Source organism: Lithobates pipiens, unplaced genomic scaffold (assembly GCF_037356315.1).
Source record: "Lithobates pipiens isolate NorthernLeopardFrog02 unplaced genomic scaffold, aLitPip1_a1.2 Scaffold_16, whole genome shotgun sequence".
Classification (NCBI taxonomy): Eukaryota; Metazoa; Chordata; class Amphibia; order Anura; family Ranidae; genus Lithobates; species Lithobates pipiens.
Genome location: NW_027507748.1, coordinates 264491149 through 264779506, shown reverse-complemented (window position 1 = coordinate 264779506; position 288358 = coordinate 264491149). Strand labels below are relative to the sequence as shown.

At 43.5% G+C, this 288358-nt stretch overlaps 2 protein-coding genes and 1 long non-coding RNA gene across 9 annotated transcripts in view; 2 read left to right on the top strand and 1 right to left on the bottom strand.

The window, feature by feature from the left end:
- LOC143982545 (ubiquitin carboxyl-terminal hydrolase 49-like) overlaps positions 1 to 12628 on the top strand; it is a 162622-nt gene extending 149994 nt beyond the window's left edge. Inside the window, exons 7-8 of one of the 2 annotated variants that reach the window (XM_077481383.1) lie at positions 115 to 317; positions 9086 to 12628. In XM_077481383.1, coding sequence (XP_077337509.1) covers positions 115 to 317; positions 9086 to 9306 — 424 coding nt within the window. In that variant the 3' untranslated portion in view covers positions 9307 to 12628. Of the gene's footprint in view, positions 1 to 114; positions 318 to 9085 lie in introns of those variants that run through there. The other variant, XM_077481384.1, reaches the window with a different exon arrangement.
- Positions 12629 to 135578: 122950 nt separating this feature from the next.
- Positions 135579 to 283333, top strand: LOC143982543 (uncharacterized). Of its 6 annotated transcripts, none has more exons than XM_077481378.1 (9): positions 135579 to 135688; positions 184259 to 184334; positions 208496 to 208554; positions 235254 to 235732; positions 237756 to 237808; positions 237893 to 238318; positions 263228 to 263380; positions 267659 to 267811; positions 282849 to 283331. In XM_077481378.1, exons 2-9 carry the CDS (start codon positions 184284 to 184286, stop codon positions 283056 to 283058), a joined length of 1584 nt encoding a protein of 527 aa, XP_077337504.1. In that variant the 5' UTR covers positions 135579 to 135688; positions 184259 to 184283; the 3' UTR covers positions 283059 to 283331. The 6 variants fall into 6 exon arrangements, with proteins under 6 accessions (XP_077337504.1, XP_077337503.1, XP_077337505.1 ...); XM_077481377.1 differs by having other exon boundaries at positions 135613 to 135812; XM_077481379.1 differs by lacking the exon at positions 135579 to 135688 and adding an exon at positions 135819 to 135962 and having other exon boundaries at positions 237926 to 238318.
- LOC143982542 (uncharacterized) lies at positions 148027 to 154391 on the bottom strand. Its single transcript, XR_013274479.1, has 2 exons — positions 153766 to 154391; positions 148027 to 149470 (listed from the first exon to the last, which is right to left on the bottom strand). It is a non-coding gene; the product is annotated as an uncharacterized LOC143982542 (long non-coding RNA).
- Positions 283334 to 288358: the final 5025 nt, after the last annotated feature.

Genomic DNA, 288358 nt, shown 5'->3' with positions numbered 1-288358 from the left:
TTTATGAACATACATTGACGAGATTATTTCCATCGTTGATTTCTTTATCTGTAAAAAAAAAAGTGTTATCAAAATACTATAAATTACATTAAAGTAGTTCCTTTTCATACACAGGTGGTCTGGCCGTAATCACCGTGAGAAAATTGGAGTTCATGTGTTTTTTGACCAAGTTCTGAACATGGAGCCATACTGTAGAGGTGCACTATCTCCCTCAGATCCTGGGACTTATCTTTATGACCTTTCTGCAGTGGTGATGCATCATGGTAAAGGATTTGGTTCTGGCCACTACACAGCATATTGCTACAACACAGAGGGTGGTAAGTTTTTAACAGTTTAATATTTTAAGTTTTTGGAAATGCCTATTTTGTGAGAAACAATTTTTAAGGATGAAACGCCCAAAGGGCAAAACTAGAACCACAATATCTGATGTGCACCTTGAGAATCCTATTACATCCATAGAACCAGATGTTAATGCTTTAGTTTATCATAAACTGTCAAATATCGCACTAGTTTTATGTTGCCCTCTTTTTATAATAAAAAAACATTACAAAATAAATGAACTTTTATTACTGAGCTACATTCTCTTTATCGGTGATTATTAACTTGTGATCTGCCTGACTTTTTCTGCTCATCAGCTATCTTTATTGTTAGTGTATTTTATGTGTGGCCCAGGAAAGTCAAAAGGTTGGCCACCCCTGCTCTTCATGTTTGTACAAAGCCACATTCAATAAGCAGCACTTTATTGCATTTTGGCAATATCAGGAGCAAAAATAAATTTCAATTGCAAACTACCTAAATTCAATAGGAAGAAAACCTCCCTGTATGTAATGTGCCATTCAATAAAAATGGCACTCCCATCAAATCATTCTCTGCAGCTATTACCTTTTGTACCACCACCCAGTAGAATGTAAGCTCTATGAGCAGGGCCCTCCTGTACCTTTTTGTATTGTACTGTAATTGTGTTGTCCTCCCTATACATTGTAAAGTGCTGCGTTAACTGTTGGTGCTATATATCGTGAATAATAATCCAATAATAAAATAAATGCACCTTTTTCTTAACACAGGTTGATTTCCTAAAGCTGGAGAGTGCAAAATCTGGTGCAGCTCTTCAGACAAACCAATCTGCATCCAGTGTGTGTTTTGGGTTTGATTGATTTTGCACTCAATGAAATTGAGTGGGGGCTTGGCCTGGTTTGAGTCCATGCTGAGATAGCCACTATACTTACACTTCAGGACACCTATATGTGACTTCTAGGGGCCACCCCATTGTTCTCTGAAGCTTGCAGAATGCAGTAGTCATAAGAAAGTGCCTCTTATGATGGGGGTTAACCTCTTGCCGACCAACCGCCATCATACTGCGGCAGGTTGGCGCCGCTGCGCAAACTGCTGTAGGTGCACGTTGGCCACTTTAAGAGCTAAGGGGGGGGGGGGGGCGCCGATCCATGTGTCCGCCGGCGACCCGCAATCAATCCTCAGAAAGCCAGAACGGGGATGTAAACGGACATATCCCCCGTTTTATCAGGGAAGTAGAGAGCTCTGCTGTTCCTAGTGATCAGGAACAGCGATCTCTCTCTACTCCCAGTCAGTCCATTCCCCCACAGTAAAAACACCACCCTAGGAAACACTTAACCCCTTGATCACCCCCTAGTGTGAACCCCTTCCCTGCCCGGGATGTTTATACAGTAATCAGCTATTTATAGCACTGATCGCTGTATAAATGTGAATGATCCAAAAAAGTGTCATGTGTCCAATCTGTCCACTGCAATGTCAGTCTCGCTTAAAATCGTTAATCACCGCCATCACTAATAAAAAAATTTAAAAAAATAATAAAAATGGCATAAATATATCTCCTATTTTGTAGACGCTATAACTTTTGTGCAAACCAATCCTTATACACTTATTGCGATTATTTTTGGTAACAAAAAAGTAGAATACATATTGGCCTAAACTATTGAAGACATTTTTTTTATTTTTTATTTTTTTTTGATATTTATTATAGCAAAAAGTACATATTATTTTTTTCTTTCAAAATAAAAATCGCAGAGATGCTCAAATAACACCAAAAGAAAGCTCTATTTGTGGGGAAAAAAAGGACATACATTTTGTTTTGTGTAAAACATCGCATGACCGAGCAATTTTCAGTTAAAGCAATGCAGTACCGTATCGTAAAAAATGGCCTGGTCAGGAAGTGTTACCCACTTCCTGACCAGGCCATTTTTTACGAACCTTCCAGGGCTGAAGTGGTTAATGATAGCCCCTTAAATGTTTGTGGCTAGTACTCTCTTAAAGTGATACTAAAGGTTCCTTTTTTATTTTTTTTTTAAAACATGTCATACTTGCCTCCACTGTGAAAATCGTTTTGCACAGTGTGGCCCTGAACCTCAACTTCTCGACTCCTCCCCGCTTTAGATAACCCCCTGGGAGAATCGATTTCCCGGGGGTTTACCTTGCGGGTGCACTCCCGAGTCCAGCATTCGACGTTGACATAGATATCTTATAGATAGGCAACTCCTATCCTCATATTGATTAGTGGTTCCAAATTAATAACTACTGCAGTAGGGAACAGACACAAAAGATACGCTCAGCATCTTTCCAAATAACCGTTCTCCTTTATTATGATGCATTTGAAGGTTTTTATACACATGATTACATAGGTATCACATTCATGCAATTGTACGTTTATGGTAACAAAGGGCATTACAGAGGCAGGCTAATTCTAATCAGGACTCGAAAGAATGCAAAACATGTACTGAAAACATTATTTGTGCCGTGTGCACAGTGAGGGCATTGTGCAATACATATAAAATAGAATACAATTATATACAGAACCTACAAATTTCCATTAGTCTCCTCTTTTTTGATCAATATTTTACTAACCATACCTGCTATTACCTTTTAATCTGGAACCTCCACACGCTTAGGTGGAGGTAGTCCTGGCCAAAGAGGCAAAAACTCCATTGTGGAGAAAATAATAGCTGAGCAGCTTTTTTCATTACAAAATTACTTTTCATTGTGAAAAACAAATGATTGATAAGACATATTTACAGAGTACTGGCTGTACACTCCTGTGGCCAGAATGGCCTTCTAGCTTAATTGTTGGTATGCTGACTTATCAGCATATGTAAACAGACAATTCTACATAAAATGGAAGAGGTACAAAAGACAAATATGACTTCAACATGGCTAAACTACTTTTCAAATATATATATCCCTTAAAATTAAAGTAATTGAATCATAAAGTACCCTAGACTGTTATCACAAGAGGGAAACAAATCGGAGATTTCTTTAATTTAGTCATTTTTGCAGTGTCTGTTGTGAATCCAGGTGACTTTTTCTTCAAGTTTTGCAAAACTGTACATGAAATGCAGTGGGGATCAAAAGTTTGGGCACCCCAGGTAAAAATGTGCATAACGAAGCCAAGGAAAGATGGAAAAATCTCCAAATGGCATCAAATTACAGATTAGACATTCTTATAATATGTCAAAAAAAGTTAGATTTTATTTCCATCATTTACACTTTCAAAATTACAGAAAACCAAAAAATGGCGTCTGCAAAAGTTTGGGCACCCTGCAGAATTTATAGCATGCACTGCCCCCTTTGCAAAGCTGAGACCTGCCAGTGTCATGGATTGTTCTCAATCATCGTCTGGGAAGACCAGGTGATGTCAATCTCAAAGGTTTTAAATGGCCAGACTCATCTGACCTTGCACCATGGGTTCTTCTAAGCAGTTGTCTAGAAAACTGAAACTGAAAATAGTTGACGCTCACAAAGCTGGAGAAGGCTATAAGAATATAGCAAAGCGTTTTCAGATGTCAATATCCTCTGTTTGGAATGTAATTAAGAAATGGCAGTCATCAGGAACAGTAGAAGTTAAAGCAAGATCTGGAAGGCCAAGAAAAATATCAGACAGAACAGCTCGCAGGATTGTGAGAAAAGCAATTCAAAACCCACGTTTGACTGCACGATCCCTCCAGAAAGATCTGGCAGACACTGGAGTTGTGGTACACTATTCCACTATAAAGATATACTTGTACAAATATGGTCGTCATAGAAGAGTCGCCAGAAGAAAACCTCTTCTATGTCCTCGCCACAAAAATCAGCATTTGAACTTTGCAAATGAACATATAGACAAGTCTGAGGCATTTTGGAAACAAGTTCTGTGGACCGATGAGGTTAAAATAGAACTTTTTGGCCGGGATGAGCAAAGGTATGTTTGGAGAAGAAAGGGCACAGAATTTAATGAAAAGAACCTCTGTCCAACTGTTAAGCATGGGGGTGGCTCAATCATGCTTTGGGGTTGTATTGCAGCCAGTGGCACAGGGAACATTTCACGAGTAGAAGGAAAAATGGATTCAATAAAATTTCAGCAAATTTTGGATGATAACTTGATACCATCTGTGAAAATCTGAAGTTAAAGGGAGGATGGCTTCTACAAATGGATAATGATCCTAAACACACCTCAAAATCCACAGGGAATTACATCAAAAGGCGTAAACTGAAGGTTTTGCCGTGGCCTTTACAATCTCCTGACCACAACATTATTGAAAATCTATGGATAGACCTTAAAAGAGCAGTGCGTGACAGGCAGCCCAGAAATCTCAAAGAACTGGAACACTTTTGTAAGGAAGAATGGGCAAAGATACTTCAAACAAGACTTGAAAGACTCTTGGCTGGCTACAAAAAGCGTTTACAAGCTGTGATACTTGCCAAAGGGGGCAGTACAACATATTAACTCTGCAGAGTGACCAAACTTTTTCAGACGACATTTTTTTGTTTTCTGTAATTTTGAAAGTTTAAGTGATGGAAATAAAATCTAACTTTTTTTTGACATATTCTAAGAATGTCTAATCTGTAATTTGATGCCATTTGGAGATTTTTCCATCTTTCCTTGGCTTCGTTATGCACATTAATACACATTTTTACCTGGGGTGCCCAAACTTTCAATCCCCACTGTAGATGCTGTATTTAGTCTCCAAACATTTCCTTCTATATAAATGTCTCTTAACAATCCACAAGTCACCTGGCTTTAGTTTTAGATCCTAAAAAGATACATATTACTTAATTTTACTTAATTTCCCTTTTTTAAATGCACTGTTTCCACTATCAAAGGATATTCAATTTGTGTAAGACACGGTTAAATGCAACCTTCATTTTACCATATTTGGAAAACGGATTAAAAAATAATTGTGATCACATTCTTCATCATTAGATTCGTTAACCCGGCACATTTTGTTATAAATGTTTTGTCTAAAAAAATGAAATTGGCATGGTGTCCTTCCATTTTATCACCCTCTCATCCCAGCCGCATTCTTTCATGAGAGCGCAAAGGAGGGGGTCACATCTGCGTACATGACACACGAGCACAAATATCTCTCTAAAATCACTTACATTATTCCCATATGTACACAACACATGCATATCATTCTCTCACATTCTTTTAACTTTTTTAATACTTCCTTGCTTAAACTTTTGCTTTCCTTATTTTGTTCTGATATCCTTTGCATCCAATGTATTGTAATACCATACTTCACATACTGTATCTTCTGTGATGAGATGGGCAGCTATAATGCTCGTCCCATCTTCCCTCTCTGACAACATATAAAGCATTCTGTTTTAACTCTCATTACTGTTTCTTGACTTTACTAGTTGTAGTGCCTGACCCCAAATTCATCCCACAACTTAACATCAAAATGTCCAGAAAGGGACAGCAGGGTGGATCAAGGGTGACAATTAACACTAGACAGAAAGGTCTAGTGTTAATTGTCACCCTTGATCCACCCTGCTCACATACATAGCTGTTTCTCTAGCTGTATACTCTGCATGATTCTTAGTCCCTGTGGACTTTGGTAACCCATTGTGGATCACTGTCCACTTTAACCATTAATCTAGGGGCTCAGTAGAGGCGGAACTGCACCTTTGGTTCATATATAGCGCTCCTCTTGCGCTGGGCATTTTTGAGGGTCTCTTACCCTTCATTCCCTTAATTGAATGCCCAAAATGACTGGCCAGTCTTCTCTACATGTGCCTATACCCTCTTGCCTCTAAACTACTTTATCTAGCAGATGTACTACATATACCTGTGAACAGCACTATTCTTCCCTTTGTTATCTCTAACACTCCAATGGACAGTAGACAGTGACAACATAACATATAACCACTAATCAATACAGTTCGATTAAGGGGAGTAAAATAGGTACCCTTTGTCCCAAAAATGCTTTACTGATCAAGTTAGTCTGATAACTCAAATGTAAGCAAAAGGCTTACCTCAGCCGGCTGATTATCAGAAATTCCCAGATCATCTCAAGCTCCTCGTTTCGGATACTCAGGATCACCTGGAAACCCCTCCTCGGCAAAGCTCGCCACCTGGCATAGATATTTTATAGATGAGAAATGCTTATCCTCATATTGATTGGTTCCAAATTAATAACTATTGCAGTAGGGAACAGACACAAGATACGATCAGCATCTTTCCAAATAACCGTTCTCCTTTGTTATGACGCATTTGAAGGTTTTTCTACACATGATTACGTAGGTATCACATTAATATTACAATTGTACGTTTATGGTAACAAAGGGTGTTGCATAGGCAGGCTAATTCTAATCAAGACTCGAAATAATGCAAAACATGTACTGAAATCATTATTAGTGCCGTGTGCGCAGTGAGGGCATTGTGCAATACATATAAAATATAATACAATTATATACGGAATCCACAAATTTCCATTACAGCGTCCATAGACGGCGAATGCTGGACTCGGCCCTTCCCCCTGGTGGCCGTGTCATTGGACATTAATTGACAGCAGCGGGAGCCAATGGCTGCGCTGCTATCAGTCTATCCAATCAACAGCCAAGAACCCCCTAGCTGAGAGACGACGCGTCCAGGGGTGGACTGACCATTCGGGCACTGCCCGAGGGCCCCATGCTAATAAGCCCCATCAGTTGCCAGCCTCAATAAAACCAGTGACAGTATGTAAAAATCTGTGTTTTAAAAAAAAAAAAAAAAATCCAAGATTATAGCTGCCCCACCTCTCCAGTACCTTTTGTGTGTATGTGTATTCTGTGTGTGTGTGTGTGTGTGTGTGTATACTATGTAGCCCCATAATCTCCTATTGCCCGGGGGCATCATAATCTTCTCCTATTGCCTGGGGACCCCATGAGTTGTCAGTCCCACCCCTGGGAGCGTCCCCGTGGGACAAGTTTGAGGATTCAATTAAGTAAAACGGCGGAAGTGGGGGTTGGGGGCTGGTCACTGCAAGATGTTCTTTCACCTTAATGTATAGGATGAAGGATTAGGTGAAAATACACAAACCTTTACAACCCCTTTTAAGGCTAAGCTCTGAGCAGAACGCGATGAATACAAATGAATGTAGCTCTGTAATAATTAATGCATCATTAACCACTTCAGCCCCGGAAGGATTTACCCCTACCTGACCAGAGCACTTTTTGTGATTCGGCACTGCGTCATTTTTAACTGATAGTTGCGTGGTTGCGCGACGTGGCTCCCAAACAAAATTGACGTCCTTTTTTTTTTTTCCCACAAATAGAGCTTTCTTTTGGTATTTGATCACCACTGCAGTTTTTATTTTTTGCACTATAAACAAAAAAAAAGCAACAATTTTGTTAAAAACGCATTATTTTTTACTTTTTGCTATAATTATCCACCAAAAATCTATATAAAAAAAGTTTTCCTCAATTTAGGCCGATATGTATTCTTTACATATTTTTGGTAAAAAAAATTGCAATAAGCGATTGATTGGTTTGGGCAAAAGTTATAGCGTTTACAAAATAGGAGATAGTTTTATTGTATTTTTTTATAAAAAAAAATTTAAATGGCGGCGATCAGCGATTTTTATCGTGACATTATGGCGGACACATCGAACATTTTTGGCACATTTGTGAGACTATTGTCATTTATACAGCAATCAGTGCTATACAAATGCACTGATTCCTGTGTAAATGACACTGGCATTGAAGGGGTTAACCACTAGGTGGCAGTGTAGGGGTTAAGTGTGTCCTAGAGGTGTGTTTCTAACTGTGGGGGGGGCGTGGCTGTGTTTTACACATCACTGATCTCTGCTCCAATCACCGGGAGCAGAGATCAGTGTCACGGTTACTAGGCAGAACAGGGAGATGCTTGTTTACTTTAGCATCTCCACGTTCTTCCCCTCTGTGAGGCGATCGTGGATATCCCCTCGAAGATAAAGTCCGCGGGACCCGACTTATGGAGCTTCCCGCAGGCACGTGTGCCCCCGCCACCTCTTAAAAGGCAACGTACAGGTATGTGAATCTGCCTGTATGTGCCCTTCTGCCGACGTATATCGGCGTGAGGCGGTCGGGAAGTGGTTAAGTTCATTTTAAAATACAGGCAATGTAAATTCCTGATTTTGATGTACTTGCTACGAGTCTCTTGAAGTCTACTGTACAGTCTATACAGCAGAGCTCAGAGAGGAGGAGGCAGAAGTCACACAAAGAGCCAGTCACACATACTGCAGTGCAAAGGGCATACTGATATGAAGAAAGAGAAGAGCTTATTAGTGTGTTACGTCTCCATTCACTGTCCAGACACATGGTGGGGATGGTGATGAGACTTGCAAATGAAGTTGAACTACAGCAAAGCACCTTACCTGCTAGGCAGGCTATACAAATCTTGAACCAAATAGACAGAAATGCAAGTCTTGACGTGGAATAGAACCAAAAATAGTGAGTATTCCTAAGCATCTGCTCTCTCAGTACGTGGTACATCTCGGCCCAAACCGTCCGCTCAAAGCCCATGATTTCTAGTAATGACCAGTTGCTCACAACATATAATCCACAACACACGTGTTTCAGTCCTTCCCCCTGCATAGTAAAAAATGGGAAATTGTAACTTTCCATTTTGCTTCTTAAGGATGCTGCTACTCTAGAACAGCACACCCAACTATTGTTTTTCCTCATGGTCTAGAGATTATGTTCTCTTCAGCTCTGTCATCATATGCAAATCTGCTCATAGTGCATTTTTATAAATAAAACACATTTAAATTGTGATTATTGTTTCAAATTCAGTAAACAAACTAACTAAGCTGTATTCTCTTGTTTTCTTTTGTAGGGTTCTGGGTTCATTGTAATGACTCCAAACTGAACATGTGCTCTGTCGAGGAGGTGTGCAGGACACAAGCATACATCCTTTTCTACACCCAGAGGAGTAAGCCACAGAGTGGAGTACAAAACGGCAACAAGCCGAGTGATGCAGGGATTCCTGATCTCTTTTTTCCACCTCAAGCTCCAACCAGTACAGAGGAGAGCAACAGGCAGATAATCATACCCTGACACCACTAGCACTATAAAATTCCTGGCTTTTTTGCTTTCTTTTTTTTTTTTTTGGGGGGTGTTTTTTTAAATATGTAGACTGGTTCTTAGCTGTGTTTTTTATCATCTTGTAAGAGTAGCACCAGAAGACTTACAGTGTGACCAGTAGGTCCTCCTATAGGAACTTGGCATATGGCTCCCATGTGTGTCTGCATGGCAGGGAAATGGCACCATCCTTCAAACTGTCTTTAGAGCAGAGTTTATTTCTAAAGATCTAGGGTTGTTTAACTTTGTATTGTTAAAACTTGCTTTTTTTTATCCCTAGAATGTACAGGATATAGAATGGAGCCCCTCGAGCATTCATCAATGTGAGGGGTGTTGTGCTAGACTTTTAATTAAATTATTAGCATCTATAGTGATTATGTGGAGTAGCATTCAACGCCTGTGAAAAGTATCAGCTTCATAGCAGATGCTGGTCTTTTAAAATCTGAAACCTCTCTATTCTGATGGATTTTTATTCGGCTATATCACAGTTCATAATATGCTTCATAAACCATACCAAGTACAAGTTTTTCCATATAACATGCAGAAAATTATACCCTGTTAAAACCTGCATAGTGCCTTCATGCTGGCATCAGGATGATGGCATCGATCATAAACATTGCTCAAAAATACAATTATTACATCAAACCTTTTAGCAAAACTGGCACTAGAGAAAATGTGTAAAACATGGGCATAAAATGCAGACATGACAAGTACACACCATTTTCACTGAGAACTGAACAATCACATGACTGCTGCCACCTCCTGTCCTCCACAATGCTTCTGGAGGTTCCCAAACATCTTGTGCAATATCAACTCGACCAGCCCCCATTTCACAATGCATTGCTCTGCGAAGCCATGGTATTTAAAACTCAAGTTGAAAAGGGGGCATGCCTATGACTTTTAGAAAGTCTGTATTTGCATGCTGATTGTTTTGGATTTCTGGGAGTGGTCTAGAGTCCCAGGGAAAAGACTTGTAAAAGTATGAAATACCACCTTAAGTGCCTGCACTTATATGCCCTTGTTTTACACTCCTCTTAAGTCTTTCTATTGAAACAGTCAAGAATTTCATAAATCATGATCACATTTGATAAAATAATGTATGGAAAGTTTAACATTTTTAACTGGCAGAGCAATGCCAGATGGGCACAAAACTATTGTATTCACTTGCATTTTTCTTTTTGCCATTTAGGCCCTGTTCACCCCTGTACATGCGCGTTAGGTGTGGTGCAGTAAAAAAAAAAAATCCTGATTGCTGTATCTTTCACGTGCTTTCATCAAAAAGCACATTATATAGAGTTCAATACTAATGCACCTAAAGTGCCCTGCACAGATGTGAACCCAGCCTTAGGGCCCTTTCATGCGGGCTCCTTCGGTTCCGATCAGCAGGGGATCTGTGAGCTGATTGATCCCCTGCTGATCAGAGCGGGGTGGATGACAGGTCTGTCTCCGCTTATTTTCTTTGCTGTATGGGCAGCTGGGAATAAATGGTGAAGTCCAAAACTCTGTTTACACCTGGCTCTCTCCGATCTGGCCTACCTGAACAGAAGAGCACCCAGCCTATTTTTATTTTTTTTTAAGTGGGCCTGATTGGACTTGGAGATAGGCAAATGTAAACCGAGAGAGTCCATTTACATCCAGCGGTCCATAGGAATGCAGGAACCTACCACTCAGTGCTGCCTGAAAGGGCCCTTCATCATGTAACATGCTGCAAGATAAAAATGTTGGATGACTGTTTTTGTAACAGTGTAGCATACTGTCTAGAAACATAAAAATGTCACGGTTTTTTCCTCTTTTTATTTTTTTTCCTCTAAGGCTCCTTTCACACTGCGGCAGTGCGGGTGCCGGCGGTTAAAAGTGGGTATTTTTAGCGGCGTTTTAGCGGTGGTATTCGGCCGCATAGCGCTGCTGGAGTGGCGCTTTGCCGGCGGTATAACCATGTTGCCCCATTCATTTCAATGGGCAGGAGCGGTGAAGGAGAGGTGTATACACTGCCCCTTCACCGCTCCAAAGATGCTGCTAGCAGGACTTATTTTACCATCCTGCCAGCGCACCGCTCCAGTGTGAAACCCCTTAGGCTTTCACACTGGAGAGTGAGGAGCGGCACTTCTAGGGCGCTTTGCAGTCGCTATTTTTAGCGCTGTAGTGCCTGCAAAGTGCCCCAGTGTGAAAGGGGTCTAAATCACATTTACCTGTGTTAAGATGTGTGAAATTGCCATGAATGGAGCTTTATAATTTATTTTCACTTACCACATGCAAATGGATCGTTCTGTATAGTAATACAAGTCCATGGGTGCTACAAACTCTAAACAGTCAGCTGGCTGGAACAAATAGAAGGGCTCATGACTATTGGCAACATTGGGCTGCCAGGTATGAGCCAGATGTTCTGGAGCTGATATACAAGTACTACATTTGTGCTTGCAAATCTAGAAGATCTTACAGAAGTAGCTTTCATTTTTGTAGTGGATACTTTCCTTCTTGATATTTACTTACATCATTACGGAATCATCTGCTTTGTGTGTGGACATAGCTGGTACGCTTCTACACAGCAGTCCTAACAAATGGTGCACTGGGTGTGCAGTAAGGAGCAAAGTAGCACATTGAAGAAATGAAAGGATTGGAAATGTGTTTTTTTATTATTATTATTATTCTTTTCAGGCAGCGAAAACATTTTAAGATCATGTCAAAGGGGCATTGGTTGTTTGTTTGTTTTTTTGTTTTTATTACTAGAAATGTAATACATTTTTTTTTTTTTTTTTTTTTTTTTTTTTTTTAGTCAGATGTGAATCTCAAACAGGAGTAGTGCTTCTGTTTTTTAAAGTAGTAGGCTTATTAGGCAACAGTACTGAGTTTGTCACAGTATTGTGTGTTTAAGAAGTTTCTGTTCCTCTTCCTGTTGTCCGACACTCTGTTTAAATGGCTTTTTTTCAAGCAATATAACCCTATGTTTTAAATGTAGAGTTTTTTTTGTTAAACTTCACCCCCATTTTCTTAAGCTAGAGAGGCAGCTGAACTCAGGGGCTAAAGCCATCTCTCCAAAGCCTCTGTTTGCTATGCTTTGTGCAGACAAGATGGTGGTTAATATACAGTGAATTCAATTTAAGCCTAACTCGACCCAATTTTTAATCTGTTAAAAGTTCAAGGGAGCTCTGTGTTCCTGTCACTGCTCTCTTCACCTGCCAAACTCAGGAGTCAGTCCACACCCAAGTCCAATACGTGCTGGCACAAAAATGTATTCATTTTTATTTTGTACAATATTGACCCAAATCTTCAAAGCTTAATAAATATCTGGAGTCTGGTATCTTTTTGATCTGCATGTTTTTGTTTTCATATTTGTAAAGATTTTGCTGTAATAACCTAATCAAGATTCCAGTTTAGAGGAAAACTGTGGGTAGCATTAAAAAAAACAGGTATGATTTAACATATTTTTCCTTCTTACTTTCCTACCTTAATCTGGACCTGTGACAGCCAGTGGTCCCCTCACTTTCTCTCCATCACTGGAATGTAGGTAGGCACTTCTAGGTCATCGCATACAATACAAGAGCAGCATTGGTAAGTCTGGGACTGGCAGGAAGGGCATCTTCAGGGGACTGGTTGTCGCACAACGGAAATGGGGAATAAAATAATTTTTTTTCACTGCCTAACACAGATTTAGGCTTTGATCAGTTACCAGCTAAAGCAGGTGTAACCGCTTCAATCGTTCACCCCCTCCTGCCCAGGCCAACTTTCAGCACTGTCACACTTTGAATGGCAATTTTGCAGTCATGCAATGTTGTACCCAAATTTAACATTATTTCACATAAAGAGTTTTCTTTTGGTGGTATTAAATCACTGCTGGATTTTTTTTGTGATTTAAAAAAGAGTGAACATTTAAAAAAAAAAAAGTTTTCCTTAGTTTGTCAGAACATTTTGTAAGTGAGTAATTTTTCTTCTTCACTGATGTGCGCTGATGAGGCGGTACTGATAGGCTGCACTGGTAAGACAGCACTGATGAGGGGGCAATAATAGGTGGCACTGAAAGACAGCACTGATGGGTGTCACTGATGGGCACAAATTGGCATCACAAGTAGTCACTGACTTGCATCACTGCTGGGACTGCATAATCAGTGCTCTGATTACCTGTACAGGTCTCTCCTGCGAGGAGATGGCGTAGATGATGCTGTTCTTTACCCATGTGATCGGCTGTGTCAAATCACAGCCGATCACATGGGTAAAGAGCAGCATCATAGGCTCTTTACAGAGACCACACCGTGCCCCAGGGACATGGCTCGCCTGCGAAGAAATTGGATTTTTTTTTAATTGGATATGTTTTATAGCAGAAAGCAAAAAAACTATTTATTTTTTCAAAATGTAGTCTTTATTTTTTTATTTTTATAATAAACCCAAAAGAAAGCTCTATTTTTACATTTTGTTCAGGTACAGTGTTGCATGACTGCACAATTACCAGTTGAAGTGGTGCAATGCTAAATGGCAAAAAATGGCCTGGTCATGAAGGGGGCAAAACCTTTAGCGCTGAAGTTGTTAAACTTACCTGCTCTGAGCAATGGTAAACCTTTTTCTGTGGTCCTGTTGGCGCTCCTGCTCTGAGGACTCGGGTGATTATGGGGGGGGGGGGGGTGTGAGGGGGTGATATTGCTACCTAAACATTTTTCACCTTAAAGTTCATGTTAACCCTCACCTCGTGAAACAATCCACTCAGTTTAAATTGTGTGTGTAATTATATATATATATATATATATATATATATATATATATATATATATATATATATATATATATATATATTACACACAGTATCTCACAAAAGTGAATACACCCCTCACATTTTTGTAAATATTTCATTATATCTTTTCATGTGAAGAAATTATACTTTGCTACAATGTAAAGTAGTGAGTGTACAGCTTGTATAACAGTGTAAATTTGCTGTCCCCTCAAAATAACTCAACACACAGCCATTAACTGCTTCCGGACCAGCCAATGCAGTTTTCCTGTGGCAGGCTAGCTCCCCTGTGCGAAATCACATTACTGTATGTGATCTCGCGGGGTCCAGATAGAAGGTGCACGCCCGATGCACAGCGGGGGTGCCAATGCTTGTGGCCGTCGGTCGCGATGACCGCCGGCCATGAGCGATCATGACCAGCAGGCACGGGACAGGGACGAGTGTGTGTAAACGCACACTTTCCGGTTCTGTTCTGACAGGAGTGACAGATTGTTGAGTTGCATCTTTATATAGTGCGGTCTTACTCCGTAGAGTCCCAATGCGCTTACAAACACATACACAGATATTAGGGCCAATTTATAGACCGGATCTGATTAACTTACCAGCATGTCTTTGGAGTGTGTTCCTATTAGCTAGGAACCACGATCTGTCACTTCCTGTAGTTAGTCCCTCCCCCTTCAGTTAGAAACACCTCCCAGGGAACATAGTTAACCCCTTCACTGTCAGTGACATTTTTACAGTAATCAATGCATTTTTAATCGCACTGATTGTTGTATTAATGCCAATGGTTCCAAAAATGTGTCAAATTGTCCAATGTGTCTGCCATAATGTCACAGTTGCGATAAAAATCGCAGATTGCCACCATTACTAGTAAAAAAAAATGCTAGAAATCTATCCTCTATTTTGTGGACGCTATAACTTTTGCGCAAACCAATAAATTTTATGCATATTGCGTTTTTTATTTTTATTTTTTTGTAATTTTTATTATATTTTTGGGGGATATTTATTATAGCAAAAAGTAAAAAATAATGCGTTTAAAAAAAAAAAAAAAATTGTCGCACTTTTTTGTTTATAGGGTAAAAAATAAAAACCGCAGAGGCAATCAAATACCACCAAAAGAAAGCTCTATTTGTGGGGGAAAAAAGGACGTCAATTTTGTTTGGGTGCATTATCGCAGGAGCGCGCAATTGTCAGTTAAAGCGACGCAGTGCCGAATCGCAAAAAATGCTCTGGTTAGGAAGGGGGTAAATTCTTCCAGGGCTGAAGTGTTAATGTCTAAACTGCTGGCAACGAAAGGGAGTGCACCCCTAAGTGAAAATTTCCAAATTCAGCCCGAATTGCCATTTTCCCTCCTGTGCCTTGTGACTCGTTAGTGTTACACGGTCTCAGGTGTGAATAGAGAGCAGGTGTGTTAAATATGGTGTTATCGCTCTCACTCTCTCATGTTGGTCACTGGTTGTTTAACATGGCACCTCATGCCCATAAAACTCTGAGGATCTGAAAAAAAGAATTGTTGCTCTACATAAAGATGACCTAGGCTATAAGAAGATTGCCAAGATCCTGAAACTGAGCTGCAGCACATTGGCCAAGACCATACAGCGGTTTAACAGGATAGGTTCCACTCGGAACAGGCCTCGCCATGGTCGACCAAAGAAGTTGAGCATGTTAGCTCAGCGTCATATCCATAAGGTTGTCTTTGAGAAATAGACGTATTAGTGCTGCCAGCATTGCTGCAGAGGTTGAAGGAGTGGGGAGGCTCAGCCTGTTAGTGCTCAGACCATACCCCACACGCTGCATCAAATTGATCTGCATGTCTTCCCAGAAGGAAACCTCTTCTAAAGATGATGCACAAGAAAGCCCGCAAACGGTTTGCTGAATACAAGCAGACTAAGGACATGGATTACTGGAACCATGTCCTGTGGTCTGATGAGACCAAGATAAACTTTTTTGGTTCAGATGGTGTCAAGCGTGTGTGGCAGCAACCAGGTGAGGAATACAAAGACAAATGTGTCTTGCCTAGAGCCAAGCATTGTGGTGGGAGTGTCATGGTCTCAGGTTCTGGGGCTCCATGAGTGCTGCTGGCAGTGGGGAGCTACAGTTCATTGAGGGAACCATGAATGCCAACATGTACTATGACATACTGAAGCAGAGCATGATCTCCTCCCTTCGGAGACTGGGCCACAGGGCAGTATTCCAACATAACGACCCCAAACACGCCTCCAAGGTGACCACTGCCTTACTAAAGAAGCTGAGGGTAAAGATGGACTGGCCAAGCATGTCTCCAGACCTAAACCCTATTAAGCATCTGTGGGGCATCTTCAAATGGAAGGTGGAGGAGCGCAAGGTCTTTAACATCCACCAGCTCTGTGACGTTGTCATGATGGCCACACAAAATATTGACACATTGGTCCCAATTTGGACATTTTCACTTAGGGGTGTACTCACTTTTGTTGCCAGCAGTTTAGACATTAATGACTGTGTGTGTTATTTTGAGGGGACAGCACATTTAAACTGTTATAGAAGCTGTACACTCCCTACTTTGTAGCAAAGTTTAGTGTTGTCACATGAAAAGGTATAATAACATATTTACAAAAATGTGAGGGGTGTACTCACTTTTGTGAGATACTGTGTGTGTGTGTGTGTGTGTGTGTGTGTGTATGTATGTGTGTGTATATATATATATATATATATGTATGTATGTGTGTGTGTGTGTATATATATATATGTGTGTGTGTGTGTGTGTGTGTGTATGTATGTATGTATGTGTGTATATATATATATATATATATATATACACAAAAATAGGGTGGATTACTACCTCTGTTTCTCAGGATGCAAAAATATATATTTTTTATCTGATAGTTCTTTAAAGCCTAACAATATAATGTGTATTATTTAATTTTTTTTTTTGTATATATACACATACACACACCAATACCCTTCCCCCCCCCCTTTTTTCCTAAGTGATCACATACCCTCTATTCTTTGATAAAAAAATAAAAATAACGTTTAATTGTAACATAAACGAAGAAAAACATTACAATTTACAAAGATAAATCAGCAACGAATCTGTATATAGATTTCATGAATAAGGCATCAACCATTATGGAAACCGTACATATATTGTTCAGTGTAACTACCTGTGCCCACAGCTCTCAGGAAACATTCAGAATGGGATCAAGCTACCATTAACCCCAAGCTACTCCTGCTCATACCACCACTCATGAAGTCTACCACTTGCCGTTGAGGCACCGCGTCTGTTGCTCCTGCACCTATTTTAACTTCAGTGTAATCTGAGCAGTTTAAAGCTGTCTGTCCATCACAAGGTCTATAGGCGAGATGCCGGTGGTATCTAGCCAGGGTGACTGTAGTTTGTCAAATTTTTGTGGGCGCCCCCATGTTGAGATATACATTTCTCCAGCCAGAGCGTGTCCCCCATCTGTGTTACCCACTCCTTCAGTGCCGGAGGGTCAACCGCCCTCCGTTGCCTAAGGATTAATTTGTGAGCCTGAAACAGGGCTCTGGCAATGGCCTGCTTCTGATCATCATCTGTGGGGATTTCATCCACAGTTCCCAGCAGACAAAGCTTCTGGTCTATCTGCACGGTGATGCCACTATTTATCGTGGACATGACCCCTGTCCAGAACCGGTGTAGTTTGGGACAGCCCCATAGCAGATGCATGAGGTCACCATGGTCTCTCACACATCTAGGACAGTTTGAGTCAGTCCTTACCTCCATTCTGAATAGTCTGGCCGTTGTATAGTGAACTCTAAGGACAATGTACAGCTGGGACAGTCGTTGGGCCGCATTAAGCGAGCATAGCTGTACTGCCTGTAGCACCTCTTCCCACAGTTTTTCCTCGAAAGTTCCCACGTCCTTTTCCCACCTATTCGCCGCCCCCAGGGGGAAGTTCCTTAAATGGGTATGGAGTAGCATCTAGATATGAAGCCCCTGAACAGAGACACCTCCTCCATGTAATGGAAAACAGGCGTCGGAGAAAGGACCCATGGAGCTCCACTGGATTGCGCCGCCACTGCATGTCGTAGTTGCATGTAGTAAAAGAGCATCAAGTGGGGGAGGCAGAACTGCTCCCTCAATGCAGAGAAAGGGCGCCATTTCCCATTGGTAAAAATGTGCTACAGGAGCGCGACTCCATGTTTCCTCCACTGACCCCCCCCCATCCCCCAGTAACTGCAGCTCCTCATAATGTCCATTGGCCAATATCGGACTGTAGCTGGTGAACCCACCCACAGTCTGTAACTGCCTGAGCTTATTCCATACTTTTTGCATGAGTACATATGTTGGGAATCTTTTGTTGGATTGTGCGTATGCCAAGGCCTCCAGCCCCTCAGCAACATCTGTTGTGCCAGTGGCATGACACATAAGGGCCCTAATGGGGTCAAAATCTTCACACTCCTCTACTGTCTCTAGTCAAGTCACCATAGTCCAGGCAATATGCTGTAGCTGTGCAGCCAAGTAGTAAATCCATGGGTTAGGGAGCGCAAGGCCTCCCCTCTCCTTGGACTTCTGTAGTTGTTCGAGTTTGGTCCATGAGGGTTTGTCAAGCCATATAAAGGCTCTAAAGATAGTGTTAATTATGTGAAATACTTTGAGGGGAATCACCATAGGGGTATTGTGTAACGTACAGAAGCTGGGGCATAAATACCATCTTAATAAGGTTTACCCATCCTACCAGTGACATTTTAAGACATGACCAGATTTTAGCTCCATCTCTAATCCTGTTAATTACGGGGGATAAATGAAGCGAGACAAAGTCCCTGGGCTCTGGAGTGATCTGTACTCCCAAATACTTAAAGCTACGTGTAACCGCCACCCACTGGACTGCCATCATTTCACTGTCTGGATCCGCATCCAGCAGCATGAGAAAAGACTTGGATCAGTCACAACCCCCGAGTAAACACTGAAACATCTAATCAATGACATAGCCTCACTAAGGGATTTTTCTGTGTCTCCGATGAACAACATAGTATCGTCCTCATATAACATGAGTTTCTCATGGATTTCTGCGTATTGGAAGCCCCTGATATGCGTGTTGGCTCTAATCAGGGCTGCCATGTGCTCGATGACAATGGCGAAGAGGAGGGGGGACAGTGGACAGCCCTGCCGGGTGCCTCTGTGTAGTTGAAGTGGTAAGGATATATGTCCCCTTATCACCACCTGCGGAGAACAGTAGAGCAACTGAACCCGTGAGGAAACTTTTGCCAAAGCCAAACTTGCCCATGACCGCCCAGAGGTACTGCCACTCTATGCTGTTGAATGCTTCATGTGCATCTAGCAACGGCAGTGCCCTGTCCCCGTCTGTAGGTTTAGGAAAAGTCTACGGAGGTGAATTGCAGTGGACTTTTGGGGCATAAAACCCAACTGGTCTGAATGTATGATACTGGAGATAACTCTGTTAAGCCGTATTGCCAGGACCTTGGCTAGGATTTTTATATCGCTTTGTAATAAGGATATTGGTTTGTAGGACCCAGGTCTAGAGGGTCCTTTCCTGGTTTGAGAATAAGGACGATATTGGCCCTAGTCATGGATTTAGGTATTGGCTCTCTGGCCGCATTCAGTACCCTGAGTAAGTGGGGCAGGATGTTGCTTCCATATTGTTTGAAAAGTTCTATAGGAAGACCGTCATCTTCTGGGGCCTTAAAATTGGGGAAGAGGCTAAGAATAAGGACGATATTGGCCCTAGTCATGGATTTAGGTATTGGCTCTCTGGCCGCATTCAGTACCCTGAGTAAGTGGGGCAGGATGTTGCTTCCATATTGTTTGAAAAGTTCTATAGGAAGACCGTCATCTTCTGGGGCCTTAAAATTGGGGAAGAGGCTAAGCGCCTCCTGTAGCTCCTCTATCTTAATTGGGGCATCTAGCAGCGATCTCTGTGTGTCCGTCAGACAGGGTAGCTCTATACCTTGTAAATAGTCCTGGAGGTCTGCTGGTGTGTAGTCTACCCGGGACCTATACAGATCCGAGTAAAACTCCACCAATGTCTGCATTATAAGATCAGGGGTCTTCACCAGTCCCCCCCCCCCCCCCCCCGGACATAAGGCACCAATAGACGGGGAAGTCTGTGAGGCTCTAACAATTTTTGCAAGTAGTCTGCCCGTGTGTTCCTCCTTCACATAAAAGGCTAACCTGTTGAAAAACCTTTTTTGAACTACTACAGATCCAGTAATTCTATCGACCGCTTCCTGAGCAGCTAACCAGGTCTCTCTAGAGGTATCTGACGGGTCAGCTATAAACTCTGCCTCTAATCGACTGACCAGCCGGGTAGCCTGTTCCTGTTGGGCACTTGTTTTAGATTTAACTCAATTTACCGCCTTAATAAGGAGGCCTCTAAGAAATGCTTTAAATGTATCCCATGTTAAATTTAGATCAGGGTGTTCCTCGTGCCCCTACCAGAACCCAGATATCTCCACGGAAAACAGCTTTGGGGCAGGGAACAGATTGAGCCAGAAGGCGTTTAGTTTCCACGGAGCTCTGGGTAGATCTGTGGGTGGTTTAGCCAGCACGGATATCGCCAGAGGCGAGTGGTCCGACAGGCCCCTTACCAGATATTGAATGTCCCGCAGAAGGTGTGCCGTCTGGAGGGTGCATAAGCACAGGTCTATCCTAGACGGAGAAAGGTGCGTTTTGGAAAAACAGGAAAACTGTTTTTGCTGTGGGTTGCGGTCCCTCCATGGATTAACCCATCCAACTTCCGTGAATTTCCGCAGTGCTGTTCGAGCAATTTTGTGGGAGGCAGATGCTTGGCCAGGGCCGGGTCCATATAACAATTCAAATCTCCCAGTACAATGAAAGGAACTTCCAGGGTGCCCAGCTGGTATGTCAACACTGTTCTCAACACTTCTAAGCCAAATGGCGGTGATACATATAAGGACGCAATTATGCATTTTAACTGGTAAATCCTGCACATCAAAATCACATAACTTCCCTCAGCATCTATCAATTTATCAATTAATTGAAAATCAACCGTTGGGTGTACCAGGACATTCGCACCCCTGGAATACGAGGTGTGTGTAGAGTGGTACGTCCAGCCTACCCACGAGTAGTTCACACAGGGTATTGGCCCTCCGCAGTTATGGTACATTCCCCTTTTTTTGCAGATCGTGTCTAATGAATCCCAGTCCTTCCTTGAGACCACCAAAGTGTTCCTGGAGAGTGTGCACTGTTGCTGTGGATCTATGTACTGCTTTAAGTATTGCAGATAGGATGGGTTGTTCTCCCTCATCCCCCTCCTGCTCCTCCTCCGTGTCTGGGGATGGCTGATCAGTGTCCTGTAAGAGGCCTTGTGCAGACCATGCATCCTTGGGCTGTGGTTGAAAGATGGCCGGGGTGGCTAACATATCCTCTTCCCCCTCCCTGCTCCGCAGCGCCTGCCATTTTTTTAGCATATCTTTGGGGGGATCCTTCACAATGCCCTTAGTTGTTTTGGATGTCTTACCCACATCCTTGGATCTGTCCCTGCCTTGTGCTCACTGGGAGAGGGGAGCGGTGGCGCCATGTTGGATTTCTGCCGGGCCACTGGATTCTAGCTGTTTGCGTGTCATCGTGTCTCCCTCTGTGCTCGGTTCCGGAACTGGGTAAGTCCATGGAGGGTATCCAAGAAAAATTAGGCTGTTTCTGGTGTTTTTACCAGCTGAGAAGAGGATTCATGCAGCATTTGAAGAGGGCGCTCAGTGAGACACGTCCGCTCACATGCCGCTCCTGGCCATGCCCCCCACCCTCTATTCTTAGCTGCATAAAGAGCTCAGGGAGCTGGAGCTCTCTGAAACAGCAGCAGGCCCGTTTTCCCAGTAAATGGCTGTGCATAATGGGGGGGGGGGGGGGGGTACATATCAGCACAAGTCTGATCATTGAAAGAGAGCAGGCTGAGTTCCCAGCTAGAGTTCTGACCACGCTGTGCTCTAATGCTTAGTGTTGTCAGTTTTTAACAGAAAAGCAGAAAACTGGCATGAACACCAGAGATTTCACACAAAAGAAGCAATACAAAGAGATTAAGATATTTTTTCATACAAGTATATGGTACAACATGCACATATCAGGAATATGAAATGTTGGGTTTACATATTCTAGAAAGGGGCATTCCGGGCGCGTTTTTTTTTTGTCAGCTACAAACACTGCAGCTGCTGACTTCTAATAAGGACACTCACCTGACCAGCGAGCCGTCCATCGGATCGACTGTCGGCGTCGCCATCTTAATGAAGGGAAACTAGTGCCCGTGCGCGAGTCGTGCTGGCTTTGTGAATGGCCCTGTTGTTTTCTGGGACAAACACATGTCCCAGAATGCAACGGGGCCGAAGAGGAGGAAGCTCTGCGGAATAGGAAGAGGCAGATTAGGAAGACTGCCTAGCAACAGGGGTTTCTGGTAAGTTAAAAAAAATATATATATATTTTTTTTTTAAGACGATTAATACTATTTTTTATTTTAGGGTTGCCCTCCACTTTAATGCAGGGAATGCATTAAGGTAAAAATGTTTATGCTTTAGAACCACTTTCATAAACCAATAAGTGCATCCAATGTGAATACAACTATGCAAACAATACTGTGTAATAATACTGAGTCCTTTGTTGTATGTCCCAAAATAAAAGTGCCACAATTTTCATTATACCCCTTGAAATTTTCCACATTTTGTCATGTTACAACCAAAACGTAAATGTATTTTATTTGGATTTTATGTGATATAGACCAACAGAAAGTGGCACATTATCGTGAAGTGGAAGGAAAATGATAAATGGTTTTCCTAATTTTTTACAAATATATGAAAACTGTGGTGTACATTAAATTCTACTACTTCTGTAGAACCACCTTTAGCTGCAATTACAGCTGCACGTCTTTTTGGGTATGTCTCTACCAGCTTTGAACATCTAGAGCAGGCATGTCCAAAGTCCGGCCCGCGGGCCAATCGCGGCCCGCATTCCGGTTTCGGACAGCCCGTCTGGTCATGTTCCCATATATATCTTTTGTGGCCCCCAACGAATCCCCGATCGCCGGGGGCCACAAAAGATAGATGTGCTGGCTGCCATGGAGGGGGCGGAACGAGTGCCTTGGATACAGGACAGCGTCCTGTGTAAAAGGAAGTCCTGTCCTGCGCTGCCATTGGACAACCGTTTTGTCCATCACAGGAGGCGGGACTTTCAATTAAAGAGGCCGTCGATAGAAACAGGAGTTTCTCCTGTATGTCTGTCGGCGCTCATCCCGCCCCCCTCCCTGTCTCCTCCAAGGCTGCAGAGGACATGAATCAGGCTGCACTGATGGTAATGGTGAGTCTGCATTCATGAAAATGTGTGGGCTGCATTCATGGCAATATGGGGGCTGCATTCATGGCAATATGGGGGCTGCATTCATGGCAATGTGTGGCAATATGGGGGCTGCATTCATGGCAATGTGGGGACTGCATTCATGGCAATGTGGGGGCTGCATTCATGGCAATGTGGGGACTGCATTCATGGCAATGTGGGGGCTGCATTCATGGCAATATGGGGGCTGCATTCATGGCAATGTGGGGGCTGCATTCCTGGCAATGTGGGGGCTGCATTCCTGGCAATGTGGGGGCTGCATTCCTGGCAATGTGTTGGCTGCATTCCTGGCAATGTGGGGGCTGCATTCATTGGGGGCTGCATTCATGGCAATACGCTGGGGGCTGCATTCATAGCAATACGCTGGGGGCTGCATTCATGGCAATACGCTGGGGGCTGCATTCATGGCAATACGCTGGGGGCTGCATTCATGGCAATACTGTGGGGGCTGCATTCATGGCAATACTGTGGGGGCTGCATTCATGGCAATACGCTGGGGGCTGCATTCATGGCAATATGCTGGGGGCTGCATTCATGGCAATACGCTGGGGGCTGCAGATGGGCACTGACCCTTATTTTGCTTCACATGTCTTTATTTAAAATGTAAGATTTTTTTATTTTTATTTTTTTCATGAGACTTCCTTTTTAAAGTTAAGGTGCGTGGTATAAGCCGATTAAATACAGTATATCCAAATAACACACCCGAGCTCATCTGTTCACCACACACAGCACAAAGGCAAGATAATTCTTGTTGGGCCGTGTATTAGTGCTCGGATGAACACACTTAGATCGAATTTTAATGGTTTAAAGAATGTCAGACAAAATGGTCGGCCCTCGAGCATGTTCACTTCATCAAATCTGGCCCTCTTTGAAAAAAGTTTGGACACCCCTGATCTAGAGAGTGAAATGTTTGTCCATTCTTCTTTGAAAAATAGCTCAAGCTCTGTCAGATTGGATGGAGAGCATCTGTGAACAGCAATTTCCAAGTCTTGTTACTAATTCTCAATTGGATTTAGGTCTGGACTTCGACTGAGCCACTCTAAGCTCTTGTACACACGGTCGGAGAATCCGTCGGAATGTGTCCTATCGGACAGTGTCGTCGGATAATCCGACTGTGTGTGGTATGCATCGGACTGATTTCGTCGGACCCAATTTTCCAACATGTTGAAAATATTTCCCGACCAACTGGGCCGGTCGGACATACTCCGATCATGTGTAGCGAATTTTGATCAGACCAAGTGCCACGCATGCTCAGATCAAATTCCTACATCAAAGCTATTGGCTACTAGCCTGAATGTAGTCCCATCGTAACGAAATTACGTCATCACGTTCTGAAAGATCTGATTTTTCGACAACTTAGTTGGACCGTGTGTATGCAACAGTTTCGGACAAAATCCGATGGATTTGGTTGTCGAAATCTCCGACCGTGTGTACAGGGGCTAACACAGGAATACGCTTTGATCTAAACCATTCCATTGTAGCTCTGGCTGTATGTTTAGGGGCATTGTCCTGATAGAAGGTGAACCTCCTCCCCATCCTCAAGTCTTTTGCAAGTCTTCTAAAATGTTTTCTTCTAAGATTGCTCTGTATTTGGCTCCATCCATCTTCCCATCAACTCTGACCAGCTTCCCTGCCCCTACTGAAGAAAATCATCCCCACAACATGATGCTGCCACCACCATGTTTCGCGGTGGGGATGGTTTGTTCAGGGTGATGTGCAATGTTTGTTTTCCACCAGGCATAGCTTTCTGCTTTTAGGCCAAAAAGTTAAATTTTGGTCTCACCTGACCAGAGTACTGTCTTCCTCATGTTTGGTGTATCCTCCCATTTGGCTACTTGCAAACTGGAAACTGGACTTCTTATGTCTTTCTTTCAACAATGGCTTTCTTCTTGCCACTCTTCCATAAAAGCCAAATTTCTGGAGTGCACGACTAATAGTTGTCCTGTGGACAGCTTCTCCCACCTGAGCTGTGGATCTCTTCAGCTCCTTCAGAGTTACAACGGGCTTCTTGGCTGCTTCTCTAATTTAATGCTCTCCTTGCCCGGCCAGCCACCTAAACTGACAGGCCATGTCAAGGTAGGTTTGCTATTGTTCCATACTCTTTCCATTTTCAGATGATGGATTGAACAGTGCTCCACGAGATGTTCAAAGCTTGGGATGTTTTTTTTTATAACCTAACCCTGCTTTAAACTTCTTCACAGCTTTATCCCTGACCTGTCTGGTGTGTTCCTTGGCCTTTGTGATGCTGTTTATTCACTAAGACTCTCTAACAAACCTCAGAGGGCTTCACAGAACAGCTGTATTTATACTGAGATTAAATTACACACGGGGACTCTATTTACTAATTAGGTGACTTCTGAAGGCAATTGGTTCCACTAGATTTTAGTTAGGGGTATCAGAGGAAAGGGGGCTGAATACAAATGCACGCCACAGTTTTTGCATATGTATTGGTGAAAAATGTTAAAAACCATTTATCATTTTCCTTCTACTTCACAATTATGTGCCACTTTGTGTTTGGTTTATCACATAAAATCCCAATAAAATACATTTACGTTAGTAACATGACTAGATGTCGATCTCAAGGGGTGTGAATACTTTTTCAAGGCACTGTAAACAAAAGAAAGGGAAGATCTAATGCTCTGTTTAAATGGCATTTAATAAAACAAATACAATTGCACTTACGGAGTAACAAACTCAACAGGCGTGTACAACAAGCAGCCAGCATCCTCAGTGGGTTCATTCACATGTAAAACGCTCCCCCCAATGGGTTGTTCGGTTAACTCTTCCCCCTCACAGGATTATGTCAATGTCGGCAGTACATGTGATTTTACAGTTGTGCAGTGCTCTACTTTAAGCCTTTTGCAATTTATTATATCTTTTGTGTGAAGAGGTGTGGGACACATTTTTGTGTGCTGGCTCTATTTTAATGTGGGTTTCGAGTTCCTGAATGCTGACGCACATTATACACAACAACCTAAGAATTGTTAAACTGCAAAGGTTTCATTTTTTTACCTGTGTAGGTACACTAAGAGGGGAAAAACATATTTTTTTTTCTATCCAAATCGTACAAGACACAGGACAGGAAGTTATAAATCATGGGTTATATATCCCTACCCTCAGGTGATTGGACACTAGCAAAAGCTTTGCTGAGAACACCCCCCAGTGCCCCCTCATATAATCTCACCCAAGATGTTTTCAAAACCATTCTTTTTCTTTTTTTCTTCACTACTTCAACTGACACTTCTATGGAGATCTAACTTTATCATTCATTAAGGGACACAAGACTCAATTATTCTGATTTGACTGGGGTGTACTGCACTCTGCTGGAGGATTTGAACACTGGCAAGCAAAAGACCATCCATTTTTTTTCTTTCTTTTTTCTTTAACCACTTTCAGACCGGACCATTTTGCTGGTAAATGACCAGAGGTCTTTTTACACTTTGGCACTGCGCTGCTTTAACTGGTAATTGGGCGGTCATGCAATGTTGTACCCAAACGAAATGTGCGTCCTTTTCTTCCCACAAATAGAGCTTTCTTTTAAAGGTATTTGACTGACTCTGCGATTTTTATTTTTTGCGATGTAAACGTAAAAAGACCGCAAATTTTGAAAAAAAATGATATTTTCTACTTTTTGTTATTAGAAAAATCCAATAAACTCAATTTTAGTCATACATTTAGGCCAAAATGTATTCAGCCACATGTCTTTGGTAAAAAAAAAGTCAATAACTGTATATTTATTGGTTTGCGCAAAAGTTGTCACATCTACAAACTAAGGTACATTTTCTGGAATTTACGCAGCTTTTAGTTTATGACTGCCTATCTCATTTCTTGAGGTGCTAAAATGGCAGGGCAGTACAAAACCCCCCCAAATGACCCCATTTTGGAAAGTAGACACCCTAAGGAAATTGATAAGAGGCATGTTGAGCCCATTGAATATTTTATTTTTTTGCCGCAAGCGATTGAATAATGACAAAAAAAAAATTATTATTTTTTTTTTTACACAAAGTTGTCACTAAATGATATATTGCTCACACATGCCATGGTTATATGTGGAATTGTACCCCAAAATACATTCTGCTGCTTCTCCTGAGTACGGGGATACCACATGTGGTCGACTTTTTGGAAGCCTAGCCGCGTACGGGGCCCCGAAAGCCAAGCACCGCCTTCAGGATTTCTAAGGGCATACATATGTCATTTTACTCCTCACTACCTATCACAGTTTTGAAGGCCATAAAATGCCAAGATGGCACAAAACCCCCACAAATGACCCCATTTTAGAAAGTAGACACCCCAAGCTATTTGCTGAGAGGCATGTTGAGTCCATGGAATATTTTATATTTTGCCACAAGTTGCGGGAAAATTACAAACTTTTTTTTTTTTTTTTTTTTTTTTTTTCACAAAGTTGTCACTAAATGATATATTGCTCACGCATGCCATGGGCATATGTGAAATGACACACCAAAATAAATTCTGCTGCTTCTCCTGAGTACAGGGATACCACATGTGTGGGATTTTTTGGGAGCCTAGCTGCGTACGGGGCCCCGAAAGCCAAGAACCGCCTTCAGGCTTTCTAAGGGCGTACATTTTTGATTTCACGCCTCACTACCTATTACAGTTTTGAAGGCCATAAAATGCCAAGATGGCACAAAACCCCCACAAATGACCCCATTTTAGAAAGTAGACACCCCAAGCTATTTGCTGAGAGGCATGGTGAGTATTTTGCAGCTCTCATTTGTTTTTGAAAATGAAGAAAAAAAAAAATAATGTATATTTTTTTTCTTTTTTTCAATTTTCAAAACTTTGTGACAAAAATCAAGGTCTGCAAAATACTAACCATACCTCTCGGCAAATAGCTTGGGGTGTCTCCTTTCCAAAATGGGGTCACTTGGGGGGATTTTGTGCTATCTGGGCATTCTATGGCCTCCGAAACTGTGATAGGCAGTGAGGAATGAAATCAATAATTTACACCCTTAGAAATCCTGAAGGTGGTGCTTGGATTTTGGGGTACCGTACGCGGTTAGGCTCCCAAAAGGTCTCACACTTGTGGTATCCCCGTACTCAGGAGAAGCAACAGAATGTATTTTGGGGTGTAATTTTACATATAACCATGGCATGTTCGAGCAATATATCATTTAATGACAACTTTGTGCAAAAAAAATAAATAAAATAAATAATAATGTATTTTTTCCACAACTTTTGTCAAAATATAAAATATTCCATGGACTCGACATGCCTCTCAGCAAATAGCTTGGGGTGTCTACTTTCTAAAATGGGGTCATTTGGGGAGGTTTTGAACTGTCCTGGCATTTTATGCACAACATTTAGAAGCTTATGTCACACATCACCCACTCTTCTAACCACTTGAAGAAAAAGCCCTTTCTGACACTTTTTGTTTACATGAAAAAAATATTTTTTTTTGCAAGAAAATTACTTTGAACCCCCAAACATGAGGTGTTTTTTTAAAGCAAAAGCCCTACCGATTAAAATGGTGGGTGTTTCATTTTTTTTTTTCACACCGTATTTGCGCAGCGATTTTTCAAACGCATTTTTTGGGGAAAAAACACACTTTTTTTATTTTAATGCACTAAAAATCACTATATTGCCCAAATGTTTGATGAAATAAAAAATATGATCTTAGGCCGAGTACATGGATACCAAACATGACATGCTTTAAAATTGCGCAGAAACGTGCAACGGCGACAAACTACGTACATTTTTAAAAGCCTTTAAATGCCTTTACAGGTGACCACTTTAGATTTACGGAGGAGGTCTACTGCTAAAATTAGTACCCTCGATCTGACCTTCGTGGTGATACCTCACATGCATGGTGCAATTGCTGTTTACATATGACACCAGACCAACGCTTGCGTTCCACGTTGCGCCTTAGCAGGGGGGGACAGGGGTGTTTTTTTTTATTTTTATTTTTTTTATTATTTATTTTGCTTTTTTATTTTATTTTTAAACTGTTCCTTTCATTTATATATATTTTTTTATGATTTTTATTGTTATCTCAGGGAATGTAAATATCCCCTATGATTGCAATAGGTAGTGACAGGTACTCTTTTAAAAAAAAATTAGGGTCTATCAGACCCTAGATCTCTCCTCTGTCCTCAAAGCATCTGACCACACCAAGATCGGTGTGATAAAATGCTTTCCCAATTTCCCAATGGCGCTGTTTACATCCCGCAAAATCTAAGTCATGAAATGCTCGTAGCTTCCGGTGTCTTAGGCCATAGAGATGATTGGAGCCATTCTGGTCTCTGATCAGCTCTATGGTCAGCTGGCGGAACCACCGGCTGCATTCTCAGGTTCCCTGTTGGGACAGGAGAGCCTGAGAAAACCATGGAAGATGGTGCGGGGGGGGGGGACATTCCCTCCCACTGCTTGTAAAAGTAGTCTAGAGGCTAATTAGCTTTACATAAAAGCCGACCGCTGGCTGAAAAGAATGATACCAAGATGATACCTAAACCTGCAGGCATCATTCTGGTATAAGCACTCAAAGTCCCGCAACATACCAGTATGTTGCTGGAACTGGTTGGGCATATATTGTAATTTTTTTTTCATGCAGCCTGTGGGCTGAACGAAAAAAAAATATTGATCGGTGGGTATGCCCACCATTAGATACCACCCTTCATCCACCCACTTTTAATGGTGGGCATACATATGCCGAAGCATGGGGGCATCCTCCCGCAAAAGGTAGTAGCAGATCGCTCCTCCACCCCTTATGCCCCCATGCTTCGGCATATATGCTCTTTTTTAACTGTGGTGGTGAAATCACCTCAGACAGCGCTGGAGTCGCAGCTTTACGTATCGTGGGAGTAAACGCTGTTGCTGTCAAGATAAATAAATCCACGCTACAACTGAATGGCGTACCTGAAAACAAAGAATGGTTAACAATAAAACATTGCAGAATAGAATACAGTACAAAGGAGCAGAATAGAGAGAGAATAGAGAGAGAGAGAACAATAAAACGACAACTATTTTTGGTTTTTTTATTTTATATTTTTTTTGGTTTTTTTACTTTTTTTTTTTTTTTTAAACACTTTTTTATGTAACTTTAACACTTCTGTTGTAACGGTTCCAGCGGTTTGGGTCTCTCAAAATGCGATGGCATTTTGGGAGACCCTGTGAACGTGTGCCTAGCCTGTGCAATGCTGTACCCTACGCTAATACTCAACTAGTGAATGGTAGCGTTCAAAACACTCACCCTGACAAAGACCAGGCTGGTCAGGACAGCGTGGACAATAAGAACGGGTGTCACGCCTATATCCGCGCTTTCTACAGACACGACATTTTCTTTGGGGGGCTCGTTGGGTAGGGGTACTCGGGATGACATAAGAATAATGCCTCTCATGCAGCCGGCTTACTGCATCTGGTAGGGGAAGGTGAGGTGGAGCACCGCCTGGATACAGAAGGGCTCTGACGATATCCTCCTGGAATTTGAGGAAGGATCCAGTCCGTCCTGAAGCTTTGTGTAGTACATAAGCATTCAGTATAGCCAATTGGAATAAATAAACAGACACTTTTTTGTACCAGCGTCTGGCCTTACGGGCAACTAGATACGGCCCCAACAACTGGTCATTGAGGTCCACCCCTCCCATGTTAAGGTTATATTTGTGGACACAGAGGGGTTTCTCCACAATACCAGTCGCCGTAGGAATTTGGACCGTCGTGTCTGCATGAAGGGAGGTAAGAACGAAAACATTCTTATTATCCCTCCACTTCATAGCGAGCAAATTATTACTGCGCAAGCAGGCTCTCTCCCCCAGCCTAAGACGGGACTCTACAAGCCGCTGGGGAAACCCCCGGCGATTAGGTCGCACGGTGCCACATGCTCCAATCTGCTGATCAAACAAGTGACTAAACAGTGGCACGCTTGTGTAATAATTGTCCACGTACAAGTGGTACCCCTTTCCGAATAAGGGTGACACCATGTCCCACACTATCGTGCCAGCGCTTCCTATGTAGTCAGGGCAGTTCTCCGGCTCTACGTGACTATCTTTACCCTCATAAACCATGAAACTACGTGTATAGCCTGTGGCCCTGTCACAGAGCTTATACATCTTGACCCCGTATCTGGAACGCTTGTTGGGGACGTATTGTTTGAATGACAAGCGACCAGAAAACTTAATCAGGGACTCATCAACGCAGACAACTTGATGGGGAGTAAACAAGTCTGCAAAACGTTGGTTGAAGTGGTTTATGAGGGGCCGAATTTTGTAGAGCCGATCGTATTCAGGGTCTCCACGAGGACGACAGAGTTCATTGTCGCTGAAGTGCATGAACCGCAAAATCTGCTCGTATCGTGCCCTGGACATGGAAGCAGAGAACACGCGCATATGGTGAATTGGGTCAGTGGAACAATATGACCGCAACTCACTCTTTTTGGTTATGCCCATGTTGAGGGAGAGGCCCAGAAAGATTTTAAATTCGGAAACCGTAACTGGTTTCCATTGTCTGGCAAGGGCGGACTGGGGAATAGGGGCAATGTGTTGAGCAGCGTACAAATTGGTTTGGTCCACAATAGATCTATAGAGATCTTCGGTGAAAAACAGTGAGTAAAAGTCAAGTGTCGTAAAATCAACTGTTTCCACGTTAATGCCAGGTTGGCCAGTGAATGGGGGAAGTACGGGTTCTGCAGAAGTGGTGGGCACCCAAATAGGATTGGCGAATTCTGCAGGAAGGGCACTATGGGTACGACGGGCCTGTCTTTGTCTTCTTCTTGGTGGCAGCGGGACACTACTTGTGCTTGCCACCTCGCCAGCTTGAACTGCACTTATGGGACTCGCCACGTCACCACGTGTTACTGCAGTGCTGGATGTAGGTCCAGGGTGTACTAGGCCGCTGGTGCTTGCCAGTTCACCAGAAGGATGAGCGGCTCTAGTACGTCTCTGCTCCATACGAGTGACCTGCGGTTCCTGCACCTGAACAACAGAATACATTCGGGATCGGGCACACCTGTTCTTAACAGCGGCCTCATCTCCGTCGTCAGAGCTATCTGTCATGGAGCCGCTGTCCTCTACAGGATCGTATTCTGAGCCTGAATCTGACAGATGAGTGACGTCCTCTTCACTATCTGTCATGCTCAGAAACGTGTAGGCCTCTTCACTAGTGTACCTTCGCTTTGCCGTTTTGGGCTCTAAATTTAGGGGTACACTAGTGAGACTCACAGGTAAAAAAGCACCTAGCCTGTCAGTGACTGTTTCAAAACGCTACCAAAAAAACTGTTAGCGATCGCAGGGATCAAGCCTGACTCTGCGAACGCTGCAGTTATGTGTGTTGTGTTTTGTAAGTGACAGTGATCGATCGATACTGCACTTGGGTGGGCTGGGCTGGGCTGGGCTTGGCGGAGGGGCTAAACGCAGGTGCTAGCAGGTATCTGGGCTAATCCCGCTAACAATGCGTTTTGGGAAACCTAAAATGCTGGCAACGCTAATATAGATCTGATCAGATACTATATTACTAAGGGAGGTGTATGCTTTGCGCGTGGGTGTTAGCGGTACTGGCACTAACCTGACGCTGGGGCGACGCAGACCTTATCTAACCCTCAAACTTATATCACCCGCCGGGTGATCAGGGGGTTAAACCTTTATTAGGTAATAAATGGCGGGTGCCCTGAAACAAAAAAAAAATAACTAACCAACCAGCGTCACCTGTAACAGTTATATGGTGATCACTGGTGAAAGGGTTAACTGGGGGGCAATCAGGGGGCTATGCGGTAGTATATGGGGGTCCCTGACGCTATAAAAAGCTGCGGCGAACCTAAATACTTACCTGCCTAACTAGCGTCACCTGTGACACTAATACAGCGATCAGAAAAACGATCGCTTATTAGTGACACTGGCGACGGGGGGTGATCACGGGGTTAAACCTTTATTGGGGGGGTTAGGGGGGCACCCTAGAGCTAAAGGGGGCTAACCCTAACTGCCCTAACAGTTATTACAGTCACAAATGACACCAATGCAAAAAAAAAAAAAAAAAATGCAATTGGTGTCACTGTGACTGGGGGGGGCAGGGGTGATTGGGGGGTGATCGGGGGGGGGTGATAAGTGTGCCTGGCGTGTTCTACTGTAAGTGTAGTGTTGGGTGCAACTCACCGATCCTCTCTCCTCCGTGCCGGAACGAAAAAGACCGACACGAGGAGAGATCACATCACTTCCTCTCCTGTGTTTACATTACAGGAGAGGAAGTGATGTCACAAAGGATTTCTATTCGTGTTTCAGCGCACACTTTTCTTGTTTTGCCTGGGGTAATGGCATACCGAGGCAATCTGCTGCTGATAGATCAGTCAGTAGCATGGCTGGATCTAGGTGGTCCAGTATGGTCAAGTATCTGGAACTCCTGAGTTGGGATCCCAGTCTAAAGGTACTTTCTTACAGTCAGTAAGGAGCTTGGAGTGTTTGGGACTCAGCCCAAAAAGAGGTCAAGGCAAGGAAGAGTTCCTTACTTTTACCTTTGCTAAGGTGTTAGGGAAGATGGCTTCATTCAAAGCGGTTCCCTATGCTCAGTTTCGTTCAAGGCTGCTATAAACATTATTTTGTCTGCCTGGAACAATTAGATCCTACCTTGGGCATTATCCAAAGGGTCTGGTCCCAGGGATACTCCGGAACCTCAGCAAAGATGGCAGAAAGGAAGATCCTTCTTCCCGATTACCTAGGGGGTGGTGGCTACGAAGGCTGGCCTCTAGGGATGGAGACCATTGCCCAGGGGAAGTGGTCAAGGTCAGAGAGCCTTGACTGTCAACATTCTAGAACTTCCGATGGCACGTCTGGCTTAATGGCCTGGGTGTTTAGATTGCAGGATCGTTCTCTCAGGGTACAATCCCACAATTACAAAATTACAAAATAGTAAAAAGAAAAACTGCGCTATTGCTAAAACCCACCCACTAAGCAGCAGCTCAAATCGTTATACAATGCCACACAACGATTACAAAATACAAGGAGCTGCGCTAAAATAAATATGTGATTATTGGTTAAAAAAATTGATAATCTAACAAAATATGCAGTGCAGACGATTCTGATTAGAAAAACATTAATAGCAAGAAACACCAATACCCATAATGAAGTGAAATGCCACCAAATCCAAAACAGAAATTCAGATACCATGATAGTGTAAAAAATCCATAAAAGTGTTAAAAAAATTAATTAATTAATAAAAATAAAAAATAATTAAATTAATTATTTAGTGATAACACTTAATATAAACACACCAATTCCAAAAAATTAAAGTCCATATAGAATATCCAATCTGAAACTGAAGAGATTCATTCTAGAGGTATCAGCAGGAACTCAGTGTTGGAATCTAATGCCACGTACACACGACCAGACTTTTCGAGGGACTAGGTCCGACAGACTTTCGACGGAGTTCTGACAGAGTTCTGACGGACTTTCCGAATGAACGGACTTGGCCACACACAATCACACCAAAGTCCGACGGATTCGAACGTGATGACGTACGACTGGACTAGAATAAGGAAGTTCATAGCCAGTAGCCAATAGCTGCCCTCACGTCGGTTTTTGGCGGAAAAATTTGAAACCTGTTCCATTTCTAAAGTCTGTCAGACTTTTGCAAATCAAAAGTCCGCTGCAGCCCACACACGATTGAATGGTCTGCCGGAATCATTCCGTCTGACTTTTGATGTTGAAAAGTCCGGTCGTGTGTACGCTGCATAACACCCTTTGGAAAGTGCTGTGAAATATAAAGGATACTACCACCAATAAATACTCTGGCCGCTTACCAGAACCCTGGGTCCCTATTATATGGGACCTAGGAGCGCAAAGATTGGTCATTAGGATTGACATTCAGGATGGCAGACAGGCAGTCCCTCGCTCTCAGCAGCGGGATGTCAGACAGCGATAAGCCGTTTCATAAATAAGGCAAAAGATGCTTGCATAGCATAAAAAAACCTTTAAAATTTCTTAGCACAATAAGCAGGTATACACTCACATTATCCAGATAAAGAAAAGGCCATGAAAAACATACGAGCCAGCCGGCTCTCGACTACTGCCCGTTCGTTCCCGGGACTGACGTAAATCCGACAATGCCACATGTGTTTTTTTTTCATTTACTAAGGAGGCACTAGAAGTCAAGCAGCCAGTGGGAAGAGGGAAGGCCATGTTCTGGTTTGGGCAGAGGAGCTTGTACCTTGCCTATCAAACATAAACTAAAACTTGCGCTAGCGGAATAAAGTGCTTAAACATATAAGGTGCTTTGATATATAACACCTTATGGTAACATGTGATACAATAACTTAAACCGCAATATATAAGACACTGAAAATTAAAGTGCTTAGGTGCTTTCAATAATTAATAAAAAGGTGCTTCCTTTAGGGTGGTACTCCCCTCTTGTGACCCCACTCACAGAGTTGCTGGACCCTCAGCTTTGCAGTCCAGGGGTCAAACAGGCTTAAGGTTTTGAGGAGATGTGGCACAAATTATCCAGAAAATTTTTCAGAGTAGAGGGTCTCAGAAGGATCCAGGGTATTGTGATGTAACATGCTAAAAAAGAGAGAGAAGATATACATGTGAAGTACCGCCAGTACACAAACACTGCACTGCTAACATGTCACTCACGAGATGACATTTAAAAAAACAGGCATCAGCGTGTTTCCGGGTCTGCACCTTCCGCGGGAACTGGAAGTAGAATGGTTCACTATACTGGAAATACGTCAACGTAATTCGCCCCTCCTCCAAGGCGTCATCAAGGACATTACTTCCAGTATTGTAAGACGGAATTTTATATGCTTGGAGGTCACTGCCTCATAGCTAAATAGCCAATAGGGTAAGCGAGAACCTTCCGGTGTAATCATACACTCACTTCTCTTCACACTACATCACTTCCTGTCTTTGCCAAATCGTAAAAAACTTTAATAACACATAACAATATAGACATATTCAAAGACATGGTGAAACATAATGAATTTCAACATAATTATGAAAATAAAATCTAAATAATTTATAAGAAATCATTAGTTGAGGATGATGGCCACTGAAATAAAATACAAATGAAATAAAAATAAAAAAAAATGAAATAACATTTTTAAAATAAAATCTAAAAAATAAAAATGGAAAATAAAAATAATGAAGTGGCTACCAATTGGTTCAATATTTAGGCCATGGAGGCTGAGAGTGCACAACCTACTGGGTTTCGTTCTGCAAAATCACTTTTTTAAGTTTGGAAGCCCTCCAATGGGCCTCAATCCTGTCGCTTCCTGTCCTGTGGATCCTGTCGCTTCCACAGAAGGGCGGCACAGTGTAGTGTAGTGGTTAGCACTTTCGCCTAGCAGTAAAAAGGGTCGCTGGTTCAAATCCCAACCACGACACCTACCTGCCTGGAGTTTGCATGTTTTCCCTATGCCTGCATGGGGTTCCTCCGGGTACTCCGGTTTCCTCCCACACTCCAAAAACACGCAGGTAGGCTATTTGGTTTCTGTCCAAAATTGGCCCTAGTATATGAATGGGGACCTTGGATTGTGGGCTCCTTGAGGGTAGGGACCAATGTGAGCGTGCAATGTACAGGGATAGGGACAATTGTAGACACTCAGGATGGACTGGTGTCTTTATTCAACCTTACTAACTATGTAACTGTGTCACAGTTGTGGAATAATTTAAAATGGTTGGACAGACTATGATATTTGAAGCCCTTTTTTATCCTGTTCACATGTTCTCTTAATTGAATCCCTAATTTTCTGGTGGTTCTCCCCACGTACTGAAGCCTGCAGGGGCAGGACAAAAGGTAAATTACATGAGTAGTTCCCTAGGAAATGAATTTTTTATTTCATAGGTTTTACCCTGAGAAAAAGAGGTAAAATGTGTTGTTTTTCTAATACGGTGTTTGGAGGTTGACAAACAACACATTTACCACAGCTATAAAAACCTGTCTGATCCAAAAAGTATCTCTTAAGAGGATTTACAACATTATGTATCAGTTTTAATCCCAAAGTGGGAGGTTTAGTATAGATAAACTGTGGTGAGATAGGTAAAACATTGCTGAGGTCTCTATCTTTAAGCAACAGCAACCAATGTTCTTTGATTTATTTTTTAAAATTGCTTGTGCTGTTTAGTAAAACCTGTTAAAAAAGCAACACCATATGCCTTTTTCTTTTGAGATTTCATTTTAAGAAGAGATTCCCTGTTCCTGGATTTTCCAGAGCTCCTTAGTATTATACCCTTTCTCTTGGAACCTGTCACATAAGATGTAGAAAATTCACTGATACTTGATTAAAGACTTCCAAAAAAAGATATACGATATGGATTGGTACCAATTTGGTTCAAAAAAATCGCAAAAAGATTCTTTTGATCCTGGCCAAATGATAAATATATCTTCAATATACCGCTTATAAAAACGTACATGTGGTGTTTTTTTCCGTAGATTGCTTGAGATTCCCACCAACTAATAAAAAAGTTGGCCACGATGGGGCATATTTCACCCCCATGGCCACTCCCCTTTTTGTCTATAATATTTCTTCTTGTGCCAGAAAAAATTATGGCTCATTGCCAGTTCCAAAGCTTCCAGCAAGAAATCTTTCTGCTTAGACTTAATATCAGTATCATCCAAAGCCCACTTAACTGCTTTCAGTGCGTGATGTTGCTGTATATTGGTATACAGTGAATTAACATCCACACTCGCAAGGATGCAAATATCTGTTAGGGGTTCAATTAATGACATCAGATCTTTGCTATCCTTAAGATACGCCGGACACTTTTGAACTAAAGGCTGTAAACCATTATCCAGATATTCGCCCAACCAGGGGGCTTGTGGGGATCCTTATGAATTTTGGGCAACTGATAGATAACAGGGACCCTGGGCGCATTTGGAACAAGGTATCTCGTTTCTTTTTTGTTAATTATCCCGACTTAATGGGCATCTTTTTTGTTGCTTGGATTTCTTTTGGGTTCCTCATATGTTGCTGTATCAGAAACGAATCTATTTAATTTAGGTAGTCCCTTTTTTTAATTTTGTTTTAAAACAAATTTTATTGAGGAAAAATCACAAGTGTACAGAACTCTCCAACAGTTTATACAAGAGTAACTTTTGAACATCCGCTATTACACATAAGTATTAAAGCATATTTTTAACGAAACATCGTCTCTTTCGTCTCAAATCTTTTTCCTTTCGAGGGTTGCGTAGATTCCAACATAATTATTCAACCTGGGGGGGTATTTTGCAACATTGATGGGGTCCTGAGCTCTGATCTGACTATGGTCTTTTTTTCCCGGTAGCCGCCCATGGACAGTTGTGGGTACTGTTCAGCGGGTTGTAGGTTAGGTCTCTATGACTTGGGTTTGTCCTCGAGGGGGGGTCCACTGTTCTAGCTAAGGGAAATTGCTTGGGAGATGTTGGTTAAGGGTAATTGGGGGTGGTTCTACTGGGGTTCTTTACTTCGTATGTACTTGCATGGGTTTTAGGGACGCTAGAGTGGGGTCACAAATGGGGGTCAAGGATGGGGGTTGGGCAGGGGACGGGGGAGGTGGTGAAAAAATAAAAAAAAGGGGGTGCAGGGCGGCGGGTGAGTTTAGAGTGGGGCGGGGTGGTTGGGGGTGTTCCCCCTAGACATTCTCACTCACTCCCTCTCGGGATTTCTCTTGCTCCTCACCTTTCCCCTGTCCCCTGCTCAGGATAGCAGTCTGTTACATCCTTTCCTCCCCTCCTGTCTCCCATCTTGTTTCTGAGAGCGTTCCAGCCAGCTTTGTCCCTATCACTTTATTTTCTAGGGTTACATAGTTAGTCAGGTTGAAAAAAAGACACAAGTCCATCCAGTTCAACCTTAAAAACAAATAATTGTACGTCTTATAAATCTTGGAGTAGGTGGGAGTGGTCTGGAAATGCTTCCAGCATGCCCATTTCTTGCTGAATTTCGCGGGTGTGTCTCTAAAGATGTGATCAACTCTTCCATTTCCACTGTTTTATCTATTCTGATAAACCATTCTTTAAGTGAGGGGGTTCAGGGGGAGCCCCAATGAGTGGGGATATATTGCTTTGCAGCAATAATCATATGCATCGCTAAGGATCCGTGGTAAGCAGCATGTGGTAAGGGCGAAAGATGAAGACATTGGGCTGGGGTTGGTTCAATATTATAAGTGGTTACTTGAGAGGTGATTCGACATACCTCTCTCCAAAACTTTTGTAATATGGTACATGACCACCAAATATGCAGTAATGTCCCCGTGTCCTTTTGACACCTCCAGCGTGTGTCTGGTACGTTAGGGTGGAATTTGTTAAGGAGTGCAGGCGTACGATACCGCCTCGATTTGTATTTTGTAGCCGTTTTCTTGGGTGCTTACGTTTAGGGAACCCTTGTGAATATTAATGGATTCCCATTGTTTATCCCTGAGTGAGAGGGATAGATCCTCTTCCCACCATCTACAGGCTTTGCTCGAGCTGGGCAGTTCATCTTCGAACAAAAAATTATGCGTGAGAGCTATCAGGTGTCTTTGGGGGTGTGTTTGTGTGCAGAGCTTCTCGAAAGGGGTTAGTTGTCTGGAGCATTGGGCGTCTTTGTCTTCAGGTAGTGGGCTATTAACAGATATGTCCAGGGGGGAATGGGTGGCCTATCCATTTTGGTTCACCATTTATGAGGCAGGAATAAGTTTCCCCTCTTCATAGAAGTGACGGGCTTGCATTCTATATTGTGTACAATTTTCTGACAGGAAGTGGTGGGACATACCTGGTGGTAAGTCTGGGTTCAGTTTAATTGAGGTTAGGGGCCCTGGCACTGAGGATATCTTCGTGTGGGAGCAGACTTGTTTAAAGCATGTCAGGGTTGGACCTAAAAGTGGGTGCGAGCTGAGGTTCTGTGGAATATGTCTCCGGTGCATCCATGGCGCAGAGGCTAATGGGAGGGGGGAGAAAGATGCTTCTAATGGGACCCAATCTTTATAGGGACTATGGACGTTCCAGTTCACTATTCTGGTTAAGTGAATGGCCCTGTAGTAGTTTTGTATGTCCGGGAGGCCCAGGCCTCCTAAGTGTTTTGGTCGGGAGAGCTGTCTAAAACAGATTCTGGGTTTCCGGTTCCCTCAGAGGAATTTGGAACATATGCATTTGTAAGCTTTGAAAAAGGCTCTTGGAACCTGTATCGGAACTGCCTGGAGTATGTAAAGTAGCCTTGGCAGGGCGTTGATCTTTAATATCGCGGCTCTGCCAAACCATGAAAAATTAGGTTTGTTCCATCTCTCAAGGTCAGCTGTTAGGTTATGTAGGAGGGGTAGGTGGTTTTTAACATAAAGTTCGGATAGGTCTGAAGGAATTTGAGTACCTAAGTAGGTGATCCAATCATTTTTCCATCTCACTGGGAAATTGTCCTCGCATTGTTTTTTAATGTCTTTGGGTAGGGAGATCTTTAGGGCATATGACTTTGAAAAATTGATCTTGAGATTGCATATGGCTTGAAAGCGTCGGAATTCCGACAGGATGATCGGTATGGTGGTCAGGGGTTCAGTGAGGAACAACAATATGTCGTATTTAAATTCATTGTGTGGGGCTTGAACACCCCTGATGTCTCTGTTGAGGTTGATCTGCTATAAGAGGGGCTCTAGGGTCAAGACAAACAGGATAGGAGAAAGGGGGCACCCCTGCCTCGTTCCGTTTTTGATGGAGAAGGCGTCTGACAGAGTGCTATTGACTCTCACTCTTGCTATCGGAGAGGAGTATAGGGACAATATCATGTGTACCATTTGAGGGCCGAGGCCCAGGTTCCGAAGTGCTGCCTCCATATAGTCCCAAGCCACTCTGTCAAATGCCTTCTCCACATCTAGGGACAAGAGGAAGGCCTTCTGTCTAGATTGTAATATTAGTTGATGTATATTAATGGTCTTTATGGTATTGTCCCTGGCTTCATGGCCAGGAACAAAACCTACTTGATCAGGAGCGATAAGGGCTGGGAGGAGAGGAAGTAATGTGTTCGCAAGGATCTTCGAGAAGATCTTGATGTCCACATTGAGGAGGGAGATTGGTCTGTAGCTGCTTATGTCCGTGGGGTCTTTGTCTGTTCTAGGTATAACTGTTATGTGGGCCTCTAATAGCCGTTGTGGGATTGACCCTGAACAGGAGATGGAGTTAAAAGCTGTAAGAGGGTGTTTGGAGCGTTTGCGCAAACAGTTTATAATATGCCGCGGTTAGCCCATCGGGGCCTGGGCTCTTGCCGGGTTTTAATTGTTTCACTGCTTGCAGCCATTTTAGTGTTTGAATTGTGTCTGTGGGAATTTTCTTAGTGTGTCGTTGTTGGGGGTCCCTAGTATTCAAGTTTGTAGATTCGAGATCATAAAGGGATGAATAATATTTTTCGAATTTGCGTGCAATTTCTGAGTTTTTTTCGTGTATTGTACCTTTTGGAGAGTGTATTTGGTGGATCGTCTGCTTCGCTTTTTTTTGGAGCGCAGTGCTTGGACAAGTAGGTGGCCTGTCTTGTTTCCGTACTCATAAAAGAGCCTTTGAGGGAAAATATTCTCATCTGGCGCCCTAGTTCCTCTTGTATCTGTGTGCGGGTTTCCATTAGGTCACAGTGAGTGCTTACGGCTAGGGGTGCGCTTATGTTTCGCTTCTAGTGATCTGAGTTTCGAAAATAAGTCTGCTAACTTGGCGGATCTCTCCTTTTTAATTGCGGCAGACAAGGAGATAAACTTGCCTCTCATCACGCATTTATGTGCCTCCCACTGTGTTAATAGGGGGATATCCGGTGTGTTATTTTCCTTTTAAAATATTGGGTTAGGCAGTTTTCTAGGGCTGCAACTAACAATTATTTTCATAATCAATTAGTTTTAGTAATTAATTATTGTTTTGATTAATCGGTTAATACCTTTTTTATTTTTTTTATTTATTTTTTTTTTTTTAAGGTTAATTTTGCTGCAATTTGCATTTTTTTTTTTTTTTTTGCCCAATTTGTTGTTGGGCAGATTAAAAAACCACAAATTGCCGCAAAAACGCATGATTACATGCTTTTCTGCAGCTTCTCCATTGAAGTATATTGAACCAAAAAACAAAAAAGCACCGTTTTGCGTTAAAAAAAAAAAAAAAAAGTCCTTGTCTTTTCCAAATACGCAGCAGATGAAGAAATCATGGATGTGAACATGTCCCATAGGAAACCATGTAAATGAACTGTAGTGTGTTTCTGCAAAAAGCACCAAAAAACAGAGGTGTAACCCAGGCCTGAGATGTTTAGTAACATAACGGGGTTAAAAAATCTAAAATTGGTACAAAAAGAGCAAATAATCGCTACTGTAAGGGGTTAATTTTTTTACTATGGGGTAGTGAAAGTAATATTTACAGTAGCGATTTGCTCCTTTTGTACTATAAAGGGCTAATTTTAGTTTTTTCTTAACCCCATCATTATGTTACTGGCCGATTAATCGATTATGAAAATAGTAATCTATTAATTTCATAATCAATTAGTTGTCGATTAATCGATTAGTTGTTTCGGCCCTATAATTTTCCTATTTTTAATTGTTCCTTTAACAAACAGGAATCTCCTGTTCTCATCTGCTAGGGTGTCAGAAATTTGAATCGAGGAGTTTTTGGAGAGAAGTATGGAAACCCCCTTGCATTTGGATGTTGGGGATGTTGCGTTGAAGCAGATGGGGAAGGTGTGGTTAGATCATTTGGGGGTGGACTTTGTACAGAAGTGTGTTTCCTGGAGGAAAACCACTTCAGCTCTCAACTTTCGCATCATCAATAATTGGGAACGTTTCTCAGGGGTGTTTAATCCTTTAGCGTTTAGTGAGACAAGTTTTAAGGAAGAGTATGTCTGGCTTCTTTTCAGGAGGGGCATTCTGCTAGAGGGTGATGTTCAGGGTCTACTATAAGTTGCCCGAGAGGGAGAGCCTTGTGGATGCGCTCAAAGATGCTCAGTGTCTGGGGGTCTCTCTAGCAGATCGTTAAAAATGTTGGTGACTGCTTGTAAGAGGTGGCTAGGGTCTACAGATTCGGGGATTCCCCCACCCTAAGGTTGCGGCGTCTCCCCCTGTTGTCGAGATCCTCCATATGCCTGTTTTCCCTTAGATGTATGGCATGGGCCTCGGTCAATTGCTGAACATGGCAGAGGGTTAGGAATCATGGCGGGCTTGCGTGGCCTCTATTTCTTCTACTCTCAGGGCCATGGATTGTATGTCAGCTCTCCGATCCGATATCGTGGCCGAAAGAGTACTCTTTATGTCGGCCACGACAGTGCGGAGGTCATCGAGGCATAGCGCTGGATGTTCCCGGGGCTTCTGGATCAGCTCTCGAGCATAGTGGGCTCCTGCTGTGGGAGTGCGATTTACTCGATGATGCGGCTTGGGAGCTGCCTCTGGGCCTCGACCAGAATATGTCCGGAACCTGTCTGCCTAGTTGCGTGTCAGGCTCTGACTGGGATCGGGATCTTGCTGCCGACATGCTTACGATACATCTCTCCCGGTAAAATAGGCAAAGAGTCGGTATACTTGCCGCGGTAAGCTGTTGCTGGGCCTCATGGATGGGAGCTCCAGTTACGCAGCCTTGGTCTTGGTCTAGGTAGTCACTTTTATTGATGATCACTAAACCCCCCCCCCCCCCCCCACCTTTGTCAGCGTGCCTGATGACAATATTTTTCTTTTTCTAATGATTAAAACTCTTTTCACATCTTTTTTTTTTTTTTTTTTTTCGCCTACTAGGGCAAATTTTTAATTTTTAAAAATCCTGTTGAACGACTGATTTGAAAATTTCCACAAAGTGATTAAACATTGAATTGTTCCTTAAATTAGTACGGACAAATTCCTCAGCTATTTGATTGGCTGTTGACTTATTTTTTGCATAAAACTTTTTTAATATTAATTTTTCTTATTTCTGAAATTCAATAAAAACATCAAATTTGTTCAAATCTTTAAGGCAAATTTGAGCCCTGTAAAACTTTGTTCTTCTCGTGCTACCTCAGCAAAGATGGCAGAAAGGAAGATCCTTCATGCCAATTACCTAGGAGGTGGTGGCCTCTAGGGATGGTCAAGCTCAGAGACCCTTGACTGTCAACATTCTAGAACTTCCAATGGCACGTCTGGCTTAATGGCCTGGGCGTTAAGATTGCAGGATTGTTCTCTCAGGGTACAATCCGATAATGCCACATCAGTGTTTTTTTTTTTCATTTACCAAGGCGGCACTAGAAGTCACGCAGCCAGAGGGAAGTGGGCCATGTTCTAGTTTGGGCAGAGGAGCTTGTACCTTGCCTATCGACAATCTTCATTTCTTGAAATGGAGAATTGACAGCCGTCAACAATTGTTCCCGGGAGAATGGCCTCTGCACCTCGACTTTTTTCTGACCAGATAAGATTTTTGGGTGTCCAGGTTCAACAAGAAGTTGGACAGCTTGTGTCAAGAGCTAGGGATCTACTCACATATGGGACAGATGCGTTAGTGGGATCAGTTTTTCACTGATTTATACATTCCTTCCCGTTCCGCAGCTTCTACACAGGTTCAAAGTAGAAGGGAAGCCAGTAATACTACTAGCCCGGCATGGCCCAGAAGATCCTGGTATGCAAAGATCGTAAGGTTGGTAGTAGGGAAACCGTGGACTCTTCCATCTAGTCCAGATTTGCTTTTGCAAAGGGCCGGTATTCCATCTGGCCTTACAATCGCTAAAGTTAAAATAATCGGGGGCTTTCAGGTTCAGTGGTAACTACCCTGATTAATGCAAGAAAGCTGGCCTCTAGGACCACTTATTATATGGTCTGGAGGGCCTAGGTTTCCTGGTATGAAACCAAAAGATGGCATCCTTGGAGGTATGTCATAGGTAGAATTCTTGCCTTCCTATAGTTGGGATAAAAATGAAGCTAGCCTTGAATACCATCAAGGGTCAGATCTTGGCCTTTGTTATTGTTTTTGAAAGGCCGCTTGCTACACATTCTTTGATCTGGGCTTTTTATACAAGGGACAATGCGTATAAATCCACCAGTTAGGTCATACTTGTGCCCATAGGGTTGAGTTTAGTTTTGTTGGCTTACAAGGACAGCACCTTGGACCAATGCACCATATTCCTTTGATCCTTTGGTGTTTTTGGTTGCAATAGCCTCTGAAAGAGTTTCGGTGTTGGCAGCTTTCTTTTGTATAGTGCCATTCTTAATTATTCTTAGGGATAGGGTGATGTTAAATCCTCACCCAGTCCTTTTCTTTTTCCTAAAAGGATCTAGCTGTCATTTGAAGCAAGATGTTTTACCTTCCTTTTACCAGAACATTGTTCTGCGGAAAGAAAGTTATTACTTCCTCTCAATATAGTGAGAGCGGTAAAGGTATATCTGAATGTTTCAGATACAGGAAACTGACGTTTATTGTGCTGCCAGAGGGCCCTAAAAAATGGGCAGGCAGCGTTCAAATCAGCTGTTAAAATGGTTGCAATCTCTTGTAGTGAGAGCAGTCAAGGCCTACCTGAAGTGACTGCTCAGATACGGAAAACGAATGTTTGTGGCGCTACCAGGAGGTCTCAGGAAGGGGCAGATAGCGTCTAAATCAATTGTTTTAATGTTGATTCATTAAGTTATCATTCAGGCTTGTGGTTTGAAGAAAAGGTTTTCTCCTTTAGAGTGCACTTTACCATGGCAGTAAGCGCTTCATGGGCAGTGCGTTACCAAGCCTTTATGACTCAGATTTACAAGGTCACTACTTGGCCGTCTATACATACGTTCACTCATTTCTATCAGGTGAATGTAAGACGGCAAGAGGATGCTGCTTTTGGCACAGTGTACTGCAGACAGCAGTATAGGGCCTTACGTCTGATGGCGATCTGCGTTTGTGTCTCCCTCCCCTCAGTGGGCATTGCTTTAGGACATCCTACTTAGTAATTACTATGAGCCTCTGTGTCCCGTGATGTATGATAAAGAAAATAGGATTTTTAGAACAGCTTACCTGTAAAATCCTTTTCTTGGAGTACATGGCAGGACACAGAGCTCTCACCCCTCTTGTGGGACACTTATTGCTTTGCTGCAAAAACTGAGGTACTCCCTGTAGGGGAGGGGTTATATAGGGAGGAAACTTCCTGTCTAATTGATTACACCAGTATCCAGCACCTGAAGGTGAGATGTAACCCATTTAGTAATTACTATGAGCCTCTGTGTCCCGTGATGTATTGCAAGAAAAGGATTTTACCGGTAAGCTGTTATAAAAAAGCCTATTTATATATATATTTATATATTATAATATATATATATTTTTTTTTTTGCTATAATAAATATCCCCAAATAAAAAATAAAATAAAATCATCTTCATCAGTTTGGACCAATATATATTCTTCTGCATATTTTTGGTTAACCACTTGAGGACCGCCGTATTGCCAATGTACGTCAGCACAATGACACAGGCAGGCACAATCACGTACATCTACGTGATTGCCTTCCAGCGGGTGGGGGGTCCGATCGGACCCCCTCCCGCTGGTTACGGCGGTCCGATTCGGTCCAGGAGCGCTCCGTGATGAGGGGATGGCCGTTGGTTTTCGGCCACCCCCTCTGGATCGCTCCTGGCCAATGAGAAGCTTCCTCCCCTGTGTATTGTTTACACAGGAAGGAGGAAGTGATGTCATTCTCCTCGGGGCGGTCTTTTTGACCGGACTACGAGGAGAAGAGTAAAAGTAAGTGTGCACCAACACTACACTGACATGTAGGTACACACAGGCACACAAACCCCCCCCCGATCGCCCCCCGATCCCCCCCTCCCCCCCTCCCCCCCCAGTCACAGTGTCACTGATTGCATTGATCATTTCTTTACTGATCAATGCATTCAGTGTCAGTTGTGACAGTAAAAACTGTCAGGACAGTTCGTGTTAGGTCCAGGGTAGCCCCCTATCACCCCCCAATAAAGATTTAACCCCCTGATTGCCCCTAGAGTTAACCCTTTCACCCCCTTTTGCCAGTGTCACTAAGCGATCATTTTTCTGATCGCTGCATGTGTCGCTAGGTAGCTAGTTATTTTTTTAGGTTCACCGCCAGGTTTTTATATCGCTAGGTACCCCGATATACTACCCAATAATGTTTTTAACCCCCTGATTGCCGCTAGTTAACCCTTTCACCCCCTTTTGCCAGTGTCACTAAGCGATCGTTTTTCTGATCGCTGCATTAGTGTCGCTACAGTCGCTAGGTAGCTAGTTATTTTTTTAGGTTCACCGCCAGGTTTTTATAGCGCTAGGTACCCCGATATACTACCCAATAATGGTTTTAACCCCCTGATTTCTGCTAGTTAACCCTTTCACCCCCTTTTGCCAGTGTCACTAAGCGATAATTTTTCTGAACGCTGCATCAGTGTCGCTAGGTAGCTAGTTATTTTTTTAGGTTCACCGCCAGGTTTTTATAGCGCTAGGTACCCCGATATACTACCCAATAATGGTTTTAACCCCCTGATTGCTGCTAGTTAACCCTTTCACCCCCTTTCACCAGCGATCACAGTATAAGTGTCACTGGTGACGCTGGTTAGCCAGTTAGTTATTTAGGTTCCCCGTCAGGTTTTTATATAGCGCCAGGGACCCCCATATACTACCTAATAAAAATGTGAACCCCCTGATTGCTCCTAGTTAACCCTTTCACCACTGATCACCGTATAAGTGTTACGGGTGACTCTGGTTAGTTTGTTTTTTATAGCATCAGGGCACCCACCATTTATTACCCAATAAAGGTTTAACCCCCTGATCACCCGGCGGGTGATATCAATTAGGTTTTAGGGTCAGGGTCTGCGTCGCCCCAGGCAGCGCTAGGTTAGTGCCAGTACCGCTAACACCCACACACAAAGCATACACCTCCCGTAGTGGTATAGAATCTGAACAGATCAATATCTGATCTGATCAGATCTATACTAGCGTCCCCAGCAGTTTAGGGTTCCAAAAAAACGCATTGTTAGCGGGATCAGCCCAAATACCTGCTGGCACCTGCGTTTTGCCCCTCTGCCCAGCCCACCCAAGTGCAGTATCGATCGATCACTGTCACTTACAAAACACTAAACACATAACTGCAGCGATCGCAGAGTCAGGCCTGATCCCTGCCATCGCTAACAGGTTTTTTGGTAGCATTTTATATTCAAATCCGGAAGGCAGTGCTTGGTTTTCGGGGTCCCGTACGTGGCTAGGCTCCCAAAAAGTCCCCCACATGTGGTATCCCCGTACTCGGGAGAAGCAGCAGAATTTATTTTGGGGTGTAATTTGACTTCTGCCCATAGCATGTGTGAGCAATATATCATTTAGTGACAACTTTGTGCAAAAAAAAAAAAAGTTTGTAATATTCCCGCAACTTTTGGCAAAATATAAAATATTCCATGGACTCAACATGCCTCTCAGTAAATAGCTTGGGGTGTCTACTTTCCAAAATGGGGTCATTTGGGGGGGTTTTGTGCTATTTTGGCATTTTATGGACTTCGAAACTGTGATAGGTAGTGAGGAGTTAAATCAAAAATTTGCACCCTTAGAAATCCTGAAGGTGGTGATTGGTTTTCGGGGTGCCGTGTGCGACTAGACTCCCAAAAAGTCCCACACATGTGGTATCCCCGTACTCAGGAGAAGCAGCAGAATGTATTTTGGGGTGTCATTTCACATATGCCCATAGCATGCGTGAGCAATATATCATTTAGTGACAACTTTTTGTAAAAAAAAATATTTTTTTTTTTTTTTGTCATTATTCAATCCCTTAGGACAAAAAAAATAAATATTCAATGGGCTCAACATACCCATCAGCAATTTCCTTGGGGTGTCTACTTTCCAAAATGGGGTCATTTGGGGGGGATTTGTACTGCCCTGCCATTTTAGCACCTCAAGAAATGAGATCGGCAGTCATAAATTAAAAGCTGTGTAAATTCCAGAAAATGTACTCTAGTTTGTAGACGCTATAACTTTTGCGCAAACCAAAAAATATACGCTTATTGACATTTTTTTTACTAAAGACATGTGGCTGAATAAATTTTGCCCTCAATGTATGACTAAAATTTAGTTTATTCGATTTTTCTTATAACAAAAAGAAGAAAATATCTTTTTTTTTTCAAAATTTTCGCTCTCTTTCCATTTATATCGCAAAAAAAAAAAATCGCAGAGGCAATCAAATACCATCAAAAGAAAGCTCTATTTGTGGGAAGAAAAGGACGCAAATTTCGTTTGGGTGCAATATTGCATGACCGCGCAATTACCAGTTAAAGCAGCGCAGTGCGAAATTGCAAAAAGACCTCTGGTCCTTAAGGTATTTATTGGTCCGGAGCTGAAGTGGTTAAAAAAAAATCGCAATAATCGTATATAGATTGGTTTGCGCAAAAGTTATAGTATCTACAAACTATAGGAAAGATTTATGGCTTTTTTATTTTATTTTATTTTTTTACTAGTAATGGCGGTGATCTGTGATTTTTAGCGGTACTGTGATGGACTGATCAGACACTTTTGACACCATTGACATTTATAGAGTGATCAGTGCTATAAAAATGCATTGATTACTGTGTAAATGTCGCTGGTAGTGAAGGGGGTTAACACTAGGGGACGATCAAGGGGTTAAATGTGTGTTCCCTCAGTATGTTCTAACTGTATGGGGAAAGGATTGATTAGGAGAGGAGACATATTGCCGTTCCTATTTAGTAGGAACAAACATTATGTCTCCTCTCCCTTGACAGCACAGGGATTTGTGTTTACACACACAAATCCCTGTGGTGGTGATCATGCCCCCCAGCCATGTGCATCTGGTCTCCCGCTGTGCAGTGGGAGCGTGCCCTCTGGTGGCTGCTAAAAGGAAGGATGTACCAATACAGGATCTTGCCCATGAGAGCCATTCTGCCACAGTAAATCTGCGTGAGCCAGTTGGGAACCGGTTAAAAGAACATGGTAAGAGTTCTTTTAGAGCAGGGATATGCAATTAGTGGACCTCCAGCTGTTGCAAAACTACAAGTCCCATCATGCCTCTGTCTCTGGGTGTCATGCTTGTGGCTATCGGAGTCTTTCTATGCTTCATAGGACTTGTAGTTCTGCAACAGCTGGAGGTCCACTAATTGCATATCCCTGTTTTAGAGTAATTACCTCAGCAGAAGAAGATGAAGCTTCAAACGACCTAATCTATCCCTGAAGGTCCCTAAGGTGCCCAATATATTTAAAAAAACTCAGACCTCTAAATTCTCCAAACCTGCAGACAGGTTCTCTTCAGCATGAAATGAAGAGACACCCACACTTTCCAAAGTGGAGGGACATCTGCCTTTACGGACACCTGGTCAGAATGCATCCCGGATGTCTGGGTAAGAGGTATGGAGTCCAGGAGCTACATGCTTTTTTCAGTATCTAATGCAGCTACAGTGCCTTGCGAAAATATTCAGCCCCCTTGAACTTTTCAACCTTTTGCCACATTTCAGGCTTCAAACATAAAGATATAAAATTTAAATTTTTTGTGAAGAATCACCAACAAGTGGGACACAATTGTGAAGTGGAACGAAATCTATTGGATAATTTAAACTTTTTTAGCAAATAAAAAACTGAAAAGTGGTGCGTGCAAAATTATTCGGCCCCTTTACTTTCAGTGCAGCAAACTCACTCCAGAAGTTCAGCAAGGATCTCTGAATGATCCAATGTTGTCCTAAATGACTGATGGTGATAAATAGAATCCATCTGTGTGTAATCAAGTCTCTGTATAAATGCACCTGCTCTGTGATAGTCTCAGGGTTCTGTTGGAAGCGCAAAGAGCATCATGAAGACCAAGGAACACACCAGGCAGGTCCGTAATACTGTTGTGGAGAAGTTTAAAGCCGGATTTGGATACAAAAAGATTTCCCAAGCTTTAAACATCCCAAGGAGCACTGTGCAAGCGATCATTTTGAAATGGAAGGAGTATCAGACCACTGCAAATCTACCAAGACCTGGCCGTCCCTCTAAACTTTCAGCTCAGACAAGGAGAAGACTGATCAGATGCAGCCAAGAGGCCCATGATCACTCTGTATGAACTGCAGAGAACTACAGCTGAGGTGGGAGAGTCTGTCCATAGGACAACAATCAGTCGTACACTGCACAAATCTGGCCTTTATGGAAGAGTGGCAAGAAGAAAGCCATTTCTCAAAGATATCCACAAAAAGTCTCGTCTAAAGTTTGCCACAAGCCACCTGGGAGACACACCAAACATGTGGAAGAAGGTGCTCTGGTCAGATGAAGCCAAAATCTAACTTTTTGCCCACAATGCAAAATGATATGTTTGGCGTAAAAGCAACACAGCTCATCACCCTCAACACACCATCCCCACTGTCAAACATGGTGGTGGCAGCATCATGGTTTGGGCCTGCTTTTCTTCAGCAGGGACAGGGAAGATGGTTAAAATTGAGGGGAAGATGGATGCAGCCAAATACAGGACCATTCTGGATGAAAACCTGTTGGAGTCTGCAAAAGACCTGAAACTGGGACAGAGATTTATCTTCCAACAAGACAATGATCCCAAACATACAGCAAAATCTACAAAGGAATGGTTCACAATAAAAAACGTATCCAGGTGTTAGAATGGCAAGTCAAAGTCCAGACCTGAATCCAATCGAGAATCTGAGGAAAGAGCTGAAAACTGCTGTTCACAAATGCTCTCCATCCAACCTCACTGAGCTCGAGCTGTTTTGCAAGGAAGAATGGGCAAGAGTTTCAGTTTCTCGATGTGCAAAACTGATAGAGACATACCCCAAGCGACTTGCAGCTGTAATCGCAGCAAAAGGTGGCTCTACAAAGTATTAACGAAAGGGGGCCGAATAATTTTGCACGCCCCACTTTTCATTTTTTTATTAGTTAAAGTTTCAAAAATCCAATAGATTTCGTTCCACTTCACAATTGTGTCCCACTTGTTGGTGATTCTTCACAAAAAATAAAAATCTTATATCTTTGTTTGAAGCCTGAAATGTGGCAAAGGGTTGAAAAGTTCAAGGGGGCCGAATACTTTCGCAAGGCACTGTATTACATAAGCCCTTACATAGTCTACATATTTATTTCACTATCTACCTCCACCCCACTTCAAGAGTGGCATACAGATCGGGCTAACTGACCTCTATGCCACACTTGCAGACCTTTTGAGTCATGGGTTAATTGCCTTTGTGCCGGTGATGAGAAAGTTTCAGGGTTTTTATTCCTGTTCTTTATTCAAAAAGGGAGGAGCATATTCGATCTGAAAGCTTTAAATGTTTTCCATCAAGTTCAAAAGTTCTGCATTTGAATCAAATCTGACAAAACCTCTTTCCATCAATGAGTCTTTCTAGCCCCTATGGACATCAAGGATGTGAATTAACATGTCCCCAGCTTTCTAACACATCAACGCTATCTCCATTTTGCTGTGGGTACTCAACACCATCAGTTTTTAGCCCTACCATTTTGGTCTATCATCTGCACCCAAAGTGTTCACCGAGGATCTGGCATCTGAGCTGGCCTTACTACATTCCCAGGGTATTCCCATTGTAGGATACCTAGACAGCCTCCTTTTTTGTAATGGTCATCTTAAATCCTGACCAACAATAAAACAAAGACCTTGGGGGATAAGTTGACCTTTTCAAAAAATTTTAGAAATACACCATTTTTTGCAGGTACATGTTACACCCTTAATATGGGTGTAACACGTTATGAAAGGTAAACTTCTCCTTTTAAAAAGGTTTGGTTAGATCCTGAGCCTTAAGAAATCAAAGTCATAACTGACACATCAATTATAATATCTGGTCTTATCCTAGATAAAACCCAGGCCAAAGTTTCCTCCCTCAAGAAAATTTTCTGCCTTTCTGCCCCAAACTCTGAGCCTACAGTTCAGGTGCTGTCTATTTCTGAAATTCTGCGTGAGAGCTCTCAGGGAGAGACTTGATGGTGTCCGCCTTCAAAGTACTGTAATTTGCTCAATTCTACTACAGACCCCTAAAATACAGCATCATAGTGGGAACAATGGGTTCAGTGTCTAGACAACCTAACTCATCTGTCTTGGTGGTTTAGGAATCCAAGTGTGCATTCCAGAAAATCCTTCCTAATATGTTCCTGGAAAATCTTCACAATAGATGGCAGTCTAATGGGCAGGGGAGGAGTCTGTCAGTGCAGAGAACATGGATGCTGGAGGAGTTCTGTCTTTGATCAACAATCTGGAACTTTTAGAAATTTGATTGTTCCTCCAACACTGGACAGCCTGTATTTGGGGTCACCCAATCAGAATTCAGTCAGACAACACCAGGACCAGGACCTTTGTAAACACTCAAGATGCAGTAGCTAGACCAAAGGGCAGAGCTACGAACCGGAAATTACGATTTTCTATCTCGAAGCGTAAATATTTCTGGTGAGCGGGGGGAAATCGGCACATGGAGATAAGCATCCTTGATGTCGATTGGGGCAAGAAGTTCTCCACCTTGTAGGATGGAGACTACTAATCGGATTGACTCCATGCGAAAAGAGCGGATATTTAAAAACCGGTTTAGATCTTTGAGATCTAAAATGGGTCTGACATCCCCGGTTGGTTTTGGTACCGTGAAAAGGTTTGTATAAAACCCTGATCCTTGCTCTTCCAAGGGGACCACCTATATCACTTTGACAAGAGATGATCCAAAGCTAGAAAGAGACTTATTTTTTACTGGATCTCTGGGAACATTTAATGTGAGAAAACAAGGAGACGGGAATTCCCGGAACTCTAGTTTGTAACCTAGAGAAATTGAGGAAGCCACCCATCTGTCTTGATATTGTTCCTGCCAGACCCTTGAAAACTGCAGAAGTCTTCCCCCCTGGGACTGACTCTGAGGTTTACCTCTTGGACCTGACGGTGGAGGCCGTGGTGACTCCCTGGAGGCTAATGCTCCTGGCACTGGAGAAGAAGCTTGTCTAAAAGAAAAAGGCTTAAACTTCTTAACCAGTAAAAGGAAACTTTTCCCATTAGAAATTCTTTGGATGTATTTATTCAGATCATCTCCAAATAACCGTTCACTGTGAAATGGGAAACTAGCCAAGAGCTTTTTGTATGGCACTTCGGCTGACCAATTTTTCAACCATAAGATTCTACGCACATGTACCAGCCCTAGCATAAGCCGTGAGGCCTGGAGAATACAACCTTTCGTTGCATCCACTGGGCCTGCTTATCAGGAATAATTTTGAATACCTCTATAAACTGGTCCTTTAGGGACTGAGATACCCCTATTGCTGCCAGCGCAGGCTGAACCAATGAACCTGTGAGCGAAATAGTTTTTAAAAAGGAATCCCAACTTCTTATCTGTTGGCTCCTTCAGCATTTGATGGGCGACACAGTGGTGTAGTGGTTAGCACTCTCACCCAGCAGTAAGAAGGGTTGCTGGTTCAAATCCCAACCACGACACTACCTACCTGGAGTTTGCATGTTCTCCCTGTCCCTGCGTGGGTTTCCTCTGGGTACTTCAGTTTCCTCCCACAATCCAAAGACATGCAGGTAGGTTAATTGGCTTCTGTCCAAAATTGGCCCTAGTATATGAATGGGGACCTTGGATTGTGGGCTCCTTGAGGGTAGGGACCGATGTGAGCGTGCAATGTACAGGGACAATTGTAGACACTCTGGATGGGTTGGTGTTTTTATTCAACCCTTACTAACTATGAAACTATATGAGCATTGTCTACAGGACAAGTCAGGTTTTTGTTCACAGAGGATTTAGCAGCGTCAATTGCTTATTAAACTCTTCCTCCATGGGATAAAGTGTTGAAAACTTTTTTGGAGGAAAAAACTGTTTATCTGGGTACTCCCACTCAGAATACATAAGCTTTTTTAGCCAAAAATAGATAGGAAAAGCATGAACAGTTTGGGGAGGCTTTAGTGAACCCAAACCAGAAGTGGGTTAATCGACTGACTGTGCTACTGGCAGCAAAAATGTGGAGCGAACCAATTCATAGTTTCATAGTTAGTAAGGTTGAATAAAGACACCAGTCCATCCAGTTCAACCTCAGTGAGCGTCTACAATTGTCCCTATCCCTGTACATAGCACACTCACATTGGTCCCTACCCTCAAGGAGCCGACAATCCAAGGTCCCCATTCTTATACTAGGGACAATTTTGGACAGAAGCCAATTAACCTACCTGCATGTCTTTGGATTGTGGGAGGAAACCGGAGTACCCGGAGGAAACTCACGCAGGCACAGGGAGAACATGCAAACTCCAGGCAGGTAGTGTCGTGGTTGGGATTTGAACCAGCTACCCTTCTTACTGCTAGGTGAGAGTGCTAACCACTACATCACTGGTTCATCGACTGACTGTGCTACTGGCAGCAAAAATGTGGAGCGAACCAATTCCGTGAGAGATTGTACCAACAACCTTTCTTGTGAACCTGATCCTTCCGCATTAGGTTCTTTTGAGAGAGGAGTCACCAGCCTCTTCCTGGTCCCCTGAGAGAAATTCATCATCTCTCACCCCTTGTTCCTCAGCATGAGGGACCTGCGCATCTGGGAGTGTCAATTTTTTGTTCGAAGTCTAAAATGGTTGAAGAAAAAACCTCCTTAGTACTATATACAGGGGCTGCAGTGTTGAGCGCAGCTGCATCACTCGTCCCTCCTGATGGCTCACTGTGACCAGCCATATTAATCTCGGGGGAGGATGACATCTTTTTAGAGATGGTTATAGGCTTCTGTGTGACTGTAGATGTCCTTCCTGAGCCCTTTTTTTTTAGGTGTTTTTACCCCCCTTCCGACCATAGCCTGATGCACAAAGCAGAGGTACTACCAGAAGGAACGCATCCACTGCTTAAGCAATAGTCCAGCCCTGTCCCTGCTATTAATGCTCAGCCTGATGCAGTAGTAAATGTGTCAAAATGAATGCCTCTTTCATGCAGTCTTTGCTCTTGTGTCCCTCTGCAGCTTGCAGCAGCAACAAAGGTGCCTTCTAAACACTTTATTCCCGCGCTGGGCATTGGAGGACGTCAACGTCGCACTAAGCCTCGCTCCCCTCTCCTTCCCTTTTTAAGGCTTTTCGATCCTATGGGATCGGAAGTGAGGGGAAGAAAATGGCGAAGGGGGGGCCGAAACCCAGCGAGTAAGACGGCGTGCCATTCGCTCTCTTTTCTTTTTTCTCTTTTGCGCTTCTTCCTCGTGAAGAGAAAAAAACAGCACAGGGGGGCATCTGGTGTGAAGGAAAACACCTCCCCAGACTGGTTGCAGGAAAACTGCTTGTTCTGGACACAACGTGAGCTCTCTGAGGAAGCGTGAGAAGGTAAGTGGTATGTAAGTGGTCTATACAGGCCCCAGTGGTGTATGTGTACACCCCCAGTGGGGTACATAGGCATGACAACATTTACAAAATTTTAAGGAGACATTCATAAGAAAATAAAAAAAAATTCTTAGAAAACTCCACTTACTTTTCCCACCGCAGGGTTTTCTGTGGTAAAACCAACAGACCCAATCTTCACCCTTCACGATGGGTTCCGTTAAACCTTCAGGAGCCAGGATCCTCAGGGAACACCCACAATCCTGGACCTGTAATAGTACCACCGCCAGTAAAACTTTATGGCCTTACTACCAAAAGTACTGGATCCCAGGGTCCAGCTCTCTAAAAGAGAAGCGTTTGCAGGCAAAACCTTGTTTCTTCGGACACGGGGCCCGGGTACCATTCAATTCGGCCTAAAAGACATTTTGAATGGATCCGGCTGCATGGCTAGCCCCAGCAAGAATGGTTCCAGTGGAGCTCAGCACAGCACATCTTTACTCGTGACCAACAGCTTAGACACTGGCAAAAAAACTGCCAGTGGGAGGGGTTATATAGGGAGTGCACTTTTTGTCTTGGGGCGTGCCAGTGTTCATCGCCTATAACCCACATAGTAACTACTATGGCTCTGTGTCCCATGATGTACGATAAGAAAGGTATTTAGCAGTTTATATTTGCTAAAAATATTGCCTTTCCATGTTCTGTGTACTGCGGGAGACCAGATATAGTGAATGTAGGGTCCTGGGTTTAGTAACACTTTTAAGTAAATCAGTTACTTTTGCATGATAGCTTTGGATGGTGTGGGAACACATTAGAGTGCTGGAAAGCTATCTGAGGGGTACTATTAAATGAGTGGCAGCACATCGTTCTTCCATCTGTATGTCTGGCTCCAGTACACCAGATGGAAAATTCCCTTTACTGCGTGATATACAGTGGTGTGAAAAAGTGTTTGCCCCCTTCCTCATTTCCTGTTCCTTTGCATGTTTGTCACACTTAAGTGTTTCGGAACATCAAACCAATTTAAACAATAGTCAAGGACAACACAAGTAAACACAAAATGCTTGTAAAATTTGTAAATGAAGGTGTTTATTATTAAAGGTGAAAAAAAATCCAAACCATCATGGCCCTGTGTGAAAAAGTGATTGCCCCCCTTGTTAAAACATACTATAACTGTGGTTGTCCACACCTGAGTTCAATTTCTCTAGCCACACCCAGGCCTGATTATTGCCACACCTGTTCACAATCAAGGCATCACTTAAATAGGAGCTGCTTGACACAGTAAGGTCCACCAGAAGATCCTTAAAAGCTACACATCATGCCGAGACCCAAAGAAATTCAGGAACAATTGAGAAAGAAAGTAATTGAGATCTATCAGTCTGGAAAGGGTTATAAAGCCATTTCCAAAGCTTTGTGAATCCAGCGAACCACAGTGAGAGCCATTATCCACAAATGGCGAAGACATGGAACAGTGGTGAACCTTCCCAGGAGTGGCCGGCCGCCCAAAATTACCCCAAGAGCGCAGCAACGACTCATCCAAGAGGTCACAAAAGACCCCACAACAACGTCCAAGGAACTGCAGGCCTCCCTTGCCTCAGTTAAGGTCAGCGTTCATGCCTCCACCATCAGGAAAAGACTGGGCAAAAATGGCCTGCATGGCAGAGTTCCAAGGAGAAAACCACTGCTGAGCAAAAAGAACATCAAAGCTCGTCTCAATTTCTCCACAACACATCTTGATGATCCCCAAGACTTTTGGGACAACATTCTGTGGACCGATGAGACAAAAGTGGAACTCTTTGGAAGGTGTGTGTCCAAGTATATCTGGCGTAGAAGGAACACTGCATTTCATAAAAAGAACATTATACCAACAGTAAAATATGGTGGTGGTAGTGTGATGGTCTGGGGCTGTTTTGCTGCTTCAGGACCTGGAAGACTTGCCATGATAAAAGGAACTATGAATTCTGCTGTCTACCAAGAGATCCTGAAGGAGAATGTCCGACCATCTGTTCGTGTACTCAAGCTGAAACGAACTTGGGTTCTGCAGCAGGACAATGATCCTAAACACACCAGCAAGTCCACCACCGAATGGCTGAAGAAAAACAAAATGAAGACTTTGGAGTGGCCTAGCCAAAGTCCTGACCTGAATCCTATTGAGATGTTGTGGTATGACCTTAAAAAGGCCGTTCATGCTCGAAAACCCTCTAATGTAACTGAATTAGGACAATTCTGCAAAGATGAGTGGGCCAAAATTCCTCCAGGACGCTGTAAAAGCCTCATTGCACGTTATCGCAAACGCTTGGTTGCAGTTGTTGCTGCTAAGGGTGGCCCAACCAGTTATTAGGTTTAGGGGGCAATCACTTTTTCACACAGGGCCATGATGGTTTGGATTTTTTTTCACCTTTAATAATAAACACCTTCATTTACAAATTGCATTTTGTGTTTACTTGTGTTGTCCTTGACTATTGTTTAAATTGGTTTGATGTTCCGAAACACTTAAGTGTGACAAACATGCAAAGGAACAGGAAATGAGGAAGGGGGCAAACACTTTTTCACACCACTGTATATCACGCAGTAAAGGGAATTTTCCATCTGGTGTACTGGAGCCAGACATACAGATGGAAGAACGATGTGCTGCCACTCATTTAATAGTACCCCTCAGATAGCTTTCCAGCACTCTAATGTGTTCCCACACCATCCAAAGCTATCATGCAAAAGTAACTGATTTACTTAAAAGTGTTACTAAACCCAGGACCCTACATTCACTATATCTGGTCCCCCGCAGTACACAGAACATGGAAAGGCAATATTTTTAGCAAATATAAACTGCTAAATACCTTTCTTATCGTACATCATGGGACACAGAGCCATAGTAGTTACTATGTGGGTTATAGGCGATGAACACTGGCACGCCCCAAGACAAAAAGTGCACTCCCTATATAACCCCTCCCACTGGCAGTTTTTTTGCCAGTGTCTAAGCTGTTGGTCACGAGTAAAGATGTGCTGTGCTGAGCTCCACTGGAACCATTCTTGCTGGGGCTAGCCATGCAGCCGGATCCATTCAAAATGTCTTTTAGGCCGAATTGAATGGTACCCGGGCCCCGTGTCCGAAGAAACAAGGTTTTGCCTGCAAACGCTTCTCTTTTAGAGAGCTGGACCCTGGGATCCAGTACTTTTGGTAGTAAGGCCATAAGTGTGACAAACATGCAAAGGAACAGGAAATGAGGAAGGGGGCAAACACTTTTTCACACCACTGTAGATAGTGCCGAAACGCTTCAAAACTTTTCTGAAGTTGTCCTCTACTGGATCTGTGAGTGCTTCTTGGACTTTTGGGCATCATGCAGTGGTTTTTCACATTTGCAAGACTGCCACCCAGTCATCTGTTTGTACATTCTTTATATTTAAACAGGTGGATGTGCAGGTGACAGCTTCAGTTGTTAGGTACTTCTGGAAGCTCTTTAAGCTGCAGGCCACCCACAATTCTATTTTGATTATATGGACCTGTCAGTGTTTTGGTTACTGTTGCCCACCCGTCAGTGGGATTGCATGCGCGGGTGTGACGTCATCGCTGCTCCGGCGTGAAGCAGCGATACCCGGAAGAAGATGGATGCTCCATACTGCAGGGGACAGCGGTGACATCGCTGGCTCCTGTGTCAGGTAAGTGACACATAATTGGCTACTATGCGATGCATAGTAGCCCATTATGCTTTACCTTTGCAGGGAGATAAAGAAGAAGTAAACCCATCAGGGTTTACTTCCTCTTTAAGGCCGGAAGTGAAGTTTGACGTTGCTCCCATCCTCCAAGGGCATAGTTGAGTGGAGCTATCATGCCCTCACTCAACTTCCTGCCCAGCGGGGGAAAGCATCAAATTGTCTCTGCTGCTACCGACTTATCCGGTAAGCGGCGGAGACAACCGGGACGCGATGGGAGGGTGGGAACCTTTCCCGCCGTCAATATAAGTGATCTGCCCAGTGTTGGAAAAAAAAAATACCAGGGTTATAGCAGCTATCTGCTGCCATGACAACAGTATTTAATGTCAAAGAAGCTATATAAATCCACGGTGTGTGGTCCCTAAGTGGTTAAAGAGCAGTCTTGCTGCTGTCGTCAATCAAATCCTGTGAGGAAGGAGTGAAGGATTGGGCCAAGCCGCTCTTTGTGCATCTAGACGCATGCAGCCTAGGTTGGTAGTGAGCCCACGCATGTAACACCATAGGAAGCAGCTTCCAATGTTGGTGTACAGAGAAGAGGAGGAGCCGAGTGCCACCATGGGACTCTAGAAGAGGGGGTTCAGGACCACCAACTCCCAGAGAGTTGTTGTGCCAACACTGCCACAAAACAGATTCCAAGGATTCGACTTAAACCTGTTCACAATACCAAAGCCCAACAACAGGAGTATTCAAACTAATCTGGAGTTAAAATCCCTCAGCAAATTCCATAATTTCACATATCCATGTCAGTAATTGCCTCTGTGAGACATAGGGAATACATGGCATCTATGAACATTTAAGATGCCTATTCTTTGAGTGATTGAATAAAATTATAATTTTTATTTTTTTTTTAAGATGTAGCAGAAGTGTCTTCTTTTTTTTTTTTTGTCCAGTTTTTTATTTTTTTTTCCAGCTGAACTCGCACAATTTTAAACCCGCGTTCAGTGTGAACGAGGGCTAAAGCTCAAGCTTCATTCTCCCTTGTAAGAACCTTTCTTAACCACTACAATACAGGGCACTTTCACCCCCTTCCTTCCCAGCCCAATTTTCAGCTTTCATCTCTCTCACACTTTCAATGACAATTGCGCGGGCATGCTACACTGTACCCAAATGAAATTTTTATCATTTTGTTCGCACAATTAGAGCTTTATTTTGGTGGTATTTATTCACGACTCCGTTTTTTATTTTTTGCGATATAAGTGCAAAAAAAGCGGAAATTTTGAAAAAAAACAATTTTTTTTCTATTTTAAAAGAAATCCAATAAAATCTAATTTTGTCATAAATTTAAGCCAAAATGTATTCTGCTACGTTTTTGGTAAAAAAAAAAAATCCGTTAAGTGTATAATAATTGGTTTGTGTGATCACGGACATATGTACACAAATGATCATGTACATATGTGTGAAAATAATCGTTGGAACATGTGATTTTAGTGGGACATATGTGGGGGACATGTGTTTTTTTTATTTGGGGACATGTGTTTTTTTTATTTGGGGACATGTGTTTTTATTATTTGGGGACATGTGTGGTGACGTATATTGTGGTGACGTGTGTTTACACTGTGTGGTGATGTGTGTTTACACTAGACTGGTGATCAGTTAGTAAAAAGCTGTAAAAACAGCTCATACTCACTGCTCACCAGCCGGCTGCAGCAATCTGCTCTCCTCTCCGGTGCGATGACTTCTGTGTGAGGAGAGGAGGAGCCGATTGCCTAGCAACCGGCTGTTTGTTTACATCACATGACGGCCGTGATTGGACACGGCCGTCATGTGATCAGGGGGGCCAATCATAGAGCCCTCCTGCCGATCCGAGATGCGCCGTGTCCGGGTGACACGAGCACATCGGGATTGCGCCGCTGCGCGGGCACGCGCGCGATCCCCCTCCTTCTGAAAGACGTTCCTGAACGTCCTATCAGAAGTAGAGAGCTCCCACCCGGCCGTATATGTACATTGGCCGGGTGGGAAGTGGTTAAAGGTGTATCTTGTATTAGGCCCCTCTTGCAGCACCCTCCGTTTCTTAGGAATTTCAACTTTGTGCTTTCCACCCTGTAGAAAGCACCATTTGAACCTATTGGGAATTTCCCTGTAGATGCAAAGTACCTTTCTTGATCATACATCACGGGATGCAGGAGCTTCATTACATAGTGGGTTATATAGGCACCTCTGGTGATTGGACACTGGTTAACCCCCAATTAAGGAGAATTCCTCCCCTATATAACCCCTCCCATATGGGAGGCACCTCAGTTTTTTCGCCAGTGTCTATGGTGGTTGGTCACGTAAAACATGTGCTCTGAAGGAAACTCTGTGCAGGTCCCTGCGGGGGCCTAAGGGCTACAACAAACTGGATCCATATCTCGGGCCGATATTTTGACTCCCAAGATGGTATGGTACCCGGGCCTCGTCATCCGAAGAAACTAGGTTTTGCCTGTAAGTCCTCTCCTATTGGAAGACTGGGCTCTGGGAAAACCAGACTTGGTGTACTATTTACATAGTGGCACGAAAGTTTCTAGCAGTCTCTTTTACAAGGTCCAGGTAGGAGGTTCTTCTGAGAAGGAATCCCAAAAAAACCTGAAGGTTGGCACAACTCTGCCCGCCGTGATGCGTGAAGGCTGGAATCTGTCTGTTTTCAGCAATTCCTGCGGCGAGGACAGGTAAGGGAAGATAATCCTATATAATTGTATATTATGGATTTCTTCATTGAGTAGTTGTATGTCTTACCTGGTTTCCACCACTAGAGGGAGTAAGAGAAGCCTGATGCATACTTACATGCCTTTCAGATACACACGCTCAGTGAAGCCTGGTTCTCCCAGATGACTCACGTCTCCACTGCAATCCCTGCCACAATAAAGATAATACAGGGGTCCCACGTAGTCTGGGGGTCCCGCGCAGCTCCGATGGTGGTCCCCTTACCCCCTGGACGTCCGGTGGTCCTCGTGCACACGCGCTCCCGTGCTAATGGAGGGGGGGGGTGTGGTTGCGAGCCGTGCATGTTGGTGTGCACGGCGGTGTACTGCGCAGGCGCCAGGCAGCAATTTTAAAAAAAGCCCAGAGCGCCAGGGGGCTGTAAGTGGAGACACAGGAGCTGTGGGCAGTAAGCATCCCAAGGGATTGGATCCAGGCAAACCTAAGGCACCTACTGGGCATCAGTTTGTGCAGTTTAAGCATATATATTTATTGTGAGACTTTGAGCACAACGGTGATTGCACTTTGTACTAGTACCTCTGCTTTGTAGCTTAGGACTATGTCTCCTCATAAGAGGGTCTCAGGGGGAGGCAACAAAGGCACTGGTAAATCACTGCCTAGGTCTAGGGGTTTTAAAAAATGCCTGTAGGTTACCATCCCCCCCCCGCAATACTGGAGCCAGCCTCACAGGATGAGTCAGTGCCCCTGTCAGGTTTTGCAGCCTCTCCTAATGTCTCAGCCCCGATATATGTCACTGAGGACTCCCTTAGGGCTACATTGGAGGGTTTTGAAGGGAGAATCATGAATTTTATTTCAGCTTCCCTGAAGGATAGCAGGAAAAGGGGTAGATCCCCTCCCTCTGCTGAGATTACTCTCTCAGATGACACTTCTGACAATGAGGAGAGATCCCTCTCTTGGGACAGGGATCATGAGCAATCGGATGAATAAGAGGAAGAGGAGAGAGTCCCTCCTCCCAGGCACTCAGAAAACAGGTGCAGTATTATACTGAATTGGTGCGTACCACATTCGGAATGCCTGCTGTTGAGGTCGCTACGTCCTCTGTTTCTTCCCTGGGAATCAGGAAATCCCACAGACTGCCTTTTCCTTTCCAATTCATCCCTTAATGGATAAATTGTTGTATGAGGATTGGGGACATCCCGATAAACTGTTTGCTCCTCCTAAAAGGTTTTCTATGCTTTATCCTCTGGAGGAAAGTTTTGCCAAGAAATGGGGGGTCCCATCTGTCGATGCGGCTGTTTCTTGAGTGAATAGAAACCTGACCTGTCCTTTGGATAATGCTCAGGTATTTAAGGATCCAACTGATAAAAAGCTGGAAACCTTATTGAAAGCCTCCTTTTCCATGACTGGCGCAGTAGTGCAACCTACAGTCGCAGCCGTGGGGTTGTGTCAGTTCCTCAAGGAACAAGTTAAGCAGATGCTTGGCCTCCTTCCCAGTGAGGAAGTGGAGAACTATGCAGAAATACCTCAAATTCTGTGTTTTATGATTGATGCGATTTTGGATTCTGTCCAACAAGCATCTCGTTTGTCTCTCCTTTTGGTACACATGCGAAGGGCCCTATGGCTAAAAAATTAGGCAGCTGAGCCATCATGCAAGAAGCATTTGATTGGGTTCCCGTTTAAGGGGGAACGTTTAATTGGAGAAGAATTAGACAAATTCGTCCAAAGAATTTCAGGGGGTAAATCTACTCTCCTTCCAATCAAAAGGAGCAAACGTCCATCATTTAGGTGTTCTCTCTCTCCCGGAGCATCAAGCTCTAAGCAGTGGCGACGGCCTTCCCAACCTCCCCCTACAGGAAAGGCTCGAGGCCGGGCCCAGGGGCAGGAAAAGGCTTGGGGGTGAAAGCCTCCCAAGCAGAGCCCAAAAGCTTCCTTGTGAAGGGGCGCCCCCGCTCGGCCGAGTGGGGGGAAGGCTCCTGCAGTTTGCAGAAGCCTGGCGGGAAGAGATCCGGGACAAGTGGATATTCTCCTCGGTATCTCTGGGCTACAAGCTAGAGTTTCAGGAGATTCCACCTTCTCGCTTTCTAAGGTCAAGGATCCAGTAAAGCAAAGACCGCTATTCCTGGCCTTAGATCACTTACTATCCCAGGGGGTGATAGTGGAAGTGGACCCAAAAGAACAGGGTTCAGGCTTTTACTTGAATGTCTTCACCGTTCCAAAGCCAAATGCAGGTGTCAGACCTATCCTGGATCTGAACCGGTTTTTACGCATCCGGTCCTTCTGAATGCAGTCAATACGCGCTGTGGTCTCCTCCCTGCAAGGGGGAGAGTTTATGGCATCAATAGATATCAAGGATGCATATCTTCATGTGCCAATATTTTCCGCACACCAAAAGTATCTAAGGTTCGCGGTAGAGCGGCGCCATTTTCAATTTGTGGCTTTGCCGTTCGGGCTCGCTACGGCTCCTTGAGTCTTCACAAAGATTCTAGACCCTCTCTTGGCAAACCTAAGAGCTCAGGGTATAGCCGTCATGGTGTATCTAGACGATTTTGCTTCTCATAGAGAAAACAGTAGCACTCCTGAACCACAGTGTTACCAGAACACTAGACCTCCTGGAACGCCTAGGTTGGATTATAAACCTAGAAAAATTGTCCCTGCTACCAGGTTGGAGTACCTGGGTATGGTCATCGACACCGCTCAGGGTGGGGTGTTTCTACAAAGGCCTTGGCCATTGGGGGTCTGGTGCGCCTAATTCTGGGCAGAAGATCTTCCCCATTCGGTTGTGCATGAGACTGTTAGGGAAAATGGTCGCCTCCTTCAAGGTCGTTCCATTCGCTTAGTTCCACTCGAGGCCTCTGCAAAGATGCATCCTTGCGGCGTGGAACAGGAAGCCCCAGGCCTTGGATCTTCCTATGTGTCTGTCCCCAGGGACACGCAAGAGTCTCGTTTGGTGGTTACAAACCGAGAATTTGCTGAAAGGCAAACCTTTTCTTCCTCTTCCATGGAAGATTATTACGACAGATGCCAACCTGACGGGCTGGGGAGCAGTGTTGGAGGAGAAGTGCTTGCAGGGGAAATGGTCTGCGATCGAGAAGCTATTGCCCATAAATGTCTTGGAAATCCGGGCAGTCTATATGGCTCTCATAAAGTGGTCTTACAGACTACGGGGACTGCCTGTTCGGGTTCAGTCTGACAATGACACAGCAGCGGCCTATATCAATCACCAGGGTGGTACCAGGAGGCTGGTTGCACAAAAAGAGGTGAATCGCATACTTGCCTGGGCAGAAAGGCATGTTCCATCCCTTTCTACAGTCCTCATTCCAGGACTGGAAAATTGGCAGGCGGATTTTCTGAGCCGCCAGCAGTTGTGCCCAGGAGAATGGGCTCTGCAACCCGATGTGTTTTCAGAACATATGTCGCAGGTGGGGTACTTCAGACGTAGATCTGTCTGCGTCCAGATTCAACAGAAAGCTGGACAAATTCGTGTCAAGGACAAGAGATGTTCTTGCTCAGGGGCGGATGCTCTGACAGTTCCCTGGGATCAGTACAATCTAATTTATGCCTTCCTCCCGTGCCCGCTTCTGTCACGGTTCCTGGGAAGAATCAAGAGGGAAACAAAGTCGGTGCTTTTGGTAGGCCAGGCAACCTTGGTACGCAGAGATCATTAAGTTGGCAGTAGGCAGGCCATGGATCCTTCCTCTCCGGCCAGATCTGCTCTCACAGGGTCCAATTTACCATCCTGCTTTACACAGTCTGAATTTGACGGTTTGGCTGCTGAGACAAACATTCTGAGGGATCGTGGGCCAGTCCTTTCTACTCTGGTCAATGCCAGAAAGCCGGCCTCCAGGCTTGTTTACTACAAGATCTGGAAGGCATATGTTTCCTGGTGTGAACTCAAGGGATGACATCCTAGAAAGTATGTCATTAGCAGGATCTTGGCCTTTCTCCAGTCAGGCCTAGAAATGAATTTGGCCGTAAGCACTATCAAGGTGCAGATTTCGGCCTTGTCAGTGTTTTTTCAGAAGCCACTTGCATCGCATTCCCTGGTGCGGGCTTTCATTCAGGGGGCCATGCGGATAAGACCGCCAGTCAAACCTCCGGTATGCCCATGGGATCTGAATTTGGTTCTCTCAGCTTTGCAGGGGCAACCATTTGAACCTTTGCATCTGGCTTCATTAGTTCATTAGTTCTTCATGGCTAGGAGAGTGTCAGAGCTAGCAGCTCTCTCCAGCAAGGAACCGTATCTAATTATTCATAAGGACCGGGTGGTAATGCGTCCCAACAGGTCCTTTCTGCCTAAGGTGGTTTCGGCATTCCATTTGAATCAAGATGTAATCCTACCATCCTTTTTTCCAGACCCACAGTCCACAGAAGAGTCTTTGCACACTTTGGATGTGGTAAGGACAATCAGTATCCATCTTCAGGCAACTGCTCAAATAAGAAAAACGGATTGCTTATTTATTTTGCCGGAAGGCCCTAGGAAGGGCCAGGCGGCATCAAAATCCACTCTCTCAAGGTAGATTAGACAGATTATTTCTCAGGCCTATAGTGTTAAAGGGAAGATCCCTCCTTTTCAAGTGAAAGCACACTCACCTAGGGCTGTAAGTGCTTCTTGGGCAGTGCATCACCAGGCCTCCCTGGCTCAGATCTGTAAGGCTGCAACTTGGTCATCGGTCCACACATTCACCAGATTCTATCAGGTGGATGTCAGAGGGCAAGAGGATATCGCCTTTGGGCGCAGTGTACTGCAGGCTGCAGTTTAGGTCCTCCGGTCCATGGCGGTCTATTATTATGATCTGTGTCTCCGTCCCCTCAATCTGAGCATTGCTATGGGACATCCCACTATGTAATGAAGCTCCTGTGTCCCGTGATGTATCATCAAGAAAATAGGATTTTTATATACAGCTTACCTGTAAAATCTTTTTCTTGAGAGTACATCACGGGACACAGGGCTCCTGCCCCTCTTGGATTTTACGTGGTTTCCTATTGCTTGCTACAAAACTGAGGTGCCTCCCATATGGGAGGGGTTATATAGGGGAGGAATTCTCCTTAATTTGGGGTTAACCAGTGTCCAATCACCAGAGGTGTCTATATAACCCACTATGTAATGAAGCTTCTGTGTCCCATGATGTACTCTCAAGAAAAGGATTTTACAGGTAAGCTGTATATAAAAATCCTATTTTTTTTTTTTTGGTCACTATCACATCCTGCCAGGTGTGTTTGTGAACTGGCAGCCCTTTGCTGTAATGAGAATGATAGCATTGTCATGGGCATTTCAGGACCAAGCCACGGTAGCCTAGTTATGGCCGCCACAGTCTTCTGTTCATACTTTTTCAGTTTTACCAGGTGGAGGTAAATCTTCTGCCGATGCCCCAATTGGCCAGAAGGTTCTTGCATCGGCTCTCTAAGGTCAAGTATAATAACCCTTGTTGCTAGGCCTGTTGGCACCCTTCTTTTTGCCGACCCTACCTATTCTTTGATTGAGGATATCCCATAGTGTATGCATTTTCAGCCAGAATCCTGTACTGTACGATGAGTTTTGACTTTCCTGTAAATTCCATATCTTGACATCCAGTACATTAGAGGACCAAGGCCTCTCTTCCTTATATTCATTGCTTGAAAGAACAAAAACAAAAAAACACAGGACTCATGGAGTACTCCAGTGATGCAGCAACTCCACTGGTGAGTCTTTAAGCATCTTGATAGGCTGGTGGCAAATGACATAACTTCTGCCATAAAGAGCCTGCAGTTTGTACACTTTAATTTTAACAAATAATTGAATTGCTGTTATATTTCATGCAAGAGCTGCTGTCAGTAACTGCATAAGCCAGAAAGGGTGAGAAGCACTAGCCATTCAAGGTATGCCCCACTTTCCAGAAGAACTCTTTAGAGTTGTAAAGGAAGGAATTACCATTGTATAAAGTTAAGAAAAAGTAGGCATGATTGGAATGTGGAAATTGACTTTTTTTTTTTTTTTTTTTTTTTTACATATTGTAAACATTAGTTCTTCATTCAAACATTGTATACAAATAAAGATTATCTACTGAATAAAAACAGACATTTCCATATTAAGTCAACAAAATATCAATGGATAAAATGATGTACTGTGGTAAAAAGTAAGTATACCCTTCTGCCTCATTCACACTGTCAAACCTGCATTTACCCTAGGTTCACACCTGTGCGTTTTGCAGAAACGTACTACAGTCCATTTAACATGGTTTCCTATGGTACACATCTATGCGTTTTGAAAAGGGTCAGGGACTTTTTTTCCACATTTTGCATGCAATAGACTTCAATGGAATCGCACCAGAAACACAAGTGTTGTGTTTGTGATGCATTTTTTTGTTTAACACACTGTATATAGCTGGTTGCTAAAAAGGGGCCAGGAAGCCGGCCGCTGTGTCCGTAATAACCGATGAGTCATCCGATGTCACTCAGATAGCCTGCCCCTTGTGACATCATGGGGCGGTCCTCCGTTTGACATCATCAGATAGCAGGCAACAACACAATGGAGGAAAATATCCACAGAATAGCAGCTTTTTTTTTTTTTGTGGGTAACCAGTGGCAAGGAAGAAGACGGGGGGAGATGTTTCAGAGCTTTTTTGTTTTTTAATAAAGGACTTGTCAAAAACTGGCTCTTGTGTTTTTTGTTTACACATCGCTGCTTTTTTGGGGTGAATGGGTAGGGGGGAAGAGGCGCCTTGTTAAAGGGGGCTTCCAGATTCCAATAAGCACCCCGCCAACCAAGGCAGGGTTGTCAGGAGGAGGCCCTTGTCCCCAACAAATTGGGGGCAAGGTGCTTTGGGAGAGGTAGATTCCCCCCCCATGTTGAGGGCATGTGGCCTAGTATGGGGCAGGAGGTGTTCGCTCGTCCCCTCCCTTCCCTGCAGGATGGCATGCTCGGATAAGGGTCTGGTTTGGGGGGGGGGGGGGGGGGGGTTGGCGCCACACCGTTTTTCACCGGCAATCTTTTTTTTTTTTCGTTTTACATTCAGCTGTCAGCAGAGAACCCCCTTCCCAGCTCTCTCCCTAGCAACCAGCTATATACAGTGTTTAAAGATAGAATACAAAAAACGTAAAAATGCATGAAAACTTGCAAAAAATATTTAAAAAAAAAGGGTTTCAAAATGTGCCTGAAAAACGGATCAAGCACAGCTGCATAGATGTGAACCTAGACTTATAGGACATTTCTAAATGCATGTAATACATTTCCAATTGTGAAATTCAGTTTAGAAATCCACTTTTAGAAAAAAATAGGGCAGAAGAGAGAAACCAATGAAAGGGTATGATGTCTATTTGTGCACAAAAAAAAAAAAAAAAAAAAAAAAAAAAAAAAAGCATGAAAACTGATGTAAACTTTTGTCTCTGCAAGTGAAATCTGCAAAGTATTTATGCACATGTAGTGTGAATGAGGCCTTAGTTGCAAATGGGTTGTGGGTTTACTTGTATGACCAGCCTGGTTCAAATCCTCCACATTTATGTCCATTTATGAAACTTAACAGCAGTGAGCCAGAGGATCGCCGCTGATCTCAGCTCAAACGGTTTATGAAATAGAGATGATCAAGGGAGAACATGTTCTCTGCTCACTGAAAATCCGTTATTGTCCAACCCAGAAATGCACTGGTCATCTGTGTCAGATATCACCCTCCCTGATCCACCAGCTCAGAGCTGGTGAATCGGGAAGTGTAGAGAGAATTCCAGGGGAATTAAGGAGGAAGATTATTACCTTACTTCTACCTCGATCAGACCCTCCAAGACGGTAAACATGTCCCCCTGTCATATTTATGTGTGAAAACACACTTATTCAGGGAAGCCTATCCCACACCCAACAACTGTCCCTGAGCTGCCCCCATCAAATCATTCTCTGCATCTATTACCTTTTGTACCACCACCCCCACCCTTTAGAATGTGAGCTCTACAAGCAGGGCCCTCCCTTGAACTGTACTGTAATTGTGCTGCCCCCCCCCCCCCCCCTACATTGTAAGGCACTGCGTAAACTGTTGGTGCTATATAAATCGTGTATAGTGTGTGTGTGTGTGTGTATATATAAAATATATACACACATATTATGTAAGGGGACTATTTTACTAACATGAGGCAGACCGTCTGTCTGTGTACTAAGCAGTGATAATTTATCAGAGAGACACCCCCAGTTTTTCAGTGAATTTCTGTTACTGTAATCTCGCTCTATCTCATGAGATTCCAGTATAAGGGGGCGTTATCCACTGTTTGAAGCATTTTAGATGGCTTCACTTCACAAAAGGAGAAGCGACCTACACCTCTTCATAAACTGGCACTCAGAGGACAGATCTCCACTGTGAATGCCGAAGAATGGAGCAGTGAATATTTTCCACTGCTTCATAAACGAACACCTTAACCGGTTCCCGACCAGCTCACACAGATATACTGCAGCCAATGGTGCTCCTGGGTGAAATCCTATATGGGTAAGTCTTTCCCCTTTTTGGCCACCAGGGGGCGCACGCCTGCTGCACGGCAAGGGACCCGATGCGTGTGGCCGGCGGTCACGATCAAATGCATGGGGATTTGTGTGTGTAAACACACAAATCCCTGTGCTGTCACAGGAGAGGAGACAAGTCGTTTGTTCCTAGTAAGTAGGAACAGCAATAGGTCTCCTCTCCAACTCAGTCCTATCCCCATACAGTTAGAACACAGAGGACACACACATTTAACCCCTTGATCACCCCCTAGTGTTAACCCCTTCCCTGCCAGTGACATTTACACAGTAATCAGTGGATTTTTATAGCATTGATCTCTGTATAATTGTCAATGGTCCCAAAAATGTGTCCGATCTGTCCATTGAAATACTGCTAAAATGGCAGATCACCATTACTAGTAAAAAAAAATAATAAAAATGCCATACATCGTTTGTAGACACTATAACTTTGCGCAAACCAATCACTATAGGTTTATTGCGATTTTTTTTTTTTTTTTTTTTTAACAAAAATATGTAGAAGAATGTATATCGGTCTAAACTGAATTAAAAAAAATTAATTGGGGGATATTTATTATAGCAAAAAATATATATATTTAATTTTTTTTCAAAATTGTCTTTTTCATTTATAGTGCAAAAAATAAAAACCGCAGATGATCAAATACCACCAAAAGAAAGCTCCATTTGTGGGAAAAAAGGACGCAAATTTTGTTTGGGTACAGCATTGCATCACCGCGCAATTGTCAGTTAAAACAACGCAGTGCCAAATTGTAAAAAGTGCTCTGGTCAGGAAGGGGGTAAAATCTTCCGTGGTTAAAGTGGGTAAATGGAATTCAAATCGGGGTTTTGTCTATGCCAATTTATAACCCTCCACTTCTTTCTTTTTTTATTATACCTTGGTTGATTTGCTACTGTGATTCTAATCATTATCATGTTGATAGATCCATTTCAAATTTGACTTTCAGACAGATGGTCTTACATTTCTCATCAAGCACACCTTGATTTAATGCACAATTCATAGTTGGCCTGATGACTGCAAGCTCCCCAGACCCTGAAGCCATCCCAAACCATAATAATTTATACGTTGCACAGTTGGCTAGAAATTCTGCATTGGGTTTGAGGCATACATGGCTACTGTTAGGTTTCTTGCACACTGTATTCTATTGATGCTTTTCTCTGCTACAGGAGTTTTTAATAGCAGTAAAAACATGTTTATGCACGTTCCTGCATCTGGCATGTGTATACATTATTTTGGGCTGAATTCTGGCCATTAGAATGCATTAACATGGGAATGTACTTATGTAGATATGTAGAGTAGATATGCTTTTCAGCATTTTTTTATGCTTAACTGCTCATGTTCTAAACGCAAAAGTGATGTTTTATTCTTCCTGCATGTAAACTCCTATGTGTGCGTGGACACATAAGGTAACAGAGAGGCACTAAAAAAAAATGTAAAGGTCAAACGCCTGTAAAAGCAGCATTTTTAACTCATGTGTGCATGAGGCCTTAAACCCACAACAGTAAAATCTGTCTGTATATGCTGTAAAGCATACTGGTTATACTCACTGTGGAACCTAAGGGGTTAATGCCCTGCATTATTTAAAAAGGCAGATCCTGTGCTCAATATATTTCCTGATCATACAGAGCCAGGCTGCACATGCTCAGTTTGGTGTGTATTACTATAGAGTTTTTTGTTACTCCTTGTGAGTGTGCATGTGATCATCACAGGGCCAAACACTGTCCAGATAGAGGGTCAGGGTCCTGCATCCTGATAGGACAGTCAGTGCAAAATGAAACCGTTTCTTACAAGCTTTAAGCACACATGGATAATGTCACAAGACTACTATATACTGCTGATGAGAAAAGGTATTTAGCAGTTTAAATTTACCAAAATAATTGCATTTCCATATTCTGTGAGAGACCAGATATAGTAAATGCAGGGCCTTGGGTTTAGTAACACTTAAACTCCATTGTTGATTCATCCACAGCATCTTGTTCCAGAAGGCCTCCTTACTGAAATGTTTTTTTTGGATAGCCAAAGCTTGGCCCTACCATACTTCCAATGTAGATTAAATTAGTGCAATCTTCTAATTGCTAATGCATCCACTTTGATATCAACTGTTAGCTGTAGTTCCCGTGATTACACTAAAAGGCTTTTGGAAACGTGTTTTAAAATAAAATGTTTAGACTGGGTTTGCTGGGCCAGCCATTCAAGTACAAAACTAGCAGCTGGTTGACATCTACACCATTTTCAGATTACTTAGCTTACAGTGGAATATTGAATGTCATAATTTGATCTTTTTAAATCCCTTGTCAAACTGAACCTTCTTTCTGAGGGCTTTAGAGAGCTGTATTGATCTTGATATATCTCTTAGGTTTGAAATAGAATTTCACTTGACTATATTTTGTTTTGGGCCATTCACAAAAAGCATTATATTTTTATCAGTGAATTACAAGACTTCCTTTAATTGGCCAAGGCAGACATTTTAACATCCACCGCCTCTCCACCTGTGCTTATCAGAGGAAGCTTTGTGTTTATTGATAAAAATACAAGGCATCTCCTGCATAAAAGAGGAGCATTCAGTCCATCAGCAGATGAGAACCAATACTGCAGCCCATACATAGCCCTGCTAACTATATCACTAATGCTACTACAGTATATTACAACAGTGTTTCTCAATTCCAGTCCTCAAGGCACCCCAACAGGTAATGTTTTCAGGCTTGCCATTCATTTTGCACAGGGTATTTGATCAGTTTCACTGCCTTAGTAATTACTAGCCATTTCATCTGAGGGAAATCCTGAAAACATGACCTGTTGGGGCACCTTGAGGACTGGATTTGAGAAACACTGTATTACAACACACAGAGTGGACGCATAAATAGGTAATGGCCCAAACAAACTATTTGAAGTCAAATTAACTGCTTGCCGTCTGCCCAGTGTAATATGACGCCGCGGACTTTGAGCAGCGATATCTGAATGATGCCTGCTTGATCGTTCTTAAAGGGGGCAGGAGGGGACGTAGTCATTCTCCCTCTGGTGCTTTTACCGACTCTACCATGCGATTGACTGATGAGCCTATCCACCAGCTGATCTTCACACTGCCCTCTGCTGTCGGGTCTCCTTGTCTACCTTCGGAAGTGGCTGTCAGAGATTCATCCATCCCTGCAGAGGGCTGAACCTGCTTGTGATTGTGGCTTTGCTTGAAAGGGAGTCCACTCGCTCTGGTAAGGACCCTCACTTACAGATTTATTTCTTTAAAGAGCTGAAAGTTGATGGGCATCTGTTTGCTTTCGTATTGGACTGAAGTGCTTTTTTAAATCTTTATTTTGTCTTTTCACCATTGTTTTGCCCACTGAATTACATATGGACACTTTTTTTTTTTTTACTTTTTTCAATTGGGATATTTTAAATATTTATACACTGTATCATTTGACTATATGAAATGTATCTTTTGTAGCACAGCAATTTTTATTTTACTTTATTTTTTGTTTTAATGCAAAATGTTTAATTCTCCCCCCCAATTGCTGCACAAATACCGTGCAAGATAAAATGTTGCAACAACTGCCACTTTATTCTCCAGGGTCTCTGCTTTAAAAAAAAAAAAAAAAAAAAAAAAAAAAAAAGGAAGAAAAAATATCTAATGTTTGGGGGTTCCACGTAATTTTCTAGCAAAAAGTGATGATTTTTACATGTAGGAGAGAAATGTCAATTGGCCTGGGTAGCAAGTGGTTAAACATGCAATTCTGCATTAAATAAGACAGGTTCCACCTACATACTCGCAAAGGAGGTCCTCTTGATGCATAGCCTAATATGGAACACAGATTCTATTTTAATGCAATTTTGTTGCTATAAAATGAATACACAATGCCAATTTCATTTTCCATTTATTCTTTGTTCCTTTATCTGGTTGGCACTGTTTCAATTAAGATCTAATACCCGTCTCTTTAACGGTGTTTGGGGGGGGGGGGGGGGGAAAATCGAATTTCCCACATGACTATAGTCATTTTTTTTTTCTTCCAATTATCACTTTTGTGCAACAAACGAGCCTGATTACAGTTGCAATAAAAACATATTCCAAACAGGTATAGAAGGGTTATAGTATGTGGAATATATTATATATAATTTAGTTTGTGGTTTTACATTTTAGAGATTGTAAAATTAAGATTACTTTATAAAAATAAAATAAAAAGTCATTTTATTCCATTAAGGGTATGTTAAATCCCCTTTAGAAGTAAAGAAAATGAAATACACTATGCCAAGGTCTTCACTGATGTTCCACTTCTGCCAGTACAACAAGTCCATCTCGCCATTGCCATCCTGGCAGCCCATACACAAAAAGTATTTGATAGCTATGGAACTGCAAATTAGGGAGTCATGGAATTGGGATGCAACACCTGCAGAAAAGAAAAAAACAAATATAGTTCATTAAAATTGCGATTGATCTCCTGAATTCCTCCAATTTGCTCATCACATACCACAAGTATAAAGATTGAGGTGTGCAAGAATCAAGCTTAAAAAGGTAACGTAAAGTCTTTTTTTTTTATCTTAATGCATTTTATACATTAAGATAAAAAGCCTTCTGTGTGCAGCAGCAGCAGCAGCCCCCCCCCCTCCCCTCCCCCAATACTTACCAGAACCCCATCTCTGGCCAGCGATGTAAAACAAGTCCCTCGGCCATGCGATACTCTCCTTCCTGATTGGCTGAGACACAGCAGCACCGCTATTGACCCCCGCTGCTGTCAAAGTCAGTCAGCCAATCAGGAGAAAGAGGGGGCTGCGAGTTGGCTTGGGTACTTCCATAGCAAGCTGAGAGAATCGAACCATCTGCGATGTTCAATCACTCGGTTCTCAGTGTAGAGGCACCGGGAGACCGATGCTGCATCCACCTAGGTAAGTATGGATGGGAAAAAAAAAACACACAACATACTTCTCTTATCACATACCATAGAGGAACATTAACCATGTATAGTATGATGGGGAGGCTGGAGTGTGGCCACAGCCAGTAACTTAGAAGCTGAAGGGAACAAGTCACAGCAGGGAAGGGAGCCTGCTGGATAAAGGAATAAGGTAAAGCAGGGTACACACAGGTTGAGATTCGTCCAGTTGAACAGGGATTGCCTAAACTTCAAGTGGCGTTCCGCCGAAAAAATAAATTGTAAGTCAGCAGCTACGTAAAGTGTAGCTGCTGACTTAATAATCAGACACTCGCCTGTACCATGGCCCAGCAATGCGGGCGTATAAAGCCCCACTCCTCCTCGCCATGATACCAGCATTCTTACTGTATGCGCCCAGCTGTGGCTTCAGTAATGGGGGGGTGAACTTCCTTCTGGCGCCGCCGAGCCCCGGTTGGAAGTAGGAGCTGGATGCCTGAGGGTATCCGCGCTCAGCCCCCAAAAAATGACATGCCAAATGTAGCATGTCAGGGGTCACCATCAATTAAGGCGGAAGTTCTATTTTTGGGTGGAACTCCGCTTTCAGTTTGTGTATAGCCCTTCCTGTTAGGCAGAAGCCAATCTAATGATCTTCTCTTGAACAGGACTGCTGGAAACCTCGTTCAATTAGTGGCTTGCAGCCAATTGGCTGCAGAACTAAATCAGTGTATTCTGATAGTGGGGAGGCCCCGCTGTCAGAATACAGTGTCCCAGTAGGGGGGGGATTCCTGCATCCACATCGCTTGCGTAGATGCAAGAACCTGTCAGCTAGCAATAAAAAAGGCAGCATGTGTATGTGCAGCTGCCAGTCAGGAAATGCCTCAGTGCCTATGATTGGTGGGTTCAATCCAAACACGCCCGAGCCCATCACTAAAAGAGGGATTCCACCAAAAAAAAAAAAAATATTAAAAGCCAGCAGCTATAAATACTACAGCTGCTGACTTTTAATAAATGGACACTCACCTGTCCCGGGTTCCAGCGATGCTGGCAGCCGAGGCCGATCGATCGGCTGCTGCCGCCACCATTCTAGGTGAGGGAATCAGGAAGTGAAGCGAATCGGCTTCACTTCCCGGTTCCCTACTGCGCATGCGCGAGTCGCGCAGCACAATAGGAATTCTCCTCGCTGTCACTGGGACCCGTGTGTGTCCCAGCAGACAGCGCGGCAGGACAGGAAATGAGGTAGACTCCCACGGGAGTCTATGCCCGTAAGTGGGTGTAAATACCTGTCTTTGACAGGTATCTCCACCCCCCTGAAAGGTGCCAATTGTGACACCGGAGGGGGGGGAGGGATCCGATCAGTGGAGGTTCCACTTTAGGGTGGAACCCCGCTTTAAATAATGAGCTCACCTCTTAGAACATGTTCTAACATGTTTTAGTTGCCCCCTACCACACAGCCTCATTAATTCACAGGAATCTGTGAACGCATAAACTGCAAGTCTGATTCACCAGTGCAGCAGGCAGACTTAGTTTAAATGAACTGCAAGCACACTGATCAGCATGCCTGTAGTTCACACACATTGCCTACAGCTCTGCAATGACAGCCACAGAAGTATGGGCACAGAGCTGTCACTTCACCGGCAATCGGCTGATAGTGGGCACAATACTTTGCAGTCGCCAATTAAAAAAATAAATAAAAAATTAATAATAATAATAATAATAAATGCACCAGCAGAAATGTGCTTTTTTTTTTATTTATTTTTTTATAAAAAGTAAAGTGAACCTATCCTTTAGGTATTTATATACATCTATCCTCTACCCTGGAAAGCATGAAATTAAAGAGAGGTACATAAATGTCAAGGGCGTTATTCAATTTTAGTAAGAGCTGCAGTTTGTTTTTTTATCTACAAGCACTCCACTTGCAAAGGCAGTTTTTTGGTAAAAGGTGAAACAACCCTGTAAAGCAGGGGGTCACAAACTGGTGGCTTGCCAGCTGTTTTGAAACTACAAGGCCCATGAAGCATTGCAAGGCTGACAGTTACAAACATGGCCCCCACAGGCAGAGGCATGATGGGAATTGTAGTTGCGCAACAGTGGGAGGGCCGCCAGTTTGAGACCCCTGCTGTAAAGGCCAATACGTGTGATCTGCAGGCTCATTAAAGTAGATCTCCACCCAAAAGGGGAAGCACAGTGTCACATTTGCCACTTTTTGACAGGTACCTGCTCTGACTGCCGGCTCATACTAACCCTCTTTTCCCCTGCAGTCTTCTGCGACACATCACAGATCCCAGCAGACTATGGGACTAGTCATAAGGCACAGCACGGCTTGTACGTGCACAGCAGGAAGCCGGCTGTTAAGCCGCAAGGCTTCAATTCCTGCTTCCTTTTGTAGAGATATTGGCGCCTGCACCTGGAGCAGCGCGAATAATGGGGATTCTTTATCCTGAGCACTGTCAGGCTGCAGGAATCACAGGACAAAAAGCTCTGGTGTGAGATGGAGGTCAGCCACATAACCAAAGTAACAATGTTTATCCCCTAGAGGTCACATGACCGGATGTCTGCACCCAGCCCCCTCATTCGCTCATGGCGCACAATCTTACCTGCCATTGCTGGTCCTCTACACGCCCGGCTGTGGAGCCATCAGGTCAATGTCGGCCATGTTTCTAGCCACCCACACTCCAGCAGCAAACAGGCCGAGGTTCACTAGCAGATTCCTGCCAAGAGAAGACATGGTGATATTATTCCTAGCGCCTCATGCAGGCTCTGTCCTGACACACCTGTTCACAACCGCGCACATTCATACCGGCGAAAGTCATTTTTATCGGTGATAAAGCGGCACATTCCACGAATCCATCCCACGCTACCTCCACCCGAACTGCCAGCTCCCCTCTCCACGTTACTGGCCGCCATGCTGTCCAGGCAATAACTTCCAGGTGACCCGAAGTGCACTTCCGCCCTTGCCGCTGTAGTGTCACAGTTTGATGCCTATCACAGGATGGTGCGGAAGTGACGTTGTTGCGTACTGCGCATGCGCGATGCGCTCCAAACGCTCGCGCCGTGCGTTCCAACATAGTTTCGGCAATACAGTTCAGCGAAACCATCACATAATGTTACGGAAGTGATGTTACACACAACACAAACACGGCCACGTTGTTGCGTACTGCGCATGCGCGATGCGTTCCAAACACTTGCGCCGTGCGTTCCAACATAGTTTCGGCAATACAGTTCAGCGAAACCATCACATAATGTTACGGAAGTGAAGTTACACACAACACAAACACTGGGCCGTTCGTTACAACACTAATACTTCCCTTGTTACCTAGTAGGTTTTGCATTGCTGGGACTTGTAGTGCCTATCCTGAGCTACATGCTTCAATGTACAGTGTCCTCATCCCTATCCCCATGCTTCAATGTTCAGTGTCCATCCTTATCCCCGTGCTTCAATGTTCAGTGTCCTCACTGAACATTGAAGCTCGGGGATAAGGATGAGGACACTGAACATTGAAGCACGGGGATAAGGATGGACACTGAACATTGAAGCATGGGGATAGGGATGAGGACACTGAACATTGAAGCATGTAGCTCAGGATAGGCACTACAAGTCCCAGCAATGCAAAACCTACTAGGTAACAAGGGAAGTATTAGTGTTGTAACGAACGGCCCAGTGTTTGTGTTGTGTGTAACTTCACTTCCGTAACATGTGATGGTTTCGCTGAACTGTATTGCCGAAACTATGTTGGAACGCACGGCGCAAGTGTTTGGAACGCATCGCGCATGCGCAGTACGCAACAACGTGGCCCGTGTTTGTGTTGTGTGTAACATCACTTCCGTAACATTATGTGATGGTTTCGCTGAACTGTATTGCCGAAACTATGTTGGAACGCACGGCGCGAGCGTTTGGAGCGCATCGCGCATGCGCAGTACGCAACAACGTCACTTCCGCACCATCCTGTGATAGGCATCAAACTGTGACACTACACCGCAGAGGACAAACATTCACACGCTTCCGGCTCCTCCCCTCACCCCGAACTTTTTATGCACATGAGTATACCGCTGATTCCTCCTTACCCTGTGAGGTATTTGGTTGTAGACGCCACAAAGCTGAATTCGGTGGGAGGAGTAAATAACCACAGTGTGTTCTATGCTGGAAATATCTTCTTTCTCTTCTGCTGGTTTCCTATTGTGTGCATGTACTTACTTCTATAGACATATATAGGACTGCCTAGTTTCATGTAATTCAATTATTGCTTCTTTGTTTTTTTTTTTAGTAGTGGAGAGGGATTAGAACCCCTTTCAGGTTTTGATTGCAGCCTGTGTCCCTATTAGGGAGATTCACTCTCTTTGTCACATTTTACTATTACAACTAAAAGTGAAAGTGCAAGAAAATCCCAAATATTGGGTAAGGCTCCATTCACACCTAAAGCATTTATTACCCCAAAACTTCATATTCCTAATTCCCATGTACTTGTATGAGAAAGTATCCTGTTCTCTTTGTATTGCTTCCTTTATGTGAAATCCCCGGTGTTCCTGCCCGTCCCCTTGCTTTCCTACTACACACTGACCATACTAAGCAGGAGAGCACACTGTGGTCAGTTTTCTAGCAATACTGGGAACTCAAGTGTACTCTCCTCCAATGATCAGACTTGTCCTGACATGCCTGGGAAGCTTAGTGTACTGCTGCTCTCCCCCCCCCCCCCCCAGCTCTTATGCAGCTATGAACAGATGGAATGTGATCACGTATTTAAAAAAAAGGGAAAAAAGTATTTATTATTTTTTTATATCTATACAAAAATATTTTGCATTGCATTTATGTTTTAAACTGATTGGGTTGTTTTACAAGGTGGGCGCAAAATCACTTTAAAGAAGAACTGCAGTCTGCTCACATAATTTGTAATAAAAACATCTTTGCCATTCTGAAGATTCCCTCCAACCCCTTTACATATTATTTTATATATACTGTGATTCTGTACTTTCCAAATATGCTGCAGAAATCTCCCTCCCTAAGTCTGGCTGCATCCATTTTAACTGTGGGCAGCTGAAGCTACTGCCTGTTCACTTCCTGGATTTACATCTCCAGCTCTGCAGCTCTCATTGGCCTTCTTAAGACTCATCCCCCCTTCCTTCTTGGCAAACGCTCACAAGAGAGAGTGAGCTGTGCATGATGTCATAAGCCTAGGCTTTTTTGCAGACAAGAAACAGGAAGTATAAGGTATTTACTGGCAGAAAAAAAAAATTACTATCCAAAATTAAAACAACAAGGGCAGCAGATTTAATAGATGGAAAGATGAAAACATTACTAAAGAGCCACTTTAAGTTGCACCAACTTTGGTGCAATTTTTATGCAACTTTGACATAACTTTCAGACATTAGTTCTGGTGACAACCAGGAATTCCCTCACTTTGGAGGGATTTCCTCTCACTTCCTGTTTTGGCTATGGAACAGGAAGTGAAGGGAAATCACACCAATAGGACACAGATGGCAAAAAACAGGGGTCCCTTTCTCTATCCAAAATGAACAAACATTTTGCCTTTAGTTCTATTTCAAGCACTGGGACCAGAAGCTGGAGGGCATTGTGAGAATTACAGATAGAAAAGAGGTTTTGTAGCATCTTTCTTAGGTCCCTTCAACACTTCTTCATCTCAACAGGGGATTTATAGACGATCCCTTGCTGAGTCGGATCAGAATGGAGACAGATGCCATTTAATGCCCATTCCATTTTTTCCTCCAGCTTACAATGGAGGAAACCAGGACCACTTTAACCCCTGTGGCTTACTGGATGGTGTGCAAATGTTTACCTGGATGTAAACTTACTGCATTCCATCCAACAAACTTGAATGGACCTGAGGCTGGTTTCACACCGCAGCACGGAGCGGCTCACAGCAGGGGACTGGTTTGTCCCCGTTCACCGTTTCAGGTCCAATTTCAGCCCAAATTTTTGGCTGAATTCTGACCTAAAAGGGACCAGAAGACGCACAGGACTTCTGTACAATTCACACCGGAGCCGCTTTGGAGATGTGTGAACCGGCTCCATAGAGAGCTGGTCGCAATCTCCTGACATGCAAATTAGATGTGGGGAAAGCCACATCCAATTTGCAAAAGTGTGAACCCAGCCTCAATTGAGAAGATCAGGTTGTTCTAAGTTAGTTTTTCTTTACTTGTTTTTCAGAAATTGGTGTCTTATGCAATATGGGAGTAGTTACGGCATCCACCCCCATCCACCCCCCCATGGGTCACATCGCATGATCACTTGTGTAACCAAGTATTACCTTATATGGAAATCGTATGATAACTGTTATCTTGCTGACCTGTCTTTGTTTGTGTATAAATATCTCTGAATAAAACCTAACCTGGCACGGGACTTCATCCTCGGAGCTGATATACGGAGAACGGTCTCTGTGTCTTATTTCTAAGATAAGAGCATAATAATTGGGAAACAGCAATATAAACTCATTAATGTGACCACATTGATAGTCACACTTAACACAATGTAAACAGATTCAGGAGCACATTCATTTTCATCCATGCACCCACAGGGAAATGTTGTAGCCAGTTTTTGATCTATCTAATCACAGATCAAAAACAGACTGATGGACCACCCAATGCGAAAAAGACCTAAAAGACACAGCTAGAGGTATCTTACAGATTGCACTTCCCTCCTCAAAGCCTCCTGTAGTATTACATTCATAGAGGAAATAAACTCTGACCGGTTTTACTTCCTCTTTTGTTCCCTGCAAAGTAAAAGCATAATCATACTAGCCCATTGTGTGGCACTTACCTGCACACGAAGCCCGTGCTGTCCCTGCTGGAGGCCGCATCCATCTTCGCCCCTCTTACTTCCGGGACTGCGCACTCCGGCAGTGACTGCCCAGGGGTTGTGTGACGTCACCCCTGCGCATGCACGGAGCAGCCGCAAGTCACAGCACTCGCTAGTGAAGAAACAGCACAGGGGGCGTTTCTTCACAGAGTATGCGCCGATGACATAATCGCCACAGTACAGAGTATTTATATCCTAAATGGCGCACGTTTAGGAGATATTTACTGTACCTATAGGTAAGCCTAAAATAAAACTTATCCATAGGTACAAATTGAAAATGGAGGTTTACAACCACTTTAAGGAGTATCATGAAAACTGATCAATTTTGTCTAGTAAGAGACAAGACACTGCTACTTCTCATTTTTAGTGACAAGGCCCAGCTACTTCCTTTTTAGTTGTTAGGCAGATACGATATAATAAGTATCACAATTTCAGCTCTGTATAACACTTAATGGAATTCTTCTTTAACCACTTGCTTACTGGGCACTTAAACCCCCCTCAGTCCCAGACCAATTTTCAACTTTCAGCGCTGATGCACTTTGAATGACAATTGCGCGGGCATACAACACTGTACCCAAATGAAATTTTTATCATTTTTTTCCCACAAATAGAGCTTTCTTTTGGTGGTATTTAGTTACAGCTCGGAGTTTTATTTTTTGCTAAACAAACAAAAAAAGATGCAAAAAAATAAAAAAATAAAATCATGTTTTAATAGTTTGTTATAAAATTTTGCAAACGGGTCATTTTTCTCCTTCATTGAAGTGCGCTGATTAGGCGGCACTGATAGGCTGCATTGGTGGGCACTGATGGGCTGCATTGGTGGGCACTGATGGGCTGCACCGGTGGGCACTGATGGGCTGCGCCGGTGGGCACTGATAGGCATAGTTAAGGCGGCACTAATAGGCACAGATAAGGCGGCACCGATGGGCACAGATAAGGCGGCACTGATGGGCAAAGATGGGCACAGATAAGATGGCACGGATGGGTGGCACAGATAAGTGGCACGGATGGGTGGCACGGATGGGCACTGATAGGTACCACAGATAGATGGGACTGATGGGCACTGATAGGTGGCACTGATAGGTGGCTCTGATAGGTGGCACTGCTGGGCACTGATGGGCGGCACTGCTGGGCACAGATGGGCGGCACTGCTGGGCACTGATGGGCGGCACTGGGGTGCAGCACCTTTGAGGCAGATTGGGTGGCACTGTGGGTGGCACTGTGGGGTGGCACTGTGGGTGGCACTGTGGGTGGCACTGTGGGCACTGAGGGGGGGCACTGACGGGGGGCACTTACTTTTGCTTTTATTTTATTTCAGGATGGCACTGCGGGAGGCAGGTGGGCACAGGCAGGTGGCAGGTGGTCCCTTTTTTCATGGCCGTGATCGGGACCGATGTCCCGATCACGGCCGCCGGCGATCGGCTTTTTTTTTCTCTCCTCGCGCTGTCAGCGCGAGGAGGAATAATAGCCGATTACCGGCTCCGTTCTATCACATGATCAGCTGTCATTGGCTGACAGCTGATCACGTGATAAGGGGTCGGGATCGACCCCTTACATGGATCGGTGATCAGGCGAGTCTCACGGACTCGCCGATCACAGAGCGCGCCGCGCGCGCCCCTCAGGGGGCGCGCAGGCCGCTCGTAACCAGGACTACGTCAATAGACGTAGTCCCGGAAATGTAGGTCCGCGCTAATGCCGTCATTTGGCAATAGCGCGGATCTGTAGTGGTTAAAGGCGAAGTCCTCTATGAAAAACCTTGTAAACATGTGTTTAGCAATGTGCTGATCCATATGTACTGTATACAGTTAAAGGCTAAATCCATATTTTGCAAAAAATAGTGGTAAAGGTAGAAGTTTTTTTTTTTTTTTTTACCTTTAATGCATTATCTGCATTAAGTTAAAAACTAGGGATGCACGAATACCAGTATCGGTGCTGATACCGGGCATTTGAGCGAGTATCGGTACTTGCCCAAATTATACCAAAACCGATAATTTGTGGTGCGATTTGCATCAATACATTTAACCACTTCCAGCCCAAGGACGTCATATGACGTCTTTGAATTTCAGTGGGGATATCTGAATGATACTGGTAGCGGATGGTCCCTGTGAGCACTTACCTCATGCTTCACCTTCCACCCCTGTTAGGTACAGGGGTGAAGAAGGAACCGGAGCTCAGACTGGGGTCTAGGCTGCGGAAGGGGTAGAGGATGTCAGCTCAGGTTGGTACCAGTGGTGCTGGGCAGGGCTGGTTGATGTTTGGGAGGTGGAATTTCCATAAGGAACGCTGAAGTCTCCTGTGTCTGGACATAGCATTCCGGCTATGGAGCTTCCGGTTTCGGGCGCTGTCACTTCCAGCTTCCGGTCTACGCTAAAATGATGGATTCGCTAATACTAGAGGCCAAATCCCCCTTCAGATGGCGGTTCTCTGACAAAATGAAGCAGATTGCCGGCGTCTGAGGAGTAGACTACACAGAGCTCCAGAGAGAAAAGCAGGAGGCCTCACAATTTTCTTCTCTGGACTTCTAAACTGCACTAAATAACAGGCAGGAGCAGATATGGAAAGAGAGGAGGAAACAGCCGCACCCTTAGCACAGGAAGAGGCCACAGGTGGTGAGTCCTCTCCCATTTGCATGATGGTGAAGTAAGAGGGGTCCTACTTACTCCTTGAAGAGGGGGGATGCAGTTTTGGACTTTGTCTTCTTGTCTCCCTAGAACCTAGCGGCTCTGCTCAAGGGGCTCACAAGACTAAGGGTGAAAACCCTCCTCCTCTCAGGTTGAAAAGGTGTGGGAACTGTAACAAAAAGCTCCCACAAGACCATGCAAAACCTTTTTGTTATACGCGCATACATAAACTGTTTAGCAAGGAGACCTCACTATTTATGAAGGACTTCCCTGCGGTAAAGTCAGAGATGCTCTCTACCCTCCAGTCTCTCAGGACAGTTATAGCACCTAGGGAAGTACCGAGGACAGTTGACAGAGAGACCCTGTCCTCTAGAGAAGGCTCATCTTCCCAGGAAGGTACCTCTGGCAGGGGTCAGAAAACCTTGCAGAGACCCCCATCCTCTGTCACTCTGGGAGTTGAAGATTGGAGGACCAAGAGGAATCAGAGGAAGATTCATTAGAGGAGGGGGAAAACTCAGATTCTGAGAGCCAGGATAGTGACAATCCTAGAGCTAGTAGTCACCTCTTCCCGTTGGAGGACATGGGGCAGTTACTCAGAGCAATATATGCTTCAGAAGATATTCCAGAGCCTCCGGTGCAGGTGTCAGCCCAAGATAGGATGTACAGGGGATTGGGTAAACCTCAGTCCAGAGTATTCCCGGTACATCAGGCTCTAAAGGAAGTGATTTTGGGGGAGTGGAAGAACCCAGAAAGGTCCTTAAACTCAAGACTCTGAAGAGAAGATTTCCCTTTGGGGAGGAAGAAGAGCAGAAATTCTTCAAAACTCCCAAGTTAGACACAGGTCTCTAAGAAATCTGATTTGTCTTTTGAAGACTTTGGTAACCTAAAAGACCAGATGGACAGAAGGGCTGAGACACTTTTGAGAAGAGCATGGGATGCCAAAGCAGCAGCCATGGCTCCTGCCTTGGCATCAGCATGTGTGGCAAGAAATGTGGATGCATGGTTAGGCAGGCTCTCCGATCATGTCTCTAGAGGGAGTTAGTCTAAGGAAGTCACAGATTCCCTAGAGATTATAGGTAAGGCAGTAGCATATTTAGCTGATGCGGCAGTGGAAACTGTCAGCAGCACGGCTAAATCTGTGGTCCTCCTTAACTCTGCAAGAAGGGCCATCTGGGTCAAGTGGTGGGAAATTGGACCATATGTCTAGATCACGACTCTGTGGTTTGCCATTTGAGGTTTCCCAGCTTTTTGGCCTGGCCTGGATCAGGTTCTGTCAAGGTCAGCAGAAAAAGGGAAAAAGTTCCCAGTAAAAGCTAAAAGGGAGAGGGACAAGAAGTTTTTTTGTCCCCCTAACCAGGGTCAATTCAAAGCCAAAAAGGACGCAAACAGAAGGTGGGGGAAGGGAAAGAGCGTGCAAAAGGGTAGCCTGCTCTTTTCCGGATCTAAAACAGCACCAAGCAGTCTAAGTGACGTGAGGGTGGGGGGTGAGATTGTCTCTCTTTGTTCCCCAGTGGAAGGAGATTTCTGAGAGCCCTTATATCTTGCAGATCTTGACAGAGGGATATCGTCTGGAACTTCTCTTTCCTCTCCCTCAAAATTTTACTCTGACCCATCTCCCCGAGGATACTTCAAGAGCAGCAGGGCTGTTTGGACAGTTTGCAGAGATTGGCGCTCCAGGAGGTGATCGTGGCGGTTCCATTGGAAGAGTTTTACCAGGGATTTTACTCCCATGTTTTTTGTCATCCAAAAGCCATCAGAAAAATGTTGCCTGATATTGGAGAGTATTTACACAGTGCGCAGGCATCTATTAAGAAATGCATTTCTAGCAACAATAGACCTGAGGGATGCTTACCTTCATATCCCGATTGCTCGGGAACACCAATCCCTGTTGAGATTCGCAGTCCTTACAGACAAGGGTATTCAGCACTGGCAATTCCAAGCTCTCCCCTTTGGATTAACCGCAAGCCCAAGAATCTTCACAAAAGTCCTAGTGGAGGTAGTAGCCTACCTACATCTACAGAGGGTGTCTCTTATACCCTAGATCTATCTAGATGACCTTCTGGTATACAGACAGTCGCTAGAACAGGTGACTGTAGACGTAGGCAGAAATCCTCTCTGCTCCCATCCCAAATGAAAGTTTTCCCGGGATATCTGGTGGATACAGGAGGTCAGAAACTTTTTCTGCCAGAAGAAAAACAGGTAAAAGTGGTTACAGCAGTCTCTTCTCTAAAGGAACCCAGAGAGTGATCTTGCAGACATATCATGAGGGTATTAGGTTTAATATCCTTGTGTATTCCAGCAGTTCCATGGGCTCAGCTCCATTCCAGGGAGCTGCAGTTTTTCCTTCTATCCTCCTGGGACAGAAAAAGTGAGTATTTGGATGAAAGGGTGTCTATTCCAACAAGGGTAAGAGCGCTTGGGGTTGGGGCGTTCACTTGGGTGATCTCCAGGCACAGGGAGCCTGGACTCCTTCCCAGTTGGAGGCCTCATCCAACCACAGGGAACTTCTGGCGGTGGACCAAGCATTAAAAGTTTTCCGAGACAGAATTCAGAGGTCCAAGTCCTGTCGGACAATGTGACAATGGTCTCTTACCTAAACTGTCAGGGGGGCACCAGATCCAGGAAGCTACTGAATCTAGCTTTGAAAATTCTAAATTGGGCCGAGGGAAACCTTTAGTCCATATCAGCGGGTTCACAGAAGAGGAACCGTCAATGTGATGGCAGATTTCTAAGTCGACAGCCCATCCTCCAGGAGGAATGGGAATTAAATCAGGAGCTGTTTCTCTAGATAGGTCAGAGATTTGGAATTCCCGACATAGATCTTTTTGCCCACAGAGGGAACAAGAAGGTGGATCTTCTCAGCAGAGAACGGGGATCTCAGGGAGTGGATAATCTCAGGACTGGGACTACCATCTAGCATATGCTTTCCCTCCACTAGCTTTAATACCACGGGTCCTACAAAAGTTGGCCCGCTCAGAATGCAAACTGATCCTGATAGCTCCATGTTGGCTGAGGAGGACATGGTTTGCAACTCTCAAAAAATGGTCGGTTTCCTCTCCATTCCGTCTTCCAGACAGATGAGATCTGCTTCTACAGGGGCCAGTCCTCCACCCCGATCTGGGGTTCTTCAGTCTGAGAAGGAGATCTTTTGAGAAGGAGATCCTCCGAGGCAAAGGTTGCTCTGAGAGGGTAATTGAGACCCTCTTGGGCAGCAGGAAGCTGGTCACCAGGAGGATATACTTTAATGTTTGGAATCGATTTTCACATTGGTGCCAGGATAGAGAAATGTCTTATCCATCGGTACCAAAGGTGTTGGATTTCTTGCAAGCAGGGGTGGATCAGGGGATTGCCCTGAACACCCTGAGGGTATAGATAGCAGCCCTATCTGTATTTTTAGACCAGAGGCTCGCATAATCAAGAGATTTCTACTGGCAAGGGAAAGGTTAAACATGGTCAGGACTAATGTATTCCCTCCATGGAATCTAACATTGGTTTTGGAGGCGCTGACGAAAGCACCTTTTGAACCAGCTCAGGAGATTTCAGTTACGTTTTTGATGTTTAAGTTAGCTTTTTTACTGGCTATCACCACAACCAGAAGGGTTAGTGACCTGCAGGCCCTATCCATTAAGGAACCTTTTCTGTTGATACTAGAAGATAGAGTAATTCTCAGGCAAGATCCATTATATATTCCCAAGGTCGCATTTAAGTATAATAGATCTCAGGAGATAATTTTGCCCTCTTTCTGTGATAATCCAGAGGGAGAAGGAGAAGAAATGTAATTTATTTGATGTCAGGAAATGTCTGCTGACATACTTAGACATAATGAAGGACTACAGGAAGTCAAATCACCTTTTGATTTTATTTAGCGGCCCTAGAAAGGGAGGGCAGGCACCTAGATCTACCGTGGCTCGGTGGATTAGACAGATAATAAGATTGGCCTATGAGCAAACAGGTTCCCCAGTACCAGTTGACCTTAAGGCCCATTCAACGAGATCCTTGGTGGCCTCTGGGGCAGAGAGAGCTGGGACTTCAATAGAACAGATCTGTCGCACAGCCACTTGGCAAAGCAGGATACCTTTCTGAAGCATTATAAAGTGGAACTACTATCACATCAGGATCTAACATTTGGAAGGAAGGTCCTACAAGCAGTGGTCCTGCCTAGAGGTAGGCCTTAAACTCCTCGTCCATCCTCTCAGGTTATGCCATCCTGGAAGATGACTAGAGAAAATTGACAGTTATTTACCGTTAACTGTTTTTCTGGGATAGGCCTTTTAATGTCGTATGCTGATTGTGTTTCCTGTCAGGTGGACCAGTCATCTCTCAAGTTATGCCACCCTGGAAGATATCCCAGAAAAAAGTTAACGGTAAGTAACTGTCATTTTTTTTTTATCTCATGCTTTCCAGCCTGGAGGAGAGATGTGGGGTCTTAAAAATAAAAAATAAAGTAAAATAAACAATAAAAATTAAAAGCGCCCCCTTCCCCGTGTGCTCGCTCACAGAAGCCCACATATGTAAATGCCGTTTAAACCACATACAGTGCCTTGCGAAAGTATTTGGCCCCCTTGAACTTTTCAACCTTTTGCCACATTTCAGGCTTCAAACATAAAGATATACAATTTAAATTTTTTGCGAAGAATCACCAACAAGTGGGACACAATTGTGAAGTTGAACTTTCAGTGCAGCAAACTCACTCCAAAAGTTCAGCGAGGATCTCTGAATGATCCAATGTTGTCCTAAATGACTGATGGTGATAATTAGAATCCACCTGTGTGTAATCAAGCCTCTGTATAAATGCACCTGCTCTGTGATAGTCTCAGGGTTCTGTTGAAAGCGCAGAGAGCATCATGAAGACCAAGGAACACAGCAGGCAGGTCCGTAATACTGTTGTGGAGAAGTTTAAAGCCGGATTTGGATACAAAAAGATTTCCCAAGCTTTAAACATCCCAAGGAGCACTGTGCAAGCAATCATTTTGAAATGGAAGGAGTATCAGACCACTGCAAATCTACCAAGACCTGGCCGTCCCTCTAAACTTTCAGCTCAGACAAGGAGAAGACTGATCAGAGATGCAGCCAAGAGGCCCATGATCACTCTGGATGAACTGCAGAGAACTACAGCTGAGGTGGGAGAGTCTGTCCATAGGACAACAATCAGTCGTACACTGCACAAATCTGGCCTTTATGGAAGAGTGGCAAGAAGAAAGCCATTTCTCAAGGATATCCATAAAAAGTCTCATCTAAAGTTTGCCACAAGCCACCTGGGAGATACACCAAACGTGTGGAAGAAGGTGCTCTGGTCAGACGAAACCAAAATCGAACTTTTTGCCCACAATGCAAAACGATATGTTTGGCGTAAAAGCAATATAGCTCATCACCCTCAACACACCATCCCCACTGTCAAACATGGTGATGGCAGCATCATGGTTTGGGCCTGCTTTTCTTCAGCAGGGACAGGGAAGATGGTTAAAACTGAGGGGAAGATGGATGCAGCCAAATACAGGACCATTGTGGATGAAAACCTGTTGGAGTCTGCAAAAGACCTGAAACTGGGACGGAGATTTATCTTCCAACAAGACAATGATCCCAAACATACAGCAAAATCTACAAAGGAATGGTTCACAAATAAACCTATCCAGGTGTTAGAATGGCCAAGTCAAAGTCCAGACCTGAATCCAATCGAGAATCTGTGGAAAGAGCTGAAAACTGAGGTTTAAAAAAGCTCTCCATCCAACCTCACTGAGCTCGAGCTGTTTTGCAAGGAAGAATGGGCAAGAATTTCAGTTTCTCGATGTGCAAAACTGATAGAGACATACCCCAAGCGACTTGCAGTTGTAATCGCAGCAAAAGGTGGCTCTACAAAGTATTAACACAAGGGGGCCGAATAATTTTGCACGCCCCACTTTTCATTTTTTTATTAGTTAAAAAGTTTCAAAAATCCAATAGATTTTGTTCCACTTCACAATTGTGTCCCATTTGTTGGTGATTCTTCCCAAAAAATTAAAATTTTATATCTTTATGTTTGAAGCCTGAAATGTGGCAAAAGGTTGAAAAGTTCAAGGGGGCCGAATACTTTCGCAAGGCACTGTATGTGCAGTATCATCGCGTGTGCTATATCAACAGAAACAATTCTACCAATAGACCTCCTCTATAACTCTAAACGGGTAACCTGTACAAAATGTAAAGTGTCGCCTATGGAGATTTTTATGTACCAAAGTTTGGTGACATTCCGTGAGTGTGCTCAATTATTTTTTTTTTCAATTGTTTTTATTAGATTTATAAGAAAAGTAGGGGAAAGCTTTGATATCCATATTTACCATATTTAACATATGCATGGACCATACAAGAACCGGTTTGCATTGTAAAATTTAAACAGGTATACAATAGATTACCATCATATTAACTTTGCTGTCCTACACTAAGACAGATGAAAATTTAGCAAACCCCTGTATGTAATGTTGCGATATTTCTATAATAAACACATACAACGTGTATGAACAAATATAAACAAATAGAACAAGTATAGTAAGGCAATACTTCCAGTTTGTGGATAGACAAACTAATTTGTCTTATTAAAATTGTCCCATAATGACCACTGGGCTATTACTTTTTTTTGGTTTCCCTCCTTCCATGCTATTGTCTTCTCGTAAGCGTATGAATCATTTACCAATTGTAGAACCTCTCTAATCAGGGGGGGGGGAAGTTGATGAGTGTGTCAATTTTAAAGGGTGACATGTTGTGTATCTATTTACTCGGCATAACATCTTTAACATTGTATAAAAAATTGGGCTAACTTTACTGTTTTGTTATTTTTTAATTCATGTGCGCAAATACAGTGTTGAATAAAAAGTTGCAATGACTGCAATTTAAAAACCCTAGGGTGTCTGCTAAAATAACATATATAATGGGGGTTCTGAGTAATTTTCTAGCAAAACAAATTATGATTTTTACACGTAGGAGATGAGTGATAGAATAGGCCGGTATGGAAGTGGTTAAAGTCCCCTTGACAAATTTTTCCCCTTTCTGCAAAAACTGGTCCTTTGTTTGGAAAGTTTGGAGTCCTCTGATCTACTTTGAGCTAAAATCTTCAGCGCTAACTTCCCCTCCTTAGCAAGCCCCATAGATTTGAATGAGACATGCTCCAAACATCTTTGGCCTTGGAGAACAGTCATGTTCAAGTCCATGAGTCTCCAAACTTTCTAAACCAAGGACCCGTTTACCATACCTCCCAACATTTTGAGATGGGAATGAGGGACACCTGCTAACAAACGTATCTAGGCATAGGATACGCCCCCGTCACACCCCCTTAAAGGAGAATTAACAAGAAAAAAGGGTTAATTAAATCCACAAAGGCTTTTTTTTTTATCACTACTATTCCTTTATATTGGCTTTTAAAATGTACAAATGCAGCAATATAGAAATTGGATGAAGGGATTAGCACTGGGAACTATAGCAACTTATATAAATGGGAGAACAATGCCCCAAGGGCCAGAAAAAGGCAAGCGAAGGGTGGCATCTGTCCTGCAGGCTGCAGTTTAAAGATCACTGTTTTAGCCAATGATGGCTCACTGCGCAGGCAAAGTCAGCCAGACAAAAATTTCGGGCTGGAGCTGGCCACTGCAGTTATGCTAAGGTAATTTACCAGCCAGGTGGGGTGTTTCTAATGCCCCGTACACACGGTCGGAATTTCCGTCAGAAAAAGTCAGACGGGAGCTTTTCATTGTATATTCCGACCTTGTGTATGCCCGATTGGACTTTTTACGTTGAAAATTCTGACGGACCTAGAAAGAGAACATGTTCTATATTTTTCCGATGGGACAAATTCCTATCGGGAAAACCGCTCGTCTGTATGCTGTTCCAACGTACCAAAAACGACACATGCTCTGAAGCAAGTACGAGATGGAAGATATTGGCTACTGGCTATTGAACTTCCATTTTCTAGTTCTGTCGTACGTGTTGTACATCACCACGTTCTTGACGGTCGGACTTTGGTGTGACTGCGTGTATGCAAGACAGCTTTAGCGGAATTCTGTCAGAACTCCGTCGGAAAAAACTTCAGAGTTTATTCTGATGGGAAAACGGGTCGTGTGTACAGGGCATAAGTTAGATTAGGAAAACTAAGGCCAGTAGACTAGTGCCCTTTTTAGAAAGAAGGACTTGTTTTTAGCACATCCCTTCTGAACATGTCTCAGAATGTTTCTCAAAGTGGATCCAGCACATTACAAAGTGCTAATATATTTCATATATTCAATTATATCATGATTAAAGTGTATATAACCCCCCAAATCTTTTTTTTTTATTAAAGGAAACTTTTATTAGATTTGTCATAGACAAAGAAAACTGGAGCATAGCATGTATCAACCAATCATGCATCACATATATCAGGTTATCATGCATGCCTATTAATCACATACAATGAAAGTGACCTCTTAGTGCCCACCCATATTGAAGACTGTAATTCTAGTCAAGGGGACCAAAGTTTTTCAAATTTCTTCACACAGTCACAAGCCTCACATGTCAACTTATACATAGGAATTATATGGTTAGTAAGTCTGAGCCATTAATTCAAGATTTGAATGACCTGTCATTTCTATTGAATTGCTATAAGTTTTAAGAACAATCATTATATATTCTATATTGCATCTCTATATGTGAATTTAGATGTGTAGATTATGTATTGCAGTCCTTCAATGTGTTGCCTGCGTTTGTTTTTCTTTTATCTGTTATAGTTTTCTTTTACTTTTACCTGGCGATCCTGCCAGCAACACATTTCCTGGCGATAACGCTCACTCACTGTTTGTAGCTATAGAGGAGCAGCATTGTTACTCTAAGGTGCTATTTTGACATGGACTACAAACACATCCCCTCTTCTTATCTACATTAAATAGAGGGGAGTTGTTTTGTTGTTTACAAAAGATAGCTGGGAAGCCAGTTAACAATCTTCAGGGCACAGGTTGTTACAAAGACACAAGAAGATTTCTCGTTTGGGTGGAAGAAAACGCTGGACTGGTGCTGCTGGAGGCTGCCTAACAGCAGATTACTGTGTGAAATGTATAGAGGGATTGCTTCCAATGAGCTATATCCCAGTTGTGGATGGTAGGGGATAGACTCCGTTGGGGTCTAGGGCTGCTAGCTTTCTGATAACAACAATGGTAGCGTTACCGCAGGGAACACTTGGTTTATAGGAGAGGAGCGCCTGATGTCCAAAAAAAAGTCTCCCATGGGTATTTTTCCTGATCTACCTTCCAATCATTCAGCCTTTTATTGCATGATTTCTCAACCTCGCACTCCCCCCCCCCCCCCAACATACACACACACACACACCCTGCTAGTCAGTTGGTCCCATCCATGACGTCTTCGCTGGCTTATGATGATAACGTTATCACAGTGGTTTCCAGTGAGACAGCAGACTCTCCTAGGGGAGTTATTTGTCAGCAGAGGAAACATCAAACAGATCCTTTACCCTCTGATAATGAACTACTATAAACAGTTCTTGCCACTTAAGTAAAACCTTGGACATAGTGGTGACTGTGGAGGTGGTATACCTGGATTTTACAAAAGAAATTGAGAAAGTTCCCCACACACAGCTCATGTGTAAGGTAAAGTCTACAGGCTTGGAAAAATCAGTTTGTAAATGGATAGAAAACTATCTAAAAGACAGAATTCAGTAGTGGTTAATGACTCTTACTCTGAATGGTCTAAGGCAGGGGTGGTCAAACTTTTTTCAAAGAGGGCCAGATTTGATGAAGTGAACATGTGTGAGGGCCGACCATTTTGCCTGACATTCTTTGAACCATTAAAATTCGGTCTGTGTGTTAGTTCGAGCACTAATACACTGCCCAACAAGAATTCTCTTGCCTTTGTGGCTGTGTGTGAGTAAAGAGATGAGCTTGAGCGTGTTATTTTATGTTGTATTTTATGTTTGTTATTGTATTTATTGGCGTATAACACGCACCTTCACTTTAAGAGGGAAGTTTCAGGAAAAGACTTACATTTTAAATAAAGAACTATAAAGAAAAATAAGGGTCAGTGCCCATCTGCAGCCTCACAATTGATTGACCATTGAATGCAGCACCCTCATTGCCAGGAATGCAGCACCCACCATTGCCAGGAATGCAGCAGCCAGTATTAGCAGAAATGCAGCACCTACCATTGCCAGGAATGCAGCACCCACCATTGCCAGGAATGCAGCGCCCACCATTGCCAGGAATGCAGCGCCCACCATTGCCAGGAATGCAGAGCCCAGTATTGCCAGGAATGCAGCACCCCCATCGTTGCCAGGAATGCAGACTCACCATTTCAATCAGTGCAGCCTGACTGATGCCCATCCATCTACAGCCTTGGAGGGAACATCGAGGGGGCGGCACAAACGCCAAAAGATTAGATACCAGAGAATCTCCTGTTTTCTCTGCGACCTCTTTAATAGAAAGTCCCACCTCCTTTGATGGACAGAACAGTCGTCCAATGGCAGCACTGGAGATGGGGCTGCCATGTAATCTGGACATATATCTTTTGTGGCCCCGGCGCTGGGAGATCGTTGGGGGCTACAAAAAGATATATATGTCCAGATAACCAGGCGGGCCATTCAAAAGCGGAATGCGGGCCACGGGTCGGACTTTGGATATGCCTGGTCTAAGGTTATGAGTGGGGAACCCCAAGGTCAGTGTTGCCAAACGCCCGTAGATTTACGTGCAGCCCGTAAAAACAGGGCACTTTTTCCCTGCCCATAAAAGCCTGTAGCAAGAGAAAAGTGGCAGTAAAAATTAAGGTTGTACCGATACTAGTATTGGTATCGGTGTCGATAACAAGTATTTGCATGAGTATTTGCACAAGTATCGGTACTCATTAGGGGTCACCCCATTCGGATCGGCATGCGCTCCGCGGTCCTGGCCTTAGGTAAGGCCATGGCTTCGGCCTAGTTCCAGAGCGGCGGCCATCTTGGTGCACCCGTCAGCGTTTACAATGTGATCGCTCCGTCAAATGACGGAACGATCATTTGTAAACAAACCGGCGTCATCATCATCTCTCCCCTCTGTGTACAGATCTGTACAGTGGAGGGGAGAGATCGGATGGCAGCAGCGCTGTGGGCTGGATCTGTATTTCCCACAGCACTGCTCTGTGACAATTGCAGTCACAGCCATCCCTCCATACCCTGCCAATACTCTGCCATACCCAGCCATACCCTGCAATTAGGGATGAGCCGAACACCCCCCGGTTCGGTTCGCACCAGAACTTGCAAACGACCCCCGCGTTCGGTACGAACGTTAGAACCCCATTGAAGTCTATGGGACTCGAACGTTCGAAATGGAAAGTGCTAATTTTAACGGCTAATATGGAAGGTAGTGTCCTAAAAAGGGTTTGGGGACCTGCCTCCTGCCTCAGGGGACATGGGTCACTGCAAAAAAAAGTTTTAAAAACGGCCGTTTTGGCGGGAGCACTGATTTTAATGACGATTAAAGTGAAAAAAAAAAAAGTGAAATATTCCTTTAAATATGGTGCCTGGGGGGTGTCTGTAGTATGCCTGTGAAGTGCCACGTGTTTCCCGTGTTTAGAACAGTCCCTGCACCAAATGACATTAAACGGAAATAACACCATTTAAAACTGCTTGCGGTTTTAATGTTATATCTGGTTCCTGCAATATGGGAATGACCTGTCATTTCTATTGAATTGCTATAAGTTTTAAGAACAATCATTATATATTCCATATTGCATCTCTATATGTGAATTTAGATGTGTAGATTATGTATTGCAGTCCTTCAATGTGTTGCCTGTGTTTGTTTTTCTTTTATCTGTTATAGTTTTCTTTTACTTTTACCTGGCGATCCTGCCAGCAACACATTTCCTGGCGATAACGCTCACTCACTGTTTGTAGCTATAGAGGAGCAGCATTGTTACTCTAAGGTGCTATTTTGACATGGACTACAAACACATCCCCTCTTCTTATCTACATTAAATAGAGGGGAGTTGTTTTGTTGTTTACAAAAGATAGCTGGGAAGCCAGTTAACAATCTTCAGGGCACAGGTTGTTACAAAGACACAAGAAGATTTCTCGTTTGGGTGGAAGACAGCGCTGGACTGGTGCTGCTGGAGGCTGCCTAACAGCAGATTACTGTGTGAAATGTATAGAGGGATTGCTTCCAATGAGCTATATCCCAGTTGTGGATGGTAGGGGATAGACTCCGTTGGGGTCTAGGGCTGCTAGCTTTCTGATAACAACAATGGTAGCGTTACCGCAGGGAACACTTGGTTTATAGGAGAGGAGCGCCTGATGTCCAAAAAAAAGTCTCCCATGGTGATTTTTCCTGATCTACCTTCCAATCATTCAGCCTTTTATTGCATGATTTCTCAACCTCGCACTCCCCCCCCCCCCCCCCAACATACACACACACACACACCCTGCTAGTCAGTTGGTCCCATCCATGAAGTCTTCGCTGGCTTATGATGATAACGTTATCACAGTGGTTTCCAGTGAGACAGCAGACTCTCCTAGGGGAGTTATTTGTCAGCAGAGGAAACATCAAACAGATCCTTTACCCTCTGATAATGAACTACTATAAACAGTTCTTGCCACTTAAGTAAAACCTTGGACATAGTGGTGACTGTGGAGGTGGTATACCTGGATTTTACAAAATAAATTGAGAAAGTTCCCCACACACAGCTCATGTGTAAGGTAAAGTCTACAGGCTTGGAAAAATCAGTTTGTAAATGGATAGAAAACTATCTAAAAGACAGAATTCAGTAGTGGTTAATGACTCTTACTCTGAATGGTCTAAGGCAGGGGTGGTCAAACTTTTTTCAAAGAGGGCCAGATTTGATGAAGTGAACATGTGTGAGGGCCGACCATTTTGCCTGACATTCTTTGAACCATTAAAATTCGGTCTGTGTGTTAGTTCGAGCACTAATACACTGCCCAACAAGAATTCTCTTTTTCCCTGCCCATAAAAGCCTGTAGCAAGAGAAAAGTGGCAGTAAAAATTAAGGTTGTACCGATACTAGTATTGGTATCGGTGTCGATAACAAGTATTTGCATGAGTATTTGCACAAGTATCGGTACTCATTAGGGGTCACCCCATTCGGATCGGCATGCGCTCCGCGGTCCTGGCCTTAGGTAAGGCCATGGCTTCGGCCTAGTTCCAGAGCGGCGGCCATCTTGGTGCACCCGTCAGCGTTTACAATGTGATCGCTCCGTCAAATGACGGAACGATCATTTGTAAACAAACCGGCATCATCATCATCATCATCTCTCCCCTCTGTGTACAGATCTGTACAGTGGAGGGGAGAGATCGGATGGCAGCAGCGCTGTGGGCTGGATCTGTATTTCCCACAGCACTGCTCTGTGACAATTGCAGTCACAGCCATCCCTCCATACCCTGCCAATACTCTGCCATACCCAGCCATACCCTGCAATTAGGGATGAGCCGAACACCCCCCGGTTCGTTTCGCACCAGAACTTGCGAACGACCCCCGCGTTCGGTACGAACGTTAGAACCCCATTGAAGTCTATGGGACTCGAACGTTCGAAATGGAAAGTGCTAATTTTAACGGCTAATATGGAAGGTAGTGTCCTAAAAAGGGTTTGGGGACCTGCCTCCTGCCTCAGGGGACATGGGTCACTGCAAAAAAAAGTTTTAAAAACGGACGTTTTGGCGGGAGCACTGATTTTAATGACGATTAAAGTGAAAAAAAAAAAGTGAAATATTCCTTTAAATATGGTGCCTGGGGGGTGTCTGTAGTATGCCTGTGAAGTGCCACGTGTTTCCCGTGTTTAGAACAGTCCCTGCACCAAATGACATTAAACGGAAATAACACCATTTAAAACTGCTTGCGGTTTTAATGTTATATCTGGTTCCTGCAATATGGTTGAAAATCATTGAGAAAAATGGCATGGGTAGCCCTCCCTGCCCATTACCAGCCCCTTTAGGTCTTGTACGCATATTAAGGGGAACCCCGTACCCATATTAAAAAAAGGAAATGCGTGTGGCCCCCAGGCCCTATATACTCAGAACAGCAGTATACAGGTGGTGCAAACAAGATAGGGACTGTGTAGGTTTGTTGTGTTAAGTTGAATCTGTTTGTAATTTTCAACTGGTACATTTTTAAAGTGTAGCTCCATTCAAAAAAACTATTTTAAAGCTTTTTGGAAAACATAGGGAAGGGTTATCACCCCTGTATAATTTGTTTTGTCGTCCATCTTTTTTCATCTCACTTGCTGCTGTCTCCTTGCGTTTGCAAGTAGGAGATGTTTGTAAGTTGGATGTTTGAAAGTAGGGGCCTGCCCTATATTATAGCGGTATGTACTGGGTACAGAGCACGCAGACAGCACGCACTATCTCCTAACACTACTGACTGCAAGCTCTATTATTAACCACTTGACCACTGGGCACTTAAACACCCTTAATAACCAGACCAATTTTCAGCTTTCGGTGCCCTCACATTTTGAATGACAATTACTCAGTCATGCAACACTGGACCTATAGGAAATGTTTGTCCTTTTTTCACACAAATAGAGCTTTCTTTTGGTGGTATTTAATCACCTCTCAGTTTTTTATTTTTTGTGCTATAAAAGAAAAAAGACCGAAAATTCTGCGAAAAAAAGAATTTTTCTTTGTTTCTGTTATAAAATTTAGCAGATTAGTCATTTTTTCTTCATAAATTTTGGCCAAAATTCATACTACTACATATCTTTGGTAAAAATAAGTACAAATTGATGGATATTATTTGGTCTTTGTGAAAGTTATAGAGTCCACAAGCTATGGTGCCAATATCTGAAAATTGATCACACCTGAAGTACTGACGGCCTATTTCCTTTTTTTTTTTTTTTTTCACAAAATTGTCATATTATCAGGTTATTTCACACACACAGCATATGCATACCACAAATTGCACCTCAAAACACATTCTGCTATTACTCCCGAGTACGGCGATACCACATGTGTGAGACTTTTACACAGCGTGGCCACATACAGAGGCCCAACATGCAGGGAGCGCCATCAGGCGTTCTGGAGCACCCAGGCCAATTCTGACATTTCTCTCCTACATGTAAAAATCATCATTTATTTGCTAGAAAATTACAGAGAACCCCAAAACATTATATATATATATTTTTTTAGCAAAGACCCTGGAGAATACAATGGTGGTCGTTGCAAATTTTTATCTCACACGGTATTTGCACAGCAATTTTTTAAACGCGTTTTTTTTGGGGAAAAAACAGTTTTGTGCTTAAAAAACAAACAAAAAAAACTGTAAAGTTAGCCCAATGTTTGCATAAAGTGAAAGATGAAGTTATGCTGAGTAAATAGATATCAAACATGTCACTCTTCAAAATTGCACATGCCCGTGGAATGGCGCCAAACGTCGCTACTTAAAAAATCCCCATAGGCGACGCTTTAATTTTTTTTTTACTGATTACATGTTTTGAGTTGCAGAGGAGGTCTAGGACTAGAATTATTGCTCTCGCTCTAACGTTCTCTGCGATACCTCACATGTGTGGTTTGAACACCGTTTTCATATGTGGGCGGGGCTTACGCATGCGTTCGCTTCTGCATGCGAGCACATGGGGACATGGGCGCTTTAATTTTTTTTTTTATTGTTCATTTTACTTTATTTATTTTAGTTTGAAATTTTTTTCCCCAAAAATATATTTTTGATCACTTTTATTCCTATTACAAGGAATGTAAACATCCCTTGTAATAGGAATATGGGGTGACAGGTCCTCTTTACAGTGAAATCTGGGGGTCAATATGACCCCACATCTCACCTCTAGGCTGGGAAGCCTGAAATAAAAAATAAAAAAAAGATTCTGGCTTTGATCATACTGGCGAGTTGGTAGAAGCACCGGAGGGCGGTGAGGGGTGGGGGGCGTCTATGGCTGGGTATTTCAGGGTATCACCGAGTATGGCTGGGTATCTCCGAGTATGGCTGGGTATGGCAATTTATGGCAGGGTATTGCAGAGTATTGGCGGGGTATTGGCGGGGTACTACAGAGTAATAGCAGGGTACTGCAGAGTATTGGGGGGTACTCCAGGGTAATGGCAGGGTACTGCAGAGTAATGGGGGTTACTGCAGAGTAATGGGGGGTACTGCAGAGTAATGGCAGGGTACTGCAGAGTAATGGCAGGGTACTGCACTGCAGAGTAATGGCGGGGTACTGCAGAGTAATGGCGGGTACTGCAGAGTAATGGCAGGGTACTGCACTGCAGAGTAATGGCGGGGTACTGCAGAGTAATGGCGGGGTACTGCAGAGTAATGGCGGGTACTGCAGAGTAATGGCAGGGTACTGCACTGCAGAGTAATGGCGGGGTACTGCAGAGTAATGGCGGGTACTGCAGAGTAATGGCAGGGTACTGCACTGCAGAGTAATGGCGGGGTACTGCAGAGTAATGGCGGGGTACTGCAGAGTAATGGCGGGTACTGCAGAGTAATGGCAGGGTACTGCACTGTAGAGTAATGACGGGGTACTGCAGAGTAATGGCGGGTACTGCAGAGTAATGGCAGGGTACTGCACTGCAGAGTAATGGCGGGTACTGCAGAGTAATGGCGGAGTACTGCAGAGTAATGGCGGGTACTGCAGAGTAATGGCAGGGTACTGCACTGCAGAGTAATGGCGGGGTACTGCAGAGTAATGGCGGGGTACTGCAGAGTAATGGCGGGTACTGCAGAGTAATGGCAGGGTACTGCACTGCAGAGTAATGGCGGGGTACTGCAGAGTAATGGCGGGGTACTGCAGAGTAATGGCAGGGTACTGCAGAGTATGCACTGGTATTGCAGAGTATTGGCAGGGAATTGAGGGGTTAAATTCGGTGAGCAGCGATGTGGGCACTGCAGATGCAGCCCACATCGCTGCTGACACCGATCTCTTTCCCCTCCGCTGTACCGATCGGTACAGAGAGGGGAGGGAGGAACCGGCGTCATAACATGACGCCGGTTTGTTTACAAGTGATCACTCGGTCATTTGACGGAGCGATCACGTGGTAAACGGCCGCTATGAGCGGCCGTTTACCGTGATCCGTGATGCGCCGGGTCCTGTGGACCCGGCGGTCACGGATGCTCTCGAGTGCGTGCCCCAGGGGGCGCGCGAGAGCAGAATTCTGGGAGGCCGTTAATTAACGGCCTCTCAGAGTTAAACAACCGCCCTGAAGCCGTTAATCGGCAATGGGCAGTTGTTAAGTGGTTAAAGCTAGATCACTAGCTATATAGGTGAGGTGAATATAGTGGTGTATACTGCGGTCAGGGCACAGACAACAACCACTACACAGCAGCAAGATAGGAAATCAGCCAAAAACGATTGGTGTGTAACTGTGTTGAAGGTACACAGAACACCCACTGCTTCAGATGCTAACACACTACACGAGGCCGCCTCAAAGGCGGCCTTATATAGTGTGGGGCGTGCACTACACAGCCTGAGCTATGATTGGCCACAGGCAGGATGCCTGTGGCCAATCATGGCTCTCCTCGCTGCTGGCGCTGCGATTGGCCAAGCATGCGGGGTCACAGTGCATGCTTGGCCAATCATGAGGCAGCAATGCACTGCGCCACCGCAGTGCATTGTGGTCCGCGCGCGCGCCACTCGAATTTTGACGCGAACGGCCAAAACGTTCGGAATTCGCCGAACGCCCGAACAGCCAATGTTCAAGTCGAACGTACGTTCGACTCGAACACGAAGCTCATCCCTACCTGCAATACTTGGTAATACTCAGCCATACCCTACAATACTCGGTAATACCCAGCCATACTCGGCGATATCCAGCCATACCCAGCCATGCTTAGCCAATATTACAGTGGGGGAGATGACTTGGACAATACAGTGGGGGAAATGGCGTGGGTATTACAGTGGAGGAGATTATGTGGATATTACAGCGGGGACTATATGGTGATGGAATTTTTACAGGTTTTTGCAAATTAAATTATTATTTGCTGATCCGAAAAATGATCTGACCCGTGACTCTGATCCGAGGAACGATCCGATCCGTGAGTTTTTTGATCTGTTGCACCCCTAGTACTCGTGCAAATGCACCTTTACCTGAAACTGATACTTGCAGGCTCGGTTCTTTGAGCTGTCAGTGGGTCTCCCCTGTTGACAGCTAAAGTGTTAAAGAAGTCTGGTAATTAGAGCTGTGGAAAAAAAAAGCAGCTGGCAATGCTTATTAACAACTTTGCTCAGCCACTGAAACACTAAAATAAAAAGAAACATTGTTTATTTTTTATCTTTCTGTTTCTTCATCTGCAGATCAAAGGGATGAGCAAATCTCTTTCCTCTGTTTAACCCATTATTAACCCTTAATTTACTCTAATCAGCCTTAATTAACTCCCTACTCTCCTCCATTTAATTATTATTTGCCTGCTTCTTTTTTTTTTGTTCATGTCTATTTTAGGATAAACGATTAAACTTTTTTCGTTTGCTTTGTTAGTGAATATTTTTGCACATCTATATTAACATATATTTACACATTTCACATTGAAAAAGCGCAAAATGAAAAACAAAAATCTATTTATTTCATTTGTAAATAACTTTTCAATGCTTTGTACCATTGCTGACAGCTGAAGTGAAAACAAAAATGTTGCGGTAAGTATCGGTAATTGGTATCGGCTAGTACTAAAAAAAAGTATCGGTGCATCCCTAGTAAAAATGTTGGCAATTGGCTTGGGTTGGAAACTACGCATGCACACTTCTGGAAATCTTCGAAAAGATCTGATCCTGAGCCGCCTGAGTCAGACCATGAGCGAGTCTGACTCCTGCTGCCTCTGCCCAGCCCGCCGCACGCAATAATGCCATCTTTTTCGCCACACTGCAAGCAGCCTATAAAAAGTCAGGAGCCGAGCGGGCAGATGGAGGAGCCTCGTGGTGGAGTGGACAGAGCAGAAGCGTGTAACTGGCACTGTGGGTTCGGACTCTAAAATGGAGACATGAAGCATGGACTTGGACCTCACCAGACTGGACGGATTCCTGCCTGGCTGAGCCTGCAGCCCACCCTGGTGAGTTCGGTACTCTCTGCAGTTCTTCCAACTTCCAAAGCCGCCAAGCCAAAAAGGATGGGAGTATAGCTTTCAGAGTCAGGACAGTGACACTAATCTGCTCTCTCTCAGAGAGAGATGACTGAGACAGACAGGACGCAGTCCGCAGAAGTCTCCCCTTACTCCAGTCGGGACTCAGTCAGTGCTCACTGCCCACTCGAGTGGGCAGGGGTGGGGGGTGTACTGTACTGCACTGCAGAGCGTATATGTATATTGTAGTGACTCCAGGCACAGCCAGAGGCAGAGCTCAGGGCAGGCCCAGACAAAGCCCCATTCTCTGGTGGCCCCGACCTGTGACTGCTCTCCCTCCAGTCCACACTCAATAGAAGATGCATGCTTGAGGACAGTCAGTGACTGTGACATTGTGTGTGTGACAACAAAAAGGCAGAGGAGGACATTATTATGTGACTCATGGAAGTTCATATTGTACTGTACTATACCTACAGGCTGACACCAGACTACACCATACTGTATATCCAGGCATACGCTGCACTGTGCTGAATATATATGCAGGCTCACAGTGCACATCAAGGTTCGGATTGCACTGCATTCTGTATTACATATATAAGCTCACATTGGACTGCATTTTACAGGATATGCTGGGCTAAGCCCTTCCTTCTCTGAGCTAGCCGCTCAGCTGTCAGCTAATTGCCAGCTCCCATCTCTCTCCACAGTTACTCAGCTGTTGATGATCCTGCTCATCAGTCCTGCCTACTTAAGCCATCCAGTCCAGAGGAGCTCTGCCTTTGCCTTGGTCACATCACAAGAAACTATCACCTGCGGTCCTGTTTAAAGACCGGCTTTGCTGACATCCCTTCTGGCTCCAGATCCTGCTTGCTGTTCCATTACATTGATCCCTGACATCTGGCTTGGCTGACTATCCATTACGGTTACTGAATTTTGGCTATGTTTTGACTACGTTTGTTCTTTTTACTTTTATTATTAAACAAGTGTGATTTAAGGCCTCTTTCATACGGGGCGGATCAGTAATGATCCGCCCCGTGAAGATCCGCTCGCTCAGCGGGGATCGCTCCGTTGTCCCCGCTGAGCCGGCTGCGGACAGGGCGGTCTCCGCACACTGTGCGGGGAACGCCCTGTCAGCTCTCCGCTCTCCTCTATGGGGATCGGATGAGCACGGACCGTCTGTCCGTGTTCGTCCGATCCACTCTGCAGACGGATAGAAAAATAGGATTTTCCTCCGTCTGCAGAATCGGACTGTTGCGGAGGCGGACGAAATCGGGTGTCTGCGGATGCTCATCCGCAGACACCCGCTATCCCATAGGGATGAATGTATGTCCGTATTTCATCCGCAAACGGATGGATGAAATACGGACATATCGTCCGCATGTGTGAAAGGGGCCTAACTGTTCTTCTGTCTCAGCTTGATTTCATGGTTTCTGACAAACACATTGCTCAGTACTGTACATACAGTCTCACACTGACTGTACGGTGCTACATACGCAGGTCTACACCCTTACTGGCAGTGAGGGTCTACCTCCTGTATTATGTCCGCAGCCTCTGTCCACTTTTAGTATCATTGTCTGTAGCCTCTCTCCACTTCCTGTATCATGTTTAAATATTGATATTTACACTGTTTAGCACTGAAAACTGTCATTTTAGGTGCTTTTTTGCAGCGTCAGTAAAAAATGCAGCTGTAAGTAAATGTCATGATTTCTGCCAGTAAAAATGTTGGTGCTGTTTGTAAATTTTGGTGTAAATTTTGCCAGTAAATTTCACTGGGGGGGGGGGGGGCAGTTCAGTGCTGGAACCTTTACTTTTTAATATTTTTTATAAATGATATAGGGTCAGGGATTAAAATGTCTATGTTTGCAGATGAAACCAACCTATGTGGAGGAATAATGTCTTTTCAGGATGTCTCCAATTTACAAGCCGACCTCAATGCACTGTCTAATTGGGCAACTAAGTGCAAATGAGGTTTAATGTTGATAAATGTAAAGTCGCGCACTTGGGGTCAAAGAATATGCATGCATTAAACAACTGGGGGAATCCATAGTGGAGAAGGATCTGGGGATTTTGGTAGATCATAAGCTCAATAATATCATGCAATGCCAGGCTGTGGCTTCCAAAGTGAGCAAAGTATTTTCTTGTATTAGGAGAGGTATGGACTTCAGAGAGAGAGATATTATTTTGCCCCTGTACACGTCATTAGTAGGACCTCATCTGGAATGTGCAGTTCAGTTTTGGGCACCAGTTCTCAAAAAGAATATCTGGGAACTGGAGAAAGTGCAGAGAAGGGCAACCAAACGGATAAGAGGCATGGAAGAACTCAGCTATGGGGGAGTATAATGCCACGTACACGCGACCCGACTTTCCGTCAGAATAAACTCTGACGGTCTTTCCGACGGAGTTCTGACCGAACGGACTTGCCTACACACGATCACACCAAAGTCTGTTTCGAACGCAATGACGTACAACAGGACTAGAAAGGGAAGTTCAATAGAGAGTAGCCAATAGCTGCCCTTTGCGTCGTATTTGGTCCGTCAGACTAGCATACAGACGAACGGTTTTCCCGATAGGAATTGATTCCGTCGGAAAGATACAAAACATGTTCTATTTCTATATCCGTCAGACTTTTTGAAAAAAAAAAGTCCACTGAAGCCCACACACGATTGGAATATCCAATGAAATTACTCAGTCGAAATTAGAGGAACTGAATCTATTCCCACTTGAGAAGAGGAGATTAACCACTTGCTTACTGGGCACTTAAACACCCTTCCTGCCCAGACCAATTTTCAGCTTTCGGTGCTCTCACAATTTGAATGACAATTACTCAGTCATGCAACACTGTACCCAAATGAATTTTTTGTCATTTTTTTCCCACAAATAGAGCTTTCTTTTGGTGGTATTTTATCACCTCTGGGGTTTTTATTTTTTGCGCTATAAATGAACAAAAATGAAAATTTTGAAAAAAAACGCATATTTCTTTGTTTCTGTGACAAAATTATGCGAATTATTAATTTTTCTTCATACATTTTGGCCACAATTTATACTGCTACATATCTTTGGTAAAAATAACTCAAATTAGTGGATATTATATGGTCTTTGTGAAAGTTAGAGAGTCTACAAGCTGTGGTGCGAATCGCACAAAATTGATCACATCTGATGTACTGGTGGCCTATCTCGCTTCTTGTGATCCGAACAAGCCAGCAAAGTACAAATACCCCCCAAATGACCCCTTTTTGGAAAGTAGACATTCCAAGGTATTTAGTAAGAGGCATGGTGAGCTTTTTGATGTTGTCATTTTTTTCTCACAATTCTTTGCAAAATTAAGATTTTTCATTTTTTTTTCCACAAAATTGTCATTGTAATAGGTTATTTCTCTCACATGGCATGTGTATACAAATGGCACCCCCAAAAAAATTCTGCTACTCCTCCTGAGTATTACAATACCACATGCGTGGGATTTTTTCACAGCCTGGCCACATAGAGAGGCCCAACATGCAGGGAGCGCCATCAGGTGTTCTAGGAGCATAAATTACACATCTAACTTGTTGACTACCTATTACACTTTTGAAGGCCCTGGAGCACCAGGACAATGACACGTGACACTGATGACAGATGGCACTGATACGTGGCAATGATGACACTTATACGTGGCACTGATGACAGATGGCACTAATATGTGGCACTGATGACAGATGGCACTTATACATGGCACTTATACGTGGCACTGATGACACGTGGCACTAATACGTGGCACTGATGACAGATGGCACTAATACGTGGCACTAATACGTGGCACCGATGACAGATGGCACTAATACGTGGCACCGATGACGCATTACACTGATGACAGATGGCACTGATAAGTGGCATTGATGACACGTGACACTGACAACAGATGGCACGTGACACTGACAGGTGGCACTGATGACAAATGGCACTGATACGTGGCAGTGATGACAAATGGCACTGATACGTGGCACTGATGACAGATGGCACTAATATGTGGCACTGATGACAGATGGCAGTATGTGGCACTGATAACACGTGGCACTGATGACAGATGGCACTTATACGTGGCACTGATGACAGATGCACTGGGGACAAATGGCACTGACAACAGGTGGCACTGGGGAGAGATAGCACTAACAGGTGGCACTGGGGGCAGGTAGCACTGGGGTGGATGGCACTGGGGTGGATGACATTGGGGCGGATGGCACTGGGGCAGGATGGCACTGGGGACAGATAGCACTGGGGAGGATGGCACTGGGGGAGGATGGCACTGGGGGAGCATGGCACTGGGGGAGGATGGCACTGGGGGAGGATGGCACTTTTTTTAATTTATTTTTTTATTTTCCCACTTACGGCCGCTGCAGCCGTTCATCTCTCCCCTCTCACACGCTGTCTGTGTGAGGAGGGAGAGCGGCTCTGAGAGATGATCTCATATGTTTACATATGAGATCATCTCACATTGGACACGGCAATCGCGCCGTAAACGGCCGCTGTGATTGGCCGTTTACAGCCATCTGTGTTTGCCTGTCTCCGGGGGACCACGGCAAACACAGAACTTCCCCGATGCGTGCCCGCGGCGGCGCGCATTGCGGAAGTAAACACCAGGATGTCCAGGGATGGCCTCCTGGACGAAAGCGCCTGCTCTATAGCCGTCATTCGGCTATAGGGCGGGTGGGAAGATTAAGGGGAGGATATAATCAACTTGTATAAATACATAAGTGGTCCATATAGTGAACTTCGTGTTGAGTTATTCACTTTAAGGTCATCAAAGCGGACAAGAGGGCATTCTTTACGTTTAGAGGAATAAAGATTTCCTCCCCAAATACAGAAATCTTTCTTCACAGTAAGAGCTGTGAAAATGTGAACCTTCAGAAGTCTCTCATTGCGCAGAGGTCATAATAAACGAACCATTCTTTAATATGGAGGGGCAGCAACATGGTGCGGGAAGTATCCCGTTTGGAAACTAAGTGGATTTATCAAGTCCAATGTTATGCCCCATTCGGTATGAACATTGAATGGGATGTAAATGCATTTATTAGCAATAGTTAGTATATTTTTTAGTATATATTTTTTTTTTCACTCTCGACTCCGAATAAAGGTCATATTTTTTCCCTTTCAGCCTAATGCACTTTAACCTTTGGGGTATTAGTGTATTATAATAATTTTTGCAAATTTTTTATGCTCCATATATTCCTGATAGTGATATGATAATGCACTTTAACCTTTGGGGTATTAGTGTATTATAATAATTTTTGCTAATTTTTTATGCTCCATATATTCCTGATAGCAATATGATAAACAGAGGAGATAATTTATCATCTCTTTCCTGTTTATTTTTGGAAAATAATTTTTCTTTTCTTGACAGAGTTTTTTCTATTTTTTTATTTTTCTCTATTTTGGGTCCATTATGTTTTTAAATTAAGAAGCATGCTTTTTAATGCAAAGTAATTCTTCTCTAAGAGGAGGTGATTGCACTGTATGGGGGTTATTTTATTATCTTTTTAGATAAGGTTTAAATGACCACCTTTGTTTTTATTTTTTTACTTAAGCAGATACAGGAGAGTGACTTCCGCCTTTGGTGGTAGCTAATCCTTCCCCTAGTGACATGATGACGCTCTAGATGGGAGGGACGCTGTTCCCCCGGGCATGTCCGCTGGAATGCATGTGCGTTGCGTTCCACCTTCCCCTGGGGGCTTGATTGCGTTCTAGGCAGGAGGGACGCAATTGTGTTGGGCATACCCGCTGGAACGCACGTGTGCTCCATCCCCACTACTTCCTGTAAAGAAATCTCCGGCCGCTGGAGTGCATGGCAGACCGGAGATCTTATATTTGGCTTGACGCTAGCGTCATTTCTGGGCAGAAGTGATGTAGGTGCGGCTTACGTCCATTGGAACGCACGTGCGTTCCATTTGCGGTACTCCCAGTTGGTTGACTTCCAGTTTTTGGAATGCAGGGCGGACTAGAGAGTCCGCATTAGGTGTTTTCTAATATTAATCCATTCTGGTTGAAACGCACGCCAGGCATGGCGAAAATGGCGGTATGAGAATGGCATCCTCCTATATACATGGGGGACAACAGCTGTACAAGGTTAGGAGTAATTTTTGTTTCTATAAAAGCCCTCTCTTCAGATGTCACGGTCATGCCCCTGATGATGCACTGTTGTGATGAAACGTTGGGCGGAAGAGGGACCTGTGACATGTGAAGGAGTGCGAGAGTGATTTCCATCTTTCCCGTTTGATGTTGTTTTTATCTACATGCTGTATATACTTCACCAAAAATGTGAGTGTAATTTTATTGGAAGCTTCATATTAAAGAATGGTTCGTTTATTATGACCTCTGCGCAATGAGAGCTTTTTTTTGTCATCTCTACATGTGGCCATTGAACTTTGAGGATATTTTTGCCCTTTGAGGATATTTTCCATACGGAGCTATTAAGTTGGGAGAATGAGGAGTGTGGAGACCTGGCCCATTCAAATCTGATCTTATGTGCATATGATACGTGCACTGACGCTAAGAGTCAGTATTATCGGGTGTTGGTGGAGGTCCCCTTTCTCTCTTTCATGGATGGATTGATAATGACTCTACTCTGATTATACACTGAGAGTGATTCAAGTTTTGAAATGAACTTTGGACTCATTGAAATTATCTTTATAGCGCTACACTATACTTTTTATTTTTTGTATTTTGTATCCAACAATATTGTGTTAGCTGCTGTGTTTTCTTTTAGTTTTTTTTTTTCTTGTAGCGCAACAGATTTCTTTCTCATTGTAACAATTTAGTTCTTTATATCAAAGGGATGAACTTCAGTCTGTAAATGTAGTCAGTTTAACCATTTAAAGACTAAAGCTTTTTCTGACACTCGTTGCTTACAAGTTAAAATCTATATTTTTTGCTAGAAAATTACTTAGAACCCCAAACATATATATATATATATATATATATATATATATATATATATATATATATATATATATATTTTTTAGCACAGACTCTAGAGAATAAAATGGCGGTTGTTGCAATATTTTATGTCACACTGTATTTGCACAGCTGGGAACAAGACTCTTTGCCATGTTAGCAGTTACTTTGTACTTGGTGATTATTGGATAAAGAATTTGGATGGATTCCAGAGTCCAGGTTCTTTCCATATATCTCTATTTGCACAGCAGTCTTTCTAACCCAATTTTTGGGGGAGAAAATACACTTTAATGAATAAAAAAAAAAAAATGAAACAGTAAAGTTAGCACAATTTTTTTGTATAATGTGAAAGATGATGTTACGCCAAGAGAATCGTGATCTTTATTCTAAGCAAGAATCGTGATTCTCATTTTGGCCAGAATCTTGCCGCTCTAAGGTACAGTAAATATCTCCTAAATGTGCACCGTAGCAGCTGGTGACGATATGCCTTCCATTAAGAGAGGTGTTACCAAGACTGTGACTCCCATATGACGTCATTGCAGCTCCCGCTGCTGTGTCTCAGCAAATGAGGAGGCAAAGACCTGGGAGAGCCGCTGCTTTCGTTCACATCACTACATACACATCGAGGCATACTAGCACATTATGACATTAACTGCCGACCAGCCACGGAAGTTATACTGTGGCAGGTTGACTCGGCTGTGCAAATTGCCGTTGCCGTACGTTGGGCAAGGTAGGTGCCATAGGTGTACACGGCAATCTGTGGGGAAGACAATCAGTGGGTCCAATGGGCTTGATGTCCGCGAGCCACCGAAATTGTTTCCCGCAGTGACAAAATGGAGATCAGCCATAGTAAACAAGGCAGATCTCTGTTCTGATAGGGGATAACACACAGATCCTGTCTTTCTGTTATGTGGGAAGACGGATCTGTGTGTTGTCCCAAGCAGCCCATGCCCTTACACAGTTAGAAACACACTGAGGGAACACATTTAACCCCTTGATCACCCCTGATGTTAACCCCCTTCCCTGCCAGTGTCAGTACAATATCAGTGCATATTTTTAGCACTGATCACTAATAATGTCACTGGTTCCCAAAAACGTGTCAAAAATGTCAGCTATCTGTCTGCTGCAATATCGCAGTCCCACTAAAATTCGCAGATCACCGCCATTACTAGTAAAAAAAATAAAAATGCCATAAATCTTTCCCTTATTTTGTAGACACTATAACATTTGTGCAAACCAATAATCAATATACACTTATTGTTTTTGTTTTTTTTTGCCAACAATATGTAGCAGGATACATATTGGTCTAAATTTATGAAGAAATTTGATTTTTTTTAAAACAATTGGGGTATGTTTTATAGCAGAAAGTAAAAAATATTGTTTTTTTTTCTTTCAAAATTCGGTCTTTTTTTTTATAGCGAAAAAAATAAAAACCGCAGAGGTGATCAAATACCCCCAAAACAAAGCTCTATTTGTAGGAAAAAAAGGACGTACATTTTATTTGGGTACAGCGTTGCACGACCCTGTGATTGTCAGTTAAAGTAACGCAGTGCCATATCGAAAAAAAATGGCCTGGTCAGGAAGTGAATCAAGGGCTGAAGTGGTTAACCTGCAGGGGCAATTTTTTTTTCTTTTGTTTTGTTTTTGTGGTTTACTATCACTTTACTTTAAAAAAAAAAAAAAAAATTTCTGACTGAACAACTTTAATGAGCATTTTACAAATCTGTATAGTATTTTAAAATCTAGTGGGGCTCATTTACAGTATAGGCCATTTTCTGGAAAAGGTGGAGTTAGCCTTGAAGTCACTCAAGGCCACTTCAAAGTTTTCGCCTAGCAAACTGGGATAGTTATCAGAATTCTAAATGCTGGATTTACTCATACCTTTACTGGGTACAGTAAAACAGAGTCTATTATGGTGGAGAAATTACTCTAACCTGTGTGAGGGGTGAATACAGCTCCGAAGCATCCCAACGACAACTAAAATCAATACAAGTTTGTGGTGGGGTGGGGAGCCTATTAGACAAATCAGTTGCTCAAGGGAAGAGTATGCTAAAATGGAAGCTTGCAGCAACAGGGAAAGTTCTAAAAGTATTTATTCCTCTTGTTTTTTCAGACAACAGCAGTATGGTGCATAAACAAACAGAGCAGAACTTGATCAACTTAGCTGATTGTGGAGGGCATTATTCTATTCAGAGGAATGGATCATCTCCTCTCCCTACATACAGTACACGTGAAATAGAGATTAGATTTGTTTGCAGAACACATAAACAAAAAGGAACTAGAACAGTCGGAGTGGGAATTGGAGAATGAAATGAGAATATATGAGAAGCACAATATGTATTATACATTTATTCTGAAATACATAAGTGTTCTAAAAAGTGCTAAAAAATGTGCTAGTACAATATAAACTAACCTATTTGTGTACTGTTGACAAACTAACAAACTGACTTGCAGTAGCCAATAAAAGGACATAGAACATTCTACTTAAAGAGGAAGTAAACCCTGATAAGTTTTATTTCCTTTTTTTTCCCCCTGCAATGTAAAAATATAATGGGCTAGTATTACCTGCAATCAAAGCCCGCCCTGTCCCCATTCATCTTCACCCCTCTTCCTTCTGGGGCCACGGACTCCAGCTCTGTGACTGGCTGGAGTCACGTGACGTTACTCCCACGCATGCACGCGGGAGCCATCAGTCACGGCACTTGCTAGTGAAGAAACAGCACGGAGGGCCGTTTCTTTACAGCACATGCGCTGATGATGTCAACACAAGCGTATATGGTAAACATCTCCTAAACCAGGTTTAGGAGATATTTGCAATACTGAGGCCGCGTACACACGGGCGGACTGTCCGCCCAACTAGGTTCGTCAAACAGTTTGACAAACAGTCCGTTCAAAATTAGCATGAACGGACTTGACCACACACGACGAACGAACAGTCCGCTGAAAACTTGCACGATGACGTGAACGGCACGTACGACGGGACGAGAAATTCGAAGTCCAATACACTGCAATGCAACCTTCGCCGTGTAAATTCTTTCTGAAGAATGAGCGAGACTTAGTTTATTGAACATGCCTACACACGAGCGGACTGTCCGCTCAAATCAAGTTTCAGCGGACAGTCTTACGGAAATTCCGAAAAACTTTGTTCGTCAGACTGTCCGCTGAAACTGTCCGCTGAGTCCCACACACGAGCGGACTGTCCGCTGAAACACTGTTCAGCGGACAAAGTTGGGCGAACAGTCCGCCCGTGTGTACGTGGCCTTACAGGTAAGCCTTATTATAGGCTTACCTGTAGGTACAAGTGGTGTAACTAGGTTTACAACCACTTTAAAGTTGGAAAAAACTCCCTTGTATGATTTGTACCTACAGTTGTGCTCATAATTTTACATACTTATTTATGATTTCATGGCCATTTTCAGAGAATATGAATGATAAAACAAAAATATTTATTTCACTCGTGGTTAGTGTGTGGCTGAAGCCATTTATTATCAAAGAATTGTCAAAGGATCTGCGGGAAAAGGTAGTTGAACTGTATAAAACAGGAAAGGGATATAAAAAGATATCCAAGGAATTAAGAATGCCAATCAATAGTGTTCAAACTCTACTCAATAAGTGGAAAACGAGGGGTTCTGTTGAAACCAAACCACGGTCAGGTAGACCAACTAAAATTTCAGCCACAGCTGCCAGAAAAATAGTTTGGGATGCAAAGAAAAACCCACAAATAACTTCAGGTGAAATACAGGACTCTCTGAAAACATGTGGTGTGGCTATTTCAAGATGCACAATAAGGAGGCACTTGAAGAAATATGGGTTGCATGTTCGAGTCGCCAGAAGAAAGCCATTACTACGCAAATGCCACAAAGTATTCCGCTTGTAATACGCCAAACAGCATAGAGACAAACCTCAAACCTTCTGGCACAAATTCATTTTGGAGCGATGAGACCAAAATTAAACTTTTTGGCCACAACCATAAACACTACTTTTGGAGAGGAGTCAACAAGGCCTATAATGAAAAGTTACACCATTCCTACTGTGAACACGGAGGTTGGTCGCTGATGGCGACGTGTGAGTTACAAATGCCCAGGAAATTTGGTCACATTTAATGGCAAGATGAATGCAGTATGTTAGCATAAAATATCAGAGGAACATTTCCATTCATCAGCTAGGAAGCTGCTCATGGGACGTACTTGGTCATTCCAACATCACAATGATCCAAAATACAACATTCATTTATTCATATTTTAGCGCTGACTTACCCTCATCTGTGTCCTCCATTAGGCTTGGTGGCCTCTGATTTGGCCTGTTGGGTGCAAATATTCCCATCTTGTTGTCGATTCCGGGTTTGCGGTTTGCTTGGCGATTGCGGTAAGCGCCACTTTGTCAGATCACACATACTGGGGTTATTTGTATTTATGCAGTCTTTTAACCATACTGTATACTGATATGTATTTCATAATAATTCTGTTCTTTGTATACAAATTTTTTATTAAATTTATTGTTAGTTGCACATTTCCCCTGAAGAAGCTTATTGCGAAACATGTTGGGAACAAGTGCGATCAGCCTGTCAACTTTTACTGCTGGGATCCCTCTAGTCCAGTAATAATGCGCACACTGCTTCTTGAATTTTTGTATGATACTATAGTGCTTTTTTAATGTACATTAATAAATTAATATGAATTTTTATTATATCTTGTTCTAGTTTTGTCATATTCTGCACCGCTGAAAAATCCCCCTTGTCCTCTTTTCCCCTTCTTTCCCCCTCCTGCTATGTAATTTCACAAGGCCAAGTCGACCTGTCATTGGCTACAGCAGAATAAAGTGAAGGTTCTGGAGTGGCCATCTTAGTTTCCTGACCTCAAAATCATTACACCACTCTGGGGAGATCTCAAACGTGTATCACCTGAGGGATTTTGTATAAGCTGAAAATTATGGACATTTGCATGGCTTTTGCCCTCACATATGAGAGACTATTATTGCTCAAGAGACTATCACTTTAATTTTAGTTATTTCTGCCATTTTGCTAAGACTCCTACTTCCGACTTACAGACTGATATGTCTTTCTTCTGTCCCCCCCAGGGGCGGACTGACCAGTCGGTCACTCGGGTGCCGCCCGAGGTCGTTAGGGGCCTGGACTTGGCCACCTGACAGGCTACTTGAATCGGCTGTATTACATGCCGATGCCGTGATGCCGATTATAATACTGCTGCTAATGGTCCGCTGCTCCCCACTGGCCCCTCCTTCCCTCACGTCCATCCCAGGTATTTGTGTAGTGTATGCATCGTGACATCACGTGACCTGGGATGGATGAGAAGAGTGGAGGGGCCGGCGGGGAGCAGTGCACGATTAGAAATTTTATTACTGGCATTGGGTGACTCGGTGAGTGAAACACCAGGGCCGACACAAATGATGGGCGGGGGAGGTAGTACAGATGTATGGGCCCCAACATGACCGCAGGAAGGCCCATGATACTCCCCTGGTGCCCCTACCATCCAGTGTCCCCCTGTGTGTGTTCTCCCTCCAGTGTCCCCCTGTGTGTGTTCTCCCTCCAGTGTCCCCCTGTGTGTGTGTTCTCCCTCCAGTTTCCCCCTGTGTGTGTGTTCTCCCTCCAGTGCCCCCCTGTGTGTGTGTGTTCTCCCTCCAGTGCCCCCCTGTGTTTGTTCTCCCTCCAGTGTCCCCCTGTGTGTGTTCTCCCCACAGTGTCCCCCTGTGTGTGTGCGTTCTACCTCCAGTGTCCACCTGTGCGTGTGTGCGTTCTCCCTCCAGTGTCCCCCTGTGTGTGTGTGTGTGTGCGTTCTCCCTCCAGTGTCCCCCTGTGTGTGTTCTCCCTCCAGTGTCCCCCTGTGTGTGTGTTCTCCCTCCAGTGCCCCTGTGTGTGTGCGTTCTCCCTCCAGTGTCCCCCCTGTGTGTGTTCTCCCTCCAGTGTCTCCCTGTGTGTGTTCTCTCCCCGGTGTCCCCCTGTGTGTGTGTGTGTGTGTGTGTGCGTTCTCCCTCCAGTGTCCCCTATGTGTGTTCTCCCTCCAGTGTTCCCCTGTGTGTGTTCTCCCTCCAGTTTCCCCCTGTGTGTGTGTTCTCCCTCCAGTGTCACCCTGTGTGTGTTTTCCCTCCAGTGTCCCCCTGTGTGTGTGTGCGTTCTCCCTCCAGTGTCTCCCTGTGTGTGTGCGTTCTCCCTCCAGTGTCCACCTGTGTGTGTGTGTGCGTTCTCCCTCCAGTGTCCCCCTGTGTGTGTGTGCATTCTCCCTCCACTGTCCCCCTGTGTGTGTGTTCTCCCTCCAGTGTCCCCCTGTGTGTTCTCCCTCCAGTGCCCCCCCTGTGTGTGTGTCCAGCGCCCAGCAAGAGTCACTTTGAGGGCTTACAATGTTGTGGCAAAACCAACACCTTGTTCCGCCATTTCTGCAGAGCATATAGGGCAGGCCCCTACTTTCAAACATCCAACTTACAAACATCTCCTACTTGCAAACGGAAGGAGACAACAGCAAGTGAGACGAAAAAAGATGGACGACAAAACAAATTATACAGGGGTGATAACCCTTCCCTATGTTTTCCAAAAAGCTTAAAAATTGTTTTTTTGACTGGAGCTACACTTTAAAAATGTACCAGTTGAAAATTACAAACAGATTTAACTTAACACAACAAACCTACACAGTCCCTGTCTTGTTTGCACCGCCTATATACTGCTGTTCTGAGTATATAGGGCCTGGGGGCCACACGCATTTCCTTTTTTTAATATGGGTACAGGGTTCCCCTTGATATGCGTACAAGACCCAAAGGGGCTGGTAATGGGCAGGGAGGGCTACCCATGCCATCTTTCTCAATGGTTTTCAACCATATTGCAGGAACCAGATATAACATTAAAACCGCAAGCAGTTTTCAATTATGTTATTTCTGTTTAATGTCATTTTGTGCAGGGACTGTTCTAAACACGGGAAACACGTGGCACTTCACAGGCATACTACAGACACCCCCCAGGCACCATATTTAAAGGAATATTTCACTTTTTTTTCACTTTAATCATCATTAAAATCAGTGCTTCTGCCAAAACGGCCATTTTTAAAAACATTTTAGGCATTGACCCATGTCCCCTGGGGCAAGAGCCAGGTCCCCAAACCCTTTTTAGGACAGTATCTTGCATATTAGCCGTTAAAATTAGCACTTTTAATTTTGAACGTTCGAGTCCCATAGACGTCAATGGGGTTCTAAAGTTCGTTCGAATTTGGGGTCTGTTCGAAAGTTCTGGTGCGAACCGAACCGGGGAGTGTTCGGCTCATCCCTACTTAAGGGCAAGCAGCCTGGTACGGCTCAGGTGGGGGGCGCTCGCTCGTCCCCACCCCCTTTCCTGACAGGCCGGGCTGTGTGCTCAGATAAGGATCTGGTATGGACTTTGGGGGACCCTCACGCCGTTTTTCGGCGTAGGGGTTACCCTTAAAACCCATACCAGGTGACGGGGCTCGCAAGGTGTCAATCTCGCCGATGGAAGCGGTGACATTGACTTCCTTCGCTAGGCTCGTCGTACCTGAAGTCACGTTCAAAATGAACGGACTTTAGTCGTTCATTTGGAAAGTCCGGCGGACCTCCGCCAAAAGTCCGGCGGACTTCCGCCAAAAGTCTGTTCGTGTGTCGGCAAGTCCGCTCTTTCAGAAAGTCCGGCGGACCTCCGTTGGAAAGTCCGACGGATTGTCCGCCGGACTGTCTGATCGTATGTACGCGGCATTAGTATTCCTAATTGAGTAGAGGGATATGCTTTATACAAATGTAATTTCTGAGGTTTACAACCACTTTAAAGTGTTTTCAGTTTTTAACCTGTTCTTTCGTCCTTTCATCAAGCTCCAGTACACCAGAAGGGAATTTCTCTTCACTTTCTGAATGTACTTCATGCTGTGTTGGTTTACCTTTCAGACACTGCTTGCATTAGACAAGCTGACTCTCTTTATGTCATTCCTGATGGTTCCCCATAAAAGAACAAGCTTCTTGCTAAACCATTTCCGGAATCACGGGCGATTGTGCCCAAGATTGCAGAATTGTGGAAACCGTGGGACGCGTTTGCAAAACCATTCGTTCTAATGGCACCCTAATTGCGGTGCAATTTTGCCACAGTTGTCGCATGATAAATCGCGGCAAATCACAACGCATTACAATATCGCCCAAAAGATATCCATGGCAAAATTGTACAGTGATTGGAGTGCCATTAGAATTAATTGCATCGCAGACGCGTCTTGCATTTTGCCTTGATTCTGGAATCTTGGGCACAATCAGCGATTCCGGAATACCCAGGTGTGAATGGAGCCTTAGCTCTTTATATACGCTTATAGTGTTAAGATTCCACTTTTTCTGTCAAACCACCATCTACCAAATATGTGAATGCTTTATAGTTACATACAGTAGTTAGTCTGGTTGAAAAAAAAGACACAAGTCCATCTAGTTCAACTAACCTAGAGGGGAAAAAAATCACACACGCACACACAAATAGAAAACCTCCATATATACAATCCTATACCCAAGTTGATGCACGCAAAAAATAAACAAACAGCAGAGCATGATCCAATTTACCCCAGCTGGGGAAAAAATTCCTTCCTGATTCCCCAAGAGGCAATCGGATATTCCCTGGATCAACCTATAAATGTTAGTATCCAGTTATATTATGTACATTTTTGACAGAATCCAGGCATTTTTTAATGCAATCTACTGAGCTGGACAGAACTGGCTCTTGAGCGAGTCTATTCAACATTTTCACAGCTCTTACTGTGAAGAAAACTTTCTGTATTTGGAGATTTTCCTCCAGACGTAAAGAGTGCCCATTTGTCCTCTGTGATGACCTTAAAGTGAATAACTATATGGACCACTACTAAAAATGTTTTTCATATCCCCCCTTAATCTCCTCTTCTCAAGAGAGAATAAATTCAGTTCAGCTAATCCTTCCTCATAGCTAAGCATCTCCATGAATGAATGAATGAATGAATACTTGTATAGCGCACAATGCGAACTGAATCGCCTCTAGGCCTCTTATAGGTTTGGGTGCTCTTTTCTGCACTTTCTCCAGTTCCCCAGTATCCTTTTTGTGAACTGGCGACCAAAACTGAAGGTCCTACTAATGCTTTGCACAGGGGTAAAATTATATATTTTGCTCTGCAGTATATCCCTCTCTTAGACCCCTTTCATACCGAGGGCGTTTTGCAGGCGCTATAGCGGTAGAAATATCGCCTGCAATCCACCCTCAAACTGCTGCACCATTGTCTCCAGTGTGAAAGCCCGAGGCTTTCACACCGGAGCGGTGCGCTGGCAGGACGTCAGGAAAAGTCCTGCCAGCAGCTTCTTTGGAGAAGTGAAGGAGCGGTGTGTTTACCACTCCTCCACCTCCGCTCCCCATTGAAATCAATGGGGCAGCGATGCAATACCGCTGGCAAAACGCCGCTATTGCGGGCGGTTTTAACCCTTTGTTGGCTGCTAGAGGGTTTAAACGCGACCCACTAGCGGGCGAAATGCGCCGCAAATCCGATGGTAAAACGGCACTAAAAATAGCGGCGTTTAACCGCCGGCGCTATGGGCGGCGCAGTGTGAAATCCCTCTTAAAGTGTTACTAAACCCAGGACACTGCACTATATCTGGTCTCCCAAAGTACCCAGAACAAGGAAATGCAATTATTTTAGTAAATATAAACAGTTAACTACGTTTTCTCATCAGCAGTATATAGCAGTCTTGTGATTTCTATCCGTTCCTGGTGAAGCTTGTAGGAAGATGTCTCTACCAGCTTTGCACATCTAGAAAGTGAAATTTTTGTCAATTTTTTCTGCAATATAGCTCAAGCTCTGTCAGATTAGATGAGCATCCGTGAACACCAATTTTCAAGTCTTGCCACAGATTCTCAATTGGATTTATATCTGGACATTTACTGAGCCATTCTAAAGCCCCATACACACTATTGCCTTGTACACACGGTCGGACTGTCCGACGAAAAATGTGCGATCGGACTGTGTTGTCGGAAATTCCGATCGTGTGGGGACTCCATTGGACTTTTTCCGTTGGAATTTCCGACACACAAAGTTTGAGATCTGGATCTAAAATTTTCCGACAACAAAATCCAATCGTTCAAATTCCGATTGTGTTTATACTATTCCGATGCACAAAGTGCCACACATGCTCAGAATAAATTACAAGACGAAAGCTATTGGCTACTGGCCTCTTTATAGTCCCATCATATGTGGTTTACATCACCTCGTTCTGAACAATCAGATTTTTCAACAACTTTGTGTGACCGTGTGTATGCAAGGCAAGTTTGAGCCAAAGTCCGTCAGAGAAAATCCGACAGATTTCGACGTCGGAATGCCCAACTGTGTGTACAGGGTTTATCAGTTTTTCTGCTGAGTTTTTCCTTCAGATTTACCAAAACCATATAATATGAGGTCAAACCTTAGGAGTTTCAATCAGACAGGCCCTTGCACTACATGGTTTTGGTAAATTTGAAGGAAAAACTCAAAAGAAAAACTGATAGTGTGTATGGGGCATAACACATGAATATGCTTTGAGCTAAACCATTCCATTGTAGCTCTGGCTGTATGTTCAGGGTTGTTGTCCTGCTGGAAGGTGAACCTCTGCCCCATTCTCAAGTCTTTTGCAGGCTCTAACAGATTTTCTTCTAATGCCTCATACACATGATCAAACAATCCGACTTGAGTCCGCCGGACAATCCGCCCGTGTGTGGGCTCCGGCAGACTTTTTTTACCCAAAAGTCCGGTGGACTAAGAAAGTATTTTTGCACTTCAATCTGACCGACGGACTCGCATTTCGGCGGACAGTATGGCCGTGTGTGTGCCAGTCTGCCGTACTTTTGAAATGAACGGACTTTTCCCGCCCCGGGGAAAAGTCAGCTCATTGTGAGCGCGTCTCCAGGTAGCCGGAGCCAGTGAAGGAGGCATCGCTGGCCCCGTCACCTGGTATGGACTTAAAGGGGAATCCCTACGCCGAAAAATCGGCGCTGGGGTCCCCCCTAGGTTAGGTCCATATCAGGCCCTTATCCGAGCACGCTACCCGACCGGCAAGGAAAGGGGGTGGGGACGAGCGAGCGCCCCCCCCCCCCCTGAGCCGTACCAGGCCACATGCCCTCAACATGGGGGGGTGCGCGGCCCCCCACCCCAAAGCACCTTGTCCCCATGTTGATGAGGACAAGGGCCTCTACCTGACAACCCAGGCCGTTGGTTGTCGGGGGCTGCGGGCGGGGGGCTTATCGGAATCCGGGAGCCCCCTTTAATAAGGGGGCCCCCGGATCCCGGCCTCCCACCCTATGTGAATGAGTATGGGGTACAATGTACCCCTACCCATTCACCTGTGAAAAAAAACACAACACACAAGGGTTAAAATAGTTTATTGCACAGCTCCGGCGACAGCGGCGACAGAAGACCGGGCCACCGATTGTAAAAGAGCTAGAAGAAGGCACGGTGGTCCGGCAAGAAGAACCGAAAAGGGGGACAAGACCCCCGAAGAGGGGGACAAGACCCCCGAAGTCGAAAGAAGAGGGCGGTGGCGAAGATTATTAAAGGGGGCTCCCGGATTCCGATAAGCCCCCCGCCTGCAGACCCCGACAACCAACGGCCAGGGTTGTCAGGAAGAGGACCTTGTCCTCATCAACATGGGGACACAAGGTGCTTTGGGGTGCTTCCCCAAAGCACCCCCCAATGTTGAGGGCACACGGCCTGGTACGGCTCAGGAGGGGGGCGCTCGCTCATTCCCACCCCCTTTCCTGACCGGCCGGGTAGCGTGCTCGGATAAGGGTCTGATATGGACCTAGAGGGGGACCCCCATGCCGTTTTTTCAGCGTAGGGCTTCCCTTTTTTTTTTTTTTTTTTATTATCTTTATTTATTTGTTTTTTCCATCCATATATAAACAAACAAAGAGAAACAGAGAAAAATAAAATAAACCACAATTCATTCCTCTCTTTTACAAACATTTCATACTATTATCTGATTTAATCTTAATTTTGTACAAAATTTTTCTCGAATCCTTAAATACCCTTCTATCTTCTCACCCCTCCCTCCCCCACCACCCCCCACCCATTCCTGGTTAATTTCTCGCGGGGTTCCAGTTTAATTATTATTTATTTCTTCCTATTTACTTTTCTTTGTTGCTATTGTGTTAATTCCTCCACGTATCGCCAAGATTTTTTAAATTTTACCCAGGGTTCCCATTTCCCAACTCTATCCTCCTTTGCGGATGGTTCCTCTTCCCCTTCCTCAAAACCCTCCATATGTTGAATTTCGGATACTCGAGAGAACCACTCCTGTATTTTAGGGCTCTCCTTCTCTCGCCATTTTCTCGGGATTAAGCTTTTTGCGGTATCAAGTAATATGGGAACTAACGAGGATTTATATTGTTTTATTGTCTCATCTGTCCCATGAAATAAAACCATCCATGGGTCTTCTCTAATTTGTTTTCCTGTGACCACTTTTATTATATCAATAATCCTCTTCCAATATTCTTTAATTGTGGGACAATCCCACCATATATGACCCATACTCCCAATTGTCTTACATCCCCGCCAACAGTCCGGGGATTGTTCATTTCCAAACCTACTTAATTTGTCAGGGGTGGCATACCACCTTGCTATACATTTGTAGTTCGTTTCTATCAGTTTGTTCACTCCCCCCGCATAGTGAATTAATTTAAATATTTTCTTTCTAATTTGAGTGCTACATTGTACCCCCAGCTCTTTTTCCCATTTTTTGATAAATGCCGGCTCCTCCTGCTCGTCCCCCTCAGAGAGTATTTTATAGATAAGACCTATATTTTTTTTGGATTTTACTTTCTGACAAAGCTGTTCAAAGGGTCTAAGCTCTTCTTTGCTCCGTATTGGTTGGGGCAGCTTTGCAACAAACTGACGTAGCTGGAGGAACCGCCATTCATCAATCCTCATGAGCTCTGTGTCCTCCCTTAGTGTTTGATAAGTGCTTAATTTATCTTTTACTAAAATGTCTTTTAATTGTGCATTATTTTTTATTATCCAATTCCCCCCTATTTCTTGTTGTCCCGGTGGGAAATATTTATTTTCTTTTAAAAAAATCAAAGGTGAATTGTACCCCCATTTGTTTTGTGTGTTTTCGGTCCCAAATTTTAAATACGTGTCGTGTTATTTCATGTGTGTTAGGACCCAATGTCCTGTATTGTGGCGGATTCCATATTAATCTCCCTAATTGTGTTTGACATAATGTGTTTTCTATGCCTACCCATCTCTTTTCATTTACATCTTTCGCCCATTCCACCACCCGTGAAAGAACCACTGCATTATAGTATCTTTTTAAGTCCGGAGCTGCCACCTCCCCTTGCTTTTCCCCTCTCCTTAATACCGCAAACGCAATTCTCGGCTTTTTATTTTGCCATATAAATTTCGATATTATTTTCCTTAATATTACAAAAAAGGTCGCAGGGAGTGCAATGGGTATCATTTGGAACTTATAGATAATCTTCGGGACTAAAATCATTTTGACCACGTTTATCCGTCCCAACCACGAGAGGGGGCTAGATGAAATTTTATTTATTTCTCTCTTTATTTCCTCTAAAAGAGGGATGTAATTTTTCAGATATATTTTCCTTATGGTATTCGAGAGGAGAATTTCCAAGTATTTAATTTCTTTACGCCAGGGGAAATAAAATTGTGCTCTTAGTCTTTCCTCTTCTTGAATGCTAATGTTAATATTTAGAACTTCAGATTTGCCAAGGTTAATCTTCAGATTTGATATTTGTCCGAATTTTTCTAACGTTCTTAGCAGATTCGGGATCGTTATCCGGGGGTTTGTAATGAAGAAGAGCACATCATCTGCATATGCGGCAAGTTTGTGCTCTTCCTCTCCCACCCTAATCCCCTTAATATCTGGGTTGTTTCGGATTGAGGCCAACAATGGTTCAAGGGAAATCGCAAACAGCAGGGGCGATAATGGACACCCCTGTCTGGTGCCATTTCCCATTTGAAGCAATGTAGATGATTCACCATTAACCCTTACCGTCGCTTGTGGATTGTTATATAACGCCTTGATCCAATGGAGCATCCTCGGACCCACCCCCATCTCTTCTAGTGTTTCTAACATGAGTCCCCAGTCAACCCTGTCAAAGGCTTTCTCAGCGTCCATTGACAGGAATAGCCCTGGGGACCCATTATTTTTTAATGCCTGGATAAGGAGCAATGCCCTAATCCCATTATCCCTTCCCTCTCTCTCGGGGATGAATCCGACTTGGTCCGGATGTATCAATTCTGTCATTTTTCCTTTTAATCTTGCTGCTAATACTTTGGCGTATAATTTTACATCCGTGTTTAACAGGGCTATCGGCCTATAATTACCGCAAAGTGTATGATCTTTGTCTTCTTTCGGGATCAACGTTATTGCAGCTCGCAACGCTTCTCCCCCCATATCATATTCTGAACCTATTCCATTTATATATTTACAGAATTGGGGGACTAAAATTTCCTTAAATTTTTTATAGTACGAGATCACGAACCCGTCAGGACTCGGACTTTTCCCTGAAGCAGTATCTTTCAGCGCCTTGTAAATTTCTTCTTCGGTAATGGGTCTATCCATATCCTCCCTGTCCCAGTCTGGTATTCTAGGTACTTTAGCTTTATGCAAAAATTCTTGAATTTTTTCCTTTTTCCCTTTACCCTGTTCCCCCTTCTGTCCTACGTTATACAGTGCTTCATAATATTGTTTAAATACTTCTGCTATTTCCCTGGAGGTGTAGGCCATTTTACCGTTCTTATCCATTATTTTATCAATGAAATTAACCCCTCTCTTACTTTTCACTTGTCTCACTAAACTTTTTCCTATTTTATTTTCCCCGTAGTATCTCTCTCTGGCTCTCCCCTCTAATACCCTTCTAGCTTCCTCATCATAAATATCTTTAAGCTCCTCTCTCTTATTGATCAATCGATGAAAGATGTCTTGTTGTCGACCCCCTTGCTTTTTATGCTCCTGTTCCAAACTATGGACCTCTCTTATCAGGTTCTCCCTTTCTTCTCTTCTTTCCTTTTTTTTTCTGGTCCCTATGGAGATGAGAATACCTCTAACATAAGCTTTATGGCCCTCCCACAGGGCAGCACCCGATACTTCACCTGTATCATTTATCATAAAACAAAATTCTATTTCTTTCTGTATCGTTTCTGCAGTTTTATTATCCCAAAGAAGATCCTCATTTAACCGCCAGGTGAACGGGTGTCTCTGTGTCCCAGGTATCCTCATCTTCATTGTCACCAGGGAATGGTCTGACAAGGTTGCTATTTCTATTTTTGTTTCCGTAACGGTCTCTAATAATCTATGTTCGACAAATATATAGTCCAGCCTAGAGTACGTCCCGTGCACTGGGGAATAAAACGTATAATCTTTTATTTTTTCATGCTGTATCCTCCATACATCTATCAATTGGCTCTGTCTCAACCGGAGCCTAATTGTTTTTAAGCTCTTCCCACTCATCCCCTTTGCACTGGACGTACTATCATATACTGGATCCATACAAAAATTAATATCCCCTGCCATTATTACATCCAGGGCTTCCCCTTTAACTCCATACCAGGTGACACCTCCTTCGCTGGTCCCGGCTACCTGGAGACGCGTTCAAAATGAAGGGCTTTCCTCCATGTGTGTGGGCATGTCCGTTCATTTCAAAAGTACAGCAACCACGTGTAGGCAGGTAGCTTGTTCGGAAAGTCCGGCGGACAGTCCGGCGGTTTGTCCGCCAGACTAAGTCCGCCGGATAGTCTGATACGTATTTACGCGGCATAATATTCTCCAGTCTCTTTATTAGCTTTGTTGCCCTTCTCTGTACTCGCTCCATTTCCAGTACATCCTTCCTGAGGACCGGTGCTCTCTGGAATGAATCCCTTTTTAGGCTCAATTCACATTTATGCATGTTGCTTTTGAGCGTTTCTGCAGTGCTTTTTGTGGTGCTTGCCACGTTTTTGGACACGCGTTTTTACAGCGATTTTGGCGCGATTCTCGTTTTTTTTACACTGTATATAGCTGGTTACTAAGAAGAGGGCCAGGAAGCTGGCTGCCGTGTCCTTAGCAACTGATGAGTCATCAGCTGTCAGCTGACTTCCCGCTGAATGTAAAAAAAAAAAAAATGCCGGCTAGGTCTAGTATGGATTCGGAGGGGACCCCCACGCCAAAATTTTAAAAAACAAAATGGCATGGGGGTCCCCCAAAATCCATACCAGACCCTAATCCGAGCATGTAGCCCAGCAGGTCAGGAAAGGGAGGGGGACGAGCGAGCGCGCCCCCCTCCTGAACCATACCAGGCCGCATGCCATCAACATGTTGATGAGGACAAGGGCCTCTTCCCAAAAACCCTTGCCCGGTGGTTGTCGGGGTCTGCGGCAGGTGGCTTATCAGAATCTAGAAGCCCAAGGTTACGAAGTACATTGTTCACCTACCCATTCACCTGGAAAAAAAGTACTGTAGTATAGTGTTAAAAAATACAGTAGACAGTTTTTGACAAGTCTTTTATTAAAAATCTTCTTCTTCTCCGCTTCTTCGTCCATCTTCTTCCGCATCTTCATCCTCCGGTCTTCTCCTTCTTCCACTCTTCTGTGTTCTTTGTCCGGTGTTCTTCTTCCTCTGTCGCCGCCACTGCTCCCGCCAACGACCCTCCTCCGATGCTGCGTCCCGCTGATCTGCCGGCACTGAGGTCCGGCATTCCTTAAATAACGAGGGGGCGTGGCAATCAGATTACATCACCTGGAGGCCACGTGTGACGTCCTTTTGGCGTGTCCCTGACTATTCCTGTCTGCTTGTGGCCCCGACCTTGGCTTTGTCCCTCACCATCCCTATCCTCCTGTTGCCTACTGTGGGTGTGAGCTGGGGAACCCTGGGGGTAGCGACCTGGAGCCAGTTGCAGCCAAGTTCATCCTCACCATTAGAGGCTCTGGTGAACACCTGCTGGTTCTTAGACTCTGTGCCCCAGGGAATCTTACGATCTAACCCCGGTGGGATCCATCTTGGTGCTCTGGCGGCCCTGCCTTCCTATCACCTTGAACCCCGGTCCGCAGCAGTCAGCCGTAGGGTCCACAACCTTGCGGTGCACTCCTGATCCCTACGGTGTGCATCTGTCACCTGGCCTCAAGGTGACCTGACACACAGCATCGGAGAAGGGTTGTCGGTGGGAGCAGCGGCGGTGGCAGCAGAAGAACACCAGACAAAGAAGACAGAAGAGCGGAAGAAGGAGAAGACCGGAGGATGAAGCGGAGAAGAATAAATAATAAAAGACTTGTCTTGTTTTTTAACACTACACTACACTACTTTTTTTTCCAGGTGAATGGGTAGGGGTACAATGTACCCCATACTCATTCACATAGGGGGTGGGGATCCTGGGGGCCCCCTTGTTGAAGGGGGCTTCTAGATTCCGATAAGCCCCCCCGCCCGCAGACCCCGACAACCACCGAACAAGGGTTGTTGGGAAGCGGCCCTTGTCCCCATCAACATGGGGGCAAGGTGCTTTGGGGTGGGGGGCGCAGAGCCCCCCCTGCCCCAAAGCACCCATCTCCCCATATTGAGGGCATGCGGCCTGGTATGGTTCAGGAGGGGGGCGCTCGCTTGTCCCCTCCCTTTCCTGACCTACCGGGCTGCATGCTCAGATAAGGATCTGGTGTGGATTTTAGGGGGGAACCCCACGTCATTTTTTTTTTACATTTTGGAGTGGGGGTCCCCTCCGAATCCATACTAGACCCAAGGGCATGGTATGCACCTGGGGGGACCCCAAGCCATTTTTTTTCTTGATCTTTCTTTTTTACATTCAGTGGGAAGTCAGCTGACAGCTGATGACTCATTGGTTGCTAAGGACAAGGTGGCCGGGCCTCTCCTTAGCAACCAGCTATATACAGTGTAAAAAAAAGAAACAAAAAAAATGCAAAATGCAAATCACGGCATGCTGGCATGCTGGTCCATTGAATTCTATTACATGCAAAACACTACATTTTGAGGGAAAAAAAGTCCCCGACCCTTTCCAAAAACGCAGAGGCACTAAAATGCATTGATGTGAACATATTCCATAGGAACCCATGTTAAAAAAAATTCCCTGCATTCCTGCAAAATGCATCAAAAAATGCATTAGTGTGAATCAAGCCTTAATGCATGCCAATATTCAGTTTGCTTTGTTAGCAGCAGCATGGCATTGCATACCATTGCTGAGCCTATCATCCACTAGGACCCCCAGGTCCTTTTCCATCCTAGATTCCCCCAGAGGTTCTCCCCCTAGTGTATAGATTGGAAGGCTGGCCGCAGGCTAGCCTGAATTTGTAAGAGGAGTCTGAGGGCTTTAAATCCCTCCTGCCCCATCAGAGCCTTCGTCGGCTCATTTCTGGGTTACGCCGACATACGTCACTTCCGGGTCTTTACTGAACGGCGGTCAGCCGCAACTATGGTGGAGGTTCCTCTCTCGGTGCTCACACTGGGGAAACTTCCCGCCTACCCACCTTCTTGTCACACGGGGGGGGGGGGGGTGTTCAGGCGCTCGCCCGCCAGATTCTCCCGGGCTCACAACGGGGGATGATCATCCGCCTCCAGCTCCTCTCTCCCTGTTCAGGTTAGACTCCACGAGGGGCTCGCCCGCTTCTCCCGGCACTCATGTGGGGTGGTAATCGCCCGCCGCTAGCTCCTCTCTCTATGTGCAGATCTGACTTCACGTGGGGGCTGCCCGCCCACGTCCCCTGGTGTTCCTGCGGGGGGGGAGGGGTAGGCTACTCGCCAGCTCCTCTCTCCATGTGCTCATTCGCCTTCCCGAGGGGGCCACCCGCTGGCTTCTCCCACTACTTATGCCAGCTCCTCTCTCCCTTCAATTGGCATCGCTACATTGTACACCGACACAGGGACAATATGTCACTGTGCATCTACCTTCTTCTTGTTCAGTCCTCCAAGATCGTTTCTAATTAAAGTCTAATGCTAGCAGCAGCAGTGAATTCCGAAACACTGAACGTAATCAAATATTTCTTTCTCAGCACAGACTGGTCATACTTGTCAGGTACGTAGGGGTAGGGTAGGGGTACGTAGGGGTGTTGTTGATTTGTGTGTTGGTTGTCTGTTCTCATTTCTCTAGTTTGTGTTTCCTTAGATCAGGGTATGTCGTGCATTTCGGAAGCTGCCTTTTCACATTCATTCCTCCACAGCTACATAGGGGTTTCAGTGCATGATAGCACCCCATCATCAAGGGGTGGGACCATACCAAACTCATAGCTTAGTTTTATCACTGGCGTACCCCTTGCCTGGCCTCAGCTGGGGGGGAGGGGCAGTACTTTTAGGTGGTTAATCCCAACTTCGTCCCAACCCTTCTATGCATGATTCTTCAACCCAGATTCATGCGGTACTTCATGAGCTCTCTCGTCTATACGACATTGTTAGACAGGATGGAGGAGATCTTAGCCCACTCGGCTTGCGCAGAGGCGTCAGTTGTGGCTCCTGCTCTTCTCAGTACACCTGCAAGTGATGTTGGAATTTCTTTACAGTGGCATGTAGAACTCGGGGCAAGCTTGGTCTCAGGTAATCGTTCTGGCCAATGGTTCTTATCCACTTTATTCCGAGGGCTTCTACCAAGGGTGGGAAGGTTTCACAGGTTCACGTCTCTGACTTTTGCTGCTTATTGCATCGGCAATTTGGCCTCATCTGCCAATTCCATGAAGTATCTATCAGGTGACCAGCTTTTCAGGACCTACAAACTCCTGTCAGTCTATCCATTTTATGCAGCTCACCCTCTCTAAGCCGTCAAGGGAGGGAAGTCTTGGATGTTCTCTTGGCACGGCTACCAGTTACCAGCCAGGTTTTTGTGGTGTTTCAGACTTCCTGTCTCTTTCCCTTGGTGCAGTTCCCAGTTAGTGCTCTAGGCAGTTCTTTCTTACCACGCTTACAACTTCCCCTTCATTTTGCAAGGTTTCCACAAGTTATTGCCCTGCTTAGCTTAGTATTGTCCACAAATACAGAGATTGAGCTGTTTACCCCACACGATCTGATTGTTGGCCAACTGAGCGTCTGATTTTTGTCCAAAGGGTACACAAAAGGTACACATTTGTCGGCCAACAAACACAAACATAATGACGTACTATGAGGAATTTCAGCTCTTGAGCGCCACCCTTTGGGCCCCTTCTGCTAATTTCATGTTTGGTGAGCATGCGAGTTTGTACTTTCGACTTTTATGTAACAGACTTGTACACTGACCTTCAGAAAATCTGACAGCAGACCGTTGTCCGTTGAAAATTTACTAGCCTGTCATCCAACATTTGTTGGCAGAAAGTTGGACAACAGTTGTCAAAAGGAGCATACTAACGGTCAGATTTTAGGCCAATAGTCTGTCAACTGACAATCCCCTGCCAACAATCTGATCGTGTATACGAGGTTTTAGGTATACTAAACGATTTTGTATACAGAGCCCATACTCGTATCCCACACACACAATTTTGTACTATGCACGAAAAGTTTTATTATTACACTGGAAGGATGTAAACCTTCCAACGACCCAAACCCTCTATCTATCGCATAATTAATGGGGAACTCCCCAAACTAAAACTAATATATAAAATCAGAGCTTGTACATTAAAATTCACTAAAATATGGCAGCCATGGCTAGATGTCACTAATTCATTTTGGGGCACAGTCTTGTCATCCCAGAAGACTTAATCAAACTTAAGTTACAATGAGTAGTATCCTCGTACTCCAAGAGGTAATTAGATATTAGAATTAGAAGTGGCTTTGTATAATTTCAATCTTTTGCCTCTTATGAAGTCAAGAGTGAGGTGGGCTGAGACTAATGTATTTTTGAGGTGCATAAGGCCGCGTACACACGCGCGGACTGTTCGCCCAACCTTGTTCGTCAAACAGTTTGACAAACAGTCCGCTCAAAATTAGCATGAGCGGACTTGACCACACACGATGAACGAACAGTCCGCTGAAACCGTGCGCGATGACGTGAACGGCACGTACGACAGGACTAGAAAAACGACGTCCTATACACTGCAATGCAACCTTCGGCGTGTAAATCCTTTCTGAGCATGCGCGGAACTTAGTTTGACGAACAAGCCTACACACGAGCGGACTGTCCGCTCAAACCAAGTTTCAGCGGACAGTTTTACGGGATTTCCGAAAAACTTTGTTCGTCAGACTGTCCGCTGAAACTGTCCGCTGAAGCCCACACACGAGCGGACTGTCAGCTGAAACACTGTTCAGCGGACAAAGTTGGGCCAACAGTCCGCCCGTGTGTACGTGGCCTAAAAGTGTATGAGTGTGTGTGCGATTGCTGTTGTCTTGTTATGGTACCCTACTAGCTGCATCCTGAATCCCCCCCCCCCCCCCCCAATATGGGGAAAAGGGGAAATATTTTTCCAGGGAATTGGGATTATCGTTGTGATTGTTGTGCCATGTCATTGCTCTCAATGGGTCACCATGACCCACAAAGATGTACTTGTTTTTCTGCAATACATAATTGGTGCCTTGGTACCCCCTTTATTTACTTTACTGTATTTTTACTCTTGTGTTTACTTGTAAAACATAAACACCTTTCAAAAAAAATAAAAAATCGCAAGATCGCCGCCATTACTGGTGAAAATAATAATAATATTAAAAATGCCATTACTATATCCCCTATTTTGTAGATGCTATAACTTTTGCGCAAACCAATCAATATATGCTTACTGATTTTTTTTTACCAAAAATTTGTAGAAGAATACATATTGGCCTAAACTGATGAAGATATTTGTTTTGTTTTTTTACCTTTTTTTTTTGAATATTTATTATAGCAAAAAGTAAAAATTATTGTTTTTTTTTTCAATATTGTCAGTTTTTTTTAGTTTATTCAAAGTCTGCGTGCTGAAAATTTTCCGTCCCTAACTACAATTGCACACTACTCAGCGCTTCAGGATGAAATATAATTTAAAAGAGTTTAACAACACTAAACCCGTGGACCAAAAATTATGATCCCCAAAAAATATTCAAATAAATCAGATAAATAATAATAATAATAGCTGCTGCTTATTTGAAACATACATCCATATAAAATTATATATATATATAAAAAAAAGGATCAGATCTTCCAGTAAAAGTTCACTAATTATATATATAGCAGCGCTCAAAAACATGCAGAATCTTATTCAGATGTCATTCATTTGTGCTCATGAAATAGTGGTGATGGAGTCCAGCTCGTGAAAAGAAGAAAGATCGAAACCACCTTCCACCTCACGTTCCACCTTTTGTGCTCTCAAAATACGAGCCCCCCTTGGGGGTACACTCACCAGAAAATCAAGAGTATATGAGCCTTCAATATATCAAGCAATCATATTCCTTGGTCGCTAGATGTCGCCATAATGGGGCGGTCCGGTGTTTTTTATAAAGGAAACAAGATCATACCAACATAGCGTAATATTGTTTAAATATCTTTATTAGAGACCCCCCTTATAGAATTATGCGTACCAAATATAGTAAAAACAATCGCAATAGATATGTGTACTGTGCCTTATTCCTCGTGGTGAACCCCCTTAGGTAACCGCGGACGTCCGCTCTGTGTGCTAGATTCGCTTCCTGGTACCTTGGTTGTTCACGGCAGAGTATGTGGAACGCACACGTCACTTCCGGTGTGTGTTACGCGCTGACGCGTTTCGTCATTTCCGACTTCGTCCGAGGGCGAAAAAAAAAAACCACACAGGTGATAAAATACCACCAAAAAAAGCTCCATATGTGGGGAAAAAAAGGACATAAATTTTGTTTGTGTACAATGTCGCATGACCATGCAATTCTCAGTTAAAGCGCTGCAGTGTTGTATTGCAAAAAATGGCCTGGTCGTTAAGGGGACAAATCCTTCTGGGGCTCAAGTGGTTAAAAAGTGACAAACGGGTGCAGGAAGAAGAATGCCTGTCTGCCTGCTGTCGAGGGGTGAAGATATAGGGAGGAGCTGGAACATGTTATGCCCTTGTACACATGGTCGGAAATTCTGACGGAAAAGGTCCGATCGGATTATATTGTCGGAAAATCTGATCGTGTGTGGGCTCTATCGGACCACAAATTTTCCAACAACAAAATCCGATCTGACTTTTTCCGATCATTTGTAGAGAATTCTGATCGGGCAAAGTGCCACGCATGCTCAGATCAAATTACGAGACCAAAGTTATTGGCTACTAGCCGCCACGTAGTCCTGTCGCAACGAAAGAACATCACTTTGCGAACGATCCGATTTTCTGACAACTTTGTCCGATTGCGTGTATGCAACACCAGAAAAAATCTGACGGATTTTGTTGTCGGAATGTCCAACCGTGTGTACGGGGGTTTACATCTGCCACCATAAATACGAGTGGGACATGTAACATGTTTGAAAGGTGAACTTAGCCTTTAAAACAGGTTTTCATGCAACATATTGCCTCTGAACAGTGATCCCCTGCAGATTGCTTATCAGAGGGGCTGCAAGGGCTGTCTGAACAAGAAGTTAAGCCTTGTACGCATGGTCAGATTATTGGACGAATTTTCGTCAGTTTTTTGTTGGATGCCAGTCTCAAATCAAAAGTGAAGAAAAGTTTCTGACAACAGAATTCAACTTCAGAAGTGACGAAATGTGTTGAATTGTTTTGTATGTGTTCTTTCATTTCTGAGCATGCTTAGTCTTGCTTTTCAGATTTTTTGGTCAGAAAACCGTATTAATGAAAAGAAAATCGGACGTTGTGGTCATATCAGACAAACAATTTTCAAGCCTGCACATCTAGTTTTTGTCTGCCAAAAATTTGCAATCGTCTGTCAAAAAGCAGCATACAAACCATCAGAAAATCTGCAGATCGTTCATCGGATGAAATTTATCTATAGATTTCCTGACACTACACTTTGAAAATGAAAGCTAGAAGCTGATTGGCTGGCAGATTCTCTCTATTTCAGTTTTTATAAACTCCACCATCCATATTGGAAAATGTAGTAAGCAACGCAGCTTTGAATTTGGGGAGGGTGAACAAAATCCTGGCAGAAGAGCCCAAGCAGTTGTGTTTATTTGTGTCCCAGCACTAAATGCAACATTGTCAAGACAGGACTGCTCTTGAGATTGTTGCATTTTAGTGCTGGGACACAATCCTTCCCCCAGACCACATGTGGGAAAAGCTGTCCATAGCGGCTTGTGTGTGCGTTAGGCAAGGAGCAGCATGAACCATAGCAGTGTGTATGGAGGAAGGAAGGAGCTGTACTGGGGAGGGGTCTAGATAAGCAGCTGGCCTTGGATGGGAGGCAGCGAGGAATGTGAGAGGGGCCTTTCAGCTGTTCACATCCATTGCTAAAGCTCTCGTGTTAAGGTGGGTGCATTTCACACCCCGTAATTCTTGTGCTGCCAACAAAGGGTAAGGCAAAGCCTCCTCCAGGTTGGTGCTGGAGATTCCGTACGGACTGGGCACCGTGTACACCGACCGTACTGCAGAGGTGAGTGTGCGCTGTGCAGACCATGAGAGGATGTGGGGGAGGGACCCCGCCAATACATCACAGGAAGGACGAACTGTGTACACAGAGGAACCCACTCCATAACACTGAGGGAGGAAGGAGGCACACAGCGGAGGACTGGCCTTCTCCTAGGTAGGCACATGGCTCCCTCATTCTACATTTCTAGGGTGAATGTTTATCCTTTGTGGAACTGCTGGAGCTAGGCAAGCGTACTTCCTAGGAGCAGACGACATCCTACAGCTAGCTCCAACTTCCTCCTATCATTAGGTCTGCACACATAACACTTCATTCCACTTTCATCCTATGCCAGAGCTCACTTTACTCTCTATAAACCCCATCTATCCATGTGTATTATTATTATTATTATTATTATTATTATTATTATAATACAGGCTTTATATAGCGCCAACAGTTTACGCAGTTTTATGTATTCATTCAGCTTGGCATTTAAGTGGTTGTAAACCCACTTTTTGGACTTCTACCTATAGGTAAGCCTAGAATAAGGCTTACTTATAGGTAGAGGAAATATCTCCTAAACATGCGCTGTTTAGGAGATATTTCACTTATAGTCCGCCGAAAATTCCTACGGCGCATGCGTGGGGAACAAACTAAACAAAGTGCCGTTTCATCCCTAGCCCATTGACGTTAGGCTGGATTCACACCTATGGCATTTTTAATGCTATTTTGCAGATTTTCACTACAGATCGTGTTTCATAGGAAACCATGCTAAATGGACTGCAGTGCAAATATGCAAAAAGCATTAAAACTGCATAGGTGTGAATCCAGCCTTAGTCGTGGCCCCTGTGCGCATGCGCAGGAGTGACATCACGCAGATCAGATGAATCACAGAGACAAGAGTCCGTGGCCCGGAAGGAAGAGGGCCAGAAGATGGATGCAGCCCACATGGGGAACATCGCTGGATTCTTTTGCAGGTAAGTGGCACATAATGGGGTAGTATGCGACGCAAACTAGCCCATTATGCTTTTCATTTGCAGGCTGCAGCAGCGAGCAAAAGAGGAAGTAAAACCCATCAGGGTTTACTTCCTCTTTAAGGTTGCGCTGCGCTAATCACAGGCAGTGAGGAATTTCCAGATCTCTGCAGCTGCGCATGAGGACATTGTCTCATTGCCTGTGATCAGCGCAGTGCCGACTGCCTGGTAGGCGCCGCACATGGGCTGTGCGAACACACCGGAGCTCATCCTTAGTTGGCATGTCTTGTTTAGTATCTCTACCTTCCCCTTTTTTACCACTTCAGCCCCGGAAGAATTTACCCCCTTTTGCAATTCGGCACTGCGTTGGTTTAACTGACAATTACGCGGCCATGCAACGTTATACCCAAACAAAATTGACATCCTTCCCCCCCCCCCCCCACAAATAGAGCTTTCTTTTGGTGCTATTTGATCACCTCTGCGGTCTTTATTTTTTGCGCTATAAACAAAAAAGAGCAACAATTTTGAAAAAAAACTTTTATTATTTTTTACTTTTTGCTATAATAAATTTCCCTCCAAATATATCTAAAAAAGAACAATTTTTTTCCTCAGTTTAGGCTGATATGCATTCTACATATTTTTGGTAAAAAAAAAAAAAAAATCGCACTAAGCGTATATTGATTGGTTTGCACAAAAGTTATAGCGTCTACAAAATAGGGGATAGATTTATAGCATTTTTATTATATATATATTTTTTTTACTAGTAATGGCGGTGATCAGAAATTTTTATCATGACTGCGACATTATGGCGGACACATCAGACAATTTTGACACATTTTAGGGACCATTGGCATTTAATACAGCCATCAATGCTATAAAATTTCATTGATTACTTTAAAAATGTCTGGCAGTGAAGGGGTTAACATTAGGGGGCGCTCAAGGGGAACTGTGTTCCCTGGGAGGTGATTCTAACTGAAGGGGGGTGGGGACTGACTCTACACTGTACCCAAACTACATTTTTTTTATTATAGAGCTTTCTTTTGCTAAACAAATGAAAGAAGACAAGAAGTTTTAGTTATTGGATTTTGTAGATGAGTAAGTTTTCTGCTTCACTGGTGGGCACCAATGAGGAGGCACTAATATGCAGCACTGATATGTGGCACTGATGGGCATCCTTTATGGGCATTAGCATCACTAGTGGGCATCACTGATGGGGCTGCACTAATTATCAGTGCATTCCGCATGTTAGGAAAGCCATTTATCAGCTTTCCTCTGCTAACCCCCTGTTAGCATGAATAGAATGCCGATAACTGGCACGTCTTAGTTACGCTGTGATTGGACACTGCTGATCACGTGGTAAAGAGCCTATGTCATAGGCTCTTTACTGCGATCAGAAATGCACACCGCACTACTGCATGCCCCCACCGCTCATTCTGAAGGATGTCATATGACGTCCAGTCAGAACGGGACCACCACCCAGCTGTCATTTTGCTGTAGGCCAAGAGGGATGTGGTTAATCAGTACAGTATTCGTCCGTAAAAAAAAAAAAAGTGCGACCAAGACCGTGCATGCTTGAAACTGAAAGAATACAAAAAAAAAATGGACAATAACTCGTCGGATTTTCTCATCGTGTGCCAGGCATAACTGGCAACTGTGCAATCATGCAACATTGAATTGTGCAGTCAAGCATTGATTTGCTCTTTATTTACTATAAAGGGCTACATTTATTTATTTAAGCCCATTATATGTTACTATACGTCTTAGGCTTTGTTTTGCTGTGTTTTTTGGTGCTTTTTGCAGAAACGCACTACAGTTCACTTAACGTTCACATCTATGCTTTTTTTCAGCTGCTGCATATTTGGAAAGGGTCAAGGACTTTTTTCAAAGCAAAACTGCTTTTTTTGGTTCAATATACTTCAAAGGAGAAGCTGCAGAAAAGCATGTTATGCGTTTTTGCAGCAATTTGTGTTTTTTTTAATCTGCCCAAAAAAAGGCAAAAACGCTAATCGCAGCAAAATTACGTGCGCAAAAATCGAAACGTGTTGCAGAAACAGATCAAAAGCAAACTGCATAGGTATGTACCGAGCCTTAGGCTGGCCACATAGATCAATTTTCAGACGAGAATATTCATATGAAAAATCTTTGTACATTCACTGAATGAAAGAATGTTTGAAATCTTCACTTGTTTTTAGCATTCTGTTTTTAAAATGAATGTAATTTCTGAACGAAAACCACATACACTGTCTGAAAATTCTTTTCAGCAAGAAGTTTTCTATTTCTAAATTTTCCCGTCACTGTGGTTGAAAACTAACACCGATTTGACCCCACTAACGATTAGAAAATCAAACGAAACGTTCTTAACCACTTGCCTACTGGGCACTTAAACACCCTTCCTGACCAGACCAATTTTCAGCTTTTGGTGCTCTCACATTTTGAATGACAATTACTCAGTCATGCAACACTGTACCCAAATGAATTTTGTGTCCTTTTTTTCCCACAAATAGAGCTTTCTTTTGGTGGTATTTGATCACCTCTGGGGTTTTTATTTTTTGCGCTATAAATGAAAAAAGACCGAAAATTTTGAAAAAACGCATATTTCTTTGTTTCTGTGATAAAATTTTGCAAATTATAATTTTTTTTTTCATAAATTTTGGCCACAATTTATACTGCTACATATCTTTGGTAAAAAAAAACCAAATTAGTGGATATTATTTGGTCTTTGTGAAAGTTAGAGAGTCTACAATCTGTGGTGCGAATCGCACAAAATTGATCACACCTGATGTACTGGTGGCCTATCTCATTTCTTGCGACCCGAACAAGTCAGGAAAGTACAAATACCCCCCAAATGACCCATTTTTTTGAAGTAGACATTCCAAGGTATTTACTAAGATGCATGGTGAGGTTTTTGATGTTGTCATCTTTTTCCCACAATTCTTTGCAAAATGAAGATTTTTTTTTTTTTCTCACAAAATTTTCAATGTAATAGGTTATTTCTCTCACATGGCATGTGTATACCACAAATGACACCCCAAAATACGTTCTGCTACTCCTTCTGAGTATTACGATACCAAATGTGTGAGACTTTTACACAGCCTGGCCACATACAGAGGCCCAATATTGAAATAGCACCATCAAGCGTTCTAGGAGCATAAATTACACATTTCATTTCTCAACCACCTATTACAGTTTTGAAGGCCCTGGAGCACCAGAACAATGGAAATGCCCACAAAGTGACCCCATTTTGGAAAGCTAACACCCCAACGTATAATCTATGAGGCATAATGAGTTGTTTGGTTCATTTTTTTTCCAGAAGTTTTGGGAAAATGTGGAAAAAAAAATGAAAACGCATTTTTTTTACGCAAAGTTGTCCATTTATAAGATATTTCCAACACATAGCATGTACATAGCAAAAATGACACCCCAAAATACGTTCTACTACTCCTCCTGAGTATAACGATACCAAATGTGTGAGACTTTTACACAGCCTGGCCACATACAGAGGCCCAATATTGAAATAGCACCATCAGGCGTTCTAGGAGCATAAATTACACATCTTATTTCTCAACCACCTATTACAGTTTTGAAGGCCCTGGAGCACCAGGACAATGGAAATGCCCACAAAGTGACCCCACGTGGCACTGGAGGCAGATGGCACTGGAGGCAGATGGGGCTGGCACTGGGGCTGGCACTGGCAGATGGTGCTGGCTATTTGCTCTGGCTAATTGCTCTGGCAAATGCGGCTGGCAGGTGGCACTGGCGCTGGCAGGTGGCACTGGCGCTGGCAGGTGGCACTGGCACTGGCAGCACTGACGGCACTGGGGCTGACGGATGGCACTGGCAGGTTGTGCTGGCAGGTGGCACTGGCAGGTGGCACTGGGGCTGACGGCACTGGCGGCACTGGGGCTGACGGGCGGCACTGGGGCTGACGGGCGGCGCTGGCAGGTGGCGCTGGCAGGTGGCACTGGGGCTGACAGATGGCACTGGGGCTGACAGATGGCACTGGGGCTGGCACTGGGGCTGACACATAGATCGCTCTCCCTCCTCACACGCTGTCTCTGTGTGAGGAGGGAGAGACACGGCAATGGGAGATGATCTCATATGTTTACATATGAGATCATCTCCCATTGGCAGCTGCGATCGCGCTGTGAACGGCCGCTTTGATTGGCCGTTCACGGCGATCTGTATTTGCCTGTCTCCGGGAGACACGGCAAATACAATACTTCCGCGATGCGTGCCCCCGGCGGCGCGCATTGCGGAAGTAAACACCAGGCCGTCCAGGGACGGCCAGACGAAGGAAGCCGCCCGCTCTAAGGCCGTCATTCGGCTATAGGGCGGGCGGGAGGAGGTTAACCACTTGCCATCCGTCCACTGTCAAATGCGGTTCTGATTGTTTATCAGCGCAGCCCCCCCCCCCCCTTGGATGCCCACCCAAGATGCCACCAGGGATGGCAGCCACACTGGACCACCAGGTATGCCACCCTAGACCACTAGGGAAATGGCAATCAGTACCCAGGCAGCTGCCATTCAGTGCCCATCCCCAATGCCTGCCAGTGCCATTAGTGATGCCAGCTTGATACCTATCAGTGCCACCCTTAAGTACCCATCAGTGTAGCCTTTCAGTGACGCATATCAGTGCCACCCATCAGTGCCCTTCAGTGCTGCCTTAGCCGTGCCCATCAATGAAGGAGAAAACTTATTTACAAAATTTTATAACAGAAACAAAAGTAAAAGAAAAAAAATTTTCTTCAAAATTTTATTTTTTTTTTTTTTTTTTTCCAATTTGTTTAGCAAAAAATAAAAAAACGCAGAGGTGATCAAATACCACAAATAGAGCTTTCTTTTGGTGGTAACAAAATTATAAATATTCTGTTTGGGTACTGTATAGCATGCCTTCACAATTGTCATTTAAAGAGGAAGTAAACCCTGATGGGTTTACTTCCTCTTTGATTCCCTGCAAAGGTAAAGCATAATGAACTACTATGCATCGCATCGTAGTCCATTATGTGTCACTTACCTGACACAGGAGCCAGCGAAGTCACCGCTGTCCCCTGTAGTCTGGAGCATCCATCTTCTCGGTGGGTCTCGCTGCTCCGCCGCTGTCATTCGACAAAGATGCGATGGAGTCACTCCCGCGCATGCGCACGGGAGCCACTACTCGTGGCATATCGCTGTTGACAGCGGCGCGCTCATCGGTGCCTGTCTTTTGGCAAATATCTCCTAAACCGTGTAGGTTTAGGAGATATTTCTTGGACCTACAGGTAAGCCTTAATCTAGGCTTACCTGTAGGTCAAAGTTGTTTGTAAGGGTTTACAACCACTTTAAGCAGCTTTAAGCTTTTAAGCAGCAATTAATAAATTGAAAGCGCCCCGTCCCTCCGATCTTGCTGGAGAAGCAGAATCGTATGCAAGTTGCGCTCACATATGTAAATGGTGTTCAAGCTATGCATGTGAGGTATTGCCGCGATCTTCGGAGCGAGAGCAATAATTCTGTCGCTTGACCTCATCTGTAACTCTAAACATGTAACCTGTAAAAATGTTTAAGTTGTAGCCTATGGAGATTAAGTACCGTAGTTTGTCGAGCTTATGCAATTTTAAAGCCTGACATGTTAGGCATTTATTTACTCTTTGGCTTTTGGGTTTGCTGCTTTTATTTTTAATTGTTTTTTTTTTATTTTTTTTATTATTTTTTTTTCGTTTGAAAGACTGCTGCACAAATAAATACAGTGTCACATAAAACGATATTCTCTAGGGTACCTGCTAAAACATATAGATGTTTGGGGGCTCTACTTCATTTTCTAGCAAAAATATAGACTTGTAAACAACAAATGTCAGAAAAAGGCCTGGTCGTTAAGTAGCGGCCCTGACCCGGAACAGGCTGGATGACGTAAATGTACCGTGGCCGGCAGCAAGTAGTTAAATTGGTACTCCTAGAAAATGCATGCAATGTTCTGACTAAGGATGGACCGAACATACCCCCCCCCCCCCCATTTGGTTCGCACCAGAACTTGCAAACAGGCAGAAAATTTGGACGAACACCATTAAATTCTATGGGTCCTGCCCCAGGGGACATGTATCAATGCAAAAAACAGTTTTTTAAAGACTGACTTTTTTTTTCAGGAGCAGTGATTTTTAATAATGCTTAAAGTGAAAAAATAAAAATGAAATATTCCTTTAAATATCGTGCCTGGGGGTGTAGTAGTATAGTATTCCTGTAAAGTGGCCTAGTTTTCCTTTTTTAGAACAGTACTACAACAAAATGACACTTCTAAAGGGGAAAAAAAAGTCATTTAAAACTGATTGGGGCTGTAATGAATTTTCATCCTTTTGGGTCTGGTATGAATATTAAGGGGGACCCTGAAAAATGGGGGGGGGGGGGGAATTGCATGGGGTCTCCACAAAATCCATATCGGGCCCTTCAGGTTTGATATGAATATTAAGGGGAACCCTGTGCCAAATTGGAAAAAAAGGCATAGGGGGACCCCCCAAAATCCATACCAGACCCTTATCTGTGCACACAACCTTGCAGGCCACAGGAAAAGTACCAGGCCACATGCCCTCAACATGGGGAGGGTGCTTTGGAGTTGCGCCCCCCAAAGCTGGCACGCTCTTTCTCTCCCCCCCCTTAGTTTCCTGCCTGGTTTCGTGTGCGGGTAATTTTATTTTGGGGAGATTATATATATAATTATATTTTGGTACAGGGTTCCCCTAAAGTCCATACCAGATCTGAAGGGCCTGGTAATGGACTAGGGGGAGAACCCATGCCTTTATCTATATTGCCGAGACCTGACAATTCATTACAGCCGCAATCACAAGACGGCTACAGCACGGACGCCAATTGCCAGGAGGACGTCCTCTTGTTTATTAAGTTCTGTGTTGGCCATGTCCCTTGGCACTCGATCTTTCTTCAGTGCAACATATTAGTGCCGTGTGTCATCAGTGCCATGTATTGGTGCCATCTGTCATCAGTGCCACATCAGTGTCATGTGTCATTGTCCTGGTGCTCCAGGGCCTTCAAAAAATAGGTAGTTGGCAAGTTAGATGTGTAATTTATGCTCTTAGAAGGTGTAACGGCGCTCCCTGCATGTTGGGCCTCTCTATGTGGCCAGGCTGTGAAAGTCCCACACATGTGGTATCATAATACTCAGGACGAGTAGCAGAATGTATTTTGGGATGTCATTTGTGGTATACACATGCCATGGGAGAGAAATAACCTATTACAATGACAATTTTGTGGAAATAAAATAAAATCTTCATTTTGCAAAGAATTGTGGGAAAAAATGACATCAAAAACCTCACCATGCATCTTGCTAAATACCTTGGAATGTCTACTTTCAAAAAAGGGGTTATTTGGGGCTTGTTTCCTGGCTTGTTCTGGTCGCAAGAAATGATAGGCCACCAGTACATTAGGTGTGATCAATTTATGATTTGCACCACAGCTTGTAGAGTCTCTAACTTTCTCAAAGAGCAAATAATATCCACTCATTTGGGTTATTTTTACCAAAGATATGTAGTATAAATTGTGGCCAAAATTTATGAAGAAAAAAATTAATAATTTGCAAAATTTTATCACAGAAACTAAGAAATTCATAATTTTTTTTTCAAAATTTTCGGTCTTTTTTTCATTTATAGCGCAAAAAATAAAAAACCCAGAGGTGATCAAATACCACCAAAAGAAAGCTCTATTTACAGGAAAAACTAAAGGACCAAAAATTAATTTGGGTACAGTATTACATGACTGAGTAATTGTCATTGAAAGTGTGAGAGCACTGAAATCTGAAAATTGGTCTGGTCACGTGGGGGGGGGGGGGTTTAAAGAGGAAGTAAACCCTGATGGGTTTACTTCCTCTTTGTCTCCCTGCAAAGGATAATGCATTGCATAGTAGCCCATTATGTGTCACTTACCTGACACAGGGGAGAGCGATGTCACCGCTGTCCCCTGTAGCACGGAGCGTCCATCTTCTTCCGGGTATCACTGCTCTGGCCAATCACAGCGGCGGAGCAGCGATGACGTCTCTCCCCCTCATGCGCATGGGAGCCGCCACTAACAGCATATCGCCATTAGCAGTGGCATGCTGAGTGCGCCTGCTCACCGTTGTGCCTGTCTTTTTGTAAATATCTCCTAAACCGTATAGGTTTAGGAGATATTTTATGGACCTACAGGTAAGCCTTAGGCTTCATGCACACGAGACGCAGATGCAAACTCTGCTGGACACATGTTTTTAAAAGCTGAAGCCGGCGTTTAGAAACGCGCGTTTTGCCGCGATTTTTTACCGCGATTTAGCGGCGTTTTACCGCTTTTTACCGCGTTTGCGTCTAGAAGCGTTTAGTTAAGCTAACATCATAGACCCTCCCCAGCTCAAAAAACTGTATTATTAACTATTTCAGCAACTTTGTGAGACCAGAGTGAGTAGCAGCAGCTGTGAGAGCTGCAGTGTACTTGTATTTAGCGTGTCACTTGCCACGGCACCTGCCACAAGTTGTGGATTGTCCACTTGCCACGTGACTTGCCACATCACTTGCCACGTCATCTGCCACAAGTTGTGGATTGTCCAACTGCCATGTCACCTGCCACAAATTGTGGATTGTCCACTTGCCACGTGACTTGCCACATCACCTGCCACGTCACTTGCCACGTCACCTGCCACAAGTTTTGGATTGTCCATTTGCCACGTCACTTGCCACAAGTTGGGGATTGTCCACTTGCCACATCACCTGCCACGTAACCTGCCACAAGTTGTGGATTGTCCACTTGCCACGTCACTTGCCACATCACCTGCCACGTCACTTGCCACGAGATGTGGATTGTCCACTTTCCACATCACCTGCCACAAGTTGGGGATTGTCCACTTGCCACATCACCTGCCACAAGTTGTGGATTGTCCACTTGCCACGTGACTTGCCACATCACCTGCCACGTCACCAGCCACATCACCTGCCACAAGTTGTGGATTGTCTACTTGCCACGTCACTTGCCACATCACCTGCCACGTCACTTGCCACGTCAACTGCCACAAGTTGTGGATTGTCCACTTGCCATGTCACCTGCCACGTCACCTGCCACAAGTTTTAGATTGTCCATTTGCCACATCACTTGCCACGTCACCTGCCACAAGTTGGGGATTGTCCACTTGCCACATCACCTGCCACGTCACTTGCCAACAAGATGTGGATTGTCCACTTTCCATGTCACCTGCCATGCCACCTGCCACAAGTTGTGGATTGTCCACTTGTCACGTCACCAGCCACATCACCTGCCACAAGTTGTGGATTTCCACTTGCCACGTGACTTGCCACATCACCTGCCACGTCACTTGCCACGTCACCTGCCACAGGTTGTGGATTGTCCACTTGCCACGTCACCTGCCACGTCACTTGCCACATTACCTGCCACAAGATGTGGATTGTCCACTTGCCACGTCACTTGCCACAAGTTGTGGATTGTCCACTTGCCACACCACTTTCCACGTCACCTGCCACATCACCTGCCACAAGTTGTGGATTGTCCACTTGCCACATCACCTGCCACAAGTTGTGGATTGTCCACTTTCCACATCACTTTCCACATCACTTTCCACGTCACCTGCCACGTCACCTGCCACAAGTTGTGGATTGTCCACTTGCCACGTCACTTGCCACGTCCCCTGCCACGTCACCTGCCACAAGTGGATTGTCCACTTGCCACATCACCTGCCACAAGTTGTGGATTTTCCACTTGCCACGTCACTTGCCACGTCCCCTGCCACAAGTGGATTGTCCACTTGCCACGTCACTTGCCACGTCCCCTGCCACAAGTGGATTGTCCACTTGCCACGTCACTTGCCACGTCACCTGCCACAAGTTATGGATTGTCCACTTGCCACGTCACGTGCCAGTCACCTGCCACAAGTTGTGGATTTTCCACTTGCCACGTCACCTGCCAGGTCACTTGCCACGTCACCTGCCAGGTCACTTGCCACGTCACCTGCCACAAGTTGTGGATTGTCCACTTTCCCCGTCACATGCCACTTCACCTGCCACGTCACTTGTCACAAGTTGTGGATTGTCCACTTGCCACATCACTTGCCACCTGCCATGTCACTTGCCACAAGTTGTGGATTGTCCACTTGCCACGTCACTTGCCACCTGCCATGTCACTTGCGACAAGTTGTGGATTGTCCACTTGCAATTGCAATTGTTTCAAATATTTTTCTAATGGTTTTTCATCATTTGCAATCATTTTTGAGATTTTTAATGTAAAAAAAAAGGTCACCTTTAAAAACGCTTATAAACGAAAACGCGGCTGCCGCGTTTTGCCGCGCTTTGCCGCGTTTTGCCGCGTTTTGCGTCTGAAACGTGGAAACTTTTGCGTCTGAACCCATTTTTTTGCTTCTGGAAAAACGAGGTTAAACGCAACTGCATAAAAACGGCAAAAAACGAGACTGTGTGCATGGATACATAGGATAGCATTGAATGAGTTCAGGAGCAGTTGAAAAAAGTGTCCAACTGCCTCTGAACACGCGTTTAACTGCGTCTCGTGTGCATAAGGCCTTAATCTAGGCTTACCTGTAGGTCAAAGTTGTTTGTAGGGGTTTACAACCACTTTAAGTGCCCAGTTGTCAAGTGGTTAAAAAAACGTGTTTGCCGCGAGCACCCAATGTTCGAGTTAAACATGGGGCTCATCCCTAGTTCTGACTACTCCTAGGTACTTTATTTTTATGTGGAAAACAAAATAAAACACAGGCATACAAACACATGTAGTGCAGGAACATGTGCAAAATCTTGTGTTTTTCCACACTGCACAAAAACGTACCGCCGCATGCAAGTGCCAATAATTTATATATTATATTATATATATATATATATATTTATATATTTAAGTCCTGCTAGCAGCATCTTTGGAGCGGTGTATACTCCTGCCGCAGCACGGCTATAGCGCTCCTGTAGCAGCACTTTGCGGTGGTTTTTAACCCTTTCTCTTCTGCTAGCGGGTGTTAATCCCCCGTTAGTAGCTGAATAGCACCGCTAAAGCAACGGTAAAGCGGCGCTACACCCGGGTGCCGGCAGTGTGAAAGAGGCCTATAGGTCAAATGGAAAGGAGAGTAATGCCAACATAGGTAATTAAAAATATGAAAAAAAAAAAGAAAGGAAGAGGACTCTGTAAGCAAATCCAAACAAAGTGTGCATTCTGTAAGGTGTTCGTCTTCTAGATTCCCCTGGATAGCCTAGGCTGGAGTGGCTCAATGGAGGTCCCAATCGCCGGCGGTTAATCAATACACATACACTCGTGAGTACGTGGTGAATGATTACAGAGTTTAATGGGGGAGTGGACCGTCTTTTATGTGGTACTCCACAAAGCCCTGCCCTGTGAGGGGCCAATCGGGTGATTTACACATACATAGACAATTTCTTAACTCATGATATTAGTTCATTCCTGAAATGTAAGTCAAAGGTTAGTACAATCTCCTGACAGTTATTTTGCCCTTTCAGCATCTACTGACTGACCACATTCTTGCGTAACCAGTCCTTATCTAGCTTTGTGCCTCTCAGCAATGTATAGAGACGAAACCACAGGCAGATGTTTTCCTGAGATATCAATATCTTGCATAGACCCTCTGGAGAGACATACAGATATCTGTCATCTAGTCACGCTATCTTGTATATAGTTTGTCACGTACGCCAGTATGCTTGTATGTCTTAATTCTGAAGCTATTGAAATGCAAGCCTAAGCATATTAGTCTTAGATTTTGACTAGTATATCTTTGGTAATTTCAGTAGGTATCCCCTTATAATCCTCCCTTTGATCATTCTGTGATTTACATAATGATCATTCCTTTTCTAATTTAATAGCACAGGCTTCATACTCCGAACCCCCGTGCTCTTGTGACGTTTGTTAGGACGATAGGAGGGGTGCCATTGAGGAGAGGGGTGAAGTTTAAGGGTATGGCCATTAAGGGGATCCTAGCAGTGCTGGGGTGAAGTTTACTACATATCCAACACTTTTCAAATCCAGATTTCTGGGCATAGCTATATTTAAATTGCAATAACAACATTTTAGCGAAAAAGGTTTTTGGGGCCTTGCTCCTTTTATGTCTAACATGTGTATTATTTGGTTGTGGGATATCGGGGGTCCCACAAAAACCCTGTATGGGTCCCAAAATCTTCAGGGTGATAGATACAGTTAGATATCAACCAGGTGGGTAAGAACACAATTAAAGCTGTACGAGATAAGAGGCACAAGGCCTTCATGGACATTGACAGGGGAATCATTGTGTCCGGCTATCTAAGGTCTTGTCCTTCTTCGTCGTTTCCTGTCGGAGTGTCCAGCTCCGTTTTGTCTTTTTGGAAGGGATCAGAGTCTGTCAGAGATATTTGTTCTATCCCTTTTTGGGCTTCTCGCAACTTCTGATCCAAGGTAAGTTGGAGCTGTTCTTGGGTTTGAGGGAGTAAGGATGCACTTTCTTCGAACAAGCTGTCTTCCTCCCGGGCTGATGAGATAGGGACAAGGCGGTTGGATGTTGACGTCTCGGTTGGAGGGTCCGGAGTCGAGGGGGGGCTGCGGGCACCTTTTAAGACGACTGGCATGGATCCAGGTGTTCCCCCATATCCGTCAGTACTGCCGTTCTCGATACCTTTTCCACCTTCCATGGTCCTGAGAAAGCCGGTCCGATACTCTTTCTTTGTGCTAATTGTTTGATCAGCACTTTATCCCCAGGGATGAAGGGATGCGTTGGTTCTGTGGAAAGAGGAGAAAAGGTGACAGAAACTTGTTCGTTTATTTCGTGGAGCATACTTACCAGATTTTTCACGTACATTTCCTGTTGGGAATAAATGTTAATGTCAGAGTTAGGGTCTAATGGGGGTAAGTCTATATTTGCGGGGCTACCCATTAGGATTTCGAAGACTTTATTTGTAAGTCTGTTAAGGGTCCTAAGGGTGGAGGTAGGTGACCGTGTAGGCCGTGTCTTTTTCCTTGGACATTGTTCTGTGCACAGGTCAGGCAGCTTTTAGTCAGAAGTTGGATTTGTTTATTCAAATTGTTTGTACAAAAAGATTTGTTATACAGGTTGGTTAAAGGGGCAGCTGTGTCCTGGGCCATGGAGGTATGAGAGTATGAGAATGCAACTTGCTTCAGGTATTCCCAGTACCTTCCCCTCTTTTGTCCAAAGACCCTCGGGGTCTTTGGTCAATCCTGCAGCGACCCAGAAATGAACGTCCTGGTCTGTGGCCATTGTTTGTATTTGTGCTACAATTGTTTTGAAGTTGGATGAAGTGAAATGTTCTTTGAAGAAAACTGTTGTGGGGGCAGGGGGGTTAGGGGAGGAGGCGGCAGCTTGCTTTGCAGTTCTATCAGCTAGGGCGTTACCCTTGGATATTTTGCTGTCGTCCGAGGAATGGGCTTTTACCTTGATAATAGCCACTTCCTTTGGAAGGAGGATGGCCTGGAGAAGAGCCATAATATGTGTGGAATTGGCAATTAGTCTATTGTCTGCGGTTTTGAAACCTCTATTAGCCCATATCACACCAAAGTCATGCACCACTCCGAAAGCATATCTACTGTCGGTGTAAATGTTCACCTTTTTATCAGTGAATAGAATGCAGGCTCTAGTGAGAGCTTCCAATTCTGCTACTTGGGCCGAAGAGGGAGGTAGTGGCTTGGCTTCTAGCACCTTGTCTGGTAATTGGACTATCGCGTAACCTGTTAGGAAAGTGGAATCAGAGGGGCGGGAGCAACTACCGTCAACGAAAACATCTTCCGCATCTATAATAGGTGTATCCGTGAGATCAGGTCTAGGGGATGTGATGGATTCCACTTTTTCCACACAGTCATGAAGCTGGTCTGGGTCTTGTGGTAGACGCAGCATGGAGTGCAGGAGGCGGACAGCAGGGTTGCTAGCGGGAACATATTTAAGAGATAGATTGTCAGTGTTCATAAGGGTAATCTCATAACCGCTGAGCCTTTGTGAGGTCATGTGTTGGGTGTTCATGTTCTGTATGAGGTGGGTGACAGAATGGGTGGTGAAAAGTGTCATTGGGTGGCCCAAGACCATTTTGTTAGCGTCCTGTACTGCCATAGCACAGGCTGCTAAATTCTGGAGACATGACGGCATGCCTTGAACCTGGACAGGGAGTTTCTTGGATAGGTAAGAAACCGGGCGGTATCCTGTTCCATGTTGTGTGAGAACCGCGGCAAAAGATTTCCCTGAAACTACACAGTACAGCTGAAAAGCTTTACCATAGTCTACCAATCCCAGGGCGGGTGCACATGACAGACTGTTTAATAGAGCTTGAAAAGCTTGTAGTCTGTCTTCAGTCCAATCTATTAATTTAGGGGCTGTGGAGCCAGTAGCCTCTCTTAGGATACTATCATAATGAGAACAGTCAGGAATCCATTGGCGGCAATATACCATTGCACCCAAAAACGAGAGCAGGGCAGCTTTGTCTTTTGGGGGACTGAGAGCTCGAAGGGCTGCGGCACGTTTGGGGGACACTAGCCTTGTCCCTTCCTTTAGAATGCACCCTAGGTATTCTACCTGTGGCTGGCACCATTGTATTTTCTTCCTTGAGGCTAGATGCCCGGCGTGAGCTAGGTGTTGTAACAGTGATGTTGAATCGACCGCACAATCTTCAGCAGTTCGACTGCACAGGAGCAGGTCGTCCACATACTGTATTAGTACCGACCCACGCTCAGAAGTCCAAGACTTGACAGTCTCGTTGAGTACCATAGAGAAGGCGGCTGGACTGTCTACATACCCTTGCCAGGTTAGTTGGCCCCCGGCCCAGGAGAAAGCAAACATAGGTTGGGCTTCCTCTGCAATGGGAATGCTAAAGAAAGCATTCGCTAAATCAATTACTGTGTAGCATAGAGAGTCTGCCGGTATGCATGAGAAAATAAAAGTGATGTCTGAGACTAGGGGTGGGAGGGGAATCACTTGTTTGTTTACTGCTCTGAGGTCTTGGACGAGTCTCCACTCGCCACTGGCCTTCTTTACAGGGTAAATGGGTGTGTTCCAGGGGCTAATGATTGGTTTTAGGATACCTTTAGATATGTAGTCATCGATCTGGGGGGCAATGCCTTGGGTCTTTTCGGGGGGCAGGGGGTATTGTTTGTGATATTGTTTTCTACGTCAGGGCGCATCTGAGGCGAGTAAGGCGTACAGTTAATGAAACCTACGCTACCTTTGTTTCCCTCCCAGATAGCATGTGTTTCGAGAGAGGCGGGGAGTAGCATAAAGAAGCCTCTGTGTGCATGTCGCTTAGGGCCATGTAAGTCACATAATGGTGAACTAGCTGTAAGGGAACCTTCTCTATTAAACTTAATGGTAATACACAGTTGTGCCAAGAGGTCCCGTCCCATAAGGGGCACAGGGCATGAGGACAAGACGGCAAAAGTTTGGGTACATAATTTCTGTCCTTCTGGAGTGGCTACAGTCAGTGGTGGAGTGATGGGATGGGTGACAGGTGTCCCATTAATACCAATAGAGTTTCCCTCGGTGCATTGTGGTGTGTTAAAAATCTCATCGTTCACTGAACTAGAGGTGGCGCCAGTGTCTATCAAAAAGCAGACACGTTGTCCATCTACATGTAATACAACTTGAGGAAGACTTCTCCATGAGGGATTGTAACACACTAGGCTGAGGGAAGGGACATACTCTAGGCATCCCTATTGGGGTGGTGGCTGCCGATTGGATGGCCACTGCATAGGAATTCTGGGTGGTGGTCTATTGGGGGGCCTGAGGGTGCATTATTTGTGGCTGTGTAGGATATTGGGGTAGTGGTTGACGAGGGTTCTGGTATGGCGGATAACGGGTATACTGTGGGCGGGTCTGGGGGTTAAATCCCCTGCCTCTGCCTCTTGCTCTAATCTGTCCAGTCCTATAAGGGCACTGGGATTTCCAGTGTCCTTGCTGTCCACAATTGAAACAACCTTGGTCCGGGGGATAAACAACAGCTGGACCAGGATATGTTTGCATGGCCATTAGGGTCATGGATTCCCAATTGGTGACACCTTTCCCGGACTTGTGCCCAGAAAGGTTCCACCTTGGGACCCGGCAAGTTATGTTGAACATACTCATACGGGGTGGGAGTTCCCGGACTCTGGGGCTGGGTGCCTGCAGAATTCCCCATCTAGTAATTTGGGTAAAGTATGCCTGGTATGTGGGCAGAGGTGATAACAGCCTGTTTGGTCAATAATTTGCTCCCTAATGCGGGGGTAAGTTCCCTGATCTTCCAGGTCAGATGGACTAATAACACTGTGAAGATTTACCCTTAATATACGATGAAGGGTACCTTTCCTGGTGGCGGGATATACCCCTCTTACACCAAGTCTGCAAGAGAAGCCTGTAGGTCTAGTGGTCAAAAGAATCTACCTTTCATCAATGCTAAGAAAAAGTAAACCTAGCGTGCAGCGTGAACAGGCGGGTGCTACTACAATCTGGTTCTTCATACTCTGTATTCATTTAACAACAGTTGGGTTTATTCAAACAGATATCCACTCTATATAATTATATCTTATACAACGTTAATACTCTATATACTTACGCTTGCACCTAAAGAGAAACAGACATATTTTTATGGTTTAAGATTTCAGCTTTAAAACTTTACATGTACATTATCAAGTAATCACATCATGATGCATTTCATTATTTATAGTGCACTTTAAAAGTTCTCAAGTGGGCGTCCATTTAGCCAATCCTTATGTCACGGGCGTATATGATACCTCCCGTGTTAGAATATAATCATGAATATCTATCTTAGTTTATAGTCGGACCAACCTAGTCAGACTCCTCAGTACCTGCGAACCCTTTTCACCCCCCAAGGGACCAGCCTAGTCCGTTGCGAGGGCACAGTTTATATATATATATATATATATATATATATATATATATATATATATATATATATATATATATATATATATATATATATATATATATATATATACAATTAAATTTCTTATAATGGTTGTTTGGACAGGTCAAGCATAAACGCCAATTACCATAAAAAGAGGTAAAGGTGTAAATGACTTACCTGTGCAAACCCCACTCCTGGTACCAAAACTGTAAGGTGTTCGTCTTCTAGATTCCCCTGGATAGCCTAGGCTGGAGTGGCTCAATGGAGGTCCCAATCGCCGGCGGTTAATCAATACACATACACTCGTGAGTACGTGGTGAATGATTACAGAGTTTAATGGGGGAGTGGACCGTCTTTTATGTGGTACTCCACAAAGCCCTGCCCTGTGAGGGGCCAATCGGGTGATTTACACATACATAGACAATTTCTTAACTCATGATATTAGTTCATTCCTGAAATGTAAGTCAAAGGTTAGTACAATCTCCTGACAGTTATTTTGCCCTTTCAGCATCTACTGACTGACCACATTCTTGCGTAACCAGTCCTTATCTAGCTTTGTGCCTCTCAGCAATGTATAGAGACGAAACCACAGGCAGATGTTTTCCTGAGATATCAATATCTTGCATAGACCCTCTGGAGAGACATACAGATATCTGTCATCTAGTCACGCTATCTTGTATATAGTTTGTCACGTACGCCAGTATGCTTGTATGTCTTAATTCTGAAGCTATTGAAATGCAAGCCTAAGCATATTAGTCTTAGATTTTGACTAGTATATCTTTGGTAATTTCAATAGGTATCCCCTTATACATTCCATAACAAAAAAGGCAACTAAAACTAAGAGTACAGTATCGGGAAGAAAGTAGGCACCACATATTGCCAACTAGGTTCATAAGTGAAATAAGGCCTCATTCACACTTGTGCGACTTTAAGATTTTGTGATTTCCATTGCTACTTTACAGGGTGGCTTTGTTACAACTTTGGCTTTGACCAATGTGACTGTTTTGTGTTCTACAAAATTGCTAGACATACAGAACGGAAAAATTTGTTTTGTCTATTCCTTTTCTTTTCCCTTATTTATTTATTTATTTTTATTTTTTTAATTATTTTATCCAAACCTCACGCAATATAAAAAATTATACATCGAACTGCTCATCACAGCTCCTCTAATCAATACATTATATCCCCCCCACCTTTCCACCCACCTCTCTCCTCAGTGAATTCTGTTTTCTATTTCTTTGTAACTGCTTATTCCCTCTAGACTAGACTCCAGTGGTCATAACCTCGAAATACCTCCACGACTTCTTAAATTCCTGCCAACACACCCACTTTTCTGTCCTCTCCTCTTTCCTCCACTCTATTGAATCTTAAGCCCTCCATATTATGTATCCCGTCAAATGCAATAACCCAGTCCCGGATTTTAGGGCTTCCTTCCTCCTGCCATCTCTTTGGTATAAGACTTTTTCGCCTAGTTGGTAATAGTGATTCCCTATATTGCTTCTCTGAACCCACTACTCCATGAAATATACATGTCCATGGATCTTCTAATACTTCTTTTCCCGTAATTAGTTGTAGAATTTCCTTCCAATCGTTTTTGATTTTGGGACAGGTTCACCACAGGTGGGCCATTGTTCCTGTGACCTTGCAGCCTCTCCAACATTTCTAGGATTTCTCCGGTTGATATTTGCTCAGTTTATCTGGTGCTGCATACCACCTTGTTAAAGATTTCTAATTCATTTGAGCCGTTTTGATATCTATAGCGGAGCTATGTGTTTCAAAATCCTCCCAGTCTTATTTTTATAATTAAGTGACCTCAGCTATATATTTTTTTTTTTTTTTTTAGGAATGGCGCTCATCTACAAATAGTATTTTGTATATCCTAGAGATATACCTTTTTGCACATCCAGCTATGCATAGCCTTTCTAATGGCGTTAAATCCTCCCCTGTTCTTATTGGTTGGGGCGGATTCTAGACAAAATTCTTCAACTGGAGGTAGCTCCTTTCGTTTATCACCATTAAATACTCAAAAAATGTATTTATTTTCCCTTTCTTAATTGTGCATTATCTTTTTATACAATTCCCACCTATATTCCTTTTCCTTGGTGTAAAATTAAATCGTTTGTCTTTCAAAAAAATTAAAGGCAAATTATATTCCCATTTACCTTGTTTGTGAACCAAGTCCCATATTTTAAGTGCATTCCGTGTCATTTCATGTGCATTATCTCCTAATGCCCTATATTCTGAGGGATTCCATATTATATTGTTTAAACTTGCTCCACACATGTTGTTTTATATTTTAACCCATTGTTTTTCACTTTTCTCCCTCACCCACTCCACCACTCGTGACAACACCACAGCATAGCAATGTTTCTCAAGTCATCTTCCAGGACGGCACACCTGAGAGATGAGAGGCTCCTCCCTACAGGAAACACAATCAATCGACAGCTGTTTTAAGTCCCCACCCTTCCCCTTGATCCTCAGTTTTTGATTGTGTTTCTCCCTACACAGCGAAACTGTTTGTTTTTTTCCAAATGACCCGAAGCCTGGGGCTGGTGGTCTCCCCCTGGGAGCCGGACCACAAGCCTGGGAAGCCTCTGGGTCTGGTAGGATATTCTTGTCCTTCCTGGGGGGTTCCCCTATCTTTTCCTCAGGGCGGGCAGCAGAAATTGGAAGAGCCCCCCTGAGAGCTGAAGGACCCTGGGTACAGTGGTGTACCCAGAACTTCAGGGGCCATTATCCTGTCTCCCCCTCCTTACCTGTACAGGTGGCTGTTCAGACGGGGGTGCTGGCCATCGGTTCTTTCCAGGGGGCTTGTCCCCGACTCCTGGGTCCCCGGTAGCTCGCGTGGGCTGCCGGAGAGGGCGTGGCAACAAGCACCCGCGTCATTTTCAAACTTCGGGAAAATGGCAGCGGCGTTCTTACCCAGGAGGGAAGGCTGAGAGTCAGTAGGAGCAGGCGCCCACATCCTCCTTTCTCTAGAGCGAGGAGGCACCAGTTTACTACGGTGGATGTCTGCCTTAACCACCTCAGATATGAAGATAGGAATGAGGAATGGAAGGCATTGCCCCCCCCCCCCCCATGTATATAGACTGACTGGTACAGTGCAGGACACAGCCTAACCTGGCACCTCCCTATGGGGACAGCAGTTGGGGGGGGGGAGCACTTTGGCGGCTATCCTCCTTGCGTGTGGACCATAAGGATGGAAAAGCAAGCCCGCTGGCTGTGGCAAAAAGAGGAAGACGACAACGGTGAGTACTTTACTTTCCTTTTGCCGTGGGAATTTAGCTGCAAAATCCCCAATTCCAGCCAGAGGGTTCCTGGGCATTTGAGATCTCACCTGGGGTCTGGATTCAAATAGCCCTTAAGCTTCTGCTAAAAACACCAGCCGCAGCTCCCTCTTACATCAGAGAAGCTGTATGGTGGACAGGTGGTGCAGAGGAACGAGTGTGCCTAAACCACCTCAGATGAGAAAGAGGTAGGTAGGCCATTGCTCCCCCTTCCCCGTGTATATACTGACTGGTGTAGTGCAGAACCTGGGGTCGGGATACAAATAGCGCAGACGCCACTGCTAAAACCACCAGCCACAGCTCCCTCTTACAGCAGAGACACTGTGGTTATCGCAGCAGTAGGTTGCCAGCCTCTCCCTACATGCCCAGTTGTGGTACATTAGTAGGGATGAATATAGCGTACAGAGGGGACCTGGTAGATACAAAGTTACTTACAGGCCAGGTATACCACTGAACAGGTTATTAATTGGGCAGTGGTTGGTGGATTCAGAAGCTCCCCTGGTCAGCAGGTGCACTAGGTTACCGGCCCTATTAGCCCAGCTGCTAGGAATCTGAAGTTGCTTCACAATGTTTAAAAGCTGACCTAACATTCAAGGATGGGCAGAGACCAAGCTATTGTGTGGCACAGTAGGGGTTCCCTTGCCACAGATCCTCCTTTTGGGGGTTGCCTGCTATAGTTAACTTTCATAAGCTCCAACCTCCCACTCCACCTTTACACTGTGTTTATATTATAGTGTAGGAGGTAAGAAGAAACTTTTTTTATTGGTTTGGGCTACAATCCACTCAGTGGCAGATCTAAAGGCGATTCACCATAGATCGCTCCCTACATCCTTTTAATTGAGGATTTTCTGTGCAAACCTATGCAAGAGCTACATAATTAATTGTTTGAAGCCTGCAAATAGCTATTTACCTCCCAGGCTAAACTGGTAACCACCTCTTCTAGAGAGGTCTTAAATTGGTCTCTAGGGCTGGGCTCATTGAGACTTTAGTTGCTAATCAGCACCACCTGGATATGTGCTGGCTAGCGTTTGCTCAGTCTATGGAGGTAAGGTAGGACAACAACTACTACTAATAGTAGGGTGTCCAACCATTTTAGGATCTGTTCCTTCTCTGGTGGTGAAGGTTTAGTATCTACAGCCCAGGCTATGCCTATGAAATAAATTGCCTGTTGGTTATTTCATAAAGGGATAGACCATGACGACTCATTGGCTGCACACCAGTAGACCTCAGTAGTGAAAGTTTGTCCTTGCTGGGATGTTTTTGTGGCACAGCAGAAATACACATTGAGATTTGTGACATCTCTGCTTATAAGGGCTATATTGCTGTACATCAGAAATGCACTGCACTGAAGCTTGTTTGCTGTCCTTTATATACTAAAGGTACTGCTTTGTTTGGCTACAGATCAGAAAAATACAACAGTGAAGGTGGTCTGTACTTTCTGGTTTTGTGTTGCACAGCAGAAATGCACATCGTTGAGTCAGGTGACATCTCTGCTCATAATGGTTATATTGCTGCACATCAGACATACACAAGATTGAGGTCTGTCTGTGGGGCTTTGTGTCCTGTTTTACTGCCTTGTTGGTTACTTATCAGAAAGGCAGCAGTGAAGTCTGATGATCCTGATTTGCGTGGCGCTGTGCTGATTCAGACAGTGCTATTAACAGCAATGGCTGCCGAGTTTAAACATGCGATTTGACATGTTGAGTCGCATGACAAATCATTTCAATATTGGTGTGCTATCTCTATTCATAGTGTTTTATTGTTGCACATCAGATTTATACAGCATTAAGGTCTGTGAGGTTTTGTGTCCTGTATTACTGCCTTATCAGAAAGGCAGCAGTGAAAATTGATGGTTCGAATTTGTTGGGCTACATAGTAGAAATACAAATTGAACCCCTGCCAGGTGTAGTACATATACTGCCTTTGGTAATCCATGTAGCACCACAAAGTGGTGTTGTGCTGATTTTAGCCATGCGATTTGACATGTTGAGTCGCAAGGCCAAATCGCTTCAATATGGATGTGCTATCTCTATTCAGAATTGTTATATTGTTGCACATCAGACATATACAAGATTGAAGGTTGTCTGTCCTTTGTCTTGCATATACTGCCTTATTGGCTGCATATCAGAAAGGACACAGCAGTGAAGGTTGCTTGTCTTTTTCTGATTTTGTTTTTGCTGCTCAGCTGAGAGACACATTGAGGATGCTGGTCTCTCTGCTCAGTATTGGTATATTGCTACACATCAGACATACACAAAGATTGAATGTTTGTGTCCTGTATGTCCTATATTTACTGCCTTATCGTTTGTATATCAGGCTAAGCAGTGTTTCTCATGGATCTACCTTTCTGCATCTTAGGGATACACAGCAGGGGTTTGTTGGCTGCAATCCTCCAGGGAGTCACAGCATTGGGGACCCCTTACTTGTTCGACCTGAAAATTGCTATTTGTTTTTTTCCCTGCGACCTGTGTAATCTTGAGGTCTGTGGATCCAGGAATCAGGGACTGCTGGTGTTGCACAGACACAAATGGTACCCATTGGAAGCCATAGTATATGACTTCTCATGCGTCTTGCAGTCCCAAGTCGCAGGTTGGGTCGCACGGGTGTGGGAACCCTAAACTTATCTGTCCCTTCTGATTGAGGTTTTGCTACACAGCAGGAATACTCATCATGGCGTTATTGTTTTATTTTGCAGCAGACCAGAAAGATTGCAGCTGTAAAGGCTGTCTGTCTTTTTCCTCAGTGTCTGCTTTTATGTTGTTGCACAGCAGAAATACTCAAGATTGAAGCTTGTTGGTGCTTTCTGTTTCAGAAAAACACAATGCTGCAGGTTGCTTGTGTCCTTTCTCAGTGTTGGTTCTATCTGAACTACACTACAGAAGTGCATGACAGAAAGGATTGTCTTGTGTTCCATATTTTTCCCTGTGGCATAGCAGAAATGCACAACACGGGAGTTGGTGTTCATATTAATCTTATAACTGTGGTGGTTTGTCAGAAATACACAACATAGAAGTTTGGGTCTTTCTGTCTTTATAGCCTTGTTTTGCTGTACATAGGTAAAGCACAACAGTAAAGGGGGTTCCTGTCCTTTCCGTATTTATATATCAGTTATGACCTAGCTAGCTGCACTAAAGAAATGCGCAGCATTTAGGGTTTGCTTGAGTCTTAATGTTTTTACGTCTTGGCAGCACATCAGAAAACCAGACTATGAGGACTGTTTGTCTACGTTGAGGTTCAGATTTGGGTCTCTTCCCATATTTGATATATTGGTTTAGCTAGTCACACTCAGGCACACAACATTGTTGTCTATGCTTGTGTCCTTTCTGTCTAAATCTATTGTGCCGTGCCCACAATCTATGATCATTTTATTTGTGATATTATTAATGCATGTATCACCTTTTTGTATTTCAGCCTTCTTTTCCATGGAGGGGCCAGGAGTTCGGGCTGCAGCTGCCACATGTCAGAAAACCTTGACCACTTGCATTCAGGGATGCCAGAACCATTTCCTAGGGTTGAAGCCCTGTAGGGTTATGGGACACTGGAGGAAGGGGATAATGAATCGCCCTGTTTAGTAAGAACTTGGAGAGTTCTGTTCAGAGGAGTATTAGGGCCTGAGGATGAAGTATAAAGATGTATACCCGATCGAATAGGTTTCGGCTCGGTGCATGGCCTTCATTTTGCCCTTTTAGCAAAACTAGACATAGCAATATGGGTAGTCTACTCCTGCTAGGGACTTTAATCTCCTGAAGAAGGCTCTCAGGCGTAAGTAAGGACATAGATTGGGCGTGCCTTAAACCCAGGGTTCAAGCTTCTGTTAATCTATTTCCCTTAAGTAGGCTTCCCTTTAGTCTTTTGCTAACATAAAGATAAAAAGGAAGCAGTTTTATTTCCCTCAACAGGATAGTGTTAAGACAGGCCCTCTTATTGATTAATGTAGTGTCCTTGTCTTACACAGGTCTCTTATTTATCTTTTTAGTGGTTCTAAGTAGCACCTACAGGCATAATAGGCCATGGTTGTTAGATGTGTGAGATAGGCAACATTGCTAACCTACAAGTTTAACATGTTTTCTGATTCCATTTTTAAGAGCCCATTTCACCTAGATACTGCATCTGAAGCGGAAAAGGCAGGAACATCTGTGGAGCAGACCTGCAGATCAGCCGCATGATCCAGCTAACATGCCTTCATCAAGCATATGAGCGTATGGAGTGGAGGTAAAGCTCACTGCAGAGCCAAGGTTCGCCAAGAAGGTTTTGCAGTGGCCCCACCCTAAGGTAGGCCTGAGGTACTTGTTTATCCTCTCAGGTGTGCCGTCCTGGAAGATGACTTGAGAAAAGTACCAGTTACTTACCGGTAACTGTCTTTCTGGGAAATCTTCCAGGACGGCAGGCCTACTTCCCGCCCGTTGGAGGAGGGAAAATTCTAGAACACTAGAAGGTGAGTACCTATGAGGAATGATTTCCCTTGTGAACCTGGTTCAGGAGTTACTTCTCTACAAACTGAGGATCAAGGGGAAGGGTGGGGACTTAAAACAGCTGTCGATTGATTGTGTTTCCTGTAGGGAGGAGCCTCTCATCTCTCAGGTGTGCCGTCCTGGAAGATTTCCCAGAAAGACAGTTACCGGTAAGTAACTGGTACTTTTTTTAACATCAGGTACCGCTAATCCCCCTTGTTTTTTTCCCCTGTCTAAAGGCCCATACACACGATCAGACTTTTTGACAACAAACATGCAAATTAGCTGTTTTAAGGCAACATCCAACCATGTCTACGCTCCATCGGACAAACTTTTTCAATTTTCATCAGACTTTTGTTGGCTGTGCGAACGAACAAACTTTCTGGCAACAAAAGTCCTATGGAGCAAAGTCTGATCGTGTGTACAGAAAACCATAGGACTTTTGTACAAAGTACAAACGTGCATGCTCAGAACCAATGCAAAAGATCAGACAACAATACAGAAGTTGACCAAAGGTGGCGGCAAAGAGCAGAAAAACCACGTGATTTGGTGAAAGTTGGCTGAAAAAGTACTGCCGTGTGTATGCAATACAAGTTCTCAGCCGATGCCCTTTGTACAAAAATCCACGGGAAAGTTTGTACAAAGTCCGATCGTGTGTATGAGGCTTAAGGGTGGCTAATGGAATTCTTTTTTTTTTTTTTTGACAAATTAATCTCACTATGATCGTTTTTAAAACTTGGAAGTAGAGCTGCACAATTAATCATCAAGAATTGTTATCGCGATCTTGACTGAAGTGTTTCACAATTCTTTCTATGCAAGGAATTCTCTCTGCTTTTCTGAAGCCACAGCCCTCAAAAGAAAGTAAGAGAGAAACCAGGCAGTCTGCCAAGAATCACAACCTTCTTTATCAGTTGAACTGAAGTTTAAACATTTGTAACAATTTGTCAATGGAATAGACTGTGTGTGTGAAAATTTTTTAACCACTTAAACACTAAACCTTTTTCTGACATTTGCTGGTTTCAACTAAAAAATGTGTTGTTTGCTAGAAAATTACTTAGAACCCCCCAAACATTATATAGATATTTAGTGGACACCCTGAGAATAAAATGGTGGTTATTGCAATATTTTATGTCGCACTGTATTTGCGCAGTGGTCTTTTCAAATGCAATTTTTTTTTCAATGAATTTAATGAATAAAAAAATAAATAAAAAAAGAGTAGTTAGGCCATTTTTACTTTTTTTATTTTTTGTATAATGTGAAAGACTTTAAATCGAGAGAATCGTGATATTTTTATTCTAAGCAAAAAAATTGTGATTATCATTTTGGCCAGATTTGTGCAGTTCTACTTGGAAGTAATAGGACGGTAGTGCAATGGGCAACATTTGAAACTTATAAGTAATCTTTGGCAGCAAAACCATCTTCACTGAGTTGATTCGCCCAATCCAGGAGAGGGGTCTTGATACCATTTTTTTTATATCATATAATAAGGGAATATAGTTTTTTATATATTTTCTTCAAGGAAGATGCCAACTTTACTCCTACTTTGTATTCCTGTTATTTTAATCCCTCCCTCCTCCATGGAAACTGGAAATCTTTTTGCAGACACTGCTCTTCCTGTTTTCTTACATTTATACTTAAGATCTCAGATTTATTAAGATTAATTTTAAAGTTTGATTTCTCCATATTGTTTTAATATTTTAAGTAGATTTGGCATTATTATCCTAGGATTGGATATGTAGAACAACAAATTGTCGGCAAAACCACCACTTTGTTCTCCTCATCCCCAATCTGGATACCTCCTGTATCTGGATTGGATTGAATCCTTGCAAGGAGGGGTTCCAGGGGCAGTACAAAAAGTCACACCTGTGTTGTTCCATTTTTCATTTCGAAGGAGGGGTTAACTCCCCATTAATCTTTATAGCTGCGTTCGGTTGTTTATGTAATACTTTGATCCACTGAATCATTCTTGGGCCCAATCCCATAGAGTCCAGTGTTTTTTATCATGAGTCCCCAGTCCACCCTGTCAAAGGCTTTTTCGGCATCTATCGACAGAAATAGACCTGGGGACCCACCATTTTTTATTTTTTGGAGAAGGAGCAATGTTCTCAGTCCATTATCCCTCCCAGGGATAAACCTAACCTGATCAGGGTGAACCAAATATTTAATCAAATCCTTCATCCTTGTTGCCAAGACCTTTGCATATAATTTTGTGTCAGTGTTTAGTGTCTATAGTTTGAACACATTGTTCCATCTTTCCCCTCCTTCAAGGTAACGGTTATTGATGCCAACAGGGCCTCTCTGCTGATTTCATATCCAGCCCCCAGTTCATTCATGTATTGACAAAGCCTTGGAACCAATATCTCCCCATACTTTTTTTAGGTAAAATGTAGGAAACCTGTCTGGGCCAGGGCTTTTACCTGGGGCAGATTCTTGTAATGCTTTCTTAATTTCCTCTTCAGTTATGGGTTTGTCTAAGGCCTCATGCACATGAGACGCAGTTAAACGCATGTTCAGATGCAGTTGGACACTTTTTTCAACTGCCCCTGAACTCATTCAATGTTATCCTATGTGTCCATGCATAGTCTCGTTTTTTGCCGTTTTTATGCAGTTACATTTAACCTCGTCTTTCCAGAAGCAAAAAAATGGGTTCAGACGCAAAAATTTCCACGTTTCAGACGCTAAACCCGCCACCCGCGTTTAGCCGCGTTTGCGTTTATATGCATTTTTAAAGGAACCCAATTTTTTTGGACCTGAAAACTCAGAAATATGATCTGAGAATGACATTTTGTGACCCGACTTTGGGGCCCATATCTTGGGGCCATTTATTGCCAGGAACCCCAAACAACATATCCAAATTTGGGGTTCCTATCACCAAGTGACCCAGAGATAGGGGGCCCCAAATTCGGTATGCAGACACTGTGTATCTAGTACTACAACATATCTAATCATGCACTTTTCTGCATCAGAGATACATGGCCTCAAAGTCAACTGTGACCATCTGCGGCAATGTAATTTGCTCATTAGGGTTGGGTGTTATGGTAAGTGGTTATCCGTTAGGGTTATTGTTTAGGGTTAGTGTAAGGGATAGGGTTAGCTGTTAGGGGTAGGGTTAGTGTTAGGGGTTAGGGTTAGGATGAATGGTTAGGATTCTGGATATTTTAATAAGGCATTAAAAAATATTATACTACCATATACAGCAGCAAAGAATTAAAATATATTAATCAGTACATATTTCATGATAAAAATATATTAAAAAATTGGCCAAATAAATTTAAAACGATTATAAAAAATCTAATTAACATAGATTTGCTTTTAAATAAAACAATTTTGAAACTAGAAAAAATGAATAAAAACATATATTAAGATTAATAAATTAACTATTTTAATATTGTTTTATATGAGAAATAATGAAAACATGTTAAAAATTGCCACAAGAAAATTTTAGATATTTTAAAAATTGGATAATTTGGTATAAATAGACATTTATTTTTTTTTTTAAATAAAGGACAGAGAAAAAAATTCATCTGTACATCTATAGATAAATATATTTTATAAATATATACACATACCTGATCGTTACCAACAGACATTCCTCTGGTGACACACTGTTTCTCATATTGGTGTCCATGAATGTCAGACCAGGTCGTACTTTTTGTAAGGGCAGATCAAATGTGACAATGGACATCCAGCTAAAATTAAAAAAAAACTTGTCGGGGTAGGTACGCAGCTGCACATACATGTTTGTGAAATATCCAACGGACATTCGCTGTCCCATCAACGGATGGGTCCAATATCGATGAGCTCTGACTCTGGACCTCTCACAAAATTTGCAATGACGTTGCTGTCTCATCAAGAGCAACATCAGGAGCATTTCCTGACATATATTCAATATGGGATCCATTTAAAAATATATACCACAGAAAGAGAGGCAAATGCAAGTGTACAACTGCTCTCTATGCTGCTGCTGCTCACTCTGATCAAAATAGCAGAAATAGTTAAAAAAACATGCTTTTGAGAGCTTGGGGAGGGTCTACATGATGTTATCTTTATAAACGCAAATGCGGCAAAACGCGCGTTTCAGCTTTTTTTTGAGCAGCGTTTTCACCTGCGTCTCGTGTGCATGAGGCCTAACATGTCCCTGTCACTCTCAGATATTTGGGGTAGCCTTGCTCTTTCTAAAAACTTTTCTATTTTCCCTATTCTATATATATATATATAATTATAAAAAAAAAATTTTTCATGTTGACCTTAACTGAGTACAAAGCCTCATAGTAGGTTATGAACACCTCCGCTATTTGCTTTTTGTCTTATATTCCATTCCCCCCTGTTTATTTTTAATCTTTTCTATTTAATTTATTTTCTTTTTTAAATTTTTTTTTCTTTAATGTTCTAGCTAGATGTTCGGTTTATTTCCCCATTGATGAAATGTTGTCCTTTTTAAAGTTTTTGTTCTAATCTATATATCCTCTATTAATGATTTCATGTTTTGGGATCTCCTCCTTCTTTTTTTTTTTCCCCGCCCCTATAGAGATAAGAATGCCCCTAATGAAGGCCTCCCAAAGGGTAGCATATATCTTTTGTGTCGTTGATCAGGAAATCATTTTCTATCTCCTTTTCGGACTGTTTCTGCATCTTTCTTATCTTGTATTAAAGTGGTTGTAAACCGTTACAACCAACTTTGACCTACAGGTAAGCCTAGATTAAGGCTTACCTGTAGGTCCAAGAAATATCTCCTAAACCTACACGGTTTAGGAGATATTTGCCGAAAGACAGGCACCGCATGCGCCGTAGACAGCGGCGCACTGAGCACGCCACGGTCAACGGCGATATGCCACGAGTGGCGGCTCCCGTGCGAATGCGCGGGAGTGACGTCATCGTGGCTTTGCCGAATGACAGCGGCGGAGCAGCGAGACCCAACGAGAAGATGGATGCACCGGACTACAGGGGACAGCGGAGACTTCGCTGGCTCCTGTGTCAGGTAAGTGACACATAATGGACTACTATGCGATGCATAGTAATCCATTATGCTTTACCTTTGCAGGGAATGAAAGAGGAAGTAAACTCATCAGGGTTTACTTCCTCTTTAACCAGTTGCCGACCGCCGCACGACGATGTACGTCGATAGCATGGCACGGGCAGGCATATTGGCGTACATGTACGTCCCTTGCCTCCCGCGGGTCGGGGGCCCGATCGGGCCCCCGCCCGGTGCCTGCGGCGGTCGGTATTCGTGCGGGAGCGATCCCGGACGAGGGGACGGCCATTCGTTCATGGCCACCCCCTCGCGATCGCTCCCGACGAATAGGAATCCCCCGTGACATCACTTCCTCTCCTGTAATGTAAACACAGGAGAGGAAGTGATGTATTCTCTCCTCCGTGTCGGTATTTTTCGTTCCGACACGGAGGAGAGCGGATCAGTGAGTTGCACCAACACATCCCACACACAGTAGAACATGCCAGGCACACTCACACCCCCCCTTTACCCCCCGATCACCCCCCCAATTACCCCTGCCCCCCAGTCACAGTGACACCAATGTCATTTTTTTTTTTTTTTTTTTTTTTTTTGCATTGGTGTCATTTGTGACTGTAATAACTGTTAGGGCAGTTAGAGTTAGCCCCCTTTAGTTCTAATGTACCCCCCTAACCCCCCCAATAAAGGTTTAACCCCGTGATCACCCCCCGTCGCCAGTGTCACTAAGGCTGGGTTCACATTGCAGCGGTTTATGAGAACGAATGTGATTCGCACCGCACTGCAGTGCAAATCACATCCGATCTCTGTGCGATTCGAGTTCAGCCATTCGCCGCACCCGCCGCACCCGCCACACCCGCCGCACCCACCGCAAATTCGCACGGGACCCTTTTTTTGGCCCGCAGCAGAATCGGATCGCATGGGTGTTCACACCATGCGATCCGAGTTTGCAGATCGCACTGCGATATGCGAACTGATCTGGGGGTGTCAGTAACATTTCACTGACACTCCCAGCAGTTCGCATAGGGCAGTGTGAACTGCCGCCGGGAGGCATGCGATGCGGGAACCCGCCGCGGATTTGCGGCGTTTCCGCATCGCTCCAGTGTGAACCCAGCCTAATAAGCGATCATTTTTCTGATCGCCGTATTAGTGTCACAGGTGACGCTAGTTAGGCAGGTAGGTATTTAGGTTCGCCGCAGCTTTTTATAGCGCCAGGGACCCCCATATACTACCGCATAAAGCCCCCTGATTGCCCCCTAGTTAACCCTTTCACCAGTGATCACCATATAACTGTTACAGGTGACGCTGGTTGGTTAGTTATTTTTTATAGTTTCAGGGCACCCGCCATTTATTACCTAATAAAGGTTTAACCCCCTGATCACCCGGCGGGTGTCATTTGTGACTAATAACTGTTAGGGCAGTTAGGGTTAGCCCCCTTTAGTTCTAAGGTACCCCCCTAACCCCCCCAATAAAGGTTTAACCCCGTGATCACCCCCCGTCGCCAGTGTCACTAAGGCTGGGTTCACATTGCAGCGGTTTATGAGAACGGATGTGATTCGCACCGCACTGCAGTGCAAATCACATCCGATCTCTGTGCGATTCGAGTTCAGCCATTCGCCGCACCCGCCGCACCCGCCACACCCGCCGCACCCGCCGCAAATTCGCACGGGACCCTTTTTTTGGCCCGCAGCAGAATCGGATCGCATGGGTGTTCACACCATGCGATCCGAGTTTGCAGATCGCACTGCGATATGCGAACTGATCTGGGGGTGTCATTAACATTTCACTGACACTCCCAGCAGTTCGCATAGGGCAGTGTGAACTGCCGCCGGGAGGCATGCGATGCGGGAACCCGCCGCGCATTCGTGGCGTTCCCGCATCGCTCCAGTGTGAACCCAGCCTAATAAGCGATCGTTTTTCTGATCGCTGTATTAGTGTCACAGGTGACGCTAGTTAGGCAGGTAGGTATTTAGGTTCGCCGCAGCTTTTTATAGCGCCAGGGACCCCCATATACTACCGCATAAAGCCCCCTGATTGCCCCCTAGTTAACCCTTTCACCAGTGATCACCATATAACTGTTACAGGTGACGCTGGTTGGTTAGTTATTTTTTTATAGTTTCAGGGCACCCGCCATTTATTACCTAGTCTCACTAGTGTACCCCTAAATTTAGGGGTGTCTACTTTCCAAAATGGGGTCATTTGGGGGGGGTTTGTGCCATCTTGGCATTTTATGGCCTTCAAAACTGTAACGCCCTTAGAAAGCCTGAAGGCGGTGCTTGGTTTTCGGGGCCCCGTACGCGGCTAGGCTCCCAAAAAGTCACACATATGTGGTATCCCCGTACTCAGGAGAAGCAGCAGAATTTATTTTGGGGTGTCATTTCACATATGCCCATGGCATGCGTGAGCAATATATCATTTAGTGACAACTTTGTGAAAAAAAAAAAAAAAAAAAAAAAGTTTGTAATTTTCCCGCAACTTGTGGCAAAATATAAAATATTCCATGGACTCAACATGCCTCTCAGCAAATAGCTTGGGGTGTCTACTTTCTAAAATGGGGTCATTTGTGGGGGTTTTGTGCCATCTTGGCATTTTATGGCCTTCAAAACTGTAATAGGTAGTGAGAAGTGAACTCAAAAATTTACGCCCTTAGAAAGCCTGAAGGCGGTGCTTGGTTTTCGGGGCCCCGTACGCGGCTAGGCTCCCAAAAAGTCCCACATATGTGGTATCCCCGTACTCAGGAGAAGCAGCAGAATTTATTTTGGGGTGTCATTTCACATATGCCCATGGCATGTGTGAGCAATATATCATTTAGTGACAACTTTGTGTAAAAAAAAAAAAAAATTTTTTTTTTGTCATTATTCAATCGCTTGAGGCAAAAAAATTAAATATTCAATGGGCTCAACATGCCTCTTATCAATTTCCTTAGGGGGTCTACTTTCCAAAATGGGGTCATTTGGGGGGGTTTTGTACTGCCCTGCCATTTTAGCACCTCAAGAAATGAGATAGGCAGTCGTAAACTAAAAGCTGCGTAAATTGCAGAAAACGTACCTTAGTTTGTAGATGTGACAACTTTTGCGCAAACCAATAAATATACAATTATTGACTTTTTTTTTACCAAAGACATGTGGCTGAATACATTTTGGCCTAAATGTATGACTAAAATTGAGTTTATTGGATTTTTCTAATAACAAAAAGTAGAAAATATCATTTTTTTTCAAAATTTGCGGTCTTTTTACGTTTATATCGCAAAAAATAAAAATCGCAGAGGCAATCAAATACCATCAAAAGAAAGCTCTATTTGTGGGAAGAAAAGGACGCAAATTTTGTTTGGGTACAACATTGCATGACCGCGCAATTACCAGTTAAAGCAGCGCAGTGCCAAAGTGTAAAAAGACCTCTGGTCATTTACCAGCAAAATGGTCCGGTCTGAAAGTGGTTAATGCTTAATTTAATCTCCAGTTATAGGGAGATCTTTGTATTCCTGTTATTTTTCATTTTCATGGTCACGGGGGAGTGATCAGATAGCGTTGATATTTATATTTGATTCAGTTACCCACTCTAATGCTTTATGGTCTACCATTATGTAGTCAATTCTGGTGTATGTCCCGTGTACAGGGCAGTAAAAAGTATAATTAAGCGTTTTTAGGATGCATAATCCTCAACACGTCTAATATCTGGTGTTGATACATTTTCTGTTTAATAATTTTTAATGATCTATTTCTAGTCTTCTGCACAGGGGACGTACTATCCATTTCAGGTTCCAAACAAAAATTCAGGTCTCCCGCCATTATTACATTACCTTTCTTAAAATCCATCAACTTCCCCATTTCCTCTTTCATATATTTTATTGGGTTCTTATTGGGGGCATAGATGTCTGCCAAAGTACATTCCATTTCTGCCTTCAGGGTCAGTCATCCTTTCCTCCAATTTGAACCTTACCCCTGCGGCTAACCCAATTGCCACCCCCTTGGCTCTCTTTGTTGATGAATCAGCATAGTACCATGTTGGGAAATCTCTAGAAAATAATTTGACATTTTGAGTCTCTTGCAGGAATACAGCTTCTGCCCCATATCGTTTTAACTCCTTGAGAATGTTTTGACGCTTAGTTGGTGTATTAAATCCGTGAATATTGTATGCCAAAAACTTAATTATATTCTTCCATAGAAAAACGATTGTACCATATACCAGAAAAGGTAATCTGTGACCACACAGCCACAGCTTACCACTGGTACCCTGGTAAGCAGCGCTATATAACAGTGCAACTTTGCTGTAAAGACAATCAAATCATAAAATGTTCAAATCATAAAATGTGTATACATGTGCGAAATGTGTATGATCGTTACATATATCATACACTGTACAATCACATACGATATTATTATACAGTCCGGGTGAGGATATTTAAACTCTCCCCTTTATTACTCTTCTCCCAAAATCAAACACAATGTCACTACAGGAGGCACTGCACCGATGTCGCCTGTGTGTACAAGCCACAATTCATTCCAGGAGAGTAAAGCCCCACATTTCAAACGAATAGTCTCTTTAGTGTTGGAACAGATTAATCACCGCCACCGTTCTTCTTATCACACCTCCACACGTGGTTTCCACAAACGGGGGTTCTTAGTGACAGGTGGAAAGAAACCCCCTTTTGGTAAAACTCTTACCGGAATATATAGGTCTAATCAGCACGTCACATATACACAGCGAGGTCCTTTCTTTACATCATCCTCCCTTAGATCATGGTTGTGTCTGTTACTTCAACAGTCCCAATGATTGTAACGTGAATGGAAAATCAAAAGATATATATAGTGTGATACCGTAAAACACAAAAATTCAAAATCAGGCAAAATCAGATTATCACCACAGCATAATCGACTGGATCACCTTCCCCCTGGACTGCATCGGGCATACAACTGAATGTGTACCTCTAACCTTCTTATTATGGTGCGTCCTTGTATCGTTACCCTGACGCGTTTCGTCCGTTAATGGACATCATCTGAGGGTGCCGATACATCTGCTTCCTTCCTATATATACCCTGTGTCATCTAAATAATTTGACACAGCGTATTGGCTCAATTGTGTGGTAATTTCCCGCTTACCTTTTCGGAACGTACAGCGTCGCCATCTTAGTGACATCACCAAATGGCGCCGCGCGTTCACGTGGCAAAACAAAGCTCCCGCGCATGCGCCCCTCTTCGGATCAGAGAGACTGCCCTTCCGTCCATTCTTTAATGTGACTACAGCGCATGCGCGCGCCTCATTCAGCGCCATATTGAGTTGCTAACATTAAGTCTGAGGGAGATGTACTTCCGCCCATAGTTCCCATGAGCTCACAACCCCCAACGCGCATGCGTGTTGGTGATAAGGATACTCATAGCAAACTACGATTGGCGTGGGAATGATACTGCAAATAGCAGCTGTAACCCCCCTCTGTGCAATGTTCACAATGAATTAACACAAAATCAACATTACACTATATCGAAAACGGCTACATATTTTCACTTCCATCCACATCATATTGCAATGCTGGCGTACTGTATATTCTACTCAAACATTAATAATATTAATAAAAATAAAAATAAAATCACTGATAATAGTACTTCTCAGAGTATCTACGACTCTCCATAAAACGTTTACAGTATGGAACATCAACTACTACCAAGTCCAGAATATAGGTCCCATATAAATAAAAAAAATGCAGACTGGAAAAATATAAAATCCAGAAAGCTAGCTAAATGTGTATACGTCTATATGTATATATTAACAAACCCTCCCTTGCTCTTACTAAGTACTCGTGCTAGAACAACCCCTAAAATCCCATTAATTATACTTATAGGAGTCTCATTATACATGTATAAAATCCTAAGTGTATAAAAATAAAAAATTATTTATAGGAAATATATTAGATATTGTATATGTAAATATAAAAATGGAAAATCCATATATAATTACGAAAAATGATAAAATAAAATAAAATAAAAATAAAATGAAATGGACAATCCATAGTACATCTAAACGACCACATATGAGAACATAAGAAAAAAAACCCCCAAAAAAGTCTGGTTACAGAATCAATAATTGCTGATAAAACAATTTACGTCTAGTTCAATATTCAATCCTTTTGGCGATAAAGTGTTCATAGAGTATATCCATTGTGATTCTCTCTTTGAAATCTCCCTAACCATATTTGAACCCCTCCAACTTGGTGAAACTTTATCTACTCCCCAAAATTTTAACAAAGAGGGGTCTTGGTTATGGTATTTCTTAAAATGAAGGGAAACATTGTGATCTTTATATCCTATTTCTATATTATACTGATGTTCAGATACCCTCTTTTTTAAGGTGCGCTTAGTTCTACCTACATACATGAGATTACATGGGCATTGTAACACGTACACTACATGTGTCGTGTTACAAGAAATGAATTCCTTAATCGCAAACGTACGATTATTACCTGATGAAGTGAACTCGGTCAGTCCTCTAATTGGATGTGTTGTCTTAGCACATGTGGAACACCTTCTACAAGCAAAGAAACCCTCTTGTTCCCAAAACGGGACTGGGCGTTTAGGAGGATTCAGAACTTTTTTTACCAATTTATCACCCAAGTTAGGAGCTTTCCTATACACGAAAGATGGATTCACTGGCAGAACCTGGTTTAAATTCTTATCAAGATGCAAAATATGCCAGTGATCCTTAAAAACTTTCTCTACATCTTTATACTGGTGATGGAAGTCTGAAAAGAAACTCCACTCCTGTTTGGATCCCTCTATTTTTGGTTTGTCAATCAGACATTCAGTCCTAGTTGGATTACCCACTTCTAAAATTGTTTTATTAAGCAACCCTTCATCATAACCTTTCTCTAAAAAACGATTCTTAATGACCTCTGATTGTACTAAAAAATCTTCATTCTCTGTACAATTTCTGCGTATCCTCATTATTTGCCCTTTGGGGATGTTTCTTAACCATCGGGGATGATGGCCACTCGAGATCGGTAAAAAACTGTTACGATCAGTCGGTTTAAAATACACCTTTGTTACTAACCTTTGATCACGCCTCATTATTTCCACATCCAGAAAATGAATAGTGTCTTTACTAAATTCATATTCTAAACGAATATTGTTAGTGTTAGTGTTCAGGTGTCTCATAAAATCATGTAATGAGGTCTCTGTGCCTTCCCACACCATGAGCAGATCGTCAATGTACCTCTTGTAAAATTTTATGGAGCTATTCTGATTAGAAAATACTGCCTTATCTTCCCATTCTGCCATGAATAAATTCGCTATGCTCGGCGCAAATTTAGCGCCCATGGCTACACCCCTTTTCTGAGCATAAAAACTTTGATTGTACCAAAAATAACTGTGGGATAAGCAGAAATCTAAAGATTGACCCAAAAAAACTTTCTGCTCATGAGGTATATCCTCTCTTTGGCTTAATGCCCAATTAAGGGCTAAGAGAGCATCGTCGTGTTGGATTACACTATAAAGGGAGGAAACATCTGCTGTTACCAAAAAAGTCTCCTGGGTGTCAGCCAGCATAACTTGATCAATTAGTTGTAATAGATTCTTTGTATCTTTCAAATAAGCTCTTCTATTCTGCACGCTTGTTTGCAAGAAACGATATAAGTATTGGCCTAATCTAGCCGTTACTGAATCAATACAATTCACGATTGGTCTTGCAGGAGGTACTGTAGAATCCTTATGAATTTTTGGCAATGTGTAAATGATGGGTACTTTGCAAAAACTAGGAACTAAATAACGACTCTTTCTTGTTTAAAATTTTGTTTCTAGAGCCTATAGAAACCAGTTTCTCTAGATTCCGATGATGTGCTGTTGTCGGATCGCCACTCAGTTTGACATAAGTGTCCTTATCGGCTAACATGGTTTGTAATTGGTCCTCATAAAATAATTTATCTAAAATTACCACTCCTCCACCTTTGTCTGCTGGTCTCACTATAATCTCTTTCTTCTCTTCCAGTGATTTAATCCCGTCCCTGATATAAAATGGATTAATATTTTTCTTGGGTACTATAGCTTCCAGATCCCTAATCACTAAATTTTTAAAAACCTCTATGTGGTGGTTAGTGGAAATGGCAGGGATTGAACAGTGATCGATTTTTCAGACCACTATCCAACCCTATCACACCACCCTCACTTTTATTTTCCTGTACGCGATTCATATTTAAAAAATATTTTTTCATATTCACCTTCCGTATGTACTTATGAATGTCCATATACACATTAAATTTATTGATGGGCTTTTTAGGGGCACATTTAAGACCTAATTGTAAGATATTAGATTCTTGCAAATTTAATGTTACCTTACTCAAATTGTAGATTCCGGTTGGTCGTGATCCCTTCTTCTTTTTTTGTTGAATTCGTTTGCCTGCTCTACATCCCCTTCTTTTAAATCGGGAGGGAGTAATATTTTTACTGGTGTCTTTTTTCGGGGTGTTGATTGCCATATTCCCGCTCTTTGGGATAAATTTGGGGGGATCGCTGGTTGCAATGAATCCACCTGATTCTGTGTTGGATTGCTCCAACCTTGATACCCCGGTGGAAACCAGGGTCTTTGGATATAATTGTTCCTTCCTCTTTGGCCCCTTCCTCGCGGTTTCCATCTCCCTCTCCACCCGCCTCTCCCTAAAAAAGGACGGGGGGAACTATGATAATGACCACCAATATCTCTCAGAGCCTCAAACCGATTATTCGTCGGAATGTTATGATGTTGTTGAGGAGCTATATAAATATAATTTGCCTGACCCCAGGTATCATTTCTTTTGAAGCCATTTCCTCTCTTGTCTTTTCTAATTCCCCCCGGTGCTGTCTGGGAGTTTTTTCCCAATTCACCCCGAGATGTTGACTGATGTGTCTGTTGGGAATTATTTTCTGAGGTATTTCTTCTGGGGGGCTGAGGAGGAATGGTCAAGGTTGCCACGTTCTCCTCTGCTCTACTAGTTAGTCTATTTTGCCACATATAAATGCTTTCATTTCTGAAATCGTTGAGATCTCTGTGAAATTTTTTTACTTTCTTTTTTTGAGTATCTTTATCTATCTTTTCCAATTTTTTATTGATATGTGTGTTAAATTCCACCCATTGTTGTGTTCCTTTTATGCTCTCTACTTCTTTCGAGAGATCATCAATCAATTTCTTTAATTTGTTCATCTTTCTTTCCTTTCTTCTTAATACCAACTGTTGTAACTTAAAACCTACCCCATTAAAAAAATCAAGCCATTCCCTCATAGATTCCTCATCGTCTAAACCATCCTGTGGAGCTACTTCCCACCGTAAACTCCGGACTATGATTTTTTCTTTTAGATAATGTTCCATAGTGCATATATCCCACCAAGTGCGAACTTGTTTCTCTAGGGCATAGCCCAATTTAGATAGACTCTCTTTGTAGTCGTCTTTCACCTCTAATACTATATTAGTAGAAAATAGAGATCCTATATCTATCTGCCTGCTTCCAAGAAATTCCACAGCCTCCATAGCAGCCTGTTACCTCAAACACTAATAATCCTCACAATGTTTATACTCTCGTGCCCCAAATCCAAAAAATTTATAAACACAAGCGCTTAGTAGGCAGCAGTGGAAATCACAAACAAATCTGCAGCTGCTCAAAATTACTATTCAAATGAGTAGTATTCTAAAACTGAAAAACGATTGTACCATATACCAGAAAAGGTAATCTGTGACCACACTGCTGCCTACTAAGCGCTTGTGTTTATACATTTTTTGGATTTGGGGCACGAGAGTATAAACATTGTGAGGTATATTCTTCCATAGTAAATGCTCTAATTTGAGAGGTATCTCTCCCTCCCTCCCCACCCCTCCCAGGCCCCCTCTGGCCCCTAATCCATAGATGGATTTGAACTTCATTTCCACAGATTTTGGTATTTTTCCCTTGAGGTAATACACTGACCTTTGTCCCCTACTCCCACTCCCCCAGCCCCCCCCCCCCCCCCGGTCCACTCCGGGCCCGGTTGGGGATATGGACTGGACATACACTGGTTGCCATTCTCAAACCGCACCCCCTCCTGATATTTTCTCCCTCTAACCATCCTGGTATCTCTGGGACTTGTAGGTCCAATTTATTGCAGAATTCCTGGAGATCTTCAGGGAATCTTAATCTTGCGGATCTACCATTTTTATACCCTATAGCCTATCAGGCATGCCGGGAATCCACAGTTATTCTTGATGTTCATTGTTCTAAGAGTGGTTTGAGGATTCGTTGCCTAGCAAGTGTTTCAGGTGCGAGATCTGTAAAAATTTGAAGCTCCATCCCTTCATATTTTACAGGGGGTCTTCCCCTCATTTTACCCCAAATTTCAGCTTTTTCTCTATATGTTTTTGAAATCTCACTAGAATGTCTCTGAGGCGATCCGCTGCTATATATATATATATATTTTTTTTTTTTTAGAGTCCGGTGTTTTTATCATTTAATAACTATTTTTCTATCAGCCCCTTATCGGGGGTTCCACCACCATCAATCCAACCAGCCAGTGTGGGGAAAAAAAGAAAAAATTACACCTTGCAGTTCAGCTTTCTGGGGTTAGCCTTCACAATGTTTTACAAAAGCGATTTTGTGCTTACCATATTTATCGGCGTATAACACGCACATTCATTTTAAAGGGGCATAGACTCCTGTGGGAGTCTATGCCCAGAAGTGGGTGCAAATACCTGTCTTAGACAGGTATCTGCACCCCCCTCTCCCCTGAAAGGTGCAAACTGTGACACCGGAGGGGGGAGGGTTCCGATGAGCAGAAGTTCCACTTTAGGGTTGAACCCCGCTTTAAGAGGGAAGTTTCAGGAAAAAAAAACGTACATTTTAAATAAGGAGCTTTGAACCAAAATAAGTCAGTGCCCATCTGCATCCTCACCATTGCCATCAATGCGGCCTGATCAAGGCCCATCTGCAGCCTCACAAGTGCCATCAATGCAGCAGCCTCACCATTGCCACCAGTGCAGTGTAATCGATGCCCATCTGCAGCCTAGAGGGGGGCGGGACGAGCACCGACAAATTGTATACACTGAGAATCCCCTTTGATAGACAGAACAGTGGTCCAATGGTGGCCCAGGAGACAGTACTTCCTATTACAGAGGCCGCCAAGTAAACAGGAGATTCTCACTGTATGTAATCTGATGATGCTTGACCTGCGCCCCTCCCTGTCCCCTCCAAGGCATCTAAAATCGTAGTATTGGCGTATAACACGCTCACGCTATTTGCACCCAATTTTCATGGTGAAAAAGTGAGTGTTATAAGCCAATAAATACAGGAGCTATATTATATTTTCGGCACATTTTCGGATACTGTCAGCACCTAATAGGGCTCCAACACCATCAGTCAAAAAAAAAAGCCAGTAAAAAAGGAATTTCTCCTCACAGTTCAGTTTTCTGGGATATCCCCACAGTGATTTTTGCAAAAGTGCTTTAGTGCTTATTTCAGGCTAAGACTGAGTGTTTATTTTTCTGTCAGAACCTAGATGGGTTCAGTCACAATCCCATCTGTCCATATGCAAAAAACCATGCACCTCACAGTTCGGCATTCTGGATTACACCAGTTTTTGTTATAAAAAACATTAAGAAGGGTGAGACACTCTCTCTTTACTGCCTCCTTCCCTCTCCTTCCACAAAAGTAGATTAATCTTAACTCACCAAGCCGCCTCCCTGCAGTCCGAGGGATTCCAGTGAGTAGGGGAGTGAGCTCTCCACACACTTAGTCTCCAATCCAGGATACAGAGCTGTACTTGGAGTTTCAGAACGAAACGGGGGGGGGGGGGGGGGGGAGACACACCTCTCACATCCCCACCATCCACTCCAGTCAAAGCCGCTCTCACCGCCGCTGACTTCCCCAGCCACTGCCGTAGTCCGCTCCTCAGATGATAGCAGAGGGAAAAGAGGATATGCTGATCTCCGCCACCGCTCTCAGCATGTCGGCATGTCCTGCCGCTGTGTGCCTACCATAGGCTGTATCTCACAGGCGGCTCCAGCGTCCGTCCGTCCATAGGGACATTGATTGCAGGGAGGGTAAAGAGGGAGGGAGGGGGACAACATTTTCACTCTTTCATACCTCTCACATCAGCATACACACCTGCTGCCTCATCTGCTACCGGTCACACCCCCTACCACTGAAAATTATGAACTTAATATTAAATCCGCTGCTGGACAAAGGGCCAGAAGAGAGTCTTAAGAATCCATCGGGTTATTCTGTTTTACAGTTATCGCTATGAAATATTCTATTCTCCAGGTCTCACGGCTCATGCTAAGACTGATATATGTGCATAGAATCCTATGGTTGAAAGATGGTCAGCCAAAGCGTCATACAAAAAGTTCTTGGCCAGTTTCCCTTTTTATGGGGAACAGTTATTTAATCACTAGAGATCCGCGCTATAGCCAAATGACGGCTACAGCGCGGACCTCCTTTGCTGGGACGACGTCTATTGGGACGGCCTGCGCTCTGTAATCGGCGATTCTATGAGACTTGCCTGATCATGGATCCAAGCAAGGGGTCGATCCCGACCCCCCTTACCACGTGATCAGCTGTCAGCCAATGACAGCTGATCATGTGATACAACGGAGCCGGTAATCGGCTATAATATATTATTATAAAAAGAGCCGATCACCGGCGGCCGTGATCGGGACATCAGTCCCGATCACGGCCAGCCCTGCCAGTGCCCACCTGCCCCCTGCCAGTGCCACCTCATTAATAAATAAGTGCCCCCGTCAGTGCCACACAGCAGTGCCCATAGTGCCACACAGCAGTGCCCATAGTGCCACCCAGCAGTGCCCCCATCAGTTCCCAGAATCTGCCTCAACGGTGCTGCACCCCAGTGCCACATATCCGTGCCACCTATCAGTGCCACCCATCCATGCCATCTTATCTGTGCCCATCAGTGCCGCCTTATCTGTGCCCATCAGTACTGCCTTATCGGTGCCACCTTATCTGTGCCTATTAGTGCCGCCTTAACTATGCCTATCAGTGCCCACCAGTGCAGCCTATCAGTGCCGCGTCATCAGCGCACTTCAATGAAGGAGAAAAATGACCTGTTTGCAAAATTTTATAACAAACTATTAACCACTTGCTTACTGGGCACTTAAACCCCCCTCCTGCCCAGACCAATTTTCAGCTTTCAGCGCTGATGCACTTTGACAATTGCGCGGGCATACAAAACCGTACCCAAATGAAATTTTTATCATTTTTTTTCCCCACAAATAGAGCTTTCTTTTGGTGGTATTTAATTACAGATGGGAGTTTTATTTTTTGCTAAACAAACAAAAAATAATGCAAAATCAAAAAAATCAAAAAAAATCATGTTTAATAGTTTGTTATAAAATTTTGCAAACAGGTAATTTTTTCTCCTTCATTGAAATGCGCTGATGAGGCGGCACTGGTGGGCACTGATAGGCGGCACTGGTGGGCACTGATAGGCGGCACTGGTGGGCACTGATAGGCGGCACTGGTGGGCACTGATAGGCGGCACTGGTGGGCACTGATAGGCGGCACTGGTGGGCACTGATAGGCGGCACTGGTGGGCACTGATAGGCGGCACTGGTGGGCACTGATAGGCGGCACTGGTGGGCACAGATAAGGTGGCACCGATGGGCACAGATAAGGCGGCACTGATGGGCAAAGATGGGCACCGATGGGTGGCACTAAGGGGCACTGATGGGTACCACTGATGGCACTGATGGGTGGCACTGATGGGTGGCACTGAGGTGCAGCAAAGTTTTTGAGGCAATTGTGGGCACTGATGTATGGCACTGTGGGCACTGATGTATGGCACTGTGGGCACTGATGTATGGCACTGTGGGCACTGATGTGTGGGCACTGCTGGGTGGCACTATGGGCACTGATGGGTGGCACTTTTTTAATCATCTGGGGGTTACTGGCAGGACGCAGGTGGGCACTTATACGCTGGCCGTGATTGGGACTGATGTCCCGATCGCGGCCGCCGGTGATCGGCTTTTTTTTTTTCTCTCCTCGCGCTGTCAGCGCGAGGAGGAAAAATAGCTGATTACCGGCTCCGTTGTATCACATGATCAGCTGTCATTGGCTGACAGCTGATCACGTGGTAAGGGGTCGGGATCGACCCCTTGCTCGGATCCGTGATCAGGCGAGTCTCATAGACTCGCCGATCACAGAGCGCGCCGCGCGCGCCCCTCAGGGGGTGCGCAGGCTGCTCGAGCACGGGACGACGTCAATAGACGTAGTCCCGGCAAAGCAGGTCCGCGCTGTAGCCGTCATTCGGCTATAGCGCGGATCTCAAGAGGTTAAACATGATTTTATTTTTTATTTTTGCATCTTTTTTTTGTTTGTTTAGCAAAAAAATAAAACTCCCAGCTGTATTTAAATACCAAAAGAAAGCTCTATTTGTGGGGAAAAAAATGATAAAAATTTAATTTGGGTACAGTGTTGTATGACTGCGCAATTGTCATTCAAAGTGCATCAGCGCTGAAAGCTGAAAATTGGTCTGGGCAGGAGGGGGGTTTAAGTGCCCAGTAAGCAAGTGGTTAGACAAGCTGGATAAGTATATCCAAAGCATTTCTAATGGGAAAAGTTCCCTTTTTTTTTTTTCCAAAAGAGGTAACCCACAAAACGGAATACTAAAGCCTTATGAAAGGGTGCTCCTGCTCGCTTGAGTGGGGGGGGGGGGGGGGGGCGGGGGGCTTTTATATGTGATGTACTAAACAAGCTTTTATAATAATTTTTAAATTCATTCACTATTTCTTAGACCGACCTAGTAATCCTGCCTCCCTCGATCCTTATGGCCAGTATAATGGAAGATGGTGCGTTTGCCCTGGTTATATCAAAGCCAGGATTCTCCCCACTCGCTCCCTACCCAAAAAAACTATTTTTGAAATAGCATCCTGTTCTCTGCTTTAGTCAAGACCTGCTTCCTATATTCTTCCCTTCTCCCCAACCACTCCCCATACCTAAAGCGGTGTTGGATCTGCCATGTATCGCCTTTCTGCTTGTCTAGCATTCTCCAGTGCAATAATCTTTTTTTAATTTTGTTTCTTAACCTGAAATTTACTGGATTAGTACCCTCTGAAGAAACTCCTTCAGGGTGTCCCAAATCACCCCCACCAAGGCTGACTGTGCATTTTTATTCTATAAATTCCTCCAGGCTGGCTGTTATTTTCCCTGAATCTTCAATCCATTCCAGACAGTAGGGGTTTATCCTCCAATCACTCATTCTATAGCTATTCCCTATTTTTACTGAAAAGACCTTGGGTGAGTGATCTGAGAGACTCCTCAATTCATACCTTACTACTTACATCATATTCAAGGCATCTTCATTACAGAGCACAAGATCTATTCTAGAGAGGGTAGAATGCATCTTAAGGTGGCTGGAGTACTGTTTTACATCCGGGTACCACCTCCTCCAGACATCCACAAGTCCTATCTTCCCGCAAAACTGACAGAGCGGGCTGCTGGATGTACCACCAGAGGGGGTCCCAGAGGAAAACTTATGCATGTTTTTATCCATAGTCATGTTAAAGTCTCCTGCCACCATCACCGGTATTTCTAGCTTATCCATAATCTCCATTAGATTCAAAATTTCTATGCCAAAGGGTGGGGGGGATATAAACATTAGCCAAAATGCACAACCTATCCTCTATTATGCAAAAAAGAAAAACATATCTACCTTTCATCTTACTCTGCCTGTAGGAAAAAGTCACCCCCAAATCCACCAGAGTGCTTACTCCCCTTGAGTAGGAGGTGTAAATACAATGGTATTGCACCCAGTAGTTTCTATGCCTCAGAGCCGGTTCACACAGGGGCGACTCAGATCCGACTTCAGGACGCCCCTAGTCGCCTCATGTTGGACAACATGTAAAAATCAATGTAAGTGAATGAGAGCTGTCTTAATGCACACTACTGAAGTCGCTCGGACTTCAGAAAAGGTTCATGTACTACTTCAATCCAACTTGTAGGCGACTGGTACCCGTTGATTTCAATGGAGGTCGCCTACAAGTCGGATCTCCGTCTATACGGAGGCGACTCTCATGGAATTATCAGCTCTCAAGAGGGAACTCCATGCTAAATTTATTTAAAAAATTTGGCGTGGGTTCCCCCTCCGAGAGCATACCAAGCCCTTAGGTCTGGTATGGATTCTAATGGGAACCCCCTACGCCGAAAAAAAACGGCGTGGGGGTCCCTCCCAGATCCATACCAGACCCTTATCCCAGCATGCTACCCGGACAGCTTATCGGAATCCGGGAGCCCCCTTTAATAAGGGGGCCCCCAGATCCCGGCCCCCCACCCTATGTGAATGTACCCCCTACCCATTCACCTGCGAAAAAAAAAAATGTAAAAAAAAAAACAACACACAAGTGTTAAAATAGTTTATTGCACAGCTCTGGGGGTCTTCCGTCGTCGGGGGTCTTCTCGCCGGACTCCTCCGCTATCTTCTGCTCTTTTGCTAGCGGAGGAGCCCGGCTTTCTTCTTCGCCGCCGCCTGGGGTTCTTCTTCCGACTCCGGGGGTCTTGTCCCCCTCTTCGGTTCTTCTTGCCGGGCCTTCTTCTAGCTCTTTTACAAGCGGTGGCCCAGTCTTCTGTCGCCGCTGCCGCCTTCTGTTCTTCTCTTCAGGAGATGTTGCCTCGTCGCTGTCTCCGCTCACTATGACAGAACACGCGGCCTGCGGTGACTTATATAGGGACATCGCCGGATGATGTCCCCGCCCATTATGATGTCACAGTCCCAGCATCCTCTGGGACTGTGACATCATAATTGGGCGGGGATATCATCCGTGATGTCCCTATATAAGTCGCCGCATGCCACATCCCTGTCAGTGTGAGCAGAGACAGCGACGAGGCAACATCTCCTGAAGAGAACAGAAGACTGCGGCAGCGGCAGCGGCGACAGAAGACCGGGCCACCGCTTGTAAAAAAAAAAAAAAAAGTGGCCTGGTATGCTCTCGGAGGGGGAACCCATGCCATTTTTTTTTTTTTTTTTTTTTTTTTTTTTTTTTTTTTAAATTTGCCATGGAGTTCCCCCTTCAGAGCTCATTCTCTGATTGGCCACGGCAAAAGTCGCCTGGCCTGGGGCGACTTAAAGTCGTGTTGTAAGTCTCCCCAGGTCGTGTCTAAGTCGTGTTCAAGTCGTCTCCAAGTTGCCTCACAAAGTCGTCCTGAAAGTCGTGTCACCCCTGTGTGAACCGGCTCTCAATGTGCATATAGTCTCCCTCTCCAGGTGTGTTTCCTGCAGGCAGAGTATTTTAACCCCACCTGCCTTGGCCATTGAAAAAATTGCCCGCTTCTTAGATGAATCCCTCATCCCCCGAATATTCCAGGAGTATATCTTTAACCCCCTGGAGTGCTTCAGGGATTTCCCTCCTCTTTTCTTAGTGGCTGCCCTTTTTACCTCTTCCCTGAACTAAAATGGTTATCCCAGAAACTTGTGTTCGTGTGTCTTCTCTCACACTTGTAACTATGTGGTTCTTCCCCTTCCTGTGTGAATTCCAATAGAGTTTTTCCCCCTGAAAATCATACCCTCCTACATACATACACTCCATTCATTCCCCTTCCTATCCTTCCACCATACACTCCATCCAATCCTTCCAGTCTTCCTCACAAGTCCATTCACAAGACCTTTAGCTTTTTGACAGCCCATATGGAGGTATGGTTAGAATCTCGAGGACATGCCTGCAGAAGCCTGACATTGCAGCAGCAAATCGCTGATCACAGGGTGCAGACATTGCAGCAGCAAATCGCTCATCGCAGGGTGCTCCTGTGGGGGGGGATACACTTAATTCACATATTTTTATGGAAATAAAATAAACTTATCCTTTAAGCCCAGGAGCATCCATTTTTGTATAAATGTTTTTGTAAGGCCTCAAATAGTTGCTCTATAATGCAAAAAATGTGGATAGCAACCAATAAGAAACCTTCGGGTAACTTCAGAATGAAAAAGCAAACAAATTTTAGGTCCTGTGTATTAACTTTTTTACTTTTTACATTTTAGGTTAAGCTGGCCTGGTTTGTAAGAAATGTATCATCGTGGTGGAGACAGGGGTTGGCATCAAAGACATCGGAGAGATGTAAGTGTTCTTAGTACATGTTGCAGACATTCCTCACAAGTTATATGAATAAAAATACCACACAAATACTTAAATTATTGTGAAGGTTCAAGTACACTATGGGTCTGATTTATAACAGAGCAGTTATTGCTATTTTCTCTTGGTTATACTCTCAGCCTACATTTTATGGTATATTTTTAGTCCATTGCTCCACATTTACAAATGTGATTCCTAGAGTCCAAAGTTGGTGGGGCACAGTGCAAACTTGAGCAAGAGAAAAAAATAAGATAAGAGAGATATGATGTATAAGAATAAAAGCCAGAAGGAAAACCTAAGAACTAGTTCTGGCCAGCTAAGTAGATTTTATAGGTAATAACATAACTCCTGAGATTATTGATTTAAGGGCATATCTGATTGCTTCCTGGGTGATTGGGAAGAAATTTTCCTTTTAAGGCCCCTTTTTTAGCAGCGCTTTACCACCAATTTCGCAGTGCTATTCGCCCGCTAGCAGGCCGCTTTTACCCCCCCAGCGGCCGAGAAAGGGTTAAAACCACCGCAAAGCCCTGCTGCAGCAGCGCTATGCCGGCAGTATAGCAGCTCTGCCCCATTGATTTCACCGCTCCAAAGATGCTGCTAGCAGGACTTTTTTTTCCTGCCAGCTCACCGCTCCAGTGTGAAAGCCCTTGGGCTTTCACACTGGAGACACAGCAGGGGCTTTCAGGGTGCTTTGCAGGAGCTATTTTTAGCACTGTAGCACCTACAAAGCGACCCAATGTGAAATGGGTCTTAGGCGGCATGTCCAATGCCCTACATACTTTTGCTAATAGGTGTACTTTGTTCATATATCAAAAAGTTGGGAGGTATGATTAAACCCAAAAACAATAAAATGTTTATATTGAAACCTACCAATCCTTAGATTTGGCTGGTGGCTGCTTTTCGTTTTTTTTTTTTTTTTTTTTTTTTTCCACCTGGTCATCCAGCCACAAAACACGCCAGTCTAGGGGAAAGGTAGTGTTAAGGCCTGTACACGCGATATGAAAATTAAAATTTTTTATCCGAACGATCTGCCGATTTTAGGATCGTTGGTATGGTCCTTTCAATGGCCGATTCCAATTTTTTGTCTGATAAAAGCTGGATATGCAGACTATAAAAAAATTTGTCGTACGTCAACTCGATGTCCGATTTTCATTTCATTAGTACGGTTTTCATCCAAAAAAATCATTAAGAGCAAGACTACGCATGCTCAGGAACGAAAGAATACATACAAAACTATTCGACACATGACGTCACTTCTGAAGTTGTATTCTGTCATACGAGAATTTTTTGTATGTTGAATAACCTCTTCACTTTCGGCATGAGACTAGCAAGCAACACAAATCAGACGAACGGTCGTCCGAAAATCTGAATGTGTGTACTAGGGTTTAGACTAGCAGATTTAGATGAACTTCATTAACAAACTGAAGCTGGACTCCAGCTAAAGCTGGCCATAGACTGTTTGAATCTTGGGTACAACCAGCAAGCAATCACTGTGTGGTCTCCTGCCATGGATGATTCCCCGCAACCCCCAGCAGGAGAACACCATAGTTCTGCGTGATGGATTCCCCCATCAACACTGACCTGTGGTTAGAGAAAAGAATATCGCACCATCTACGGCCGGCTTAATACTTTTTTTTTTTTTTAATCAGTTCCAGCAAGCTCCCCCCCCCCCCCCCCTTCTTTTTTTTTTTTTTCTTTTTTTCTGGGGGGATAAAGGTTTTACATAAGTGAATAAAAGCTGACCATTATAAGCACCCTGTTAGTGTTAAATGGTTTGTCCTCTAACTGCTAATTTGTCTCAACAGCATGTTCTGTTAAAATACGTTGAAAAATAAGACTTACTGGCCAGATCATCAGGTGAAAATATCAAGGAAAAAAGCTTAAAAAAAAAAAAAAATTATGCAGCCACCACATCTAAGAATTGGTAAGCTGCAAGTTTAATAATAAAAAAAAAACATTTTTTTTTTTTTGGGGGGGCGTGGGGGGGGGGGGGGGGGTGTAATACCACTTCAATTTAAAATATTGTGTATATGTGGGAGTGGCGCTTATGTCACTAATGGTACCATTTGAGGGTCTCCTCCTTGAGCCAAATCATAGGGGTTCAAACATAAATGGAACTTTTCCCCTCCAATGGACAGATGTACACAACAACCTATATGGAAAAAATATACATATCTATTATTAAAATCAATTAAAACTTCATATTAAAATCTACAATGTGTACGTGGACTTCAATTCTACCACTTGTTTTGTATTCTGTTTATACTAATATGACTTTAAGATGCATGTTGGGTTTTTGTTTCTGGCTACCCCTGAAGCAGAAAAGCAGGCAGAGGCATGGGACTAGTCGCCTGAATTGCCTGTGTTCTTCCTACATTTTTTTTTTTTCATATTTTAATAGTTTGTTTTTATGGATTTACAAAATGCAATGTGAGCAAACAGAAGAAAAAATCTAAATCGATTTAATATTTGGTGTGACCACCCTTTTTGGTTTAAAACCAGCATCAATTCTTTTAGGTACACTTGCACACAGTTTCAGGTAGGTTGTTCCAAACATCTTGGAGAAGTAACCATATATCGTCTGTGGATGTACCGGTAGGTTGCCTCAAATCCTTCTGTCTCCATGTAATCCCAGACAGATGATGTTGAGTTCATGGCTCTGTGAAAACTGTGTGCACTTTTACCTAGAACAATTAATGATGTTTTGAAGGGAAGGGGTTGTCGCACCAAATTTGGATTTCTCTTTTTGTTTTTTTTTCTTCTGTTTACTTTTTTTTTGTTTATTGATGAGAACAAATTAAGGCAAGGCTGCACATGGTTCGAATTTCGGCTCGTTCCTGCTGCTCTGGCCCAAGATTTGAACCGTGTATGGGCAAGTTGAATGTACCAAGTTGATCGTTCGAACTTGGGTACAACCAGCATGCCGGATTTTACTTGCGATTATCGCTAGCGGCTGCTATAGCCACTAGCCATAATCACCATCTTCTCTCGGCAGGGACGGCTGCCCTCGACCCCACCGGAAGTAGACAATGGCTTGTCAGGAGGGATTCCTGCATCATTTCTGTATTGATGGAGGAATCAAGCAAATTTCTTAATGCAGCCCGTGGCTCAGTGTATTGCCGGCCCAACACTTCTATTTATGAAAGCATTCTTAATAAGACAGCATTTTTCATACCTGCCTAAAATTGTATGTATGTACAGCCCTCAAACTCTCTGCTTGCATTTGGCGAGTGGAAAAAAGCTTGGGGCAAGTGTGTGCTGTACCGGGGGGCAGGCAGGCAAGTGTGGTCGATCGAGAGACAATCTCCTCCCAGCGATTGGCCAGGAGGCTGGGGAAGGGAGAGGAAGAGGAGAGCCGGCTGGACCACACAGAGAAGGGGAACTTCTGTGACACAGCTTGGGTCTGAAACTCTGGCCGCTGTCAAAGTCCCGCCTTCTATGATGGACATCACGCTGGTCCAATGCCAGGAAATCGAAGTAGTGTGACGTCTATCCTAAGAGCCTGTCCAGAAGGTGGGACTTCGACAGCAGCCGTCGTTTCAGATCCAAACTGTGTCACAGCGAGAAATCCCCTCTGCGTGATCCGGCTGGCTCTCCTCCTGATTCCTCCCTGTTGCTGTGCTGATGGGCACTGATAAAGTTGTTGCTGTGAATAATTATTTTTGTACCTTTAATTCTGAATACAACATTTAAGTGTCATTTCATGAGATAATTTACGAGGGCATAGCAGGGTAGGGGTTTGGTGGGGCAACTGGTGGAAAGTAACTCTTAAGGCTTGGCTAGTAGCTCTGGATTTTTTCCATTTTTTTTTTTTTTTTGGCTGTGTGTGTGTGTGTGTGTGTGTGTGTGTGTATACGCTCCCACTTGATCACCTGGATGTTTGGGCCCCTCCTCCTTCCCCCGCTGCCAAGCCATTCACTAAGTGTAGCGCGCTTAGCTCATGCACAGTAGGGAACCGGCTATGAAGCCACAAGGCTTCCCTGCCAGTTTCCCTTACAAGAAATGGTCTCGGTAGTACCTGAGAGGCGATTTAAAAATTGGCTGGGTTGAAGACACCTGTAGGTTCGTGGACAGGTAAGTGTTCCGCTGCTGACTTTAAATTTTTTCTGAAGGAGCTTGGAACTCCTCTTTAACCACTTGACTACTGGGCACTTAAACCTCCTTCCTAACCAGACCAATTTTCAGATTTCGGTGCTCTCATACTTTGAATGACAATTCAAAGTATGAGAGCATGCAACACTGTACCCAAATGAAATTTTTGTCCTTTTTTTCACACAAATAGAGCTTTATTTTGGTGGTATTTAATCACCTCTGGGTTTTTTATTTTTTTGCGCTATTAACCGGTTCCCGACCAGCGCACGCCGATGTACGTCGGCAGAATGGCACGGGCAAGCATATTGGCGTACAGATACATCCAATCTTTAATGCCGCCCTGCCATCGCAAGTGCGGCGCGCTCGCATGCTGGTTGGGACCCCCGTGAGTCTGGTCGCAGGTCCCGCGAACTCGATCGCCGCGGGCATACCCGCGATCGTCCCACGGGGCGGCTGAACGAGGAAATGCCGTTTGTAAACAGCATTTCCCCGTTCTGCCTAGCAACTAGTGACGCTAATCTCTGCTCCATGTGATTGGAGCAGAGATCAGTGTTCACTAAATTAAAGCCCAGCCCCCAACAGTTAGTAACACCCCTAGGAACACTTAACCCCTAAACTGCCACCCACTGGTTAACCCCTTCCCTGCCAGTGTCATTTACACAGGAATCACTGCATTTATATAGCAGTGATTGCTGTATAAATGACAATGGTCCCAAAAATGTCAGATGTGTCCGCCATAATGTCGCAGTCACAATAAAAATCGCTGATCGCCGCCATTACTAGTAAAAAAAAAAAAAAAAAATAATAAAAAAGCCATAAAACTATCCCCTAGTTTGTAAACGCTATAACTTTTGCGCAAACCAATCAATCGCTTATTGCGTTTTTTTTTTTTTTTTTTTTTTTTTTTTTTTTTTTTTTTTTACCAAAAATATGTAGAAGAATACATATCGGCCTAAACGGAGGGGAAAAAATGTTTTTTTTTTATATATATTTTTGGGGGATATTATAATAAAAAGTAAAAAATAATGCTTTTTTTTTCAAAATTGTCGCTCTATTTTTGTTTATAGCGCAAAAAATAAAAACCGCAGGGGTGATCAAATACCACCAAAAGAAAGCTCTATTTGTGAGGAAAAAAAAGGATGTCAATTTTGTTTGGGAGCCACGTTGCACGACCGCGCAATTGTCAGTTAAAGCGAAGCAGTGCAGAATCGTCTTTCGGCTATGGCCCGGTCGGCATGTGGTTAAGGTAGAACTGTAGGCAAAACTTTTTTTTTTTTTTTCCCCCATTTTAGATAGAGCAAGTGAGAATTATAACCTGTCGTAATTTTTTGTTCTTCTTTCTGTCCCATAGCCAAACAGGATTTGGGGGGAAAATCCCTGCAAAAGAATGGATTTCCTTGGGACCCCCACCCCCTGGTTACCAGAACTAGTGTTACTGTTAGAATAATTCCCCTCCTATTACTTTACTGGGGTCAACCTGAAATGTGGGATTCTCTTTTACTGTCCCTTTCAATGGTAATGGTAAACAGAGGGGGTGAATCTTCTTATGGGGGCACAGATGGCAATAAAACTGACAGGGGTTCTAATTCCAAAAACTGTTCCAAAACTGAAAAAAATAAGTTTTGATTTTGTTATACTTAAGGATATTTCAAAGAATTTATTAGCACAGCATAGCCTGAAAGAAGAGGTTTAGCAACTGTTCTTATACAATCAATGGGAAGATAATATTACTCCCATGGTTAAACACCTGCAGTATGCTGACCAACAGTAATGGACTGAACTGCATTTACCTAACAGTAATATTAAGACAGGCCTAACTTGTTATAACCAATTTTATCCTACTGGCCAGTAATTGGGGGGGGGGGGGGGGGGGGGAGAATGTTGGCTGTCAAAATTGGGGCTCTTGAAGAAAGCACAACAGTTTCCAGCAGACAATAGATGAACTTGTACAATGTATGTTAGTCTCTTACCAAAACCAAGGGAGCCCTCTTCTGGGTCTCCAGACATATGCTCTCATTCATTTAAAATCCCTCAGACAGGGATAGAAGTTGCTATGATTTCTATTTTTCAATCCTGCAGACACAATCGCTCTTTTCCTGACAAGCGGTAAGTTTAACACACCAGGCATCCAAATCGGTCCTCGCACTCTTCCAGGGAGAAGGTTTCAATTCCCTGAGGCCCGATTTTGTGCGATTGAGCTTTGCTTCTCTCAGGTACCACCTGATTGTGATCAGCAATGGCAGAATTTTGTTCAGTCAGCAGCTCAGTCCTTTTTATTGCTTTGTTGCATCTGCCAAACAGTCCTCCAGACCCCAGAATACAAATGCCAAGATGACTGAAAAAAAGTTCACACTTATACAAGAGGGCTTATAATGATGCAGCAGATGGAAATTATGCTTCTGAACTCGCTTTGTCGCTACAAGTCAGTGGTAGATTCAATATGTTTAACTGAACAATAAATAACTAGGAAGCAGATAAGGCCACACAGTTATCCTCTCCATACACTACAATAACTCCTGTATCCATTGCACAGTTCCTAGGTGTTGAGACAGATCATGGTCTTATCTAATCAAACTAAGGAGCTAAGACTCTCTATCATGCACTTACAGATTAGTGGTACTCACAGCCAGCAGTACTATATTTTTTAACATTTTGCTTGGCAAGCTCTATTTATCTAAATGATTTTATAAAAATGGTAGTGCAGAATTACACAGTTCCTTTCAAAAAGTTAGGAGTGGTTGGTTTCTTCCATGGTAATAAAATTTGCCTTTTATGAGCAAAAAAACAGAAGTATAACAAGGGTGTTCTAAGAGCTGTTGTGGAGGCTACCTCTTCCACCAGTCCCAGTAGATAGAAATAGATACTCGGATGGGCAAAGCAGTAATTTTTAGCTTTAAATTGGATTACCCCATTTCAGAACTGTTGAATATTGATATTGATGGACATTGCCAAAAGATAGATGAAAGTCAGTGTAACAATAAGTGCAATGGGGCGGGGCCTGGACGGCAATGGAGTAGGATGCAGGCAGAATGAGCTCCTCTTGACGATTATCCTTTTTGATATCCTGCTCATGAACCAGCCCTTAAAATCATACTGCCAGACAATGCATAACAGCGGGGAACGGACCGGTACCATGTCGCCGCCAAAAAGAACCACGTCAGGATGAAGGCCAGATAGACCAAGATGGTGCCGACATATGCTCCGCAGCAGAACCCCAGGGCGCAGAACACAGCCAAAGTACTGGAGGCCATAGCCACCCTTCAGGGGACACTCGCCGCATCACCGATCGATGATGTCAAGATTGCTATATCCCTGCTTAGACAGGATCTTTATAAAGTGAAGGACCGGGTCACAGAAGCAAGAGACCCACATCGGAGCGGCAGAGGACATATTACACCCCTTAACCACTTCCCGATTGGCGCACGCGGATGTACATCGATACTTCGGCAGAATGGCACGGACAGGCAAATGGGCGTACAGGTATGTCCCTTTAAATTTGCCATCGTGCGCCGGTCGGGACCTCTGTGAGTCCGATCGCGGTTCCGCGGACTCGATCGCCGCGGGGATACCTACGACTGTCTCACGGGGAGAAAGAACGGGGAGATGCTAAAGTAAACAAAAATATGTAGAAGAATATGCATTGGCCTAAACTGAGGGAAAAAATGTTTGTTATACATTTTTGGAGTATATCCGTAATACTGGGCATTTGCAGGCGGCGTTGAGGCTCCCCTCCGGTGGGTTGAGCGTATCACAGCACTTGTTGCTAAATCCACCGCATTTGAATTGACAGCTGTGTAAACTGACCGGCAGGCTAGGTACATCTTTGTACATGCACTTGTAGGAGGAGCCCCCTGCTAATTATAGCCAGCTACATCCCCCCCCCCCCCCTCCATACAGATCAGAAGTGGTTACAGAGGGCCTAGCACTTATAGCACAGCACCCGACAATACCAGCAATTTGGATGGGGGACTTTAACCAGACTATGTCTCCATCCCTGGATAGACCGTCACAAACAGTGGACCAACCGGGTGAACCCGCACAGACCAGAGTATTTCGTACCATGACAGTTTGCCCTAGTGGATGTTTGGAGGCATAACAACCCCACAACCAGATCATACACATGCCATTCCACAAGCCATAATACCATGTCTAGAATAGATTTTGTTTTAGTGTCCCAGCCTTTTACTATCTAAGGTTATGGGGACTGGGATTGGACTTTATCAGACCACCACCCCTTGCTGGGTCACAATCTCTGAGGACAGCCCCCCCGTACGCATGTGGAGACTGAATCCCCACTGGCTTTCGGCCCTCGCAGACCATGATTCTATTGAAAGAGAGATCAAATCCTTCCTGGACAGACCTAGAAACACACCCTTAACACATTCTGGGATGAATTTAAAGCGCAGGCACGTTGGATTCTGTCCACTAGAATAAATAGACTTAAACAGTCATCAAACTTGATACTATTACCTACTGATATATGCTGTTTCTAAATCTTGCAGTTTAACTACAACCCCTCCCCTGAGAACCTAAACAAGGTGAAAGTACAGTCCCGCATGGTAACGCAACTATGCACTGAAAAGGCAAAACAAAGTATATTTTTCAAAGAACACAGGAGCAGGGGGTGAGGGCGGGAAGATTACTAGCTTATTTGGCTTACCTACTAGACGATAGGTCCCCGGTGGTTGTCTCCCTAAAATACTCTGAAGGAAATCGCATTACAGACCCTTCTCAAGTAGCCTCTGTTCCTACAATTTTATAAAAACCTATATAAATCTCATAGTACACAAAGGGAACTACAAACGTACTTAAATACAATTCACTTCCCCAGGCATAACTGAACAAGTGAAACTACTAGATGCACCCATCACCACACAAGATATTACTGATGCGATTGCACAACTGGCTAAGTCTAAAGCTCCTGGACTAGTTGGTCTGCCTCTGGAGTTTTATGCAAAATACTCAAACACTCATATCTAAGCTCAAGGCTCTATATACCAATCCATATTTGACACAAACTCGCTCCCGCTATCCATGCAGGAGGACCAAATAATCGTACTCCCCAAGCCGGGCAAGGACCCCCACTACCCTGACTCGTACAGGCCATCTCACTTTTACAGGTTGATATTAAGATACCAGCTAAAATACTGGCCAACCGATTAAACACAGCTATACTTAAGCTCATGCTGACCAAACAGGCTTTATGCTAAAAATACTGCCATGAACATCGGGAGATTATACGTTACTATACAGGCCTATCATGACAATTCCCGGTACCAGGGTTGTGGTAGCATTAGACACAGCCAAAGCCTTTGACTTCGTTGAATGGCCATATGTGTGGGAGTGCTTGCACAACTACGGCTTTGGTCCAGTTTTTTAATGGGTTAAGCTTCTCTACTGGACACCTAGAGCGAGGGTGTTTGTTAATGGCTGGCTTTCAGAGCAGTTCCCCCTGTCTCCCCTACTATATGCCCTGGCCGCTGAGCCACTGGCAATCGCCATTAGAGCAGACCATAATATTATGGGACTGAGGAGAGGACACATGGTAGACAAAATAGGGTTGTATGCTGATGATGCTATTTTGTACTTGGCGGATCAGGGACCTTCTCTGCAGGCCACGCTTGAAATAATTTAGAAAATGGGTGTATATTCAGGATTGCATATCAATTGGGACAAATCCAAATCCTCCCGTTGGAGATATCTTTCCTCCTCCTAAAACAAACCCAACTTTACCATTATGTAGAGTATCCAAAATCAAATTCCTGGGGTTGGAGGTCACTAGGACTTTGGCAGACTAGACATCTCTGAATGTCACACCTCTATTCGAGATGATAAAGTACAAACCTAGACATGGTCCAGACTACCACTAGGAGTGATGGGACGTGTCCACTTAATAAAAATGATCTTGTTACCCAAAATACTTTATATGTTATGGCATGCTCCTCTCTATATCCCACTGATAGTCTTTAAACAAATGGAAGCCATTCTAAACAAACTCCTTTTGTATGGGGGCATGGCAGGCACAAATTGACCTGACATGTTCCTAAAGCAGTGGTCATCAACCCTGTCCTCGGGGGCCCACTAACAGTCCAGGTTTTATGTATTACTTTGGGAGATGCAGACTAGAATACTGCAATTACCGAGCAGCAAATCATATCACCTGTGATGTATTTGAGTTATCTTGCAAACCTGGCCTGTTAGTGGGCCCTGAGGACAGGGGTTGATGACCACTAAAGAACCCTACGGATATGGGGGGAGTGTCCCTCCCTGATCTGCAAGATTACTACTTGGCAGCTCAAATCTACCATATATACCACTTCAACAAAGTAGAAATGCAGAGATATAGAGCCTTAGTATGTAATAAACTGGGTCACCCAGCATTCACCCCACTCCAAGCTATCCTCCGAGGGAAATCAATAAACCCCCCCCCAAGATATAATATGGGAATGCTACTTCATGATCAGAGAGTATGGGAAATCGCGCTGAAAAAGCAAAACACTGGGTAAATTCACACCCATACCCCACTATGGTTTAGCAAACACCTACCCGAGCTAGAATCCATTCCAGGCTCAACAACATGGGCTACCTACGGCATAATATATCTCCATCAAGTGTTATCTAATTCCAGACTCAAGCAGCTTCAAACACTCAAGAAAGAATATACACTCCCTAAACAGATGGCTTTTAAATATTTACAACTCTGCCATGCTTTAAAAACACAACTACCAAATTTGGAGGTAGTGTCAGACTCTCCTTCTTCAACTTTATGTATAATAGTGGGAGAACCCTCTAAACTCATCTCAAACCTGTATCTAATGATCAGAAATTGTAGGCAATAGCCCTTGCGCAAAAGGCGAAAAGTTGAATGGAGGAAGACTGGGATGAAATAATGGAAGGAATCGGCCTGAGGTCCCCCAAGTTTTATGACAGACTGACACAGCTATACATTCTACACAAAGCTTATCTAACACCTTTGAAAAAGCAAAATTCCTTCATACATACGACCCGACATGCCATTTATGCCATGCAGCACCAGGCACGTTCTTCCATCTCATATGGTAAAACAAAGGGTTCACCCTGGGACTTTAAATGACGTGGGTACCGTTTCCATCAGTAAACAAAACAGTTGTAAATGCATTATATGGTTTATTCAAGTAACGTTGTTTACCTGCGTAGATATCGGCAACAATTGCCGATTTAAAAAAAAAAAAGATACATAGAAAAGGAATATTGATACATTGATGTAATAGCAGTCATAGTACATGGGCACCTTACTACCCTACACGCTTTGCGAGATCCAGCTCGCTCTTCAGGGGTGGCTGTGTGTAACAATGTGTATAAGATGAAAAAGTTTATATTTGGCAATGTAGCACAGTATTTAATTATAAAGGTACAGGGTAGGAGAGGTTCTGGGTTCCCATACCACTGAGCTTGGCCATGGCTACAGGTGTGTGGCTCCAGGACAGCAGCAGCAGGTGCCTCACCAGGGAGCTGAGGGGGTGGAGTCAGATGGGACCCCACCAGGGGCCAAACGAAGAGCAGCCATGGCATGGGTATAGGGATGTATCCCTAGAGAACACAGTCCATAAAGAAAATAGGCTGTGAACATAAGTATGTTTGTCAGGCATCTGAAGTAGTAAAGTAAACTCAATAAATATTGGCATAAGGGAGAGGCGGAGAAAGGTGAACTGTGAATGTATGGTGGAATCTGTGATATCGGAGAAGAAAAAAAAAAAAATGTAATAAAAATAAGTGCTCAAAAAAAGGAACTGTGTTTAAGATATGCAAGTATGCCTAAATATAGTAGGTATCAAAAAGTGTATGTGTGTGTGTAATATAAATATATATATATATATAAAAAAAAATGTGTGTATATGTGTATATGTGTATATATATATATATATATATATATATATATATATATATATATATATATATATATATATATATATATATATATAATGTGTGTGTGTGTATGTATGTGTGTGTGTGTGTGTGTGTGTGTATGTGTATATATATATATATATATATATATATATATATATATATATATATATATATATATATATATATATATATACACACACACACACACACACACACACACACACACACACACACACACACACACACACACACACACACACACACACACACGTATGTGTGTGTGTATAATGAGAGAGAGATCTCTAGTACCTGAGTATGGTGAATATCTTTAGTATAAAAGTAATGGCTCACAGCAAGCAACCTCCACAGCGGTGTGTGTCCTCTGTCTCCTGTTGTTCCCATCTGCTTTTGGGTGGATGGAGACAACTACACATCGTCGCCATGTTCAGGCGCCAGAAGTGTGGCATCTGCGATTGTGCGCAGCTGGATGCACTATATCATCTGATGTCTTGGGGGAGTGTCCGCATTTGCGTGCCGCCCTATGGCAGTGGGCTCCTTCTGCGCTCACAGGTCAGCCATCCACACATGGTGTTGGGGGCGGAGCTCTTGGGCTCTTCCGGGTTTCAATTGGAGGTCAGGCATGGCTTGGATTTCAGTCTCACTCTTCAGAGGACACACAGCTCTGGAGGTTGCTTGCTGTGATCCATTACTTTTATACTAAAGATATTCTGTTATGTTTCTACCATCCCAGGCTTTTTTACTTATGTATACTTATCTTTATGCCAATATTTATTGAGTTTACTTTACTACTTGAGATGCCTGACAAACGTACTCATGTTTACAGCCTATATTTTCCATGGACTAACGAGGTCTCTAGGATACATTAGTACACTACTACTACACAATCACAGTCCACCTCTCTTTCCTCTCACTTTTTCTATCTTGTCACTTGCTAGTATCCCTCTGCCATCCTATGTTTCTAACCATCTCCCTGTCCCTACCATCTTTGGCCCAGGCCTTTCATTCATATATATGTATTTTTATGGTAATACTTATTGACTCTGTCATTACTTTAGAGGCCTGACAAACATACTTATGTTCACAGCCTATACTCTTTATGGACTAATGAGGTCTCTAGGGATACATCACTATATCCATGCCATGCCTGCTCTTTAATTGGCCCCTGGCAGGGTCTCATCTGACTCCACCCCTCAGCTCCCTGGTGAGGCACCTGCTGCCGATGTCCTGGAGCCGCACACCATGGCCATGGCCAAGCTCATTGGTGAGTATGGGGACCCAGAACCCCTCCTACCCTGTGCCTTTATAATTAATACTGTGCTACATTGCCAAATATATACTTTTTCATCTTAGGCACATTGCTACACACATCCACCCCTGAAGAGCGATCTGGATCTTGCGAAACGTGTCGGGTAGTATTGATGCCCATGTACTATGACTGCTATTACATCTTTGTATCAATATCCTTTTCTATGTATCTTTTTTTAAATTGGTAATTGTTGGTGATATCTATACATGTAAACAATGTTACTTGAATAAACCATATAATGCATTTACTGCTGTTTTGTTTACTGACGGAAACAGTACCCACTTCATTTAAAGTCCCAGGGCAAACCCTTTGTTTTATTATATGTTACAGGGATGGAAGTGGGTTACTGGGGATACCAGCCCTTTCCCTTTTTCTATTTCCCATCTCATATGGAGTTGCCCAATTGTCCAGACATAATGGACACAGATCGTCCGATTCTTACATAACAATATGGGATCCCCAGTAGTATCAGACCCCAAACTATGCCTTCTGGGACTTCTACCACACGTAGAAATTGACAAATAAATTTTTAAGTGAAACTATGTTTATGCTACGTAAGGTAATAACCAAGGTATGGATGCAGGCTTCCCCCCTCCCCCTCCATACGTCAATGGTGCAATACCATTTAAAAAAACTAGTCTATGCACATAGGGGTTGTGCTCATAAGCACTCTTAAATCTGGGATAGGTGGCTGGAAGATGGTGGGAAAACTTGTACCTGAAAATTTGCTTTTGCCCATCCATGGGAGCCTTGTTGGGCTGGGAACGCTGCCTGCAGATCCTGGCGGACAAAAAAGACTTGAGTGGGAAAAAGAAGGGCCCTGCCTATGACAGGGCTCCTTGCCCTTTCTAGAATGGGGGAGAAAAGTACTTATTCCCCAGTGATGTCCTTAATAATGTCATCCAGAGAGGCTCCAAATAGCCTCCCAGCCTGGAAAGGCAAGTCCGCCAAAGCTTTCTTAGATGTCTGGTCCGCTGACCAACACTTGAGCCAAAGTAGCCGGCGTAGAACCACGGAGACCTTTGAAAGTAACGGGTCCATACCTAGGGCCGCATCATGGACATACTTAAGTCCTTGCACTAACTGGTCTGCCAGTTCCACACAGACTGGGGAAACTTGCTCAATTACCCAACTCGCGGTGTAATAACTTAGCCCATCCAGTAAGTGTCTGCGACACCAGAGCCGTGGCTAGCACTGGACAAAGAACCTACCCCACCATCGTAAAGCTAGACCGAGCAACTGCCTCAGCCTTTGTGTTGGCAGAATCCTTGAAAGAAGGGGACCCCTCCACCGGAATCATGGTCGTCTTATTTAACCTGGACACTGGAGGATTAACGACCAGATGGAATGCCATTTCTTCAACAAGCTCTCTTCAAAAGGGTAACGCACCGAAAACAGCCTCGGAACTGAAAAGGAGCTTGGCGGGCGTTCCTAATCCTTGTAAATAAACTTATCAAACTTATCAAAATAAGACGGGTAAGGAAATGCCTTTAGCGGTGCGGACCGGTTTGTGAGACCTAAAGCGGATGACACCACTGCAGATGCCCCTGCCGTATCCTCAATTTTCAAAGTATCAGGCACTGCCTTAATGAGTGCACCCACCAGCGCTTTCTCATGCACTGCAAGTGGCTGATTCTTCCTCACTGTCTGAAAGATCAGGGGCCGCATCATCCGAGACATCCAGGCAGGGGCCACCTGCTACGGCGGGGCCTGAGTCAACAAAGAAAACTCTCCGTCAATCACAGAATTCTTTGTTATACAAAACTAAAACTGCAAATTGTAGGGAAACAGTAAGATATATTACTAGATATTCAAAACAATCTGTGTTAATTAATGAATATTAATTATTTACCTATTATTCATTCTAGGCTACCCCAGTTAGCTGCTCCTAATGAGTGGATACAAATCCACAAAACGCGTAGAGCTTTTATAGTTGATGTCATGTCACAGCAACCATGTCCATACCATGGGTTTTATCTGGATGAGTCATCAATTTATTTAATACAAGATGTTTATGTTCTGTGACTATTCTGGATGTACTGCTGATATTGATTTTATTATATGATACATTGTCTACTATATGATATCTCAATCATGCTTTACTAATTTGTATCATATTTATTAAACGCATATTTATCACTGTATTAAGTCCATTATCGTCACCTATGATTAGCCTAGATATTATATTGTATGTCCCATCCTACCTGAGGGGTGTGTTATCATATAAAGTCCCGTTTCTTCCCCCTTGCCCCAATTTCCTCTTTGACTTGCCATCCTGACTGAGGAACAGTGCTGTACCATCCATCCTCCAGCAGATGGGACAAGCCATGAGGAGATCCGCGCTCTTGCCTGGCTTCAATTGCAGAGTCCAACACTATAGGCCCAGCAGAAACACTCCTCACATGGCTACTACAAGAAAATGGCCGCCGGCCACGCTTCCTCAGCTAGAGCACAAGTACCTAGAAAGCCTGGAGGCTACGGGAAAATGCCCACGGCACCCATCCCCCAATCAATGGCGGCTATACACGTGGGGGAAAAATGCCAGCTAACCTCCCCCCCTCCGTACCTAGAATGCCCGTACACCAACCAGAGGGGACCCCACCAGGCCAGGTAGATGCCAAACACAACATCCCTGCGCCCAGCAATTGGCAGCGCAAACCGGGGCGGGGGGGGGGGAATGAATTAATCTCCCAAAACCAACCAACCCCTTAGGGAGTAACCAGCTGCTCCACCGTGGCCGGATCGGTGGAGAACATACTTACCCCTCCTGCAGGGATTGCAGTTCGCACTCCACAGACAGAGCCACCTCCTGCCTAGACGGAGTGGCTTTCTGCCATGGCGACACTGAACCAGATGTCAGGTGTCTGGTCATATGTGTCCCTGCAAGAATTTTATCTCCCTGGCCGCCCCAGTCCAGAATGGGGCTTGTCTCAGCTGACCCAGCGCGGAGCTCAGGTCTGCACGCGCTCTGTGGCCTGGTTGGGGAGACTACCAGGCTCTATAATATCCAGCCTGTCACCCAGCCCAGCAATTGATTGTAGATGTATCACCACAAAAGAAATACATTTAAATAAAACAAAAGCCAAAGAACCACAAGTCCCAGCAGAGAGCCAGGTCCTTCTCCTAGACTAGGCAGAACAAAAACTGAGCTGCCTGTAGCAGAGTGGGGGGTTACTGCCAGAAAGGACTGCCCCTAGGCGGTGCTGTGCTTGTTTTTTTAATTTCTGCCTACTGAAGGTGGCAATATAACCCTAGGGTCAAACTGGAAGTGCTCTGTCCTTCAATGAACGAAACGGAGATTTACTTATTTGCAACATTTTTATAATAAAGTAAGAAACTTGGCTGGGGGTGAAGTGGAACGAAACTCTCTCCATCAACAGTTTATTTTTAATCGTTATGCTGCTAGCGTTAGTAAATACTGTAGATAGGAAAAATAATACTCTTGTTTAACTTTTTTTTTCCCAGAAATTAAAAGCTAAGGGGTGTTTTTTTTTTTTTTTTTTTTTTTTTTTTTTTTTCAAAGGTGTTTTTTTTAAATCAAAATAAAGCACGGAAATGGGATTGGTGAATTTGCGTGGAATATTAAAAATAAAATATATTTAAAATACATTTTATATAGCATTTGTTGTTGCTCAGATACAGGTTGGTTCTGCTTTATTAAAGTGTATTACCTTTGAAACCCCCACTATATGCTTTATATGTTCCTATTGACATAGCATACCTAAAAAAAAAAAAAAAAAAAAAAAAAAATAATTATAAAAAGTGTTAACTTTTCATAAAGTAGTTTGTTTGGAACAGGATTATACACAGCCCTCTATAGGGAGTTTATATTGTTCAGAATGACATGGGGGCATATAACTAGGGACAGGTCGGTTTAGAAATGCATTAACGATGTACCAGCCAAGCCTTGATATGTTTAAGCCTTTGTTAAGACGGTGTGCAAATCTAGTTTACAACCGATGATGATCTACCAGCACAGTACAGACTGGGTTAATTCTAGTAAAAATAACTTCCCAGCCCCCTCCTTAATACATAGAAGGGACATGTTGATTAGGATTTTAAAGAAAATAAAAAGGTATGGGGCAATTTTTTAACTTTTTTTTTGTTTTGTTTTTTAAGTTTAAAACAAGGTGCACTTTGTTTCAGCAAATGCATGCTTTATTCTCGTGGTCTCTGAACTCACTTGGCACCTTGGCGAGCCCAGGAGCCCTGTAGACAGATTCAAGATGTGGGTCAGCAAAAGATCTGTGCTCTCCCGTTTTTAGCTCTTCTTTAGGCCGCGTACACACGGGCGGACTGTTCGCTCAACTTTGTCCGCTGAACAGTGTTTCAGCGGACAGTCCGCTCGTGTGTGGGGCTTCAGCGGACAGTTTCAGCGGACAGTTTGACGAACAAAGTTTTTCGGAAATTCCGAAAAACTGTCCGCTGAAACTTGGTTTGAGCGGACAGTCCGCCCGTGTGTAGGCCACTTTCAAAATGAGCAAACTGTTCCCGCTCGGAGGAAAGTCTGCTCATTTTGAGCGCGTCTCCAGGTAGGCGGGGCCCGCGAAGGAGACGTCGCGGGCCCCGCCGCCTGGTATGGACTTAAAGGGGAACCCCAACGCCGAAAAAAATCGGCGTGGGGGTCCCCCCAAAGTCCACAACAGACCCTTGTCCAAGCACGCTACCCGGCCGGCCAGGAAAGGGGGGCGAGCGAGCGCGCCCCCCCTCCCGAGCCGTACCAGGCCGCGTGCCCTCAACATGGGGGGTGCCTTGGGGAAGGGGGGGCCGCGCGGCCCCCCCACCCCAAAGCACCTTGTCCCCATGTTAATGGGGACAAGGGCCTCTTCCCGACAACCCTGGCCGTTGGTTGTCGGGGTCTGCGGGCGGGGGGCTTATCGGAATCCGGGAGCCCCCTTTAATAAGGGGGCCCCCGGATACCGGCCCCCCACCCTATGTGAATGAGTATGGGGTACAATGTACCCCTACCCATTCACCTGTAAAATAAAAGTACCCAAAAAAAAAAAAACACAACACACGAGATAAAATATTTTATTGCACAGCTCCGGGGGTCTTCCGTCTTCGGGGGTCTTCTCGCCGGACTCCTCCGCTATCTTCTTGTAGCTCTTTTGCTAGCGGAGGAGTCCGGCTTTCTTCCTCCCCGCCGCCAGCCTCTTCTCCCGACTTCGGGGGTCTTGTCCCCCTCTTCGGTTCTTCTGCCGGGCCACCGCGCCTTCTTATAGCTCTTTTGCAGGCGGTGGCCCGGTCTGCTGTCGTCTTCTTCTTCTTCTTCTTCTTCTTCTTCTTCTTCTTCTTCTTCTTCTTCTTCTTCTTCTTCTTCTTCTTCTTCTTCTTCTTCTTCTTCTTCTTCTTCTTCTTCTTCTTCTTCTTCTTCTTCTTCTTCTTCTTCTTCTTCTTCTTCTTCTTCTTCTTCTTCTTCTTCTTCTTCTTCTTCTTCTTCTTCTTCTTCTTCTTCTTCTTCTTCTTCTTCTTCTTCTTCTTCTTCTTCTTCTTCTTCTTCTTCTTCTTCTTCTTCTTCTTCTTCTTCTTCTTCTTCTTCTTCTTCTTCTTCTTCTTCTTCTTCTTCTTCTTCTTCTTCTTCTTCTTCTTCTTCTTCTTCTTCTTCTTCTTCTTCTTCTTCTTCTTCTTCTTCTTCTTCTTCTTCTTCTTCTTCTTCTTCTTCTTCTTCTTCATCTTCTTCATCTTCTTCATCTTCTTCATCTTCTTCATCTTCTTCATCTTCTTCATCTTCATCTTCATCTTCATCTTCATCTTCATCTTCATCTTCATCTTCATCTTCATCTTCATCTTCATCTTCATCTTCATCTTCATCTTCATCTTCATCTTCATCTTCATCTTCATCTTCATCTTCATCTTCATCTTCATCTTCATCTTCATCTTCATCTTCATCTTCATCTTCATCTTCATCTTCATCTTCATCTTCATCTTCATCTTCTTCTTCATCTTCATCTTCATCTTCATCTTCATCTTCATCTTCATCTTCATCTTCATCTTCATCTTCATCTTCATCTTCATCTTCTTCTTCTTCTTCTTCTTCCACGTCGCTCTCTCCGGCCGGAATGCCAGAGCCGCGCTGTGCGGCCACTTATATAGTGACAATGGGTTGGTCACATGGTGACCCCGCCCCCTTACGATGTCATAGTCCCCATGTGACACCGCCCCATTGTCACTATATAAGTGGCCGCACAGCGCGGCTCGGGCATTCCGGCCGGAGAGAGCGACGTGTCAACATCTCCTGGAGAAGAACGGAAGGCGACAGAAGACCGGGCCACCGCCTGCAAAAGAGCTATAAGAAGGCGCGGTGGCCCGGCAGAAGAACGGAAGGCGGTGGCCCGGCAGAAGAACCGAAGAGGGGGACAAGACCCCCGAAGTCGGGAGAAGAGGCCGGCGGCGGGGAGGAAGAAAGCCGGACTCCTCCGCTAGCAAAAGAGCTACAAGAAGATAGCGGAGGAGTCCGGCGAGAAGACCCCCGAAGACGGAAGACCCCCGGAGCTGTGCAATAAAATATTTTATCTCGTGTGTTGTGTTTTTTTTTTTTGGGTACTTTTATTTTACAGGTGAATGGGTAGGGGTACATTGTACCCCATACTCATTCACATAGGATGGGGGGCCGGTATCCGGGGGCCCCCTTATTAAAGGGGGCTCCCGGATTCCGATAAGCCCCCCGCCCGCAGACCCCGACAACCAACGGCCAGGGTTGTCGGGAAGAGGCCCTTGTCCTCATCAACATGGGGACAAGGTGCTTTGGGGTGGGGGGGCCGCGCGGCCCCCCCTTCCCCAAGGCACCCCCCATGTTGAGGGCACGCGGCCTGGTACAGCTCGGGAGGGGGGGCGCGCTCGCTCGCCCCCCTTTCCTGGCCGGCCGGGTAGCGTGCTTGGACAAGGGTCTTTGGGGGGACCCCCACGCCGATTTTTTTCGGCGTTGGGGTTCCCCTTTAAGTACATTCCAGGCGGCGGAGCCCGCAACGTCTCCGTCGCGGGCCCCGCCTACCTGCACACGCGCTCGAAATGAGCGGACTGTTGCCTCGTGTGTGGGCGAGTCCGTTCATTTCAAAAGTTGCGCGGACTTAGTACGACGAACAAAGTTTGCCGTATTTGTCCGCTCAAAAAGTGCAGTGTGTGGGCGTGTTCGTTCATTCAAAAGTTTGAGCGGACTGTTTGACGAACTTAGTTTCGGCAGACAGTCCCCGCGTGTGTACGCGGCCTAAGGATGAATTGGCTTGGGAGAACTTGACTCTTGAGCACTGTGGGCTTACATGCTCAGTATCCTGGCTTCACGATCACTGCCTGGATAAAAAATAAAGCAAGGAGTAAAAAAGAACTAGGCATAAAATGTACAGATGTAAACATAGGCATTCATTACAGTCCATTATGGTATATCAGTGGTTAACTTCATTCCATCTCAAACACTTGCTGCAGCTCCTCTTAAGACATATTTTTTAATGGGCTCTTCCATTTCGTTCTCCACATGCTTTGAAATATACAATAAATAGCAGCTAGACTCAGAATCAAAAATTAAGTGTCACCGGCACAAATTTCTTTTTTTTTTTTTTTTTTTTAATAATACGTAACTCTCTATCTTTTAAATATCCAATCTGCAGTTATAAATCCACCACCAATGCTGTGAGGTAGGTAGTATTGTGATGAAGTGTGTCACTGCACTGACCCTAAAAACTTTATATATATATATATATATATATACACACACACACACACACACCTATACCTTACCACGTGAACAATTTTATCTGTGATTCATGAAAAAATTGCTAATAAAGTCATTCATCAAAATAATGAAAAAATAAACATTGAAAAGTCATGTGTTAATAATCCCAATAGTCCTCTTTACAAAATGCGAATTATCCGAATCCCATGTGCACGAATTCACATCTGTGACTTGAAAAACCTTTTCACCAATTCGTGAAGCACCACCACCTTCCAAAATGGACACTCACCAGAGCCAAGTAAAAATTGCACCTATGGTTTATGCTGGGTTACTCCTTACTCCTCTGTATCTCATAAAAAGCAGACATCCTTGCTAAACATATTTTAAAAATGTATTAAATCAATAGAGTAAAGATATAGTAGATACACTCACAAGTCTGGTGCCTTTAGACCGGCACTGAGTCTTTCCAGCAGTGGTGTCATCAGGAAGCTTCCCGATGATGCATAATTGGACGTGAAACGTGTAGAGGCTTCTAGGTAAGCTCCAACCCGGGAAATGGAACGCACTAGATAGTGACAGAAACGCACTGCTGGAAAGACTCAATGCCGGTCTAAAGTTACCGCGATTGTGAGTGTGTGTATATACTATATCTTTACGCTATTGATTTAATACATTTTTAAAATATCTTGCACAAGGATGGATGTCTTTTTTTTTTTTTTTTTTTTTCCATGAGATACTCCTTACTCTTCCACATTAGTTAGTCACAGTAACCAGTGGCAACCAATTTATAGGAATCTCAGATATACCTATTAGAGTGGAGGGGTTAACCTAGTATAAACTAAAGGCGCAATTTTTCCTTGGCTCTGGTGAGTGTCCATTTTACAAGGTGGTGCTTCACGAATTGGTGAAAGGTTTTTCAAGTCATGGATGTGAATTTGTGCACATGTGATTCGGATAAGCATTTTGTGAAGAGGGCTATTGTTCACACATGATTTTTCATTTTAATTGTTTATTTTTTCATTATTTTGAGTTTTGATGAATGAATTTATTAGCAATTATTTTTTTCATGAATGACAGATAAAATTGTTCACGTGGTAAGGTATATATTACTTTTTAGGGTGAGCGCAGTTACACTCTTCACTAGACTCAAAATCCGTTTACTGAATCAGATCAGGCAGCGATTGCGATTGGTTGACAGAGGTTACAGTGTGTCATTATCACTCACTGGCTGCTAGAGGTTACAGCGCACACTATGGCTCACTGTTTATTTTCTAGAGGTTACAGCACATGACTTCTGCTTGTTGATCGGTTGCTAGAGATTACTGTAGATCCAATACTGCTCACTGGTTGCTACAGGTTACTGAACATCTATACCACTCACTAATAGGTTGTCATAGGTTACTGCACATTATTACTGTTCACTGATTGGTTTCTAGAGGTTACTGCATATCCTTACCGCTCAATAATTGGTTGCAAGAGCTTAGTGCACAGCATTACTGCTCACTGATTGGTTTCTAAAGGTTATAGCACATCATCCCCTCAGTGTCTGCACACTATGGACTGGGGGGGGGGGGTTGTGGGGGGGACCTGTCACTAGACGGAAAACTTGTAGGAATCCTGAGATCAGTGGCAATGTTGGGGGATTGATGGGATCAGTGGCAGTGGTGGGGGGGGGTGGGATTAGTTAGGAGGCAGTACATTGTGGCAAATTCTGAATCATGTAGAGCAAAGCTGGAAATCTTTGGCAATTATATAATGGGGGATTCTACCAATGTAATGGGGAATTTTACAATGACCACCAATGTGAGGGGGAATTTGCACTGACCACCATGTAACGGGATTTTGCCCAACCCACCATTAGAAAAGAGGGATTTCTACACTTACACCAATGTAATAACAGCATTTACACCAAGCACCAGTATAAGGGGGAATATGCAATGACCACTATTGTCGGCGATTTGTACTGACCGCTAACGTAAGGTGACACTTCTACGCCAACCACCAATGTTAGGGGGGATTTACACTGATCAGCTATGTTATGAAGAATTTACACTGACAACCAATGTGATGGGGGATCTTACATCAACAGCCAATAAAGGGGGATTTCTGCACTGGCCACCAATATAAGGTGGATTTACACTCGCCACCAATTTAAAGAGGGCTTCTACATGGACCACCAATGTAAGGGAAGATTCAAAACTGTCCACAAATGCAAGTTTGGATTTTTTAATAACTGCCAATATAAAGAGGAGTTTCTACACTAGCCACCCATGTAATGGGTGGCTAGTGTAGACTGCTCCTAATACCACTAATGTATTAGGAGCATTCACATTACCCACTAATGTAATGTAACCTTCCAACTGGCTTCTAGTGTGAATTAAAGGATTGTACACCAAGCCCCAAAGTAATGAGAAGATTTACACTGACCACCAATGTTGTTTGGAAGAAGGGTTCCACCTCCAATTTGCTTACCTTTTGTAGAACAGGCTGATGTTGGGCTTTCAAGCATGCTCCTTTACCTCCCCAGTGGGCAGCATTCAGCAGAAGTGATGGTAGATATGACAAAAATATGAATGCTGCCTCTATTTACATATCAATGCCGCGGCCCATGATTATTTACATTTTAATGCTGCCGTCATTGCATGTAAATAACCTGCATTTATATGTAAAACAGGTGAGTCGTCAGTGCATGGCAATAGGGCAGAGCTGGGCAGCAGCACAAGAATTTTACACTGAGATATCGGGGGACACAGCACAGGACTAAAGCTTCAAGTGATAAGGGCATTTAAACTGGGATAGTAGGCAAGTATGAGGCAGCTGCTTTGGGCCCCACAACAATGAGTCCCAGGGCAACTGCTCCTTTCCCTTTCCTTTGACTCCAGACTATAAAACGCAGAGCACGTCACGGTCCTTGTAACATGTTCTTTGCATGTTATAGTCTGTGAGTTGCATTTGTCTTTCTTGTTTAATAAATGTAATTTTAAGCTACATTTGGATATGCGCCCTCTGGTGGTTTTTAATTTTTTTTCACGGTCACTGACTGCATAGTAGTGTAGCAAGATAGTGCCCCTGCTGTCATACGCCCACCATTTGAAGCTCTCCTGCAGACAAAGGTATTTTATGTTTGTGGCTAACTTCAGCCTAAATGTTGCCCTTTTTTTTATTTTCTTTAAGGTTTTTCCTCCTAGAAATCACCAGTCCGCTCCCTACAGAGGTGGCTACCAGGATCATCGGTATGAGTAATAACAATATATTCTTTGCTGGCTATTTGTTTTTGCATGTGTGAAATGTCTCTCTCCAGAAATGTTTATTTTTTATTTATTTTTTAAGAGATACAATTAATGTTCATCTGTCACTATGCTCATATCAACATAAAAATTATTCCCCAGGCACAAGCGTAACCATAAATATATATATAATAATGTATGTGTGTAATTGGTGAACACATCACACTGCTTTGCGCCCGTCCTATAGCCGAAAGACGGCTACAGAGCGGACGCTAACTGCCGGGAGGCCGTCCCTGGACGTCGTCCTGTTTACTTCCGCAATGCGCGCTCCCGCGAGTGCGCATCGGGGAAGTTCTGTTCTGGCCGTGTCCCTCGGACACAGCCAGTCACAGATCGCTGTAAACGGGCAATCACAGCGGCCGTTTACAGCGCAATCGGCCTATCCAATGTAAACCTATGAGATCATCTCTCAGCGCCGTTCTCCCTTCTCACACAGACAGCGTGTGCGAAGGGACAGATGAACGGCTGCAGCGGCCGTAAGTAAAAAAAAAAAAGTACCATCCCCGCCCAGTGCTATCTGTCCCCAGTGCCCCCTGTTGGTGCCATCTGTCCCCAGTGCCCCCTGTCGTCGGTGCCATCTGTCCCCAGTGCCCCCTGTCGTCGGTGCCATCTGTCCCCAGTGCCCCCTGTCGTCGGTGCCATCTGTCCCCAGTGCCCCCTGTCGTCGGTGTCACGTGTCATCAATTCCACTTATCAGTGCCTTCTGTCATCGGTGCCACGTGTCATTATCCTGGTGCTCCAGGGCCTTCAAAAGTGTAATGGGTAGTCAACAAGTTAGATGTGTAATTTATGCTCCTAGAGCATGTGATGGCGCTCCCTGCATGTTGGGCCTCTCTATGTGGCCAGGCTGTGAAAGTCCCACACGTGGTATCGTAATACTCAGGAGGAGTAGCAGAATTTTTTTGGGGTGTCATTTGTGGTATACACATGCCATGTGAGAGAAATAACCTATTACAATGACAATTTTGTGGAAAAAAATTAAAAAAAATAAATCTTAATTTTGCAAAGAATTGTGGGAAAAAATGACAACACCAAAAACCTCACCATGCCTCTTGCTAAATACCTTGGAATGTCTACTTTCCAAAAAGGGGTCATTTGGGGGGTATTTGTACTTTTCTGACTTGTTCGGGTCGCAAGAAATGAGATAGGCCACCAGTACATCAGATGTGATCAATTTTGTATGATTCGCACCACAGTTTGTAGACTCTCTAACTTTCACAAAGACCAAATAATATCCACTAATTTGGGTTATTTTTACCAAAGACATGTAGCAATATAAATTGTGGCCAAAATTTATGAAGAAAAATGTATTTGCATAATTTTGTCACAGAAACAAAGAAATATGCGTGTTTTTTTTTTCAAAATTTTCGGTCTTTTTTCATTTATAGCGCAAAAAATAAAAACCTCAGAGGTGATCAAATACCACCAAAAGAAAGCTCTATTTGTGGGAAAAAAAGGACAAAAAATTCATTTGGGTACAGTGTTGCATGACTGAGTAATTGTCATTCAAAGTGTGAGAACACCGAAAGCTGAAAATTGGTCTAGGCAGGAAGGGTGTTTAAGTGCCCAGTAAGCAAGTGGTTAAAATGTGGCACACTTATTACATCTAAAAAGCCTGTGTCCCACTCCAAGTGCAGAAAGGAGAGGGTGAGTATAATGTCAGAAAAAACACATGGACAACTCCGATCAGTGTGCTTCTGTGTAGTGCCACCAGAGCCTCAAAGAGATGACCATGGCATCTATGGCTGTGCTTTGCATCTGCCAAAGCACAAAACAGCGCCATAGTAGTAGGCAAACGTCAATGTGTTTGAGGGGCCTTCCTCCTTTTGTCAATCCTTCCTGAATGGGAAGAGAGCTGGCTTAAAAGCAAAGCGGGACTGGGAAATGCACACTAAAAGAGGAAGTAAACTCTCCCACTCTGATAGAGAATATACAAAGCCGCGCCAACCCTCCCCTACATATATAATATAAATTCAAATTAAAAGATAAAGACTAGTACAATTAAGTAATAGACTTCAAAAAATGTGAAGGTGGCCAAAAAAGCCAAAAATGGCATAAAATAAAAATAAAAAGTCCAATTTAAGAAAAGTTCACAGGTGAATCCAAATGACGGACATAAGTGTTCTTAAATGACAACACCACAGTGGTTCAACACTTTCCAAAGCGCGTGAGATACCCGTCACCATATGTTGAATGCGCTTACCAGAAAATATATGGAATGAAGCATATATAAATGATAAATGGATGACGTCCAGGTTAACCTTCCTCAGCTGGGTCAGCACTCCATCCCTTAGCGGTGTTTCCAAGGTAATAATCTGTTCAGTGGTCTCGATATGAAACACTCAGAGGCCTGTGGACTGTGTGCTCCTCTCCCACTCTGATGCTTCTTTTCATTTAGTCCATTATAATAAGTAATTATCAGACTATAGCCACTGTAATCCAGCTCAAATTGCATATTACTTACTGTTTAAAGAAACTTTAAAAAACTTGTTTCCAGGGGTTAGGCAGCGCCATTTTAAGTATTGTTTTCTGAGTCCACAGTGGAGTGTATTTCCGCCCTAATATTGAGTACTTCCTATTCTGTTAACCAAGCCTCCTTCTCAATCCAAAGTTTTATGGCAACCCTGCTTCCCTGTTCATAGCTGACTTGTTTTATTTCATAGTATTTACTTGTGGCGATTACCTAGTGTTTGCCTTTGTCAGTCTTATCAGCTTTAGCTGATAAGACTGCAGTAATGCTGTCCCATGCCCTGCTTTACACAGCATGTGATGTCACATGGGGTGTAGGAGGAAGCTCTCAATGATTCTGTAGTCTCCTGGGATTTCAGTGTTGTGCTGTAGGACGTCCTGATAATAGATAGACAAAGTACACAGAGTGTGCCGAAGATCAGGGGAGATCTGGGCATGCTCAGTGACATCATTCTAAAGAACAAAAAGGATTACAACAATACTAAGCAAGTAAGGAGATATCTCCAAGCAGTCTTAATTAGGGTTTTTTATGCTGATTTTACATGGGACAAAGTTGTGGGGGAGAGTTTACAACCACTTTAAAGCTCTGCACTAAGGCTCAGTGAGAGGCGACGGACTACAAGCACCATCTTTTAATAAAAACATTGCCACACAGAGTACATGCAGGATAATATACAATAATCAGCACATGTTGGAGAATATAAACCTTTGCTCCAGATGCAGTGGCTCTCTTAATAGGATATCACCTATGACCCTCTTTAGATTGTTTTCCTTGACTTTGGCAACATGTCTGACACCTGAAATAAGGCATTTGTTGCTATGCTTATGCTAGTGGATGTATAGAGCCTATTTTTATATTTTTCTTGCACTGTGTATACCCTCTTTTTTTTTTTTTTTTTTTTATTGGAGTCCGGTTGAATCACTCTTGTGATGTATGTGGAACCACCCCCAGTGCAACTAATCCCTCTGTGTATCCCTCAGGTGTGGCTGTAACTAGAGCCCCCCTTTTCAGCCAGAGTGTCTTGGCAAAATGCCTAAAAATTGCCCCTAAAATTGTGTACAAGCCAGCAGCTGGACCAAACCTGCCGTTTTTGTTACACGAAGCCACAGGTTTTCATTGTGCAACATTACAACTATGGCACTGCGACTGCCAGCATCCTAACAAATGCTGATGTCATTGATGATGATGAGGATGTCGGGCAATTGCACAGCCTCCTTGTTTGACCCTCTGTCAGCATTGGGGCAATGTTGTAAAACTTTCAGTTTTGCTTTTTACATTTTACAATGGGGTGCTTTGAGATCGTGCATAAATGTAACCAATTGCGAACCACTCACAATGTACTGCGGATGTGTGGCCCTGCTGGTATACTGCAGTATCTTCCTGGGTTTAGGGCATGCGTGCCCTGACTGTACACAGCGGGAGTCTGTCAGCAGGTCCGGGCTAATGATTCATTTCTGGGACCTGCGGATTTCCTGTATTCAATCACAGCCCAGAACTCTGTGTTGATGATCAACACAGGGCTCTGTACGGAGGGAACAGTCTCTGTTTCTTAACGCTGCAAAGTAAAACTTAGTGCACATTACACACACACTACTCATTGTTAGACACACATTTAACCCTTTGATTACCCCAGTTTTTAACCCCTTCCCTGCCAGTGTCATTAGCACTGATAACTGTATTGGTGTCGGTGGCAGTTAGTCGGTTCCCAGTTAGTGTCGGATTTCCCGCTTCACTCAGTCCCATTTTTTAAGTTGCTGATCACCGCCTTTAGTAGTATAAAAAAAAAGTAATTATATTATATTCATAGCTTGTAGATGCTAAAACTTTCACGCAAACCAAGGACATGTAGCAGAATACATTTTGGCCTAAATTTTATGACGTTTTGTGTGTGTGTGTTTTGTGAAAAAAAAAAATAAAAATGCAGTTTTTCTTTTTATATATAAAAAAATCAGTGGTAATAAAATGCCACCTAAAGAGAAGCTCTATAGTATGTATGAAAAAATTGTATAAATGTTGTTTGGGTACAGTGTTACACGACCTCACAATTACGAAGCTAGTTAAAATGGTGCAGTGCTGCGGACCCTGACATAATCCAGGGTCTCCAGCCATCTTTTCCTTTTTTAGATGGGCTGCTGATGCAATTTGATATCCCAGGACAAACATTACCCCTGTTCAAGATCTATGTAGCTAATTGCCAGCTGCTTCTCTTTAAGCTTAGAGTCCAATGCAATAGGTCTTCTTTAACTCTGATGTGGTTTGGTCGTTGCAGCGCTCTCAAAATAACGGTTCTTCAAGTCCTCTACTTGCTGCAAGCCCTTCCTATACATCTATAGTTCTGGCATTTCATCTGTTCTCACAAGAAACCACGTTAGACGCTGCAGAGCCTATCTTTGTCTAAGACTTCTGGGGGCCTTGCCCTTCCGGATGTTCAAGCTTATTCTTGGGCCATCCATCTCGCTAGGATAGTTGCCTGGCATTGCAATGATGAGGCAAAGCTATGGGTTTCCATGGAATTGGAGGACTCTCAGGGTACACGCATGATTTGGCTTTGGATTACATCCCCCTTGCCTAGGGAGCTTTGCGTACATCCTACTCTTGGTAGTATTTTACAGGTCTCCCAGGAAATGTTCCAAACCTCCCCAGTTTCTCCGCTTCTCACCTTTTGATTCCCATACTGGGCAACCCTGAATTCATTCCTGGCCTCCACATGGGCAATTTTATTGCCTTTCAACTCAAGGCTACACTCGCTTATCAGACTTTCTAACATCGGAGGGGACTTTGATATTTTCAGATCTCACTCATCTTGCCAATAGTTCTATGGACTTCTAGGTTGAACTTCATCTATGCTATTTTCTTTGGCGGTGCTCCCGCAACCAAGGCATTGCCTGTCTGCTTACCGGCTTTGAATCCTTGTGCCATGGGGGGAATCAGTACATCATTCTCTGTCCCCTGCTTTATGCTTCCTTGACCCACCCCGGGGAGGAATATACACCCTAGTTTCTCCCAAAATTGGAATCTGATCTAGTCTAGCTACAAAATCCTTACCAGATGGCACAGGGTCAGGTCTGCACCCAACTTCACTGTATTTTTCCGTATGACAAGATGTAACCACTGTCATTAACTTACCGCTGTTGAACTGCATGACAACCCGGAGGCCTGCCTGTTGCAATGGTCAATGAGTCAAAAAATGCAAAAACTTACTATACAACTCCAAAATGCTGTTAAGGTCTGCTTTCCTCTTTGCTGGACCCTCCTACGAAAGCTCTCTGAATTGCTAAAGTTAACAAACCCCGTGATCTCACTGCAAAGTATATTCCCATGGGCAATTCTACACACCTCCCTGGACGCCCTATTGTGATTGGCATAGATTCCATTACCTCACGTTTGGGGTGTTAATATAAACTTTTTTTTTCCTCCAACCACTGTAAAACCATTAGACTGTTGGCACATGTTGATGTGCAGGGGGGCTACATCATGGCCACTGTTTATGTGGCCTCCCTGTATACTTGAGTACCACTTAAGTTGGAAATTGAAGCAGTTCAGCATTGTTTTGTATAAAGGCCCTTCTCTTACACAACTTCAAAGTGCATACATCATTGAGTTGTTGGAGTTTGCCTCAACACACTTATTTTTGGTTCGATAACCATTTTTTCCTTCAACAGAAAGGAGTGGCAATGGGGGCCAAACTTGTCCCCAGCCATGCCAATCTTTTTATAGCCAAGTGGGAGGAGGATGGCTATGCCCAAAAGTGGCTTCAGTTGGTCATCTGGGCAAGATCTATAGATGGCATTCTTGTATGGAATGGCAGTTCCGATTCTCTTGATTCATTTTTTGTCTTCCTCAATGACAATAGGTCAGCGAAATCCCCCTATCAGTCTAGTCAGGCGAGGATAACCTTCTTGGATTTGGACATTGAGATTGTTGGTGGTCAATTCATATTTAAAATCCACTTTAAACCAACTGACCGCAACAGATTTATCCATGTGGACAGTTGCCAACATAGATCGTGGCTCCGCTCAATTCAGCGCAGCCAATTTCTAAGGTTGCGTTGGAACTATTCTGATACTGAAACCTTCAAAATTCAGGCGAATGTCCTAAAACAAAGATTCCTTGAAGGATATAATCGGAGTGAAGTTGAGGGTGAACTACAGAGAGCATTAGTGATGGAGAGAAACTCCCTGCTGAGACAGAGAAACCCAGTTCTGAGTTTAATAATACGTTCAATGAAACCTTTAAGTGATCATTGATCACCTTATTTTCTACTGAACATATGCAGATTAAGTCAATTATTCGTAAGCACTGGGATGTTTTGAAAAGACAAAATTCTGGGCCCCCTACTGCCAGACCAATGTATGGTGATATACAGGGAGTTGCCATCTTTACAGAGCAAAATGGCACCTAACATCATAAACCCCCTAGTTAGAACTTTTTTTTTCCCCATAATTGGGTTGGCTACTTTCCGTGTAAGAAGTATATTGTATGTATTCATAACACACAAGGGCGATGCAAGACACGTCTGTACCTGTGCCACAAAAAAATGTGGTTTATTTGCTGACCTGCCCATGTGGCAAGCAATATGTGGGCAGAACCATTCAGGCCTTTTCAGTGAGCGTTAATGAACACATAGCTCTCATTAGGTAAGGTGACACTTAACATAATGTCCCAAGACGTTATTGACTGTTCCATAAGAGATCCTATGGGTACTGAATTTTTTAATTTATCAATGAGTATGTTCCCCCTTAGTGGGGTGGGACTACAACCAGGGGCATGTTATGACTCAAAACTTATTGGATTTATGAGCTCCAATACCACTCCCCCTTGGGCCTTAACATTGAATGAGACCTCAATGCTTTCATTAACAGAGCCTAAGGTGTAACTCATGATTTTTTTTTTTTTTAATATTGAAATTATTTTTATACTACAAGGAATTTTTTAGGACTTTTTTTTTCAGGAATTTTTTTTTTAATAATTTCAATTAATGTATTCACATTTATTTACTATTCAATTTGATTATGTATAGACCCATCCTGTGATCAAATAGTTTCAAATTTAAGTTCATTTTCTGTTTATATGATTAGTTGCTTCCCTTTTTTTTTCTAAATACATGATGGTGTCACGGCTGTTTTCACTTCCTTTTTAGATTGCGGTTGATATTTTGACCTCTCTGTTTATTCAGATTGAGGTATGTACCACATTACGCCTATAGGTGGCGAGCCAAATGCTGATGATCATTGTATTTTTCGTTGACGACATGATGGACGTGTCTGCTGATTCTATCCCCTCAAAGCGAGGGTTCAACCGCGAGCTGTCCATGAGTATTTGAGGCTTGGTTTATGGCCACGTCCCCATAGGACACTCTGTGTCAGCTGATCCGGTTACTTCCTATGCAGATCATAGTGAGGCTTGACTCCCAAAAGCCCGCCTCCTCACATGTCAATGGATTTTACAAGTCTATCTAGAGCACACCCCAGCACCATTTTGTCCAAATCAGGAAGTGCAGTGTCCACATGCAGGAAGCAGCAATTGTGATCACAGGTTGGTAATCTCATTATCGGGCTTCATAACATATATATAAAAGCACTGATTACAGCAGGCTCATACCCCAGATGTCTCTTTAGATGAAACGCGCTGGACTATGTCATTGCATTACCTACAAACCTCAATTTTAAGCGCTTGATCCACTTTCTAAACGTGAGTGTTTCCAAATTTATTTTATTAAATGTTTTATGTTTATACGGATTCACACTAGGTGGAGTATTTTCTTTCTTGGTCATGCTATTTTGAACACTTGAGAGGATTTGGTCTGACAAGTTGGCTGCTTCTGAGGACTGCTTCTCGGTGACATCTCTTGACCAATTGGATTCTCTTACAACTTGATCTGGAACCCAGATGTGGAGGTCCCATACTTTGGTGGTTGCACCATCAGCCTTGTTGACTCACTGAGCATATGCCCATTTGAGTCTTCTCACTCCTGTAAGCCTCCTCACTAACCGGTGGTGGTTCTGTTGTCTGTCTCTTCACCTCAACGTTGTCACGTGGAATCCCACTTCTAGTCACACAATTTGTTTTCGCCGTCTATTCAATGACTGTTGTGTTTGTTTCATAACCTTTATATGATGGCACATGGACTTTAGTTTGGGTATGAATTTCACATCTCTTTTTCATTATCATTAGTCTTTGTGGTCATTGCACAGTATACATTTGTATATACATGAATTAGTATTTTTTTTTTTATGTGCTGCACAAAAAAATTTACTTTTTCACCTATTTTTTGATTTACACTTGCCATAATGTTGTGCTGGCTGCTATTAGATATATGTCCGCGTGATATACACCAATTTTATTTTTTATTTTTTGTGTTTTGGTATTGGACTGTTTTGGTCTTCTTTTTCTCTGCCTGATTATAGTAATGTTGAAAAAATGATCCGCACTCCAGTTGTTGCTCTTAAAATTTTATGACTAAGGCCTTATAGGCTGAAACGCGTCAACTGACTCAATCTGCATTTATTCACTGTGGCTATTCAGTAAAATGAAACAATTTTAAGAGAAATGGAGTGCGGATCATTTTTTCAACATTACTCTACTGTGGATCAAGCACCTGGGAGCTCTGCTATCTATGTGGTGTATGGGTAGTAGCGCTGGCTTTTCTGTTTTTGTACTTCTTTTTCTCTGATTACTACTCTTAGACATTTGAGATGGTATTGACGCTATGACTATATGTACCTGGTCAGGTTAAGGAGCGAGGGCCATTTTAGCAACTTGGTAACTGGTCACAGGCCACAATGAGCAGAGCAGGCAGATGACAGGTCAGTGTCCACTCTGCATATGTAGAGAAGACACTGACACAGCCCGCTCTGCTCTATGGGTCCTCCGATCAGATCTGACCAAACATTTTTTTTTTATGGTGGATCGAATTGGAGATAGGCGTGTAAACGGACACATGTCCATTTACATCTGCCGCTCTATAGAGCTGAATGGAAGGTCTAATTAGGCCCACCTAAAAAAACAGACATGCAGAGCCGATTGAACTGAGTGTGAAAGGGGTCTAAGGCGGCTTTCACATGATGCACTGCAGTACCTGCACCTCAACTGACAATCGTTACAGGATTCCTGCTGGTATTGCTGGCTGCTGCTGTCTCCCAGGTGGGTATGATTGTTGACTGCTGCTGGCTGCCCTCCAGGGCGGGTACTGCTGGCTAGTTCCCAACCCCACCATCCCCAAGCATCATGGAAGGAAACATGCGGCTGCAGTAGATAGAGCCAATTTCTTCCTGTATCGCGCTGCATCCTGTCACAGGCGGAGTACATTTGGTACAATGTGCGCTATAAAGGAAGAATCTGAGCTGCTTCCTCTAGTGCCAGCTCTGTTCTTCACGCTGATGCTCGGGGATGGCAGGTCAGGAACCCGCGATCTTGACTTGCCATCCCAGAAAATTTTTGCCTAATAACTTTAATTTGAAAATGGTAAGACAGTAGAAACAGCATGACAAAGCCTTTTCTGTTCTATAATTCTTTACAATTTTATCCATTCTATGAGGAACAGGTGAAGTTGTGAACACGGTAATCCACAATGGACCCACCTGTATTTTTCCTTTTAACAAGGCAAACCATGATTCCTGGTACGGACTTTTGGAAATTTAAACTGCCACTAAAGCATTACAGAAAAACCTCTTCAGATGACCTCGCACATGAAAACTTGCACCTTTACTGGAAGATCCTTACCATGCACACAAGGCTCTCTGGACAGGGTGAGTTCTCTGTCCTGTGAAATACAGAGTTAATGGATGCAGGAGGAGTCCAAGTTGTCCAACGCATTGGAAATTTGTCCCTCATTAATTGGACAACTCTCGGGCCACCTAGGGTCCGTTACTGTGCAACAAAGCCACAGCAGTGGTGTACACAAACCATCAAGGATGCACAAAGAGTCCTGCCACAGCACAAAATATGACACATCTTCTACTGGGCAGACCATTACATTCCTGATTTTTCAGGGACTAGAGTCCACATATTCCAGTAAGAGTACCTACCCTCCCTCCTTGGAGGTGGATGCACAACTTCGGTGATCCTTACAACCAGCTAGGATCTTCCATTGTCATATAGACTTTCTATCTCCTACTTCATTTCACCCCAGCTGGGTGATTTCCATGTTTGGATTTGGACGAACTTTCATTATCTACTTGTTTATATTTTTCTTTCTGCACTTTATAATATTGATGATTTTTCAGTGTATGATTTGCACAATTATAACATTCATGCTGGCACTTTATTGGTCAGAAATATTAATGTTCATTTGCATTATATTAGCACATTGCCACTTTATTTATTAACGGAGTCATCTTCATTATATGACTGTTATTATTTTCTGTTTACTATAGCACTACACTTTTTTTAACTTTTATTACCCATACAATTTTGTCACATTGTAGTGTTGGCAGCTATCTCGCCTTTCTCAAGATAATGCAGTAGTTGCACACATCTACATTTTATAAATGCATATTTTTTTGGATAGTACTATTGGTGCATTTATAAAATTTAAGAAAAAGGTAAACTTCTCCTTCAAGGAGATAGGATTCATGACCCTTCCAAATGAGGAATTATTCTACCCCAACTTACATCAATTTTAAGACAACTGATGCTCTGTGCATTCGGGGCCTTTTACATAGGCAAGACGACAGCAACATACAGGTATATACAATGCAATAATGACATACGGTATAATCACACACATAGATTGTACTCGATGAGGTTGAAAAAAGACACAAGTCCACCTATGTAGCTGTGTAAGACAATCAGACACTTCGTCAAAGAATTAATGATTGCATTTATTACTCTGAGAACTATTATTATGGAATTATTATTCTGAAAAGTGCAAGGTGACCAGCTGCAACATGGGTTTTAAACCAAATTCTGATACTTCTCTCTTTTCTTTTGTGAGATTGGAACATATCCCTAAGGACCCCCATGACAGTGATAGGGATAAGGTCATTTTGCAACAAGAGACTCGCTGATCCGGTTCCTTGGCACAGTTGTTACTCCTGGGCTTAATGAGTTGAGCTACAGGCCCTGTTTGGGCTGAGATTGCGATTTGGCTTTAAAATGGGTCTTTTGATCCTCCTTCCATCATATTATGTTATTGCGCTGGGTCTCTGTTTCACAACCTTTTTGGCAGGGCTGGCCCAAGACATTGTGCTGCCTGGGTCCAAGAATGAAATGCTGCCCCTCCAAAAAAATCGGTGCCCACCAGTGCAGCCTATTTGTGCCCATCAGGGCCACCTCAGTGCCCACCAGTGCAGCCCATCAGTGCCCACCAGTGCAGCTTATTATTGCAGCCTATCATTGCCCATCAGTGCCCATCTGGCAGTATATCAGTGCCCATAAGTTTCCACCAGTGCAGCCTATCTGTGTCCATCAGTGCCACCTCATCAGTGCAGCCTATCTGTGTCCATCAGTGCCACCTCATCAGTGCAGCCTATCTGTGTCCATCAGTGCCACCTCATCAGTGCAGCCTATCAGTGTCCAATGCAGACAATCCACACAGGCATCGCATTGGGGAGAAGCCAAAAGACCTACCTGCCAGCCTGGGTCCCATGGTCTGTGAACGTCCCTTGTCCCTGTTTTTAGTATTTTTGATTTCATATTAACTGTCACCTTGTCATGTCAGTCCTCCACCACTTGGGATACTCAAAAGAGAGGGTATGACAGGGTCACGTAAATTTGTTGTGCCACATCCTAAAACATCACAACAAAGAGGGGGTCCGCTGGGGGTGGACTTTTAAGGCACGTACAAATTATAATAGTATACAAATTATTTTATTACATAAAACCAACAAAAGGTAATTGAATATACATTAAAAAGTACACCAACAGGTATATATACAACCAGTATTGATGCCATGTCGTATCATTCATTTGAACAGAAGCACCCTAAGCGTTTCGGAGCTTGGAAAAGCGTGTCCTTCAGGGGTGTGTGGATACAATGTTTCTGTAGAATCTAATAAATGGCAAGGAACAGGGTAGCACAGTTATATAGTATCTAAACAGGTGGTGACACACGGGTACAAAAAATAGTTAAACAGACACAATTTCAAAATGCTTACAATACTGTTAACATATATGACAATAGCCGCTGGGCACCATTTGATAAAAGAACAAACAATTGTACAGGACCATATGGGTATATTTGGCTCCGCCAATGCTCGAGGTATATGCCCCAGTCTATCTCTATTCAATAAAGTGTTGTAGAGATCCTGCAGGAGTGGTGTGAAAACAGGTCTGCAGTCCCCTATTGGGGGAAGAAGATTTTTTTAATATGAACTGGGACTTTTATAGTTGTTTTACCTAGAATAATACCTGGTTAGGAAAAAATTTGAAATAAAAAGTAATGATAGTAATTTGAATGGGGTAAGAATAAATATATATAAATAAAGACTGAAAGTTAAACATTAAACAATGCTAACAAAAAAATAAAAATAAATGAAATAATAAAAAATAATAAATAAATAGAAAATAAATAAAATAAATAAAAGGTAAAAGGTTTGACCCCACCGGGTGAGCAGTGCAAGTGGGGAAACACTGGGGCTGACAATTACAGTGCAGGGCAGAAACTAGCGCGTCATTTAAAAAGTACAAATAAAAAAAATTAATTAAAGTATAGGTTGCATCTGAGTAAATTAAAAGATGACAACCAGCAATGTAGTAACAAAAGGTTCGGCACTGACAGTGCTGCAAAAGGGGGCCTCCCTATATATTATGTGTATCAGACAAATCTGCTTATTATGTAATGGAGTAAAGAGTATTGGGATATCAGATATCATCTGTATAAATAAACAAATATACACTGAATAGCACAAGCAGAATTCACCTTAGAAGTATAGAACAATAGGGAAAAACTATACCTGCTGTGATCAATATTGCATTGGAGTAAAAAACGCAGGGTGAACCGCACTTTGATAACTTACTTCACCATATGGAGTTGTGGGAGAGGGTGAGAGGTCCGTCCAGCCGGCGTCCTGCCAATAAGGTCTGCAGACACCGGTTAGGGTGGCTCTGATAATAAAGGCCCCTTTAACTATCAACAGCTGATGCTGCTTGCACAACCACCATGGAGCAAAAAAAAAAAAGGGGTAAACTTTACTGATGGTAATATTTATAAAAGCTAGTATAATAGCTTAAGACAAAGGGTAGTAACCATGAGCTTAGGCAGGGTCAAGTACAATCAGAAAAGAGATGAACATTTTTTTGAAAACAATAGAAATTATAACATTAAATATGCAGAATCCACTACTTCAAATTTAGTGGACCAGAACAGGAGAATACAAAGTTTTGTAGAAACACAAAGGTACCCTCTAAATAAAGAGGTATTACAAGAAATATTTATTACTATTGTCATATATGTTAACAGTATTGTAAGTATTTTGAAATTGTGTCTAACTATTTTTTGTACCCGTGTGTCACCACCTGTTTAGATACTATATAACTGTGCTACCCTGTTCCTTGCCATTTATTAGATTCTACAGAAACATTGTATCCCTGAAGAAGGACACGCTTTTCCAAGCTCCGAAACGCTTAGGGTGTTTCTGTTCAAATGAATGATACGACATAGCCACGTTGGTGTACTTTTTAATGTATACTGTATATTCAATTACCTTTTGTTGGTTTTATGTAATAAAATAATTTGTACACTATTATAATTTGTACGTGCCTTAAAAGTCCACCCCCAGGGGACCCCCTCTTCTTTGTTGCCACTCGGGATACTGGTATCGGTTTAGTTTGGTTTCCTGCCCTGGTTTTTGCATTAGGCAGATGTTTATGGGCCCCTTTCTGAGCACCTTAACATTGGGGACATCAGTCCATATTGTCCCTCTGTCCTGGCTAGCTCACTTGGTCCCGTTGCTATGCCCTCTTTCAATGTTTCGGCAGCGGGTGTTTGATTCACTGCGCATGAGTGAGTGCCCATCAGGCACGTTGGAGTTTCTGGTCCTGGACCGGGAGACAGTGGGCAGAGTTTACCCCCCCCCCTCCCCATGGGAATAGTGGGATATCCAGTGACCGTCCTTTTTCACAAACTGCATTCTTTATTACTTTTTCCATCTCATTAGATGAATGTTGAGTTTGTTGGGTAGCCATGCCTGTGATCCTTATCTTTGGACCAACACCGTGAGTGGATGGTTGCTGCCCACCAGCTACCTGCTGTTTAATACTGTATTATCCTGGGAATTTTCTTGGTTAGGCTGATATTGGTCTATATATTTTTTTGCATATATACCATAAAGTACATGTATGTATATCGTGCAAAATGGCAAAGAAAAAACACTTATGCATCAAATAACTCAAGTGTCCAAAAATATCTCATATCCAAATGAATCCAGTAGTGCAAAAGACCAGTATCTACCAAGACTCTTCCAATCATCTTTAATTTACTCCACCCAAAACTGTCTAGTTGAAAAAGTGCTCTCCACCATGATATTAGCCATCCACCCGGTGTGCCCTTTTTTAATTGAACCCACTCACTCATGGGTCCAGTATGCTCTCGTAACTACCAAGGCTTAAAAACTCCAAAAACTATTTGGACCACGCATTTCCTTTTTTTAAAGGGTTAATCTTTCAGCACAGCTTGAGGAATAGATCACTCCCTGCTCTGCTATTCGAGACTATTCTTGGAGATGTCGCTGGAGTGTCGTAGAGCATCATGACGTCTAAGGTACTCCAGCGGGGTCTCCAGGAATCCAGATAGCAAGCAATTGAGCTGCAAGTTTGAAAATGACTTGCTAAGCTATTGCTAAACTTGCCATGCTTCACAAGTTTGTGTGATAAATTTAGGAAATCTCCCTTAACCTGCGCAATAAATCGGTGTCATATTCTGTGCATACTAATGCAATCTTGACAGAGCTGCCTGTTTTTTAAGGTGATAAATGTGTTTTTAAACTACGCTCCCAAATTTTACAATTTTATCAAGCGTTTTTCTCAACGATTTTATCAAAAACAATTCATCAAATCAAACCAAGTGTTAGATTAAATAAGTGCTCAAAAATAAAGTGCATTCAGTGCAATGTCCTGTCCATATACAGCCACCAGATGTCTTCAACTTGATACAAATGGTGAATTATCTGCTGTCTTCTTATCCACTCCACATCAGTGTTATAATGTTCTCTTCCACCAACAAACTCGCAGCCCACTCACCGGACTCGGATGACTCCCACTACACGTAGTCACATTAAGCAGAGTGAGGATGCAGTTTCCCAATGCTCTTCCCAGCTGATCAGCTGGGCCAGCAAACTTGCACACAAACTGGGATTTCCCAAAAACTGTATAAAAAGATAGGGGTGGTGAAGTACATCTTGTTTATTTAAAATACACGCTATACAGGTTGAACTTACTATAGATAAAATATTAACAGAGCTCACGATTTTTGCAGGGGCGCCGATATGCGCTCCACCTGCGTTCCACTACTGGCGGAAGTGACGTGTCACACAAGATCCCATCCAATGCGTTTTGTCAGCATGTCTGACGTCATTAACCACTAGGGATCCATGCTATAGCCGAATGAGGGCTACAGCGTGGACCTGCACTGCCGGGACGACGTCTATTGTCCTGTGCACGAGCGGCCTGCGCACCCCCTGAAGGGCACGCGTGGTGCGCTCTGTGATCAGAGTGTCTGAGATTGGTGAGTCGATCCCGACCCCTTACCACGTGATCAGCAGTCAGCCAATGAGAGCTGATCACGTGATGTCAACACAGCCGGTAATCGGCTATTTTTTCTCCTCGCGCTCTCAGTGCGAGGAGAAAAAAAAGCCAATCACCGGCGGCAGTGAGTGGGACATCAGTCCCGATCACTGCAATGTGCCCACCAGTGCCATCTGTCAGTGCCCACAGTATCACCCATCAGTGCTCACAATCAGTGCCTGGACAGTGCTCCTGCACATCAGTGCCATCTGTGTCCATAGAGTGCCATCTATCAGTGGTACCTATCAGTGCCCATCCATGCCATCTTATCAGTGGCCATCAGTGCTGCTTTATCTGTGCCCATCAGTACCGACTTATCTGTGCCGCATTAACTGTGCCTATTAGTGCCCACCAGTGCCGCCTCCATCAGCGCATATCAATGAAGCAGAAAAATTACCTGTTTGCAAAATTTTTATAACAAACTATTAAACATGATTTCTTTTTTTGTTTAGCAAAAAATAAAAACCCCCAGCTGTGGGGAAAAAATGCTAAAAATGTAATTTGGGTACAGTGTTGTATGACCACGCAATTGTTATTCAAAGTGCGTCAGCACCGAAAGCTGAAAACTGGTCTGGGCAGGAGTGAGGTTTAAGTGCCCAGTAAGCAAGTGGTTAAGGATCATATGACCGGACATGTCTCTCCCTCTTTTATACACTACTGCCATCTTAGGATATCCAATGCAGTTAAATCCTTGATTACCACACTTAAAACTCAAGGTCTCTCAATGGGGTTTTACAGGCAGTTTCTTATATTTAATAATCTGTTAATTTTTTAATATGACGTATTCAAATATGTTATATAATGTATTTTGAATCAGGGATTCCAATCCTTATACTGCCTCCTTTGGTGGGGACCAGGAACTACCATTGTATCTTAATGGGATCAATTTCATATCACTCTAGTCTAGTGGTAGGAGAAACTAATTATTGGGCACATACACAACTGCACCATCTTGTTTAGGTTGAGATATTAGGTAAAAAAAAAAAATGTGTGTGTGTGTGTATATGTGTGTGTGTGTGTGTGTGTGTGTGTGTGTGTGTGTATATATATATATATATATATATATATATATATATATATATATATATATATATATATATATATATATATATATATATATATATATATATATAATATTTTTGTGTGTATCCTTTCACACTCTCCAATTGATTGAATCCAATTGGAACACCTTAATAATGCTGAAACATTAATAATTGGATATGAAGCAATTTAACCAGTTGCCGACCGCCGCACGCCGATGTAGGTCGGTAGAATGGCACGGGCAGGCATAAGGACATACATGTACGTCCCTTGCCTCCCGCGGGTCGGGGGCCCGATCGGGCCCCCGCCCGGTGCCTGCGGCGGTCGGTTTTCGTCCGGGACGAGGGGGCGGCCATTCATTCATGGCCACCCCCTCGCGATCGCTCCCGACGAATAGAAATTCCCGGTGACATCACTTCCTCTCCTGTAATGTAAACACAGGAGAGGAAGTGATGTATTCTCTCCTCCGTGTCGGTATTTTTCGTTCCGACACGGAGGAGAGCGGATCGGTGAGTTGCACCAACACTCTACACACACAGTAGAACATGCCAGGCACACTCACACCCCCCCTTTACCCCCCGATCACCCCCCCAATTACCCCTGCCCCCCAGTCACAGTGACACCAATGTCATTTTTTATTTTTTTTGCATTGGTGTCATTTGTGACTGTAATAACTGTTAGGGCAGTTAGAGTTAGCCCCCTTTAGTTCTAATGTACCCCCCTAACCCCCCCAATAAAGGTTTAACCCCGTGATCACCCCCCGTCGCCAGTGTCACTAAGGCTGGGTTCACATTGCAGCGGTTTATGAGAACGAATGTGATTCGCACCGCACTGCAGTGCAAATCACATCCGATCTCTGTGCGATTCGAGTTCAGCCATTCGCCGCACCCGCCGCACCCGCCGCAAATTCGCACGGGACCCTTTTTTTGGCCCGCAGCAGAATCGGATCGCATGGGTGTTCACACCATGCGATCCGAGTTTGCAGATCGCACTGCGATATGCGAACTGATCTGGGGGTGTCAGTAACATTTCACTGACACTCCCAGCAGTTCGCATAGGGCAGTGTGAACTGCCGCCGGGAGGCATGCGATGCGGGAACCCGCCGCGGATTCGCGGCGTTTCCGCATCGCTCCAGTGTGAACCCAGCCTAATAAGCGATCATTTTTCTGATCGCCGTATTAGTGTCACAGGTGACACTAGTTAGGCAGGTAGGTATTTAGGTTCGCCGCAGCTTTTTATAGCGCCAGGGACCCCCATATACTACCGCATAAAGCCCCCTGATTGCCCCCTAGTTAACCCTTTCACCAGTGATCACCATATAACTGTTACAGGTGACGCTGGTTGGTTAGTTATTTTTTTATAGTTTCAGGGCACCCGCCATTTATTACCTAATAAAGGTTTAACCCCCTGATCACCCGGCGGGTGTCATTTGTGACTAATAACTGTTAGGGCAGTTAGGGTTAGCCCCCTTTAGTTCTAAGGTACCCCCCTAACCCCCCCAATAAAGGTTTAACCCCGTGATCACCCCCCGTCGCCAGTGTCACTAAGGCTGGGTTCACATTGCAGCGGTTTATGAGAACGGATGTGATTCGCACCGCACTGCAGTGCAAATCACATCCGATCTCTGTGCGATTCGAGTTCAGCCATTCGCCGCACCCGCCGCAAATTCGCACGGGACCCTTTTTTTGGCCCGCAGCAGAATCGGATCGCATGGGTGTTCACACCATGCGATCCGAGTTTGCAGATCGCACTGCGATATGCGAACTGATCTGGGGGTGTCAGTAACATTTCACTGACACTCCCAGCAGTTCGCATAGGGCAGTGTGAACTGCCGCCGGGAGGCATGCGATGCGGGAACCCGCCGCGCATTCGTGGCGTTCCCGCATCGCTCCAGTGTGAACCCAGCCTAATAAGCGATCGTTTTTCTGATCGCTGTATTAGTGTCACAGGTGACGCTAGTTAGGCAGGTAGGTATTTAGGTTCGCTGCAGCTTTTTATAGCGCCAGGGACCCCCATATACTACCGCATAAAGCCCCCTAATTGCCCCCTAGTTAACCCTTTCACCAGTGATCACCATATAACTGTTACAGGTGACGCTGGTTGGTTAGTTATTTTTTTATAGTTTCAGGGCACCCGCCATTTATTACCTAGTCTCACTAGTGTACCCCTAAATTTAGGGGTGTCTACTTTCCAAAATGGGGTCATTTGGGGGGGGTTTGTGCCATCTTGGCATTTTATGGCCTTCAAAACTGTAACGCCCTTAGAAAGCCTGAAGGCGGTGCTTGGTTTCGGGGCCCCGTACGTGGCTAGGCTCCCAAAAAGTCCCACATATGTGGTATCCCCGTACTCAGGAGAAGCAGCAGAATTTATTTTGGGGTGTCATTTCACATATGCCCATGGCATGCGTGAGCTATATATCATTTAGTGACAACTTTGTGAAAAAAAAAAAAAAAAGTTTGTAATTTTCCCGCAACTTGTGGCAAAATATAAAATATTCCATGGACTCAACATGCCTCTCAGCAAATAGCTTGGGGTGTCTACTTTCTAAAATGGGGTCATTTGTGGGGGTTTTGTGCCATCTTGGCATTTTATGGCCTTCAAAACTGTAGGTAGTGAGAAGTGAACTCAAAAATTTACGCCCTTAGAAAGCCTGAAGGCGGTGCTTGGTTTTCGGGGCCCCGTACGCGGCTAGGCTCCCAAAAAGTCCCACATATGTGGTATCCCCGTACTCAGGAGAAGCAGCAGAATTTATTTTGGGGTGTCATTTCACATATGCCCATGGCATGCATGAGCAATATATCATTTAGTGACAACTTTGTGTAAAAAAAAAAAAAAAATTTTTTTTTTGTCATTATTCAATCGCTTGAGGCAAAAAAATAAAATATTCAATGGGCTCAACATGCCTCTTATCAATTTCCTTAGGGGGTCTACTTTCCAAAATGGGGTCATTTGTACTGCCCTGCCATTTTAGCACCTCAAGAAATGAGATAGGCAGTCGTAAACTAAAAGCTGCGTAAATTCCAGAAAACGTACCTTAGTTTGTAGATGTGACAACTTTTGTGCAAACCAATAAATATACAATTATTGACTTTGGTAAAAAAAAAGACAAGTGGCTTAATACATTTTGGCCTAAATGTATGACTAAAATTGAGTTTATTGGATTTTTCTAATAACAAAAAGTAGAAAATATCATTTTTTTTTCAAAATTTGCGGTCTTTTTACGTTTATATCGCAAAAAATAAAAATCGCAGAGGCAATCAAATACCATCAAAAGAAAGCTCTATTTGTGGGAAGAAAAGGACGCAAATTTTGTTTGGGTACAACATTGCATGACCGCGCAATTACCAGTTAAAGCAGCGCAGTGCCAAAGTGTAAAAAGACCTCTGGTCATTTACCAGCAAAATGGTCCGGTCTGAAAGTGGTTAAATCCATATCTGCGTTGATGCATACAGGAATTAAAGTATTTAATGAAAAAATCCACTCCATTTCATTGTTGGATATTACCGTATTTGCCGGCGTATAAGGCGGCTGGGCATATAAGACGACCCCCTAATCTTCCATTTATAATGTTGGATTTGTGCTATACTTGCCGTATAAGACGACCCCCTTCCGACCAGTCTGTCAGCCTGCTCGATGTAACAGTTAACACTGTGTCACAGTATACATACATTATACCTCGCTGAGCCAATCACGGCGAGCGATGTATTCTATTCATGAATACAAAGCCTGCTCGGATTGGCAGGGGCTGTAACATAATCAGCCCGCGCCTCTCTCAAAAGCCAATCGGAGCAGGCTACCGTATGGCCTGCTCGGATTGGCAGAGGTGGTTACTCCAATCCGAGCAGGCTTTGTATTCACTAATAGAATACATCGCATGCCAGGATTGGCTCAGCGGTGTATACTGTATACAGTATTACCGCACATTTCTTGCGAGCATCCAGTAGGCTGTCATCCAGCGGGCAGCTTGCATAGAAAATGACCCCTGCTTTATACCCGGCGTATAAGACGACCCCCGATTTTTGGCCGTTTTCTTTTAGTGTAAAAGGTCATCTTATACGCCGGCAAATACGGTAATAATGTTACCACCTCTTCAAAGTGATTCAACTCTGTTGATCCCACAAAAAGACACCAGACTGGGATCCCTATTATGATGTATTCTAAAGTGATTTGAGAAAATGTAACTGAGTTTTTTTAATTGCCTACTTTAAATCCTGTAGGTATCCCTAGTTCAATATAAATTTTAATACGTAATTTAAAAAAATGAATATAGATTATTAAATAGAAGAAACTGGTTGTAAACCACATTGAGCGTTCTTGAGGGTTTTAATTTTGATAAGCAAGTATTGAACTGGATTGGATATCCTAAGATGGGGGTAATGTTTAAAAGGGATGTGTCCGATCATGTGATCCCTGATGATGTCTTGGGTGTGATCTTGCATTACACGTCACTTCCGCCAGTAGTTGAACGCAGGTGGAGTGCATATCGGCATCCCTGCAAAAATTGTGAGCTGTATTAAAAATGTATCCACTGTAGGTTCAATCTGTATAGCGTGTTATTTTAAATAAACAATATGCACTTCACCATGGGAGGCATCCTCCTTTTTATACCTTTTTTGGGAGGTCTAGTTTGTGTCCAAGTTTGCTGGCTCTGCTGATTGGCTGAGGTTGATGAATTTTAAAATTGGGGAGCGTGGTTCAAAACGCATTTTTCACAAGTTTGCTGCACAATTGCAGCAAGTCCGCATTGCATGACTCCAGATCAACATTCTTCGCAAACAGTCTGCTGCAAGTTCTGATTCAGTTATGATGTTGTCACATCTACTCCAATGCAGGTGGCCAGACACTATAGCTGGCTACTTTGTGTTCGTCACCTATAGCAGCCCCCTTTCCCATTAAGGCAAGCAGGCCTACCGGTACTTTGTTGCCCCCAGGACTTAATACACAATGCTATAGTGCCTAGTCACCACACCAGTGTAGGCGCGAACTAAGCAAAGCAAATTGGTACTTGCGGAAGCAGATAGGTAACGTGGTTCTATGAGAGTCCAGGTAAAAGGCAGGCTGAGTTCATGGAATAGTCCAAAATCCGGTCCAAGATCATACACAGGGCGATCTATCTAGCTATCTGTCTAGCATCAATCTAACAGGGCAGACAGACTGGCAGCTTGACCAGGAACAACACACATTTCACTCTCTATCACAAGCATCCAAGTGAGGGATTATCTGGCTTATAACAGGTTTGACTTTCCACCCAGAGACTGCATCAATCAGCTTGCAGGTGGACAGAATACCATAGCCAAAACCTGGATGCTGGAATGAGGAGCAAGAGTGCTAGATGATCCTGACAGTTGTGCAATAGTCATCCCACCACAGGAGTCACTGTGACTTGCAGAACTCTTGCTGTAAACTCACCACTGCAACTTTGCTCTTGCTAGAGACTTGCCACACAAATTTGTCAAATTTGAAAAAGTGGCAACTAGAACTTGTGCTTCAAATGCTCTGCAAGTGTACAACTTGCCAGTAAAAATGTGCAGCAAGTTAAGACTTGCAATTCAACATTGCCACAAATTTGTGGAAAGTTATCCTTGCTATCTGGGAAGCACCCTCTGATAGCCCCTCTGTTTAAAGTGGTTGTAAAGGTAAAAGGTTTTTTGTACTTGAATGCATTCAGGTAAAAAACATTTTTAGGGCAGCTCCTCCTGCAGCCCCTGCCCCATAATACTTACCTGGGCAAGATCTCGGTCCAGTGCTGTGCACTCTGCAGCCACTCTTCTCTCCTCTTCTTGCTCTCATTGGCTCCTGCTGCTCTCATCCAAGCCTATGTCAGCCAAACCTGTGAGCAGAGAAGGGGGGGCTGGGCTTTGTGTCTGAATAGATGCAAACAGCATGGTTTGGGAGCGAGTTTGAACGAGCGCCCCCATGGGAACAGCTTCCTATGGGGGCATTCAATGGAGCGGTAGGAGCCAGGGGCACTGACGAGGGACCTGAAAAGAGGAGGATCAAGGTTGCTCTGTGCAAAACTGTCTGTGTCCTGTTTATGTACTGTATGATTTAAAGTAAGAGTAATTTTGACTTGCTTTTAGCTTCTATATCAGTACAGTACAGGACACCCTCTCTCCTATTGGTTACTCTGCATTGCTTGTTACAAAACTGAGGACTCAGTGTAGGGTTATAGGAGAAGCACCCCAAGCATGTCCCAAAAAGCTTGCCAGTGTCCAGTCATCTGAGGGTAACTGCCGCTATCCCAGGGTCTCTAAATACGCTGCCTGTGTCTTATACTGTACTCCAAGAAATGGAAGTTACTGGCAAGTCAAAATCCCACTTCTTTTTTTATTGGATACAAGAAGCAATATTTTATTTGAAGAATCCAAAGCATAATAAAATAGCAAATTTTTATTTCGGCATGGAGTCCAGCTTCAATTTTTCTATATTGCTTTTTGAATATGTATACGCTATATTTGTATACAATCCAATATACACTCACCAGCCACTTTATTAAGTACAACTTGCTAGTACCAGGTTGAACCCCCTTTTGCCTTCAGAACTGCCTTAAAGGCATGGATTCAACAAAGGTGTTGGAAACCTTCCTCAGAGATTTTGGTCCATATTGACATGATGGCATCACGCAGTTGCTACAGATTTGTCGGCTGCACAAACATGATGAGAATCTCCTGTTCTACCACATCCCAAAGGTTCTCTATTGGATCAAGATTTGGTGGTTGTGGAGGCCATTGAAGTACAGAAAACTCATGGTCATTTTCAAGAAACCAGTTTGAGATGATTTGAGCTTTGTGACATGGTGCATTATCCTGCAGGAAGAAGCCACCAAAAAATGAGTACACTGTAGTCATAAAGGGATGGACGGGGTCAGCAATAATACTGAGGTAGGCCATGGCATTTAAACAATGCTCAATTGGTACTAAGGAGCCCAAAGTGTGCCAATAAAATATCCCTGCACCATTGCACCACCACCATCCTAAACCGTTGATACAAGGCAGGATGGATCCATGATTTCATGAGGTTTACGCCAATTTTGACCCTACCATCTGAATTTAGCAGATGAAATCAAGACTCCTAAAATGAAACAATGGTTTTCCAATCTTCTTTTGTCAATTTTGGTTAGTTTGTGTGAATTTTTGCATCAGTTTCTTATTAACTGACAGGAGTGGCACCCACTGTGGTCTTCTGCTGCTGCAGCCCATCAAGGTTCGATTTGTTGTGCATTCAGAGATGGTATTCGGCATACCTTGGTTGTAAGGAGTGGTTATTTGAGTTACTGTTACTTTCTAACATCTAGCATCAGTCTACCAATTCTCCTGACTTCTGACGACATCAAGGCATTTTTTTTCCACACAACTAACGCTCACTGGATATTTTATCTTTTTCAGAACATTCTCTGTAAACCTTATGCTGTGTGCACATGATCGAATTGTCTGCCGGACCGCATTACGCAAGACAATTCGATTGTGTGTGGGCTCCAGCGGACTTTTTCGTCGTAAAGTCCGGCAGACTTCGAAAGTAGTTTTCACTCAAAATTTGTCTTGGCTTTCAGCGGACAATCCGTTCGTCAGTGTGCTAGTCCGGTGCACTAAGAATGACACATGCTCAGAGCAAGTACGAGAAGGAAGCTATTGGCTACTGGCTATTGAACTTCCTTTTTCTAGTCCCGTCATACGTGCTGTACGTCATCGCGTTAGAAATTGCCGGACTTTCGGAGTGTCCGTGTGTGGCCAAGTCCGTTCGTTAGAAAGTTTGCCAGATTGTTTACCAGACTAAGTCTGCCGGACAATTTGATCATGTGTACGCGGCATTAGAGATGGTAGTGTGTGAAAATTCCAGTATATCAGTAGCTTTTAAAATACTCAGACCAGCCCATCTGGCACCAACAACTATGCCATGTTCAAAGTCACTTAAATCCCCTCTTTCCCATTCTGATGCTCGGTTTGAGACTTCAAGTCCTCTACACCACGTCTTGATGCATTGAGTTGCTGCCACGTGATTGGCTGATTAGCAATTTGTGTTACCAATCAAACAGGAGAGTGTTTATCCATAGTGATTTACAAATGTTTTTCATTGAAAAATCTAGGCCAAAGGCAAGACCTTGTCTCAGAGGTTGTGTAATCTACAATTGTGCATCAGACTGGTTAAAGGGTGCTGTTGAGCGTACACCGTATTATGCTTCTGCATGGCACAAATTTTTAACATCATAATGTATATTTTTTCATTATATGCATAGAAATACGTTGTGATTACAGTGGGTTTGTGCAGCCCTGCCTTTTTAATCATGATATACAAGAGAGACATTTGTAACCCCTTTTGATCTGGCTTCTAGATATTTTCAAAGTCTTGAAACAAACAGCTAATGTGTCTTTATTTTTTTTTTATTTTTTTTTTTATTTTTTATTTTTTTATATTTTATTTTTTATTTTTTTTATTGATCTTTTATTCTCTTTACTAATTCATTCTAATTCATATTCTTATTTATAAAATGTATTCTTGATATTAATTCTGGCATTTATTCTACTCAGGGCTTTTTCATTGGAGAATAAGTGCAGAAGCTTGCCAAGTCCGCCCCCTTCTCCCCCTACACATCACCCCACAAGGTGCAGGGTTCAGGAGTGCATTTTCACACAGGTTTCAGGAGTCCATATTACAAAGAATGGAAGGGTTCAGGAGCGTGTTACTGGGTTCAGGCTGAGGAGTGCATTGTGCGCAAAGTGCAGGGTTAAGCAGTGCATCGCACATGCTTTGCAGGGTTATGCTACGCACAGGTTTCAGGGTTGAGCTTACGCACAGAGTTCAGGAGCATGTTGCACACAGGGTGCAGGGTTGAGTAATGCACTAGGCACAGAGTTCAAGAGTGTGTTGTGCACAGAGTGCAAGGTTCTGGAATGCATTATTATGCACAGGGTGAAAGAGTGGAAGATGCAGGGTTGAAGAAGGTGCTACGCACATGGTGTATTGTTCAGGATTGCATTGAGCCCTGGGTGCAGAGTTTAGGAGTGTGCTATGTAAAGAGTGCAGGTTTCAGAAGTGCATTTCTCACAGGCCAGATTTACAACTAAAATTTACCTTCCCAAAACCCTCCCCAAGTACAGAGCTCTCCCTCGCCTATTGAGTACAGGAGAGATGGGCTGCTGCAGAAGAGTAGCTACAAATTACTGTAGGAGAGTGCTGGGGGTGAGGGCTTCAGGAAACCAGTGTGGCTGTGTAAATCCTCTGCCCCTCAGGTGTCATAGGGATAGTGCAGGGTAGGGATGGTTCTGTGGGAGCTTCTGGGAGAAGTATGCTGTTTCTTTTAAACACAGAAGTCGCTTTTGTGTTTACATGTGACAGTAGTGAGCCCAGTGTCAGAGGTAGCGGGAAAAATTCCTGATTAAACTTAATGTAGTAATCATTTTTTTTGTTTTTTCAGAGACCATAACAATTATGGGCAGTATAATCATAATGCAAGCCATGACAGAAATTACGATGAGGGCCAGTATATGGAATATCAAGAGAACACATACCATGATTATCATGAAGAAAATCGGCCATATCGTGGAGAAAATCGGCCATATCGTGGAGAAAACCGACCATATCGTGCAAAAGACAGACCATATCGTGGAAAAGACCGGCCATATCATGAAGAAAACCAACAATATCACGAAGAAAACCAACCATATCATGAGCAGAGAGGTACCAGAGAGCAAACTTATCGCGTGAGAGGCCGCCATGAAGGTGGCTATCAGAAGGATTTCCATGGGGGATATCAGCAAAGTCATGGAGAATCAGGTCAATATCCTCTTTCAAAATCTCAGCATAAGAAGTATACTCACAAGAGTACCTATAAGCCACAAATGAAAGAAAATGATGTTGGCATGAAGACTAATACGGCAAAACCTGTACAGTCAGGTGAGTACAAGCAGGTATTGCTAGAGTAATGAATAAGTTGAGAACCATATGCTGCTATTATAGGGATTTTTATTTATTTATTTTTTTTAAATCAATGTGGAGTACCGGGGAAGTGGGTTTGTTATCCATAGTGGTCAGAGAGATTTCAATATTTAGTTTCCTTTTTAGTGCAGTTAAGAAAATGAATGTGGCTGAAACAGAAAACCCTTGAAATGGAATTATACCTCCATTGTTTTGGATAGTGAGACATATTTTCACTGTGGTCTGTGAACCCTAGATCCTAAATGCCTAGATATGGCACAGTGGGCAAGTCTCTGCTTTTGAGCTGAACTTCCTGTTTGCCCTTTTAGGCTAACATTCAGTATACATCTCACTGAAGAATCAACTGTATTGTCTGCGATAATGTCTCGCTGCCTGTGATTAGCGCTGCAGAGTGTCAGCTTCCTGGCATGCGTGGGCACGTGGAGTTGCAAACACGCCTGAGCTCATACTTACTGGCCAGTAACCTACTTACTGTATTAGAGTGCCTCCACTCTGGTTGAAGGAGCACAAGTTGCATTTGGACAGCAGCATTGTTAATCTGGGGTAGGGGAGTGTTAGATGGACCAGAAGAGTTTGATACACTAACAAATTGAAGCCAAACTCCAGCTAACGCATTATAAGCAGTTACAGCAACAGTTTTAGTTTTTTGTTTTTGTTTCGAGATAAAGGTTTTACATTTATAAAAGCTAATCCTTGGAAGCACTTGTCAGTCAAATGTTTTTCGTCTTTTCCCTGTAAATGACACATCTGCAAGAGAGCCTAATGTTTTGAAAAACAGATTATCAGTGCTATCTTGGCACTTTATGGCCTTCAAAACTGTGATAGGTAGTGAGGAGTGAAATCAAAAATTTACGTCCGTAGAAATCCTGAAGGCGTTGCTTGGTTTTCGGGGCCCATACGCACTAGGCTCCCAAAAAGTCCCACACTTGAGGTATCCACGTACTCAGGAGAAGTAGCAAAATGTATTTTGGGGTACAATTCCACATGTAACCATGGCATGTGTGAGCAATATATTATTTAGTGACAACTTTTTGTAAAAAATCTTGGTTTTATTTTTTGTCATTATTCAATCACTTGTGACAAAAAAATGAAATATTCAATGGGCTCAACATGCCTCTGAGCAATGTCCTTGGGGTGTCTACTTTGAAAAATTGGGTCATTTGGGGGGGGTTGTACTGCCCTGCCATTTTAGCACCTCAAGAAATGAGATGGGCAGTCATAAACTAAAAGCTGTGTAAATTCCAGAAAATGTACCCTAGTTTGTAGACGCTATAACGTTTTGCACTAACCAATAAATAAATATACACAGACCCTGACAACCAATGGCCAGGGTTTTCGGGAAGTGGCCCTTGTCCCCATCAACATGGGGGCAAGTTGGGGCAGGGGGCCCTGCACCCCCCACCCCAAAGCAAAGCACCCATCCCCCCATGTTGAGGGCATGTGGCCTGGAATGGTTCAGGAGGAGAGGAGGAGGGGCCGCTTGCTCATCCCTACCCCCTTTCCTGACCTGCCAGGCTGCATGCTCGTATAAGGGTCTGGTATGGATTTTGGCTGGGATCCCATGCCTTTTTTTTTTTTTTTGGCATGGGGGGGGGGGGGGGGTTCCCCTTTAAAAATCCATGCCAGACCAAAGGGTTTTTTATTTATATTTTTTTTTATATGTGGTGTGGAGTTTCCCCTAAAAATTTATACCATACACAAAGTGCCTGGTATTATCGGGATTAAAGTCGGATCCCCATTCATTGAAGTCGGACGGATGTTAGACTTCACGTCGCAGTACAAAGTCGTAATCCACAGTCGTATGACTGTCGTGTCGTACCAGTGTGAACCCGGCCTTAAACCTGGAAGCTTATTGGTGCAGCTGTGCATAGTAACCAGATTCTGTGTTGACCAATTTTAGTACCTCTCCCCCAGTTTCTTATGCAGAGGTAATGGATATGCTAGAAACATCAGTTTCTGATTTTTCTTCTTTTTTTTTCAGTGGTCCATAATCAAGGGCAGAGTGTTATAACTTTAGTAGGTGGCAGCTCTCCGGTGAGATTTCTCTTTATCTTTCAATTTGTTTTGCAAGACTGTAAACTTTAATTGCTATATGTTAGTTTCTTTGATTTAAAACAGAAACCCAGTGAAACTAGGACTGTTCCCTCACAGGATAAGAATCTTGCACAGGAGACTGCAAAGCCGGCACAGGACGAGGCAAGGGCTGTACCAGATGATGCTTTACTTGAAGAAAATAATAAGCCTACTCATGAAGAAACAAAGCCTGTACAGAATGGTGCAAAGGCTACACAAGATGGAGCAAAACCTGCACAAGTCAGTGCAGAGCTTTCAAAAGAATATATGAAACTTTTTAGTGAGAATAAGAAGCCTTCAGACGAAGGTATAAAGCCTTTAGATAAGGGGATAAATCCTGCCAAAGAAGATGTGAAAGTAGAACATGAAGATACAGAAATTCATAAACAAAGTGAAGAACCAATATGTGACCCTAAACCAAGCACTACAGAGATGGCAACACAGCCTAAGTGCTTGAAAGATACCAAAGAGGTAATGTAAAACAAAAATCCATTTAAATATTTGCATACAAAAAATATTTGTGTACGCACACACACTTCAATTACGTTTTTCTTTATTTACCCATTTATCAAGAGTAAGGATAAATATTTTTTTTTTTAAATTGTGCAACTATAAAATATGCCTCAAGTGTTTGTAAACCCAGGATCCTGCATCTGATCACTATATCTGGTTTTAGTAAATATAAACTGCCACGTACCTTTTTTCTCATCAGCAGTTAGAGCAGTCTTGTGACTTCTATCAGTGTTTGGTTAAAGCTTGTTTGAGGAGTTTTCATTCTCCCCTGATTGTCCTATGAGGCTGCAGGACCCCTGACCCTCTGTCTGGACAGTGCTGATTGGCCCTGTGCTGATGATATGCACTCTCCCAAGAAATAAAAAAAAACTCTATAGCAATACACAACAAACTGAGCATGTGCAGCTTGTCCCCAAGGATCAGAGAAAATTGGATCAAACAGCCTTTTTACACAATCCAGAGGATTAACTCCTTAGGTTCCACAGTGAGTATAACAAGCATGCTTTACTGCATCTACAGAATGGTTTTACTCTTGTGGATTTAGTAACTCTTTTTAAGGCAGAGCTAAATGCTTTTGTCAAGGCAAAAAAAAAAAAAAAACTTACATTATGTAGTATCTTTCTGGAATCCTGAAAGATCCTATAAGCCCTGTCAAATAACTACAAATACTTGTTTAACCAGTTCCCGACTGGCGCACGACGATGTACATCGGCAGAATGGCACGGGCAGGCAAACTGGCTTACAGGTACATCCAGTTGAAATTGCTGCCCTGCCATCGATTGTGCTCTGACGGCGGTGCGCGCGTGTGTGCCGGTCGGGACCCCTGTGAGTCTGGCCATGGGGATACCCGCGATCGTCTCACGGGGAGGCTGAACGGGGAGATGTAAACAGCATCTCCCCATTCTGCCTAGTAACAAGTGACCCTGATCTCTACTCCCTGTGATTGGAGCAGAGATCAGTGTTCACTAACGCACAGCCCAGCCCCCCACAGTTAATAACTCGCCCCTAGGACACACTTAACCCCTACACCACCACCCCCTGGTTAACCCCTTCACTGCCAGTGTCATTTACACAGAAATCAGTGCATTTGTATAGCACTGATTACTATATAAATGACAATGGTGTCAAAAATGTCCAATGTGTCCGCCATAATGTTGCGGTCACAATAAAAATCGCTGATCGCTGCCATTACTAGTAAAAAAAAAAAATATTAATAAAAATGCCATAAAACTAGCCCCCATTTTGTAAACGCTATAAATTTTGTGCAAACCAATCAATAATCACTTATTGCAAAATGATTTATTTATTTTTTACCAAAAATATGTAGAAGAATACGGATTGGCCTAAACTGAGGAAAAAAATTTTTTTTTTATGTATTTCTGGGGGATATTTTTTATAGCAAAAAGTAAAAAATAATGCGTTTTTTTTTCAAAATTGTCGCTTTTTTTTTTGTTTATGGCGCAAAGAATAAAAACTACAGGGGTGATCAAATACCACCAAAAGAAAGCTCTATTTGTGGGAAAAAAGGACGTCAATTTTGTTTGCGAGCCACGTTGCACGACTGTGCAATTGTCAGTTAAAACGACGCAGTGCTGAATCACAAAAAGTGGTCTAGTCTTAAGCCAACAAAACGGTCCAGTCTGTAAGTGGTTAAGGTGCACTCACTATCTCAAAATCATAAAATTTATTTTGTGACACACTTTACAGGTCTATATAGAAATTAATCAAAGTAAAGTCTGTCAAATATATGTGACTGTGTATCTACTTTGATTCTTTTACTTTGAATCTTTTGACACTGTGTGCTCCCTTCAAACCAACGTCCTGCTCAAGTTTTGTGCTCGTAAGTTATATGCAAAAGAAAGGCGTGCAGGACAAACCAGTATTAAAATATTAAGAAAGCCAATGAGCTAAAATCAAAAATGGTTACAAAACGCTGTTGAAATGTGAATATGTGCACATATTCAGTGCAATAGAGCGTGACAAATGTAGCATCAATGTGGCAAATGCGCTGGCTCCTACCATCAAGGAGCAAATTAACTGCTTACCTCAACACCATGACCCCTGAGTTACAGGAAAGTCATGACAAGCATTCCCCCTTAGGGATGAATCCAAGGAGTGTGATGCCACTGGGAACACTGCTCCAAGTGTGGGCCTCCGTCAAGTGTATATGTAAAGAAGACAACATTGCAAAAATGTAGTAAAAAGAATGGCCTTACTAGATATTCAGCTCAAATGCACTTGGTTTGAACAATCCTCTCCTTCATTCTATGAGTGTTCATCCATTATGTTTTTATGACAGTGCTATAGGCTTCACATATACTCCTTAAGCAATGTAAAAAACACATAAAACTCCACATAGCATTATACTGATATCACTTTCTATCAAATAAAACACAAATTGCACTCCCACATGATGGTGCATTAAACCACACTAGTTTAATCAGCAAGCTTAAAGTGGGGTACCCCCTAAAAAATAACAATAAATTACGGGTCCCAGGTGACTGCAGCACGAAGGGAAATGATGTCACCAGCCCGGGCAAGGAAGAAGGCAGACTACAAAGGACCCCATAGCAACAGGTATTTAGAGGTGAGTAAAAAAAAAAAAAATTTTCCAAATTTTTTTTTTTTTTTGGTGGCAACACCACTTTAAAAGGCTCAAAGAAGTTAGACTGTCACATATATTTGACAGATGTTAATTTGATACAATTTGTGTTGTATGCTTGAAGTGTGGCGCTTGAATCAAATATTTTACAGAAAAATAAATGTTAAAGTAGAACTAAGGTCAAAAACAAAAAAAAGTGATAAAACTAAGTAGGGTGTAAAATATCTGTCATTTGCACGTAGGTCTGTCATGTGCACGTAGGTCTGCGAGTACTTGTATATTGTCTTGTTGAGTACCTGTGTATCGTCTTATTGAGTATTAATGTCAGGAAGCTAGTTGTTGGGTAATTTGGACAGGGTATAATACCCAATCCTCACTAAATGAATAGATACGTTGCCAGGCGGGTGTGGAGAGGTGACTCGTACATCTTGCGGCGTGTATGCATTCCTTGATCATCCGATCGAGGGTGAATACTGCAGTGCAAAATGTAAGCACATTGTTTCCCTGGAAGCCCAGGTTCGGAATCTGGGGAAGCAACTGTCAGCACTGAGAGAGTCCCTCCATACTAAAGGAGAGCCAAGAACATACACGGGAGGGGCCAGCACAGAGGCGGATGGAGACAAAGAGGTGAAGGCACTAGGAAAGAGTAGATGGTTGATTGTCAGGAAGGGTAGAGGGGGAAGTGCCAGGGAGGCCAATCCAGGGCTGGAGCATCCCAATAAGTATGCTCCATTGAGTGACATTTGTGAAACCAGTCAAGGACCAGCACTGCTGGAGCTGAGGGACTCTCCTAGCTGCCAGAGGATGAACTCCTCCAGTGAGAGTGGAGGGGAAGCAAAGCCAAAGGAAAGACAGATTCTGGTGGTAGGGGACTCAATTCTGAGAAAGACAGAGGCCAATCTGTAACAAAGACCTGAAGTGCTTAACTGTTGTCTACTGGGCGCTCGGGTTCGGCACGTCACAGATCTTGTGGACAGATTACTGGGAGGAGCTGATGAAGACCTGGCTGTCATGGTGCACGTTGGCACCCATGACAAAGTCAGAGGCAGATGGACTGTGCTAACGAGCGATTTTAGGGACTTGAGAGCTAAATTGAGAAAAAGGACCTCCAAAGTAGTATTCTCAGAAATACTACCGGTACATCAAACCACACCAGAAAGGCAGAGGAAGATTAGGGAAGTAAACAAATGGCTGAAGAGCTGGTGTAGTAAGGAGGGGTTTGGGTTCCTGGAGGACTGGGCCGACTTCTCAGACAATAACCAGTACTATAGAAGGGACAGACTGCACCTAAATGAGGAGGGTGCAGATGGCCAAAATGTTAAAGGGGTTTTTGAACTAGGCAAAGGGGGTGGGGGAAGAGGGTCCATAGGTAAAGATAGACAGCGCGGAACGTATTCCAGAGGGTAGTATTGGGGGCATTAGTGATGGATTGACCAAAGCACATAAACCCAAGGTAAGTATAGTAGCAAATCCTAGTTGCAATCTCGGAACACACAATAAGAGGATAACATGCGACCGGTCTAAACTACATGGCATGTGCCAGGGTTGTTGGCACTTCCCAACAACCCTGGCCTTTGGGGGGGGACCGCAGGGCGCCAGGGGTTAGCAATGTGTCAATCTCATCAATGGAGGCAGCTAGTCCCGTCGTACCTCAAGTCACATTCAAAATGAACGGACTTTACTCCGTGTGGGGGCAAGTCTGTTCATTTGGAAAGTCCGGCGGACTAGCACACAGACTAGCGGATTGTCCGCCGGACAGCTGAGTCCGGCTGACAATTTTGAGTCAAGTCTTCTTTTAAAGTCCGCCGTACTTTTGGGAAGAAAAAGTCCGCCGTAGCCCATACACGGTCGAATTGTCAGATCGTGTGTACGCGGCATAAGTCTCACCAGTTCCTAAATGTCTTGCAGGACAATTTTATAGGTCAGATGGTAGACGCACCAACTAGAAGTAAAGCGTTACTGGATCTACTGATTACCAACAATACAGACTTGAATGTGGATATACAGAGTGATTTAGGAAACGGCGATCACAGATCAATTGGCTTCAGTATAAATGACACTAATACTTTAGGAAACATAAGGGGACTACAGAGACACTGAATTTCTAAAGAGCCAACTTCCCTGAACTCTGAACCTTGCTAGAAGGCATAAATTGGGATAAAATCTTAGGAACAAAACACAGAGGAGAGATGGGTTTGCTTTAAGAGCATATTAAATAAGCCAATGCATCCCATTGGGTAATTTAAAAGCACAAACGAAAGTCCTGGATGGCTTAACTCCCAATGTAAAAATGTGTATAAAGCCAAGGAATAGGCCTTCAAAAAAATACAAGGTTGAGGGATCATCATCAGCATTCAGACTTTATAAAGAATGCAACAAAAAATGTAAGGGAGCAATAAGACCATATTGGCCACATAAAGAATGAGGAAGGACATCTGGTTACAAAGGATGGGGAGATGGCGAAGGTATTGCATTTATTCTTCTACTCAGTCTTCACGAGGGAATCGGGGGCTTCAGTAGCCAAAACTGTTTATCCTCATGACACATCACAGGAAGCACCTCCATGATTAACAGAGGACAGTTTTAAAATTAGACTTGGGAAACTTAACAGTAATAAATCACCGGGACCAGATGGCTTGCGCCCGAGAGTACTTGGGGGAACTCGGTCAAGTAAATGCCAGACCATTGTTCCTAATTTTTACTGATAGTCTACTGACTGGAATGGTACTAGTTGATTGGAGAAAAGCCAATGTAGCACCAATATTTAAAAAGGGCCAAAAAACATCCCTGGGAATTAGACCAGTTAGCCTAACATCAATAGTATGTAAACTCTTGGAGGGGATGAAAAGGGACTATATACAAGATTTTAGTAATTAGTGCGGTATCATTAGCAGTAATCAGCATGGATTCATGAAGAATCGTTCTTGCCAAACGAATCTATTAACCTTCTATGAGGAGGTGAGTTCACATGTAGATGAAGTCCCGTAGACATGGTGTATGTGGATTTTGCAAATGCATTTGACACAGTTCCCCGTAAACGTTTACTGTACTAAATAAGGTCCATTGGCGTGGACCATAGGATGAGTACATGCATTGAAAACTGATTTCAAAAGCGAGTTCAGAGTGTGTTGATAAATGGGGAGTACTCGGAATGGTCAGGGGTGGGTAGTGGGGTACCCCAGGGTTCTGTGCTGGGACCAACCCTGTTTAATTTGTTCATAAAAAACCTGGAGGATGAGGTAAACGGTTCAATCTCCGTATTTGCAGAGGATACTAAGCTAAGCAGGGCAATAACTTCTCTGCAGGATGTGGAAACCTTGCAAAAAAGATCTGAACAAATTAATGGGTTAAGCAACTACATGCAAATGAGGTTCAATGTAGAAAAATGTAAAATAATGCATTTGGGTGGAAAAAATATGAATGCAATCTATACATTGGGGGGAGAACCTCTGGGGGAATCTAGGATGAAAAGGACCTGGGGGTCCTAGTAGATGATAGGCTCAGCAATGCTGCTAACAAAGCAAACCCAATATCGGCATGCGTTAAAAGGGGGATTCATTCCAGAGATAAAAACGATAATTCTCCCTCTCTACAAGACTCTGGTCCCGCCACACCTAGAGTATGCTGTCCAGTTCTGGGCACCAGTCCTCAGGAAGGATGTACTGGAAATGGAGCGAGTACAAAGATGGGCAGCAAAGCTAATAAAGGGTCTGGAGGATATTAATTATGAGGAAAGGTTGCGAGCACTGAGCTTATTCTCTCTGGAGAAGAGACACTTGAGAGGGGATATGATTTCAATTTACAAATACCGTACTGATGACCCCACAATAGGGATAACACTTTGTTGTGCGGAAGGGAGTTTAACAAGTTGCCACTCATTAAAATTAGAAGAAAAGAGGTTTAACCTTAAACTATGTAGAGGGTTCTTTACTGTAAGAGTGGCAAGGAAGTGGAATTCCCTTCCACAGTCAGTGGTCTCAGTGGGGAGCATCGATAGTTTCAAGAAACTATTAGATAAGAACCTGGACGACCGAGAGGTTGGACTTGTGTCTTTTTTTTTCAACCTCACCAACTATGTAAATGCAAGTATATAGAGAAATGTACTTGCTCCCCGTCCAGCCTTTCAGCTTCCTCTATTGTAGAGACAACATATCTTCCTCATTTTCCAAATGTTTCAGTTGTCCCCTTTTGCGTTATGCAGTTATTAAGAAGACTAGAACGCGGCAGCTTGACGTCATTAAGGGGTCTTTCCTTAGAAAGCCCTAGCATCTAACCAACTTATAAGACACGCCACGGCTCCGCCCGCTCTTCTCACATTCAGTCCACCTATGCCCTTCCCATGTCCCACCTTTGCCTCTGTCCACTGCCCATTGAATCATGGAAACTGTAGTTCCCTGTGCAAGACAGACGCTAGCATGGTGTAGAGTAATGGTGTGCTATATCTGCAAGACTCCTCCCAGCAGAACTATCTGAATCCAGCAGCACAGGCTCAGGGAGGGAGGTTATAGCAAGCAATTGTAGGTGTAAAATTAGGTAATCATTATTGTGTTTATTATTTTTAATAATGTATAATTTTCATGAACTTTGTTATTGGTTCACTAAAAAATATATAGGCTGCCTTTAGTTGTAATGTAATGCATCAGAAATGCACTAAGCTCTGTTGTGGACGGACAACTGTTTGTTTGTTTTTGTGGACTTAGTGGTGTTACACTTTCCATTGTCCTTTTTGATAAACTACTGAACTACTTCCACACTTGGTATGTTCTATCAAATATAGACTAATCATTCTATAGTCCATAGTAAGAATTGGAAGGATTCCATATCTTTGAGATGACACAGTACTGCTCAAAATGTCTGCTGCTGCTGTTAGGGGACGAATGTCTGAGCCTTGACCCATTTGTCTGCATCCAGGGTCACTCATCTGTCCCTAACCTCTACTTGTGCGGCTGCATGCTGACTGCAATTGCTACGGTCATTATTTTGTACAGGCTGAGCGGCCACAGCTGTTTGTATACAATTGTGATTCCAGCTCTATAAATCCACTGGTACATCTTTCAGTGATGAATACAAGCTACAAGACCCATAGATTACGTTTTTTGAAAGGTTTATCTAAATTCTGTCATTCTAAAAAAATCAGGGGGATCATATGTGTTCTGAAAATGGAAAATATGCTGGGTGGCTGAAAACCTAACCACAAGACAACAGACACAATTGTAGGGATGAGCAGAGAGTAAAAAATACATATTGTGAGCCCTGCTATGCTTCTAGCTGCCGATCTCCTCTGCGGTCAATTTTTCAGCAGGGACTTATGATCTAACCCACCATCTACCATTTCATGTTTTTGAGTTACTGACCCGGAAACTGTGGACTTTCCCGTTCACCATGGCTTCACACTGGCTGACAGACCATGAGTCTCTGGGTCTGTCACGCCTACAACTGGCAGACTATGCAAATTATAACACTTCTAGTCACAACTACAATTCCCATGGCATTGCACAGTGGTTGCACAGAGACTATATAATACCTCCTCCAAGTGCCTAACCAGAGCTGCATTTTATCCAAGGGGTTGATAATATCAGTTTTCAAAGTTAAAGTTCTATTAAACAGGGCAGTTTTTACATAAATTCTTAGAATCATTGCAGTTATGGAGAAAGTTTTATAATATACCGGGGTTCAACTTTAACAAATTTTGGCCTTTCAGACACCCAAACAACATGCACTTGTCTTCCTTTATATTCTATACTATTTTTCTTTTCATCCTCTCAAAGCTTGTTTTCTTTTCCACTTTAACCTACAAGTAATGAAAGCAACTTCCTGTGCCTTGCTTACAGCGTGCATGAGAAATATATTATCCACAGTGTTTTTAGACTTCAGTTCAACAGATAAAATAATAAAAACAGTGTAGCGCTTCAATAAATGTAGTCAACATAAATTATAAAAATAATGATGTAACAAAAATCGCATAAATCTAAATGCCTAGAGATAAAAGTCCAACATTAGGCGCTCATTCCACTATGTTGATGGCATAGGAGTGACCAAACCGTCACAGAGAAGGAAAAGCAATGGAAAAAAAGAAAAAAAGGCTCCACATGGTGCGGGTCAAACGATATAAAAACGTTGGTTTATTAAAGTCAAAAAGGTATTAATGACTTGGTGATCACATGCCCCAGTTGAAGACACATGTCGAAACGCGTCGGGCGAGCTGTTGGCACCCCACATTGCTTTTAATTTTATTTTGTTTTTTATGTGATCACCAAGTCATTAATACCTTTTTGACTTTAATAAACCAACGTTTTTATATCGTTTGACCCGCACCATGTGGAGCCTTTTTTTCTTTTTTTCCATTGCTTTGGTTTAAAACTTCACAAACACCCCCCTCCTCATCCGGGGGAGGTTGGAGTATTGGTACAACGGGCTGCGTCTGAGCTTGATCACTTTGACGTTCCATCTGAAAGGATCCATCATTGAGCCTACAACCGCCCGGAGCTCTTCCATCAGCTCAACAGACCTCTCTCCTTATACTCCTCGGTCCCAGATTGTGACCTTAAGCCTTCTAGACTCAACCGTCATATGACTGTGTGAGTCCAACTGTTCCGGTAAGAAGTATTTATCTACTTTTCTCTGATGTTTACAATCAAGTAGACCCGTATGAATACATTCGTCTAGTACACCATTTTCCTTCTCTGTGACGGTTTGGTCACTCCTATGCCATCAACATAGTGGAATGAGCGCCTAATGTTGGACTTTTATCTCTAGGCATTTAGATTTATGCGATTTTTGTTACATCATTATTTTTATAATTTATGTTGACTACATTTATTGAAGCGCTACACTGTTTTTATTATTTTATCTGTTGAACTTTGTTTGCTTTTGGTGTTGGCTGCTGTTGTGGCTGTTGTGGCCATCTTTCCACAAACTATAGCGCAGTGTTTTCCCTTTTTGTATTTGTTTTTAGACTTCAGACATACAAAAATTGGCTCTTGTGAAATTTATTTTTTGCTCTCCTTCCCTGAAATTGTATGCCCTTCTCTGTTCCGGAGTGTGTGCATTTGCAACATTTATGCAGTAACATGTTACTTATAGCATGACATCGAATATGGTTTTCTCTTCTCACCTTCCAGGACAGCACACCTGAGAGAGACGAGGCTCCTCCCTACAGGAAACACAATTACAGCTGTTAAAAGCCCCCCCCCACCCTTCCTCTTGTCCCTCTGTATTGATTGTTTCTCCCACAGTGAAACGTTTGATTTATTTTTTTTCTCTGACCAGAAGACTAAAGAGTCGGATGGTACCCCTGTGAGGCACCTTGCATGCCACATGCTTCTCACAGGTTTCCCAGTTTGCACAGGTGGTTCCTGCACATTGTGGTGAACTCCTGTCCTCTCCCGCACACAGCGAGCACCATGCTGTGAAGAGCCAGCCGGATTACATCAGCAGCGATGGGGGCAGAGGACTCGGCAACCGGAGTTTCCGGCCAGAGCAGGGAAGGAAGCAGAGTAGGACAGGGCATGACCCAGAAGAGGGGTTAAAGTGTGGAGGAGAAGCTGGACCCCCGAGGCTGCAGGAAGGAGGCATGGGACTTCAGCTACCTGGAAGCCTGAGAGCTGCAAAAAGCCTGCTTGGATTCACCTCATGGAAAATGAGGAAGGAAAGCACAGGTGGCTGTGGGCCAGAGCAAGTCATGGTCCAGTAAATGCCTTTACCGGGGGGGGGATGCCATAGTAAGGCCGTTGGCAGTCCCTGGTAGTCTCCCATGCTCTCCTCTTTCTGGGTGGGGCCTGCAGCCAAGGGGGGCATGAAGAGTGACAGTTGGATGTTTTTTCTCTTCTCTTGGAGAATCACCAATTGGAACCCAAGAGGCCTCTGATAAACCACCTTCTACATCTGCTAGTTCTAGCTTCTCCAAAAAAAAATTGGCTATTGTTGTGGAAGGTTGCCCAGTTCTCACTCTAATCCATTCTGTTAGATATATTAGCAAAGTGGCTGGCAAAGAAGCCTCTTGTTTACTGAATGATTTGCTTAAATCGGTGCAGGAAGAAATGTTGCCAGCTATTCAGTCTTTTTGCACCTCTGTAGCTCTGCCTTGGGTGCAAGGCCCAGAGTAGCCAACCCCAAAGGAGGGCCCATCCTCTCGAGTTTTCCCTCCCAAAGAGACCAGGGCACTTTTCTTCCTGCCTCTCAGCCAGGAGGACCATTTGGGTTAAAGCATTGGATGGTGATCTTCAAAAGCTAAATTGTGTGATCATCCTTTTTGAGGGATCTTTACTGTTTGGCTCAGGCCTGGACAAAGTGTTGTCCAGATCCTCTGAGAAAGGGTAGAAGTTCCCTATCAAGCCAAAGAGGGAGAAATATAAAAAATTTGTTGCCCACAAGCCGAAAATAACTAAGAAATAACCCAGTAAGAAGTGGGGATTTGGTAGAGGGAAGTAAAGAACGAATTTGCTCTTCTCCTCCCCAGGTTCAAGTACCAAAGATGGTAGGCTGTCTCGATTCATCTCCCAATGGGAGGGGATATCAGACAGCTCGTACATTTGTCAGCTCATCCGAGAAGGCTACTGGCTAGAGTTCTCGTTCAAGCCCCCACGATGATCATTCTAATGTATCTGCCCAAGGATGCTATAAAAAAAGAAACCCTCCCAGAAGGGATCCAGGTGGCACAGGTGGTAGTGCCCTTCCACAAAGTCAACTTTACCAGGCCTTCTACTCCCACATTTTTGTCTGCAAACCCTCATGGAAATACCACCTCCTCATGAATCTCAGGAATTTAAGCAAATTTCTAGAGTGCAAGAGGTTTTCAATGGAGAGTATTCACTCAGTGTGCAAGAAAAAACCTTATTTGACTACTCTGTATCTCATGGATGCTTAGTTACATGTTCCTATCCACCAGGAACACCAGGCATTCTTCAGATCTGTGGTAGTAACCCAGGAGGGGGGTTTTCATTGGCAGTTCAGGGCGCTCCGTTTTGGACTTGAATACAGTCCAAGGATCTCCACGAAGGTCCTAGCAGAGGCTGTAGCCTACCAGCATCTCCATGGAATAGCTCTAATTCCTTACTTAGACAAACTACTGATCTTTGCTCCTTCAGTGGTTCAGGTGAGGACAGACACCCAGATAACTACAGTCCCTGAAGATTTTGGGATGGTTAGTGAATATGAAGAAATTGTCCCTCAAGCCAGCTCAGGTCAAAACCTTCTTAGTTTATCAGATACTCTCAAGCACAAATTCTTCTGCTGAAGGAAAAGGTAAAGAAAGTAGTCTCATCTGTCAAAAGATTAAGAAGACCTCCCTCTTGCTCCAGGAGAGAAGTCCTGAGGGTCTTGGGTTTCATGTCAGCCAGCATTCTTGAATTTGTATGGGCTCAGTTCCATTCAAGAGACCTTCAATTCTTCCATATTTCCTCTTGGGACAAAAAAAGTCCCTTGACGAAAGCGCAGTCCTTCTCAGGTAAATTTTAATGGTCGGCCCCAAACAACCTAGAGAAGGGTAGGCCTTTTGGCTCAGTGGGACTTGTTTGAGTCGCCACAGATGCAATCACCTGGGGGTGGGGATCCCACCTAGAGAAAGCCAAGGCTCACAGTTTTGGGACAGTCGGGTAGCCAAAACCTCTTCCAACTCCAGAGAGCTCAGAGCAGTGGGTGAAGCGATAAAGACCTTCAAGAGTACTATCTCAGGCAGGGAGGTTCAGGTCTGCTCCAACAATGCTAAAGCGATAGCATACCTGAAACGCCAAGGAAGAACCAGATCCAAACCTCTCCTAGACATAGCCAAGAAAATTCTGGGCTGGACCAAGGGAAGCGTAGTCTCACTGTCGGCTGTCCCACATAAGAGGGACGAGCAACTAAGAAGCAGACTTCCGCAACTGCCGGGGGGGGGGGGGGGGGGAGCTGAGCTCCAAAGTATTTCAAGCAGTAGTAAAATGGTTTGGCTATCCAAAGATATATCTGTTTGCCAGCTACATAAAGTAGAATTTTTCTTGCTCTCTCTGGAGAGGGAGTCTAAGAGCCTGGATGCCCTAGGCCAGAGTTGGCAGTTCAAGCTGGCATATGCCTTTTCCCCCTGAGTTCTACAACAACTCAGTCAGTCTTTGGGCCTACTCTTCCTGATTGTGCCATGGTGGCCAAGGAGGGCGTGGTTTGCAACCTTGAAGGTGCTATTAGTGGCGCCTCCCTGGAACCTCATGAACCTACCAGCCCTCCTCTGTCAGGGTCCAATGCTGCACCCCAGGCCAGAAATTGTACAAGTTTATGGCCTGGCTTGTGAGCGCCAGATCCTCATTATAAAGGGTTGCTTGGACAGAGAAATAGACACTCTCCTCTAAACCAGAAAACTAGTAACGGAAAGCTCTACTCTAAAGTACCCAAAACCTTTGGTACATTGTGTAAAAATAAAAAAAAGGTTTCTTCTACCTCTGTTCAAGTAGTCCTAGAATTTCTTCAGGATGGGGTAGAAAAGGGTGTGGCAGGCAACACCCCTCAAGTGCAAGTCGCAGCACTTTCAGTTTTTCTTCATGCTAGATTAGCAAAAGATCCTTTAGTTAAAAGGTTTCTGGTGGCCAGGGATAGATACCCCAGTTATTAAAGATGGGTTCCTGCTGTGGGATTTGCCTAGGGTACTAGAAGCATTATATAGGCACCTATTTAATCCAATAGAGGAGGTTACCTTTAAGTTCTTGACCGTAACATTAGCCTTTCTGTTGGCTATCTGCACATTTGGAAGAGTAGGGGACCTAAAAAGTCTAACCTTTTTTGTTGATCCTGCCAGATAGGATTTCCCTCAGGCCAGATCCGTTATATCTGCCCAAGGTAGTGTCATCATTTCATAGGACAAAATAACCCTTCCATCTTTTTGTGATAACACTAAGAATGAGGAAAAATAGTTTCATTGTTTAGATGTAAGGAGCTGCCTCCTCATTTACTTGCAAAGGGCCAAAGAGTTTAGAAGGTCCGATCACCGTTTGATCCTCTATTCTGGACCAAGGAAGGGACTTCAAGCATCTAAGGCTTCAATCTCCAGGTGGATCAGACAGGCTATTACCATAGCATACAAGAGCTCAGGTATCCCTGCACAAGCATGATTAAAAGCAAATTCAGCTAGAGCTCTGGCAACATCGTGGGCTGAGAAGGCAGGAGCCTCCTGGGAACAGATTTGCAGTGCAACCACCTGGTCCAGCCAAGACACGTTCTGGAAGAACTACCAAGTAGAGGTGATATCACAGCAAGACCTAGCCTTTGGCTAAAAAGTGCTACAGGCAGTGGGCCCCACCCTAAGGTAGGCCAATGGTTACTTGTTTCCTCTCAGGTATGCCATCCTGGAAGGTGAGAGGAGAAAACCAACAGTTAGACTTACCGGTAACAATGTTTCTACGAACCTTACAGGACAGCAGGCCTAGTTCCTACCTATTGGAGGAGGGAAAAGTGTTTGTATAGTAGGTGGTGAGTACCTTTTGTAAATCCATGCCCCTTGTGGACTGGTTGGAAGAGGTATTTTTTTACAACTGAGGGGGAAGTGTGTGGGTTTTAAAAAAAACGGTAAACTGATTATGTTTCCTGTAGGGAGGTGCTTCTTATCTTTCAGGTGTGCCATCCTGGAAGGTTCATAGAAACACTGTTACTGTTTTGGTTATCTTTTGTGTGGACAATTGCACATTTTCATGTTACTTAACCACTTGACCAGTGGGCACTTAAACACCCTTAATAACCAGACCAATTTTCAGCTTTCGGTGCTCTCACATTTTGAATGACAATTACTCAGTCATGGAACACTGTACCCATATGAAATTTTTGTCCTTTTTTTCGCACAAATAGAGCTTTCTTTTGGTGGTATTTAATCACCGCTGGGTTTTTTATTTTTTGTGCTATAAAAGAAAAAAGACCGAAAATTCTGTTATAAAATTTAGCAGATTAGTAATTTTTCTTCATAAATTTTGGCCAAAATTTATACTACTACTACTATCTTTGGTAAAAATAAGTACAAATTGGTGGATATTATTTGGTCTTTGTGAAAGTTATAGAGTCCACAAGCTATGGTGCCAATCTCTGAAAATTGATCACACCTGAAGTACTGACGGCCTATTTCAATTCTTGAGACCCTAACATGCCATAAAAGTAAAAATACCCCCCCCCCCCCCAAATTACCCCTTTTTGGAAAGAAGACATTCCAATGTATTTAGTAAGAGGCATGATGATTTTGAAGTTGTCATTTTTTTCCCACAATTCTTTTTTTACTTTTTTTTTTTTTCACACAAAATTGTCATTATCAGTTTATTTCTCACACACAGCATATGCATGCCACAAATTACACCCCAAAACACATTCTACTATTACTCCCGAGTATGGCAATACCACGTGTGTGAGACTTTTACACAGCGTGGCCACATACAGAGGCCCAACATGCAGGGAGCGCCACCAGGCATTCTGGAGCACCCAGGACAATTCTGACATTTCTCTGCTACTTGTAAAAATCATCGTTTATTTGCTAGAAAATGACATAGAACCCCAAAACATTATATATGTTTTTTTAGAAAACACCCTGGAGAATACAATGGTGGTCGTTGCAACTTTTTATCTCACACGGTATTTGCACAGCAATTTTTTTAACGTGTTTTTTTGGGGGAAAAAAAGTTTTGTCCTTAAAAACAAAAACAAAAAAAAAAACAGTAAGGTTAGCCCAATTTTTACATAATGTGAAAGATGAAGTTACGCAGAGTAAATAGATACCTAACATGTCACTCTTCAAAATTGCACATGCTCGTGGAATGGCGCCAAACGTCGCTACTTAAAAATCCCCATGGGCGACGCTTTAAATTTTTTTTACTGGTTACATGTTTTGAGTTACAGAGGAGGTCTAGCGCTAGAATTATTGCTCTCGCTCTAACGTTCGCAGCGATACCTCATGTGTGGTTTGAACACAGTTTTCATATGTGGGCGGGACTTGCGTATGCGTTCGCTTCTGCAGGGGGACAGGGGCGCTTTAATTTTTTATTTTTTTTTATTGTTCATTTTACTTTATTTTAGTTTGACATTTTTTTTCCCCAAAAATACATTTTTTGATCACTTTTATTCCTATTACAAGGAATGTAAACATCCCTTGTAATAGGAATATGGCATGACAGGTCCTCTTTACAGTGAGATATGGGGTCAATAAGACCACACATCTCACCTCTAGGCTGGGAAGCCTGAAATAGGACCTATGGCTGCATATTGCAGGGTATCTCCGAGTATGGCTGGGTATTGCAGGGTATGTCCGGGTATGGCAATTTATGGCAGGGTGTTGCCTAGTATTGGCAGGGTATTGAGGGGTTCAATTTCGGTGAGCAGCGATGTGGGAACTGCAGATGCAGCCCACAGCGCTGCTCACACCGATCTCTTCCCCCTCCGCTGTACCGATCGGTACAGAGAGGGGAGGGAGGAACAGGCGTCATTACATGACGCCGGTTTGTTTACAAGTGATCCCTCCGTCATTAGACGGAGCGACCGTGATGAGCGGCTGTTTACCGTGATCCGTGATGTGCCGGGTTCTGTGGACCCGGCGGTCATGGAGGCTCTCGAGTGCGCGCCCCAGGGGGCGCGCGAGAGCGGAATTCTGGGAGGACGTCATATGACGGCCTACCAGAGTTAAACAACCGCCCGGATATGGGCCGGTTGTTAAGTGGTTAAAAAAAAAAGTGTAAAGAACCCATTTTAACCACTTAAGCTCTGGAAGGTCTTACCCACTTCATGACCCGGCGATTTTTTTTGCAGTTCGGCACTGCGCTACTTTAACTGACGATTTTATATAATTTTTTTCACACCAATAGAGATTTCTTTTGGTGGCAGTTGATCAGCCCTGGGTTTTTTTTTTTTTTTTGCTATATATATGAAATAGACCCAAAATTTAAAAAACTGTGATATAGATACTGAAATTTTTATTTGTTTTTTGCCTTTTTTTTTTTTTAGCAATGGCAGCGATCAGCAACTTGTAGTGACTGTGACTGACACAGACCTCTCCAGTGACACTAAAACACCGATCATTGCTGATAACATGCACTGTCCCTGTACTAATGACACTGAGTAGGAAGGGGTTAACATCTGGAGCAATCAATGGGTTAACTGTGTGCCTAGCAAGTGGTTATGTATTTACGGTGTGGTGCAGGGAGACAAAAATCAGCACATGCCCACTGTTAGTAGAGAGATCTGTGTTTACATACAAGCTCTCCTGCCATCCGCTTCGCCGATTGACAGGTTCCGGCCATAAATCATTGGCTGGGACCCACTGATTGTCATATGCTGGAGCCAATGACAGCACAGTCGGGTCAGCAGGCACATGCCCCCTACCTGTAGATGCCGAATTGAGCGTATATACGTGTTTCTGCGCAGCCGGCCCACACTGTAGCAGTAAAGCTACAGTGTGCGGTGGCACGTAGTTGATCTTGCAGTACAGAACGCATGCAGAATATTCATAGATGCAGGGTTAGACTGGAACCTTCAGGCAAATTAGACACTGGCAAGCTTTTGAGGACACATTCCCTGGGCATCCCCCTATAACCCTACCCCACTCCGTGAATGCTCTGTTTTTTTGCTAGTGTCCAAAGGTGATGGACCTCTTCTTCATGGAGAACTCACTCTTGGCTTAACTAGTTGAATTTTTTTTTTCTTTGGGTTTTTCAATCAACTCTTCAATGTCTTCTACTACAAGATTAGAAACGGTGCACCCAGTTTGGTACAACCTTGAAAGCCATACCCAGACCCTAGGTCCTTTGGAACAACCTGCAATGTTGCTTTGGGCACTTGATCACGGTCATTCACCGCAGCACTTTTTGCAACCCACGGAGATAACAGCAGAGTGCTACACTGGTCCAGAGCCATGGTCCATCCCTGTGGAACTCTGGTGTATGCCCACCATGATGGGTGAGGCCTGGACCCTATACAGGGACCAGCAACATAGACAGGTATGTTTCAAACACAGTCCTGGTTTCTTGATGGTTGCATTGTATGAACACTTACTAGTCAGGATTATGTGGCTACTGTAACGGTACAATAAATAGGCATCCTATTATAACTTTACTTTTACAATGTAAACGTTTCAACCTTGGTGCTACATTTTAACTATTCTATCGCTGCTATTCTGTCAGCCAGACTGCAGCTAGCTGGACTAGGGCAATTACTTTTAACTGAGCAATTAATACAATTACCTTATGCCTTGCTCTTGTGTGAATGACCTAAAGCAAGTTATGACACAAATCTCCAGAATAGCTCTGATTTCCATTCACATGCACAGAACATAGTAGCTCAAAGCCTAGTCATCTCAGTCTGCCTGTAAACGACACCTCACATGCATGCCCTTTGAAGGAGGACGTCTCTTTGGTGAGGCACTTAAATTCATCAAAGATGTCAGAGGAGGAAGCTTCTCCTTCCAAAGCAGAAAGTTTAAACCCCACCCCAGGAGCTTTTACCTCCACAACCTTCTTTGCAGCACAAGACTTTGTCCACCAAAGTCTTCCCCAAAGCCCTCTTTCAAATATAAGGGTGGCCTCACTGCTAAGTGGGGATGTGTTAAAGTTTGCCTATCTCTGGGTCACAGAAGTTCCAGACCTGAGCGTTCAGCCGGTAATTTCAAAACTACTCCCTAACCACTTTCTTCTCTCAAATCAAATGAACCAAAATCTGCCCAAAGACAGCTAGATTTTCAGAATGCCCTTAACTTAGAGGAACTGCAGTCTGCTCACATAATTTGTAATCAAACATCTTTGCCATTCTGAAGCTTCCCTCCAACCACTTTGCATAAAATTTTTATCTATACTGTGATTCTATACTTGCCAAATATGCTGCAGAAATCTCTTAATTAAGTCAGGCTGCAGCTATTTTAACTGTGGGCAGCTGAAGCTGCTGCCTGTTCAATTCCTGGATTTACATAAACACACAGGCACACCTGTAGCTCTCATTGGCCCTCTTATGACTCATCTCCCCCTCCCTTTCTGACAGCTGTGACCAGACAAGAAACGGGGCTGTAAAAGGTATTTGCAGGCAAAAAAATAAAAATAAAAAAAGTTTTACTATGCAAAGTTGATTAACAAGGGCAGAATATTTAATAGGTGGAAATTTAAAAAAATTACTGAAAGTCTGCTTTAAAGTCTTTAAGCAGATCTATTTTGAGTTAAAAAAAATTTGCACTAAAGCCACAAGGTCAGTTATTGTCTCTGTGAGACGAGGGGAATACTTTTTTTTTTTTTTTTTTTTTTTAAATAGGCATCCAAGATGCCTATCGGCGTAATCCCATTTATCCACCTATTCAGCTATTTCTACTCTTTGCAGTTAAGAGGCACAGGCTTCCAATTTGTCACACTTCCATTTGACCTATTTTCTGCTCCTGGAGTATTCATAAAGTGCTTGCACACCTCCTTGCCCTTTTAAGAATTCAGGACATCCATGTCACGGGCTAGCTATCTGAAAACATCCAGAGCACAATTCAGATGCCTCAGGTTTATGGTTGGGTCATCAACTTCCAAAAATTTGCTCTCCAACCTTATTGCCTGGAATACTTGGACCTAATGCTAGATACAGTTCAAGTTCTTCCTGCCAGAGAAAAAAACTGCTCTCTCCCAGAACTCAGGACTTGAGATCAGAGATGCCACTCTGTGAGCTTCTCCGTTAGAGTTCTAGGTCTTACTGTGGCTTACCCTTTTGATCTCTGGCCCATTCACTCAATTTCATTTGAGACTTCACCAACACATCTTTTTGACTTGAAGCAAGCATGCTCCTTCTTTCAACTCACCTATTGTCAGGGTCTGTACTTGCACCTGGGACCTGTGCTGTGTCTGGAAATTACTCTTCTTGACGAACTACCTAAGATACTGGACAGCACCCTGTCTGATCTATTGGACAGTCCTGCCTTGTGCCATGACTTCTACTAAACCTTGAACTCTTTGCTCCTCCCATGAACTTCTTGATTTAAGCAATGTCTCTGCACTCCCTGTTTGCCAGATTATTGTGTTTTCTCCAGCCAGTATCTTGCTCTGTCTTCCCTTCTGCCACCCCTATTTTTGCTACCACTCGTTACTGACTCTTGGCTTGTTCCTTGTTTACACTTCTGCCTGATCCCAACCTGCAACTACCTATTACTGACCTCCTGGCTTGTTTACGGACTATTCTTCTGTTTTGATCCTTACCAGATATATATACGCTTCTGGACCCCGCCTTGCTCACCTCCTTGTGGACCGATCATACACAACCTGGTACTAACACACAGCTAAATCCAATACAATACTTCCTCTTTCTCTACAGAGTACCGAAGCAATAATATATTTAAAGGAGTATTCTAGCCTTAAGTTTCAATAATATAGCACAAAGCAGTGTAAACATTAGGTGGGCTTTTTTTTTACAAGATTCTTTCATCCACCATCAGGAGCTCTGGTGAACACCAGTTAGTACTTAGACCCCACACCTCAGATGAGCCTTTGTCATCCACCAGGGTTGACCCCCTTGTATACCTATCCCATTGGTCAGTGGAAGTCCTGTTGCTGCTATAGCATATGGTCTTTGAGTCTGTCCCCTGATCATGACACCTATGCTCCTAAGGAATTCCCTAGTTTGGATTTTCCCACTGCTCCTTGACAACGTGAAAGTAATTTCTGCCAAATCACTGGAAGGTGATCATAACAGATTTCAGGCTTGGGAGGAGTGTTCCAGTCCGTTGCAGGTCGGGAAACGTGGTCACTCAAGTAAACCAAACTCCCATTCAACATCTTGGAGTTCACAGCATTGGCTCTACAAAACTGGACCCCCCTTTAAGGACACCCAGTCAAGGTGCAATGGAACACCATGACTGTGACCTATAACAATCGCCAAAGGCCTACCAGGTGTCATGCAGCCCTGAAAGGAGCAAACCAGAACATCTTGTGGATGAAGAAGCACTGTCCAGCGATCTCTGCTGTCCACATCCCAGTTATGGACGATTGGAAGGTGGATTACTTGAACTGCGATCGCCTGGACAATGGGCCCTTCACCCTGACCTCTTCAACCTGCTATGGCACAGATGGGGGGAACCTTGGATGTTGATATCCTGGTCTCCAGATTCATCAATAAGTTATCCTCTGCCTGAGGCCAGGATCCAAGGATCCTAAAGCATTGTCATTAGAGGTTTGATAATTCCCTGGTCTCTGTGCCTATTCTCCTATGAATTTTTCCTCGACTGCGTTGTAAAATAAAGCCGGAGAAAAGACTGGTGATTCTCATTGCATAAAACTGGTCCAGGAGAACCTAGTACGCAGACATATTCAGTTTGCTAGCATACAACTGGTTCCCAACAGGCAACGCTTACTGCCTCAGGGCCCCCTTTTGCATCCTGCTTCTCAGTCACTGGCTTTATTGATGTGGCTGATGTAGCAAAAGTCTTATGAGACAGAGGGGTCTATGAATTTCATTCCTACTTTGCTAAAAACAAGAAGAACCATTTTCCGAATTACTATTCTACCTGGAAATCCTCCTATTGCCTGGTGTGAATACAGGCACTTTAGTCACATAGATTACTCTGTGCCTTTTTTATTCAAGGAGTATCTGGAATCGGGCCCCCTTACAGCACCTTGTGCTTTCCTGGGCCTCAGTCTCTCTCTGCCCTGCAGAAACCACCATTTGAACTGATCAGGGAAATTCCCTTGGATGATCTCTCCTTCAAAGTGGCCTTCATCTGTTAGACATGTCTGAGTTTGTAAGGCGCTATTCCTCTTCCTTCACCAAGGATAAGCTAGTCTTGCATCTAAGGCCATTCTTTCTTTTTTTCTAAAGTGGTATCAGTCTCTTCTTCAGTGAAGAGCTAGTCCTTCCCTTTTTGTGCTCTGTACCCAAATGCAATTACTCTTCACTGCCTGGATGTAGTAAGAGCCATTATAATATACCTCAAAGCAACAGCTTCTGTCTGGATAATGGACTCCCTCTTCACCCTTTCCTCAGGACCTTGCAATCCTGCTTCAAAGTCCACCATCACAAGATGGATAAAACAACTCATTGTCAGAGGATACACCCTAAAGGACAAAGCTTGTTCTGCATTTTACACGCTTACTCCACCATATTGGTGGGTGCATCCTGGGACACCAATCCTCTATTGCCCAGCTTTGCAAGGCCACCACCTGGTCTTATGTTCATACCTTTTTAGAGTTCTACCATGTGGTCGTTCAATGAGAAGGGAGTTTGTTTTATTACATTTTCAGATTCTTGAAAGGGCCTACCACTTTTGGATTTGATCTCTTTGCAAGGATTCTACAAGCCTAATTATCAACCTTTCTTGTCTACATTCCTTTCGGTATGTTTCTTAGCATGGTCTTTCTTAAGAGCTAGTAAGTTAAGGTCTAGAGCTAGCTTATAAGTTAAGGTCTTTAACCCATTTGAACTAGATAAAATCGGATATAGGGACAAATCTTAAATCTTTATCAATTATTTTTTTTTATTTTTAGAGTAAATGTTGACAAATTAGATTTTCACTTTGTCCTCATTTGCTTAATAGAATGGCTGTCAGAATGAAAAAAACAGGCCGCATACACTTTTTTTCACCAATGTCGAACCAGACTTTATTCCAGCAAAAAAGGTTTACAGCATATGATCTCTCCTGTCCCCCTACTCCAAGGCAATTCACCCAAAAGAAGGGCTTAATCATGGAGTCTCTGGCTATTATATTATGACAGCTGGTGGGCACCTGACAGCAGGCAGAGGAGGAGTGTTTACAGTGGTATGTTTATTGCTCTATCCACAAACTTTAATGGCATAGCTGTTGAAGCTTGGGAAACAGTGGGGTTTCTGAATCTGACATCTCTACCTTGCTAAAAGCAAGAAAAGCCACTTCCAGAAACATATGCGATTTGTACCTGGAAATTTTTCTTCCTAGTGTGAACACAGGCACCTCAGCTCCAGAGACTGCTCTGTGCCTTGCATTCTGGCCTTCCTCTAATGAGGTCTTGACCATAAATTGGCCTCAATCTGTTTCAAAAGCCTCTGGCTTCCCTTTTCCTTCTGAAAACCTTAATATAAGGCACGTTTTGCATCAGACCCCCATTACAGCACCTGTGCTCCCTTAGGATTTCAACTTTGTTCTCTATCCTGCAGAAACCACCCTTTGAACCAATCAGGGAGGCAGTTCCCCAAAATTGCCTCTCCTTCAAAGTGGCCTTTTTGGTAGCGATCACATCTGTCAGACGTGTCTGACTTGGCATCTCTCCTTTAGCGAGCCATTACATATTCTTTACAATGACTAGGGGAGTCTTGTGTCCAAAGCCATCCTTTCTTCCTAAGGGCGGTATCACAGTTCCACCTCAATGACCAAACCATTAGCATCAACCTCAACACAACAGTTTCCATCAGGAAGACATTGAAGCAGGGTATACTTTACAAGGTCCTGAATAGTGGACACATAAGCAATGTCTACTATTGCTCGATGGATAAGATCACTGATTACCAGAGCTTACCCTTGAAAGGATAAAACTCCTTCTGTGATCTTATGCACTCACTCCACCAGCTTCCTGGGCTTTCCTGCACCAGGCCAATTTAGCGGTTTTGTAAGTGCGCCATCTTTCCTCTGTTCATAGCTTTTCAAAGTTTTACCAGGTGGCCACCAATCCTCTTGGATACAACTTTCAGCCTCAGTGTTCTTGCAGCGGCACTCTGAAGTTGGTCTGTTGACCCTTGTTTTTGTTGGGCCTGTTGGCACAGTTTCTATCTGCCTAGTTGTTGCCCATCCTTCTCACTCATTGCTTGGGTACATCCCAGGGTCTATAAATCCTTCCTAGGACTGTGTCCTGTATTGTATAATTGAGTTAAGAGGAGTTTTGACTTACAGGCAGTCTTCGAGTTACGAACCTCTGACTTGCGAGCAACTCCTACTTACGAACTGGAGGTGGCGTGACGTTCTGCGTATGCACTGCCACTTTTCGGCCATGGGCACCTCAGAAAATGACGTCTGCGCATGCGCGGCTACTTGACAGAAAATCGGAAAACATTGGAAAACTACGTCTCTGCCATTCTGCGCATGCGCTTCCGACTTACAAACGTATCCTACTTAACAAACCGTCAGTCTCTAACCCGTTTGTAACTCGGGGACTGCCTGTAACTGTAAATTCCATATCTTGGAGTACAGTACAGGGCACCGGCTGCCCTCCCTTTCATTCCTTGGCTACTCTGGATTTCTTGCTGAAAAACCTGAGATTTCACCGAGTGGGGTAAGGTTACAGGGAAGGCACCCGGTGGGCGTGTCCTCTAAAGTTTGCCTGTGTCCAATTTAGCTGAAGGTATTGGCCTATAACCCAGGGTCTATGAAAACTTTTCCTGTGTGTCTTGAAAATGTTCTGTTGTAAGCTGCCCTAAAGTGGAGTTTAACTTTTGTTTTCCTACTTGTGGGTTTAAGCGCTAGTGCACTCTTTAAATCCATCTCTGAATAGGCATTGGATCTTCATTGTCCAGAAGACTTAAGGGTGGTTAAGTGTTTTCATACCTAAAATATTGCTCTCATATCATCTCAAGCCAGTCTGCCCATTCAACTCTGACCTTTAGCATCATCAAAGCATTTTCATCCACTCAACTGCAGCTCACTGGATATTTTCTTTTTTTTTTTTTTCGGACCATTCTCTGTAAACATTAGAAATGGTTGTGTATGAAAATCCCAGTAGATCAGCAATTTTTGAAATACTCAGACTAGCCCGTCTGAATGCAACATGGTTGCTTGTGCCAAAGTCACTTGAATCCCCTTTATTCGCCATTCTGATGCTCCGTTTGATCTTCAGCAAGTTGTCTTCACCACATTTAGATTCCTAAATGCATTGAGATGCTGTCATGTTATTGGCTGTTTAGCAATTTGTGTTACTAAGCAATTAAACAGGTGTACCTAATAAAGTGGCTGGTGGGTGAAAGTCTGAAGGGAACCTTAAAGGAGAAGTCCAGCCTGAGCTCATTCGGCTGGGCTTCTCCTATCCCATTTTCAGCAGTCTGAAGTCCGCTCTCTGCTGACGTCACATAGATCAGTCCAGGCACCTTGTCATCCTGACCCTGGATGGAGAGCTGCTTTCTGACAGAGCCAAGAGAACCAAGTCATCGGCTGTGTTTGATGGCTCGGTTCTCAGTGCAGAGACACCCGGGGACAGATGCAGCATCGGACCGATGCTGCATCCACCTAGGTAAGTATAATGGGGGGGGGGGGGGAACCCCAAACCCATACTTCTCCTTTAAGTAAAGCTGATGCCTGTCTAACCTGCAAGCACTGATGCTTTTACCTATTGTTGAAGGGTTCTGAACTCCTCTGTTTTCTTTAGGACTTTCAGACAAGGACAGTATTTAAAGAAGAAAACCAAGAATCCAGCAATACTGGGAATGGAACCCAAGAGGAAACTTTTTTGGGAAAGAGAATACGCAGACAAGATGAAGACCAGTTCTTCATGAATAAAAGTGTGGAGATCCCACTACTGGTATTCGTCCATTCCATTGTTCATGCTACTTCAATATATCTTTGTTTTTTTACTGCCTTACTACTAAACAGGACCTCGTAGCTTTTACAATGTTCTTTAGATATACACATGAAATCGGCTGCATGGAACTAAACTTTAAAAACCCTAAAGTTTGTATTGTTCATATTTTGTATTTATAGATGGATTAGGGCCCTAACTCTTACTGATGCACTTTTGCCGCACTGGAACGCACCTTTCCAGTGGGACAAAAGCAAATTAAAAATTACTTGCCTTTTTAAAGCCTATGAGATTTTTCACTGTGTTGCGCTTGCACTGCGGTTTATAAAGTTCTGCATGCCAATGCTCCCTCCTGTCCTGCTCCACCGCCTCCTCCAGTGGTAGCATCGCACCTGAGCTAAAGAATGCTGACCATGGGTAAGGCATTATCACTGGTTAAGAACACTGTCTGGTTCTGGCACCTTAAGAAGCAACCATCTATTTACAGCTCATGGGCAGTGTGAAAGGGCCCTTAGCATTATTAATAGAAGGGTGTTTTCACCATAGCAGAACAAATTAGTGAGTTACCACATCCCTAGATACATAGAAAAAATGGAATACCCCCTAGGTGGGACTTTAAATTGGCAAATACACTAAAGGTATATCAAATAAAATATTTATTGAAAGATGAGATAAATAAAACTCTTAGACAATTGACAGAAAACTATATACAAAATACATAATATCTTGGAGTAGAATATTGGTACATATAGTTACATAGTAGGCGAGGTTGAAAAAAGACACAAATCCTTCAAGTCCAATCTATGTGTGTGATTTTATGTCAGCATTACATTGTATAGCCCTGTATATTGTGGTCGTTCAGGCGCTTATCTAATAGTTTTCTTTTAAATTATCGATGCTCCCCGCTGAAACCACTGCCTGTGGAAGAGAATTCCACATCCTTACCGCTCTTGCAGTAAAGAACCCCCTACGCAGTTTAAGGTTAAACCGCTTTTCTTCTCATTTTAGTAAATGGCAGCATGTCTTATTAAATTCGTTTTCGCAGAAAAGTTTTATCCCTATTGTATGGTCACCAGTATGGTATTTAAACATTGAAATAATCATATTCTCTCTCAAGCGTCTCTTCTCCAGAGAGAACAAGTTCAGTGCTTGTAACCTTTTCTCATAACTAAGGTCCTCCAATCCCTTTATTAGTTTTGTTGCCCTTCTCTGGACTCTCTCCAGTTCCAGCACATCCTTCCTGAGGACTGGGGCCCAGAACTGCACAGCATACTCCAGGTGCAGCTGGGAGTCTTGTAGAGCAGGAGAATTATTGTTTTATCTCTCGAGTTTATCCCCTTTTTAATGCATGCCAATATTCTATTTTATTTGCTTGTAGCAGCTTGCAGCGTTGCATGCCATTGCCGAGCCTGTCATCTACTAGGACCCCCAGTTCCTTTTCAATCTTAGATGCCCCCAGAGGTTCTCCCCCCCCCCCCCCCCCCAGTGAGTGGATTCCATTCATATTTCTGCTACCCAAATGTATCATTTTAAATTTTTTTACATTAAACCTCATTTGCCATGTAGTTGCCCATCCCACTATTTTTTTCAGATCTTCTTGCAAGGTTTCTACATCCTGCCAATAATTTATTACCCTGCTTAGCTTAGCAACACCTGCAAATACAGAGATTGAGCTGTTTATCCCATCCTCCAGGTCGTTTATGAATAAATTAAATTGGATTGGTCCCAGGACAGAACCCTGGGGGACCCTACTTTCCACCGCGGACCATTCTGAGTACTCCCCATTTATCACTACCCTCTGAACTCGCCCCTGTAGCCAATTTTCAATCCATGTACTCACCCTATGGTACATGCCAACAGACCTGTCTGATAATTGCTCTCCAATGTCGGAGAAAACTCTTCGGTACTCCATCAATCACATATGATGATTAATAAAACACACATAGACCATTGACAAAAAACATAATATCTTGCCGTAGACTATTAGTACTATTATTTTTATTATTATTATTATTAGTACTATTAGTATCAGAGAAAACTCTTCAGACATTGGAGAGCAATTATCAGACATATGTACCAATATTCTACTGCAAGATATTATGTATTTTGTATATTGTTTTTTGTCAATTGCCTGTGTGTTTTATTAATCATCATATGTGATGGATGATTTTTTTTTTTTCTCTTATCTTTCAATAAATATTTATTTTATATACCTTTTAGTGTTGCCAATTTAAAGTCCCACCTAGGGGGTATTTTATGTTTTTCTTAGGCTTACTAACCACTTAAGCCTCGGACCGTTTGGCTGGCCAAAGACCAGAGCACTTTTTGCGATTGGGCACTGTGTCGCTTTAACTGACAATTGTGCAGTCATCCGACATGGCTCCCAAACAAAATTACTAAATTGACGTGGGATGTGGGTGGGCAGGCTTAAGTCCCACTGTGTAAGTCAATGAAGCGCAGCTTCATAGACACACAGTTCGGGAGCACGTGGACGTTTGTCCCCATAGCAAGTGTCTGGCTATAAAGTTAGCCCCCCCCCTTTTATTTTTTTTTATTTTTTTAGATTGTTAAAGATAATGTTACACCGAGTAAATTGATACCCAATATGTTACGCTTCAAAATTAGAATTATTGCTCTCGCTCTACCGATCGCGACAATACCTCACATGTGTGGTTTGAACACAGCTTTCATATACGGAAGCTAATCATGTATGCGTTGGCTTCTGCGAGCGAGCTCGGCGGCACAGGCACATTTAAATCTTTTTAGTTTTTTTTTATTATTTAGTGTCACTTTTATTCCCTTGTAATAGAAAAAAGCATGACAGGACCTCCTAAATATGAGATCTGGGGTCAAAAAGACCTCAGATCTCATATTTACACTAAAATGCCCAAAAAAATAAAAATAAATGTCATTTGAAAAAATTACAATTTTTTTTTCCGTTTTAAGAGGTATGGGCGGAAGTGACGTTTTGACATCGCTTCCACCCTACAGTGTCATGGAGACAGGTGGGGGCCATCTTCCCCCTTATTCGTCTCCATGCACAGCTAGGGAACGGCTCTGGTAAGCGACGGAGGGCACTGGAGCGCAGCTCCATCTCCCGCCACCAATAAAAGTGATCTTGTGGCGAATCCGCCGCTGAGACCACTTTTATCTGAAAAAGAATCGCAGACTCTTGAAGAGGATACCGGGGTTATGGTAGCTAGCTGAGGGGTTAACCACTTAACGACTGCCTCACGCTGATGTACATCGGCAGAATGGCATGGCTGGGCACAAGCTCGTACCTGTACGTTGCTTTTTAAGTGCCCAGCCGTGGTCCTGTGCACCGTGACTGTGGCCGCGGGACCAGCGGACCCGATCGCCACTGGTGTCCCGCGATCGGGTCACAGAGCTGAACAAGGAGAAGTCTGTGTAAACAAACCTCTCCCTGTGCTTCCCTGTGTGGCTGTCACCGATCGTCTCTTCTCTTTTATATGGAAGGACGTGACGTGACGTCACATGCCAGGCCATGCCCCCTTACAATAAAAAAAACACATAACGTCATACATAACACTACACTGCCCCCTAGTGGTTAACTCCTTCACTGCCAGTGTCATTTACACAGTAATCAGTGCATTTAAATAGCATGATTGCTGTATAAATGACAGTGGTTCCAAAAATGTCCGAGGTGTCCGCCATAATGTCGCAGTCACAATAAAAATCGCTGATCGCCGCCATCACTAGTAAAAAAAAAGAAAATATTAACAAAAATGCTATAAAACTATCCCCTATTTTGTAAACGCTATAACTTTTGCGCAAACCAATCAATCACTAATTGCAATATTTATAAATTTTTTTAACCAAAAATATATAGAAGTTTATCGGCCTAAACTGAGGAAATTTTTTTAAATATTTTTTGGGAATATTTATTATAGCAAAAAGTTAAAAAATATTGTATTTTTTTCAAAATTGTCGCTCTATTTTTGTTTATAGCACAACTTTTTAGGAAAAATTACTTGACCATATTCTCCCCCTTTTCCAAATCAAAACCTATATCCTAAATTCATATTTTTTTTCTGGGAAAGGATGCAAAATGTAGGATTGATTAGAAAGGCTGTTTGGTACAAAAATAAGGAAACATAAATAAAGCGATTTTGCTCTATATGGCTATGAAGAGTTTAATGCTTGTGTTTTAATATAACTGCCTGCCCAAAGTAAAACTTAGAATAGAAAAGAAAATCAGTTTATGTATGACAATGAAAGGAGAACAGTTTGATATGTTTGCATTATCTTTTCTACTTTTAGGATGGTTGGGCAGATATGCCCTCAAACTCTATAGAGGCGGCTGGCACCAGTACAAAGAGACATTTAGAACCAGTTGTGAACTATGGACTCTCTCATACTGCACAGGAACTACGGAAAGCATTTATTTTGGCGAAGAAAGAAGAGATCGAGTTGGTGAGTTTCTTTTCATCAGTTCAGGGTTTTTTTTTTGCAATACAGCACTGCGGCTCTTCAACTGACAATTGCGCGGCCATGCAAAGTTGTACACAAATAAAATTTTAGGTCTATGTTTTTATGTTTATTTATGATTTTCTCCCCCCCCCCCCCCTGCTATAAACAAAAAAGGGCGTAAATTAGAAAAAAAAACTAACAAAGTACTTTTTGGCTGACTACTTTGAGACTGATGATCTAGGATCACTTTATTGTATGCTTCCTGTAGAGCTTCCAGGGCAAAACTTCTGAAGATTTACCTACTAGAGTAGTCCTGTTTATTCAGTTGAAGGAAAAAAAGCCATCCTAGTGGTTGCCATCTAGTAGAAATATCTATATGATGGTTGTTGCTGTTATGGACAACAGACTGTCAATATATCCAAGTAAATATAGATTTTTAAACACAAAAGGATATAAAACAAAGCATTGAGCATTCAGAATATGAAAAATTACAAACCAGGAAAAGTCCCAGGAAGCCTGTATTGTTCAAATAATGGCCAATGTAGTGCAGAGCAAAGCACTATACGCGGGACTTAGGGTTAAGGAAAGTGTCCCCTTTTGTGTAATGGCTTATTGCTCTTTGGTCCATTCTGTACCAGGTCCCGGTGGGACAGATCTCTTCTCTTCCTGAACAAGGAGATTCTATTTGACCTTTGACAGGATTTTTTCAGGACACCACTCAGTGGTTAACCACTTAAGGTCCGCCGCATGCCAATGTACGTCATCAGAATGGCATGTACAGGCACAAGCACGTACATGTACGTGCTGGCCTTCCAGCGGGTGGGGGGTCCGATCGGACCCCCTCCCACTGGATGCGGCGGTCCGTTTAGCTTCAGGAGCAATCCGGGATGAGGGGATGGCCGTTGGTTTCTGGCCATCCCCTCTCGATCGCTCCTGGCGAATGAGAAGCTTCCCCCGCTGTGTATAGTAAACACAGGCAGGGAGGAAGTGATGTCATTCTCCTCGGGGCGGTCTTTTTGACCGGACTACGAGGAGAAGAGTGAAAGTAAGTGTGCACCAACACTACACTAACATGTAGGCACACAAACCCCTATTGTTTTAGGTTCACCGCCCGGTTTTTATAGCGCTAGGTACCCCCATATACTACCCAATAATGATTTTAACTCCCAGATTGCCCCTAGTTAATCCTTTCACCAGCGATCACCGTATAAGTGCCACTGGTGACGCTGGTTAGCCAGTTAGTTATTTCGGTTCCTCGTCAGGTTTTTATATAGCGCCAGGGACCCCCATTCACTACCTAGTAAAGATTTTAACCCCCTGATTGCCCCTAGTTAACCCTTTCACCAGTGATCACCGTATAAGTGTTACGGGTGACTCTGGTTAGTTTGCTTTTTATAGCATCAAGGCACCCACCATTTATTACCCAATAAAGGTTTAACCCCCTGATCACCCGGCGGGTGATATCAATTAGGTTTTAGGGTCAGGGTCTGCGTTACCCCAGGCAGCGCTAGGTTAGTGCCAGTACCGCTAACACCCACGCGCAAAGCATAAACCTCCCGTAGTGGTATAGAATCTGAACAGATCAATATCTGATCTGATCAGATCTATACTAGCGTCCCCAGCAGTTTAGGGTTCCAAAAAAAAACGCATTTTTAGCGGGATCAGCCCAGATACCTGCTGGCACTTGCGTTTTGCCCCTCCGCCCAGCCCACCCAAGTGCAGTATTGATCGATCACTGTCACTTACAAAACACTAAACGCATAACTGCAGCATTCGCAGAGTCAGGCCTGATCCCTGCGATCGCTAACAGTTTTTTTTGTAGCGTTTTATATTTAAATCCGGAAGGCACTGCTTGGTTTTCGGGGTCCCATACATGGCTAGACTTCCAAAAAGTCCCCCACATGTGGTATCCCCGTACTCGGGAGAAGCAGCAGAATTTATTTTGGGGTGTAATTTCACTTATGCCCTTAGCATGTGTGAGCAATATATCATTTAGTGACAACTTTGTGCAAAAAAAAAAAAAAAAAAATTGTAATATTCCTGCAACTTGTGGCAAAATATAAAATATTTCATGGACTCAACATGCCTCTCAGTAAATAGCTTGGGGTGTCTACTTTCCAAAATGGGGTCATTTGGGGGGGTTTTGTGCAATTTTGGCATTTTATGGCCTTCGAAACTGTGATAGGTAGTGAGGAGTGAAATCAAAAATTTGCACCCTTAGAAATCCTGAAGGCAATGATTGGTTTTCGGGGTGCCGTACCCGGTTAGACTCCCAAAAAGTCCCACATATGTGGTATCCCCCGTACTCAGGAGAAGCAGCAGAATATATTTTGGGGTGCAATTCCACATATAACTATGGTATGTGTGAGCAATATATCATTTAGTGACAACTTTTTGTAAACTTTTTTTTTTTTTTTTGTGTCATTATTCAATCACTTGGGACAAAAAAAAATATTCAATGGGCTCAACATGCCCCTCAGCAATTTCCTTGGGGTGTCTGCTTTCCAAAATATGGTCATTTGGGGGGGGGGGTTGTACTTTTGTACTGCCCTGCCATTTTAGCACCTCAAGAAATGAGATAGGCAGTCATAAATTAAAAGCTGTGTAAATTCCAGAAAATGTACTCTAGTTTTTAGACGCTATAACTTTTGCGCAAACCAATAAATATACGCTTGACATTTTTTTAACTAAAGACATGTGGCTGAATAAATTTTGCCCTAAATGTATGACTAAAATTGAGTTTATTCGATTTTTCTTATAACAAAAAGTAGAAAATATCTTTTTTTTCTCTCGAAATTTTTGGTCTTTTTCCATTTATATCGCAAAAAGTAAAAATCGCAGAGGCAATCAAATACCATCAAAAGAAAGCTCTATTTGTGAGAAGAAAAGGACGCAAATTTTGTTTGGATACAACATTGCATGACTGCGCAATTACCAGTTAAAGCAGTGCAGTGCGAAATTGTAAAAAGACCTCTGGTCCTTAGGCTGTTAATTGGCCTGGGGCTGAAGTGGTTAATGATCAAATCTGTCAAGGCTCCTACACAGTTTGCAGCCCCCTTCTGGAGATCAGAGTGATCTCCAGGGGTACTGCTGCTGTAAATGCAGGACTTTTGTTAATAGTCGTTCATTTCCATTGGGAAAAAGGAATAATGATGAATGATATACAGACAAGGTATAAATGCAGTTGGTCTACTGCAATTCTGTAATGTACCCAGCTATAGGATCCTGCAATTCAACTTTTCACAGTGTGAACAATGTCTAATGATGCATGCAATTCATCATCCATCCAGTCTCTTCTAAGATACAACATGTGACCTGTGTGGCTTTAAACCTCATTTGGAGTCCCAAATCTCTCCATCAGTCATGTGTCCCATGTAATGGCTGTACAACTCAAGTTATGAGAAGTAGGAGGTTTTCAAAGAAAAATAGTGTACAGCATGATCTTGTGTCTACTAAGTTTTTTTTTTTTTCTTAACCACTAGCTGCCCAAGCCATTTCTGACACTTCTTTCATACATGAAAAAAACAGCTTTTATTTTTACTAGGTAATTACTTAGAAACCCCAAATATCTTTTGAAAGAAAAGGCCTGGGAGAAAAAAAATGTTGGTAGCTGTAATTTTTTTTATGTGAAACGATATTTGCACATTGGTTATGCAAATGTTTTGGAAAAAATACACTTTAATGAAGTATAGTGTATACAAACACAATATAATACAAATTTTTGTAAAATTTATAAGAAGATGTTATGAGTCGTAGAGTAAATGCAATATTATTTATATATATATACCGTATATACTCGAGTATAAGCCGAGATTTTCAGCCTCTTTTTTGAGGCTGAAAGTGCCCCCCTCGGCTTATACTCGAGTCATCGCTGTCTGCCCGCTCGATCAGCGTGTCGAGCAGACAGACAGCGGCCATTCTATAATTCAAAAGCCGCGCCTCCGGCTCCGCCTTCGCCTGTGATAGGCGGAACACTGAATTTCCCAGCAGCCTGTGTTCCGCCTATCACGGACATCGTATCATCCTCGTACTACGGACGAGGATGATATGATGTCCGTGATAGGCGGAACACAGGCTGCTGGGAAATTCAGTGTTCCGCCTATCACAGGCGAAGGCGGCGGCGCAGCTTTTGAATTTTACAATGGCCGCCGAGGCGCCGACGAAGAGGGCACGGGACGGAGGCAAGGCAAGGCACGGCACGGGACGGGACGGGACGGAGGCAAGGCACGGCACGGGACGGAGGCAAGGAGGCAAGGCACGGGACGGAGGCTCGGGACAAAGGCTTGGGACACAGGTAGGCTGGACACACACACACACACACACACACACACACACACAGGGATGTATGGATGGAGACACACACACACAGGGATGGATGGATGGATGGATGGAGACACACACACACAGGGATGGATGGATGGATGGACACACACACACACACAGGGATGGATGGACGGACACACAGGGATGGACGGACACACAGGGATGGACGGACACACACACAGGGATGGACAGGCATGTCTCACCCTCGGCTTATACACGAGTCAATAAGTTTGCCAGTTTTTTTGGGGGTAAATTGGGGGCCTCGGCTTATATTCGGGTCGGCCTATACTCGAGTATATACGGTATATATATATATATATATATATATATATATATATATATATATAATATACTCACAGCCATTGTATAGAAATCTGACTTTGACTTGAATGATGTGAACTTATCTAAAGTGCATTAATTATTATTGTAATTATTAGCCACCAATACTAGGGTAGGTAGGTATACATGCAGTATCCTGATCAGTTTTGACAGATCCTCCCAGCTACATTAGTGATACACGGGCCATCCTTTTCCTAGTCTAAAGTACTGTGTCCCAATGTCTGTTTCATAATCTGAGCGTTTACCTCTGGAGTACACTGAAAAATGGCATTGCACCGATAGTATCAGGGCTGACACTAAGCATTTGCATGAGTACATGTACAAGCTTCAATACTAAAAACAATACCTTCAGACTAGGTTCACATGGTGCTGGCCATTTGCAGTGCGATTTCAAAGCCCGGTTCAGGTGCAAATCCAGTGCGAATTGTAGTGTATGAAATTAGAAATTGCGCCTGAACCAGACTGAAATCGCACAGGGCTCTTTTTCAAATTGCACTGCGGCTTAGCTGTATATATGTGAACAGGCCATGAAAACTCACTGAAAAGCACATGAAAACTGATGTCTGTCAGTGAAATCTGTGTGGTTTTCCCATTCATGCATGTATTGTGTGAACAAGCCCTAAAAAAAAAAAAAAAAAGTCCCATGACAATAAAAATGGGAACCGATAATTGGTATTCGTATTGGGCTGCATTCACACCTGAGCGTTTCGAAGTCACGCGTTTTTACTGTGGTTTTTACCACGATTTTGTTCAGTTCACCAATTTAAAAGGCAGAAAAACACCTGTAATTTGCCCCAAAGAAGCTCATGTTCTTTTTTGAGCTTTAGGGCGTTTTTCAGGTGTTTTGCTTTCAGGTGACAAAATGCTCAGATGTGAACAGGTGCCATTGAAATGAATGGGATTTTGCTTGTTGGGCGTTTTTCGAGCGCTTTGATTTGAAAACGCTCAGGTGTGAATGCAGCTTTAAAGCTACACTCCAGCTTTTTATATATTTTGCGTAGTTGAAACAAAAAAGGGGAAGGAAAAAATGGACTATACCGGTACCTGAACAAGATATACAAACAAAATTTAATACATTTCTAATTTTATTGATACAAAATACGAACCATATACATATAAAAAATCATATGCAATTATATACATATATAAAAATTCCAAAAACACGAGCTATAGGGGAACAGCATCACCACCCTCAGCGCTTAGTCATAGCGCACATGCATATGTTTCATACAGAGATATACTGCAGGGCCGCTGATAGGGCAGTACAACCAGCCCTGTTGTACCGGGCCTGGCCAGCAGGGGGGGCCCGAGCAGCTTTTAACTTCTAGCTAAAAAAAAAAAGCTCAATAACTATATTAACCCACATTCACTTGATTGTTAAGGTATATAAGCAATATATATTCATTTCATGGGCCCCATCAGGTTACCAGAGGGGCCCAGGAGGTGAAAGCAGAAGAGGGACTTTTTTTCCATTTTCGGGTGCAGGGATACAATTCTGTGCAGCATGCTGCTCTCAGTATACCTTCACAAACTAAAGTACTTCCTTCTCACTGTATGCCTCTCCGGCGGATGGATATTACTGTTAGATGGCTCCCTTCAGTCAGTAAGTGCTGCAGCTTGAGGGACTTATCACTGAGTTCTGAGACAGACAGAACAGCAGGAGTAATCTGTACAACGGCAGTGGTCCACAGGCAAGCATTCCCCTGCACATACACACACACTGATAGGTCACACTATTGTAGAATGTGCAGTCCCCAGACTCTGTGTGCTCATGGTCATTATCATTATGATGATCTGGGCACAGCAGGTGCTGTATGGCTCTGTCAGTGTAACATGGCTGTTGGGTGCTGACTTTCCTGATATTTGGCTGGACTGTGTGTTACAGACTATATCTCAGCACAGCCATAACAAAGTCAGCACCACACAGTCATGTTACACTGACAGAGCCATACATCACCTGCTGTGCTCTGATCATCATAATGATAATGAGCACATAGTGAGATGCTACTTTTATACATGTGATGGGGGAAGGGACAGTAAAAACACACAGCCAAGCTGCATTTTTTACCACCCTCAAACCACTCCCCTTTCATAACCTTTCACCCAAGCTTTGCAATTAGGTCCTTTTTCATGCAGACCTGATTGAAAGCTCCATGTAGGTTTACAGGTATGAACTGACTTGTGTGCATTTATATCCACCTTCCTCCGTGTCCATTCAGGTGGGAAAAAAAAATTGGAAAAGAATATCCTTTCCTATTTTTCCAGACCTAAATGTGACAGATCAGAGGTAGCCTGATGTAAATGGACACAAGTCGGTGTTGTATGAAGGAACAAACTGAATGGGCACAGATGTCAAAACACTGACATCTCTCCCATCCAGATGCAGTTATGATTGGTGGGGCGCTGTAAATGTTACATGTTCCAGCTCCTGGCTCCAGACACCCCCCACCCTGACAGTGTGGAGGCAGGGGCGGGATGAGGGGCGGGGATTGTGGGCAGAGCCATGGTGGGTTGTGGGCGGGGTCAAGGGGGCCCCGTCAAGTAGGCTGTATGGGGCCTCATGATTTCTAACAGCGGCCCTGATATACTGTATATACATATTTGTAATTTACAACACTTGTAATTTAGAAAAATCTGTGTGAAACAATTTGTGTGCGTGGCTGCCATTAATTGTCAGATAACTGCCCCCATTTAAAGATAAAACGCCAATTATAAACTAAATCCATACATACAACATACAGTTTATACAGCACATCCGGTGACCTCACAGGTTCGTAAGGGACATGGTTAGTTTGGGCCAGCTTGGCCCAAAACTAACTATGCAAAATATATGATAAAAGCTAAGGGGTTACCTCATCCTAAATGGCATAAACAAAAAAGGGAAGGAAAAAACGGACTATACCAGTACCTGAACAAGATATACAAACAAAATTTAATACATTTCTAATTTTATTGATACAAAATACGAACCATATACATATAAAAATTTATTTAAAAATAAGAACACGTTCTAGTATACTTTAGTAGTCAAGATCATAGACACCGGTTGACGCCTTTCGCCAATAGCTTTCTCAGAACCAGATAAGTATGACCACAGAGCCTAAGAGGGTCAAAAAATGGGACCTTCAATTTGCATTATTTGACAAAAAGGAACAAGGTAAAAAGATTTATTAACTCTATACAGTTTTATCCTTTTAGCTTTAGTGAGAATTTGACAGGGATTTTTTTTTTGCTGTGTTTGTGACCTAAAAAAAATAGCAACTTCTTTTTATTCTACTGGTTTTATGCTCTTAGAACATGTATAGTTTCCGGGGTCTTTCACAAACTGAAAGCTGGATATGGAAAATAACCTCTACACTTTTAGAGTCATCTGCTTATCCACAGTTTTTTGTACCTTTTTTGATAAAAGGCACAATGTAAAATTTTACAAATATTTATTAACTCAATACATTTTTTTTTTCTTTTTTAGTGGAAATTTAGCCAAAAGTTTTGTTGTGTTTGTATGTGCTAATAATTATCTTAGTGTACTTATAGCAAACACATTGTTGTGATAAAAATTTGCACAACTATTGCTGGTCCTAAAAAGAAAAAGCAGTAGCACCTTTTTATTCTACTGGTCCTATACTTTCAGGAAATGTATAGTTTGCAGAGGGAGAAGGGGGTCTTTTAACCACTTAAGCCCCTTATTTTTTGCGCTATAAACAAAAAAAATAATAGCGACCATTAACATTTATACAGCGATCAGTGCAATTAAAATGCATTGATTACTGTGTAAATGTGACTGGCAATGAAGGGATTAACCGCTCAGTGGCACTGTAGGGGTTACGTGTGTCCTAGGGAGTGATTCTAACTGAGGGGGGGAGAGGTTGTGTGTGACACAACACTGATCACCGCTCCCGATTACAGGGAGCTGTGATCAGTGACAGTGTCACTAGGCAGAATGGGGAAGTGCTCGTTTACATTAGCATTTCCCCGTTCTTTCCCTCCGTGAGATGATCACGGATATCCCTGTGGACATAGAGTCCCTGGGACCCGCCATCACACTCACGATGCTCCCGGCGGACACCCGCATGCCATCTCTTAAAGGGCAACCTACAGGTACGTGATTCTGCCTGTACGTCCCCTTCTGCCACAGTATATCTGCGTGAAGCGGTCAGAAAGAGGTTAAAATGTTACTAAACCTTAAAGCGTTTTCACCTTTAATGCATTAAGTTAGAAAAAATGTTTTCAATTTCCCTGTGCCCCTCCCCTGTGGAAAAAGTAAGAGAGGGGAGAATAGATCGGTGCTGTGCATGGCTGCATCTATTCTCCCCTTACTCCCTCTTCACACAGCATTCAAGAAGCAGCAGGAGTCATTGGCTCTTGCTGCTGTCAGGCCTGCCCACCCACTTCCTCTTCACTGCATTTGACTAAGTCCCACTGTGTAAGTCAATGGAGCGCTTGGAGAGTTTGTGGGACCCGCGGTCAAGCTCACGAAGCCCCCGGTGCGCGCGTGCCTGCAACCCGCCTCTTAAAGGGCAACGTACAGGTACATGATTCTGCCTGTATGTGCCCTTCTGCTGCAGTATATCGTGTGAGGTGGTCGGGAAGCGGTTGAAAACTCTGAAAGCTGTAAGGGAAAAATTTATTTTTAAAAAACTATGGAAAAATTGCATAAAAGGTCTAGCCACCTGAGTGTAATACTAGATTACAAGACCTGGCAAACGACTTTGGATAATATGTCCTATTTAGCACAGTTATTATAAATCAAGAGAGAACTTGGATAGAGTTGGGGCAGCAGGATTTTTCTGGTACCATCAAAGGACATTACAAGGTTTTTTTTTTTGTTTTGTTTTTAAACAATACATTTTATTTGTATACACATACAGTATATAAAAAGACAGCCCATCAGGACAACAAAATACAGGTAAACAATTCCCTAATAGCATGTCCTACATCTCGATCAAGGGAACCACCTCCTACCTGTTGAGTTGCTTCAGGGGGATTTTGGTGTAGGCCATCAGGCTCTCAACATGTTTTGTGATTACCCACTTCTTCAGGAGAATATATACTAAAATACAAATGGAAAATGTAATATAATATATATAATCATAGCAGATGAATGTCATACAGTTCTTTTAACCACTTAACAACCGGGCCATAGCCGAATGATGGCTACAGGGCGGTTGCTTAACTCGGGGAGGGCGTACAGTGATGTCCTCCCAGAATCCCGCTCTTGCGCGGCCCCCTGGGGCACGCACCCAAAAACATCTGGACCTGGCGGATCACGGTAAACGGCCACTCATCGCAGCCGTTTACCACGCGATTGCTCCGTCAAATGACGTAGCGGTCACTTGTAAACAAACCGGTGTCATGTCATGATACCCGTTCATCCCTCCCCTCTCTGTACCAATCGGTACAGTGTGAGAGGGGAGAGATTGGTGGCAGCAGCGCTGTGGGCTAGACCTGTACCCAGCAATACCCTGCCAATACTCTGCGATACCCAGCAATACTGTGCCAATACTCTGCAATACCCTGCCATGATTAACTAAATTTTATGACGAAACATGTCGGGAGCGTGGCTACAGAGCGATCATTGAGGTAGACACGGAACGCTGACCAACATACACAGAGTGGCTACTGACGGGGGCTGGGACGAGGAGTGGTGAGCCTTACAGCTGCCATCTCGTAAACCCTGGGTCTGCTGTGGCCATCCATTATCCAGCTACTTTGGTCTTGGAGTGCTGTGCAATTTGTTTATGGGGGTGCCTTTGATATTCCACATTTTATGACATTAAAGTGTGTGAAGGTTTTACACTATTGGAGGCTGTGTTTTTTTTCATTTACATGTGGAGTGTGTAAAGAGGATTAATTGGGAGCTGTGCATTTGCCTCTGGCTGACACCGGAAGATCTGTCACTCTTCATGCCTGTGAAGGGAGGATTTAGGCGTCTGTAGGCGTGGAATGAACAGCTGTGTGTGAAGAGGATTGGTCGGGGGCTGTTTGTTTGCCTCTAACTGGCGCCTGGGGATCTGTCACTCTTCCTGCCTGTGAAGGGATGGTTTAAGCATCTATAGCCGAGGACGGCAGTGTGAGGCATAATCAGCCGGTGAGTGTGTGCCCCTAAGGGGATTGAAGTCAGGGCGTTGTGGTGGAGTGGTGTTTCTGGAAGTCTTTATGAATTATATTGATTCACTGGTCACTATCTAATGAACGTTGTACTCTGTGTTTTAAAACTGGACACTTTATTTACTTTTTCATATAATCTATTGCAACTATTCACTTCACAGGGTGTTGCTATTATAGTTTAAATTGCTAACAATCAATGTTGTTTGTTATGTGTATACTTTATTGGGTACGTTTGAGTTGAGGTTGGATATTATTCGCATATTCACTGAGTATTTAGCTGCGCTCATTCTACACTGCTTGGGTAATGGCAGGGTATTGTGCAAAAATCCTACCAACAATATTCTGCCATACCCTGCAATACCCAGCCATACTCGGCCATGCTCAACCATGCTCAGCGATACCCGGCCGTACCCAGCCATGCTCGGCCGTACCCAGCCATGCTCGGCCGTACCCAGCCATGCTCGGCCGTACCCAGCCATGCTCGGCCATATCCAGCCATGCTCGGCCATACTCTGCCTCTGTATGTGGCTAGGCTGTGGAAGTCTCACACATGTGGTATCGCTGTACTCAGGAGGAGTAGGAGAATCTATTTTGGGGTGTAATTTTCGGTATGTACATTCTATGTGTTAGAAATATTGTATAAATGGACAACTTTGTGTTAAAAAAAAATGTTTTAACCACTTCCCGCCCGCCAGCCATCATATGACATCCTTGAATTTGTGCGGGGATATCTGAATGATGCCTGCAGCTACAGGTATCATTCAGATATCAGCTTTTTCAGCCGGTGATTCCCTAAACCAGAAGAATGATCGTAGCGGCTGTTCCGCTGCTTGATCGTTCTTACGGGAGGCGAGAGGGAACATCACCCCCCCACTGCCCTCTGGTGCGTCTACCTACTCACTACTACGATCGAAGCCAGGATTGCTTTTTTTCACTTTTTTTATTTCAGGCTTGCCAGCCTAGAGTTGAGATGCGGGGTCTTATTGACCCTATATCTCACTGTTAAGAAGACCTGTCATGCCATATTCCTATTACAAGGGATGTTTGCATTCCTTGTAAAAGGAATAAATGTGATCAAAAAAAATATTTTTGGGAAAAAAGTGTCAAACCAAAATAAATGAACAATAAAAAAAAAATACTTTTTTAAAGCGCCCCTGTCCCAGTGTGCTCGCATGCAGAAGCACGCGCATAAGTAATTCCTGCCCACATATGTGAGGTATCTGTCATGGTTATGCAATAGAGTTCGTCTGCTTACCTGTCTCCGTGTGTTCATTTCTAGAGACCAGCCGGCCTTCACCTGACTGCTTTTATAATCCATCCTCTGGCATGGCTCCACCCTAGCTCCTATCAGAGAACCCTATATTTACCTGTGCACTGCAAGCCCATCCTGCTGATCAACCTTTGTGTGTTAGCTTCCTGTTACCTGCCGTGTGCTCTTCTACTGTTTTCCGTTACCGACTTTGGCGTGTCTTTGACTATCCCTGTTTGCCTGTGATCCTGACCTTTTGGCGTGTCCCCGACTATTCTTGTCTGCTTGTGGCCCCGACCTTGGCTTTGTCCCTCACCATCCCTAGCCTCCTGTTGCCTACTGTGGGTGTGAGCTGGGGGTCGCGACCTGGAGCCAGTTGCAGCCAAATCCATCCTCAACACTCGAGGCTCTGGTGAACACCTGCTGGCTCTTAGACTCCGCGCCCCAGGGAATCTTACGCTCTAACCCCGGTGGGATCCATCTTGGTGTTCTGGCGGCCCTGTCTCCCTATCACCTTGACCCCCTGTCCGCAGCAGTCAGCCGTAGGGTCCACAACCTTGCGGTGCACTCCTAATCCTTATGGTGTGCATCTGTCACCTGGGCTCAAGGTGACCTGACAGTATCGCTGCGAACGTTCAAGCAAGAGAAATATTAACCCTAGACTCTAACTCAAAACATTAAACCAGTAAAAAAATTTAAAGCGTCGTCTTTGGGGATTTTTAAGTAGCGAAGTTTGGCGCCATTCCATGAGTGTGTGCAATTTTGAAGTGTGGCATGTTGGCTATCTATTTACTCGGCTTAACTTTATCTTTCACATTATGCAAAACATTGGGCTAACTTTACACGTTTGGAAAATTGCTGCGCAAATACTGAGCGAGATAGTTACGACCGCTATTTTATTCTCTAGGGTCTTTGCTAAAAAAAACAACAACAAAAAAAAAACCTATATAATGTTTTGGGTTCTATGAAATTTTCTAGCAGAGAAATTATGATTTTTACATGTAGGAGAGAAATGTCATATTGGTCTGGGTGCTCCAGAACGCCTAAAGGTGCTCCCTGCATGTTGGACCTCTGTATGTGGCCGGGCTGTGTAAAAGTCTCACACATGTGGTATCGCCATACTCGGGAGTAACAGCAGAATGTGTTTTGGGGTGTAATTTGTGGTATGCATATGCTGTGTGTGAGAAATAACCTGCTAATATGATAATTTTGTGAAAAGAAAAAAAATCTTGACATTGCAAAGAATTGTGGGAAAAAATTACAATTTAAAAAAACTCACCATGCCTCTTACTAAATACCTTGGAATGTCTTCTTTCCAAAAAGGGGTCATTTGGGGGGTATTTGTACTTTTCTGGCATGTTGGGGTCTCAAGAAATGAGATAGGCCGCCAGTACTTCAGGTGTGATCAATTTGCAGATATTGGCACCATAGCTTGTGGACTCTATAACTTTCACAAAGACCAACTAATATACACCAATTTGTACTTTTTTTTTACCAAAGATATGTAGTAGTAGTATAAATTTTGGTCAAAATTTATGAAGAAAAATTACTAATTTGCTAAATTTTATAACGGAAATGAAGAACATTTCTTTTTTTTTTTTTACAGAGTTTTCTGTCTTTTTTTTCTTTTTATAGCGCAAACAATAAAAAGCCCAGCGGTGGTTAAATACCACCAAAAGTACTATTTGTGTGAAAGAAAAGGACAAAAATTGCATATGGGTACAGTGTTGCATGACTGAGTAATTGTCATTCAAAATGTGAGAGCACCGAAAGCTGAAAATTGGTCTGGTTAGGAAGGAGGTTTAAGTGCCCAGTGGTTAAACAAGTTAAAGATTATAGTAATGTGGAGGACACTCACCCCAAAATATGGGACTGGCCAGCAAACAGCCACAGAAGGGCATCTAGGAAGAGGACCCCCGGTGAGCATGGGAGCAAGTAAACCAGAGCCGCTGGGATTTCTCTGTATATATTATACAGACGTGTGTGTATAATATGTATAATATATATTATATATATAGTATCCGTTTATGAAGGGTGCCTTTTATGTATAAAGGCAGGGTAATGATTACTGTATGTCCCTGCCATCTTGAAGCTTTACTAGTCACTTGCTGGCTGTACAGGCTTTGGGGTGAGTCTTTTGCCTTTTGTATCCATTTGTATGTTCAAATCCCCTGTGTTTTTTTATGCATGGGGGTTTTTTAGTACCCTTATGATTTTAAAGATATTTTTCCTATACCATCTTCTTGCATATCCCTAGGGTACACTACATTATTTAACAACTTTATCTGTATACTGCAACATACTTTATAAGCTACACATCTTGGAAAAGAACCATTTTAAACTATTGAAGCCCAGCACTGCTTTACTTATGCCATAATTTCTAGAACGAAGACCAACTTTACTTACTTACGCTAACACTATCGTGCTGGTATGTAAACCTCTATCCTTATGACAACTACGAGTACATGTACAAGCTTCAATACTAAAAGCAATACCTTCAGACTAGGTTCACATAGGTGCTGGCCGTTTGCAGTGCGATTTCAAAGCCTGGTTCAGGTGCGAACACTATTGTGCTGGTATGTAAACCTCTATTCTTATGGCAACTGCCCTGCCTTTTATACTCTACGTAAAATGTACCCTTCGTAAATGGATACTATATATACTTGCGTATGTCTGTATAATATACAGTATATATAGAGAAATCCCACCAGCTCTGGCTTCCTGCTCCCATGCTTACGAGGGGGGTTCCTCCTTTCTTCATGGCCTTCTGTGGTTGTTTGCCAGCTAGGCCCATATTTTGGGGTGAGTTTCCCCTCGTTACTATGTTCTTTAACATGTTTAAGCAGTTATTTCCTATCTATTATACATGTCAAAATTGACTACGATTTGTTTGGCCATCCCCATATGCAATATTGGGTTGGAATGGGCTCACATGGGCAATATCCCTGTAAGCAACTTTAGAATGTAAATGAGAATATATAAAAGTGCATAACTATTTTTTTGTTTTTGTTTCCTTTTTAGGCATTTTCCCAAGATTGCAGGACATTTGCATATGTTGCTAGCACCTTACTAAAAAAAGACCCATCTCTTGAGGTTGCTGTGTCAAATGCCTTACGGTCTACTCTGCAGGACATTGCTGGACGTTGTGTGCAAGAACTGAGCAAATTTATAGACCATTATGACAATATCCCTGTCGACATTTCAGAAAGACTGCAGAATTCTGATATATGAGGACTGATACTGACAGTTTGTAATTATAGGGATAAGCAAGATTCATTCTTCTTTTCTTTTTTTTATCATCTTGGACTTGTTTCTAGCACATCTAGAATTTTTTTTATAGAAACTGCACCCAAGTGCCCAAGATTGCCGCAGTCAAGGCATGTCTGAGTTGTATTCTTGATTGTGTTATTCTGGTTTGAAAAACTCCCATTTTTCCCAAACAGTATTATATATGGGGAGATAAATAAAACCATAGACCAAAAAAAAAAAAAAAACTGCTTTATTTATATGTTACACGAAGGGTCCAAGGCTGTATTTACCATACTCAAAACCAGAAAATCGATATTCTAGCACACCATACAGTGATTTGCACCTGTATGTGTGCTGTCTTTGTGTGTACACATTACATGAAATGAGAGCCACTAAGCAGGAAATGTGTCTCTCTTAATCGCAAATCCTTCTCATTTGGCTGGTTTTGTCGTTTATACTCCAAAAAAACACTAAGGGCCGGTTCACACGGCGAGGCGACACGGCTCGCCTCGCCTCGCTCCCGCAAGTCGCCCCCGTTCTGTACAATGGAACCGTTCTGAGAGGAGCGACTCGAGTCGCTCCGACTCAGAAAAAAGGTTCCTGTACTACTTCTGGGCGACTTCGGGGGCGACTTGCATTGACTTCTATACAGAAGTCCTCTGCAAGTCGCCGCTGAGGTCCCGGCGAGGCAAGTCGGAGACGCCTCGCCGCGCCTCACTGTGTGAACCGGCCCTAATCCTCTCCATGTGTGTTATATACATTGCAAGGTTTTTAGCAAAACTTAGTGTAGACACCTACCTGTTGCTGCTGATAGAACCTTGTACTTGCATTCCCCTCATCACTTCTTGTTTGCTGGGTGAAAGGGTCTTCTTGCTTGCTAATAAGCATTCCTCAATATATCAGCTACATACATTGTTGAGCTTAAAGCAGTTGTTCACCCATTTTTTGACATTAGTCTCATCCTAATGTCCACTCATAGTGTGTTGTTTGGATATTGTATTTTTTTTTTTTTTTTTTTGTTTCCTGGTTCCGGCCTAGGTGAGTGTGGACTCCTGGGATATCGGTGCAAACAATCCCAGGAGTCTTCAGCCATCCTAGGCACAACCTACGTATGCATTCACATTTTTTTTAATTTTACACTGTCCTTTTCATTTTTCTTTTTTGATCACTTTTATTCCTATCACAAGAAATGTAAACCTCCATTGTGATAAAAAAAAAAATAAGGCATTACAGGTCCTCTTTATGGAGACATCTCTATAAGACCCCAGATTTCTCCTCTACCCTGGAAAGCATGAGGCCAAAAAAAAAAAAACTTTGATCTCTTTGCAGAAATAAAAATGCCAGTGCATCTGCCAGAGCCAGAAATTTGGTAACCTGCTGCTGGATTTAATTCTGTGCTACCCAATCACATGGGAGAGGTATCCAATATCTCCACTTCAAGTCCAGGACGTCATATGGGCTTGAAGTGGTTAAATTTATTTACTGTACAAGACATGGGCTGAGTATTCATAGACCCCAACTTAGACTTGTAAAGGTGATTGGACACTAGCAAGCTTTTGAGGACATGCCCACTGTGTGTGCGCGCGCCCCCCCCCCCCCCCCCCCAAATAACTCTAGACCACTCCATGAGTACTCGGTTTTTTGCTAGTGTCCTATGGTGACAGACAGACATTCTCCTCTTTACAGGGCAATCAGCTGTAGCTTAATTACTCTAATATTTTGTTTCTTTCAATTCTTTAAGCAACTCCTCACTGTTCTCTAATACAACAATAGAAATGCATCTGGATTGGTGTGACCTCTGTAAAACATTACAGACCCTAAGCTGTAGGGATGATCTGTAACATTGCTTCTGGCACTGGATCCTGTAATTGCTCTGGGAGTATGCCCACCATGACAGATGAAGCTTAAACCCTATATTGGGACCAGTGTTGTGAACAGGTAGGAGCCTGTATCTGACTGTTGCTGTAAAAAAAACTGCAATGATTGGAATTATTCCCTTTAGCCTGGGTTCACACTTGTGCGAACGCAGACATTGCCTGTAATTCGCACCAGCTTTGTGGTGCCGATTGCATGCAATGTCTGTGTAATGCGAGTTCAGCAACGCAGTTTTATAAAACAATGGAGGGCTCCAAATCTGAACAATTAAAAAACGTACAGATATGAACCTGCAACATCTAAGGTAATAAAATGGTGAATGAATGACAAAAAAAACGTGAAAAATAGTAAAATAAAAATTGAGAAAAAAAAAAGTATAAAATATATATGAAAAAAAGCAAGGTTCTAAAGTGAATCAAAAGTGGATTAAAGTTCATAGATGAACATCATAGAAAAGTTCTTAGGAATAAAACGTATAGGAGTCTCTCACACTTGGCAAGGTGAATAAAAGCTTGATCTTTTTAAAATGTAATAAACAAGTGATGATACGCTTACTAGAAATTGTGGACTTGTATATGGTACAGCATATCGGTCAAATAGGCAGTCATGAGGGAATAACCTCAACAGTATCCAGTACAGAAAGCTTGATGTTTAGAGAGTAAGCCCCATCCGGTATTGAGGGAAAGGTTCCAATATCAGAAAACAAGCTCCATATTGTGCAGTGGACTGCATCAGAAGTTAAAATAATCCATGGTAATGGGTGAAAAAAGCAAAAAGAAAACCGCACATAGTTTTAGGTTTAATGTAAAAAAAAAAAAAAAAAAAAAAAGGGGGGTGGGTGTACACTTACAAAAATTCAATACAAACACATTCATCTATGAACTTTAATCCACTTTTTATTCACTTTAGAACATTTTTTTTTCACGATTATTGGTCATTCATTCACCATTTTCTTACCTTGGACGTTGCAGGTTCATATCTGTACATGTTTTTTTAATTGTTCTCATTTGGAGAGCCACATTTTTTTTTTCATGTTTTTATACACTATATGTCTAGTGGAATGTTGGCAGCCTAGGAGGCTCTATCCACAGTTTTTTGACTTTTCCAGTTGTATGGCTGAACACGCATTTGATTCGCAGAAAAATAGTGCAGAGACTCCTCCCCCCCTCCTCCAGACTGTAATCCGATCGCATGGGTGTTCTCACCCATGCGATCTGATTCCTGTGAGAGTTCACACTGATCTGGGTGAGTCATTAACATTGTATTGACGCCCGCAGCGGTTAGATTTCCCTCTACCAATTATTTTTAGCCTAGTTTTGTCTAAACCCATATTTGCTGCTGTAGTTGCAGCTCCTATCCTTAATGAATGACTGGACACTTGAAAACCATCCAAGTTTAGAAACTCCAAACATTTGTTTAAAACCCTTACAACACACTTTGACCTACAGGTAAGCCTAGATTAAGGCTTACCTGTATTAAGGCTTACCTGTAGACAGCGGCGTGCAGGCGCACAGATCAGCGGCGATATGCTGCGAGTGGCGGCTCCCGTACGTATTCGCGGCAGTGAAGTCATTGCGGCTTCGCCGAATGACAGCGGCGGGGCAGCGAGACCCACCGAGAAGATGGATGCGCTGGACTGCAGGGGACAGCAGTGACTTCGCTGGCTCCTGTGTCAGGTAAGTGACACATAATGGACTATTTTTTTTCTGTTTCAAAAATTCTTTGCTCATTGGAAGCAATGATAATAAATCTATAAATTCATTATGCTATATTTTTTCTTTTACAGTATTGGCTAAGTGGAAACCTAATGGAGATGGTTTGCATGGCATGCTTTCTTTTAAACATATCTCGGGAACAATGTTTCCCAGATTTGTTAGTATCTAAATCTACACTGTTATGTGACAGTTTATCTTTTTTCTGTTCAGGTACCATCCAACCACTCGACACATCTTGGCCATGAACATGTAACACATGTAAAAAACAGCAGAACTACATAGTTCTGCCCAGAGGGCTATAACCCCTCAGCCTGCTTTCTGTAGCTCAGTATGTCAACAAGCAGTATAACGTAAAAATAGGAGGGGTGAGTGCTGTGTCCGTCAATGAACTTCAGAGAAAAGGAGTACAAAAATCCTATTTTCTCTTTTGTTTCACAACGAACCCAGCTGCTTTAAATATTGACCGTAGGGACGTCCCCAAGCAATGTCAAAACAAGGGGTGGAAACAGCAAAAAACATAACTTCACCCACAACTAGAGGCACGCCTCAACGGAGGAGTTGCCATCTGAAACAACCACATCAGAACTTGCGGCCAACACATGCATCAAAAAATGTGTTTAAAACAAAACTAACTTTCTTTAAAAAGAAAAGTGTAAATTGCAACTTTTACACAGCCGCCTGCAAAACTTTGCGGCCAAAGTGAGCATCCGAGGATGCGCTTACATCAACTTTGTAGAATTTTGTAAAAGTGTGAACGGATGACCAAGTCACTGCCTTACACACCTGGAACACAGACACTTGATGTCGAAAAGCCCAGGAGGTCCCAATTGCCCTGGTGGAATGGGCCATGACAGGGAATGGGGCACAAAAGAGATAACACCATGTCCTCATTGAGATGAAAAGGCGAAACCACTTTTGGAAGAAAAGAGGGCTGCAGATGAAGCACCACCTTATCCTTGTGAATAACCACATAGGGCGTCTTACAAGACATTGCCGCCAACTCAGAAACCCTCCTGGCAGATGCAATAGCCACTAAAAAGACAACTTTCTGGTAAAGATTCAACAAGGGAATTTCCCTGATGTTTTCAAACTGTTTCTGAAGTGCCGATAAGCACCCGGTTCAGATCCCGCAGAGGTGGTCGAACCAGAGGGACTACACGCCGAACCCCTTGCACAAACCAGTTCGCCAGTGAGTGAGACCAAGGAGCATTGGAAAAAGACAGCCAAGGCTGATATCTGTCCCTTGATGGTGCTTAAGACAAGTTTGTGATCCACTCCTCGCTGTAAAAACAGTAGGATCCTGGAAACCGAATAGGTGCGCGGACGCCATCCCATCTCCTCGCACATGGAGATATATAGAGTTCCGCGTAGATGGTATATCTTCCAAGAAGACGATTTCCATGCCCTCAGCATAGTGGAAATTACCGAGTCCTTTAGCACCTGGCTTTCAACAGCCATGCTATTAAAACCAGCGACGGTAAAGCAGGATGGAGAATCGGATCTTGCGATAGGAGGCATTCTAGCATCGGCAATCGCCAAGGAGCATCCGCCACCAGGCGTACTAGGTCGGCGTACCAGGGACGTCAGGGCCAATCTGGAGTGATCAGTATCACTGGAATTCCCTCTTCCTCCACTCTGCGAAGCAGACGTAACCATTTGAGTGGAGGGAAGGCATAAATCAGCCGGTACTGC

Coding starts and splice junctions, on each gene's coding strand:
- LOC143982543 (XM_077481378.1), top strand. CDS start 184,284: ATGTATCATCGTGGTGGAGACAGGGGTTGGCATCAAAGACATCGGAGA. Junction 235,733..237,755: donor GGCAAAACCTGTACAGTCAG/GTGAGTACAAGC, acceptor TTTTTTTTTCAG/TGGTCCATAATCAAGGGCAG. Junction 267,812..282,848: donor AGAAAGAAGAGATCGAGTTG/GTGAGTTTCTTT, acceptor TTTCCTTTTTAG/GCATTTTCCCAAGATTGCAG.